Genomic DNA, 256,827 nt, shown 5'->3' with positions numbered 1-256,827 from the left:
CGATAAGCTCTGGCCACCATGGCCGATAAGCAATACTATGCACCCGGCACTGACTACAGCAGGTATGGGGGTGCCACCAGTCAGCTTCCAAAATTAGACGATGATCTTGGTCATGCAGGGCCTCCCCCTCCGCCAGGATCCGGTCAGTTTATAGCTCCGCAGCAGACGGTCGCTCAGTATTCTTGGTATGACCCTCGCGGCTGGTCGTTACGGAAAAAGTTGATTATAGCAGCCGTGGTTGCCATTGTCATCATCATTGCAGTCGTTGTTGGAGCAGTTGAAGGGACGAAAAAAAAGGGATATCCCGACTACTCCAAGCTAAATTACCAGTTGGTGGACACGTATTCAGGCAATTCGTTCTTTGACCGGTTCAACTACTACTCTGACGAGGATCCTACTGATGGGTTTGTCCAGTATGATCGTACCAATCCCGCAACTATTGATCTCAACTAACGATTCTTAGATACGTCAACCAGTCAACTTCTCACTCCTTGAATCTGACCTATGCTGGCGAAGACTCCGTTGTGCTCAAGGTGGATACGTCCAACAAGAATGCAACGAAAGGGAGACAATCTGTGCGTCTGGAGTCAAAAACAAGTTACGATAGCGGCCTCTTCATCTTTGATATTCTCCATACGCCTTACGGCTGTGGCCTGTGGCCAGCACTGTGGTTAACCGATACCTATAATTGGCCCGAAAACGGAGAGATCGACGTGGTCGAGACGAATAATCTGGCCACCGAGGGCAATGCCGTTACATTGCATACAACCAGTGGTTGTAAAATGGATGTCAAGCGGAAGGAAACCGGTACCCCGAATTATGTGACCTGCGACAACAGCACGCATAGCAACGCCGGATGTGGTGTACAGGGCTCGCCAAGCACGTACGGACAAGAAATGAATGAGAATGGTGGTGGGGTAAGTCATCCTTGTCATACTCACATGAGTCGAATGGTGCATGGTATTGACTGGCGATAGGTTTACGCTTTGGAGCTACGGGATGCCGGAATCCGAGCTTGGTTCTTCTCACGCGATTCCATTCCCGACGATATTTCAAACTCGAGCGGCACGCCAGACCCTTCAACTTGGGGTACTGCACTAGCTGACTTTCCCAATACTCACTGCGACATATCATCTCACTTCAAGAATCAAAGCATTATTGCCAACATCGATCTATGCGGACAGCTCGGTGGCAACAAGGCCTTTTATACGGAACAGTATCACTGTCCGGGCACATGCGAAAGTTTTGTTCGCAGCAACCCGGGCAACTTCACTCAGGCATACTGGGAGTTCAAAAGCTTCAAAGTATATCAGGCTAATTAGAAGGTTGACATTGGTATAGAGGCTTGGCGTCTTTGTTTCTTCGCTGGTTATAATTATGGCTTCGGTATAATGAATGAGGTAATGGCTGATGCGGATGACTCGAATGGCGATTATTGGTCCCGGCTAGTTAGATTGATAAACAGCAGTTTTGAAACTTTTAATGAGAAGCTTGTTCTTTATGACAGAAAATTTGGCAATGATCCAGACACACTTTCTCCTAGGAGACATATGTGGCACATCGATCAGTGCACTCCATCGTCTCTTTTGTTATATCTGGCAACGCAAACACCTCGTGACTAATTGGTACCAGACCATGGACTAAAGTGATGTCAAATATGGTATCTTTGATAGCCAAATAGATCATATACTGATCAACTAAGTAGTATCAACACAATGTTCAGCTGAGAGTTCCTTATTTGAGCACATCAAAGGCTAGACAAGCCTAATACACCCAATAAAAGCTCCAGAGAACCCGAACTTCTTATCTAGTATGAGACACAGATTCCAATTACATAGATTACCCTCCGCACGGTATCTGAAACATAAAAAGCGGCGCTTCGCCATTGTTGGCCATTATGATGGACGAGTAAGTACCTCTCAGATCTAAGTGATGTTTCCCCTTTCTAGGCTTCGAAGTAGACACTAATCACTGGTATAGATTGCTTTGTAGCAATGTGAGGTATATCCTTTAGTTATAATTCCTCTAGCCACTTAGAGCAGGGATATTATACTAGCGGATACTGCTACTACTAATACTAAGTCTAGTACTAGTAAGCTTCTGAGGTGCTTCCTTCCGAGAACCCTTTCGGGAGCGTCGATCCGGTTCCGGTTGGTGTTGGTACCTATTACCTTTCTAGTCTGCAGGGAGGAAATAACGAGGTATAGATGAAATGACTGCTTAATGACAATGGTAATAAGTGATGCTATGAAATGAGATTTGGACTGCTTGAGTTGGTGGAGTGTATGAAAGCCAATGCGTCATTTTAGGAGTAGTTGTTGTGACTATTGAAGATCCTACGAGGGAGTACATCAATACAGTTTCCTTTATGAAAGATAAATAATGATGTCCAAGGTCGGGGAGGAAGTTTCTCTATAAACAGACGTTACTTAACTAGTTGTTCATTAGTAGGTGTTGGATAATGCATAAATGCATGCATAACATGGCAAACCGGGTAGCTGAGTTGATCGGCCTTGCTTATTGCGTGATAGACGTCTCAAGTTTGACATTCTTATTTGAGAACCATCGAGCACGATGGTACTCACATACTCTTTCTCTTCTTGGAATCTTATCGGCATCATTTGCTGGTTAAGCTGAGTCCAGCTTCTCAATAAGTAAACATCCATTCATTTCCAACTCGACTAAACGAAAGTCAAGAAGGTACAAATGGTCTTAGCAGATGCCTATGTATTAGGAGCCAATCTCTAGGGTGTGAAGTATGTTGGGGAAACGGGCCTCGCTCTGTTAATAGTCAATATATACGACAGTCAGTGTAGGTAGCGTCGAGTTCGAGTGGAAGAGCAATGAATAAAACGAATCTAGCAAGACTGCAGAGGTGCTTTCCCAGATTTACTACATAGTATTGGTTTTGGGGAAATGTATAATAAGGTCCTTCCGCCCATTTATGGATTTAGATTTTCTAACCTTATGATACATGCTCAGGCACTGTCCAAGGAGGTTCATATGAGTAACATAACCGACCAGTTTCGTAACAATCACATTGAGTCGCGATATAGGTGCCTAACAACTCATAAATCAGCTTATATTACTATTGAGCATAGTATCCTCTTTTAATGCACAAACTGCATCATTCACCATCAACTATCAACAATATCCACAAATTATTTTAATAGAATCAAAAGACCTACTATACTTTCAGCACACACAATCAACACCAATCAATACAAATGCAATTAAATTAAACTATGCCCACTAAAATCTGCACTCCCCCGGTAGCCTTTTCCCTACACTGCATGAAATACATGCTATAGATACTCCGACCCGAACATGCCGACGAATCCGAACTATACAAAATCAGCATCAGCCAATTAATGCAACATAAGAATCTATTATGTAAAAGCACAAACTATGGAACAAGCAATCATATCATACAATAAAATTAGAACTATACTTATAAGGTTACATCTGCAAGATATATTTATCCCCGTATCATGTTTGCTTATTTTTGGTCGTGGGAACCTGATTCGTGATGTGTCGACGGTGGACGCGTCATCGCGGTCCGGTTGGCATCGGGGACCTACCATTATGGATTTTGGGGGTGTATTCGGAGGGAGTGAAGGTAGTAGAGTCGAAGAGAAGTATTAGGGGTAGATTTGGAGTGGAATCTGTGAGAATTGGGTGTTTCGGTAGTGCTTTGATGTGGCGATGGGGTAGATATTGGGTTTTGTTGCTCTTGGGGGGTGGTGTATATTACCTCCTTACTTATGGCTTAGAAGTCTAGAAAGTTTGAATTACTGTGCATGTCTTTGGTGTTTAGTTCCTCCAATAGAGCTATTCTCTATGAGGTAAAAGAATATAGTACAGGTACAATATAGCAGATATGTCCATGATTTACCGATGGATTCGCCACTGCCCATCATCAACCTACCTGCCAGGTACGATCTCTTCTTACGTATACGGACAGAAGCCACTGGCAAACAACTACTGCAGGAACGCGCCTCCCTCAAAGTTTTCATCGTCAGGGGTAAACGAAGCTTGAAGGAGCCACAACCATGTGCTGGACGCGTGTCGAGCCCGCTGCAGATTACTTACTTTACTGGGCGTTGTGGTGGTGAGAGATCTCATTTGCCCCTGCAGGATGCATAAGACTTGTCTTTTTTCTTTGGACGTAGTGCCATGGATCAGAGAATGCTATTATTGTATCTTTGGTCTTGTGTTTGACCGGATCGGATCGTTGATATGGTATACTTTGATAGGGGTTCGTGGAAAGTGACAGCTGAGTTCGAGTAATTGATATGTCCCTTGCTTGAGTGTCTGTGCTTCTGTGCTTAAAATAGACGATATGGGTGCTGCGCTGTGTGTATTGGTAGATCAGGAGGTTTTGTGGTTGTGTGGTGAGTTATTGGTTGAGAATTTCTCCATTGTATGTTCTGTTTTCTGTGGGTTGTCGGATTTGGCTATTGGTTTTGCTTGGTGTTGGGTCGTGTGACATGTTATTGTAGCCACCGAGTACGGGTGGCTTGCTCGGTGGCTGTTTAGAAAGCGTGGGAGAATTTGTAGTCTATACGAACCACATAAAGAAAACTTGATAGCTGTTGTTCTGTATACTCCAGCTACGGTTGCGGATGAGATAGCCGTTCATAGTACCAAGGCAGCGGACATAGCCATGGATGCCAGTTATCTCCGGCACCAATCTGGGTGGTCGCGTTACGCAGAAGAAAATACCGTGGCTCAGGCATCTTAGATCCCGTCGATCGATTGTTACGCCCCAAAAACAAGATCGCTGAAAAGTCTCTCTTAAAGTCAAAACAAAAACACAACCCAATTCTTTCCTGCCTTTTACTCACCCCCTTTAGTTAACTTCTAACTCTCTCTCTCCTTAAAGTTCTCCTCCCTTTCTCCTGAATGGGAAGTTTCCGAAACCGCAAAGCAAGCCATACCGCCATGTTGTTTTCGGAGAATACCTAAAATCAACACCCTCCACAGTCTCCACCGCGAGACTATCATATCATCATATGAAAAGTCCATGCATGTAATGGATGAACGGTCATATCCACCGCGGAAAAGCGTCCCATCCGCTCCCGTCTCTGGAACGAGTGGGAGATCCTCCAGAAGACGCAATCCGAACTTATCGTTGCAACTCTGCTCGCGATGGAGAATAGCCAACACCATTAAGGCACTTGGGTAATTTCCACATCGCAGATACTCAGGTATCGCGATGCGTTGTTCACCGCAACCCGGTCTGACGCCGTGAGATTCGGTGGAAACTCCTCCGTCAGTAGTTATCTTCGTAGCTGCATGCGGTCATCATTACTTCTTCCTGGGCCTCCTTGCAGCGACTAACAGAAAAAACACGAGAGCGGATCCTCCAGAAAACACAAGAAAAAAAAAGAAAAAGAAAAAAAAAAAAAGAAAAGAAAAAAGTCGCATTGCTAGTCTTGGTTCTTTGTTCGAATCTGTCAACCCCAGCAAGAATTAGTTAATTGTTGCGCATATAGCCCAGGTTCCGTGTTGTTGTGCTATCATCGCGCTCTTCCCTTCTATTCCCCCCCATCCGCCGTGATTTGGACCAGTCACGACATCCTTAGCGCAGGTCGCACCATCAACCGACTGGCCATCTCAGGAGCACAACCACGACTCCCACACTCCTCGTGAGACGATCATGGTACCGTCTGATCTCAAAATCCGGTCAGTCTCGGCACATGGCAACTTCAACCACTGGGACGGCATTCGGGAGAGGAGGAGAACCAAGAGGAGGGGAAACCCCCCGGATTACATAATGATGGTAGCAAGGCTGCGAGATTTCCAGCAAAGTTGAGCGACGAAATCTTAGTCGACGGCTGTGCAAGTCACTTAGATCGATCCAACGGATGCAGAACTACCCAAGCAGTATATGAGTAGTCGTGATGGTGACATGCAAGGGGGGAATGTCGGCTCCGACGTGGTAGCGACACTTATCATCGTCCCCAACAAGCACTCATTCTCCAAAATCAACTCCATACTGCGGTTGTCTTTAGCAAGCGGAGACATTGATCGGAGGATTCTCGAGGCAGTCTAGTAGCAAAGTAAACAAGACGCTTCCGCCCTTAGTCGCTAGACTAGATGGCCCCCATGAATCAGCAGATCTGGGGATCCCCATCACGACATCCCGATGCAAATGGCAAGCTTCGCGGTGGCTCCGCCCATGCTCACGGACTCCCAACTGGATGATTGAGTCCTATTGGGCAGGGGAGGTCCATGATCGACCGATGGCCTTCCGAAAGGCCTAAGAGGCGCCCACTAGGCCGAGCTCTGGGCGAGACTAAGAAGACTAACCCGACCAAATCTCCCCTTCAGCCCGTCATCTGTATGCAGGCATCCAATCACCGAGTGCGGAGAGCCCGGTTGCTTTACCACCAAGTTGTGGCCTTTGGCACACACACACTCTCTCACACACCATGTCGATAGCGCGCTTTGATTGACACGTCAGGCCAAGCATTTGTGGGGGTGAGGATGTGGCCGGGATTGAATGGATGACGCTATGATGGTGAAAGGGGAGTGGGAGGAGACTGCCAGGGCAGACCAAGAGGCTGAATGGGGCAGTAACTAATAATACAATCACATACTTAGTACTTTGTATGACTGCGACTGTACTACTATCATGTCCATGTCAAGAGTTGACACGGGTGAGGCGGCCCGAGGATAACCACTACCCAATTTTTATAGTACTATGGCCATTTATTGCCTCGTTTACCTGGTACCAACCAACCCACTCTCCCAGGGGATTCTCCTGAATGGTCCATGTGGATTCTTCCTTCTTCGAGACCCGAAATCCGAGGTCAACCACTTCTCGGATGCAGTGAGCCTGAGGAGTCATGGGGTCCCAAAAGGGTAATGTGATGAAGACCAGCCGATCGATCAGGTGCCTAACATTAAGATATACCCTAAACTTTGCCTAGCCCGTAATATTTTCTTCTAATACTATTATTATTATTATTTTTTTTCTTCTGCCTTTTGTTCTTTTATTAATCATAATTTTGTTTACTTTTTTCTTGTCTCTCGCTACCGCGAACGCGGGGGAAAACATGCAGTTAATTGTCTTGGTTCCTGAGAGATAGTGGCTTTGTTCCGTTGCCTGATTTTCCTCCCCCGTAACCGACGGATTAGGTCTGGCCGGTTCTCAACCCTGCCCTGGATCCATCCGCGCATTCAGCCACGGGCTCCACGTCGATGCAAACAATCGGTATTAGAAATGAGCCATATACTAACTATGTACATCCCATGGAGCATTGTCGTCACTAACAACTAGTCGCTTCGACTAAAGTTAAAGCTATTTCCGAAGGCGTGATTGGTTTGACCCTCTGCAGCAAGGGAGTCGACACCTACTATCGCTCGACTTTAGTCTACCTCATTTACGAGAATGACCCGAAGGTCAATGCATGCGTAAGCTCAGCTGGATCTCTAGCGTGGCCCTTACTTGCAAGGCTACCTTTTCTGCACGCATTTCTACTGACAGGCCCGATGTATACCGACCGAGCTATTTGTACATAAAGAGCCCTTCCCTCGACTGACAATGTATCCTGGCTGAATTGAAAAACAGCAATTCCTCTTTTTCTCCCTCCATTCCTCTTTACCCTCCTCTTCCCTTTTCTCCCTTTTCTCTGTTCTTGGAGGAGTCTCCCTTATCCGCTATGCTTTCGTTTGTCTTGCTTCTCTGTGTAGCGTTGGTCAACGCCTACTCAGACCCTGGTGCCTGCTCAGGAACCTGCTGGGCTCACGACCCCAATGTCATCCGCCGTGTGTCGGACGGAACTTACTTTCGTTTCTCGACAGGCGGTGGCATCCATATCTCCTCTGCCAGCGCGATCACTGGTCCCTGGACGGATCTCGGGTATGCACTGCCTGATGGATCTTCCGTTTCAGTGGGAAATGCCTCCAACCTTTGGGTATGACAGACTGGCAACCCCTTTGACATTACCGTCAAACGCGCCCACTCTGGCCATCTGCAGTACTGACCTTCCTGCAGGCTCCGGATGTACACTACGTAGATGGCACCTACTACATGTACTATGCTAGCTCTACCCTGGGCAGCCGGGATTCCACCATTGGAGTTGCAACTTCCACCACCCTGGAGGCCGACTCCTGGACCGACCACGGCGAGGTTGGTATCACCTCGTCGTCGTCTACCCCCTACAACGCCATTGACCCCAACTGGCTCGTCATTGGTGGCACCCCCTACGTCCAATTCGGCTCCTACTGGCAAGGCATCTACCAGGTGGAGATGGCCGACTCCCTAAGCGTCAGCGGCACGCCCACCAACTTGGCCTACAACGCCTCGGGTAACCATGCTATCGAGGCAGCTTACTTGTACGAGTACGGAGGCTACTACTACCTCACCTTCTCGTCCGGCACGGCTCAGGGATACACGACCTCCCTGCCTGCCCAGGGCAACGAGTACCGCATTGTCGTTTGCCGGTCCAAGACCGGAACGGGCAACTTTGTAAGTAGCCAACTGCTATCCATCAACATTCATGAATTGAGACGAAAGCTAACTCTGCCTACAGGTCGACAAGGATGGTGTTGCATGCACCAACAGCGGCGGAACCACCGTTCTGGCCAGCCACGACTATGTCTACGGCCCTGGTGGACAGTAAGTTTTACCCCTTGTCTACTTTTGTAGCTTTCCCAGTCAGTCGCACAACAAACGGGGAAAAACATGCTAACAGTGATCAATTGCAGGGGTATCATCAACACCACCAGCCACGGTATTGTCGTTTACTACCACTATGCCAACAAGAACATTGGTCTGGCTGTTGAGGACTACCAGTTCGGCTGGAACACCCTCACCTGGACTGATGGGTGGCCTGTCGTGGCTTAATTCCATTCTTCTTCTTCTCATACAACTTCCATACATACTACCGACGGCCCGATTCCGGGCTCGGTATTATTTGCATGATGATACCTGCGTTCCATTGTATTTAGCTAATTACGTTAATTCGTAATATATACATATTTGAGTGATAAGATTCTGAAACAGATTAATCTTGGTTTTGAAATATGTTTAGAGTGTCTAGAAAAGAAATGGAAGCGTCTAGGATTAGGAATGTCAACAATAGAAGGGAAAGCATCCTTGACAACATAATGATGAAATTACCGCCCTACCTTCTCTTCTCCTTAGTAAATGCTTAATCTACCTTGAACATTCCCCATCCCCATATCCTAGGTATGCTAAGTATGACAAAAGCAAAAATGCCCATCCCCTTATGGAGGCAACAAAACAAACATAACATAACATAACATACCAGCCTGCGGACCGCACCTAAACTCAATTGTGGAACAACCACATTTCTCGGTAATTTCGCCCGAAAGAATTTACCACTACATTACTGCCATTTCCACCCAACTGAAACAATGACATCGCCACATACTAATTAATTATTAAACACATAAGCCAGAAAATGATGGCGCAAATTCTGCAGTCATGCTAGCCAAGCTGTCACTGTCACCGAGCACGGACACGCTGCAATTCTCCGCGTCTGAGACATCTGTTTGTCGTGTGGCGGCTGCCATCCCATCCCTGTCCGCAACACAGGACGGGAATGGGACGCGCTGCAGCAGCTACGTTACTAGTCCAGTCGATGCGGTCTGGTTTACCTGCAAGGGAAAACTGGCATTTTCTGACAGGTGCGATTTGATGGATGGACTGGGGGGATCCTTGCTGGTGGGTTGGTACTGCATGAGGGAGATTTGTGTCGTTTGTTGGTGAGATGTTGGGGTGAGTCTAATGTGGAGTGTGGCCTTGGAGCCTTTGTGCTGCGTGAGATTCGTTTGCTTTGATGGAGATGTGTGGATGGCATGATGTTTTGTCTGGACTGGTCTGTTGGTTTTTGGGGTGTTAGAATGATGATGATGGTTGATGTAATTGAAGTTGTGTTGGATGTCTATATATATGGTTCCTTCATCGTTAAGTTCGTCTACTAGCCAATACTACTAGCCAGTTTCCTTTGTTTTCTCCTTGTTGTCTATATATATATATCATCATGATTTCGTGATTTTGTGATCTGTCTTTGGCTTGATGAAGCTCGGATTCTGAGTGTCTGCTCGACGGCTTTTGGAGATATACTACTCCTTGTGGTATTGTCACTTAGAGTGGAACTGCCGACGATTGCTCCATCATTCCTCACACTCAAACATGGGATCCTGGTGAAGGCCTTGGACTGCCAGCAGGCAGAGCAGAGTGCCGCCGATAATGCAACTGTGCTGTGGGATAGCAGATCGGCTAGGCCCTCAGTATAGCTGGCATACATGGCAGGGATCACACTTTGTGGGGATCCCCGGCATGGAGCACTTGGCTCTGGCGTTAAGGCTGTGAAGTCTAAGGAACACTGGAGCAACATTGTCCTCTGTCTTTGCTTATCAGGGTGCCGTTTTCACTGTTCGGGTGGCTATCTTTTTACACTTTGTGGTGAACAGTCATTTTTTTTCTCATCCTTCAATTTCTACATTGAGTTCATTCAGACCACAAGTAGCCTGTGCACTCTACTGTGGGAAGAAAATGTCCGTCTTACCACAGTGTGACGAGGGCTTCGCTGACGCAGTGTCTGTCAGAAAGCTTGGTGGAGCACTGGTCAGAATGTGACGTTGAACAAGCGCAGATTTACCGAGTCTGCGAATTTTTGTATCATCCTCCATGTGGACCCATTACCCACGTCATGTGCCGTTTCTATATCCTGCTTCGTTATCGATTGTTCCCCCATCTCGTCAATCCGTCACTCATCCTGGCCTGAATTTGCAGCGGAAATTGCTGTATATACACCTTTCTTCTATTATCTTTCCTGTCCTTCATCACGACAGTTGGAAATTATTGCTTCCAACTGATCTTTTTGTGAAGTCTCAGAGAAGGGAGCAGACGTGAAATGGTTGCATTCCCCATCCAAGGGACTTACTACAGGAGTCCACCTGGATCTCAGCTGTCTTCCAACATGGCAAGTACTTACCTACCAAACTCAGAGGATGCAACTAACGATCTCTCACTAGACAGAGTACCAAACGATGCGGTCGCAACGGCAGACGTCACTGTTCTTCGTGCATTGGCATCCTGACTTTTTTGCAATCACGACTTTGCAAACGAGCTATCGCGGCTGTTCCTTGTCCGAGCTATGGCTAGATTTCGAAGTCTTGGATAACATCAGGCCGACTCTACCACGCACTTACCGACAGACAACGCCGAGCAGGCACAGGGTGTCTTCCCGCAGAGCGATACGTCTTAGATCAATGGTGCTCTAAGCCGTCTGGCTTCGCTTTGCCATTACCGCTCAGTGACCTGATGCGATGATAACATGACGCCCTTGCCATTGTGTCTACGTGGCTACAATTTTCGATGCACAGTGGGCTATGCGGCCTTCTCCGTGGTCTGGCACGACTACAGAACCGATTGACCTGGGCATAAACTCGGATTTGAGCTTGCTGTATTTCGCCTGCGCCAGTTTGCTCTCCTGCGCCGCTCCAGCTTGTTTGAGCTCCTGGGGACATACCGAAAATGTGATTGTCCAGGAGTCAGTGAAGCAAACATCATCTGCTTTGTGTGGGCCTCGATCTTGATCAATCGCCAAGTCAGTGTGCATCTGATGCAGACATTTGGGTCCTCGTGAAGATCCCTTTCTTTCATCTCCATGTTTATGTGACCCAAACAAGCTGCTATGTCAGCTCCATCACTTGATTTATCTTCCAGTCGGTTCCTCTGGTCTTCGCCGCAGCGAACTATGCCACAGCAGTGAGCGCGTTGCATATGATCTGGCGGTAGCCATTTGGGCTCATCAGTCAAGCCAGTGGTGGTTCTGTGCATTTCAAAACGTGGCGGCGCACTTCACATGCGTGTTTCTTGAGATTCATTGGTCCGATATGTATAGGAAGGGGGTTCTGTGCGTTGAAGGGATTGCGGAGGCGTCACATTCGTGTTTGCAACATCCGAGGAACGACTATGTTGTTGTTCCTCTTGTTTATCAGGGATCCTGGACGCTGGATATGTCTGTGTTCAAACCTGTCGGTCGGCTGGGAGTACGATTGTCTGCGGACTTGAGAAGTGGGTCTGTCCCTATTACCACTAAATACGATTGCATCGCAATCGGCGAAGTGGATATCGGGTTGGACAATGGCGGTAAGGTTACAGTTTGACTGTTCACATTATGGGAAACTAATTACATCAGTAGGCCTTGTATGAACCATCCTCACACAAGTTCCAGGCAAATCCCACCGTCACTGAATCTCCAGCTGTCAGACCTTTGTCCTGGACCTCATGATATCATCTCCAATGTCTCAGACCCATTAGATACCATTGGTGGATATTCCATTTATCGACCTGCACGGATCCTTTTAACTGCCTTTTCCCCATTTAACAACATCGAGAAAGGCATCGGTCTCTTTGAAACCATAACCACATCGAGCCATCTGGTGCGCTGTCCCGGGAGAAGCAAGGGCGGCAGGTTAGTACATTTCTACATCTGAGTCACTTGCCATGTTCCATATCACTGACATGCTACAGCTTCACGACTTGTCCTCTTTGACTACAGAGTTTATCACATCTCTGGATCAACTGTCCTGGATCTAGCCACATCACTCTTAGCTCTACTTGGGGTCACAAGGCGGCAGGTTTCCCGAGTAGTACGTCTTTTAGTCTCCAATGCATTCAAGATGAGACAGCTAAATGAATATCTAGTCGACATCCTGCTCAACAGCGTAGTATATCGCGACCTGGGAGCTACACCCGACGGTTTTTCATCCTCGAAGGTTGATCAGGTTGCAGGGCTTCTGACCGACTACAGACCCTCCGCTTCCTAGCCGGTTCTGGCACCTCGATCGACAGTGGCACCCCGGGAGTCTGTCGTGGTTTCAGTTCACGCGATGGAACACTTTTTATACACTTCACTGACTAGCCAGCAAGGCACAGGAACAATTCCTCCTGTACCGAGTGGTGCCGGTTCCTAGGAAGTCAGATGTTTCTTCGGCAGTCAGAGCGTCCTCTACGCAAGAGTCGTCATGATTTTGCCGAGAAGGACTGGACTTTGGAACTACCTGTACGTTATCGTATATCGCGCTGGATGCTCACCCACATGCTAAAAAGATGCCCATAGACACAGTGCTTTTTTTGAAAATATACTGTACTGTGTGTTCGGACCATCCTATCTTGCAATGGCACACATGCCCAGGACAAGAATACCCATCCCGTGCGAGTTCGCTACGTCCTCAGCAGAGTGTTTGAGAGCAGCAGCAAACCTGGACCTGCTCTTGCGCTATACCAGATGCAGAAATGGCCATTCACCGAAACGCCTGCAATCTCAGTTTCGGGGCACAGAAATTGCTCCGTCTGAGCTAGATATATAGTGGTCGACTGAAAATTAAGCCATCAATAAAAACCACAACAACTATCGGAACCGACAGGAGGAGAGTGCTTTATCACAGAACAGACGGGCAATTGGAAGACAAGCGGGTCGTATTCTAACTACCAATTGAGTGCAATTGGTTTCACCAGATGCTCCAAGGACACTCCAGAGTCACGATGCAAGAGGCATCAGAGCTGGTTGCTTGGTTAACCAATACCAGAGGCGCACGGCATCTACCACGTGCGCTGGTATATTGCTAGGTGATAATGATATTGTCGTAATGAACCGCAGCTTGCCAGTGGCTGTCGATTTGATCGGAAGCGCAAACCCGATGAAACTGAATAGTAAATCGGTGGCCTGGGAAACTCCACTCGACCAAAATCGAGACGAAGCACTGGTGGCGAACGTACAATTGTAGGTGCTATTGCATCTCCTTCAACAGCGAATGCTTGTCGCATGGCATGACTCTCCATACGAAATCACTCAACATGTCGTTGATCAAACCGCTTTCTCTCACAGTCAGCGCTGCAATCGCACCATGTTCCTACAACAAATCACACACATGAACGCTCCTGCTACAGAAACCGACGTACCGAAACGCATCATCTCTTCGCGCAAGCCACAAATCGATAACTTCAGCAACAGAAACCCGACTATGCACTAAAGGAATCGCTGCAGGAGAGACGGCGGAACGAATCAGTAGCATGGACGAATTCCTTGTCGACTGTGTGTACGAATTGAAGGTTCCAGGCGGAACAGCTCAATACAATCTCAGGCTATGTTCCCCGAGGAGCGTGCTCTCGGAACTACCTAGGTGTCTGCTGCTTTGGAAGCCATGGCGAATTCAGGTCGTCTCGTCCTACTTCCGGATGGGATAGTTGATGTGATGGATTGTGTGGTCATCGCGAGTAGAGTAGACAAAGCTACTAGTCGGCTGGCATATGAATTGGAGATGGAAATCCAAGTCCTGACTTCCAAAGCCATGGTCCTTTTGAGGAGCGTGCTCTCAGCACCATCTATGTGGCTCCAGAGCCAACCGAGAATGACGAACCGTCGTTTGGTTCGTGCTTACCCTGAGCACGACATGATAGGTGGCTCTCTGTGTGTCTCCATCCACATCCCTACCATATCCGAGCCTTTCTATCCAGACCATACTGTCCTTGTCTATCGTGCCCCGTCCATCCCAGTGGGCATATAGACAGCACCGTATACATTCTTACTCTATCCCATGGCCATACCACATCATGCATACTATCGCAACAGCAAAATAGAACCCATAGCTTGATCCACGCTACGGATGGACAAAATCATCAAAGAAAAACTGTCAACATTTCCGACAGACGATCTACAATACGGAAAACAGCGCAGCGTTTCCGGAAGTCAGATCTAGATACAGAATGTCGTCATTGCAATGAGGATATTTACATCTGACAAGTCTCTGAGTATCCCTACGTGAGCACTGGACTGGCTTTGCCCTTCGACGATCCATCCGGGCACTCTGTACTACCGTCTCTTTGTGCCCAACAGGGAATTCATGTCACAAGATGACCGAACCTGCGCGGATCCCTGGGCATCCGTGGCGCGACACTTGAACCTCTACTTGATGAGTTGTCGCTCAAAGATCCGTGATCAGAAATGGCGAGAAAGGGCAAAGTGCCTGCTGAGGCGGTCGACTCCTGAGTGATAACATCTTTCTCGATTGTTTCCTGCTACAATCTCTTCATCGAATGGCCACAGCATCTAAAGTCACAAGCGAACACGTTGGTTAACTACTCATGGAACGGACTACGTGTTTGAGAGGAAGTCAATTCCGAAACAAATACATAACGAAACCTACACTATGGTTCACCAAGAGAATTCTCTTGATATCGCCTGAAAACAGCAGAGCATGACCAATTAATCCTTCCTTCTAATTTCGTCCTCACCTCAAGCGATACGTGGGTTGACTTCTCGTGTGGTGTACATTTCCAGAACCGGATCATTCATGGCCGCATTGCCCCTCGCTCTCTTCTATCGTGTTCCCTGTCCAACCCAGACTGGGGCAAGTATACTGTAGCCCGGCAATGATATCCCAGGCCATGGACAGACCAGATACACAACGACAGCAGACACCAGGCGATCAACTGGCAGAGGCACGGTCTGAAAGCAAAAAGCTAAAGATATCCTTGAGACTACTCGGTATCTTATAAGAGATGATATGATTATTGTCGTTGGGCACCATACCACTTGTCTCCTCTTCTAGTATATATATACTATATATACTAGCTAGTACAAGCATCACTAACAACAACACCTTTCCTTTGTCGTTGTTGTTGTTGGTGGTGCTTTTCTCGTATGATAACAACTTAGTTACTTATCCATCGGATGGACAAAACTCAAGGGAATGATGCGGAAAACCTCATACCTCGATACCACTACCCGTCCTCAGTCTCACTGGTCTCTTCTATTTACTCTTGCTATTTGTTATCAGTTCAACTCCCATGCATGCGTGGTTCAAAATCCTCATCATATCACTTTCTCATTGATTAATTGTCATGATTCCCAATCCAGCATGATGTCGCACCAAGCGAGGCATATTGACTATGATGATTTCAACAACGCGAAAGGTCTTGTAATCATCAGAGACTCTATGATAATTTTATACCGATATAGCTACTTACTTGGTTATGATATCATGATATCGTGTTGGAGTGGGTCATGTCATTCTGCTAACGTTGGCGGAATTGCATGGAAGCGACAAGAACGCAGGAGGGCAGGGGCAGAGGCAGAGGCAGGAGTGCAAAGGTACGAATAAGTAATTCATAGAGGAGGCGATTGCTTTGGCAAACAGCATGGAAGGCGATGAGAGGAGGAGAAGGAGGATAGAGGAGAGAAGAATCGTCAATAACGGTTCTCATATTGCTGTTCACTTGGTACTTATTAGTTATTACCTTGGTTACTGGATTAGTAAGTCTGAAGCGGATTGATCCTATTTATCCCACACGATAATGTACACTGCAGTCAGTAATGTAAAGGTATTGATAGTATAGTACTGAGTATACCGAGTCAGTCGCTGTTAATAGTCAGTAAGCTTAGTACGATTTAGTTGTTAAGAGGCCACTGCAACGATCATACTCGACTCCCTTAGATCGTTGTGAACTCTCCTCGTTTCTTCTATTGTTTCTTCAACAACTAAATTTCTTGTTTTTCTTGAAAGAAATTATGCCTGTATGCGATTTACATTCTTACAAGAGAGATAAGGAAAGGGTAACGGATGTACTTATGCCAAAGCTTCAGAGGTATCTCTACTTTTGCTAGAAATGCACACGCTCGAGGGTGGGGGGAAAAAAAAGGGAATACTTTGAATCCACTTCATGTGATTGACATGGAGCAAAACAAACATGGATAGACATACAAAGTGGGAATAGGTGAGAAAGTAAGAAAAGATAAAATAAGAAGAAAAAGCAAGGTGTCCAATGACTGAAGTAAGCCAAGCCAACACAAACAATACGAGTAATCAAACAAACAAAGAAACTAAAACGCCCTGCTCAAGTCCAAATGCGATCGTAATCGTAAATCAGCTTTCAGCTGGTAAATCAACACCTCACAATCCCCGTAGCAAACTGCCCTCTGCGAATGGGTTGTCCGGCGACATATCCAACATCGGCTTCGACGCGTTGCGATCCCCCGTTGCCACGCCATGGCCGACCGGGGAACCCTGCATATTTTGGTGCGGTGTAGTTCGGGCCAGCAGACTGTTAGGGAGGAACGGACCGTCTTGGCTGCGCAGATTCTCACCGTCTGTTGGCGTGGTAGGGGCGGTATGGTGATATCGTTGTTGGTTGTTGACACTGCGAGCAGTGTTGGACCGCTTGCGGGTGCGGACCTCCGGCGTGGGCGGTTCAGGCGGCACCTGCGGTCGTCGCCAGGTGGTAGCGGAGGGGATTTGAATTCCTCCTGGGGCTTCGGGCCCTGTGGCGGCGTCGATTAGGGGCAGCCCTGGCTCGACGGCGATACCGCGGCCTTTGCGGATGTGCTGGGGGGGCTCTTGGTAGACGGGGGTGAGGTCGACGAGGGGTTTGTTTTTCATGGACTGCGTGCGTCGCATGAGATTGGGGTCGGGGCCGTGATTGGAAGTCATCGTGTTGGTGCGGCTGGGGTGGCGGGAGCCCATGGTGCCGATCAGGCCTTGTTTGATCAGTTCTTCGTTGTCGCGTTTTTCTTGCTCTTCGCGCTCCTTCAAGGCGCGTTGGCGCATGGTGTAGGTTCGGCCGAGGAGGCCGGACGCGGAGAAGGGGGCTTCGTCCGAGGAGGAGCCTGTTGCGATGTCGGAGTCGCCGGTAAGAAGCTTGGGGAAGGAGGTAGGTGGAGGCCCGCGCTCGCGCGTGCTCTTCTTGTGGGAGAAGAGCTCCTTGGTCTTCATGGATTTGGAGCGTTCTGGCGCGGTTTGCGACGGCTTTATCTCGTTGGCGGGTTCCTCGAAGGGGTTCAGCAGGGGCTTGGGCGGGTTCTCGTCCGGCTGCATGGCTTCTACTTCCGCTGGCTGGCCTGCGCCCAGCTTGGTCACCAGATACCAGCTGCGCCAGGTTTGGACGGCCCGGTACCATCCATCAGCGATCTCGCGGTCGTTGGTTGAGAAGAAGTGAACGAAGTTCTCAGTCGTGAGGAACATATTGGATTTCTGCTGGCTCTTGACGGCCTGGCAGAACTTTTTGGGTGGCTTGACATTGTTCGCGAGGTAGCTGGCAGTAGGAGAGTAGATGTCGAAATCCGAAAGATGGCAAGCGTTAGTCGGATCTTGCGCGTTCTCCTTCTTGGAGACCGTCACTTGGCCGTCGGAGCGGAGGGTCACGTAGCGTTTATCCCATTTGCGAGGCCGCTGCGAGTAGTACATATAGAAGGTCACATCCGCAGGTGGTCCGAGTGAAACGTTCCGCGCGTCGAGCAGGGTCAGCGCATCCAGACTGGCTGCAGGAACGACAATCAATGTGTTCTGTTCGTCGTGGGTCCATGAATTTAGCACATCGCGCACATACTCGTAGCGGCGCAATGGCCGTTCCAGCCCCAGCTCGGCGAACGACTCCATCAAGATGAACTTTTCCGGATCCACCCCTGCATCCATCTGCTCCAATGCAGTCGCCACAACGTCTCGAGCAGAGGTCGATGGCGTAACGCAGATGCGCGCAGATGATTTCCGGTAGTGCACCAGCACACGTCGCTCCCGCGCATTGACAGCCGATACCGGCGCATCGATTCCGGGGAACTGGGTAGGCACCGTAGTATCAATCGCAGGAACCGCCGATGCATCGCCGTGCGCACTTCCTCTGCGATGCGCTAGGTTGGCTGCCTCACTGACCGACTGGCGCCTCGGTTCCATGCTCGCGCGACGACTCGCCGAAGCGGATCCATTCTGGGGTTTCCGAGGCTCCGATTCCTTACGGGGCCGACGAACCGCATGCTCCTCAGCATTGTCGGCTGACCTGTCGCGCGACGCAGGTTTCGAATGGGTTGTCGGCACAGACTTGGCTTCGCCGCCTGTCAACCGATCCATCGCATTCTGTCGATGTTTCTCGCGCTCCGCCTCATCATCCCCCGGGTTATCCTGGTGCCGCTTCTCCCGCGCAGCCAACTTGCTCGCGAGCTTGTTTCGCATTCGCACCATCTCTGCGCCCTCTGAGTCCTGAAAGTGCGGGTGCACAGGGCCTCCACTGGAACTGGCGTCGACTTGGGCTTTATACGCCGGGGGAGGGGCTGGAACGGGAGGTTGTGCATCGGCATCGGCGGAATGCGCAGTGGGAGCCCTGCGACGGTATCGCGACATGCTCCTCTGGACGGTGCTGGTGCCATTGGGGAGCGCTGTCTGGTCATGCGACGGCGGTGCGGACGCGACAAACGGGATGGTCACCGGCGGGGGGAGGCTGGACTGCGGCGGAGGTGGAGGTGGCTGTTTCGCGGCGGCTTTTCTCACGGAACGGTAACGGGAAAATTTCATGGGCGCCGGATGCTGGCCAGCAACCACTTGGTGATCCTGCTTTTCCATCGCCATGGCTGGGTATATTTTCTTTTTTTATTGTAGTAAGGACGGTTTCAGCAGTTCACCACGAGGCTTATAAAGCAAAGCGCATTGGAGATGCAGACGACAACGAAAAGAAGGTAGAAGAAAAATACAATGGCGTCAGTCCCCAACCAGTTGGGCAAACAAAACCGGTTTTATGCTTTTCTAGCCTGGTAATGTTTTTTTCTTTTTCTTCTATTTTCTTCTTTTTCCCGGGCTGGAGGGGGTGCATTCAAAGGATCGTGGAGACAGTGCGGAAATACGGTATGAGCATCAACAAGTTGCAGTAGCGGCGCAGATGGAGTCCGGTTAGTGTTGTCCTTGTGGAGGGTGTGAAAGGGAGCGAGAATCAAATCAGATCACCAAACAGCCAACTTGCATGCTGGTGCTTTGGTGCTTTGGTGAAGGAGCAGACAAGGGCGAAGGGATTGGAACAAATAACTGAGGGTCGCGTGTCTCCACCCCCTAAAGGTTGCAGACATGTTTCACAGGGATCACAATTGCTTCGTGCAGGTTGGGAGAGACCCCTTCTGGGATAGAGAAAATCAACCAAACAAACAAATAAATAAATCGAAAAAAAAGAAAGGAAAAATGGTGAAATGAGAAAGGGGTGGGAAGGAGAAGGGAAAGAGAACAGAGAGGAGGGGAGAGAGGGAGCGAGGAATGGAAAGCGAATAATGATCACCGGCACGATGGAAGGACGATAGTTACAAAGACTGGCCGGTTGTCTGTGTGGGTTTTGGTGGACTGGACTGTGGACTGTGGAGGAGGAGTAGCCAAAAGGGTCCAGGTGGTTCGAGTGGAGGTTCGGATGGGTTTTAATTTTAAAAAATCGGATGCTAGTGACCGACTGGGTTTAGCATCGATGGATGGATTTACTGTTCTACACTGAGTTATACTATCTCTGGATAGTCGTATCTATGTCCCTCCGTAGTATTCTCTGCTATGCTCCAGGGAAACCTGCAGCTTCCACCTGCTACCGTCGGCCACCTGCAAGGGGTTTCCAGGTACTACTGCGATGGTATGCATGCACTCCCTTCCCCGATTAACTACTAACTGACTAGTATCGTACGATCCCCCTTAAATCCACCGAATTATGCTCGGAGATCACCCCCAGGGAAACAATACCCTGGAAACATTCAAGACACAATCGGTTTAACGGGAGATTCCGTGGCGGTCGCAGGAAAGCATAAAAAATTCCGCCGCCGCTAAAAGTGGCAGCAAGCGAAGCTAGTAGTACTCCGTAGTTTATGATTCCATTTCTGACAGTCTGACAGGCCCGATTCCAGATTCATTCTTCTTGTCAATCATTGAAATCACGCTATAAATATGATTAACCTTTCCGTTTTACTCCATAGCTCCATCGCATTTCCAGGAAACTAATTTCTTGCTACGCTCGCTCCCCCTTCATGAACTAGTCAGGTCCCCTAATGGGATGAAAGTGGAGAGGGAATGCCAGGGGTTTCACACACACAGCGGATTCAGAAATTAGTGTCTGGGTTCAGAGAAATCCTTAACACTGGACGAGCTTTGACATGCCATCAAGTGTTCTTAACTATCTTATACCGAACAACGTATTATCTACTGGCGTTCAGGGGATTCTTAAGGGTGGTTGTAGTATACGAAGTAGTGAGAATAATTTTCGATTTTCTTTATATCTTTCAAGTGGATGATCGTTGTGTTTTTCTAGCTCTGGTCTGGTCTGGTAGGGTTGCACTAATTTCTCATCCCGTTAGGTTGATCTTTATTTAGGAGTTTAACACCTTGATCAACTAGTTAACACCTGCTTGAGATGTAAATAGTAATTGTCGACCCAGTATCCACCAATACCAAAAACATTGGTGGCTTTGCCCTCGGGGGGAAGATCTCGCTACCATGTGCGGGTGAGGCGGCCCGAGCTGATGACGAGTTCAGTAGAGAGGCATGAGTAGCACAGACGTTGACCCGTGCGACTTACGTTGATAGTACTCAGTTGATTGCTTCTTGACATTGTGTTCCCTTTTGCAGGACCTCAAATTCTCGGGAATCAGCCCGGTTATTTAACCAGCGAAAGCAGGTACAGTCAACTATTTACTCCCGAGACGTGATGGTGTGTGAAAATCGGCTTCTCGGCTTCGATCTCGCTTCCAGGGAACTTTGGTGTTCACCGCCACCACGTTGTTCACAGCAGCAAGGGAGCAGTCTTTGATTTCCTAGACAAGACAGATAACATATATAAATCAGCTGAAGGTCATTATAAATATCATTGACATTATTTTCGGCCTCAATGTGGCAGGGGTAATGGACCCAATTGACTCGGGAGCATTGATTCAAGGCCATACGGGCGTTGGAATGACCGGTTGCGTGGAGTCCAAAGTAGAACCCGAGAACATCCTCAAGAATGTGCCTGAGGGTATCCCTACCTTCATGTCACAAAACCTTTACTATGTTGTCCACTGCGCGTCATGTCTACCTACCATGGTCTGTGGTTTGATAAGCGGTATGTCTCTTGTCATTGACATGTAATTGTGCGACTAACAGAGCAATAACAATGCCATGTCAAGTAATGTTTAAAGCACAAATCTATGTGCTGGTCATCTAAAAGTGTCTCTTAGTCGTAATTACTCTAACGCTAATCATCCTTTTTGCAATAATGATCTTGAATGAAGTATTTCTCAGTTTGTATGCGCAAAGTAAAACTTGACAAGAGAAGCCATAAGGACCTATCTGGTGGCTAACTAACAGACACAACAACGCAAGATCTGGCCCGCCATCACTGGACACCTCCTCGACAATGAGAAAGATAAGATATCAAATACACTACACTATATAATCGGCTTCAATCATCATGTCCCCATTGCTGTTGAAAATTGGGTTCTTATATTCCAATGAACCCTTTCCGGGGATCACGAACCGGGCCGAATTGTTTAAGTCACCCTCTAGACTTTTCTCGGCCTCACCGAACGAGGTACTCTGGAATTGCTTCACGAGCTGGTCTTGGAATTTCTGATACCTGGTCTTGACTTCGTCCAGCTTATCGAAACCCGCGGTGTCACCCTTCCACTGCAGCGGGTCTGCCTTCACCTCGAAGACCTTGGTCAGATCGGTGGGCAGGTTGAGAGAAAACTTCAGGCCACCGTCGGTAGTGGTGACGGTGATGTTGGTTTCCCAGGTAATTTTGACATGGATGCTGAATGTTCTTAGTCAGCTTAAGAACAGTGAGGATGTCCGTCAAGGTGGGAAAGAATATACTCACGTGTAGTCGTATTCCGCGACCATTGGGTAGGTGGTGGCCACTGCCTGGCAAACAATGGTGACATCTGTAGTACCGCTCGCCTTGATGTCGCCAGTTCCGGACGCGGTGCTCAGTGTGTTGGATGTGGTACCTGAATCGCTAGTGTTATGAATCAGATCCCTCTATTATGGGAGCAATGGGCTGACTCACAAGTAATGTTGAGCTTATTCCAACCGGCATCAGACTGGTATGTATTGTTATATTTCTGCTCCTCGTTGGAGGGAGTCCACGTCCAAGTCAGATTATCCGAGCCGCTTTGTTTCCACGCATAAAAACTTGCATCGCTGGAATGGCTCGGGTCGCCGAGCCCAATGGACCATTGCTCCCCGAACAGGTTCGGGTTACTGGCACTGGCGACCCAGGCGTATGTATACACATTGAATTGAGATAGCAGCTTTGGGGCCGTAGTTCGAAAGAGGTAGCTATCCCAGATGATGTCCCGATCGATGATTATCGTGCCGTTCATGCCCTTGGAGACGTAGTTTCCCGAGTACTCCAGAAGCCGGACATCGGGAAAGGGTCTTTTGTCGGTCATTTGGAGGTAGAGGAGCATGTTGTTGTCGCCGGCCGACCCAAGACCCTGTCCAGGCTTCGTCTCATTGGGGGCGATGTAAGGGTATGTCTGCAGCTTCAGAGACGTTGGAGGAAAGGATGGCGCCTCCTCGTTCACGGTCTCGGGCTTGTCCGTATGTAACGCATATGCCAGGGTGCGCTTCTGACGGTCCTTCCACTTACTAGTGTCCGGGTCTGTATACCAATGGCCCAGGATCAAACCTAGATAGGACTTTTGGTCCTCGGACAATTCGGTGCCGTTGAAGGTGCTATGTGCACGACTGGGAATAACTGTCAGTAACGAACGTGGATCACGGTAAGGGGTATAATCACTGACTCGAAAAAAATGATATGATCATCTGGAGGTAAACGCAACAATGTCAGTCAATCAATGTCCTCCCCATTCAGTGTGAGCAATCTAGCCCGTTCTACTTACTAGTGAAAGCAAAAAACAAAGAACTGATCGAGTAGTCCCCAGGCTGCATGATCTGTGTTTGGACTTGCTTGAACTCGTCTGAGCTTGGATCAACCACCTCCTTATCAAGAGTACAAGTCCAAGCGATAGTCCAACCACTAACATCGAACTCTTTGTCCGTACTAACAAACCCGCCATACACTGTTAGTCATTGAAATGGAAATGAACGTGCTCGAACTGACCTGACGGTTAGGTGAAGAGTTCCCGACTCCAAGGTACAATAGTACATGGAGACGACATCCTGCTGCCCGGTAACGTCCAGGGAAAGTTGACTACTCTGTAGTTTAGCATCGAGAGTGCCAATCCCCTCCATCGAAGCCTTGACTTCAGTTAGGTCCGTATGATTCTTCAACAACTGGGACATGCCATCGTTGATGGCTTTCTGCGAAAGGGCGGTGATCTAATGCGAGGCTGTTAAATCTCCCTTCAAGCAATATAAGCGGGCTCAGAACAGTCAAGATATACCTCATTGAATCTCCCCTTGTCGGTGTCGAGGGAAGACTGGAGACGCTTGCTGGCTTCAGTTTCACTCATGATGGTTGGTTTGGTTGGAGTCTCGATTTTGGAGATAGGTAGAGATAAATGCTGAGATACTTATGTATTCGCTTTGTAGGAAGAAGGCTTTAGGAGGATGTGATTGTTGATGAGAACTACCCAAATCAAGCGGCGAGATGAAGGCCCTTAATATAGGCGAGGCACGTACTACATTAATAGCTGGGTGTGGGATGTTCGCGATGTTCAAGACAACGGAAGAATCATCCGAGCTTTTTTACCCGGGCTTTCTCCTCACCCAGTCTGTGCATAATGACGCCCATTGTGCACACAGCATATCCAATGAATTGCCAGATACTATTTCAGAGTGTTACATCAATGTGAGGTGTTTTCAGCTACTCGGAGGAAGCCCCTGTCCATTGAGCGGGTTCTACTCCGTAGCGAAGGTGCTAATGCATCTCCTCGGGATTTGCACTCCAGCTGTGGCGCTATTCTGTGATATACATCCCCGCCCATTGTGCACATCGTATGTCCAATGCACCAGCAGAATCCTTTCTTAGAGCATCACTAAAATGATTCCCGTATGAGCCATTTTCTGCTGCTTGGAGAAAAGCCTTGCCACCGAGCGGGGTATGCATACAGTAGAGTCACTTCGTCTGCTATAAGGTGTCATCAATATATCATTTTTGGCCTCCTTGGCAAAATGCCGTTCTGACATGATTTGTGAAACAATTATGGCTATTCTGAGATCTACATCCCTGCCCAGTCGTATAAAGCATAAGATTAGTTTTCCTGCTTCATACATACGGTTTCTCAAACCCTCTATCTCTATCTTCTCAGACAACAAAGGCAATCATGTCCTACTTATATGAACCCCAGCCAACTCGCCCAGCTGAGTGGCAGGATCAGTATGCTCTCACAAACGTGGTTTTGGCAGTGCCAGTCAAAGAAGATACTGGGATGAAAGACAGAGTAAGTCTTCACAGTTAGGCTCTCCATATCTGGTGTGGGTAGTGTTAATGAGAGAGGTGCTGCGTGAGGAATAGGACACTGGCTATCGACGAGGATTGTATATGACCTCTACTGAATTTGTCAAATCCCTGACCCACAACCCAACGTACATTTACACAGATGTTCTGGCATTTGACGCGGCTGAAACGACCATTTCATCCACGCTGGACAGTATGTTTGTCCTGGCTGCGCGGGTCCTGACTGCCGACGCCCCCGTGACTATTAAGGTCCAACCTGCCTCCTACACGGGCTGTGTGCTCCGGATCTATGCCTCTATTCTGGACCAGCCGGTGACGGTGCAAAGTCCCGATGCGTCGCAGAGTGTCCGCTTGGAGCTGGGTCCGGGGACGGATCACGTCGGGGCGGTGGTCACCGTCCAGACGGACAGCATCAGTGTCGCGTACTACCAGCAGTATTTCGACGTCCAGGATGAGGTGTTCGAGGCCTCGCTAGCGACACAGTTACGAATTGCACAAGCGCTATTCTGGCAGAAGCCTTCCATCGCCATGTCACTGTGTGCGTATGTGGCCACCGCAACGGCCCGTCCCGCGCTTTATCCGGCGCTCAATACGCAGGCGGTTTCCCTGGGCCAGCAATTAGCTGCCCAGGCTATGACCGGTCCTGACACCTCCTATGCCCCTGCCTTGAATATTAGCCAGTACCGGCAAACTGTCGAGGATGCCATTGATGCTCTGGAGGCATTCCAGGCACAGTACGAGCGGTTTCAAGATCAAAAAGCCAGTGTCAAGGATCACAAGGCCGCTTGGACCACCATGCTCCAGCAGGCCATCAATCAGCAAGCCTTGCGTGAGCAGGCTCGGGATCTTGCCTCCGACAAATACGATGATGCTTGTGCCACTCGAGACAGCTGTCATGATCTGGTCACAACGGGTCGCCACGAGTTGGATGCCGCCCGGCAAACGTTTGAGGAAGGCCTGCTGGCCTGGGAAGAGAAAGAGGTGTTCATTGGTGTGTTCGGCCTTTTGACTGGAATCTTGAAATTTGGCGAGCAGCTGTACAGTATCTCTGCAGCCTCCGCCCTGGACGACGTGCTCAAAGCAATAGATGGCGCAAATGACATTATCAATCAAGTCAAACAGGCTGAGAAGAACACCGCTGCACAGGATCGACACATCTCCGCAGATACTTTGCAGCAGCTCACGGAGTGTATGGGCCCTCTAGAGACTCTGTATTTCTCCATGGTCACAGTCGCCGCGGCGGTCAAGAAATTCGAAATTGATCCAAATGTGGCGATTCCGTCCGTGGACGATATCTCTGGCACCAGTCAAGGAGATGCCGATGCGAAGCTGATTATCACATTGGCTGCATGGGATACTTGGAACTTGAATTCTGTTGCGCAGCTGGACTTCGCGGTCGCCCATGCCATCCCAGGCGCTACCGCTTATCGGTTGGCTATTCAGAAGTATAGCATTAATGGGAAGGCGCTGGCTCAGGCGGATGCTCAAGCCACCAAGGCAGGACAAGAATACGTGCTGGCAGAAATGGCAGTTATCACCAGTGAGCAGGATATCCAAGAGCTGCAAGAGCTAATTGATAAGTATACCGGTGAAGCAGAGCTGTATGCTACAGCCGAAGCGAAGTTCTATGACTCGTTTCTGTTCATGCAGACCTCAGTGGCTCTTCAAATGCGCAATATGGCCTGGGCATACAAATACTGGGCGCTGGAGGACAGTCCTTTAAACCTGGACTCTCAAAAGAGCGCTGCCCAGTTTCGCAATGATGTGTATCTCATTGATGACGCGATGAATACCGTCAACTCCAAGTACGACCGAATCCTGCAGTGTAAGTAGACCTGCAAATGGTCTCCGGAACGCACTAATGAAGTTATTTCCAGTACTCACACAAACGGTGTCATCCAACGACGTAAGTTCCGCCTCCGCCTCCAACCATTGCGCAAATACAGGATTTCTCACACGCCTCTACAGCTTCCATCCAACTTCGGCCCCTTAATGATCTCCGGCCTTCAGAGCGAAACTCACAGCGCCAGTTTTACTCTCACCCCGAGCACCGATCCAGACAGTGATCCCAGCTTCGCCAGCATCTTCACAGGCGGGTCACACTTCCGCGCAGCCGGCCTAATAGCCTATCTCCGGGGCGCGCGTCCCCTGCCAGAGAATCTCCAGAATGGGGTGTACCGCGTCAACCTCAATCTTTCGACCTCTGGCTTGTATGCAGATATCCAAGATGGTAAGATCTTTCATTTTACCCGCGGGCCACAGAGTGCCCGAGTGTCTTACGACATCGATGCCAAGGGCAAGGTCGGGGACGTGCATATCGACGGATCATTCGGGGATGAGGTCCATGCGTATCCGACTGTCTTTACTCAGTGGACGATCCAGTTGTTGGATGGCGACGAGCTGGATTTGAGTCAGCTTACGGCGGTGGATTTGGCGTGGAGCGTCTATGCGAGGTTTGACTAGTGTTTGGCTTTGTAAGAGAAGTGCGTAGTTTCGGTAGTTGTCGAATAAAGATATCGGTTTGTAGCGTCTTGTGAGCCGTATATAAAAATGAGATAGATGTAGACAAGATACTCAATGCACGACTCGTGACGACGGCTCCAAAATTGACCCACTAGATAGATTCAGTCCGATTAGGTCCAATCTTCCTATTCAACCGAAACTTGGGCGTTGTCGTGGATTGCCCAGTTGATTGCGACGGAGCAGACTGCGCATAGGTTCTGTGTTCGCCTGCTCAAAAATCCTGACTATACGCTTTGGCAAAAGTCATCAGAAGAACTTCTGAGGTTTTTTAGCATCTGGGAGCGTCTTAACACCGCGTCAATAAGCCCATGAACCGAACTTTCGCTGGCCTTCTGGAATATGGGGGTCCTAGCTTCGATAATGCTGTCTGCACGACCAATGTTGTCTACCATAAACATCGACGCAGCTGTAGCAGTAATACCCACCGTATTAATATGCCACGTAGGAAGTCCATCATTGGGAGCGTACATGCTCTCAACCAAAGGCAGAGCGTGATAAGATATAATAATTACTTTTCAGCCTATTAGCGGAGAAGTATAGATATAGGAGGAAACCATACCGCTGACTTATCTATGCAAAGTATTAACGCTAGCCACAGTATCATATAAGGTTTAGTTGCTGTAAATTTCAACAATTAAGAGGGGAGTTCATAGTCAAAGTCTAGACACAGGGACCTGCGAACATTGAATATTACGCCATATGCATCATTAAAGGCCCAGGCCCTTTGATTTATCAGTCTATAATCTGCTCTCTTACTAGTTAAATAGTACTAATGTTCAGGGTAAGATTCTTCACTTATGCGGTCCAAGAAATCCGGTACCTGTTTTCTAACGATGAAGACTCTTGATGGAGACAAGCAGCTATTGAGTTAGCGTGCATGAACATCGCTTATTCTGAGTGTGAGACGCAGTATGGGTGACGTCAAAAGTAATGGTCAACTCTACCTTGGACCATTTGAAGCTTAAATCTCGGGAAATGATTTAAGCTTGTAACCACACCTGGATCCTGGGGACTCTAGCCGAAGGCGGCGATCAAACCGTGTTTATTTTGAAGCATAGAGGCTGGTGATGTTCAGAGAAAAGTTAGCTTGCCAACCTAGTAGGTAAGGCAAATGAAGGAATCTAAACCAAGGACTTTTGTATCACTATAGCCAGAATACGAACTTAGAGTCTAGCCACTGTATCAACTTTCCCGGAGAGAACTTTTGACGGTGTTCATGGTCGATCATCAGATGTTCCTCGTGGAGTTGGTCTCTCTTAGTGGTCACAATAAGGTTATAGAACCTCGTAAACTGTAGGATACGTGAGGAAGGCCATGGTTATCAGCATGAACGGAGAAGATAGAGAACGCTCTAGATGCAGCATTATATAATATTGTAGGCTAGCGTCTGAATAACTAGGCTTCAGTATAATGGGTATAACACAGGCGAAACATACACGTTACTTTGAACATCATCAACGCCTTAAGCACCATCTTACTGAGCTACTAGTCCAATCATGTTAATCGGATCAAAATTATCTCATCTCAGAGATCTTGAGATGTCCAATGATGAAAATGGCATTCGCACGCCACCCCCGAACAGCCTAACGAGCTTATACAATGATTTCAGTGAGCAAGCCAACGAGTATCGAGAATATGTTCAGACCCTCGCAGGGCAGTGGCCTGGGTTGTCCTATCTCGATGCTTATCTGCAAGATGCTCGTTATCTAAACAGGGAGTCTTTCACGATTGGGCTCGTCAAGCCGAACACAGTTCCTCCTGCGCGTTGTAATCTGACATTGGAAGAAGTTCTTTTCGAACTTGACGGCGAACCAAGTCCTACACTCATAGTGTTGGAGGACCCCACTCCTAGAATGGTTGCAGAGCTCGGGGGGAAACTGGGAATTGATCCTCAGTTCTGGGCAGATTTCCTGGTCGGTCCATCTTGGTTTGGGTCAGGAAAGATACGTATTGGGTCTGGTAAACCGAGCGTCTCCTATAGAGATGACTGTCTGCTAGAGCAGCTCTGGCCCCTTCCAAAGGCTGCGAGGCAGCAGGAACATTCTTGTTTCCGTTTTGTTGCCCGGAGAGAACCAACTAGCTCTGATAAAAGTGTTGGCCCACTTAGGAATGACTATATTCCACTATCAACTTCCTACCCCATATGTGGAGATGCCAAACCCGGACCTCCAATTTGCGCCAATTCGATCGAGCTACGCAACAATCTCACTATATGGGAAAATACATATGCGCGCGATAGGGCCAGGAATGAAACCTCAGCACGAAATATACCATGGATAAGTGAGTGACTTGGAGTCGCAAAATGCGTCTTTGGGAAGTATCTAGTAACGCTGACTTCCACAGGTGTCATTGCGGTGAATAACCAGGGTAGCCGGCTACCAGTCCGCGAGCCAGGTCCTTCATATATTTTCAGAGAGTTCCTCCCAAGGCCACGGTTTGGTGACCCCTTCGACCCGGAAGTTCTGGATATCACAAAATCATGGGAAGGGCGACCTCAACACGCTCTAAGAACCAATCACTCCATCAAGGAGATACTCTGCTACCATCTCTTCCGCCATCTTCAGAAAGAGTGTTTTATTCGTGCCGCATTGACGTCCCCGAGCCTCCTATTCATCGATATACTCCAGTTAATCGGTTGCTTCTGGGTGGCTGAGATTGAATTCAGACATTTACACCTATCCTGGATGGAAGTGTATTACCAAACGGAAGTTATAAAACGGAGACAGAGTTTCTTCTTTCTGGATCCCCTCTATCCAAACCCAAACGGCAGACTCTCTGCAAAGCTCCAGGCAGATATGATTGGTTTACATAGTGATCTCATCGATATTGAGCCATACCAACAATTTATCAAAGAAACCGAAGAGTATTGCAAAGCTCAAGAGCAGCTCACAGGTTCGTCAGGCTACAAGGAATTAGCTAACGACTTCACCTACCTGCAGGGTGCTCTCTCTCGCCTGACTCAACGGACTAACAGGGTCATGGGCTTTCTGCGTTCGATCGAGGATGAATTCGAAAAAGCAAGATCACGATACCGGAACATGTTGCTCCTCATCCTGGCAGTCTGGGCCTGGTTGGTTTCACCGGTTTCAGTGACTACTTCCATACTGAATTTGGGTGAGAACTCTGGAAGCAAGGCCGACAAAGTTGGGGATATCCAAGTATTTTGGAAAATCGTCGTTCCTCTTGCAGTTGGAGTGATTTTGCTTGTCCTTATTTTGCTTTGGGTCACAGAATATCATACTCTAAAGGCGGCGCGAAAGGCAACTCGCTCTAGGAGGTATCGTTGACATGTGCTTGCCTTGCTTTGCTTTGTATGTGCCTGATGCTTTTATCCATATCCAGTCATGCTACGGAAGTTCAAGCTAGCAAATTGACTTTTAGGGGCCCGAGGGGGTGCATGATGAGGATGATATAAAGATAGTCAGTAGCTTACAAAAGTTATGTAGAGTGGTGAAAAGTTATTATCTCAAATTTATCTGGATATTATATAGAAGTTACATGAGATATTTATATTCTAGTGGTATATAGATATTTAACTTCTCTCTACTCCTTCATGTTACATTATGTATAATTACTACCCATTATAAAACTGAAATAAAAACCATATAGTATTATGTACACGTTACACTTATGTCAATTAAATAGTTCTCAACAGCTGTTATAAACTAAGATCTTCTCTCTGTAATTGGCTACAACCCCCAGCAACAGCGGCCTACTATGAAATCAGATTCAATTGTTAGTCTAGAAATACACCATACTAATCATTTCATCAAATTTAGCAATAACTACCCCCAAAACTTTACCTTGGTTTCTGTACCACAAGTTTTGAAAATGGGATACTCTTGACACCCGCATATAAATCGATGAAACTTTTATACTTATTTGATCTATTTCCACCGGCCAACTCCTAATGAATAATTTAATTCTGATTTTATACTGATATCGAAGCCTGTCTCACCCATCTATGCGCAAAGCCTAGTCTGTTTATGCTTCAGACGTGTCTTCTTTGATTTATCGTCTTCCATAGGCTAATATTGTCTGACGGATGATATGATGACTCTCGTAACTCCAAGTACCTACTACAATTTGAATTACTTCAATACCGTTGATCAAGCGCGGCCAATTACAGGTTACACCAGCCATATAGCGATGAATGTAACCACGGACAATAGATTCTAGCAGCTCCTACTCGTACACACCCTAGCTGAACCCGGCCCATTTCCGAGATGGTCATCGGCTGTTTCATTGCTTCTTTTAGACATCAAGAATCATGCACGATTGCATGCTAAACAATTTGCGCAGCAGGCGTCATACTACTCATAGACTAAACTCTCTTGAACTAATTCAATGCTTGTACGCTCCCAAGTGTTTCCGCCTGCATTCAGGCGTTAGCCCTCGACTATGCAACGTCGATCCTGATATGGAAGAGAACTTACCACCATGATACAAAGTCGACCGTCCGGAGGTCAATCCCGAGATCTTTCAGCGCTTTGGTCGACAAGTGAGTGTCGTAGGGCCGCTGCACACTCGCGTTCGGGTCATTCCCTTGCTTGTTCCGCTCCATCCCAACCAGGGACAGTCCGAGCACATCCGCCAGCTTCTCACAGATCTCATACTTGGTCATCCGGTCCTCCGACGAGAATTGCAGGATCTTGGGAAGCTCGTGGATGCGCTGCCGCTCCTTGATATACTTGATCACAATGTCACGGCACACCCGTGCAACGTCTTCGGTGTTGGTGGGATAGCGCTGGGCCCAGTCGTCCATCTTCACCCCCGCGTTCTCATCTTGGGCCTTGTACACTGCATCCACGAGGGTGTTGACGGCGCTCTCCGAGTTCTCCTTGGCAGTACCGTACAGCACGGGCACCCGCAGCACGATCCCTAGCCCGGTGTCCTTGGTGGCCTCCAGCACGGCCAGCTCGCCATCCCGCTTGAACTGCCCGTAGAGATTGGGCGGGTTGGTCTGCGCGTCGGCCTCGTAGGGAGCTTCCCCCTCCTTACCGGGGAAGACATAGTCGGTCGAGATGTAGAGCAGCAGGGCACCACGGCGCGCGGTCTCTTCTGCGAGGGTGCGGGTGGCGTCAACGTTGACCCGACGCGCCTGGTCCGGGTTCTGGTCGCACAGGTCGGGGAAACGGTTTGCGGCACCTAAAGCGAAACGGTCAGCGTCCAATGGGATGCAGACTGACTGCATTTCTTATGCAGGAGATGGCGTACAATGGATGACTATTTGAGGTCTGCAGAGGGCACGGGCATCAGTCAGAATCAATTCGTGAACAACACGGGTGTAAGGTTGGGGAATCTCAGTGTTAAGATGCAAGGCGGAGGTCGTGATCAGGAATTGATTTACTTCGCTTCGTTCAAGAGATTCTTGATGTCCTCCTCCTTTTCCAAATCGGCCTTCTGTATCGTGGGAGGTATGGCTCTGGAATAGCCCTGGCCAACGACCAGACAGCCGGAATGCTTGAAGGTATTGAACACCTGTCGGCCCAGAAGGCCAGTGGCACCAGTGACAAGAACAGTAGTCGACATATTTCCGAATTGCGTCTCGGTAGAGGACATGGTGGAAGAGATCAAAAGAGACGGGGACAATGACGCGCTGAAGAGAATGTTTCTGGTAGCTGGTCAACTGCGGGGCATCTTCATGACGTAACGACGGGTCTCTTACTGTCGGTTGTCTTCGTTTTACTTCTGGGAAGAGATGAGGATCTGTCACGGTGAACTAATCGGGAGGAATGGGTCGAGACACAGCGTTATGGGCCAGGCACATTCGATCACTCTCTGGTGGACTTGAAACGAATCTACTGCTGATTTGTGAGGCTGCATCGATGCGGGGCTTGGCAGCTCGTGCTGCCTCGATTCCTCTTTGGGAAATCCATTGCTCTCATTTCATCCACCAACAATGCTATCACTATTGGTGATTATGACACTCCCATTTGTCGTATACATCAATTGATGGGAGACTATCTGGATATGTCATTTAATACTACATCAATTAACTCAATCACACGCAATGGATTCCTCATATCTCACCAATTACCCATCCCTGTCGCACTGCTCAATAGCAGCGAATATTAACATAGCGTCACTCCTTGCTCAAAGCCAGTCATACGAACAGCATCGTCATCATAATGGCCATTCATCCCGATCATCCGCGGTCTACTGCCACTACATCCGATCGAAGCATTCTCAATCTTGGGGGGAGCTGAAGTGAACCGAGTTCTCCGCCGTACAGGCCGATACCGCCCTACCGACGGGACGGAAGCACCAACCGGAGAACCACCCCAACTCCGACCGGTAAGCTTTTTAGACTTTCAAGATATAGCCTGTGGCCGTTCTTCGTCTTCCTCACCACTACCACCACCCTCCCATCATGTCTGGTGCCAGGAACCTCTCTGTCGCCCTCCGACGGGCTCGCGTGCCCAAGCCTCGCTCTCTGCTTCGTCCTCTGTCCGTCTGCGCCCCGTCTCCCGCGACGACTGCCGCCCGCGCCTTCAGCGTCACCTCCGCGGCCAATGCGACCAAGGAGATCAAGTACACCAGCAACGGCTACCCCAACCTCAAGCGGGATCCCAAGTTCGCCGAAATCTCCGCCGACGATGTGGCTTTCTTCAAGGAACTGCTGGGTGCCCAATCCGCCGTGATCGATGGCGTCACCACCGACGCCGCCGACGATATCGAGCCTTTCAACAGCGACTGGATGCGCAAGTACCGCGGCCACACGAGACTGGTTCTCAAGCCCCAGACGAAGGAGGAGGTCAGCAAGGTGCTGCAATACTGTAACGAGAAGAAGTTGGCGGTGGTCCCTCAGGGTGGCAATACCGGGCTGGTTGGCGGTTCCGTGCCGGTGTTTGATGAGATTGTCATCAACCTGTCTCGCATGAACCAGATTCGCTCGTTCGATGAGGCTTCTGGCGTGCTGGTTGTCGACGCAGGTGTCATCCTGGAGGTTGCCGACCAGTACCTCGCTGAGCGCAACCACCTGTTCCCCTTGGACCTGGGCGCCAAGGGTTCCTGCCATGTTGGTGGCAACGTGGCCACCAACGCTGGTGGTCTGCGTCTGCTTCGCTACGGCAGTCTTCACGGCACCGTCCTCGGTGTGGAGGCTGTTCTGGCTGACGGAACCGTTGTCGACGCCCTGTCGACGCTGCGTAAGAACAACACCGGCTACGATCTGAAGCAGCTGTTCATTGGTTCCGAGGGCACCATCGGTATCATCACCGGTGTGTCCATCCTGTGCCCCCCTCGTCCCAAGGCCGTCAACGTCGCCTACTTTGGTCTCGAGAGCTACGATCAGGTCCGCCAGGCGTACCAGGAAGCCAAGGGCCACCTGTCGGAGATTCTCTCCGCCTTTGAGCTCATGGACGGCCGCACCCAGAAGCTCGTCCACGAGTCCACCGGAACCAAGTATCCCCTGGAAGGCGAGTACCCGTTCTACTGTCTCGTGGAGACCAGCGGCTCCAACGCCGAGCACGACATGGCCAAGCTGGAGGGATTCCTGGAGCACATCATGGGCGAGGGCATCGTTGCCGACGGTGTCCTGGCTCAGGATGAGACCCAGTTCCACGCCATCTGGCGCTGGAGAGAGGGTATCACGGAGGCGCTCAGCCACCTGGGTGGCACCTACAAGTACGACGTCTCCATCCCTCTGCCGGAGCTGTACCAGCTGGTTGAGGACTGCAAGGAGCGTCTGACCAAGCTTGGATTCGTTGGCGACGACGACTCGTTCCCTGTCCGTGCTGTGGTGGGATACGGCCACATGGGCGACTCTAACCTGCACTTGAACATTGCGGTGCGCCAGTACAACAAGGAGGTCGAGAAGGCCATTGAGCCTTGGGTGTACGAGTGGATCCAGAAGCGGAATGGCAGCATCAGTGCCGAGCATGGTCTCGGTCTCGCGAAGAAGGAGTTCATCGGATACAGCCAGAATGATACCATGGTGAAGTTGATGAAGCAGCTGAAGGGGCTATACGACCCGGTGAGTACTTTGCAGATATTGGGATGCGTGTTACTAATGATTATAGAATGGAATCTTGAACCCCTACAAGTACATCTAAAATGCAGCGCATATGGAGTTACCTTGATATCGATGTTAAAAATGAATGAAATATTTGAGCCAGAGTCAGCGTAAGTAAGCCTAAGTAGAATACGGTAACCATGTAGCCACTCCGAGTTTCCCTTCCGTATTATCATCTGACGTGAGATTAAACGAGACTGCTTGTTTAATAGTCAGCTACTTAACGAGAGGGAAGTCTAGCCCCTCCATACCTTCATTAGCAAGATGTAGCTATCCTCTGCAAGCAGTAGATTCGTTACCAGCCATACACATACAACGTATCCATATCCACTTCAACTCAAAAGTATACAACATCACACTCCTCTACCATAAACCACATCCACATCCACTCCATTAAACTATGACAGAGACATCGGATCTGACCTATCTAACTCCGCAAACTCCGCTCCTACAACTTAGCCCCATCGGAGTAAATGGCATTAAGCCTATTCCCGGAGGATGATCTCAAAGATAAATACTAGATAACCTAGACGCTCCATCCACAGTATATAACGATCACCACCCCCATCCCCCATCTCCAACATATGCCCCCAACTGAAACCACCATACCCCCTCCCCCTAACATCACCCCAAAGTAATCCCAAAAAAATGTCCCAAAACTGGCTCATAACCGGCTCCTCCTCCGGATTCGGCGCCTCCCTCGCCCTGGCCGCCCTGCACGCAGGGCACAAAGTCCTCGCCACAGCGCGCAACCCATCCACCGCATCGCTCCAAAACCCCGAAATCACCTCCCTCGGCGGAATCTGGATTCCTCTCGACGTGAACAACCCAGAAACCCCCACGCAGATTCAATCCGCCATCACCACACACTTCGACGGAGTCATCGACGTCGTCGTCAATAATGCAGGATACTCCCTGCTAGGAAGTATTGAAGATATGAGTGAGTCGGAGATTGAATCGCAGTTTAGTACGAATGTTTATGGGCCGATTCGGGTATTGAAGGGTGTGTTGCCGTTTATGAGGAAGAGGAAGGCTGGCACGGTGGTCAATATTAGTAGTAGTGCGGGGGTGGATGGTGCGCCGGGGTGTGCGGTTTATGCGGGGTCGAAGTTTGCACTAGAAGGTTAGTATATATATCCCAGTTATCTATTGGTTTGTGTGTGCGTGTGTGTGTGTGTATGTGTGTGTGGGTGTGGGCTAATCTTGGGTATGTGGGCAGGCATGTCAGAGTCTCTATCGAAAGAGCTACAACCCTTCGGGATCAGAGTCTTACTTGTGGAACCCGGGTACTTTCGGACAAACTTCTTCAGTGCGTTCGTGGAGCCTGCGGCCGGGTTGAATGCGGATTATGTGGGCACGCCAGTAGAAGCAGCGCTGCAGTTGATCAAGGCGAAGCATGGGAAGCAGGAGGGGGATCCGGACAAGGCGGCGCAGAGGATTCTGGAGGTGGTGATGGGGACGGGGATGGCTGAGGGACGAGAGGATCTTAGGGGTTTCTTGAGGGTGCCGTTGGGGCCGGATTGTTGGAAGAGGTTCTCCGGGAAGGTTGACGGGGTGAAGCAGAATTTGGAGATTATGAAGGAGATTGCGCATTCGACTAATTTTGATGAGTAGACTGGTATATAGAAGGTAGTGGCGTTGGCTTGATAAGTGGGATAGTCATATCAGCTAATAAAATCCATCAAATATGGCTGTCCCCTCCATAAAACTAGCCATTAATCCCGCATCCATCAGTTCGTAAGCTTCAAACATGCTCAAGAGTTGCAGGTCATTCTCTGCCGCCGCTGGAGCACTGCGCTGCGTCTTCTCGGACATCAGGGCAGCACACGCCGAAGCCCGGAGGGAGATGAGTTTTTTGGCCGACTTGTCCAAGAATCCATTAGCTGACTCGCTCTCTTCGCCTCTCGATGTCTTGGCTTCTTGCACCTCGCTGATCAGGCGGTCCAAGATCCACAGAACGTCCACCGTGGATCGCACCAGGTTAGTGTCCCATATTGGATCGTTCATAGTTGACAGCGTCATAACGACTAGGATGCTCCGCGCGAGGTAGTTGAAGAAGGGGAACGACATTCCGATATAATCGTCAGTGCGGGATAACTGGAAGAAGCTATCCAAGGCTGATTTGGCGGTTTGGAGACATGCGTGGAGTCCTTCGAGGCGTTGTAAGTCTGGGACGTCTTGCTTTTTTGAGAGGACAAGGCCGTGGATGCTCAGCTCGGTGTAATATGTCGAGGCACGGAACAGGCCTGTTCATCAGTCATCCTATCTGACATCGGTATGAATGGGTGCACTCACTGTTCTCTCGCAACTCGGGTGTTATGCTCTGCTTGACTTCATTGACTTTCCGCTGCAGAGCTGTGAGATGAAAGGCTGCTGGAACGGCCGTCGACGCACTCCGAATATGCTCTGCCTCTCTTGCAATACGGTGCAGCCGGACTTGATGAGTGAACACTTCGTCAAGCGGCGTTTCGCCTTTCTGGGTCAGCGCTTCGAGGCATTCTTCCATATGTGACGTCCACTGCATTGGTTGGATGTTCGCAAGACATGTCGATATGCTGACTGCGTTAGGCATGGACCAGCATAGGAGTGGCTGTGGACTAACATAGAGCTCAAGACAAAACACGCTAGGACCGCTCGCTGCTCCTCGAGCGTCCGCGTTGGTCCTCTCGATGATACGCAGCCACCCAGCCCGACAGTAAGTACATTAGCATCATCAAGTGGCTTGTTGAGGCGCAACTCGTAAACAACCGTAATAGCGAGCTGGGTGAACCGCGGCAGTCCCATTGCGGTGTCGTGTAGCAAGTGATCGTAGCCCCAGGCTAGAACTGTCAAGAGCCCTAGCAGGAGATCAAGGTTCACTACACCAGGATCACTGGAAAGAAACATTCGTTCCGTGGCGATTCTTCTTATCTTCTCCCCTAAGGCGAATTTCGTCGGTATTGACGGACAGGTCACCGCCATGATGCAGAGGAACAGAAATGGCCGCTCCTGACGGATCCATTGCACGTCATTGGGGAGATGAAGGAAGGGGAAGTACTGAAGCATGTGAGTTCGGAATACGTCTAGGGACTCTTCCGGTGAAGATTCCAAGCTGCCCAGACTAGAGGTCGATCCTGGGATTATATGAACTTCCCCAGAAGTAGCAGGAGAGTTGGAGTTCGTTGCTGGAGCGGAAAGAGAGTTCCCGACAGAACTGTTGGAAGTACTTTGGGCCCGAAGCGGCTGAAGAGATGACACCAGCTCATCCAGCTTGCCTTCTAGCTGAGCAATGCGCGCGGCGGTGTTGTGCTTCTGGGACTGTATCGCCCTCGCCGAGGTGCCTCGCTGGCATGACTTGTTCAATCGATAGCATCTTTCACATCCTTGACCACCTGGTCGGTCAACGCATTTACACTTGGATTTTGAGCAATTCAGACAAGCCTGTCCGCCTCGGTCAGTAAGACGTTGACAGTGGGTGAGCTGACATACCCGTCCGTATGACTGAGGGGCCATTCTAGGCATATCCCCAAGGCTTAGATATACTTATATAGCTGGTGCAGATAAAGATACTTAATGTCTTCATGAATGGACAGTGGAAAAAGAAGCAAAGAGGAGTGAAAGCGATGGAGTCAGTGGCCTGCTCTCATGATCATCGGGGTTCGGCACGCCGGATACCGATAACACTAGGTGTGCCGGAGATCTTCAAGTTAAAGGCTGACAAAAAAAGACGAGAATCACCTCTTGATTAGTTATAGAGAAAACATTAGGGTGCACGGTAATATGATATTCTTGCAGAAAGAAATAAGACTAAAGCTACAATAATTAATACTATGTAGTTTCCTAGTTGTATACAGACTCGATCTACGGACCGGGGTTCGGAGGCCGATCCCGGTACTATATGGGGTGACTCATGCCAGAGCATCAGGTACTTTCAAGACAGGGCATGTAAGAGAAAATCAAGGCAAAATAAGCACCAGCAATCAGATTTAGTTAAGTCAGATGAATGAATCGACATGCCATTGATAGTGTCCACGATACTCGGGTTATTGAGTTATACGCATGCAGTATGGATGGTGACAACTGCAGAGTACACCTCTGTCAGCGGATGACACGGTAGTCTAACTTGAGGAATCTTCTATTCGTAACTCTCATTCGTATGTATGAGGCAGAGGTAAGCTGTCACTTGGTGAGAGCTTCGCCGCCCTGTTCCAGGGCTCTTCATATATAGGATGCTAGACGGGAGTTGATATTGGTAAAGGCCAAGTTAACGAAATTACAATCCATTCTCATACAATGCCCTTGCCTGAGCTAAAAATACCATTATAAAAAAAAAACTTTTATATCATTCAACCGGTGTGACAGACACCCTCGTTCCGTTCCTGGAGCACAGCGTCAAGGTCAATGCCTCCTCCCATGGTCCTGGATCCTCACTCTTCAAGGTCCGGAATTCTTGGGCCATGCGGACAGTGACATATCCGACTTCAGTCAGCGCATATTGCTGACCCAGACAGATGCGTGGACCTCCATTAAAGGGAAGGTACTCCCAACGAGGCTGCAACTGTCCATTCTCCCAGCGCTCTGGGCGGAAAACATCCGCGTCGGGTCCGTAGATATCTTTGCGCCGGTGCATTGCATATACATTGTACTCAACGGTAGACCCTTTGGGCATGAAGACCGGCGAGCGACCATCTTTGCCTCCTCCGCGCGGTAATACCGTATCACTCAGTGCGATGCGCCCGTTAACTGGTACGACTGGATGCAACCGCAGCGCTGATAAATTTGTCAGTGATATGAGATATGGGGCAGAATCATGGCATATTCGACTCACATTCGTTCATACAACATCGGAGGTACTTCAGGTTCCGAAGCTCCTCATACGTGGGCAATCGGCCCTCCAAAGTAGCTACTTCCTGGCGCAGCTTGTCCCAGATCGCCGGTTGCTTAGCCAGCACGAAGAACATGTTGCTCAAAAGGCTGGCAGTAGTGTCGCGGCCGGCAAGCAGAACGTTCATAAGCTCGTCCAAAATGCGACGTTTATCAGAGGTGCGTCGCGCCAGTTCATGAGAGAAGATATACTTCTGATGCTTGGTCTCTTCGTCTGCTCCCTTGGACTGGGCTGCTTGGACTGCCTCGTTGACAAACCGCTCAGCGAAGTCCCGGCAGAGACGATAACATTTATCTGCCTTGTTGTGAGGTAGCAATCTGCCTAATGGGCCCAGAACGATATGCATTGTTATGGCTTCCTGGGCATAGTTGAAGGCCTGGGCAAAACCAGGCTCATTTTGGTCCATCTTCAGGCTGCCGACCGACTGACCGAACAGGAAGTCGGTGGCCGAATCAATGGTGTAGCGGAAGAAGAGATCCTGCAGATCCACCACCGTCACTCCATCACGAGGAATCCGGGCAAAGAGGTCGGGGATCAAGTCTTCGAACACTGCCAAATCCGCAACCTGGTCGCGGTTGAAGCTCGGCCGGATAAGGGCACGAGACGTGGCCCAGTGGTCACCATCTGTGTCGAAGATACCTTTACCCAGAAGCGGCTCGAAATGTGGGAGACGGTGACCCAAACCCCAGTTCTTGAAATTAGTCGATAGGATCGATTTTACATTCTCCGGCTCGATGGTGAGGACCCTGTAGCGACCAAACAGTACTTTGCAGGCGTAAGTATTCCCGTAGAGATAATACCGCTCGTTGTTTTTCTCCAGGGAACTATGCGCCCGGAAATAGCGAACAGAGGCCCATATTTTATCGATTGCCAGGAAAGGATCCTTGTTGACAACGGGCGGTGCCTGGCAGCCATGGCGGCGTGCAAAGTTGCGGCGGATAATATAGCGACGGATCCTGAGGGAGACGAATGTGAGTGCTACCAGGACCGTCCCCAGCAGGAGAAGCTGGTTTGTATGGGGGTTGAGCAACAATCCCATGGTTGAAGAGAAGATGCGAGATGGAATGTTGGATGAGGAAAGTAGAGAGAACGGGAGGAGAAGAGAGGGGTAATTATAATCTACTGAAAAGGTTATCTCCCCAAGCATAATTGCTGCCTCCCAGATTCTAGAACTACAGGACTACTAGTACTACGGAGTATATACATCGACGGTCCACGGTAGCAGTCCGGTCACACGGACTCCTCGGATACTACGTTGATTGTCTTTGTATGAGATTGTAACTACATTTAGAAGCATGTAATTGCATCAGTTACAGACCGAAAGCTCCATTTGTAATGTGGGTGAGATGAAGTTTTAATTCTGTACTACGGTGTAGTTAGTGTGCGAATAAATTTACTTTTAGTAGAATACGATAGTTCTGAATAGATATTACATCGCTTGTAGTTAAACCACTACTGTCAACCCTGGTGAACAGAAAGCATGGGTCATGATGTATTATGATACCCAGTACATCGTGCAGGGTAGCAGCATATGCTGGAGGCCTTAATCGAGTTAAGCAGATGTGACGAGGATACTGCGTAAGCGGAACTCTTCGGTTGAAAGCAATGCATCTGAAGTTTCTTAAGCAGCATACTACGTAGATAGCCACGCCACAAATTTTCCGAGAGACAACGAATTCTAGTCAGCCTGAGAAGTTTGTATACAAAGAGACTAGCTATGCGGGGAAGGTGGTATCACTCTTCAGGCCCCCCATCGATGACGTTGCCAACAACGGCGATGCACGATCGAGACTCGATCCGCATTCGTGTAGTGGCTGCTGAGTAGCTGAATATCAAAGGAACTCGCACAGATCAGCGAGATCCATCGTCTTATTCCAGCCACAGTCTGAGATCAGAAGCTTAATCATGGGATAGTTAAGCAGGTTGGTTAACTAGTTAACGTAAACAACGGTTGGACTGCCCATCTGGTAATCATACAAAAGATCCTTTTCCAAACACATGATATCTCAACCATAAGAAGTCTAGGAGTGATAATTTTTAATATATATATATTATAGATTAGATAGGAAAGCTTTGAATGCCTTTCAAAAATCTCTAGAAGTATATATAATGGCTTTTTATATTACCATATCTGTATTTTATCTGTATTATGCAAGATTCCAATATATTTTATATAGAAAAAAAATGCTAAAAATCTCTGGAAAAGATTTTAAATATTTATCCCTTTATATATAATCTGTATATGAAGTTAGAACTTCTCAGATGTAGTATTGGTTGAGATATATCAGAATCAAATAGGCATCTTTTATATGGGAAAGCAGGATGGGCCGTCCAACCGTTGTTTACGTTAGTTGTTTTAACTAGGCAACTAAGTAAGCAGTCAGCATATGACATCCGGCAACCAAATAATCCGAGCCGGGCGGTCAGCGGCAAGGCGGTGAGGGGAAAGCAGCGGGAACCATGGTTGCCATGAGCTACCGCCTGTTGTGTCGGCCACGAACCATGGGAGCGAGCGGCTGCCGACCACCGGATGCGCGACGGGCTGGTCCTTGAATGGAGGAGTCCCTGGTAGCTAGCCTCAGCTCCCCGTTGATTGCTCCTCCATCCCTCCGCTCTCCAAGGTCGGTTTACTCGAATTTGTTCGGCTCAGCGTCTGCATCTTGTTCCCACAGGATTATTTCTGCTAGCTGGCTGTGCGGGTTGCCCCTGGTGCGTGTTGAGTTGTGTGGTCCCTGCTCACCTTTTTTTCCTGTTTCTCTTTTCCCCCTCTCCACTTTTTCACATCATCGCTGTCTCATCGAGAAGGAGAAATCCTGCACGCGATAATCATGGAGGACGACATGTCAGCTCAATATCAGATGCTGGAGGAGCTGGGAAGTGAGTGGTCCTGCGGAATGTGTCAGTGGAGGCAATCGCATCGGGAACTGACCGTTTGCTCCTGCAGGTGGAAGTTTTGGGACGGTGTACAAAGCAATTGAAAAGGCTACCGGAGAGATTGTGGCGGTTAAACATGTGCGTGTGACTCTGCATGGCTGTTTTGCCCGGTGAACGTATCAATTTATTGACATGCATCCGCTGTTACAGATCGATCTCGAATCTAGTGAAGATGATATCCAAGAAATCCAGCAGGAAATCTCCGTCCTCGCCACCTGTGCTAGCCCATTCGTGACGCAATACAAGGCGAGTTTTCTGAGAGGTCATAAGCTGTGGATTGTGATGGAGTTCCTCGGTGGTGGATCCTGTCTGGACCTGGTAATTCATGAGTGACCTGTCGCTTCTGGGTGCGCTTTGCTAACCACTTCCAGCTGAAACCCGGCGTTTTTAACGAAGCCCACGTCGCCATTATTTGCCAGCAACTGCTGCTGGGTCTGGATTACCTGCACAGCGAAGGCAAGATCCACCGCGACATCAAAGCCGCCAATGTGCTTCTGTCGCATACCGGAAAGGTCAAGTTGGCGGATTTCGGCGTGGCTGCACAATTAATCAACATCAAATCCCAACGCAACACTTTTGTCGGAACGCCGTTCTGGATGGCGCCCGAAGTGATCCAGCAGGCTGGATACGACTACAAAGCGGATATCTGGTCCCTGGGTATTACGGCGATCGAGATGATTAACGGCGAGCCACCACACGCCAGCACCCACCCCATGAAAGTGCTTTTTCTGATTCCCAAGGAACCCGCCCCCCGCTTGCAAGGCGACGACTATAGCAACACCTTCAAGGACTTTATCGCACAATGCTTGACCAAGGACCCCGAACGAAGACCGAGCGCGAAGGAGCTCCTGAGACACAAGTTCATTCGCAATGCGGGGAAGACGGAGGCTTTACAGGAACTGATTCTCCGGAGGCAGGACTGGGATGCTGGCCGGGGTGTGACACACAAGGTGAAGTACTATGCAGAGTCTCTGTACGTGGCCCGCCCCCGAACACACATCACATCCACTAACTACTTTGGTGCTCCAGCAATACGATCCGGAACCTGGATGATGATGACGGATGGGTATTTGATACCGTGAAAGCTCCAACGATGGCTATCCGCGAAGAGCCCGACGACTTTGAGAACGAGCCGGAACCCCAGGACTGGGTGTTTGATGAAACCTCCGAGCTGATGGACGACTTGCACATCTCTAGCCCCCCTGTTCCACCGAAGCATGCAACGAATACCGCCGTGAGACGGACACCGGCCCCCGAGCGCAGTCCCTCCCTGCGGCGGGCCAAGCGGCGATCCAGCGGCGTGAAGCAACCTCTGGGCGTGGACATGAGCTTTGGCAACAGTCCCTCGACCGTCCGCCAATTCCGCCGGGTGTCGGACAAGATCCCACCCGACGCTTCGTACCCCCCGCAGTTTTCCTACGGTGCGGACGAGAATGCCAGTCCCAAGACGCTCTTCTCGGAGCCCAACAGCAAGGAAGCACAACTGGGCCGTCGCGCATACAGCAAGGCGGTGGGACTTGCCTGTCAGGAGGTGTTGAGCACGACGGGAGATGACGAGAAGCGCGAGGCGATTTCACGGCTGGCCGAGGCGTGGAGTGATCTGGAAATGATCGACCCCGAGGGCCTGTATCATATCGTGAGGGCGATGACGGAGCGACTGCAAGGGTAAGTGGCGAAATTTCCTGCAGCGAATGGCAAGGGAAGCTGATGAAATGGCGGTTACTCTAGCGACCCCAAGCTGGCCAGCCTCGTCCCACCCGCTCCACCGGCCGAATCCCCACAGAGGCCGCGACTGGTTCTGGCACAAAACAACCCACATCTGAAGAGCCACCGGCGCCGCCAGAGCGCGGCAGTGTCCGAGTCCAACCTGCAGCCGACGCAGCTGGCGAATCTCCCGGGCCAACAAGTGCCGGGCATGGAGCACACGAAGCAGTTGTCGGATGTGCTCTATCAACGATGGTCTGAAGGCCTCCGTAACCGCTGGCCTGGAATTTAAAAAACTCTTGGGGGTCCACTGTCCCTGTTCCTGACGCTATTGACAGGTCCCCCCCCCTTTGCGGCTCTGTCTTCTGTTGATTTGTTCTATTATCATTTCTGTACAAAACTGGTTCCCGGGGCGTTTACATGTTGGGTCCATGGGCTTGTTGGATTTGCTGCACCTATTGATTTTCATTCTGCATAATTCCCCCCCTCGCTTGGTACGGTTGTCCGATGCATTGGACTGCCCGGGTTGTGGCCAAGCTGGAGGCCAGCTGCTGGTTGAGCTGGTGTGGCAGCGTGGCCCATCCCGTGGCACTGAACTGGTTCGATGGCTGAGGTCCGAAACTGCGCGACTTCATTTCTGCTGATTATATTTCGGGCGCGCATGTGTACTAAATTCTGTTCTGATAGATAGGTCTTTTTGCTGCTTTCTTTTTATTCTTTCGTTCTTTTACTTTCTTGTTGATCTGACAGTGTTTTGTGTTTTGGTTGGAAGGATAATCTTGGACCGTGTATGGACTTTGTGTGAACTATAGCTGGTGTTGGTGGAACTCAGGCGATCTGCGACCTACATGTATGGGTAACCACAATTCGATGTTAGAATCTACTCCGTGATGGATATTAGGAACATAGGAACACATAAGAACGGCAGTACCAGCCGAGCAGACCATCCAGACCCCGAGAAGACGGGTCGGAACGATACGAAGGTTTAAAAATAGGAGCAGCAATTTGGGAGATGAAGAGGGAGTGAGGGAGGGAGGAATGTGGTTACTGAGCCAAGGTAAAGTAGGGACAGTCATCATCTTAACTCTGGGACCACCTCGTGTGCGGGAAGAAACGAGGGAAAAGAGGAATAGAGGCAAAGTTGCAGGTAAATTGGCTGTCAACCACATGAAGAGGAGATTGCTGATCCTCATCATTGATGCTCCTTCAATTCTCCCCCTTGCGTGCATCTCCCCGCATCGTGCAGGCCGATAATGAAATGTGATGGATGATCATGTCGATAGATAATCACATATTATCTACCAAGTAGCCTTGAGTATACAATACACTTCTTCCATCGCCCATCATCATCTACGGGTGTAATTTCGATGGGGCCAACAGCTTCATCTCATCTCCCCTGTGCTTCCCACCCCCTGAGAAAAGAGAAATGAAGGACGCGGTGAAACGCAAGACTGCAGGCGGAAGGGATGCGCGTTGCGACCCGCCATCGCCCATCCACTTCGTCCGTCGCCCGCGAGCTTCGTGGATTTAGTGACCTTCACTAAGACCCGTTGGCTCTTAGCCATGCTTTCGCTCCCTCGGCCAGACCTTTTTTCTCTCTCTTTCTCTCTTGCAGTTCGCATTTTTATTTGATTTGATTTGATTACACTCCTTCTCTCTCTCTTGGCCGTGCTCCTTCTTCCCGGCCCGTTTCTTCTTGCTTTTTTACCCATTTTCCCTTGACCTTCTTCTTCTTCTCTTTCCTCGTGCTCCTTTTCTGCCTCCAACGGCTACATTGTTTATGCGGCTGATTGGCCCATACATTCCTTTTCTTATCAGCCAATTCCTCGTCCTCCTGCCGCCCCCTGGAGGATTCGTCTGTCTCATCACGGGCCCCTGATTGATTGTTTTTATCCTTCCCTGTCGGGCTCGCGAGAGTTTTGCCATGATTCTATCGCTTCAGCTTCTGTAAAACACTCCCCAGGCCCGTCTGATCAGTCTCCATCCTCAGCACGCTGGTCCGTCATGGGGGATTCCCCGGGAACGGGCAGGCCGGGAATGGCTCCGGAAACGTCCCAGACATTGCTGCAGCTGTCGTCGCCCGACCACCTCACCCACCACCACCCAAACCCTCCCACTGAGCATGATCGAACTACCCTTCAGTCGAAGCGATCCTCTTTGCCAGCCCGTCCTCATGGTGCGGCTCGACACGCCAAACGACTGACCCTGAACTTCCCCATCAACATCCCGCCGCCGCCCGCCACCGTTGACCCCAGTGCGAGTGTTGCCTCCCCTGGATCCATGACGCCCGTGACTCGTTCCTCCGCCTACCCCTCGCCGATCCCCCAACTGGGGGCTCCGTTGGCCTTTGACGAACAAGATGATGGCTCGGGGTTGTTGACGGCCATCGCCTCGCAGGAAAGAAGGGTGTTGGAGCTGCGGGAGGAGCTCCATCGTGCGGAGACTGAGCTGGACTCGTTGAAGAAGCAGTGGGCCTCATCAGAGAGGAGCAAAAAGCGAGCGGAGATCAGCTACCGGGCAGAGCCTTTGATCCCGCTGCGATCACCCGATCAGACGCCAGAGCGCTCGCATCGTCGAGACCCCAGTCTGAGCGGCTCCGCGAGCCCCTCGGTGGCGCACGCACGACTCAGCCGGGAGCTGGATCGCCGCCACAGTCTGCGTGCAGCTGCCACTCAAGGCACGACCGTCTCGGCCAATGGACGCCGGGTGTTCCGAGGCTCCCACACGCGGACCCTGTCCTTGCTGTCGCCGGTCTCGGTTTCTGGAGACGGCAGGGCCGCATCGGAGTCGGAGACCAACTCTGTGAATGGCCGTATCGGCCGGTCTCCCCGGTCCGCCACTCTGCCATCGTCGGTTGAGCGCAGTGCGGCGTCCGGCGATTCTTCCAAGCCCACCGAGGACATGATTGCTCACTGGCGAAACACCATGCCTCCTCCGTCTCGCGAGGCGCTGATGCGCACCGGCAAGCAGATGGCGTCGGACCTGCGAGAGGGACTCTGGACATTCTTGGAGGATATCCGACAAGCGACCGTGGGAGAAGAGGGCATCAATGCGACCGAATCGCGGGGCGTGCCGCCCGTGCGCAAGCGGGATTCATCCAGCTCGACATCGCGCAGCAGAGACCGGTTATCCATGCAGGGGGGCAGAACGTCACGCGCAGGGACGAAATATTCTGGTAAAGACTCTAATTCGGCGGACATTGACGCGTCGTTCTGGAGTGAATTCGGCATTGATACAGCTGGGCAGAAGTCCCGGAGCGCTCGCGGAGCCTCCAGTACCCCAAGCGGGCGGATCGAACAGGGCGACTCCCACATCCCCGATGTTGAAGACAACTGGGAATGGGATTCGCCGAAGAAGACACACACCCCGTCATCAAGCCGCTCCACGTTGGAGTCGAAGCAGGACCAGTCGCCGATGACGCAGAGCAGCAGTCCGCGTACAAGTACCAGGTAGGTGTTACTCAAATGTTTTGATCTCTCTCGTCGTAGGCGTCTGTCCTCGTCTTTGTTCTTGACAGTTATACGCTGACTGGGCACTAGTTTTGGCGACTGGCGCGCCCTGCACGAGTCCATTGTTCCCGATCCCAGCGTCTCCGACGGTATTCCTTGGCCCGCGATCACCAAGCTGGCGCCCTCGAAGTTGACCCGGACCGCGTCCAACCTGATGGCCGAATGGGAGCGCAGTCTCTCCCCCGATCGAAAGGAACCCTATTCGCCGATTGACAAGGACGACAAGCGTGATTGATTTTATTTGCCCGATTACTTTTGAATGTGCCGTTCGATTACGGCATGTGATTTTCTCTTCCAATGCTATTGTAAATATGGACACGATATGTGCGACCAAGCAGAGACCGACGGATTAACGCAGGGTTATGAATGTTGCAATACCCTTTACGATGAGCGTTGATTTCACTCTTTTACCTTCTTGCATGTTTTAGAATGTACTTATGTCAGAATGCACTGGCCTTGTAAAATAGCATACTGTTTCTATAACTTTTGTATCAGTAGCTTCCTCAACATTTCAAGTAGATAGTATATAGAGTATCGCGAGATCCCGGAATATCACGTGACACTGCAGCTCTGGCACCTCCCGCGTCCCGTAAAAATAAATTTGCGCCCGTCGCCATCTCCGCAAAAAGTCCGGGGATGCGATAATCGGCCGTCTGTCTACAACTCTACACCACTACCACCGTGTCGCGGAGCTCCTCCAACCACTCCAGCTTTCAACTTGATTTCTCGAGCTCCACCACAAAAGCCTCACACGATAACCCATCATACACAATGAACCCCGCTGGTATGACCACGCCGATGGGCGGCTTCGGCGGCGCCCCCGGCGCAGCAGGACCCAACATGCAGGGTATGAGCGAGCAAGAACAAGCCATGGTGAAGATGGTACGATTTTCTCTTTTCCCCTTCCTCTTCCTCCTGTCCCCGTAGACTTACCGCAAAGAACCAAGCTAATCCATGATGATATAGATGTACTCCGCCATGGAATCCTGCCCCATGAAGACCGTCATGGCCGGAACAATGGGTTTCGGTCTGGGTGGTGTATTTGGTTTGTTCATGGCTAGCGTACGCTCCCCCCTTAACCATTTTCTTCCCCCCCACCCCCCTTCTCACCTTTTTCCTATACTAATGTGATAAATGGTATAGATGTCCTACGACTCCACCTTCACCCCGCAAGGCAAAGCCATCGCCGACCTCCCCTGGAAAGAGCAAGTCCGTCGCGGTTTTAAAGACATGGGCCAGCGGTCCTGGTCCAGCGCCAAGAACTTCGGTGTCGTGGGTGCGCTGTACTCCGGCACGGAGTGCTGTATTGAGGGACTACGGGCGAAGAATGATCTGACGAATTCGGTGGCAGCGGGTTGCATTACTGGTGGTATTCTGGGCGCGAAGGCGGGCCCGCAGGCGGCTGCGGCTGGGTGTGCGGGTTTCGCGGCTTTTAGTGCGGCTATTGATGCGTATATGAGGATGCCGGAGAAGGATGATTAGATTATTCCTTAGGGGATTGGGAATGGGATGGGGAAGTAATGTGAGAGAGGGGGGTGAGGGTTGCTTTGGGTTCATGGGTGGCGTTTGGGTTGGGTGCATTTTATGGCGTTTTGTGATTATGAGCTTTCGGGTGATGTTGTTGATTGACTGATTGATTGATGGAGATGTGGGATTGAGGTATCGATAGACTTGATTGAGGGATTGAGAATTTGAGGGATTGGGGGATTAGGGGTGGTCTCGACTCGACTCATTGTATATTACTACTGTGTATGTATAGAATAGATCTCCATGCAGCAGTCTACTATTGTAGCAAACATTGGGTTCTAGTAGATGCAGAGGACTATTATCCCCTCAATCAGTACTATAGTAAGTGGTAAATGAACCGATGTATGGAATGACGTCAAGATGTATACCGCATATATATACATAGTTTCTAAATTTATATACTGTTCCAAAAGTAGAATCCTTTTTTACTTACTCGTTAACTCCTGACAAATAGTAACTCTTAGTTGGTAGTAACAGCTGTAGATAAACAATTATCTTTATATGGTCCATTGCCACGGATTCCATGGGCCTAGTATGTTGTATTTTAGTGGTGAGAAGTTATTAGTACTGGTTTGCAAAGTATTACAGGGAATGAGAGGAATAATTGGACGATTGGTGTCTAATTCTGTAAGCGAATGTCAAAGATGGGTGAGTTGAGTTCATGATGGGGTATCATTACCACTACTAACAGCTATAGATATATATATATATATATTATATAGCGGGTCTTGGGTATAATGCACCATAAACATATTACTACTACTACTAACTCATTGTCCGGTCCAGTTCAATCGGCTAGAGCATACACATCATGTCTATTCACAAGTTATATCACATTTACATCTAAGGCAGCACAACATAGCGCTCCAAGTGCTTAGGCACCGCGCCACGCAGTCCCTTAGTCTGCAGCCATGTGTTGGAGAACAAGCGATCCGCATAGCGATAGGCACCATCACACAGGATCGTCACGACCGTGTGACCCTTGCCCAGCTTCTTCGCCACTTCCTGCGCGGCCACCACGTTCAACGCCGAGCTCGCACCCAGGTACAGACCCTCCTCGTCCAAGCAGCGGTACACCATCTCGATCGACTTCTCGTCAGGGATGTTCAGCGATCCGTCCAGCAGACCAATATCCGGCTGCAGGTTATCCGTGACACGACCCTGGCCAATACCCTCGGTGATACTGCTACCCGTGCGCTCCACCAGATTCCCACCGCTCTGGATGTAGCTGTGCAACACACTACCCGGGGGATCGGCCAGGAAACTCTTGACTTTCCCGTCACTGACGGTCTTCAAGTAGCGCGTGATACCAGCCAGCGTACCACCGGTACCCGTAGCACACGTGAAAGCGTCGATCTGACCGTTCGTCTGCGCCCAGATCTCCGGACCGGTCGTCTCAATATGCGCCTGGCGGTTGGCGGTGTTGTCGAACTGGTTCGTCCAGACGGCGTTGTCCAGGGACTCGGCGTGCCGGCGAGCCTGGTGGTTGTAGTTCTGCGGGTTGTCGAATGCGACAGCGGGGACGGGGTACACTTCGGCACCGAGCAGGCGCAACAGGTCGATCTTGCCCTGGGATTGGGTGTTGGGCATGTAGATGACCAGCTTGTAGCCCTTGGAGCGACAGACGTGAGCGAGACCGATTCCCGTGTTTCCTGCGGTGCCTTCCACCACGGTACCGCCCGGTTTCAGGAGTCCCTTTCTCTCTGCATCCTCGACGACGAAGAGAGCAGCGCGGTCCTTGACGCTACCTCCGGGGTTCTGGAATTCGGCTTTGCCGAGAATGTTGCAGCCGGTTTCTTCGGAGAGCTTCTTCAGGCGGATGAGGGGGGTGTTGCCGATTGCTAAGAAGAGGGTTAGTATGCGCTTGACGGCGGGTGTAGTATGGGTGCATGAGCATACCTTCCGTCAGGCCGTTGGTGAAGCCCTGAGCTTTGGATACCCGGACATTGTAGGAGGTTGTCGACGCCTCCGCGGCGCGAAGGGCAGTCGTGCCAAACCGCCGGATACTCTGGCGGAACATTGTCAATGGCTCGCTAATTGTCACAAACACAGAACGCCTGGATACGGAGGGAGCATTGCGGCCATCTCCAGATCTCCGGATGCCGATGGTCGGCGTTAGTAAGCTGCGTCACGTGGTCGATGGCGTGATTGCTTCACTGGTGTCTCTCTATTGGAGATCCCAAGGAGTAGCTAACACTGGGGTATGTAATGCAATCTTAATATCCATGAGTAGTAAGATAACGCTAGATAAGCCTTGTGAATGTTTAATGCAACGAACATCACATCCTGTGTAAGCTGCATGTCTACGGAGTATGGAGTACTCCGTACAGCCAGTAATTATTCTGTAGATTGCACACGTGCAGCCCTAGCCCTTATCAGCCTTCCCGTTTGGGCTGTTTGTTTATCCTGCCCCGTGACAGCCTCCGCAATGTTTGGATCGGAACAGCATCAGTCTTTCTCCTGAACAACATCAAGCACTTGCACACGCCAGACACGCCTTGCCACGGAGAACGCGCCCGGAATCATCGATGCAACCGGTTTAGGATGATTTATGACGACTATTGACTCCCGACCCCTTACTGAACTGTCTGAGACGAGACGTCTACCCCGCCATTGAGCCACCATGCCTGGCCGATCCGCCCGTTCCACGTCCACCGCCACGCGCAAGACCTCCGCTCAGCCCTCGCGCGCAGGCTCAGTGACGCCGTCTTTCACTATTCCCGAAGAGCCTGCGCTTCCAGAAGCTGTTCCTACTCTGCGCCGCGATGTATGCTCTCTTTTCGCCGATGCGCAGCGCTCGACAACCGGACACCGCAAACTCGTCGTCCGCCTGAGGAAGCTCCAAGAAGCTTGCTGCGGTATATCCCAGAAGAGCTCCAAGAAGGATGGCAGTAAGTCCCAAGGAGAGTGGTCGCTTCCTATGGAAGAGACGCTGCCCGAGACGGAGTTCAACACCGAGGTCGGCCGTTGCGTCCTTCGCATCCTTCCTATCAAGAAATCAGAGCCGGTCGGAGACCGGATCCTACGCTTTCTCGGCGCATTCCTGGCACTGGCGTCCGAGAAGGATGCAGAGCTATATGCTGCAGATGACGACGATGAAGATATGCAGAATTCACCCGAAACACCAACTTCCCGCCTCACGACCAGTCTGATCAACATAATCGTTCCCCTGCTATCAACGAAAGACAAGACGGTCCGCTTTCGCGCCACTCAAATCATCGCCCACATTGTCAACTCCCTCGAAACGATAGACGATGACCAATATCACGCCATCCGCGGGGGTCTTGTGAAGCGCATTCGAGACAAAGAGCCTGCCGTAAGAGTGCAGGCTGTCATGGGATTGGGCCGTCTCGCAGGCAACGACGACGAAGACGACGATGACAGTAAGGCTGTACTCGAGCGACTCATCGATATCATGCAAAATGATACAAGTGCCGATGTACGAAAGACCCTGCTTATCAACCTTCCTCTGGTGCCGGGCACCCTGAAATATCTCCTGGAACGAGCCCGCGATCTCGATGCGGCCACTCGACGTGCTTTGTACTCGCGTCTTCTTCCCACCCTTGGTGACTTCCGACATTTGTCGCTGTCAATGCGAGAGAAGCTTCTTCGGTGGGGTCTCCGCGACCGAGATGAGAGCGTTCGCAAGGCCACGGGTAAATTGTTCTACGACCGTTGGGTTGAAGACTGTGCTGGCACCAACAGCGACCCCGAAGCTGGACCTACCGGCCAACGCTCCCCACCGAACTTCAACGGGCTTCTCGAGCTTCTCGAGAGAATTGACGTTGTCAACTCCGGAGTAGAGTCTGGCATTGCACATGAAGCCATGCGTAGCTTCTGGGAAGGCCGCCCGGACTATCGGGAGGCGGTCGTCTTCGACGAGCCTTTCTGGGAGAACCTTACTGCCGAATCTGCCTTTATGATCCGGTCTTTCAGCGACTTCTGCCGCGTTGAGCATGAAGGGAAGTACGACAAACTCGCAGACGAGAAGATACCCGAAGTCACAGCCCTTGCTTTCTATCTACACAAGTACATGACCGAACTGTTGCAGCGGAAGAAGATCGCCAAAGAAACCGGTGATGCCAATGATGACGATTCTGTGGAGCAAGAATTTGTGGTGGAACAGCTGCTGCATATCTGCATGACTCTGGACTACAGTGATGAAGTCGGACGGCGCAAGATGTTCTCCCTACTGCGTGAGTCGCTTGCCGTTCCAGAACTACCTCAGGAATGCACCAAGCTCGCGGTCGAGACCCTGAGATGTGTTTGCGGCCCTAACGCCGCGGCTGAGAGCGAATTCTGTAGCGTTGTTCTGGAGGCCATTGCTGAAGTCCACGACACTATTGTGACCGAGGACAGCTTTGTGTCTGCAAGATCAGAAATCAGCGATGCCAGCTCCGCCCGCGGCCGCTCCGAGACTCCTCAGTCCGAGGAAGAGAAGCCTTTCAACAAAGAGGAGGCGAAAGCAAAGGTCCTGAAGGAGATCATGGTCAACATGAAATGTCTGTACATTGCTCAATGCATGCTGCAGAATGTCGAGGGCAACCTCCAGGCCAACATGAACTTGGTGACCATGCTGAACAACCTCGTTGTGCCTGCCGTTCGAAGTCACGAGGCCCCTATCCGTGAGAGGGGTCTCGAGTGTTTGGGTCTTTGCTGTCTACTCGACAAGGTAAGAGCTACTCTCTGAACTGCTTATGACGGTCTACTAACGGTGTTACAGACCCTGGCTGAGGAGAACATGACCCTCTTCATCCACTGTTTCAGCAAGGGTCACGAGGCCTTGCAGGTGACTGCCATCCATATCTTGTGCGATATGCTGACGACGCATCCCTCGTTGCTTGTGCCTGTGGAACAAGCCGATGGTGAGACCGTGGCCCCGCCGGTTTTCCAGAAGCCACTGTTGAAGGTCTTTGCTCGGGCGCTGAAGTCCAGCTCACCCAACAGCGTGCAAACCGCCGCCGCTACGGCCCTGTCGAAGTTGTTGCTCACGAACACGTTCACACCAGCGGGGTCGAACATCCCCCAGGCCATTCAGGAATATAACCAGACCGCCGTCGAAACCCTCCTGCAGTCGCTCATCCTTTCCTTCTTCCATCCTCGTACCCGAGACAACCCTGCGCTGAGACAGGCCTTGGCATACTTCTTCCCGGTGTATTGCCATTCGCGAGTGGACAACACCCAGCACATGCGCAGGGTCGCGGTTCCTGTGATCCGGGCCACTCTCAATGCCGCCGAAGAATATTACTCGCTCGAAGCCGAGGAAGACAGCGACGGCGATATCGACGAAACTGTTGGCCAGCGAGAGCTGAAGGCACTGATGACCGGCGTCGTGGGTATGCTGGCCGAGTGGACTGATGAGCGGCGGGTGGTCGGACTGGGCGGGGAGAGGATCCTTGCGGGTGCTCCGGCCAACGCCAATGCTTGCGGTTTCGTCCACCTCGCACTGGTCAAGGATATCCTCGAGCGGGTGCTAGGAATCAGCACCGGCACCAACCGTTGCTCCAAGGAAGAGAAGAAGCTGCTCTTCTCGCTTCTGAGCAAGCTCTATATTGCTCCTCCTGCGGTCCCCTCGCGGTCCGGATCCCGGGCCCCTGAAGGGGAGGATCCGTTCAGTTCCAGCGTCCGCAGTGCGCAGGGCGAGATCACGCCGGAAAATAAGGAATTGGCGCAGGAGGTGAAGGAGCTGTTGGATGAGACGATCGAGGAAGGTCTGGCCGCCGAGGCCGCCGGGCGGAACGCGCTTGTCAAGGTCAAGAACGCGGTCCTCAAGCTTCTAGCCGCGGCTCACGGAGGCCGCCCGGCCAGCGGGAGAGCGCGAGACGGCATGGACGAAGGCGACAGCGATGTCATGAGTGTGCGGTCGAACATGAGCGTTCGGTCTGGCAGTGTGCGGCCGTCCATTGAGCCCGGGACCATGCGCCGGGGCTTTTCCCTGGAGCCCAGTATCATCGAAGAAGAGGATGAGAACGACGATAGCCGGACGACAATCGTGAAATCGGAAGGTCAAGATGAAGAGTAGTTTACTCGTAGATAGTTGTTGGACTTGGGTTTGGAAATGGCGTTTGAGGATGGTTCACCGGGTGCGATGGGATGGATTGGCTTGACATGGGACGGGCCGTGTAGTTAGGTGTTTGGGTACGAGTGTACATGTCCTACATGATGTTTCTACTTTCTAGTTGGTTGACACTTTAATCTCATGATGAACTTATTACGTGTGGTTGGTGGGCTATCTATTCTGCGGAGATTGTAGGGGAAACGTCAGCCTGGCCCATGGCTGGCTTACATCTGACTGGGGGGAGGGAATCGTGTGATCTGGAACGTGGACCAGGCCGTAGCTTACCGGAGCGGCACTAGTGGCAGTTTTAGACTGGGAGGAGTTGGGATTACCTTGTCATGGCCTGATATGGATGGCGCGTGGTGATAAGTCTGTCGGGATTTGGGGGGAAGATAGCGGAAATACGGAGTCCGGAGTAGATAGTTCTTGGCCTATCGGTCGAGAGGCGGATGTCTTCCCAGATGGACCTCAATCACCTTAAATACTGACTTAGTATATAAGTGATAGTAACTCAATTGATATTAATTGCAAGGCAGAACAAACAACTCGGACTTCCCTTTTGACTACTAATTCGTATCTATTTTACCTGTGGTAATTAATCCAGTCAGACCCAATCACGGAATCCCACCAGCAGCTTTACAATCTTTTTCGGATGCGAAGTCTGGCGGATAGTGGGCCCTTCCCTTTCCCCTAATCATTATCATTGGTCACTTACCCACAGGCACCTCCACGGAACCTCGCGTTTTTTTTTTTTTTTTCTTCCCTCACTTGTTTCCCTTTTGCTTTGGTGTGTGTACGGAGTAACAGATCGAATAATAAATTCAATTGACTTTGCTTTGACATTCCGTTACTCCCTCCTCCTCTCACCCCAAACCTGGGCACAGGCACGGCCATGGAGTATCTGGGCACGCACATGGATAGATATAATTAATTACGGAGTAGGTATTAGAGTATGTAGTTACTTAATAGTATTATTGCCACGGCCCTTTCATGTTAATAGTATCATCCTCATTCCTAGCTGCTCATTGATCTTGCTGCCTGGGGGAAATATTATCCCAGGGTTTAAGGTTAATGGGAATGGATCAGCCTTGGAGTCGAGCTTTCTTTCCCTTTTGGCGGCGGGCGTCGGGTCGGAGATACCGTCAGAGAGACAAAAAAAAGTACCCAACTAACTTCGGGTTTCACTCCGGACATTCCACACATACATACTACACACTTACAAGTAGTTAGGTTTATCTGTCACTGCTATGGTTCTGTCAGTAGTATTACTATTTATATTTGTTTCATAATGGGGGGGGGAACGGAGAGGGGGAATCCGGCATTCCAGAGGGCAGAGAGGCACGATTCAATGGGGAGGAGATGTTCTGTCATTGGCTCTGGGGGGTCACGGTGATCGGGATGGTTCGTTGATTTGACAGGTGATTGTCGTAAGTAAGTAGTTTAGTTAGTAATTATAGTATCTGGACTGTTCGTGTTCTGGTTGGTAAAGTATGGCGATTGCGGGTGTGTGTATAGTATGTATGTGTGTCAATTAAACACAGGCATTAATCATTCTTTGCAGCAGTGTCAGGTTCAGTTGTTCTGTTTCTGACCAGATAGACACCACTGGGAAACATGAAGAATAAATAGTAGTAATGACTTGGACTGAGAGAGTGTCTGTACCAGACCTGTCATACAATACGGTAAATGGCCCAGTCGTGGGATGTATCGAGTAGTATTCCTCCCCGTGGAAATTCTCAGGAGAGAGAAATAGACAGCCAGACAGAGAGTGTGAGAGAGAGATTATTCGATTGTTCCGAATACCAAAAAGGCTACGAAAGTTGGACTCTCGAAGAACTGCAACAGGAATTGATTCCAATCCTTCCATTCATTCTCTTTGATAATTGCTACTCCTCAAGACCAGTCGGCGTTGAACCGTAGGCGCCGCTGATTTGGGCCAGTTTCCCCTCGAAGGCCGAAACTTTTCTTTTAATCTCGACGCTCCACCACCAAAAAGCGAACTTGTCCTGCTTTCCCATCCTGGCCTGGGGGACTTTCTTTTTCCTTCTCTCTTCCCTTTCTTCCCTCTCGATCTTCTGCTTTCTCCTCCTCCTTCCCCTCCTCCTCCTTCTCCCTCGTTTCTCTCTTCCCTTTTCCCTCCCCCCGTGATCTTTTCCTTTTCTTCGATTCACGGCGGTCTTTTCCCCCCCGCTTCCTCCTTTCTCGGTCGTGAAGCCGTGTCGCCTGCTTGTCCCTGCAGAGACACGTTTTTTTTTCCTTTCTCCGACCCGTCCCTTTTCCTCCCTCCTCCCTCCCTCCTCCTCCTCCACCCCCCCTGCCCGCTCCGTTGGCCGTGAGAAATCAGCCAACGTCTAGACAACTGTGAGCGATGGCCGTTTCAGCTCCCACTCCTAAGCTGGATCGCTACATTGTTATCCACGTTGCGACCACCTGCGACGAACATGGAGTCTACGTCACCAAGGACTCTGCTGAAGTGATTGAGTTGGGGTGGATCTTGTTGGATACCAAAACCTGCGAGGAGGTACGTCGGCTTGGATTGATTTTATCGCTCAATTTATTATTCATTCTGCCCCCTCTCGGATGCTTATCTGCCGTGCTTCCTTCGTCAACCGAGACCACCCCCCTCAAAAATGAAAATCCCTCCATGATTGAACTATTTGCTGACACTGTTTCCTTCCTCGGTTTAGTTGCACCATGAAAGCGTCCTGGTCAAGCCCGTCAACACCCCCATCACGCCTCTTTGCAGTAAGTGCACCCAGTTCGAGCGCAGCCTATCCAATCAAATCACCCAACAATGCCTTCCTTCTTCCTCTCTCTCTCCCCTTCTCATACCTCCACCGTCCCTCCATTCGCCCTCTCCGCATCTATCCGTCTCTTGGTTCAATGGCTGACGGTCTTTGAAAGCGAGCTTGACGACTCTGACATGGGAACACGTCCGCTCGGCAGGCACCTTCCGCGACGCCATCAACCGCTTCGACGCTTTCGCCCAGGAACACCTCATCAGCAAGAACCTGGAGTTCGCCTTCGTGACGTTGGATTCGTGGGATCTTCGTGTGCAGCTGCCTCGTGAGGCTCGGGACAAGGCAGTGGTGCTGCCGGCATACCTTCAGCACTCCCGGACATTCGACCTCCGCACCGAATATCAGCGATGGCAGACTCACCACCCCGAGTCTCTGCCCTTCGGCCCCAGCTCTCTCTCTAACATCTGCGCCGCCCTCGAAGTCGAGCCCGTTCAGTCCTCCGCTCCCATCAAGCACAACCTCCCCTTCCACCTGCAGGCGTTGGCTCCCGCCTCTCCCCGGCGCGCCATGGAGGAGGCCATCACCTTGGCCCGAGTGCTGCGCGGCTTGATCCGGAAGTCTCAGCCCCCGCATGAGCATCCCGAAATCCTCACCCGTCCCATGGATGCTAGAGCGGACGTTCGTGCCTTCCTGGCCGAACGCAGCAAGGTTCTTCACCTGAGCGGACTCCCCCACGACACCACCCAGTCCGAGCTGGAGAGCTGGTTCACCCAGTTTGGCGGTCGTCCGATCGCGTTCTGGACCCTCCGCACCCCGGATCAGCACAAGCCTACCGGCACCGGCTTTGCGGTCTTCTCGTCCCACGAAGAGGTATGGATTGATTTGCCATTTTCTTTATTATCTATGAAAACCTAGGTCAGACATCTAATCTGTTTCTACGCAGGCTGCTGAGAGCCTCTGTATGAACGGTCGTGCCCTCAACGAAAAGGCCATCGAGGTGTCTCCCTCGTCCAGCCGTGTTCTGGACCGTGCCGCGGAGATCCTGACGCCTTTCCCTCCCTCGAAGAACCGCCCTCGTCCCGGTGACTGGACTTGCCCCTCATGTGGATTCTCCAACTTCCAGCGCCGGACGGCCTGCTTCCGCTGCTCGTTCCCGGCTATGGCCGCTGCCCCTGATCCGATGGGATACGGTTACGGCTACGGCCCCCCGTCCATGATGCCTCCTCACATGGGCCACGGCCACGGAATGGGCCATTCCCGCGGCATGGGCGGCAACGGCGGTGTGGTGCCTTTCCGTGCTGGTGACTGGAAGTGTGGCTCTGAGGGCTGCGGTTACCACAACTTCGCCAAGAACATCAACTGCCTGCGTTGCGGTGCTCCTCGGTCGGGAGCAGCCGTGGTGGCCGACTCCGCTTTCCCGTCCCCGATGGATCCTCCCTCGAGCTTTGGCATGGGCCCGAACTCCATGACGAGCACCCCGGCACCCGGTCCCTTCACGGCTAGCACTGGTGCCTTCGGCGGCTTTGGTCAGCAGTTTGCCGCGCCCCCCAACAACTATGGTGGTGCCGCCTTGCCTTCGGGCTTGGGAAGTGCCCCCGCTGCATACCCCCCTATGGGTCAGATGAACGCTGGTTATGGTTCCGCGAATGCTTCCCATTCCGCGGCCTCGTTCGCCAACCCGGCCGCCCAGGCTGCCTTCACGGGGGCTGATCACACCTCGTCTACCAGTGCGTCCAACGGTGCCTTCTACGGCAATGATGGCTCGAGCGATCCGTTTGCTTTCCTCTCGACGGGCTTGGGAGGGTTGACGGTGGGAGAAGATGCCCACTCTCGTCGCAACGGCGCCAGTGCGAACAAGTCCCCCGCGTAAAAGGCTAGGCAACAGCCATGTTGTTTTCAGCCGGGGACATTAGAGATTTGTTTTCTACGACGGGTTCTCCCTCACGGTTTTTTGTCCATATGGTGGTCTGGATATGTTGGTATATGTGACGGTTGGTATTCCGTTGATGCGCATTTGTATAAGGAATTCTGCAGTTCTGGTGCATTAGGTTGGGAGGAGCAGGCCGGTAGCGTGTCGTCGTTTCGTCCGATTTCGATCCTTTCTGTTTTTGCCTGGTCTCGCAGATTTGACGTCAGACCATTTTCGGTATGTCTTACTATTGTGTCTTTGCAAGCGAGGTTTGAGGGTATAGAAGAAGACCGCCCGGGCAGGTGGGCCCAGGCGGTCCTATGCGCTTCTTCACCACCTGCTGGATCATCGTTTCGCGTTTGTTGTCTGCTTCTTTTTCTTCTTTCTTTTTTCTTTCCTTCTTGGAGCGGCATGGGCTTCGCGCATTTCTCTCGTCATGGGCGCATACTCCTCCGGCGGAGGGGAGGAACTCCTGTCCGGCTAGCCGCGGCGCTGGCGAGGAAGGGCTCGAGCATGGCATTGCATTCTAGATATTGTCTTCTTTTTTTTCCTTTCCTTTTTTCTTTGATATGTTGGCTTTCCGAGTTCATCTGCGCGCTTCGACAATAGGGATCATTGGAGAATCACGGTATTGATCATGGTTGGGATACAATGGAACGGACTCTGTTGGGGGTGTTGGGGTATTCCTTTTGAGCCAGCAAAATTTCAACCAGCTACGACGGATTTGGGACATCTGCGAAGGCACATGGATTGGGAGTCGTGCGTGCGACAAGATTGTTCTGAGTGTCCATAATTCTTGTACTGTTCTTCATCTTATACTGTTCTCGTCTTGTGTTTACATATGCTTTCCCTGCGGGTTTTGTCGTTCTCTCCCTCAAAAGTCGAGACGTGATTATTGGTTTGACTAGCCCGATGCCTGCGTTCTCTCGTATCGCCTTTCAGCGTGTGTGATGTACAGCATAGTCAGATCTCAGCTGGGCAGGGAGTCATGGGGCGATTGGGATGTAGATCAACTATATGAGAATTCTCTCATTCTATCTAGGCTGAGCCTGTTCATATTCACATTGGTCGTCCATATCGATTGCTGGCGAGTAAGTCCCTGTCAGAAATTAATTTGTAGGATCATCAGAGTGGTTATATGTTCAATGTCTGCTCGTTGTGGCTTGTTTCTAGATGATTACCGTGGTGTCCGTAGGATGGTCGTGGGGACCCAGCTGGAGGAAGAGGAAGAGCGTCATGGCGGCTAGCCGCGCGCCAAGCGCTTGAGAGCTCCCAAGGCAGCGGCGGGCCTCGCGTCCACCTCCATCTGTCATCGCCCAGCCGGACACCGGACCCCAGCATTCTACGACCCACGACTCCGAATTGTATCTATTTGACCTTCTTCTCGCTCCTGTGAACTCCATTCCAGTCTCCTCTTTTTCAGAATCCGCATAACCTCGCCTACTGCCCATAATGTCTGGATATGACCGAGCTCTTTCAGGTAAGACAAGCTAGCTACTACCTTGGCTACGGGCCTGGTTGCTGAAGGGATCCCCAATTCTAACCTCTTCGCAGTCTTCAGGTATGAATCTCTAGCTTCATGAAGCTCTGGCAAGCATATCCTAACCTACTCCTAGCCCCGACGGGCACGTCTTCCAGGTGGAATACGCCATGGAAGCCGTCAAGAGAGGTACGTCCAGCCCCTCCCTCCCTCCGACACCAAGGGAATCTCCATCCCATCCCATCATACTTACCCATTCCCTCTTTCTATTCATCAGGAACCTGCGCCGTCGGAGTAAAAGGCAAGGACGTGGTCGTCCTCGGCTGCGAGAAGCGCTCCGCACTGAAGCTCCAAGATACCCGCATCACACCCTCCAAGATCGCCATGGTGGACAACCACGCTGTCCTGGCTTTTGCCGGTCTGAACGCCGACGCCCGCATCCTCATCGACAAAGCCCGTCTAGAAGCTCAGTCTCACCGTTTGACCGTCGAAGACCCCGTCACTATCGAATACATTACGAAGTACATTGCCGGTGTGCAGCAGCGGTACACGCAGAGTGGTGGTGTTAGACCCTTTGGTATCAGTACCCTTGTGGTGGGATTCGACCCCAATGATAAGACGCCGCGGTTATATCAGACTGAGCCTTCGGGTATTTATTCCGCTTGGTGGGTTTACTCTCTCCCTTTTAATGCTATTGTGTTGATAGCTTGGGAATGTATTGATGCTGACTGCTGGTTTTCGGGATGTAGGAAAGCCAATGCCATCGGACGCTCCAGCAAGACTGTGCGCGAGTTCCTCGAGCGCAACCACCAGGATGACATGGATCGCGAACAGACCATCCAGCTTACCATCAAGTCGCTGTTGGAGGTTGTGCAGACCGGTGCGAAGAACATCGAGGTGGCCATCATGTCGCCCGGGAAGACGATCGAGATGCTCCCGGATGACCAGATTGAGTCGTACGTGAAGAGCATAGAGACGGAGAAGCAGGAGGAGGCGGCCAAGAAGAAGACGGGTCGCGGCGGCACCACGACGGCTGCTATCCTAACACGGCCTGGTGGCGGCGAGGGCAGCGAGAGCCGGGAGTAAGGAGGATGTCATGCCGTTTAAAGTAGAGGCTACGTCGAATCAGCAACTAGTATAAGGCTCTCGTGCGGTGTGCTTTCTATCCGGTTAATTATCTAGGGATCTTGCAGAAGCGTTACGTCCTTTTTTTCACGAAAATAAACTCCGTTATACTGTAATGCAAATGGTCTCCTGTTCCGGGATATATGAAGCTCTAGGTTCAAGGTGATATACAGAATTATAATGTAGATATAAGGAAAAAGGAAAAGGAAAAGGGGTAGTATATGCATAATCTCGTAAATCTCGTCCATCAACCCATCGGTCCGTCCTGTATGTCGTCTTGGTCTCCGACGTCTAACCCAACCGATCGGAAATATCCTTAAAGTTGAAGATGGAGCGTTCCTGGTGTCCGCGAACACGGTCGTCCTTGAGCATTCTACAGAAGATCGATTCCGTCAGTTACAATCCCCAAGCAGAATAAGAAAGAAAGAATAGTATCTCACCTCGAATCAATCCTCGCATCCTCACCCTCCACCTGCAACGTCGGAGTCGGCGTAACAGCATCAATCACAAAATGGTTATCGCAGTGCGGGCAGTACTCGTCACTAGATTCCAGAAATAGGTTAACCAAGCCTATTCTTTACTCGGAGAATCCTCTACCCCTCCCCCTATTTATCTCTCGATATTTTATAGATAGCCCCCCCTCCGGTTTTTTATCAAGTAGGGCGCGCGGGTGGTGGGGGCGGGTGACGACGACAAAACGCAAAGCAACGCACCTCTCATCAAACTCCGTCGCGTCTTTTCGGAAACATTTCTTGCATTTCTTGCAGGCAAAGACCTAGATTATTGGTATGTTGTTGGTAATTCGAACTGAGGTGTGTGGTAGGGAAGGGTTTTGTTGGTTGGTGTAGGTACCATTTCAGTGGTTTTGGTGAGGGTGTGGGATTCTTGTTCTTGGTGGCATTCGGCGCAGTCGAACCATTTTTTGCCTGTCAGGTACCGGGGAATGTTAGATCTAAGGTGGAGGATGTTGGATATTGGATAAAGGGGTGAGGAGGACTTACAGCAGGGAGAGCGGATGGCCACTTGGGCGTTTAGGATGTGTTTACTGATGAGGGTTTTTTGGTAAGTAGGTAGAGAGGATGAGGTGAGGGGTATGGTTCATACCACATTATAAAGTTTATACACGGGGGCAATGGGGTTTGAGAGAGGTAAATATAGACAAGTATGAAAGACAAAAGATGTCTTAGATGGGGTGTGAAAGTGGAAAGTTGGAGTAGAGTATGCAAGTGGTTCAGGTCGGGGAGGCTAAAAATAAAGAACGATTGATGGATGGATCCATCCATCCATTCATTCATTCCTGTCTCTCCCTCCATCAATGCATATCACGCGCGGGTCGATCATCACCTCGCCTCGCTCTCTCTCTCTTTCTCTCCCCTTTCCTTTCCTTCCCTACTACTTACTTCTCAACTTCCTCTTGTCTGCTTGGGTGACTTCATCTCCATCCTCTCGGTGATTCCTCTCTTTTCCCGCCCATCCTCTACTTGTTTTCCTTCTATTCTCTCTCCCTGTATTCCTCCCCACTCTTTGGATCCCTCCCTTCCTCCGTCCTTCCTCCCCTCCCCCCCCTCTCTCCACACATTCACTGCTCAATTCCTTCCATCGCTTCGATTCCCGTCTACTATTGTCCGGGCCATCCTCTATGCCCTCCGCTGAATAGGATCACCTGCTCTAGACCAGTCTCATCGTTGCACGGCGTCTTGTTGTCTCTCCTGCTCCTGAATTACTTCCGCCTAAACTGGAGCTCCGCCACAATCGTCACTCCCGGCTCGCTCCCTGCCACCCGTTATCTTATCCAGCCTGGCCATTAAATTTGACTACTGTGCCTTTGCTTAGTCTCTCCCGGTGGTAGTCTGCATTCATCGCAATTGGCGGAGCCTATGATCCATTCCTTGACTCGGCCTGTCTGTTGCATTCGCTGTTGTGGTCATGGAGGGAAACGGCAAGCAAAAGGACGCCACGGATAATGCTCCGATTGTACGTTTGCGCCGGATATTTCCCCCGCGGTTCTAGAGCTTCATACTAATTTACTGGCTTCTGTAGAGACCGGTGTCTTCTCTGCTTTCGCATTTCGAGAATCTTTCGCATCGTCGGGCTCCGTCCGCTGCCACAAACGGTTCACGCGATCCGCCGGCCTTTCTCAGAACTCCCGAATACGGTGACGATGTCCGCTCCGCTAGAGCCTCTCTTGACCTACCTCGTCCACGATCTCCCTGGGGTTCAGTGCCTGATGTGGAGAGAAGTCGCAGCATCGTACATGGCAATGGTCTAGCCCCGCACTCTGAATCCCCGGGCATTTCCCCGGGTAGGCGGCAGAACAGACCCATGTCGATGAACCTCCACTCTTCGCCGCAGTTGGCACCGACCCTGACAGTCGATTCACCACGGTCTCCGCCGCGCGGGTTTGGAGCAGACCATGAGGAGGATTTCCGCTCGTCTCGCACCCCGCCGAATGCTTCCCGGGAATCGCTCCCTACCATACCGCAAGGGATTCCTACCGCTCGTCGACCAACAACCCCCGTCTCTGCGTCGTTCCCTACGGAAAATAAAGCGGATCGTTTGTCGCCAGGCACATCGGGATCCGTGGCAAATGGACGCGAGAGTCCATCGGAACGCAAAGGCAAGAGCGTTTCCCTTCCTCCGCCTGCTAACCGGGCGGAGAAGCCGAAGATCCCCGCCAAACCGGCGGCGTTGTCACACCACGAAGTCAGCTCTCTTGCTCCGCAGAATGAACATGCATCCTCGGAAGATCGTGTATCGCCGTTCAGCACTCCTCCGAGTAGTCCCGAGAAAGCGTCGCCGAAACAACAACCCAATGTCAGAGCGGTACCAATTCCGCGCTCGCCCTCCCGCCGTTCGCCAGCCCGTCCCGTACCTGGTCTTCCGACGCACCGGTCACTTGAGGAGAGGTCACCCGCCCCTCAGCCAGGTGTACATCGAGAACCCTCCCTGAGGCGGCCAATCCCCGAGCCTCCCCGCGAGACCAAGCCGCTTATGGTCCAGATTCCTCCCAGGCATTACGTAGCGCCGGAGCCGCTGGCAACCGCACCGCTCTCCAACTACAGGCCCCCGACGCATGATCCTCAGGAGCGCCCTGGACTGCCTCCACGACAACCGTCCCTGGCACGAAGGGGCGGTCCGTCACCGTCGCGGCACTCGTACCAGGTGGAAAGCCCGGCGTTCTCATTGCCTCCCCCGACACCCTACCGCGAATCCCGGCCCCTCTATCGAGACGAGCTACCCACTCCGACGCAGGTCTCTCGGCAGCCGTCCATCTCCAGGGAGACTAGGCCAGTGCCGCCTCCGGCTGTCCCGGAGCGGCCCGTGGTAGAGCGGCCTGTGGTGGAACGCCAAGCAGTCCGCCCTATCCCTAGTGAGGACGAACAGGTTCCGGATGAGACGCCAGTTGCTCGTACGGATTATCCAGATGCGTCCAGTGCAAACAGACGGCCGCCACTGCTCAAGACTGGGCCCCAAGAGATTCACACGCGGTATGACACGCGACTTATGGATGTCTGTGGGAAGCATGTGTGCACAACCGGCTACATCACGCGGGTCTGGGATCTCACGACCGGGGAGCAACTCATGAGCCTTAGCCATGGCGAGACAGTCAAGTGTTTGTCGGTTGCCTTTAAGCCAGGTGTGGGTTTGGAGGATGAAGGCCAGCGCTTATGGTTGGGCACGAATTCTGGGGATCTTCACGAGGTTGACATTGAAACCCGGTCCATCGTCGCATCACGGTCTTATCCCTCTCGACGGGAGATTGTCAAGATATTGCGGCATAAAAAGGAAATGTGGACCCTTGACGATGAGGGTCGGCTGCTGGTATGGCCGCCAGACGAGACTGGAACCCCGAACCTCCAGTACAGTTACCACAACCCCTACGATCGAGTTGCCCGCGGACATACGTTTTCGATGGTGGTGGGTGACCTTTTGTGGCTGGCTTCCGGCAAGGAAGTGCACATTTACCAGCCAAACGCTCGCGATGATGTTTCGTTCAAGGTTCTCAGCAGGCCATTGGGCTCGCTGCATACGGGAGATGTAACGTCAGGTGCCTATACCACCAGGGATGGTGGCCGTGTGTACTTGGGTCATGCAGATGGAAAGGTGACAGTATACTCGGCTCGTGACTACACGTGTCTGTCGGTCGTCAACGTCAGTGTCTACAAGATCAACTGCCTGGGTATTGTGGGAGATTATCTGTGGGCAGCGTACAAGACCGGCATGATCTACGTCTACGATACGTCTACGAATCCGTGGACGGTGAAGAAGGATTGGCGTGCTCACGATAGCCCTGTCAGCGGGTTCTTGCTTGATTCTAGCAGCGTGTGGACGATGAACCGACTGCAAGTGACTTCGCTGGGAGACGACAACTGCATCCGTCTCTGGGACGGCATGTTGGAGGATGATTGGTTGGGTAAGTAGCCGTCGATTTCCGACTGATGTGAGCTAACAGCCGGTTAGAAACTAGGATGCAGGCCCGGGACGTGGAGTTTTGCAAGTTCCGTGAGATTCATGCGGTGATTATGACATGGAACGCCGGTGCTTCTACTCCGGGAAGCGTGCGCACATCCACTTTTATCCAGGATGCGATCCATCCTGAGAACCCACCAGAGATTTTGGTGTTTGGCTTCCAGGAGCTGGTGGACCTTGAGAACAAGAAGATCACAGCCAGTATGTATACTGTCGATTTTGTTAGGGTATAGCTAACCCCATCCAGAGAGTCTGCTCCTCGGAAGCAAGAAGAAGGAGCACGGTGATAAAGAGCATATGAGTCGTCAGTACCGGGTCTGGATGGAGCATCTGACCCGCTGTATCAATGACTGCATGCCACTTGAAGAATCGTATGTGCTGTTGCATAGCGCGAATCTTATCGGTCTCTTTACGTGTGTTTTCGTGAAGCACAAGGAGCGGCAGCGGATCAAGAACATTGGCGCTTCAGAGATAAAGCGCGGTATGGGAGGCTTGCATGGGAACAAGGTAGGTCACCGGTGGTTCTTTGGCTGTCAGTTGCTGACCCTTTAGGGTGCACTTATACTGCGCTTTGTCCTTGACGACAGCTCCTTCTGCTTCATCAACTGTCACTTGGCAGCCGGTCAGACGCAGACGGCACACCGCAACAATGATATCGCGGCGATTCTCGAGGCGGAGTCACTTCCCGCGGAGACTAGTCTTGCGACTCGCGCGAATCACTACGTGAGCGGTGGCGATGGCTCGATGATCATGGATCACGAGATCTGCATCCTGAACGGTGATCTCAACTACCGTATCGACTCGATCCCGCGGAATGTAATCATCGACGACATTCGCAGCAACAACCTTACCAAGCTACTAGAACGCGACCAGTTGCTCGCATCACGACGCAAGAACCCAGGCTTCCGCCTGCGTTCGTTCAACGAGGCGCCCATCACATTCGCACCTACGTACAAGTACGATGTTGGCACCGACGAGTATGACTCCAGCGACAAGAAGCGCGCCCCAGCGTGGTGTGACCGAGTTCTCTACCGCGGGCTAGGCCGTGTCCGTCAACTAGAATACCGCCGACACGAAGTGCGCGCCTCCGACCATCGCCCAGTGAGCGCTACGTTCAAGCTGCGTGTCAAGACGGTACTGCCGACTGAGCGAGCGGGAACCTGGGAGTCGTGTCAGCAGGAGTTCCAGAACGAGAAGCGCCGACTTGCATCAGAGGCGAGGTGAGACATACCTTATTCTCGTGGAAGGCTATTGGCTAACAACAACAGCATCGAATACCTCATTACTGTCCTCGGAACAGACCCTCAACAGGCGCGGGCTCTGATCCTGGGCAACGGGAACTGATTGTGGCTTGCTTGCAGTAGAGTGTATGTTGGCGCTTGGGAGTAGACCGGCTGAGGCCATGTGTATGACTAATGAATCACGATAGACATGTATCATGACGGGGATTAGAGTTACCCGGGCATATATTAATGGAGTGTATATAGCAGTTTCCTGGGCTCAGCTACCTGTATCATCCATGCTTCGACCTCATCTTTAAAAGGGGATAGAAAGTTGTAAGGCGCACGAGGCATGACGATATATATGCGAGCTGCAGATGATAGCCTAGCCCGAGCAACACGAATACAAAAGCGATAGAATTGTATTCAAATAAAATAACCAGGCTAACAATACATATTCTAATCCCTAATAATTTAAAAGCCAAAACCATAGGATGAATATAGGCGAACCCAGAACCACAATAAGAATTAGAGTATAAGTGCGGCGGATACCTAACATATTAAGCCTCTACTCATCTATCAAATTAATGAGAAATAAGGCACCAACAATGGGCCTATGGCGCAATTGGTAGCGCGTACGACTCCAGATCGTAAGGTTGTCCGATCGAGCCGGGCTGGGCTCAATGTCTTTTTGATAATATCTCTCAATAAGACATCCCGAGTCCAATGAAATTCAAGTCTTAGTGCACTTCTTTTTATGCTACGCCGAGGTTGAGCATCACGACATTGTGCCTCTCCATCCTGATTTGTCGCTTAATCTATACATTCATTTATCGCAGCAGTTACTAGTTGTTCACCCACCAGGAATACCGTATAGCATCCAACTACCGGGCTGCATTGTGAGGGTTCCATATGCAGTTTACCATTGGTGGCAGTGAGATATCATGCAGGTCCGCGGTACATATCTATAGTTAAACACCCTACACTGTCTTTCAGCTAGCGCCTACTACATGGCCATGTACTCATTTGCTTCTCGTATTGTGGTCCTGAAACAGCAATGTTATATCCTATAGTTATGTCCTAAGCAGGCGGCCGCATTCTTCTATAGCACGACACTTTGACTGTAACTTGAAGCAAAACCCCCAGCAATACATCACAGCAGATGGGCCTATGGCGCAATTGGTAGCGCGTACGACTCCAGATCGTAAGGTTGTCCGATCGAGCCGGGCTGGGCTCATATGTCTTTTTTATGCCTTTCCATCCATAAGGATGTAAGAGGATTCTCTAGTCTCCTCTCAATTAGATGTTTTCTCCCTTGTACTTGACTTGCAGAAAGGAATTTCCATGGCGTATTGCCTCTTTCCGTGTGCTTTGAGAGCCGGGATGCGTTAATTAGCTATCATACATCACTTCAGTCATCCGTCGAAGATGGCAATAAATTCGGTGTAGCTTGCAAAACCATACAGGACAGCTTCGCCACTAGCTTGAGACTGGATCGTATAGGCCATATATCATAACCGGTTATCTGCATCCTATCTCGATCATTTTAGTCAACGTAATCAACGGTTGGACGGACCACACGGTTGGGCGGCCCATCCTACTTTCCCATATAAAAATGTCTTTTTGATTCTGATATATCTTAAATAATACTGTATTTGGGAACCTCTAACTTTATATATAGATTTAGTATAAGTAGATAAATATATTATATTTTTTTTTGATCTTTTCTAGTTTTATTGTGTAGGGCTAATATAGAAATATTGTATAATATAGATAAAATACAGATATAGTAATATAAAAAGTTATTATATATACTTCTAGAGAATTTTGAAGGGTATATAAAGTTTTTATATATTACTAATAGTATATATATCAAATATCTATACTTCTAGACTTCTAATAGTTGCAATATTTCGTGTTTAAAAAAGGATCTTTTGTATAGTATTACCAGATGGGCGTCCAACCGTGTGGGCCATCCAACCGTTGATTACGTTAGTTAGAATACAACAGTTACAAGAGTATCCGGATTCAGCTTGGAACATGTCGCATAAAGTACCGCAATTTTCCAAATAACATGGGCCTATGGCGCAATTGGTAGCGCGTACGACTCCAGATCGTAAGGTTGTCCGATCGAGCCGGGCTGGGCTCATCCATTCTTTTTTTCTTTTTACTCTTAACTACTATGATTATGCTACTCTTTTAGTTTGAGTTTTTGCTACTTTGTAAAATTTACCTAAGTGATCTGTGTTGGAGACTTGCGGTCATGGAGTATGTGCAGAAGTACAAGTTTTCGGTCGACATCAGTAGATTGTTGCAGTCCACAGTCTTGTCTAATATCGGTTCTCTAATATCAGTAGTCCCTGAGCTAGAATATTCTGCGGCAAGTAACAACTCTATGACGACCAAATTAGCTGCCGGTTAGGGCTGCTGTCCGGATTAGGAAGTTATCTGGAGGACTTAAAGTGCTTGGCATAGTGGCTAAACGTTGATAGATCCGATTCGCCCAACAATATGATATAGTGGATAACTGTGACGGCCACTATTATATCATTGGCTGATTTCATTTCATACATGACCGACTCCCCAGGAACTCCATGTCGCCTTTTCCCATTATAAAATGGATTCCAATTGGATTGGTCTTGGTTTTCTGCTGCAACTGAATGCAGCTGCTTATGAATCAAGCTGGTAACTCAATTTAATACCCTGTTTAGGAAGTCTTCTTCTTGCGAGGCGCATATTTATACCATGCCTCGAGCTCGTCAGAGCAAGCTAGACATGGCTGTGGAGTGTGATTCACCAACGGACCATGAAAGAACAGTGTCTTAAAGACCAGCGTCCCCAAGATGTTGATCGTCAGGGACGACGGCGTCCGCGCATCTTTCCTAACCTGGTCTCTGAGATCGGGTTCTGCGTGGCCCTTATGTTGTCCCAGATTATGTCGGTAAGTTTATACCAGCTACCCTTCCTAATCTCAGCTCATCTCACACTGCATGCAGGAATTCTTCATTTCCGGCTTCAACGTCCTCATTCCATCCGTCTCTGAAAGCCTCAACATCCCTGCTGCATCCACCGGCTGGCCCTCCAGCGCCTTCGCCCTCACAGCCGGCAGCTCCCTCCTCCTCTTCGGCCAGCTAGCCGACAAGTACGGGGGCTTCGTGGTCTTCACCTCCGGTCTAATATGGCACCTCATCTGGACCCTAATCGCCGGGTTCTCCCAAAACGAGATTATGCTCAACTTCTGCCGTGCCCTGCAGGGCTTCGGGCCCGCCGCCATCCTCTCGGCAGGCATCATGCTCCTCGGATCGATCTACCCTCCGGGTCCCCGGAAGAACCTCGTCTTTAGCATCTACGGCGGATGCGCCCCTATAGGCTTCTCCGCAGGCATCCTCGTCTCCGGAATCGCCGACCAGCTCCTCACGTGGCGCTGGTACTTCTGGATCGGCGCCATCCTGATCCTCATCACTCTTATAGCCGCCCTAATCTTCATCCCCACTCCAATCCGCGCACAACGACCCAACCCAACCCTCAAGATCGACTACCTCGGCGCCATCCTCTTCATCTCCAGCCTCATCCTAATCTTCTTCGCCGTCAACGACTGCGGGCACGCCCCTAACGGCTGGCGCACGCCTTATATCCCCGTGACCCTCGTAATCGGCTGCATCCTCCTCGCCGGGGCAATCTATACAGAACACCGCCTCACCACCAGTGCAGAGACAGAAGACAGCAAGGAATCACCAACCCCAATCCTCCCCCTCACACTCTTCCGCGTCCCACACCTCCCCGCCCTCCTCATCGCCCTCTTCCTCTTCTACGGCGTCTTTGGCATCTGGCTCCTCTACACCGTAACCTACATGCAAAACATCCTACACATCTCCCCCCTGAAAGTGGTCCTCTGGTACCTCCCCTTCGCTCTCGGAGGTATCGTCCTCAGCTTCGTCGGCGGTACCATCCTCCACATCGTCCCAGGGACTATTCTCCTTATACTCTCGGGGATAGGATGGCTCATGGCGCCGCTGCTCTTCGCTATCCTCCCCAGTACCGATGATGTGAGTTACTGGGCGTATATCTTCCCGGCGATGATCTGTGGGACAGTGGGTGTGGATATCACGTATAATATCACGAATGTGTTTCTTACGACGACGTTGCCGGAGAAGCAGCAGGGGTTGGCGGCCGCGGTGGCGAATAGTGTGTTGTTCTTGGGCGTGAGTTTCTTTGTTGGTTGGGGGGATTTTGTGGCGGAGATGGTGGATGGTCAGAGGGAGGGGTATAAGGCCGCTTTTTGGTTGGGGGTGGCGTCTGCTGCGATCGCGTTGGCGATTTTGGTTGGGTTTGTGAAGATTGAGGCTGCGAGGGGGGAGGAGAAAGATGAAGTTGATGGGAGTGAGTAGGGCTTTAGTCTATTCGTGTTATACTTGTTGTGGAATAGGTTGCATAGCGCTCTGGTGTTCGTCTCTAAGATAATGTTCAAGATTGATGGTTAATGGGTACATACATAATTACCAGCAAGGAAGATATTGCAGGACAGTGTAGTCTAGAACATGTTGCATCTTCGTTAAGTCTAGGCGATGATGTGTCGCATGCCAGCGAGGTTGTATTCATTATGAGAAGGGAAGTATACGCGCTCTTGTACTTCCGGAAAAGGGATATTTCCCAATACGGATAGTTCCAAAAAGGAATGTCATCCGCTCTGTCAGCACAACGCCTGCATCAAACTTACTTCTCCGCGCTTAGCATACCCTTTTGGGTAATATACTTCCAGCTGTGCATTTCATAGATAGATAGGTAGCCGATTCACAGAAGAAAAGAAACGTCTTATAGGAGATGGCAAACAACATAAATAATCCAGACTGTAAGCATTGCGTATCCTCTTCAACCAAGAAATCTAAATCAACCTACCTAAACAGCCATGGCCCTCCTACTACTCACTATCATCTTCACCATCATCCTACTCACCAAGCCTCTACTCAAATACCTCAACCCAACCAAATACCCTCCTCTCAACCCCCTCTCCAACCTCACCACCCTCTCCTATACCTACGAACACCGACATCCCTTCCGCACCCAACGCCTCTGCAACCAACACCTCCACCACAAACACAACCACACCCACAACCACCACATAATCCGCCTCTCCCCCACCGCCCTCTCCATCGCCGACCCACGAGCAATCCCAGCAATCTACGGCCACGGCACCCCATGTCTCAAAGACGACGTCTACGCACGCACCAAAGGATCCCACACCCACTTTAACATGCTCAACACGATCTCCCGCGACGACCACTCCCGCAAGCGACGTATGCTCGCGAATGCCTTCTCCACGAAGAATCTCGAACAGTGGGAGGGTAAGATTGTGGATAAAGTGGAGAGGTTGGTGAGGCAGTTGGATGGGAGGTGTATGTTGCCACCTTCCCCGGAGGGGATGGTGGTAGAGGAGGAGGGGGACGTTGATTTAAGATTCTGGTTGAATCTATTTACTATCGATGCGATAGCTGATATCGGGCTGAGTATCAAGCTAGGGTTACTGGATAAAGGATCCGATGAGGTTGTGGTGGATGATGGGGAGGTGGTGCGGTATATTGAGTGTTTGCATCGCGGGAATCGGGTTTCATCGTGGGTGATTGGGGCGGATGGGTGGGTAGGGTTTCTGAAGGGGGTTTCGGCGCTGGTTTCGCCGTATTTGAGGAGGCAGTGGGAGTGTGGGAGGATGCTTGGGAGGGTGGTGAGGAGCTTGGTCCAGCAGAGGGTGAGGGTTTATGAGGAGGGTGGGGAGGAGGTGAGTGACTTTTTGGGGTGTTTGATGGAGGATAAAAGGGGAGTGGAGAGGGGGTTGGACAGGGGGGAGATTGAGGCTGAGGCGGGGTTATTGTGTGAGTATTATCTTCAATTCAGGTTACGATGTTTGTGTTTGATATGTATGATGTTGACTATTGCAGTGGATGCAGGTTCGGACACTACGGCTATCGCCTTGACGAACGTCATGTACTATCTTATCAAGAACCCGCACTGCCTGAAGAAACTCAGAGAGGAGGTATCCAGCGCTCTATCTGACAACGAGGTGGCACCATATGCTAAAGTCAGGAATCTACCTTACCTGAAAGCATGTCTGGAGGAGTCGCTGCGTCTATCACCTCCTGTCTCGAGGGGACTGGAAAGGAAGACACCCCCGGAAGGAATGTATATCCTGGGAGAGAGAATCCCCGGGAACACTACTATTAGTGTTCCCACATACGCTGTTCATCGTGATCCAGACATCTTTCCAGACCCCGAGGCCTTCCGGCCTGAGAGGTGGCTTGAAGATGAAGAACAGGTGAAGCAGATGCGGGCGGTTTTCATTCCTTTTAGTAGTGGTGCGCGGGCGTGTATTGGACGGAATATCACGTTTATTGAACAGCAGATTCTGGTGGCTACTTTGGTTCATCGGTATGAGTTTGCGTTGCCGTCGAAGGATTGGATGCTGGAGTGGGAGGAGGCATTTAATTTGTGGCCGGGGCGGATGCCGGTGAAGATTTGGAGGAGGGAGAATAAGCTGATCTACTAAGGTTATCTTCGGATAGTCTTGGTATGAAGATTCAAGAAAGCGGAATCAGTTAATGACTTGGTGTTGTTCATGTGCTTGCTCAAACCAACCTAAATCGTTGATTGTTATTGCAGTTGCACAATGCGATGCCAGTATGGAATCCGAGTCGTTTCAATGCCATATAGCAGTGTCCACATCTTGAACTTTTCAGCAATAGTGGATATATGCTTTTCTGCTATTATATCTATTAGCCTTATCTATGAATGATAGGTTCAACTCAGTAATACAATGGCTGCGCTGCTTGCACGAGTAAACCATCCGATATAGGCGAAGAGGCTATGCTTCTCTTATACAAGCAGCACCTTTATGGAGGTAGATGTGAAAAAGAGACACAAGAGGGAGATGAAGAGGAATGAACCATGCCGATGCCCGGCTCAAGCTCCCCCCCGCAGTCCGCCTTCGCTGCTAAGCTGTCATTTAGTTTCTGACGAAGTTACCCATTGAATTTCCAGTGTCAATTTTCTTATCAGGACTGCTTGTCAAGGCTAGCTCTAGCACATCAAAATGTATCGACCGTATACCTACACATGAGAGGAATTATTGGCCAATATATGCAATGTAAGATCCTGTTCTTGGCATTTTTGATTTAGGTCGACGTCGTGCTGTAATATCTATGTAGGAAAGCCCATTTCGTTAGAAGGTATATCTAGTATGGATGTTCAGCAAGCTGAGGTACTACAAGGTAAGTAAGTTGAAATAGATCTATAGTTGTAGATGGTATCAATGAACATAAATTAGAATTTCTATCCCAGCCCTAATAAAGGCTTCAAGAATGGATTGTATACTCATCAACATCACCCAGTTTAGTAGGTCGACTGCATCGTTGAGGTGATTGTTTTGCATGGCAGACGTTAGTTCTGCAACGAACAGGAAGGCTCATATCAGAGAGAAGCATGGTAGGCACTGGCAACTTGCGCATGAGATGATGCAGCTTCAAACATGCATGAACCTGGGAGCTCCCGTCTTATGCTGTATCTAAGTGCGAGCCAGAAGGTTGTAGATAAACTGTACCAATTCTTGACGCAACATTCCTGGTCATCTCTGACCTGCTTGAACGACTGGAAATGGTTGGCCACTAGCCACATTGCTCCTGCGATCAAAAAGAAACATCTATGTCTCACACATGGTTTCTCCTGTCTCGGCTTAGATCAAGCACCTCAGCATCGGCTTCCTCCATCTGCTGTTATGTGAATCTACGCATAAATCCTGCTAATCTGGGGATAATCCGCCAAGCCCCCCTGCTTGAGAAAATGCATACATATATAGAGAGGAATAAGTTTTATATAAATAGTCCAGTGAAGGAAGGTTCTGCGAAAGTATATGCAGGACTTCCCAAACCCTCGGAGCAAGGCTCAAAAAAGCTTCGTGTGATTGTCATCGTGCTTTCGCTTCACCCTTCAAAATGTCTCTCCCAGAAACTTCCAACACATCCCTCTTCGAGGACGCATTGCAATCCAATCAAGCAATCGAAGTGCCCATTGGCGACGTGAATTTTGTTTCATTTACAGCTGGAGAACCAATCCGAGCCATTGGCATCAAGGATCTGAATGGCGGTGCGGCACTCGTGCTCGTTTCCACCAAAGGAGCCATACTAGCCAACGTTCCCCTGCCCCCCTATAACCCACTCGAACCTCAAACTGGTCTCTCACAGGTTTGGAGGAAGATGACAGCCTTTCTGAATCTTTACAAAGATAAGGTAGGGTTCTTCCCGGACGCAGATGAAAAGAGAACTGCAGTTGTTCGCCGACTCTCTTCGACTTATCAACCCTTTCGTGAATACGAAGCGAACATCATGTCCGCTCTTACGAGTACGTTGGGAATTGCCAGGAAGCCTAGGGTGGTTTCGTATGTTGTTGACGAGGGTGGCCAGGTTCAGCCTACTAGGGGTTGTATTTTCATTGATGGAAGAGATTCAATTCCAAAGGTGTATGTGGAGGGCGCAGATCAGCATTGGTTCGACTAGGGACTATATTAACTATGGTAGTGTAGTGGAATGTCTCGGCAGATAGTGAGAATAAAGACGATTAAGCAGGCTGCTAGATTCTCGTCTTCATACAATCGGACTTGTCATCCTAATCAGGGGTGTTGCTTGACTCACTGAAATATATATTAACACCAGATCTAGTGACAAGAGGGAGCATAACTGGGAAACCGTACCTGTAGACTACTCTCTCATGCCAAATCAATCAGAAGTAACCCAGCTATCACTAGTAAGCAACATGATCGATCACTCAGACCAGAAAAGACAGCCTTCTGAAGATAGATTTACATTCGATATAGAGCACGGGTTAAGGTAATGATATTACTACATAGGTATGTCACCAAACTATATCACATCAAAAATCCCATTGGTCCAGCCAATTGGACATCTGCGCCAGGGACACCGGGCCTAGAGACGCCATGGTCGGACTGGCTGCCCTGGCTCGCTCCAGACTCATTCGAGGACTTGCCTCTGTCGCACCAGCCAGCAGGCGGTAGAAGTCCAACAATTTGATAGCTGGTTTCTCCGCCACTTCTTCAGGTGAAAGGTTCTGCAGACGCTCCAGTTCCTCCACCCAGTCTGTGAGAGACACTAGCTTTACCGGATACCTCTCTTGAATGGCCGGGATCAGAGACTCCCAAGAAACCCCAGTTGGGCTTGTGAGATGGAAGACACTGCTAGTACTAGTAGTAGCAGTCATGGTAGCAGTGGGGGCTCTGCGACTATGGAGTATTTCCAACACGATCGTGGCCAGGGTGTCCACAGCGACCCAGTCGACCAAAAAGCGGCCCAATTCGCTGGGGATCTGGCCCATCGACTTGGAAGTTTTGATGAGCGTGGGAATCCACTCATGTGGATTCCAAATGCCCAGCCGACTATCCGGACCCGCGATCTGGCCCACGCGCAGGATACTTGTTGGCACGCCACATGTCCTCGACGCCTCGAGACAGATCCGCTCACCGACATGCTTAGCTTCCGCGTAGCCTTGTGGCATCACGACATCTGCTGTTTCCATCGGCTCTTCAGGAACCGTATTCCGCTCCTCTGCTGCGCCAGAGGGCTGCCATGCCGTGATCGTATTGACGGAAGAGACGAACACCACGTGGGCATTATACTTGCTTGCTATGCTGAAGTTGATGAGTTCGCGAACACCCTTGATGTGAGGATCCTCAAAGGATGAGACATGGTGATTCCAGTTTACTTTCCAGGCGTTGTGGATGATCATATCCACTGACTCCAGCAATTGGCTGTATGCTGATTCTGCCAGCCCCAACTGACGTTCCCCAAACGACGCCTTCAGGAATTCGACTCGGCTCGTGTCCTCCAGCAGTGATGTATCAAGTCCCTTCTCCCTGAAACTACGACGTTGCCGCGCTGCAGCATCGTCCGATCGGTTCAAACAGTATACCTTGGTGACCTGGGAATCCCGCAGCAAGCCGTGCAAGAGGTAATTGCCCAAGGAACCTGTCGACCCAGTTAGAAGAATAGTCGATCGGTCCGGCACAACATCTCCCATCGACACCCTGGAGGAGCGCACAGGTAGATCCGCCGTGTACTTGCGTACTAGCTCAGCGATTCTATCAGTGCGGGATTGCACTGCGGGTGTCACCGGTGGACAGCTGCTGGTGCTGGTGCTGTTCTGCCGATAGCGACTGCGTTCGGCGGCCATCCTACTGAGTTCGCGCAGGGGCGTGTTGCTCATCAAGTCAAATACGGTGAATGCAGCCCCAATCTCGCGGCTGAACCAGTTGCGCAGATCGACCGACACCATCGAGTCCAGCCCATACATGTGAATGGGCTTGCTTGGCTCCACGTCTGCCGCCGCGATTCCCAGCACCTGGTGCAGCTTTCCCGACAGCCACTCGAGCACCAGTTCGGTAGCTTCAGCAACCGATGCGGACTGTCTCAGCAGCGCGGGGCGGTCCATCGCAGTCGACGCTGCTATCGATGCCGTCTCCTTCGCTGCTTCGCCATGCTGTCGCTGCCGCTGCGCGTCCATCTGGAACAGGTGGCGGAACAACGGCCGGTGGACCGAATGGTGCAAATCCAGACCCTTGGCCAAAGCCACAGACGGCATCTCAATGCCTACGACGACCTGCGCAGTCGACCGGGTGAGCCGTGGCAGAGTAGGATCGCAGTAGTAGTCAAATAGGGCGATCATCTCCTCGAGAGCAATATCCATCAGCATGGCATTGCGCTGGAGCATCGACCGCAGGAAGTCGCTTTCCGCGACCATGCCCTCACTCAGCATCAGGCCCAAGTCAATAGACACGGCTTTGAGCCCCTGCGCGACGCGGTACTGCGCTAGAGAGTCCTTGAACGCATTTCCAGCTGCATAGTTGGACTGGCCGGGCGCACCAAAGAGGCCATTCAGCGAGGAAAGCAGGACGAAGAAATCCAGCTCGCGGGGCAGACACCAATGAAGATTCCACGAGCCGGTCACCTTGGAGCCAATGCTGAGCGACCAATCCTCATGCGTCATGTTCTCCCACATGTTGTCGCGCAAGGCCACTGTCGCCTGGATGCATCCCCGGATCGGCGGCATCGTGCGCGCCAGCTCCGATAGTGCCTGCTCGAGCGACTCCCGCTGGCTGATATCGACTGCGGGCGTTGCTACCTGCACGCCTTGCCCTTCGAGCTCCTGGACCAGTGCTTGTGCTGCTGCTGTACGCGCTCCGGAACGAGATAACAGCACCAGATGCCGTGCCCCGCGACTGGCCATCCACCGCGCCAGGCTGCGTCCCAGTCCCCCGAGACCACCGGCAATCACATACGAGGCATCAGCTGAGAAGCGGGATCGGGGGCGGGTGGCACAGATGACGGGGATGGACTGGCTAGATTCGAGCATTACAACGGCGCCGCCCATCACATTTGCCTGCTGCAATGCCTCCGTCTCGGACCCGGCGGTATAGACCTGCGGCTGTGGCGGCTTGTTGCCCAGATACTCGGCCATTGCCTCCTGGAAGATGTGGTACGCGCGCTGCGGACGCTGCTGCAGGAGCTCGGCCATGTCGATGCGTGTGTAGGAGGTATTTGCGCGGTGGGAAAGGGGCTGCAGCAGCGACTGTTGCTGTTGTTGCTGGCCCCAGCTGATGTCAGCTATGCGGCCCCCAGCGGCGAGGTGCTGCGACATGCGTTCGTCTGTGACTGAGGCGACAATGACATCCACACCGTCCATCACCGCCCTACTTAGGGCTGGCACGAGCTCTGCATCATCAGACACCACCAATACGTCCGTCTCGGCTAGCCCTAGCGTAGAACACAGCTCAGCCTTCTGGCGCTGGCTGGGCACGGTGGCTATCACGCGTGCCCTGCAGCGGATTGCCAGCTCCACGACCATGCGTTGGACGCTGTTACCAACCGAATGGTGCACGAGCACCGTCTCATCCGCCGCCAGCCGTGCCACGAATTCTAGGGCGTAAAAGGCCAGCCATACGGCGGTTGGCACGGCGGCCGCCTGTGCGAGACTCCAGCTTTCGGGAATTGAGACCACTGCACGAGCGGAAATGCGTACCTGCGTCGTAGCCATGGCGTGGCCTACGGCGCACACCCGGGCGCCAGGCAGGAACCCCGTTCGGCTTCCTGCAGCTTGGATGATGCCGGCACACGCGCTGCCCAGTGCCACTGCATCCAGCTGTCCGGCTGCCATTAAGGCATCGCGCGGGCTCAGGCCAAATGCTTGCACAGCAATCAGCACCTCGTCTGCTGCCACCGACTCCCCTTTCTGCTCCGCCATCTCGCGATACTCCAGCTGCTGTAGTCGTCCTGGTGGCCCAACATGCAGAGTTGCAGCAGTGGCAGAGTTGTTCTGATTGCCTAGGGGCCACTGTTCGGTGCGAAGAGGCATGGTCGCCTCGGCTACAATCTTGTCCATGGGGTCATTTGGCATGACACGGGGGATATGGATCACACCGTGCGTGGCAGAGTAGGTGCTCTCCACAGCATCGACCGGATTGCGCATGATCTCGGTGATAAGATGGTGGATGGTTTCACTGGCACGAGCTGGAGAGATGTGGCCATCCAAGGCCAGGGTGACGAACTTGCGAGTGGCATCTTCCGAGGCCAGAGCGCGACCGAATCCCTCAACCAGGCCATGCTGGGGGATTTGATCAGGACTGTCGACTGGCGGCCGTGTGATCCACAGCACGTTCTTGGCCTGCACGAGGACCGCATGCAGATGCGCCCAGTCGTGGACTGATACATCGGCCAACAAGGTCTGCTCCATCTCCAGCAGCACCACCACCATGGCTTCCGCTGGGATGTTCAGTTGTGATGCCTCAGCCATCGAGCAGATCTGCCCGCCAAGTTCGTGTGCCATCTCGCATTGCGACACAATCATTGGATCACGTATCACGATCTGCTGCTGCTGCTGCTGTTGCTCACAGCCAGATCCAACTGCGCTGGAAACCATGACGCTCAGATATTGGCATTCCGGAATGCTCTGCCCGGGGACTTCTACCTCTACGCCCGAGAATCCGTTCTGCCTCAGCCGTTCATCCCATCGGACCGCACTCAGACAAGGACTGTGGGCTGAGCGCTCCTCATGATCTAGCGGACTCCACCAGCCCTTCAGCAACCCAAAGGCAAAGCCAATCTGCAATGAGTCCGGCTCAGTGATCTCAAAGAGCAGAAACTTGCCCCCCGGCTTCAGCAGCCGCCGGACATGCTGCAGCGATTCATCGAGTCGATCTGTCGCATGCAGCACATGCGACGCCAGGACCAAATCATAGCTCCCAGCCTCGAACCCCTGCGCGACGGGGTCTACGGAGATATCACACGTGCGGAAGCGCACCACGGGGCTATATTGCGCGAACCGCTGCTGCGCGTCGGGGAAAAACCCTGGCGAGATGTCCGTATAATCGTACCGTGCACACCGCGCCGGTGCATCGCGAGGACACAGCGTCTGCAACGCCCGTAGCGTCTGACCCCCCGTGCCCGCCCCGACTTCCAACACCCTCAGCCGGGGGTTCTTGAAGCTGAGCAGCTCGAGATACCGCGACGCCGGGTGCGCGTGGTATGCATCCGCCAGCATCTGCTCGTAGTATCGGTGCGACAGCCCGTCGCGGAACAGGAGCTCCAGCGGATCCTCCGTTCCGGACAGCACCGCAATGAGATGCCTTCCCACCGTCATGAAGAACTGTCCTTCGGTGCCACAGCTCTCCTCCACATCCTTTACCAAGCGCGCCCGACTATCTGGATCCTGCGCCAGCTTCTGTGCCGCCGTCCACTCGGGACCACCCTGAAGGCGCTGCTGCTGGTAGTGCATCCAGGCCACGTACCGCTGGAGATAGTCCGGGACGGACACCTCTGGATGCTGTTCCAGATACTCCATCGCCTCCATCATATACCCCAGCGTGGCTACCTGCAACGACCGATGTCTATCCAGCGCATTTGGCACCTCGGCTGGTCGATCGCGACAGACCTCCTCACGCAGCTGCTCGCGATCCAGCATCTCCACGTCAGGCCGCCACACCAGGCTCGTGCACAACTGACGTCGCCGCGACGAGTCGTCTCTCATCTCTGTAGACTTCGTCGCCGCCTCAATGAAGGAAGTTTCCAGCCCTTCAATACAGAGCAGCGGCCGATCCCCATCCACACTCATACCAACCAGATCAGCCCAGGCGCCACGATGCCCCCGCAGCCGACATTTCGCGACGGCCAGGATCTCTCCCTGCTGTAGCAGCGCCGGCCTCCGCAGGTCTATCCAGATGCGGGATGCCCGTACCGGAACCATCGTCGGCAAGGTATGGCGCTGTTCGTGGTTCAGCGCCGGCACGACCAGCTGCGCCAGCCCATCCATAGTACACGGGTGGACGACATACGACGGTGCCTCCTCCTCGGTCATGACCCTTTTCCAACTCTCCACATCAATCTTCGCCACTGCCGTAGCCCCAGGCCCCAGCCGCAGGTGCTTGACATTCTGAAATGCCGGGCCGTAGTGCAGCGAGCTCCCGGTTGACCCATCGTAGATATCCTGCGTCGATGACTGAGAGCATCCATCCTTCACCTGCTGTACCCATTCTTGCACTGATTGTCCGTGGGTAACAGTACTACTGCTGGGATCCAGCACACGCATCTCGTCATCGGAAGTTATCCCCCGAATCCTCCCCTCACAACACTCCACATAACTCCCATTCTCCATGACGAATAACCTGAATCTCGTCCACTCTGATCCCCCCTCGGTCATCAGGGTTACTTGCGTCTCGACCTCCCCTGTCTCCGCGGACACCCGCAAAGCATGGAGGAACCGTGCGTTCTGGATTTCGATACCCGTTGCTGCTGTAGTCAAGCTAAGCTGACAAAACCCCTCCACAGCCATCAGCAACATCCCAGTCCCCGGACAGAGAATCTGCCCGTCCAGGGTATGATCGCGAAGCCAAGGAACCTCGCGTAGCCGGATGATATTCCGCCATTGGGCGATCTGCGGGTTCCAGTCTAGGCTGCGGGTGCCGAGGAGGTCGTGCCGGCGGTGGGTGCGGAAGCGGAAGTTCTGGCCCAGACGGCTTTCTTTCCAGTGGATTTGGGTGTGGTTGAATGGGTAGCTGGGGAGATGCCGGTGAAAGGGGAGTATGGGTTGTCGTCGTGGTTTGGATTGGGGAGACAGGTTGTTGGCGAGGAGGAGGTTGGGCGTGAAGCCTGCGCTGAAGAGGTGGCCGGTTGTTTGGAGGAGGGTGATTGGCGCGGGATGTTTGCGGTCGAGGAGGGAGAGGTAGGTAGTAGTCTTGGTGGTGGTGTTGAATTTGGAGGATGGTGATACGCGGATGGTGTCGGTGATAGGGCCTTGGAGGGCACGGTGCGGGCCGATTTCGAGGAGGTGGGTGATGGGAGAGGAGGATGATTCTGTGGACAGAAGATGCGAGAGGGCGCCGCAGAATTCCACTGGTGAAGTCAGGTTCTGCACCCAGTAGTCTGCGCTGGCTAGGGCTTTAGGAGTGACGAGGGCTTGGGTTACGGAGGAGATCATCGGGGTGGTGGTGATACATTGTGGGTTTGCTTGGGGATTTGCCTTCGGGATCGGGGGAGAGAGGTCACCCATTGCTTCGCGGTATTCAGTGGCAATGGCGTTCATGGCGGGCGAGTGGTAGGCCATAGGGACGCGCAACATGGGGGCGAATATGGAGTCCTGCTCGAGCCATTGTTGGAGAGTGTGCAGCTGCGTGATGGACCCGGTGAGGGTGATGCTGGTTGGGCTGTTCACGCAGCCCACGGTGACTGCGGGGGGCTGGTCCAGACGCGCCAGGTAGGGCTGGATGTCTGAAACAGAGGTGCCAACGGCCATCATGGAGAGATCAGTCCGTTGGCTTGCCAGCTGCGAGGATAAACGGCCCCGGTGATAGGCGATCTTGACGGCCGTGGCGCGCGACAAGGCGCCGGCTGCGTAGGCTGCGGCGATCTCACCGGACGAGTGACCCATAACGACGGCCGGCTGGACGCCCCAGCTCTGAAGCAGATCGACCAGAGCAATCTGCAGGCATGTGGTTGCGGGCTGGCTGTACTCGGGCTGATCGATGGGGAGCTCGCTGTCGCCCTCGAACACGCTGCGCAGGGACCACGAGCAGCCGAGGGCATGGAGGTCCGCATCCAAGAGGTCGACTGTCTGCCGGAAGACTGGGTGCGCCGAGATCAGGCCCTTGCCCATTCCCAGGTACTGTGCGCCCTGTCCTGTGAACACGAAGGCTAGTTGCACTCCATCGCGTGCTCGCACGGGCTTTACGGGCTCCAGTTGCTGTCCACCTCCGGCGACTGTAAATCCTCTCCACGCGAACCTGCTCCGGCGGGAAATCAAGGTATAAGCCAAGTCTGACAGCTCAGTTGGAGGCCACTGGCGGATGGTGTCGTGATACGCCGCAGTGAGCTTCTCCGCGGCAGTTTGGTCCGCAGCGGACCAGACAAGCAGCTTGGCGGTCGTCTCGGATGTTGACAGAGCAGCTGGTACTGGCAGCGTGGGACTCGGTGTATAGCATGGGTGTGTTTGGTGATATCCGGTGAGCCCATGCTGTTCCAGATAATGGTAGGCATCATCCAGGACAACTGTGGCGTTGGTACCGCCGAACCCGAACGAGTTGACGCAGGCACGCCGCAGGCCGGTCGTAGGCCAGGGGATGGCTTTCTTGGGGAACGCCAAACACAGCTGGTTGGCATCAATCCGGGGGTTCAGTGTGCGGAATCCGGCAATCGGGGGAATAAGGCCATGCTCCAGAACCAGGATGGTCTTGATCAGACCGGCCAACCCGCTGGCACCCTCCAGATGACCGATGTTGGCCTTGACCGCACCGATATACAGCGGGTCCTCGACAGACCGGCAGTGACGGAAGGCCTGGCCGATGGCATTGGCCTCGATGGGGTCTCCGACAGGGGTTCCGGTGCCGTGGGCCTCGAAGAAGCGCGTCGGGCCCATGTCCAGTCCTGCCTGGTCGTAGGTCTGCTTGATTAGATTGAGTTGGGACAGCCCGTTGGGCTGCGTGATGCCCGGCGTGCGACCGTCCTGGTTGGCGCCGGTGTTGCGAATCACGGCGCGGATGCAGTCGCCATCACGCAGGGCATCTGATAGTCGTTTCACGACGACCATGCCGATTCCTTCCCCACGCGCGTAGCCGTTGGCCTGCTGGTCGAAGCTCCAGCTTCGGCTGTCGGGTGAGAGGAAGTTGAATGAAGACATCATCTTCATGAAATTCGGGTGGAAAACGATGTTGGCTCCCCCTACGAGTGCCTACGAGATTTGCTCAGAGCGTGTTAGCTATTGTTCACGGATGTGCTCGTCATAGATGCCTCTTACAGGCATAATTGGATGGGAGGGCCAATCTACACATAAAGGGCTAGATGCATACCATGGAAGAATTTCCCGCAACCAGATCTTGCGCCGCGAGGTGCAAGGCGACCAAGCTGCTGGAGCAGGCTGAATCGAGATTCATCGAGACACCTTTCAAGTTGAAGAACCAGCTCACCCGATGAGCGAGCATGGAGGGGGCGATTCCCATGGCAGCATGGGGGGCCTCGAGCTCAAAGTCTTCCTGTAGGACACTTTGGTAGTCATTGGTAAAACACCCCGTGTATACGGCCGTGTTGGTGCCAGAGCACTTTTCAATTGGAATCCCAGCTGTACAAACCCGTCAGCAAATCGAAAGTGGCTTCGTGAAGGAGAGGATAAGTACCATCTTCCAAAGCGTGGTATGTTGTTTCTAACATGCGTCGATGCTGTGGATCCATACAGGCAGCCTCTCCGGGGGTAATGGAGAAGAAGGGAGCGTCGAATGCTCCAAGGTCTTCGCGGATAAAGTTTCCTCCTCGAACAGATAGCTAAGATCATCAGCTGTGAGAAGTACAGAGGTTTCATTGAGGGGGCATACATTACTAGGCCGGTCCTTCGACGGGTGGTAGAATGCCTCGATGTTCATCCGATCCTTGGGAAAATCCGTGCTGGCGGATCTTCCCTGGCAGATCATCTCCCAGAAGCGTTCACTGGATGTCGCGTCCTGGGGAAATTCAAAGGCAAAGCCGACAATGGCCAAGGGAACTGGCCCGCTATCACGCGGGCCGTGAGACGGTTCGCTGAGCATGATCGGGATTGTGTATGAATGGGATTGTTTGACAAATGAAAGAGATCTTTCTTGTTTCAACTCGATACTTGATCAACGAAATCCTGATACTCCACTCGGATTCCAGTCTTTGCCTTATATCTACTTACAGACAGTGTCGACTAACTGGCAAGGTTCGACTTCCATATCAACGCGGTATAGGGTCTACACAGCCATTGAATTTTCACCCTCTTGATTAGGAGTCAAGGAGATTTGACACAATACTGTAGTCAGCCAGGTGGGATTATTTATTCCAGACGTACTGTAAGAACGCTGCGGCGCTGCACCAACTGGTTTCAGGCCGGGCATGCTCGTTGACCGCGCCATGATTATCCCATTGCGTTCCCATGATAGGCCGAAGCACAGGGCTGGCTGCAACCTCATTAATCCTCTGCCGCCGAATTGGCCCCAAACCCGCATTCCTGGGACCTGTCCGGAGAGGGCGGTGCCCAGAATGTACACACATGCCGCTTATCCAGTAACATATCGAAGAGGCTTGGCTTGTCGATGTCCCCTTAGGAGAGTGCAGATGATTCGCATACCCGCTGCGACTGGCCGAGTGAGGCTAGAAGCACTTCCATGGCGAGTAATGATTGATCGGCGACAATTACGTGATTGTTGATCAACATGGACAGAACAGAGGGGATGATGATGTCTCGTGTCGGCTGTGCCACTATTCGTGTATTAACTAAGAGCAGACTCTCCAAGCCTCTGACCCGGAGCTTAATGATCCCGGAAAAGAGTACATGATACGGGCTTGCACACAGGGGGCTTACTTGGGGCAAGGGGTATGGGGTTCTACAATGGACTTATGGGGAGCTTCTGAGTCAGGTCCACCCTTAACTACCTAAATAACTAAGGCTGAGGCTTAATTATTTACTCACATTAGGGCGGCGTAATAAGACGATGGTATTACCAACGTGTTTCAAGGCGTCCAACAGTAAGCGATTCGCTGTGCGACACACGCAGGCAGACGCCTTTCCCTTCTCCCACCGCCGAAGGCTGTTACTTTGACAGTGAAACGACTGGCTAGGAGAATAACAGATAATGATAATAATAATAATAATAATAATAATAAAAATAAAAAGCTCTCTTCTTATACTAGACTACCTCTAAGCTAACCCCATAACTGCATTGACTAGTGAATGCCGTTCTCCTCATACTTCTAGCGTAACGGCTTCTATCGCAAGGCATGCTGATAAGGCATGGATACTCCTTCTAATTCCGACTGGTCTTGCTTGCTGACTGCAGCGGTATGCATCGATATGCATCTGCGACTTGGAATTAGGGGCCACCCCTACCATCGGCCGGTAGTGGAGGGGAGCGAGGGGGATGGGGGGAGGGTTGGCTTATCCTGCACCTGTCACAGCCTCAGAACCTCCCTTTCTTCTGGGGAAGACAGGTTCAAAAGCCGTGATGAGAGAGATCCCGGTTCCTCGATATTCTCTCTTCTCCCCTCTATCTCCAAGCAACGCTTTCTCTGCGGGTCTCCCCTCACCACCAATTTTCTCTCCGTCTCTCTGCTTTCATCATGTACATTCGACGCGAAGACGATAACCCCACTGCGTCCAAGCAGCCGTTGCTGTATGGAGTCATGATTTTGTTCATGATATTGTCGACCATTGCAATCGTTCTACGCTTTCTCTCGCGACGGATCGGTCGAATCCGCTGGAGCCGCGATGATGCACTCATCATCTCCGCATGGGTGGCCACCATGGCCTTTTACGTGATCATGCTGGTCGACGTCCGCTACGGAGGCACCGGATTGCATGTCGCGTACATCATGGAGACGGACCCGACCCAGTCCCTCGTCTTCTCCAAACTCATCATCGCGGTTTCAATCGTCTGGTGTGTCTCGACCGCCCTCTCCAAGCTGACCATCCTCAGCCTCTACATGACCCTTTTTGGCATCCACAAGTCCGCGCGCTATGCCTGCTACGTCACTGGGGCCATCGTTATTGGCTATTCCGTCGGAGGGTTTTCCGCGTGCTTTGCCGTCTGTCGACCGCTCAAGGCCCTCTGGGACCCCAGCGTCCACGGCACCTGTTTCGATCTCAACATGCTCCTCCGCTGGATCCGGCTTCCCAACATCTTGTCGGATATTTTCATCATGATCATCCCGATTCCGTATGTCCTGAAGCTACAAGTCACGGGACGGGTTCGGATCGGTCTGTTCGTGACCTTCCTGTGTGGCAGTGTGTGAGTTGGACCACCCCACCTCCTTCTTGTTATCCAGGTTTGCTAACGGGAGAGACCTTGCGCTGTAGGGGCTTTATATTCGGTGTCATTTGTTGGAGCGAGTACCTCAAGACAGACGCGGTGGCCGACAAGACGTGGTCGGCCATCTACATCTTCGTCTGGAGTGTGGTCGAGGCGGGCATGTATTTCATCGCCACTTGCTTCCTGGCCTACCAACCGCTGGTAAACCGCATATGGTCTCGGCTGAGCTCGAGGGTGGCTGCCAGCAAGAATGGGAAGTCAGTCAGCCAGCCGGAGAACACCAGTAACCGCAGTAATACGCGTTATGCCTTCAGTCGTTCCCCGACCCGGTACGCGGAGATCACCAAAGAACAGAGCTTCTCGGTCTCTGTGGGGGACCCGGAGGACAGCATTGGATTGGTGCCGGTGACACACACCCTGCCGGAACCGCAAGTTGGATCCCGTTTGCCCCGTTAGTGGACCTATTGGAGGGAAGGAAAGGTAGTACAGGTGGTTTCATTGACATGTAGTTAGTGACTTATGTAGCCTCGCCGTATACCGCATTGCATCATTCCTCATTTAGTTAAGGTCGCGCGTCCTTTTTTACTACGCACTGTCTATCACAAAGTAGACTAGTAGTTGCGCAACTAATTCACCAGGAGTTAAGACTTGCTATGTAAACTCCACAAATGATAAGCGGGCCCCGCAGACAGATTTCCATCCGGGCACAGGCATCCTCGGAAGGACAAAGAAGCACGGTGGCAGGCGCGGGAAAAAAAAGTAAGATTCAGGGCTCCTTGGCCCCCTTCGATAGTGGAGATTCCTGTCCGGTGCAACCGTGCAGGCAACCGCCCCATGTAGGTCAGACGTGAACCTTGCATTAGGCTGAGCATTTCTATTCGTCTTACGCGCTCAGCTTAGTACGGGTATTGTAACGGTTCTTACATGGTATACTTCTCTCTGATTGGGACTGTTGCGACCTTCCACGCAACAACTACGCAAAGCAGGGCGGACGGGGCTGAGATGCAGCTGGCTCCAGTCAGATATAGACAACAAAGAGAAATTGGAATGCATTGAGGGAAAGATCATTATAAATGCTCCTTCCTTCCTCATATTCCTCCTCAACTATCTCTCTAAGTCGGTTTCAACTTCATCGCTCTCTCTCTCTCTCTCATACTTATCTCTCTATCTCCAGTCCCATAATCACTCCACTCATCAACCCCCCTTTTAATAGACCGTCAAAATGTCGGAGAAACCTAACTATGTTCTTGCCCGGGATTACCTCGATAACAATCGGTAAGTTTCCCATATGTTATTGCTATAGGCGCAACAAATAGATAATAATGGTCGGGAACCATCCAGATTGAATCTCCATCACTACCTCATCACCGAGTTGTTCGGATACCACATCCATCCGGACATTCCTATCAAGGACAACAACAATCTCCGCATTGCCGATGTGGGCACGGGAACTGGGTATGTATAATCTCTCTCTGTCTCATGGGCTCCTTGTAATCAGATATACTAATATGGCCATCAAATAGGGTCTGGATAACAGACCTAGCCCGCCGACTGCCCGCATCAGTGCAATTGGATGCCTTGGATATTTCATTCGATTCTGCTCCTCCAGCGGAATGGCTTCCGTCGAATGTGAAAACCTTCAAGTGGGATGTCAAGCAGGACGTCCCCGAGGAGCTCGTGGGCGTCTACGATGTCGTCCATATCCGGCTTTTCATCTTTGTCCTTTTGGACGCCGAGGTCCAGTCCGTCCTTGAACGGATCCTGAAACTTCTCAGTAAGCTATCGCCCTCCATCCCATGTCCAACTCGCCTTGTCTATTTTAGATACCAAGCTAAACTGCCCCCATCAGAACCGGGCGGCTACATCCAGTGGACCGAAGTCGACATGGGATCCACTAGAACGGAGAGCACCCACCCAGCCAACAGCACCGAGGCCCTGACAAAGATGATTCGCCTCTCGGAGGGTCAGGATGAACGACTGCGTCCTCGATGGGTGCCAAACCTCGCGTCAAAGATGGCCACCGCCGGATACGAGAATGTCAAGGAGGATGCCCGCGATGCGCCTCCCCATCTAGCGCTGGCGCTGCATGATTGCAATATCATGATTCATGAGACTTTTGCCCGGAAATTCAAGAACCCGCAGACAGCACAAGTGTTGAACGAGTTGATCCCAGAGGTGGAGAAAGAGACCAAAGAGGGTTCGTGCTTGGCGCACACGAGATATACTGTTGTGGGGAGGAAGCCGCTCACGCAGTAGATTGATCATTTTGAAAGAGTCCCAGAGCCAAGGCATTCATCGCACGGTGTAAGGGTAGACTCTTGGATAGATCCTTGAATTCAGTTTACCAGGACTAATCTGTCTTTTATTTTTTCACCTTCCTGGTCTCCAAGTGACAGGTACAATGTCGTAGTCCAAGCCAAGGCCAGACAAGTTTCTTGACACAGGCCTTGCGTATTAGTTGAGTTATATACCATTTGTTATCTTCACTTACTTGTTATCATTATCCTTATCATACTTTTGTGAGAAATACCCTCCGTTAGGATCAGTCTTTCAGAACCATAGGGTTGTATCAGCAAGATAGGTAACATATTCGAGAGACGAGCAGCAACAACGCATGGGCTGTAACAAAAACCAACACAGTCAGACTAGTTAAGTATTTGCTTTTTGCCGTTGAACATTCTTTATGGCCTGTGCCAATTGGGTAGCATGGTATATCACCCGACGTCAATACAAGGGCGTTACCGCGCCTCGTAAATTTCTTAAATTATGACTTCTTACAGCGCCAACCTTCCTGATCCTGTCCATAGACTAGTGCTTATCACTTCTAGGCCCCCGTCGACGCCAAAGACAATGAAACCCCCTCACTCTTTATGACTCGCATTAAACATTCCTTAAACTATTTTTGGATGACTCGGGTCATATGGTACAAAAATGAGCCAATCAATATTTTTTCTCATGGATTATATGGGAGAGCACACCATAATGTATCAGTACGGTTGCACTATGTGTTATGGGTATGCTGTCAAGATATGCCTGAACTAGTAAAATCATATTTTCCAGGGGGGACGCTATGTATCACTACACGGTTACACCAGCCAGGCTGCCTCGCCGCTTACTTTAGTTAGTAGTTAAGTAAGGAGGCTTACTTCTAAAACCAACAGAATTGTCACCGCCTGCCGATTTATATTAGTTGATACCTGAGGTAACGATCATATATATATATACTTACAAGACTGTTTCCAGCTAGACCAAAAGAAATATATCCCGTCGGGTAGTAATGTAGGTACCGACATCTGTCAGATCGTTTATATTGAACGAAAGAACCGAGGGTCGTATATTCCTATGCTCACCATGATGATTGGTAAACTTTCTATGCTTGCTCTGTCTTATTTCACTGCGACTTCGTTCTACGGCTAGCAATTGTAGCCCGGTTTGATCTGACTGGCATAAATAGCGAACTTGTCGCGGGGCCTACCGAGAACTCGTTTTTGGTAGACATCAAGATACAGACAAACTCGCTAGGAACCCCGCTTCACCTCGCAGCCTCGCATCATAGGGCCGTTGAGATGCTTTTGACTGCTCGGGGCTGATGTCGATCCGAAAGATATTCAGCGGCAACCTCCTCCCCTGTATAAGGCTGTCCGCGCTGGAAACCTCGAAACTGTCCGCCTCTTGATCGCCCAGAGAAGCCAGCCTGAGTGTCACCGATAGGTGAGGGTCGTTGTCCTTACCTACGAAGCGATCTTGAGATGAAATATACCGGTGCTAATGCTAAATAATGGAGCCTCTATCGGCTATCAGAAACAGGATCTGTGGGCCCCAGTATATAGGTCCCCTACCAGACAGCAGGTTACTGGGCCGCCATCGGCCAAGTCAGGGCTTCTCGCAGGGTTTCTCGTACTGTCTCTCGTAGAACTTTCCGTAGTGCTTCTCGCCGAGTAAGTTTAAGGCGGAGTATGCGAGATATCATGACGAGTGAGGCATAGCTGGCAATTCATTTTATCCTCATAATTGAAATAATCTGCTTAATGGAGCATTCCTGGTCGGTTGAGTGTTTCTACACCTTCTAGTATCATGTCTACGTATTTTTTTGTAGTAAAGTAGTAAATATCCAGTACATATGACCACAGGGTGTGCAAAATAGGGCTTCCTATCTGCTCAGTCATCCTCAAGCCCCATGCCGGGAGAGTAGCAGTAAACTTCTTCTATTATCGGTTAGTATGTATTTTAGTTTCTTATGATTTATTATCAAAACCAAGGAGTAAACAAAAGACAAGATTGTAGAAAATGAACAAGAAAATAGAATAATAGTTTATAGGCAACCAATCAGCTAGTGATAAATAATACGAATTCATCAACGATGATACCTTTTCATATCTTCTTATTATTGTACAACTTCAATCCACCTTTACTATTTCAGATGGATTTAACTGCGGCAACAACCTCTCTATATTACAGCATGCATTGTTTTATGAGCTTCATATACTTACTGGGCATCTACTGCATATCCACGAAAAATCCAATATCATGCAGGCCCAATTTCTCTACTTCAGATAGTGAGGTACCTGCATAGCTAGCATTTGACTTTAGCGGACTCGCTCAAATATAAGAATGTGAAGAGGATTAAATAGAATATAGTGGTCCTTAGTAAAGCCAGTAATTGCTGAAACTAGGAAGCCCGAAGCGTCTAATATAGGCTGTTGGACTTAATTCGGCTGACAGGTATAACTACTATAGGCTTCTTATTTCGGAATGGCAAATTGAGTACTTTGCTTGCAGTGAACTCGAGCTTGAGAATCATACCATCTTTCGACTATCTTACTAAAGTGCGTAGTATATACCGATACTAAACAAAGCACAAAGTACTGAGGGTGGTATGGAAGAGTCGGCAGGAGTCGGAGCCGGAGCCATAGCGGGGCCCAACTGGAGTGATAGCATTGGTGGTAGCACTGATGAGATGTGATAAGGTCAAGATGTGATTCAGCCTGCATTGGTAGTTGATCTCATTCCAGGATTAGTACTAGGTCGCTGGGTAGAATCTTTCCAATGTTAGAGGGGGTATCCTTAAATGGATCATACGTAAATGCTACTGCTGATCGGCAGTGCAGGCTCTTTGTTCCCTTTCCGCTAGACTCAGTACTAATGCATTACCCCTCTCTAACCCGCCAGCCACCAAGACTAGTATTTAGTAGCTCTATCCCGAAGCAGTCCAGTCAATCAGAATAATATCACCGGTTGAGACCGTCGACCACTTTTCGTGAGGGCGTAATAGGCCTGTCTCCGAGTCTAGGGTTGTGAATATCGTAAGACTGCTAGTAGCTTGACAGGGAACTCCCAGATCTGCACATGGTCTCACATTAGATAATGAAGAGACTAGCAAGCTTGCGAAATGATTTAGCGTGCTTGAATCTAATAGGCAGGGTAATGTGGCACTTGAAATGTTGGTCATTCCTTTGTCAACTTTGCTAGCTTAAGAAGATCACAACTGGCTGCTGTCTGCCTTCCCCAAGCATATGACGTAAATCCATGCACACCGTGAGAAGAACACAACATTGTAACATAATCAGTTCGTGGGCTTCTAATGCCGCTGCAATTTCGTGTAGACTTGAACCTGGGCCACATCACCCCAATAATTGTTAGCCTTTTTGGGGCTTGCCGCTTCCATGTCGGTGTAGAGGTCCTGTCTGGAACCGACTGCGTGGTATTGAACTGATCCAAGAGAACCAAAGCCGGCCTTCCAACGGTGAAAGGGGTGGAGGCGTGTAATGCCACTCCAGCCTGTCCTTGCCCCGTTGGTGGATCGAGATTCTCGAATGTGCTGGACCAAGCTCGGAAGCATGGGGAGGCAAGCACAAATAATGCTCATGTTTGTTTCGACGGTGGTCCAAATGCCGGGGACGGTGAAGGTGTCTTTTAGAGCAGGGGGGGTGTGGTTAGTGAGGATGGTCTACCAAAGAACAAGGGGGAGCATGTACATGTCAGATCAGTTACATCAACCGTGGCCATATACACCAGCCGTACAATACTGGTCACGCAGACGCTGGAAGAAGAGTTGCCGTCAGTATGGGGCAAAAGGTTATTCAGTCGAAGGGAGACTCACAAGCCACCCAAACTGAAGACCAGAGAAAGCAAGATTCGACGCTGGCATGTCTGATTCAATCGCCAGACCACTGGTTGTGGCAAGACTAGAATAGTTACATCAAGAAGAATGTTGATTGCACCCATAGCAATCCAAAATCTCTTGTTATGGATAGTCGTGCTGGGCTCCCAGAATTTCCACTGTGCATCTACCGGGTCTGAGGAGAAAATGAGTCCGAAGACTGCAGCTATACAGGCCCCTACGGTGAGGCCAGTGACCACCCAGTTGCAGAACAGGAAAGTCTTGTTAATCGAGAAAATGCGCCGATAGAACAGCAAAATCGAGATTTTGGTCAATCCCACACTGACGTTGTAGATTACCATATCGGCTAGTGTGATCTGAGCCGAAGATATTCCAATATTAGCTGATGGTGTGTTCCGCAATATACAAATTTAGGTGACAGAGATGGATAATCCCTCTTCCCTGCGACATGTACGTACCTGGAAGTATCGTTCTAGCACAAAAGGATCCTTGTACTGACTGACGTGGATGCCCGCATGCCCCACGGTTGTGATGAGGACAGTGGTGCATAGGAGCCCATAGGCGAAGATCAGAGAAAGAAGGCAGAACCAGTCATCCAACTTGATGGAAAGTGTAAGGGAGCGCGAGATGAAACGCAGAGCCACCAAGCATGTCGACAGTAAGGTCATCACCCCCGTCACTGAGACAAAGGTAACAATGAGATGAGCAGAATGGTTAGAAAGTCCAGTCGCATCTTGAGATGCCATTGTAAACTAAACACTCGCAGATGAGGAATAATCGGTTGAGGGTAAAAGTGACAGACAAGGCTGAGGAAAATCCTCAATGCTGAGCTGGGTCGTCACGTATCCTGGTCTTAAATCTTTTCAAGACAGCTGCAGACAGATACCAGATCCCGATGATTGGATAGAGAAGAGTCAACTAAGATTGCGACGTAGTTTAGCCATGCAGCTAGGCGGTGATTTCCCCGAGACAGAATGTTAGGATCAATAAGGCGAGAGGACTGCTGTTTACCGACGAGCTGATCAACCCCCGCCCAGAACAAGAAGAACCGCCCCGCATGATGCACCAACTTCATCCGAACATTCAGAGTACACACAAACGAAGTGTGTTCCTCGTTTCAGCCAATATATATGTGATCCTCAGGACTGCGGCAATGCACGATAGGGACATTCGACCTGTGAAGTAAAAGAAGCCCCTTCTGGCGTTCCTCCAGCGGGATCTGACGCAAAGGAGAATGGCACAGCCAAAGACTTAGTGACGAGTGGCCAATTCGTTCATAGTCTTGGAACGTGGATCGTGGCAAGCGCTGCACCTAGCGAGGACTCCATCGCCTTAGGGCAGCTGCGCTAATCCTTGACGACCTGTAGCAATCTCTGCGGGGAGTCTTCGCAAAAGGAGTAGCAGGCCTGATTGTGACGAATTCCCTGATGAAGTCGGAATATGTGGGCCAGGAGTAGGCACCATCGATAAGTTGAACTCGGTAGAACAGACAGACTGGTGAAATCGAGCGGGGTTGAGGACTGAGCATGGTAGTATTGCTGCAACGTACTTCTTTGGGACTTTGAAGTTCCCTTGGGAGGCTGGGACAGTAGTAGTTTGGCTAATAGTTCACGGAAGTAGCCCTAAACCCAAGCGGGTGATACCTACTGGTGGAACGCAGCATAATAGCAAAGGCCTAGTCTAACTACCATGAGAATGGGCGCGGGATATTTCGCTTGAGTGACCTTGTAGCGTCACCTAACGGTCTGCAAGCTAATGCGAAGCTAGGCTTCTGCATCGTTGTGGGCAAGACGAGAAAAACTTGGAGGCTGGGAGGATTCTTTAGTGTGATGTTGACCTGATATTTACAGTATGTTACGCTGTGGATGTTACCGCACTCTCCAGCACAGCTCTTCTATTCCCAATTCCTCTGCTAGCTTCTCAAGTTCCCGTCTAAGTACACTTCTGTCTTGACATATTGCTTGTGCTTGTGGTGTGTTAATTTACCGCAATTCCCTTCAACCATTGGCCGTATGGTTCTTGGTGAGACCATACCCCGGTTTTGGTAGAGGGCACCCTCCTACAAGCTCTGTTTTCGAAGGGAAGGAAGGGCGCTATTTGCACTCCATAAATGTTAAGGTCCTTTGATCTGTTCTTGTATATACTATAACTCAACTGAATAAGTCTCTTTAAAAAGTACCTTGTCATGGACTCCCGCCTTCTCTCTTGGCAAGTCCATTATAGATGATCTTTTCCACACTTTCAGAACAATTAATGACCTCAAGATCTGACAGTCAACCTTTAGTATACAAGGTTCCAACTCGCCTGCAATCGTCATCACTTACCTCCATAAGGAAGAATCTGAGATGCAATAATGCCGCCGATGCCATTCGTACGATCGGCAAACCAGAAGAGATTGGCCAGTCCCTCCCAAGAACCTGATCCTGCAGCTCGTCCAGTTGGACTTTCCGTGTGGCTCAATGAAAAGGAAAGACCCCAACCCTCTGTGAGGTCTTCTTCTGCGCTGGGGATTAGCGGACAAGGGTTCGCGAGTTCCGGTTTACCCGATGGTGTGTACTCGTTGCAGTATCGTGGCATTGTGGGGATCTGGTCTGTGAACATTTCTATAATTACTCGATGAGTAGGTAGGAGACTAGATATGGACCAATCCTGTTCCTTACCTTTCACCGTTTCTGGAGTCACAATCTTTGCGCCGGTATGAGGGCTCGTTCCATCGTTTAGAAGTGCTGCTAGAACTCCTATAGCAGAGGGAACATATACACAGTAAGCTCCCAGAAACTCTTTCAAGTCAAGAATGAATAGAAATACATACTGCAGAACTCAATTGGTTTCCCAAAACAGCCAGCCCCTCCCATGCAGAAGCGGTCTTCCTCCCCTCCTGGATTTGGAGGGAGTAACGGATATCTATAGAGATGATCCCTGACGCTCAACGTCCCGTCCTTGGCCCGTTGATGCATAGAAGCCAGAGAAAGTTTCATTTCAGTCGTGGGAAAGAAGCCGATGTCCTTGATACCCAGTGGCTGGAGAATAAACAACTGGAAATAATCCTCGAGCGATAACCCAGAAGCTCGTTCGACTATCACGCCGGCCCAGTCCAAGCCAACTCCGTATTGAAACTTGGTACCAGGCTGATTGACCAACGGACGATGAAGCACATCACTCACATTCCCGGAGAAGTCATCAAGCCCGACGGGCCGTGACCAGTCACGTAGTTTGAGATCTTCAAAAGCATATCCAAAGCCAGCTGTGAAACATGTTAGCGGGGGTATGTAAATGGGAGAAATGGGGAGGAATTCTGTTATCTCACATGTATGATTCAGAAGCATTCGCAGAGTAATGCTCCGTTGCTTGGGCACCAAGTGGAATTTCCCATCTGCAGTACGTTCAAGCACTTGAACATTTCTGAGCTCGGGTGCCAATAATTCTAGCTGGACACTATTGTCTAGCTCGAGCGTTCCACGCTCTACCAGTTGCATACACGCAATGCTGGTGATGAGCTTCGTGCAGGATGCAAGCCAGAATATGGTGTCCATCGTCATAGAAGAGTCCCCATCCAGAGATTTCTTGCCAGACGCATGACTGAATATCGTATTTCCAGTCCTATCCACAGCACAGTATACGAGCCCGGGGATTTGTGGGGAGACACCATTGGTTCGGCTGTCTATTTCGGCGCGAGCAGCAGCATCAGCGGCTGCCAGAAGTCGCATGGTTACTATCGTTGAAATTGAGACTTTGAATAGAACTGCTGTGACATGCTCTTATTTCGGGGTGTGTCCCTGTCGCATACAGAGTACAAATTATCCTCCGTTGTAAGTGCGTGTACTCCGGAACAAAATATACCTGATGAGGAAGGTGGGCCGGCAGTTAACACCATTCCCGTTTTTAGTATGCGTGGAAGGTTTCCGATGAGGGATATAGACATTGTAAGGGGAAGCTGATAGTAGCGAATAAGAATTACTTTATCTGGGCTGAACGTGAATGGGGGTTGAGCTCCCTTGATTTACCTAGAAATAGGGCCTCCGACGTCGTCAATCCGAATGGTGGGAAAGATATACCAGCCAACGATACCTTGCCAATATGTTCCTAGACAACTTGAAGCCACCAGAAATTAAAGAAGAATCAGTGCTACAGATTAAAAGAAGTGTTCGCGAGCTTCCGAAGACAAGAGGCGGCAAAGATTGTTCGCCGTATTCCCATGGAGACAGCGAGTGGGAATTATGACTTTGAGAAAACTTCAACCATAGGTGGAGGTGTTAACACGTTCAGCAGGCTGATCCGGGGGTTGTCAACGACGTTGCGCAACCTTTGTTGAGGGCTTGAAGGAGTTGCCTCGTCCTTGACGGTTGTAGGAAGAGGAACAGAAGACACAGTTGGAAACAAAAAGAGAGCAAAAAAAAAAATACTCTGTGAATGGGACGAAAATCTAGCAGGAAATCAGACATAAGAGTCAGACAGATTCGCATGAGGAGGCACCAGGTACTGTGAAAAAGGAGTTACCTAATTTTCTTCCTTACGGATTGGAGAAATACAGTCCCAGCATCATGCACCGCAAATGATGATTGACGCTTCTTGAAAGTGGCTTCTAAAGCCAGCCATAGGCCCAAGGAATGTTGCAGCCTTTTCCGCAAGTAAGGGCCCGATCGACAGCGATCTATATTGTATCTCATAGGCCTGAGCAGCCCTTACTGCACCGATTAGTCACATGGATATCGAAAGGGCTCAGCAATGGCCATAAATTATACAGGGGCAGGCAATGGCTATACAACTCTTCCTCTACGTCTCTAATGCATTGGGTACTCTATCTAGTCATCCTCCTGGGAGCCTCTTCCACCTGCGTGAACGGGGACGGGTCGCCCCAGGTCGACCTAGGCTATGCTCGCTACCGCGGGGTTCGACTGCCTGCCGGGGTGGATGAATATCTTGGGATGAGGTACGCAGCACCTCCCCTCGGCCAGCAAAGGTTCCGTGCACCAGGGGATCCGAGCAGCACATCATCCATTCAGGATGCATTCGAGGTAGGGCAACCCTCCGTCACATTCCCATCAAGGCGCATATTGACAGACTGGGCGGCGGCGTAGTTTGGGCCAACCTGCATCGGTGTCGGAGAAGAGATCAGCCCTCATCTGGGAGAAGACTGCTTGTTTATCAACGTGTTCACCCCTTCCAACGCCACCGCCGTCTCCAGACTGCCAGTGTGGGTGCATATTCAAGGCGGCGGATATGCGTCCAACTCCAATGCAAACTTCAACGGAACGGACGTCATACAGTATTCAGGCTACGACCTCGTCTTCGTCAACTTCAACTACCGTGTCGGGGCCCTGGGATTCCTAGCCAGCGAGGAGATCGGGCGGGACGGGGACTTGAATGCGGGATTATTAGACCAGCGGAAGGCCCTCGAATGGGTAAAACAGTATATTAGCAGGGTGAGTCACGGTTAGAAACACTACACCGCATGCATACTCTGACTTCCTACGGGCAGTTTGGGGGAGACCCGGACCATGTTGTTGTCCATGGTGATTCCGCTGGCGCTGGCTCAGTTGCTCATCATATGACCGCGTATGGAGGTGGTGAGGAGGGACTCTTCGCAGGTGCAGTGCTGGAGTCTCCATTCTGGCCCACACTGCGCACGGTTGCCGAGATGGAATTCCAGTACACGCGGTTTATACAGGATGTCGGCTGCTCGAATGCATCGTCTGCCTTGGCTTGTCTTCGGTCTGCAGACCTAACGGCCATACAAAAAGCTAACGTGCTCAGCCCATTCCCTGATGGACCGCTTGATCCGCCACCACTATGGTATTTCCTGCCTGTCATTGACGGTGAGATGGTTGAAGACCAGTTATACCGGCTTTTTGATCAGGGCAGAGCCTTGAAAATCCCGGTTCTCGTCGGCGACGACACAAACGAGGGATCAATCTTTGCTTACAATGCCACTGACGTGTCTGGCATGTCGCGGTTCCTCAAAGCAAACTACCCGGGGCTGTCTTCTACTAATGTGTCCGCCATTCTTGCTGCATATCCCCGTATGCGACCCGTGCCAGACCATGGGGCATATTTTCCATCGGCATCCGCTGCCTATGGCGACGCCGCCTTTACGTGTCCTGGAAATCTCATTGCGGCGTCCATGGCAGATGACCAGTCAAACAGGATTTGGGACTACCGATACAATGTTCGAGCCCCCGAGCTAATCGATGAAGGCTTGGGCGTGCCGCATATCTTTGAAATTAGCGCTATATTTGGTGTTGGCTTTGCGGGAGATAGTGAGACCACGAGCTACAACGGGATTAACGCGGATGTAGTCGCCACAGTAATGGACTACTGGATCAGTTTCGTGAAGGTACTGGATCCTAATCCTCTCCGACGTGGCAAAACGCCGCGCTGGGAGCCGTGGAAGCCCAGCTTGGCACAGCGGCTCAAGATACAGACAAACCGCACCGCGATGGAGGCAATTCCGCAGCAGCAGGCGGATCGGTGCTATCTGTGGAGCGAACTGGCGCCGGAAATGGAGGTTTGATGGCTATGAGGTTTTCTTTTCATCTTCTCCCATTACGTGCCTGTATGTTGTACGTCACTGGGTGATCCATTCTGATTTTCCTCTCTCAAGATCGCACTTCGTCCCTTTGACCCTATGCAACTTTGTCGCGATGAATGGACTTTGATATCTCTCTACACTGATATGTAATGTATCAAAATGCAACTCTGACTAGGATCAGAGAGTCTCGGAAAGATGACGAACGGTTAGAGTAGTCATGAAATATAGACCGAAGGCACCCACCAGAAGCCGAACAACAAGCCCACCTCTTCCTGCAACAAACCCAATGCCGCAACAAAAAAAGCAACTACAGCCTCCCCTCCGCGAACTCAAGCATCATGAAACAGCGCCGCTTCTGCAACAATCTCCGCACGCATACCAGGCACATTAATCTCCTTCACAATGACAGTCGCCCAAGTCGGGGTAGCACAGGGAAACTTCTGATGAAAAACACGCAGCATAACAGCCTCATCTGGGGCGTTTGTCAAGTAGGCGACGAATTTGTACGCCTGGCAGAGTCCCGTTGTGATGCCCGCATACTTCAATGCTTCATCGAGGCAGTTGAATATAGCTTCGAACTCGGCTTCCGGGGAGCTGTTGACGAGAGCACCAGTTTCCAAGTCGAGACCGATGTGGCCGGTCGTGAAGACGAGGGAGGTTGTGGGTGAGACGGGCACTGTGGCGGTGGTTGAGAGGGAGGAGGGCTTGAGGCAATCTCCCACTGGGCCTGGAAGGTTTTTGTATGTAATTGTTGGGGAGGACATTTTTTGGGAGACTTGTGTGTATAGTCAAGGGGATATTGATGAAGTGAGTATATGGAAAAGTAGACATGGAAAGGGCTACATGTTGAAGTGATATATACATATGACCTGTGTACGACAAAACTTCTGGAAATGGCATATAATAGCGAAAGTTACAGTTAATCCTAGCCTCACTTGCCTCTTTGGGCAAAAAAGGACAACACACTGATAGCTAAGGATTAAATAAGAGAGATCTCACCGCGTGGATCTTCCGCTTGCCCTCCCCAAGTCCATTTTCGACACATAGCATAGCACTTCTTTTGATTCCAGTATCCCCTAACCAGGATGGCGTCCCCAGTAAGGAAAACCCAAGATGGATATTCTTGGACCCGTGCGACTGGAATGCGAAAAGGTGACCTTGTCTGTAGAGGCGTGGTGGAGCCTCGATACAAGAGAAACACTCCTGCTGGGCACATTCACGATGTAATTGTGATTGGCGCGGGATATGCCGGTCTTATGGCTGCCCGTGATTTAACAGACCGTGGTATGCTGGACTGAATTCAGGCTCTCTCTGGGAGAGATGTTCAACTAATACTGTGATAATAGGCCTTTCGGTGCTGATCCTCGAGGCCCGCGACCGGGTTGGCGGCCGCACGTATACAGTAGAAGCAGATGGTAAAATATAACTAGTTGATAGTCAACTTATAGGGGCTGACCAGAGGGACAGGAATCAAGTACGAAATGGGAGGAACTTGGGTCACCCATCAAATGGCCTACTTGTTCAGGGAGATGGTCAGGTACAAGATGGATCGTGATCTTCTCCTGACTCACCACAGTGGGTATGAGTATGACTACTACACTCTGAATGTCCCAGGTAACTTTCTATTTCTTTCTGGCTAGTCATTGCTTGCGATGTCAGTAACTTACATTTTGTTGGAACGTAGGCGCTGCTCCCCGCAAATTAACCCACGAAGAAGGGGGCAAGATCGCATCCCGAGCATGGGACATCTTCGTCAACGTCGATGGCGCGAACTGTCGTCAGATCTGCCCGTTGCCACATGCACAGCTAGAGAACATTCTCACCGACCGAAAGGAAGTCGAGCTCTACGATAAAGTCTCCTGCCGGGACCGCTTCGAGGAAATAAAACACTTGCTCACGGCGGAGGAAGCCGGGGTCCTGGTTGCCCTGCTCCTTCACATCTCGGGTGGGAGCATGGAAAACTCGAGTCTGTGGGATATGATCCGCTCTCATGCTCTCATGTCGTATAGCTCGGAGAACTTTGGGCCCATCTGGACCACCTTTAAGCTTCGGGAGGGCCAGTCTGAGCTGGCGCAGCGAATGTTCGCCGACGCCGTGGCGCATGGGCTGGAGTATTCTTTTCAGACTCCGGTCCAGGCGATCCGTGATGATGGGAACGTCGTTGAAGTGCAGACAACTGTTGGAGCGGTCTACCGAGCGCAGCGAGTGGTGTCCACGATTCCTCTCAACGTCCTTCATACTATCCAGTTCAGCCCACCGTTGTCGACGAAGCGAAGGGAAGCCCTCGAAATTGGACATGTCAACTTCATGACCAAGATCCATGCGGAGGTGGAAGGCTCCGGATTGGCTTCTTGGAACGGAATGCGACATCCTAATCTGCTTATGTTTGGCTACGGAGATGGGGTTACGGAGAACGGAAACGCACATATTGTGGGTTTTGGAAAGGATGAGAGGGATACCTATGTCCCTGAGCGCGATCCCGAGCGGACGGTCGATGCATTCAAGAAACTGCATCCCATGGAAGTGAAAAAGATGGTAAGTGAAGGTCCTTGTGCCGACGCTGAAGGGCCACATGGCTAACGCTGCTCAAGATCTTCCATAATTGGATTACAGATCCTTGGTCTTTGGGTGGGCCAGCCTGGTGGCGGCCAGAATACATGACCAAGTACCAGGAAGAATTACAGAGTCGTCATGGCAATGTGCTTTTCGCTTCGGCGGACTGGGCTCATGGTTGGAGAGCTGCGATTGACGGGGCTTTGGAGCAGGGCTGTTTAGCAGCGCAGGAGATAGCCGCGGAAGTCCAAGCAAGAGCCAAGTCCACTGTCATGGCTAAGTTTTAGACGAGATATGAGGCAGTCTTCGCCTCATTCCATTGGAAGCGGTTATCTACCCCCTCATGCGAAGGCACATCCCATATCGTCACCGAATCCTGATCCACGTACGGAGTAGTAATCCAATCTTCGGGGTTACAAATAAGCATTACTTGGTAGCCATCTTCGCGCAAATATGAGAGGGCAGCCAACCCACGGACGAGACATCCTTTATGCCGTCAATGGCAGATTGACGTATCCCTAACTATCGGAATCCACAGGTTGTCTAGACAGCATCAGGATGGGGCCTCACTCAACGAACAAACTGTCCCCAGTACTTCGGCAGAAGGCAACGGCCAAACGATAATTCGACAAAATCAGAGTCCACGTATTGATTGCATTGTAAGTTATACCCAAACAGGAAGGCGGATTCGTCTGTGCTTCTCGGTAAAACTTCGGGGCTGGCCATTTTACCTGAATAGGCAGCCAAGGCAGCGACCCGCTTGAGTTGCCGGGATTGATTGTATCGATATCAGGGTGATTGTTCCTTGATAAATACTTAAAACCAGGCACTTCCTCGCCTTGCTTATCTTTAATTCTTCTTACCTAACGAGTTACATACAACCTTCCTTGGTGGCTATCAACAATGGCGGCAACAGCAAAGCGTCCCGAGATCATCGAACTCTCCCGGGGACTACGGGGGGTCCCGCAATCTGAGAACTACGAGCGCATGATTTCAGGCATGATGTAGGTTGGCTCTCATGACGAAAGTACTCAAGCCCAGACGAAATGTGCTAATGCTCAATAACTGCTATCAGGTACAATCCGAATAAGCCAGAACTGCTCGAAGCGCGCCATCGCTGCCGTGGCTTGGCCGCAGACTATAATAACTTGGACACGAAGACCATACCGTACGACCAAATATCCGATAAGAGACTAGAATTACTTCGCAGAGTAGTGGGCAAGGTCGGCGAGGGCACCTTCGTGGAGCCACCTTTCATGCCAGACTACGGTTGCAATATCATCATTGGAAGCAATTGCTTCATTAACTGGAAGTGAGTACGAAAAAGTAGCATACCTGCCGAAGTCAGAGTGTATCCCGAGGGCTAACTGCGTGACATCTTGCTAGTTTGACTGTCCTGGACACAAGTCTTGTTGTTATCGGAGATCGGGTGCAGATCGGAACCAACGTGAGCATTCTCAGCGCTGGTCACGGCACGAGCGTACTTTCGCGTCAGAAGTTCGTGGAGTTTGGACACCCGATCTTCATCGAAGATGATTGCTGGATTGGCGGAAATGTGGTCATCCTCCCTGGAGTTCGAATCGGCAAGGGGTCGACGATTGGTGCCGGATCCATCGTGACCAAGGATATTCCGCCGTATTCTGTTGCTGTTGGCAGCCCTTGCCGCGTCAAGAAGACCATCCAGTCTCCAGAGGAGGAGGAGCAGGACCCAAATAACCCGTATCGGAACTTGGTTCGTGAGGACCAGTAGAATATTATAGAGGTAGATAGCCCAGTGTTCAGGTAGATATAATCAATCTCAAGGGTCCTTTCATAGCTGGGATATGGGGCGGGGGTGTAAACTTAGAATTGGGGGCGGGAGTGATGCAAACTAGTAGTAGTTAGTAGTATTTATATATTACAATGCATCCTTGGTGGTTGGCTGAACCCAGTTTGTGGGAGATATAGTACATGACTGGTGTGGAGCCATGCCGATATATATTCCCGTCAAAGCTCCGGCACGTCATCAAGCAGGTTTTTCCTACTCTTTATAGACAAGTAACGACTTTCACGCACACTTTGCTTCTTTGCTCATCCAGACGCCATCTTCCCCTATCTTCACGCAACATGCGACCAGACACTATTACTGCCTCTTCCAATCATGGGAAGAGGACGAACTCGCTTGCATTTGCCCAGTCAGATTGCCATACTTGCACATCCACTGGGGAGCAATGTGATCGCCGCCGTCCGCAATGTTCAACCTGCCTCTCGCTAGGTCGAAAGTGTGGTGGGTTTGCGACTCCTCTATCCTGGGACTCGAGACGGATGTGGACCCGGGCTTCTTCAGCACCCCACAATAATACCTCGAGTGGGGTGAATGCAAAGAATGATTCTGCTACATTTATGACCAGTCAACCGGGCTCGGCCACCAGGCTTAACACTAATTGTACCATGCTAGCACCGCGTCGGCCCTTCCGCTTCGTCACGGCTGGGTCCAGGCCAAGGAAGCGTCGGAGAACCCGCAACGACGGGAGTACTAGGACAGTGGAAAGCCAAGCAGTGAAGTATCCTGATGAGGAGGTGACCGGAATGGATGCCGAGATACTTCCCGAAGGGGTAAGTGAGGAGGAAGCCTTTAGGGCAAGAGATGCCCCATCTGGGGGTGATCTGGTAAACCACGAATCAGGTAAGGATTATCTCATATGGCTGTGACTCTGGAGATCAACTTACGACTAGTGTTGTCTACTATCAGAGACATTCGACGGCAGGCTATGGGAGGACTTTGACTTTCTCGACTCCTTCGCGCCGAACATCTTCGAGTCCGTACCGCACCTTGATTTTGGTCTACAGGAGCCGCTAATGACGGATTCCCCGGGTCTACCCTCCTTATTAGCTCGATCGACCCCGTTCTCTGACATTGAAGACCTGAATGCATTCATGGCTGCCGAAGGCTCACCCCAAGACCAACTCGTAATTCAGACTCTGGGTCCCACACCTGTTGAGTCTCTCCAAAACCTCACACGTGAGGACTTTGATGGCAATAGCTCGAAGTGTTGTTCCATTCCATCAGGGCCCTTTCTTCCGAGGAAGTCCACAATCTTTGAGTTATCACCGCAGGATCATGATTCCCTTTTGGATATGTGTAAGGCTCCTGGCATCGCTTCTACATCCGCCGTTTTGGGAGCTACTAATAATCATTGCTAGATGATTCTGAGTTTTGTGTCTTACCGTTGACGTCAGATATACCAGTCAATCCATTTCGCTGTCAGCGCCAGTTACCGCAGGGGTCACATATCCTCTTCCATTCTATCTTGGCACTGTGCTGCCAGCACTTGAAAGGCCTTACGGGCAGTTGGTCAGCTGAAGCAGAGGAACATCGGCGCAAGGCGGTTCAGTTGCTTGAAGGAGCCCTGCAGAGCAAACAAGCGAACAATCAATTCCACCTGCTAGAGCCAATACTTATTCTTTTCACTCTTGATGTATGCCAACCCAACTCCTGTATTGGCGTTGTTCTGAATATCTAACTGACGTATCTAGTGCGCCTTGTCCGCTGCCGGAACGTGGACAACCCACCTCAACCGTGCACATTCGCTCCTTCAAGCGTGTGGTGGCCCTAGTGCTCTTACGACACCTCGAGTACGATCCCAAGTTGGCATGCTGCTCTGGTAAGGACCTGTTTTCGGCTCCCCCCTGAAAAGCTTATATAACTAACTAACTACGCAGGTGGGACGCAACTCTCGCTTTGATCTCCCGACAAGGGACTGTCATGCACCGCTCATACCTAGAATTCCTCGTACGCTGGGAAAAGCAAGACGAATGGTCCTTCTTCGACCTAACCGGCTGCCCTCGCGACCTCTTCGCCCATCTCTTTTTCTTAGCCGAGCTCGCCCGACAAAGTGAGATTGCCATGTCGATGGAATGGCTATCCTTTAACGTCACACCAGTTATGGACATAGAACAACAACTGATTCAGTGGCAGAACGACGAAGGCTCATTCCCCAGACCCACGGAGCAAGAGCGGGATTTCTCCGACAGCGAGATGGAAAAACAGGACCACGAGCAACGAGACCGGTACCACTGTGCCGAAGCCTGGCGCTGCGCTCTCCTTCTCTACGTCGAGCGCGTGTTCAAGAGTGGCCGGATCAAACGCCAGCCAGCCATCAATCGGCTGAGTCGTCGGACTCTAGACCATATTCGATGTTGTCGGCGATCATCATCTCAAATCCAGAAGCAGCTGCTCCTGCCGATCTTCCTGGCGGGAAGTGAAACGTCGGATGAGGAGATGAGGGGGTTTGTGAAAGAATATTGCTCGTATTGGGGGGATAAGAGTCGGTATAATATGTTCCACTCTGTGCCGGCGCTGTTGGATGAGATTTGGGCTACGAAGAAGTGGTGGGGCGCAGTTATTGATAGTAGGACAAAATCGCCAACTCCTGGCTTGGGGAAGGCTCCTGAGCAGTTGTTATTTGGGTGAGAATATTTCACAGTAAGAATAAAATTGCAATGGAGACATATCATGAAATAGAGACATATCGGAAATCTGAACCAAGTCCATTAATGCATTCAAGATATCATCAACCATCCACAGCCTGCGCAGCATTCAAACTCTCCCAATTAATCATCGGACCTGAGAACTTCTTCCGTCGTTCCAACCAACACAGCAAAATAATAGCGAAAGTCCCACAGATAACGATCGAATTGCTATAGATAAAGCAAGAAAAACATATCAGAATCCGCTCTCCCAACAACCATCCAGCAAAGATAGATGAATAGATAGACACTTACTAATTCATATCCCCAAGCGTCGGCGTCCTGGTCGTCGGAAAGCAAAAGAACACCCCACTAACAATCAACCAACCCACCGAAAAGATATTGACTGCATACCCGGGAACCCGGCCTAGATTATAATACCGAGCAGGAAGCCGATCGCGTCCACAGGTAGCCAGAATCCCCTGGGGAACAGTATACGTGATATTCAGCATGAGAATAGCGGTATTGATAATCGAGTTGAATGCTTGTGTGCTGGCGATGTAGAGGAGGCCGTAGATGGCGCAGAAGCCGGCGGAAAGTAGGGTGGCGCGAACTGGGATACCGCGTTTTGAGTCGATTTGGGACCAGTGGGTTGAGAAGGGGAGGCCGTTCTTGTTGATGTTAATTGTGTGTTGTTAGGCTGATGATGATTTTGGAAAGTAGGATGGGGTGTTAGGGGGATGGCTCACGTCGCGGGAGAATGCCCATGTCATTCGGCTGCTGGTTATCCATTGGCTGGGGACGCAGGCTGGATGTTGTAGATATTTAGTGATGGATCGTTTACTGAATGGAGAATGGTGTGGGCTACTTACTGTAGTACAGAATAGTAAGATACACCTGGAGAGCAGCAGCAGCGGCCTTGCTGTTCGTGGCTTGATAGAAGAGCTCGAGACTGGGGAGGAAGGAATTCTGCACACTGTCGATGTCCTGGATAACGCATGTCATTGCAATGATCCACGGCATGAGGGTGAGCACACCGATGAGAATTGTCAAATTGCTAGTTGTAAGGCAATGGTTAGGAATGTATATAAAGAGCAAGAGCAGGGTTGCGGAACGGACATAACGAGTGGAATCCTATGACTCGGTTTTGGGATCTCCTCGGATATATGCACACAGGCTCCTGCTGCAACGAACGCGTATTCTCCGTTCCCTATTCCGAGAAGCCATCCTGGCCCAGGGCCCCAGCCGCTTCTAGGCTGGTACTCGACCAGGCTGCTGGGATGGTATGATCCCTTGCCCATAACGAGACAGACAATCATAACCAGAAGGAACCCCAGGATGGATAGAAACATGGAGCCCTGGGTCATTTTGTCGACTCGGTGTTGGGGAATAATGAATATAGGGAGCACTATTGATGTGAGCTTCTGGCTGCCTCCGGGCATGACCAGTGTTGGTTGATTTTCTCTCACAAGTAAGGATGATAACAAGGAGGTAGCATAGATAAACTTGCCACTGTGCGCCCACAAAGCCGGGAACCAAGAATCTACAGATTCCAAAAGCAGATATGGCCGTGTATATAGTGCCGGAGGCTGTGTTGATCCACCAAGCGATGACGTTGATCATCCCCACAATGTAGGCGGCAAAGCTCTTGAATCGCTCAGGTGCAATGATATACGTGTAGTGATATTGTCCCTGGTTAGGAGGTGATACATATTAGTCAGTTTGTGCCCAGAAGGTCCGCACAGTATGTCTCACGCTCCTACTTACACCAGAAGAAGGAAAGGCAGATGCAAGCTCCGCAACACCTTGAAGCATAACCAACTGCGTCAGTGCTGAAAGAAGGGGACTGAAGGTTGCAATCTGGCCTCCCCCATAGCTATACGCTACGCCAAAACAGGCAGCGTAGGATAACCAAGAATTAACGATACTTGGACAATGAATGAGTTCAACCATATCATCATGGATGCAAGCGGGGAGTGCGAACCTGAACGCCAAACCGAGAGCACCAATCCAGGAAAAGGACCGCACCAACTCTGCCTCGCGGCCTTGAGCCCGTAGGATGGCTTCATCAAGATCAAAGGTTTCACCAAGCTGCTTGGCATCCCCTTGGCTATCGGGGCATACTTCAAGGTCATGGTGAGGTATTTGGTCTTTCATGATACTCATTACTTCAAAAGTGGAGAGGGATACTGAACTAGCGATGAGGATGGGACAGGACCTACCTACAAGATTGACTTAAATACTCTGACTGTTGTAGCCATGCTTATTCACCTATCATGACCAACCCCTTTCATCCCTTGCACCGAACGAATAACACTCCTTGACATGGTACTAGAAGACATCGTATCAGAACATGAGGAGATAACGGAACCTTCAGTTATCATAGATGTCATGTCATCTCTCGCCGGACATTGGACAGAAATCGACATACTCCACCATGCCTTACCCAGACTGCGGGGAAGCAAAGAAGATAGCGTAGGGGGCCACTGTCTATTTGGAAGTTTCTTGCCTTTTCTGGTTTGTAGTAGATTCTCACTTTCCTAGATAGGTTATTTTGGCATCGGATATCCCTGTTCCCGCCCTCCACAATCAAGCTTTGAATCCTGATAAAAATCCTATTCAGCGGTAGTGAGTAGCGCCTGTCGAAGACTATGACTTGTAACACATTAGCAAAGGGTACGAATTGATATATGTAACAGCCTAAAGTGGTCTATCAGAGGTATTCCTGGCAGAGACAGTCGAACATGCCCATGTTAAGTTGGTAATATCATTATTGTTATAGAAGGTCTACCTAGGGTACAAAAAAGCTGAAGCCAGGAGAACCAACCAGAAGTGTCAGACTTCCTACTGTCATTGAAGACTCTGGCTTCTAGAGTTTACAAATGCAGAGTACCATCTTTAGAACCCATCCAAGCTTCAGATATCATTTCCAGCCCACTCCTCAACCAAGGTGTCTGCAATGTCGCATTAAAATCGAAGCCATGATCGCCATCCTGGATATATATATGTACTGGCCCAGCATGGCCTTTCTGGTGCAGCAGGTTCACAAATCTTCTTGTGCCCTCAACCGGAACAGCAGAATCCTGTTCCCCGTGAAAAATGAATAATGGAGGCACCTTCAGCCTCCCGACAGCCGCAAGCCTTTCGGATCTTTCCATTGGAAACAACTCGGGATTGTTGCAAGATCCCAAGAATTCCAGTAGACGTCCGTTCTGAAAGACAGCGAATGCTAGCTTCAGCCGCTCGGGGGATTCTGCAGCGGTGACGATTCTTGGTGTGTGGGATGCTCTCAGGGAAGCCAGATGTTGCTCAATAATATCATTGGCCATGTTCGGAACACGAAGAATCGGCTTCTGATATGCCTCAGTGTAGAACTTACCTTTAGGGTCCAAGATCGGGTAGGCCCCAACGACGGCGCGGATTTTCGATGGGTAGGTGATAGCTAATTGCATAGCCAGATATCCACCTTTTGATCATGATCATGAGCATGGATCAAGAATTGGGGTATCCCTTAACACGGGGAAACAGGGAACAAGAAGCGAGGCGACGTACCTGCGCTCTCGCCCACGATAAGGGTCTTGTCGGTCGCCGGCTTGATATGTGGATAGCCAGCGTCCTTGATCGCATGGCTCAGACTGTCGCCCTGCAGCCAGTTCCAGAAGTCGTACATGTCCTCCAGGATATCTTCTCCCGTTGCCTCAGGAAGGAGTCGGTAGTTAGGGGATATAATTATGGCTTCGTTCTGGAGGGCATATTCCAGGATCCAGTTTGAGAACCACGGGGGATAGAGACTGGAACCAGTGACCTGCGAGGTGGATCAATCCATTAGTGAGAAAGAAAACAGAACCAGTAGTAGGGTAGCATTACCAAGAATCCCCCGTGGATGCGCACTATGATCGGGCATGTCAACAATCCTCTTTCTGCCGAGAGGGGGCGAGGAATCAGAATGTCGGCATCGATCCCCGCACCAGTTTGGCCGAACACTTTGTACGTAGTGCTAATAATTTCGAACGGATCGTATTTGTCGTAGGTAACGGATGAAAGTACAGCTAGAAGATGAGACCAGGGGTCCAGAGTCTGTCCCACCATCGTGCCGGTCGTAGAGCAGGTAGAGATGGGGGACGAGCACAAAGCTGTCTCGAGGGTCATGAAGGGACCTTTATACGTTGGGTCCCACTTGAACCGAATAGCTTACGATGCGGGGCTTACGGAAAGCTCTTTACAAGGAAGTGAAATTGGTCAATGAGGAATCGCTCATCTGAATGGTATAGCGCCCTAACGGTCGTTTTCCCGCCGGCTCCGTTCAACACAAAGAACACAGAGTACTAGTATATTTCGCTACGCAGATAGCCTATATCTCTAGTTGTAAAGACCACCATTAGCAGAGAGGCATGATCCAGTCGTCCACTTCGCATCATCGCTGCATAGGAAAGCGACCAACGGAGCGACATCGTCGACTTCACCCACTCGTGGTGCCGCCGGGGTAGATTCGATCAAGGGCTGCATGTCCTTGAGGAACTGTTCATCGCTCTGGAACCATTGGTCTGGATGATAATGTACTTAGTTCAAAAAGCACCGCGTGGAGTCATGTGCACGGCTTACCAGTTGCGATCGGCCCAGGGTTCACACAGTTCACGGTGATACCGTGCGAGTGACCAGGTTCCTTTGCCCAGACGCGAACCAGCGCCTCATTTGCCGCCTTAGTGGCAGCATACACGGTTTGTCCAGCTACGCCCAAGCGTGCACCTGCCGACGAAATGAACACGACACGGCCGCCCCGGGGCAAGTAAGGTACAACTGCCTTGGTAAGGAAGATGGGACCGCGCACATTGCAGTCGAAGTGAACATTGTAGAACTCGGGTGTGGTGTCCATGAGGTTTGCTTCGAGGCCTTGTGCGGCACTATTCAGAAACGATTAGCTCAAATCCAGTCACTATCAAGCAGCTTTATAACGTACTTGTGGATCAGGATATCAATTTTCCCAGTCTCGCTGATCTTCAGCGCTGCCTCAACCAGTCTTGGGATCTCGTCAAGATTGCTGACACTAGCCTGGCACAAAATCGCTTTTGTTCCAATCTCGGTGATCTTATCGACCACCTCTTGGGCTCTTTTCTGGCTGCTCTCGGAGACGTAGTTGACAACCACGTTCGCTCCGCGCTTAGCGAGAAGGGTAGCAATTCCGGCCCCGAGACCCCTGGAGCAGTACATTCCATCAGCTTGGTCCAGTTATCTCGGTCTCTTCTTTCACGCATTTCTTTACCTGGAAGCTCCGGTGACAATGGCCGTCTTTCCTTCCAGAGACAAACCCGAGAAATCCGACATTGTGAGGATATGGTACAGGAGATACAGCTAGAAAACACCAGACGCTTGTTATATTGTTATCGTATGCCTCCAGGTCACTGGAGACTAGCAAACTATATATCTGCCTGCTACACGGCCGTGGAACCTCCTTTGCTGAGGGGTAAAGTTGTCGCGTGTTGATGCTCAGCTTCCCAAAGAGGCAAGAAGCGATATCAGATTTGCCTAATGGGGAAACCGAGTTGGGGTGCCCGCCGCACCCCACATGGCATGTCCGCATTAGGACATCTCTCTCATTTGGGCAGGACAGCCGATCAGCTTCGGATGACTCGAGGGTAATTACCAGTAATGAGAATCCAGCGAACGATACAAGTAGAATAGATACCATAATACATGGGCATACCGTGATAGACACTTATCTTGCGGATATGATGGATTTCTACTGAACCTCAAGACATCAAAATCAATCGTGATGATTGAGATTCGATCACAATCTAGCAAGTGGGGCAAGGGCCTCTTCAACCAGATCCACCGCCGCCTGCGCGCATCCATACGACGATTGATACCCAGCACCTCCAGCACCATAGTTATGAACAACCCAAACTCCACCAATCCTCTCCTTTTCAATCCTGGTGCCCCCCTCGCGAACAGGACGAAGACCCACTGCATGTCTGATAATATCCAGGTGCTCAATACCTTTGCCACCAGTTAAAGATGGGCACATCTTTACAGCTCGCTTCATGATCCGGATTGCCAGATTCGGATCTGCTTGAGACTCCCAGTTTCCCTTTTGGTAGGAACCTCCCAGAATTGTTCCTCCGCCCGCAGCACGTGTCATCACGTAGCACGCTTCATCATCACCGTCGTCCGTGCCAGACACACTCAGCATCTTGCCCGCTTCATTTCTCACGATCACGATCTGTCCTCGGGCAGGAACCACAGATGAATCCTGCACGCCCCTTAGCTGGGATGCCATTAGCCCCGTGCAGTTCACTATCAAGTCGACTTTTCCATGTGGGTGGAAGTGGTCATTAGCCGCATCGAGAATGTGCTTAAAGTACGCCCGTTTGAAGACTACACCGTTGGCTAGACATTGCGAAACAAGCCAAGGAAGGTAGATGGCCGTGTTGATGCAGACGGACGTAAACGATGTTGCAGAGTCAATTCCCGGCGCAAGGGAATCTTTTGGCAAACTCCGAAACTACGATATATTGTTAGCAGGACCCAACAATGGGTGTGGTCTATTCCTCTGCCCCTGTACTTACATTGGGAACAACCTCTGAAAACCATGGACTGGACGACAGGAGCCCAGAAAACCAGTGTGCGGTTGTAGACCCCTTGTCTTCTTCCCGAGTGTATATCTCACATTCTTCATTTCAGATCAGCAACCTGCTACATCTTGAGCAGCTAGGGTTAAAGACCAGAACATACCCTGGAAGTGAACGCCTGCCTCCGGATAATTCGCGGCAAGATCGGCTAACGGTCCCCATGTATTCTTATCCCAGTCCGCTGCATCCGTACCGGTGACAGAAACGCTGGACTTGATCAGTACTACACATTTGAATTGTATGCAATATTTGCGCTACATACGGCATGTAGTTGGCGCCGGCCCATGGAGACGCGTACTCGATATCGTAGTCTCCAGGCATATGTTTGGCAGCAATGAGAATTCTGTATCCTAGCTTCTTTGACAGCAGGAGTGCTGTTGTTAGCCCGGCCACTCCAGCCCTATAGAATGATAAGCCTAGAGTGTCAACACTGCTTGTCAGTATGAAGTACATACCCAATAACAACCACATTCCTCGCTGGCATGACGGAAATGCTGTCTCCGAAAGCTGCCCTTCACGAACCCAAGTGGTAGAGCAAAAGATAATTTCTACGAGGGAGGAAAGTAAAGGTATATTGTCCATATCCATCACATGCCCAAGGATCTGATATGATTAAGTTATCTGGCCCTCCTTCCCAGGCGGGAAAGAGAAAAAAATATTCCACTTTTGGAAAGTAAGGACTCGAACCTTATTTCTAACCTGCTGTGTCGATGAATCAATTGATGTTATTGTTTCGCACTCATAAATACTTATAGGCAGTCATCAGCTATTATTCCAAACTGCTTCCATTATTCTCCAGGAAAAAACATATCTCCTTACTTACCCACCATTTCATCATGTCTACCATGCAACAAGTCTTCTCCGCCTATGACAAGCGCCAAGCAGCGCTCGCAGCCAGCACGAATCCCTACGCCCAAGGCGTCGCCTGGATTGACGGCGAACTAGCTCCTCTCCATGAAGCGCGCATCCCCATCCTAGACCAAGGCTTCATGCACAGCGATCTCACCTACGATGTGCCCTCAGTCTGGGACGGGCGCTTCTTCCGCCTAGATGACCACATTGCCAGACTTGACGCCAGCTGCGACAAGTTGCGATTGAAGTTGCCTCTACCACACGAGGAAATAAAGCGTATCCTCGTCGACATGGTTGCCATATCAGGTATCCGCGACGCCTTCGTGGAGATCATTGTCACTCGCGGACTCAAGGGGGTACGGGGCACTGACCCCAGAGATATCGTCAACCGTATCTACATGTTCATTCAACCTTATGTTTGGGTCATGGAGCCGGAAGTGCAGCCTCTCGGCGGCAGTGCTATCATCGCGCGGACTGTGCGTCGCAATCCGCCTGGATCGATGGACCCGACGGTGAAGAATCTGCAATGGGGCGATCTGATCCGTGGGTTGTTTGAGGCGTCGGATCGGGGAGCTACGTATCCGTTTCTTACTGATGGTGATACCAACTTGACTGAGGGGTCTGGGTTCAATATTGTGCTGGTGAAGGATGGCGTGCTTTATACGCCTTCGCGCGGAGTTCTGGAAGGTATTACGCGGAAAAGTGTGATTGATGCTGCGCGGGTGAATGGGTTGGAGGTCCGCGTCGAGGTTGTCCCTGTGCAATTGGCTTATGAGGCAGATGAGATTTTCATGTCCACTACTGCTGGTGGAATTATGCCCATTACTAGGTTGGATGATCGGTTGGTGAAGGATGGGAAGGTTGGGCCGATCACGAAGAAGATCTGGGATACTTATTGGACGATGCACTATGATCCGGCTTATAGCTTTGAGATTGTATATGACCAGGGGGTGCAGACACGGAAGGCGGCGCATTTGTGATTGCATTTGCAGATAGTTGGTGAATCACTGCTCCCCTCCACCCCCATTCTTTCTTATACTATTTCTCCAAACATATCCTATATGATGGCTTCATTATATCATCCACCATGATAGTCTTGCAGCTAGTAGTAGCATTGCCACCCTTGTTGGGGAGATATACTTCTCCACTGCATGGCGGCCTTGGATAATTTATATCAAAATATAGTGGCAATATCATTATTTATACCTGTTGTATTCAATAGTCACTAATATCCTAATACTCCTATCGATCACTATTATAAAACTATATAACCCCATACTAATCATAGTAACAGAATATATATAGAATTGCTTATTGTTACTTCATTCAGACAAACATTCCCACGACCGAGTTCCCTGCAAACCCATTTCATATTCTCGACATTTCGTTACCCAAATCATCATGGACAAGTAACTATGGAAGGTATGTCGACAATCTGAGATGGATAAAGTTCCGATCTGAGGCTTTACTCTAGGAATCGCCCATTCGACTTCTTAGTCATCACAAACGGTTCCCCGACCCTCTTCAACAACTTCGCCTCTCTAGGCTTGACAAACAACGGCTCGGTTACAGCAAGGTATTCATGGTAATAGGGTTTAGCCAATTGTACCTATGCTTACGGTCAACTTGATCCACACTCTGAATCTTTTCTCGCAAATAAGAAATCCACATAGGAATGAAAATCACAAAGGAAACGGAATTGGACGTAATAGCAAGTGGCTGAACAATCAAGTCAACTTACACCAATGAGCCATTCTGGCGTCGCAGACCTGCGCGATACGATATTAGCATTCGTCAAGATTACGGGAGGAAGGGAGAGGAAGAGGGAGGAGGAGGAATAATGGTGTACCAATTTTCCACCCAGGAGATAGTTCCTGGAGCATCAGGGGCCTGGTACACTTCAAAGAAAGTACACTCTGGCTCGGCAATTACTGCGTCGTAGGTGGGTGTGAAGGCGGCCCAGAACGTTGGTACGTCCTCGGGTTTGAGATGGATTGTGACGTGCAGAGAGATGGATCCGGATGTAGTCGACATTGTGTTTTGTAGTTAAGGAATATTTTCCAGGTAAAAAGAGAGAAAAAAAAAAAAAACTGGAATCTGTAGTCGGAGTAGAAGGGAGTAAGAGGGTTGTTGAACTCCGTAACGGGCAGGATGAGGTGGGATTTATCTTAACTTTAATGGAGTGGTGATGGGCGCAATGCCGACCTCCAGTACCCGTAAGCACTAAAACGCTAGATCAAACGACTACTGCATGGCGGCGCAGAGGGAGGGGTATATAAGGCATTCATAGTGAGGCACTGAGGGTGGTAAATCCCTGCCAGCGGACAAGGATCATCAGGCTCATTTCTGTAGGAGGAGACTAACTAGTTAGTGTCAGTGCTGAGTGAGCAATGACAATCAACGCTATTTTCTTACATCCCTGGTCTTTGCATGAGACAGCTTCATAGAAACAAAGAATTAGGCCACCTGTCAGCCTTATCCAGCACAAACCCCTCATGACCGCTGCGTTTATATTAAATTCTACGACGGTTTCAGCCTATTTCTCCCTCCCCACCACCAGTCCCACGCAATTAGGATCCAAGCGAAGGGCAGTGAACGAACCAGATCAAAATTTGACACCATGAAAGGCACAGGCACCATTGTCGTGACTGGATCCAACGGCTCCTTGGCCATTCCCTTAGTGGAACATCTCCTCACGACCTTTCCACAATACACCTTATTGTTGGCCGTGCGAAATCCTTCGTCAGAAGACATTCACACCAGGCAACTGCGGAACGTCGTCAAACCCCACAGCCACCGCGTGCATATCGGGGGTCTCGACCTCGCGCGGCTCAGCGATGTCAAGAAGTACGTCGAATCGGTGGTCACCGACATTCGGGCCAAAAAGCTTCCTCCATTGACCAGCATTATTTGCAATGCATTCTACTGGAATCTCACGGGCGAGGTCATCGCCACTCCCGATGGTTTTGAACAAACCTGGCAAGTCACATACTTGGCGCACGCCGCACTGATCCTTGGTCTCCTGCCGTCCTTTAACCAGACACCCGATGAGGCTCGCGGCCGTATCATCCTGCTCAGCAGTGATGCCCACTTGCCGGGGAAAAATGGCCTCGAGGTCTACCCTCCTGTTCTCCCTGGCGACCTCGAATCTTTACGTGTAACGGCCAAGTCGTCGTCGTCGTCGTCGTCGTCGCCGTCCAAAGATGATAACCCTCTTGGTCGGGGCTTCCATCGCTATGCTGTGGCCAAGCTCGCTGTTACTACTTGGATGTATGCGTTGAATGCTCATCTAGAAGCTGTATGTCCCACCCACTTCTACCATTACGATCATATATCCTAATCATCCAACCAGACCACTGGTCCTCTGCAAAAAGTGACCGCCCTCGCCGTCAACCCAGGGAATCTGAGCGACTCCCGGGCGCTGCGTGTTAACACACCCGCCAAACTTCAGTTCATCTCGCGGTTCATTATCAAACCTCTTCGTCCGCTGCTGCAATACAAGGATCACACGATGCGAACCAGCGCCGAAGCCGCCCTCGATATCGCCGATCTGGCGGTCGGGCCTGACTTCGCGGGTGCTAAGGGTTACTTCACTTGGAAGAAGCCGGATACCAGCTCGCCTGAGAGTCTTGATCCGGAGAAGCAGAAGCAGCTGTGGGAGAAGACGCTGGAGTGGTTGGGGTTGGGAGAGAATCTGCCGTTGTAGTTAGCATTCGAGCTATTTGCCATTATTCTTGAGTAGTTTCACTTGTTCATTGCCCGAGGTAGTAAGATAAATATGTGAGGCTTTAATACAAAGGTGCAGTTGGGCATGTGGATATATAACCCAATGATTAATGAGAATAAATCAAATCCGTCCGATATAACTACCTGCAAGAGAAAGAAATTACTATAAATGAAAAGACTGCTATTAATTAATCCATCTTCATCTCCCTGACAGCAAACCGTCTCTGAAAAAAAGATTCCTCCATCCGATCGCACGCCATATCCCAATCACCATCTCGGGTCCAACTGCGATAATAAGGCTGATACCCAAGCAACCCTCCCAGCCAACGACCAAATAAGATACCCAATCCTATCGCCAATGTTGGCCCAAAGGGCACCCACTCCGGTAGTGAAAGATAGGAGCCGCCGGCATCGAACATCTACATCCATCATTAGAAGAAAGGGAAAAGGGAAAAGAGGAAAGAGACTATGATTCTAACTCACCGACATAACCTGTATAACATCAACCCTCTTCCCCACAACGACAGTTTCCTCCTGATACGCATACCAATTCATAAAGAAAAGCGTATCCAGCTTGAATGTCTCGGGGGTATCTTGACCGGATAGCAAGAACCGAATCACTTTCTCTTCGTTTGAAACCTCATCATCGTCCTCGTGGTGCGATTGTTGCACCTGTCTAGCAGGAACCAAAGGCGGGTACAATCGATGATTAACCCACGGACGAATACAGAATCGCCCACTCTGAGGAGTTAGCGTGTACTCTTGGTCCCCTGCCTCCACGCACAGTTCCCCTTCCAGGACCTCGATGTATTCTTCCTGGTGGGGGTGGAAGTGTTTGGGGGGCTTGACGTTTTGTAGAAATGGGGGCCATTTGGCGAGGTGGAAGGTGACTTCTATTGCGAAGACGAAGGGTGGGATGTGCCGCTCTTGAGTTATAATGGCGCCGTTGAAGCTGGGGATTTTGATTAGTTGGATGTTGGTGTGAGAGGGATTGAAGGGAGTTTAGAGGGTAGTGCGTACCCTGCTTGGATGGAGGGGTCGGAAGGGGATTGGGTTGTGGTCATGTTAATAGATCGGCTTGCTTTGATGTGGTTGGGTAGTTAGGGAATGGATAAGGATGGGTATGATGAGGATGCGGGTGGATATATAGTCTATATGTACATTCTGTTCATCTGATCTGTGGCGCAGTACTAAGTAGTGCTAGAAGTGAGAGACTACTATTTATAATCTAAAATCGATATACTAGATGAACTGAACTTCAACTTACACTTGGGGCGTAATTTATCGACCGGTTAGAGCGTATCCATCAGCCTCGGGATGTACTTCCTGCGGGGATAACTCCACTAACAGAAACAGAAAAAGGGGAGACATGCATTAGGTTGTCTTAGTCGCCTACCTAACTAGGGGGAGATAAGGCTGTCAAGTAAGCAGCCGGTGCGGGTCATCGGCTTGAAGAACAAGACAAGGATGCCAGAATGAGTGAGACTGACACCGTCTTAGAGTAGTAGCAATCATGCCACAACTACTCATCTGGTCGTAAGCACTAAGGATCCCATTCGGTGCAGATGCTTTATTTCATTCTCATTTCGCCAGAATGTACCGAGTAATCTCCCTCAAAGCTCATCAAAAAGGTCTGTGTGTCAATTTCCAATCTGGGGACTCATAGCTGCCGCTTCTTAAGAGGCATACTTTGCAACATCCGCAATCATTCTTTTCTCCATTGAGTTGCACCCGTGGTATTTCTGAGACAGTGGCCGAAGCTCATGCATCCCAGCAGTTGGGAACAGAGACATTTGAGTCTCCCAGACCCGTTTAAAAATCTGTTCCTAGGCTTTATGACCACCATACCGTTCTTCGCTGGCATGGAAGACAAGGGAACAAACGGCGAGTACGCAAGCTGGCTCGTCTCTGCCTGTGCACCATATTCAGCTCCAAGCTTTATGTCGATGGGAATCAGCAGGCCGGGGAGCACTCGGATGACATGCGAGAGATTCCTCTTGATTAGCATCAATCCTACTTGTCCAGAGGTACTGATATGGCTCTTGCCGTTATCAATGTGACTCAGTGCTAACTCGCTTGTGTCTGTTCTCCCAGTTGGTGCCATTCACAGCGAGATGAGCATTTACCAAAGTGTCCACCTCAATAGGGGTACTTCATATCAAAGTAAGTATTGCGCTTCCATCATCATTATTATTCTAGTTATTCATAGACTATCATCAAATGTGAGCGCCTTTCCCCGAGCGTCGAGCGTCGAGCTTAATTCTGCCTCCGTTTGGAACCTATGATGGACGGTGGATTCTCTTGGTATTCTAATGCCAAACTGAAGCAGCCTAGATGCCTTGCCAAAAATTCATAGTATACAGCAGGAAACTAAGATAGGAATGAAAACTGCCGGTCTTGCCCATCGATTACTGGCCACCATGATAGCGCACCTCTGAGAGGCCCAGATAGAATCAGTGGTGTGATACCCATGATCTCAGGGTGAATGTTGATACTAGTTGTCAGATGATCTGACTGATCTGTACCTACATTCACAGGTTGCCTGTCATGGTGACGGAAGGTAGACATCTACATTGCATGTGGCAGGAACCATGCTCCGGTGGGAAAACTATATTTTCACCCTCTGATCCAGTCACCACAGTAATCATAAACATCACCTCAGAGTCTTACCATTTTGCATTCTCGCCAGCCCCCTTCTTTCCCGATTCTTGTTACAAGTGACAAACAAGATATACCAATCTCCTCTTTCTCCTTCTTCATCACGCACTTTCAGCATTGATTATGGAGACCGGAGAAGCCTTCGCTATAATCGGAGTGGTCGTTATCACCCTATCACTTTTGTCTTTGCTCTACGAGGTAAGCTTATAGCACTGATTTCTCAGCCAGATTTTCAGCCCAGCTGACCAGTTCAGACGTGGAGTCTAAGAAGGGGTCTTGAGAAGCTGGAGAAAAAGTCGACTCTACCTCAACCGTGATACGAATTTCCAATATGGCGTCCGGGGTGCAGCACCGCCGCAGGGGTGTAATAATGTCGGGGAGAGCAGACAGTCTGCATCTTGTTCGAAATAGAGCTGCTAAGCCTGCAGTTATTTCAGTCATGATGGCTTTCTCTGCAGGTTATCTCTATTGAAATCTCTACCTGGACACTGTGTCGAATACGGTCGTTGATACACATGACTGTTATGCCCTTCCTCATTGCTACTGTCATATGCTCTTTCCGCCTATTGAAGCACTGCTTCATATCTTGCTTCCTTGAATTATGATTTGTTCATACATTTCTTGCTTGCGCTTTTCGCGATTTTCTTCTTTTCGAATCTTTGCGCAGTTGTGGTGGTGGGTTTTTGTTGCTGCTGCTGCCGATTCTTCATCATCGTTGTTTTTGTGTCTGTCTTGGCTTTGGCGGGCTTGGACTCAGCCTTGGGGTTATCAGGCACGTCCTTTGGTTCCTTGGCGGGCGTGTCCGTCTTTTCAGTCTTTTCGGGAATGATAGGTCCGACGACTGGGTCTGGGTCTTCGATTTGGCGAGCTTGTTGAATACCCTTAGAGTTTATACCCTTGCGACCGAGACGGTTGCGCACGTTTACTGAGCACAATACATTAGTTCAATCTCTCCCCAGATTTATTTCAAGCTCGTAGTAAAGTAGCTTTCAAGATATCCCCCCTTCTGGGAGCTGATCCATACGTTCTCTCTTAGATGACTGTGTTGACAGTGACATAGGTCCCCCCCAATAGAATGGCATATCTCTATTGCATAACAGCCCCGGACAAATAGCCAAACGAGCGCGTCATTCAGACGATCGCAACGATGATATAGTATGTTTATACGCTCGACGATCCACCCTCGCGGTTGAAACCCCTTCGATTATCTCAACGATTAATTCCTAACCAAACGCTACAACGGAAAAATGCCGCACAAACTGCTCTTTGGAATCAACCTCCGACAGCTATGCCACACCTTCCAGTGTGCATTCACAAGCTTAGAAATGACGAAACCGAAGACATTCCATTCTGCCTGGACGCCGAAGAAGCTATAGAATTCGCAATAAAAATACAACGAAGGACGACAGTCTGCACGTCTGGCGCCAAAAAGAAATTACGATAGTGGACTCTTTATCTTCGACATTCTCCACATGTCTTACGGCTGTGGCCACTGGCCAGCACTATGGATAACCAATACTTATAATCGGTCCGAAAATGGGAGATCGACGTGGTTGAGACGATTAACCTGGCCCCCGAGAAGCTGTGTATACCTTCTAGTTATACTTATGCTGTCTTATTGTCACAACATGATCTCTAGAAAAGTTCCACTGGAGAAGATTGGTCTTGACCATGCTAGTTTCACCATTAAGGCTACCGTCAAAGTAGGTGAGCTACTACTTGGATTGTGGCCGGACTCTTTCACATTGCGAAGTGCATTACATTCATCAGCAGGAATGACTGGTCTGCATTGTTGGAAGTCATCTTCCCATACTCACTACTATAATAGAACTGTGGGGGGGGGGGGACGACAAGTGGATAAGATATATCTTATCTACCAAGTACAATCCCCAGGTAATGTAGAGAGTAACTGTGATTGGATACTAATTCTCGATCACCGGTTAGTGGGATATCCAGTAACTAGCCTGGATGCAATAGACATCCGGATCTTATTCCGAGCTCAATGCGCAGCATCCCGCACAGACCCTTGACCCATAACCTGATGCCCCATTCAATTAGGCGCTGGCCTGAGTGCATTTCTGTCAAGCCTGCATGAGGTCTGGTTTCGGCCGCAGCAGCCGTTCTTCCGAATAGTAAACAGGTGGCAGAATACTATGAGATCTGACATATGAGGTGGTATGTAACCTCCTCATGTGGACAACATGGTGAGACAATTGATTTCTAAGCAAGTCAGCATGGTTCCGCACATTAAGTAGTACACAACCGGCTGCATTGATCAACCAGGTTTATCTTCGTAAACCTCCGGGGACACATCTATTTCTACTACTCCATCCCTTAACATCCAGTCATATAATCTATCAACCAAGCCCCCCACCAACATCTATAATGCCCCCCACAATAGCACAGATTATCACCTACTACGAATGCCAACCCGAGCTCGCAGAGCGCGTAGCCTCCCGAATAAAAGAACCCCCGATTACCATCGTCGAACCGAACCCCGAATGGCCGCAACGATACGAAGAAGCCAAACAACGCATCCAAAACGCCCTTGGACCTCTAATCTTAGACATCGCTCACACCGGCTCCACCAGTGTTCCGGGCCTACCAGCCAAAGACATCATCGATATCGACGTGACCCTGGAAGACGCCACAGATGAAGCCTCCTATGTGCGGCCTCTAGAAGACGCCGGGTTCCGGTTCCTCATTCGCGAGCCCCGGTGGCACCAGCATCGGTTCTTCGTGGAGAATTGGCCGAATGCTTACCATGTTAATGTCCATGTATGGGATGCGGACTCGCCGGAGGTTGTACGGCATCGGATCTTTCGTGATTGGTTGCTGAAAACCCCAGCGGATCGGGAACTGTATGCGAAGGTGAAGCGGGAGGCGGCGGAGCAGACGGCTATAGCGGGGGACTCGATGATGGATTATACGGATCGGAAGGAGAAGATTATTCTGGAGATTTTAGAGAGGGCTTTTCGTGATTTGGGGTATCTCGATTCATAGGCTTGAAGGTGGTTTGGTTGTGCTGTCGGGAATGAAGATGTGTGTTGAACTTGGCCAGTGAGTCATTTACAACCATACAGTAAAGTCTTATGGAGTTCACAATATCTGCAGCAATGTCTATTGTATCTACTTCATCCTACCATGATCGGCAGCTCCTGCACCTGAAGCATGCAATCCAGTCCGGGTGGGGAGCGGGAAGGGTTCTCATCACACCCTATGTTCAACATGATGTATTTTGCATCTTAGGAAGCTATATTTAGCTCCATCCATCTATGCTAATCGTGCAATTCATGAAGCGGGAGTCTTCAGCGTGTGCGAGTCAGAAAACTCAGATACTACAGGTTGCAACAACCCGACCTGGAGTCCACATCATCCCCTCCATCCACCAAGACACTCCGATTCCTCTCCTGTGTCGAGATCGCAACGTCAATGCCTGGATTACCAGTAAAGAAATTGACAGGCTTCAGCCCGACCACCATTTTGTCCGATGGCATAACCGGCCAATCTTCGATTCTAGGGTTGTGGGTCGATCCAAACGTATGCCAGATGACTATATCCTGATTGCGAACCGAGGAATTCTCTGTTCCAGCTCGCCTCGCGATAGCTGTAGCGATTCCATCGCCGCCAGAAGACTGCATCGTGTGTCGCCCGGAGGGAAAGTGCTCTTCCTCAGTGTATCGCGTGACCCAGACAGCGTGTTGTCCGAACTCGGAGCGTCTGGCATGATAGGAATCCGGGTGTGCGAGGAGCATTTGGCTATAGGCGGGGAGCAGCTTGAAGCCAACTGGGGTTCCGGTGATCGGATTGATGACATTCTCGTTGACGATTTTGAAGGTGCGGTTCGTGGTGAAGTCTAGGTCCAAGCCACTTTCTTTCTCAATGATGGAAGACCGCGTGACATACCCGACGCCAAAGGGATTGTTGTGTGAGTCGATCTGGGGTTGAGGTTTGTCCATATGGTCAAAGCCGTGCACGTCGATAGGCATTGCATGTGATTCTTCGATCTGTAAAGAATTGTTATGGCCGTCGATTGCGGGATCCATGCGAAGGGAAAACAGATGTTGGTGGTAAGGAGCTAGAACGCCGGGCGCGACGACGGTTCCCCACGGGACCTTGTCGCCAATATCAATCGGCGCGGTCGAGAGGATTCCAGTCGCACGGACTTCATAATGAATTGATGCGTCTTGGCCGAATTGGAAGGCGAAGATGTATTCATAATTGCTTACTGTAATGATGGTTTGCAGCACCAGGATCCGAGAGCGCGTCACCACGGCATTCTTGGTCCGGTAGTTAGTATGTTTCCACAGAACGCCATCATCTTCCTCATGGCAGCAGATGACGTTGGGAAGCTTCAGGGGGTCGCCTGTAGTGGTCGTGTGCCAGCCATCGAAGTACTTGATGTGTCCCAGACAGTCACAGCCCAAACGGAGGTTGTTCGCATTGATTCCCGCCCCGTCATTGCCAAGATCGAATGCCCCCTTGCGAGGGTAAGGGGCTCGAGGGTCGCCATAAGGCACAAACATCTCTGCAAGGGACAAGCGGTAGAAGAGGCTTCGGCCATCGTAGCGAATGTCGTGGAGGGTGAGGCCTTCGCGGTAATTGAATCCGATGTGCATGGACCATTTTTCCCATTCTAAATGGTTGCCTTGGGTCTTGAATGAGGGACCCTCTGGCTGTACTACTTGATACGGCTTTGTAGATGTCCGCGAAGCTCGCAAGCTAGGACTGTATTCTATCTCTGGGCCGTGGATTTTGCGGTGGTCGAAAGGCTTTGGCTTGTGATGAATGCGATCGTCGGGACCAGAAGGTAGCTGATACATCTTGATGACTTTCAACTCTTCGGATACCTCCGCGCAGAGATCAAGGGGATACGCGTAGTAATTGGCATCAGCGTCATCAACCAAGCGCATGTAGAACCAGCACTATGCGTGTTAGCTTGTAGTTTGTGTACTTTGAGCAAAATACAATATGTATGGATGTAGAGTCATTATAGCTCACCATAGTAGTCCGTTGTGACATGTCCTTGGTGCCGTCTGTGGCATACGCCCACGACTCGACGACAACGGTAGCACCGTCCGGCAGTTGCAGATGGGCAATTTGCTCCTGCACTTTCGGATCCGACAAGCACGCCTTTTCAGCGGCTTTCATGTAGTCAGAGTCGATATACGGATGCTTTCCGACCAGATGTTCTTTTCTTAGAATAGCAGAGCTGTCGAGGTCGACCAAGAGTTCAATGAATTGGTTGGCAGAAGAACCCCCTGGAAGGACTATTTGAACGCGAGCCACTCTCGCAGGCCTTATCGGTGCACTCTCTCCTTTATGAACCTGCTCCAGGAAGGGAACCATGTCTGCCTTTGGGGGTTCTCTTAGAGTAATTACCCGAAAGTTGGGCTTTTGGCTAGCGAATTCATGGCGTACAATAGTTGCAGCCTGGAAGATTTGGTGTCAGACTTAGATCTTTGAGAGGAATCTGGTGTCATTGTCTACCTTGGTAATCTCCCTGGGGGTCAAAGGGTCAAAGGGGTGGCGGGCCGACATGGTGGGAAGGTGAAATGGTAACAGCCTTGAATCGAGTAGTTGTTATTTTCGAATTGGAACAATAGTCGAGGTGTAGACTGTCTTAAATAATCAAGCAACTCAATCCTACAACAGCGTAGGTGGAGATAAGCAGCGAAATATTCCCCAAAGGTTAGGTTTAGGCGACGCTGCTGCTCTGTGACACTAACTTCGCAACCCGCTTCCTTGAAGGTAAGGATTAACCGGGCAGAAGGCTGACTGACCGACTTCCGCAAGACCCTAACAGTAAGTTTAGGCGCGGCATGCGTCAAGATGTGCCGGCATGATCGCTAAAGTATAAGAGTAGCCGAATCATCTTGCATCGGCTGCTTATCTTTGATTGTTCCGTGCGGGGTTGGTTAGATAAGTACTGTGACAGCAATGGATGTTTATAATCATTATGAGAGTCTTCATCCAAGGCCGCATTGCCAAGGGGCATTTATTATGCTCTTTGTTCGCACTGCCAGATTGAAACTTGACCGAATTGCCAAGAAACTTCTTAATTAATTCCTCGGTCTAGCAGAGCAAGTAAGCTAATCTTGCTTCAATACGATGATTAACATGATCCATCAATTTATTCTATCAGAATCCTACACTTTTGTAATTCTATACTGACACTATAAAGAGCCATTCTTCCTGCCCTTGCCACGACCTTCAAAACTCCAGTCAATCTGCGTCGCCATCCTCACCTTCACCCCCAACTCATTCGCAAAGGCACGAACCAGCCCCGGATTCTGCTGAAACCAGCGCCCAGCTAGCACGGCATCAATACCAGATTGCACAACCTCTTCAGCCAGCTTGCCGGTCTTGATTCCTCCAACAGCGGTCACTAGCAGCCTGTCACCGACTGCTTTCTTGACCTCATGAGCCAAATGCACCTGATATGCTGGTCCGGACCTAATAGCGATCGCCGACTTGGAATGAATGCCACCTGAGCTGACATCAATCAGATCAACTCCATGATCAGCCAAGATAGGAGCAAGCCGGACAGACTGCTCGACCGTCCAACTCTCGGGAAATTCCTTCTTCAACCCCTCGTCGAACTCAAACCAGTCCGTCGCACTGATGCGCACAAGCAGAGGCATCGTATCCGGAACTGCTCCCCTAATAGCATCACACACCTCCAGCAAGACTCTAATCCGATTCTCGAAGGAGCCTCCATACCGATCTGTTCGCCGATTACTCACAGGACTCAGAAACTGATGCAGCAGATATCCATGCGCCGCATGAACCTCAATGGCATCAAACCCCGCTCTGACAGCCCGCTCAGCAGCCTTTCCAAAGTCACGAACCAACTCTTTAACCTCCTCCTCACTCAAAGCCCGGGGAACCGCATTAACCCCCTCTTCAAACGGAATCGCAGACGGGCCGACAATCTCATCCGGCCAGCCACCAACCTCCCTCACAGCCATCGCATTGACGCTCAACCACGGAGCAACTGCGCTAGCTTTGCGGCCCGCGTGTGCTAGCTGAATGGCTATCTTCTGGCTCTGACTGTGTGCGAATTCGGTGATTCGCTTGAGTGGCTCAATCTGTCCGTCTTCGTAAAGTCCAAGGTCTTGCGGCGTGATTCGACCGACTTTCTGTACTCCGGTCGATTCCATGATTGCTAAGCCAGGCCCGCGCTGGAGGATCCCGCCTAGATGGGTAAGATGCCAGTCGGTGGCGTAGCCATCTTTTGCGGAGTATTGGCAGAGCGGAGCGAGGAAGAGCCGGTTTGGGAGGGTGAGGCCGCGGATGGTGAGTGGGGTGAAGAGCTTGGTTGAGCCCTCGAGTTGGGTTCCTGCGGGGGGATCTTGAGCGGGTGTGTAGTAGGAGACTCCTTTTGCGGGGAGGTTGTCGATTGGTGGTTGGGTGATGGTCATGATTGAGGTTGGATTGTAGAAAAGGGTGCTGTTTAGCTTCGTTGATCGATTTCCTGTGGTTATAGGGGTTTGAGAAGGGTAATGGAACTCAATTCATTTCCTACCTCGCTAGTTGTGAAAACCTACGCTGAACAGGATATAAATCCCCTCCAACTGCTATTCTTGCAGGGATCATTGGCCGTGATTATAAATCCATGGATTATTAATGTGCCATCACGCCATGGTAAATCTACTACGTACTTGCATGGGGATTTATGAGATGGTAATTGGACACAAACGCACTCTTCCCCGCCTACTCGGCCGCTACGCGCCTAGTTCCTACATGAACAACCAACAGATCGAGAAACTTTATACTATCGCACAAGAGATCTAGGATTGGCGTGAACAATAATAGAGGTATGGTCCTCCACAATAGGTAATTGGACGTCGTAACCATGAGCTTCATGAAGATCCGCCAATCTGATGCAAAGCCGGTCATCATCTTCCTGTGACAGTCGAATCAGAGCCCAGTGTCGGTCTTTATGAACCTGCCGAAGCGAATAGACAGGAAGTATGGTCTTGTCCAGGTGTGCTGTGTGGAAGTCGTAGGTGAAATGGTTGATGTCGAATGCCATGTAGGTACGATCGTGAAAGACTTCCACGGCAAGGAAAATAACGCGGTTGTTGCTTTCCTCCAAGTTAGGAAGATTCTCGTTGAGGATTCTCTTTGCTGAATTGCGATGGTCGTGGGGATTTAGACGTTCTGTGTTTCTTTTCATGACGATCCGTTTGGTGTCGTTGTTGAGGAATATTTGTTCTCGAATATTGGAAATATCCGACATGGTCTTACATATAGACTGTGCAATTGAGACACTAAATAATTTGGAGAAGAGGGAAATCAAAACAAGGGGTCGTGAGAATTTATGGATAAACACGTGATAGATCAGGGCACGCGAATATTTGACAGGTCAATGACTCCTGGTCTAAGCTACACTATATAAATCCACTCTAGAGAATAATGTCACTGATAATGATTTGCTTCAATTGGATCTGTAGATCATCTGTTTGTTGCTGAATCTATACTCTTCCAATATTATCAAACTTCCAATCCAAAAGTTTATCGCTAACAAACGCAACAATCACATTGTTTCGGTATGATCACCGCCGGTGACTTGCCGCAGACTGCGGAGCTTTCAGCAAAGTATGATAATCGATATCGTCGCTGCCAAAGCTAGTGATCCCGGAGGCATCATTGGAAGCGGCAGGCTCCCTCCGGGAGAGACCGAACCACGTGCGCAAGCCCGTAATCGTTGCCTGTGGAATCGACGGTAGTCCGAAGTGACGCGTCTGGGTCTTGTTCTCCTCTGCTGGTGGCGCCTGTGCGGTACCGCTCGACGAACCCAAGACCGCGTCCTTGATCCGGGTGAAGTACTTCTTGAACGCGGTTGAGACCTCATTGGAGCCGATCAGGGTGGAACGGTAGACGGTGATAGATCCCATGGTAACTCCAATACATCCCTCCAAGTGCAGCCAGAATACCTGCCATGGGTAGTCGAGAAGCCCATGGTACCATGTACCTGCCGTGCGAATGATGGAGCATGTACACATAAAGACGGAGAGGCACAGAAAACATCCGAGGCCTAGTTTTGTCAAGGTGCGCAGTTGCACTTTGTAGAGCAATCGGATTGGGATGCTAATGACTTAGGAAGGTCAGTCATAGCTAGTTCTCGTCTGTCAGGTGACGTACTCATCAGATCAGTGATCGCATCCAAAATAGGTGGGAGCCAGATCATTGCAAGGACCGTGCTGTTTGGGACTGGTAACGATGGGAAGCATTTTGCTGCATATGGTTAGTGGCAGGCGCCTATCGCTGGTAGAAGTGCTTACAGATTGCCTTCATTCCTGTGTACGGGCAGGGAACGATTGGTGCGACGAAGGCGCTCAAGATCCACGAGATGAAGGACAGCCCAACAGTGAAGCGGTAATATAGGATGAACCAGCGTGACATTCCCACCAGAAGGGGGTGAAAAAATGCCAGGTAGCACCACTTGACAGCAAAAACTGTCGTCCAGAGAAGAACTATAAAGGCGATGTTAAAGCCATAGTCTTTCGCATGGTCATCTAAATGTGAGGCGAGAAACAGAACTGCGCCAACATTTCCTTCCAAGGCTGCCATCTCAAAGTAGATGGTGTATGCGCGGAGAAAGCCCAATACCGTTCCTATCAACAGTGTGGTGAAGGCAAAACTAAGGAATGCATCGTCCAAATAGAGGCGTCGCCGGGTGAAGAGTCGGATGAAGATACGGCCAAGAAACGATACTGATGCCAACGCGAAGAAAATGCCAACTGCTATCTGGTTCATCCATCTCTTGTTAGAGTTATACTTTCGGATAATTATGCTTGAATCAGCCTTACCGCATATTGCCGCTGGGTAATCCGGCCGATATCGTCCACGGCTGGCGGGGCCTGAGAGGCTGGACTAGAAGTGAAATTCAGCGATGAGAAGTCCATCTTGCAGCTTTCCGGGATAAAGAGTGCATAACATATGGAGGTTTGTGCACTCCTCGGTGCACCTCACAGATGGGAGCACTGCTTTATGTAGAGCCGGGCTGTCAGACTGTGGTTGCACGAGTATCTAGGTTGGACGTGCGGGGACTCGCACGGCTCACTGGGACTGCCTCCTCCTACATACTTTATGCTGACTGCATCTGATTGACCTCACAGAGATGATAATGCCTTCCCAGAAGAAGCAAGGGGCTCAAGGGCTGCCTTGAGAGTCTCAATCTCCTTGGGTGGGGGTTACTCAGCCTCAACCCCAGCGAATTGAACTTCAAAAGTGCAATATTGGTGTTAATTTTCTGTCTTTCATTCATGGATAGTTTAAATGCGTGTCTGTCAATATATCTGCTCAGCCTCAAGAGTGCCCGCCCTCGGTGGGTGGGAACAGATATCCCTTCCGAGACTCATCAGCGTCATCCCTGTCCAAGTATCTCACCACCATCAAAGAACTTATTAGCCAACCAAAGCCAGTACTGCATCATATACCTTTACTTGGACATATTCGTTAGTGTAGGTTCCTTTCTATGTGCAAAATCTCAATTCAATGAAGCACCCAGCTGTTTTTCTAATATATCACTCATAAGCAGCGTCGCTCGGCGCTTATATCGTAACCGCCATGTCTCAGTGTGACAGCTTCCGCAGTAAAGTATGCCCTGTCCAAATTGTACATGCTACCACCTGACTCAAGCGACCACCTTCACTGCCTCATCTACTGAGCAATATCGGCCACACAGGAATCAAGCCGGAGAGCTGAGCAGTAAGGTCGAGGAACTGAGGCCGTGCTCTGGTATGGCACAAGCAAGGGATAATGCAGTCAGACCACTGACATGGTGATCGTTACATCATCAATCACTAAGTGTAGTGAGGAGGCGCTACCGCCATACTGGCCTGGCTGCCTCCATACAGTCTTTGCTTATGCCACACCCGGCCACCTACGCTAGAAGGCAAGACTCGTTTTTGTCTATATAGATACTCTACCGCCTGCGGTCTTATCTTAGTTCTTGTTGAGGCCTATTTGCTTATATATTGGTCAATTTTATCTACGCACTGCGTAGTGAGGCACACTTGAGAGAATCATGCCGTAGAGGTGCTAGTAGTATGATCCTGCTACGTGATCAATCCTACTAGTATTACTGTATTGATGGAAACTATTCTCATCTACAGCAACCTGCGCACCATTGGAATTCTGCTTATATATACATAGTAGTACTATATATACGTAGGAGTGTGTAATTTCACCAACCATTTTATATATATTTACTAGAAGCGGGTGGTCTTGGTAGTAATTATTCAGTTCTATTACAACCTTACAGGGCTTAACTGGACATCATCCCGGACACAGCCTCTGACTCACGTTTCAATATCCTCCGAAATGGCTTCCAGGCAGTTGAGGCTATTATAAGCATTGTTGAGGTGTGCTGAACACAAAGCCAGCGATCGAGGCTGGGAGAATGTTGGAGTGTTACATATTTGCCATTTTAGGCAATTGCCGCCTAATCTCACCGCCTGCTGCCCGAGATCCCCTAATCACTTCAACACTAAACTGCTACTCTTCCATTGCCTATTCTGTCTGCCTTGGTGGTAGCGAGGGACGTTAAGTCTACGTCTACACTCTACACCAATGGCTTTCCTCAACATTTTCCTGACCATTTGCTTACCGCTTGTAAGCGCCGTCGCGTATGGACTCCACGCGCTCTATCAACACCGTTCCAGAATCAATAAGCTCCGCAAACAAGGCATTGTAAGGTCAACCTTATCTGAGATATAATTATCATATAATACTAACAGCGTGTTTAGCGCATGCCACCAGGATGGAGCTGGTTAACTGGCCACATGCTGATCCTTTCGGACTATGTTAATCGTCTACCCGCCGATGCCAATGTTGTGCTTGCGACACAAGAGTTGGCTTCGGAATACACTGACACGGAGATTTTTCTATTGGATGTCTGGCCTATGTCCCCTGCACAGTATATAGTATTCTATCCAGAAGCAGCATCACAGGCTACAACCAAACTAAACCTGCCCAAAACAGTCATCCAGCCGCGATTTATGCAACCGATCACAGGCGGACCCAGTATGATCTCTATGGGAAATGCCGAGTGGAAGGCCTGGAGATCAATCTTCAATCCGGGATTCAGTGCAGGCAGCATGCAGGATCTTCTGCCTGAAGTGATCAAATCGGTTGGTGTGTTCTGTGATAAATTACACGAGAAAGCCAGAGCTGGACAAATGTTCGCCTTGGATGATCTAACCACTAGATTGACTATGGATGTCATCCTCAAAGTGACTCTGTTGGTTCCCCTTCTTCCCATGTATGGTAAACGCTAACGAGAGTAGCGACGCGGATCTTGATCATCAAAACTCTGACAACATCATTGCAACTGCTCTTGGACAGATCACCAAATGGCATTCATTCTGGGATCCCCGCGTACGAGCACACCCACTGCGCCCGTTCGTCCAGGGATACTACGGTCGCGTCGTGAACAAATGCATCCGTAGAGCCCTGAATGAGCGGTTCTCCGAGATGAAACAAGCGAAACGCGATGTATCTCATCCTAAGCGAGCCAAATCCATCCTTACTCTAGCCTTGGAGGCATACCTAGAGAGTAAAAACGAAGAGATTACTGAGGCTACAGAGTTAGACGATCGCTTCGCAGAATATGTAACTTATCAGATTCGATTGTTCCTCTTTGCTGGAACTGATACAACTTCAAGCAGTATCGCTTACGTGTATCACCTCTTATCCAAGCACCCTGAGGCGTTGGCTCAAGTGCAGCAAGAACATGACCGTATATTCGGATCAGATCCTTCCGCTGCAGGGGAGCTACTTCGAGAACAGCCTTCCCTGCTTAATCAGTGCTCATATACAATGGCAGTGATCAAAGAAACCCTTCGGCTGTATTCCCCCGCAGGTACTATGCGTCAAGGCAGCGACGGTTTGTCACTGACCGATAGACACGGCAATCAATACCCCTTGGCAGATGATATTAGCGTCACCATCTTACACCAGGCGACGCACCTCAACCCAAGGGTATGGCCCCGAGCGAGAGAGTTCCTCCCAGAGCGGTGGCTGGTGGATGCAGGACACGAACTGTATCCCGATCCGGCCGCATATCGTCCATTTGAGCAAGGACCGCGCAACTGCATTGGCCAGACTCTTGTCTACAATGAGATGCGGACTGTTCTAGTGATGACTGCCCGGACATTTGAAATCAGGCCGGCCTACGATGAATGGGATGCATTGCAGGCGACACAAAAGGGCTTGTTCAGTCAGATGGCTGAGTCTCTAGGGTTCCAGAGCAAGAAGCCCAAGCTGCTGCATGGCGAAAGAGCATATCAGTCTGAGAAAGCGGGCACTCATCCAGTGGATGGGTATCCGTGTCGCGTGAGCTTAGTGACATGAATCGCAGCAGTCAATGCATTACTCTTCGCCTCGCAAAGACTGACAAGTATATCCTTGCAATAAACATCAATATATGAATCAACTTAATACTCATTGTAAACCCCGCGCTCTCGCTCCCTTGGTGTTGAATTGCTTTGGCATCCAATCTGGGATAGACCTTTTGCTGATTACGATTCAAAATGTTCCTCTCCAGATGACATATCCGGATCGGAGTTAAGACGAGACATATTATATATAAAACACGCGGCGATAGGATATCTCCAGCACAAACAGAAGGACCAAGCGAAGGATGGACCGACAGCGGCAAACACGAGCTTAAGTCCGCGGACATAGTGTGCCGCTTCGGGTTTAGTGGCTGACATCTGGGATATATAGGACCATCAAGGATTGTATCAAGAGAATTGAACAGCCCAAATTAAATATATCATTTCATATAATAAAGCAACCGAAGCTTATTTTTATCATTGGTATCCCGCTTACAATGACCTCAAAAGACCTCCCCCCATCGACCGCCCCCTTCTTCCCCAACGTCTTCTTCTACAACCAGTTCTGCGCCAAACCCAACTGGCCATCCGCAACCACCAACCTCTCTGGCCAAGTTGCCATCATCACCGGAGGGAATAGAGGCCTGGGATTGGAGTGTGCATCTCAGCTCCTCTCTCTCCACCTCAGCCATTTGATCCTTGCCGTTCGGTCTATTGGCAAGGGTGAAGCCGCAGCAGCCAAGCTTCGAGCTATTCATCCGACATCAACGATAGAAGTCTGGCCACTTGATATGAGCTCAAACGAGTCCATACAGAGCTTCGCGAAGCGGGTTAAAGATGATCTGTCCCGTCTGGATATCGCTATCCTCAACGCAGGGATCAGACAAGCCGAATTCACCATCAATCCCAGCACCGGCCACGAGGAAACAATCCAAGTCAACTACCTCTCAACCATGCTCTTAGCCATTCTGCTTTTTCCGAGCTTGAAGACAAAGTCTCCGAAAGGAGTCCCAGGCCGGTTGACGATCGTCAGTGCGGCATTATCGCTCGTGCCAAGCTTACCCACCGTGAAGGATGCGCCCTTTCTCAAGCTATTTGATCGACCAGATACATTCCACGGTAATGCAATTTACTGCATGTCGAAGCTTCTCGCTCATGCGTTTCTCTATAAGCTGGTTGACTATGTTGCTGCAGAGGATGTGATTGTGAACCTGGCGGATCCGGCTTTCGTAAGGGGTACAGACCTGGCAAGAGGGTCGTCTGGTTATGCGAAGACGGGGTTGGCAGTGTTTGGAGCTTTGACTGGGAGGACTGTCAAGGTTGGTGCGTCGACGTTTGTGGATGCTGCTGTCCTCAAGGGGAAGGAGTCGCATGGGTGTTTTCTTATGAGTTGGAGGGTGGAGCCGTATGTATTCCCCATTTCACTTTGTGCTTATGATATTGTGACTGATATAGATGTGTTTAGGTTTAATGCGTCGCTGTATACGCCAGAGGGAAGGCAGTCTATTGAGCAGTTGTGGCGGGAGACGATGGATGAGCTTGAGTTTGCTGGGGCGCGAAGGATACTTGAGACTTTGTAGTTCGGAAAGGGGAGAACTTGTAGTTATTATTTTTCAATGCTTGTTCCTTAATTTGACTTGAATTCATTAAATCTACGAGATTGGAATGTTGAGTGCCGTTACCGCAGGGGGCTGGAGGATAGGTTAGATTAGAGATGAGTAGTATACAACTCGTGTAAAGAAAATATTCGCTTAGACTCTTCACATGTTTGTGCATAAAACATTCGATCCAACATAGCAAAGGGTCTATGACGTTGAAGACCGCATGCCGCTAAGATCTCCCGAATCCCAATGTATCGGCAGTGGAGATGATGTTCCACACGGGCCCACTTGGGCAGCATGAGTGGGCATGAGTCATTCTGAGTCGAGATGAGCTGTGAGCACATCAAATCAAATCATGGCACAACCTAGCCCAGACTGTCTGCAGTTTCCAGAATTAGCCATGGAAGGACTAGACACCGGCAGTTTAGCACAGATCACTCATGGTCTCATTGAAGATCTCCACATTTGGGGAGATGTACCCCACCCGAGCTTCCAATCCACGTGACGTTACTGACCCAGCTATATATTCAACCTCCATCACCATGAACCTCATTGAATTCACTAATCAAAAGCTCAATTGCCCAATATCATACCCATAATTCCATCTCTCTACCTCTGAGAACCACCACTCTTACATGACCACCCCACCATCCACCACCACAACCACAACCCCAACAATGGCAACCACAACCACCACCTCAAATCCCACCCCAACAATGACCTACTACGACATCGCCATGCGTCCCCCAGTCACCCGCAACGCCTCCGCCGTAAACCCATGGAAAGCGCGCCTCGCACTCAACTTCAAAAACGCCCCCTACACCACAACCTGGGTCAAGCTCCCCGAAGTCTCGAAAGTCCGCCGGGGCCTAAACCTCCCCGCATGTCGCAAATTCGCCGACGGCAGCGACTTCTACACCCTCCCGATCCTCTCCGACCCCAGCACGAACTCCCTTATCGGTGACTCCTTTGATATCGCCGTCTACCTACAAAAAACCTACCCTGATTCCGGTGCAGGGGACCTCTTCCCCCCGCAGACGCTGGACTACGAGCTGAAAGAAGAGCTGAAAGTGCTGGTCCCGCTATCAGAGCGGAGCGATACTGAATATGCGGATTACGCAAGATTCAACAATAATGTCGATGCAGCGTTTAGCGTGCACACATTGTTAATGGCGCAGCAAATCCCGTTCGATCCCGAGACAGCGGAGGAAAGCAAGGCGGAGTTTGTTCGGCGAGCGGGATTCAAGTCGTGGGATGATTTTGCCCTGGAGGGGGAGAAGAGGGAGCAGGTGTTGGGTTCGTTTCGGGATATGTTGGGGGATTTGGCCAAGATGTTTCAGAGGGATACTACTGGGCCGTTTTTGTTGGGGCAGAGGCCGAGTTATGCGGATTTTATTGTCGGGGGGTGGTTGAGGATGGCGAGGGTGACGTTGCCGAAGGAGGAGTGGGAGTTGTTGAGGGGGTGGTATGGAGGGGTTTTTGGGAGGTTGCATGATGCGTTGGATGTTTATGCTGAGGTTAAATAGATTGAGAATGGGGAGAAGATAGGTGTAGACAAGTAGAAGAGTGATGGAAGGTTTCTGTATAATATAGTGTCTTAAATCACCTTTGATACTAGGCATAAATATATACTACTAGGCTTAGCTAGATAGCAGATAAGTGAGACTGACTAAAAAGATGAATCATTCGATATATCATACACCGGTTGTTCATGCTGAAACTACATTGTACCCTTCCCAGCAGAATTCATATCCCGTTCTCCGAATAGAGCTGTGGCCACCCAAAAGTATCTTCTCCGAAGAAGTCATTATCCAGTGACAAGAAAATATCCATTCCCGAAGCACCCCTGAGCTCAGACACACCCTGATCCATCTGCCCTGGCGTTTCTACAGCCGCCATCAAGCTGGATAATTCAGGAGAGGCCTCGTCATCAGTTGACTGATAAACGGCCAGTAGGCAAGACCTCATCCTATTCACCCACGCTAATGACTTCGCAACCACGTTTTCGAGATCATCCACACCCCCATCGCCGCTCGTCTGTACATTGCTCAGGTTCTGGGCGGTCTGGTCGAGAATAGACGTAATGTCTACGGTCCGCCGGACGAGGTTCACGTCCCACGCGGGATCCTCGAGGGATGCTAGTCGAATGAGGGTCAGGATGACTGTTCGGAATTGCCTCCACAGGAAGAAGGGGAAGTATATGTAGTCGGTTGGGTTGAAGTTGAACATTATGTCCACTGCGCGTTTCGCTGCATTTAGGCAGGCAAGAAGAGCTTCCATACTGCTCGTATCAGCAAGGAGAGGTGTCTGTCGCAGGCGTATGAAGATCAGGTCATTGATGCATATTTCTGTGTGCAGGGCCATTGCTCCAAGTATCTCTGTAATTGGAAGTAGGTTAGAATGGCTTCCACGTGAAGGTGGTAGGTTGAACGTACTATTCGTAGTCAAATGTGGTGGAAAGGACCTCCTTGCCTCGCCTAATTGAGCGCTGAGCGCAGATATGTACGGAGGTATAAGACGCGTTCTTTGTTCGCTACCAGCACCTCTTAATTGTATCCGGACCTCAGTGACCTTGCTCGTTATGCGTTGAAGCTTGACCATTTGCACGAGTAGATCATCTCCTGGATTGCTAGAGGCTTGTATCGTTTCAATACACTCTTCGAGGTATGGTGACCAGGCCAAACTCTCACACACAGTCTGGAATGTTGCAACACTGGCAGCTGTTAGCAGTATTCTATATATTTCAGAAGGGTGCTAACCATGAAGTCAGAAAGTAGCAAGCTAACGCCGTCCGTACATTCTCGATACTTTTTGGTTGGGAGTTCCCAGTTGCTGCCTGGATATGGGCGGCGATGGGTTGAGGAAATATACGATTCGAAATACCATCCTCAGAGTGCCGACTTTGAAGTTCCATATCGACCGTCAGAGCAGTACACAGATGAGAGAAGATAGTAAGAAGTGATCCCATCGAGAACCGAAAGTGTCCCCTGTAGACTATCGTCAGTGCTGCAAATACAGAAGGTGAGATGGGTTAACAGACCAGCCGATAAAACATAGAAGACCCTGTAACAGGTCCATCGTCCGCTTTCCTTCCACGATTACCTCACGAGCAGCGATTTCTCGGACCGCCTTGCCTAAGACATTCTGTTCTTTGGTATTGATAGATGTCACGGCCATTATACACACCCAGAGGAACGGTGAGTCTCGTTGCAGCTCCAGCGAGGTCAACGCTTTCTCGAAATGTATTAGAGGGAGGAATTTAGTATAGTGGTTACGGAACGTCTGGAAACGTTGTTCTGCATCGCGACGAGATGTCTTTACGCCATCAGGAAGGCTATACGGGTATAAGCCCGAGCTCTCTGATAATGGAGCTGATCTTGGTGAGCGACGGTGGCGAGCCTTGTCATGAGCAGTAGGTACTCTATCACGATCATCAACAGGCGGTTGTGCAGACAATGAAGAAGCGTGAGACAGCGCTGATGTGAAGGACGTTGACGAAGCTGTTTCTTCAGCCTCAATGCTACCATGACGAGCTTTTAATAATGAAACCAGCCCATCCAACTTCTGCTCAAGACGAGCGGTTCGCGAGTTGTTGAGCCTTGAGCGACTGTTGCGGACTGTAGGCGAAGGTCTGCATTCTACGTTTAGACGAAAGCATCTGACCACTAATGAGCCAGTCATCACGAGAAAGTATTCGAAATGGCAGTTACCTTTCACATCCTCCACTGGCTCGCAGGATGCACTTGCGTTTTACCCGGGCACAGCTGATGCACGCTCGGCCATACGGGGCCGGCTTTCCGCGGTCATGTGCTGTACTTTCCATCTATTTCAGCAATGCAAGAAAAAACATAAATAAGATACTGGCTGATACAGTATGAAATCAGGCGCCGCTGTAATGCGAATGTATCGTTCACGGAATAGGCTGAACCTCCAGTAGACGGATTTCGGGAGGTTGAAAACTCGAAATCCGCTCCGGCACCTAAAATAGCGGGTTGTGAATCCCGCTCCGCCCCGCTTCCACATATACTCATAAACCCCCTAGAGCCCGAATTATGGGGATCCTGACCATCACAAGGGTTGTTCGGTTATTATTATTGAGAAAAAGATGGAGACACTTGGCAATATTCTCTACTATACCCTTCATCCATTCCAATTGAGGAATATCCTGCAATGGTGACTACCTTACTTCAATGATCTACTACTGTCAGGTGACGAAAGGCTTATTCACGATCATAGGAAAATGCAGCACAACCCAATTCATCAAGCGAATGTCATGAGCGGAAGTGAATCCCGGCAGGTCTGTTTCAAGTTTCTCGATCAATCCGGCCGGAGCTTCAGTGCCGTTATTAAGGCGCTCCACCCCGAACTTCTCATCCCGATCTCTATCTTCTACCTGGTCCTTCGTGGTCTCGATACCATCGAAGATGACCCCTCCATCCATCCGAAGACCAGCAATGACTTACTTCGTGGCTTTGAAGATGTTTTAGAAATAGATGGGTGGACGTTCGATGGCAACCGTCCGGAAGAGAAGGACCGCGAACTGCTCGTTTATTTCCATCATGTTATCAAGGAGTACAAAATGCTGAAGCCAGTCTACAAAGTCATTATCAAGGATGTTGCCAAGATAATGGGTAACGGGATGGCCGACTTCTGTCCCAAGGTAACCCTGGACAATCCTGATAATGTCGGTATCATGACGATAGCCGAGTACGATCTGTACTGCTACTATGTTGCCGGCTGTGTCGGCGAGGGCCTCACACGCTTCTTCACTGAAGCAGAGCTTTGCAACTCGTCACTGCTTAATCATCCCAATTTATCCCATTCAATGGGCCTCTTCCTTCAGAAGACCAACATTATCCGCGACGTCTGTGAAGATTACGAAGACAACCGTCACTTCTGGCCCAAACAGATCTGGTCCAAGTACGTCAGTGACTTTGCAGATATATTCGAGCCGAACAATCGTGAGGCGGCATTGGATTGCAGCTCCGAGATGATTCTCAATGCGCTCGAGCATGTCAAGGACTGTCTCGTCTATTTGGCTTGGTTGGACGAGCAGAGCATCTTTAATTTCTGCGCTGTACCCCAGAGCATGGCTATTGCGACACTAGAGCTGTGCTTTCGCAACCCCGCTCTGTTTGAACGGAATGTCAATGTTAAGATTAGCAGAGGCGATGCATGTCAGTTGATGATCGAGTGCAGACAGGGTCTACCGGGATTGTGTCGTATTGTCAGTCGATATGCACGACGCATCAAGGCTAAAAATTCCCCGAATAACATCAACTTCTCCGAGATAAATACGATTTGCCATAAGGTATGTTATTCAAGATAGCTTTCAAGGGAGGTATATTGACAACCATAGATCGAGGAAGAGGTCGAAAACCTGATCCGTTCGCGAGAAGTACAAGACCATACATGCATGCTGGATGAACAGTGATAGTGGATGATATGGGACGCATTACTAATAGATACCAAGATGGGCATGAGTAGAGAGGGTATCTACATTATTCACATTCGAAGAATACTTCAGAATGTCCTACATCTCGATGATAAGTTAGAGGCCTCAGTCTAACAGACCTGGAGACGCACTATCTGCATTGGGGAGAATCCTACAGATATCGAACCGGACGGCCACTTTGACCATAAGCTGAGCCTCTACCAGATCAGAAAGGGAACACCTGTCAACGCGAGCTGTACCTGCGCAGCCAGCAGCGGTATTCCATAGCGATGCTAGCCTAACTGTAGAGATTGACAGAAAAGGTCTAAGGTCTCTAGAGATACAACATCCTTCGTACTGTACGATAGCATCTGCGGTTAGCAGAAACCCATTGGGATGTAAAGGGCCAAGGCATTGGGGCACCGTGTGATTTCACTGAACAAATCCCGGTCCAAACTGTTTGCGGCTGCACATATTGATTCTAGCATCAGGTTGCCGCGACGATGCAGAATATACAAACATCACACACGTTGTGATCCGGAGAACCTATAACACTCTTTGCCATAACACACAGTTGTGCGTATCCAGAGAACTTCAAATTCTCCATCGAGCATCTGTTGTTAATCTGTTCTCAATCCGAAAACACAGGAAATACTAGGTATTTTGGCTCACCCTTTCGACCCAGTCGAGCATCCTAATAACCCTGTTACCAGTCACCATGGAATCAGCCATGTCTTTGCGCATCAAGAACCCCGTCGCGAAAGTATTCGGGTTTTGGGAGTATCAGCAACCAGCGCCCCCCGAGAAAGATCGAACCCATCAAAGTCGACGACGGAAATAGGAAAGCTAAGACTGCAGCTGAACGGTATTTTGTTGAACGATTCCCTCTTGAAATCATTTATATCGTTTTCTTCCTCCTCGATTTCCCCAGCCTTGAGGAGCTACGGCTTGTGAACACCACGTTCAAAGGACTGGTCGAAAGCATTGCAGAGTACAGGTTTATCAGGGAATATGCCTACGAAGCGGTCTGCATGATGTGTCGCACACACATCTCATCGTATTATACCATCAAAGACATATACAACGAGTTGCGCTACCCACAGTGTCGCACGTGCCCTGAATTCGGTCCCTTCCTTCACCTTCCAACGCTTCGGCGTTGCTGCTACAAGTGCAATGCCGAAGATCCCTCCTACAGACTAGCGCGCCTTTGTGACCTTCGTGTCTACTTCCACCTGGAAGACGAAGATTTTAGAGACATCCCGTTGATTAACTGCATGCTGCAACCGGGAACATATATCGCGAGCGTCTCTCGGAGCATGGAAATCGTGGGCAAGCTCTACGGGCCCGACAAAGCCCAACAAATCATGGAAGCGAATGAGCTTCAAGGAGAAGGCTCCGATGAAGGAGGGAACCAGTTTTGGATGGAAGATCTCAGGAATGATGGGGGACAGCCGTCTAACCGGTCCAGGATTCCTTGGGGAGAACTTGGAACCCCTTGGATGCAGTTCCGGGCAACAGCCCCGTTTCCTTACTATGATCATACTAAAGGGCCAGTCGAGCACGGCACATACTGCCGCACCTGCTGTGGCGAAATTGGAAGAGAATTGGAACACACCAGGGATATCGGCAATGCTCGGAAGTGGGAGTACTACCGAGCCTTCAGAGAAACTGAGCTATCTTTGCATTGGTTGGAGTGTCATGCTGAGGACTCGTCGGAGGACTCATCGGAGGACTCGTACAGCCAAGAATTGGCATAGGTTGCTAATGGTAGAGGCACACTCTGATGTGTGGCCCGCCTTCTATGGACATTGGAGATTGGGAGAGAAAATGCATAGCATAATGGGGTACATGTTGCAGTTGATATTTATGTGTGTTGAAGATCTCAACAGATAAGTTACTCGGTTGGGCTGCAGGATTTTTGATATGGTGATAGCTGCTGTGGGTGCGATTTTTGTGATATTTAATGCCGGTTGTATTTCCAAAGCCAGTTAGTGATGTGATATAGCAGTTTTGGACTTAATTGCTGGAATGCCAGTTCTTCTATTTCTCTCTCATCGGAAATATGTAAGCAGTCAGGACCGGACCTGACTCGTAGACTTGTTTGTTGATATTATGATGCACAATCTGGCGAGCTACTGGATGAGTAGATAGATTACATCCTTCCATTGTGTGTCTCGGACTCATAGTACTCGTTGGTCGCTATATTCAGTGTTTCAATAATCTTTTGTATTCTGGACACCTTACTTGATATTCCAAGCCTATTGAGTCCCTTCTCCTTCGCGACCTCGGATGACAATCAGCGCATGCCTAATAAGACGCCTTGTCTGATAGTCCCTTGCAATAGGCCATTCGTTCCCGATCTCGTCCCTGTTAGGTCCTCTTCATCTTCATCTTTGCGGGCAGAATATGTATTCGTTTATCATGTTGAATATTCAACGGCTGTATTTGGATAAATATGACATCGCGACTATTTCTTCAGAGTACTTGCGGGGCAAGAAGATGTCCACATAATCTAGCCACCCAGACACATCATTGAAATGCCGATATGCCCTTTCATACTCCCAGTATTCTGGATACCACCCGGCATGCTCCCAGTCCAGAATCCCAGTAACATGACCATCTCTGACGAGGATATTCCTTGGGGCCAAGTCACTGTGGGTAAAAACAATCTCATGGTTCTCTTTGAATACCTTTGCTGCATGGTACTTGAAGATATCGGGGACTTTCGAGATGACCTGGAGAACTGGAAATCATTGAACTCGCGTTCTGTATCAAATGGTCCACCTTCATGGAAAACATGTTGACCAATCACAGCCTGGCCACGGTCTGCAGCTCCAATGTAGACACCCTTCAATGATCGCATTTGGTGTATGTAGTTGCAAAGATCGTTTGCCACCGACCGCTTTTCAGCTTCAGTCATTGTACTCCACGCTTCGTCCAAGGAGGTTCCTGGCATGTAGTCCATATAGATTTTGAGAACCTTGCCATCCTTGTCGGTTTCAACCTTGTGGACTTTAGGGACAGGAATGGTGGTATGTTCAGCAATGAACCTCATGTTGTTCACTTCGTGATTATACAGCGTGATCCCTGCTTTGATAACTTGGTTGTTCTGGACTTCAATGGTTCGGGACCCTAAGGAGGAAAGGATGTGTGGTTCTTATGTGGATTAGTACAGATCGTCGTACCTGTCATTACCGAGCTTACTATCTTTGGCAGCCGATGCTACTGAGCTCTTGACACAGGGGAACGACATCTCCAGGGTGCAAGCATCATATTGTTGTAAAGTTGCTGAATAGCCCGCGAGTATGAAGGGAGATAGGTAAAGACGAATGATTATCAGTGGGAGTGATCGGATCCCTACCAGGGACAGGAAGAAATATATCCCGGTCAATATGAACCACTTGGACCCCTATTCACGTGGGGTAAGATCAACAGAGATAGAAGGCAGCGATGGCCTCTTCATCTCTCCTAGGCATCTTTCTCTTCTTGGTTGTATATACCCACCATTCGCATTTATCAGAATGCCGGTATATCTATCTATAACTGTTGTTATTGGAGATCCCTTGGGCTATACCAGGAAGCGGCATTCAGGCCAGTGCCAAACTCGCAGCCTTGTTCGAGGTCCCTATAACTTCGAAGTCCGTCTTGAAACGGGATAACGTGTCTGCGAACAAACACGAAGTGAAAATGGCCCTGGGCATCATAACTATAACTGTCAGAACTGGATTTGGAGACGCCCTTGGAAGTCTACTACGAACAACCCCCTCCCTTTAGTTCCGCATTCCTGTCATGCGAACCTCACAATATAAGAGGTGATTATCCCACCCACATCATGAAGCATCCACAAGACTGACACACAGAAACCGTCATGACCCACTTCACCCGAGCTCGGTGTGCCGAACCACACTCTCCGGGATTCCACACAAGTATTTCATCTGCCGCAAACTTTCTCCACCGGATCATCCATGGTGGAGATATTAGGTTCCCGACCAACCTTGAGCCAACACTAAGCGAACCACCAAACACAAAGCAGATTTTGGCTTGCTGCTTCACGGTGATGTAATATAACGATGTGCCGGGGCACAGAAGATCAACCTATAGCATGTAAGAGTGTCTACAGTGCGTCTGGATGAGAGTATCAGTACCACTACCATCCCCTGCATAACCCGACACCAGAACTACCCTCCCCAACTCTTCTAGGGTTATTACTTGGAACTGCCAAGGATCCGCGGATATCCGCTTCGTTCAGTGGAGTCAAGCTCCTCACGTGTGTTGAATCTTTACATCTGCTCTGGCACCCCAACCCCAAACTCAACCGCAAGAACCACCCCATAGTGGTTGTACAGCCCTACATCAGACAAGATGGAGACCTCACCCCTCTCCCAACGAGCCCGCACGGTCGTCTCATCCTCCAACAATCTCATGTGGGACATCTTCAAGAACCCATGGTGTCCTACCACGAAACCGGACGGTTACGTGAACGTGGGAGTTGCCGAAAATGCACTGATGCATGACTACCTCCTGGAATACATCAACACAACGCTCACACTCCCAGCCAAATACCTCACCTACAATGACGGTGCCGTTGGCGCCTCGCGCCTCCGACGCGCCATGGCATCTTTCCTGAACAAACACCTTCAACCATTCAGACCACTGACCATCGACAACCTGCTCGTCACGAACGGCGTCTCCTCCGCCATCGAACACATCTCATGGGCTTTCACAGACCCCGGCGAGGGTATCCTCCTGGGCCGGCCTTACTACGGCACCTTCATCCCCGACATGTCCCTCCGTCCCGGGGCGACAGTGGTCCCTGTAGATTTCCAAGACTGCGATCCATTCAGTCTTGAAGCCGTGGACTGCTACGAGCGCGCACTACTCACGTTCCAGCAAAACAGCGGCCAGAAAGTCCGCGCCCTGATGCTCTGCCATCCTCATAACCCGCTGGGCCGCTGCTACCCCCGGGAAACTATCATCCGTCTGATGCGGCTGTGTCAGAAATACCAGATCCATCTGGTCAGCGATGAAATATACGCTCTGTCTGTGTGGGAGAACACCGTTGACGAGCACACTCCCGTACCATTCGGATCCGCCTTGTCCATCGACACAACCGGCATTATCGACCCCAGTTTAGTCCATGCGCTTTGGGGAATGAGCAAGGATTTCGGAGCCAATGGTATCAGACTAGGAGTGATCATCTCCCAGAATAACCCCACTCTTCATAAAGCGTTGCAGGGCGTTTCGTTATATAGTTACTCCTCGTCTGTTTCGGAGCACGTTGCTGCTACGGTTCTCGAAGACACGGAGTTTACTACGCGGTATATCCAGCTTAACCGGCAAAGGATGTCCGCGTCGTATGCGTTCGCTGTACAAAGACTACGGGAGAATGGAATTGAATATGCTCCGGGAGTCAACGCCGCGTTCTTCCTCTGGGTCAACCTGGGTAAGAGGTATCGCGAGCTACATCCGCAGGAGACTGCGGATTTGGGTGATGGGATCAGCGACAAGGTCATGCAGCTTCTGCTGCAGAGGAAGGTCTTCCTGGCGAGCGGGGTGTTGTTTGGGTCGGAACACAGTGGGTGGTACAGGATTGTGTTCACGCATCCTCGGGAGTATCTTGTGGAGGCATTGAGGAGGATAGTGCTGGCGTTGGGCGATTTATAATTTAGTTAAGGCATCACATAGCATGTACATACATCTTGGCTACAGACAGCATCTAACTACTTCCCCGCCATAACGTTCAACGCACTCCCCTTTCTAAAATACTCAATCTGCTCCTCCGTGAAACTATGTCTCAGCACAGCCTCCCACTCTCCCCCGTTTACCACCAACCTCAAAGGACCCCCCGGGACAAACTCCCCCTCCCCAAGCCCCAAAATCCTCACCCGATCCTCCGCCCTAATCCGATCATAATCGGCCTCATTCTCAAACGTCAACGCCAACAACCCCTGTTTCTTCAGATTCGCTTCGTGGATGCGCGCAAATGACTTCGCGATGATCGCCACCCCACCTAGATACCTGGGCTGCAGCGCCGCATGTTCCCGCGAACTGCCCTCCCCGTAGTTATGGTCCGCGATGACGACCCACGGCACGCCATGTTGCTTGTAATGACGGGCTGTAGCGGGGACCTCCTGTCCGTCTTGCTTCGTGAGCTGGTTTCGGATACTGTTCACTTTGCCGTTCTCGGCGTTCGTGGCGCCGATAAGCGTGTTGTTGGAGATGTTCTCCAGGTGGCCTCTATAGCGGAACCATGGGCCAGCCGGGGTGATGTGGTCGGTTGTGCATTTTCCGGCGGTTTTGATGAGGATGAGACAGTTGTGGAAGTCGTGGCCGGGCCAGGGTGGGAATGGCGATAGTTTCTGGAGGCGGGTGGATGATGGGTGGATTTTGACGGAGATGTTGTCTCGGTTTGCTGGTGGTGGGGAGTACGCTGAGTCGGAGGATAGGTAGTAGTAGCCCTTTGAGGGAAGTGAGGCACTGGCTGGTGGGAGGAATTGGAATGGTTTGCCTGATGGAGTTGCGAGCGTGTCGGTGGTTGGGTTGAAGGATAGCTCGCGGGAGAAGGCCTTTGCTATGACGAGCTCGGGGGATGCGAGGAAGACGTTGGTTGCTGGGTTGGAGTCCAACCGGCCGGAGAAGTTCCGGTTGTAGGAGGTTATGATGGAGTTGGGGGTGCCCTAGTAGGTATCATTAGAGATGGAGATTTCCGTAGGTAAGATGGAGAATACTAGTGGGTGAGATGGCTATACCTTTGGCATACCAACTCGATCCCACGACCCACAGCAGGGTCCACAGGCATTCGGGAGCATCGTCGCCCCGAGCCTCTCAAAAACGGGCAGAATGCCTGCATCTTGCAATGTCTCGCGGGTCTGAACACTGCCCGGAGACACTAAAAGCGGCATCTTCAACTCCAGTCCTGCATCCAATGCCTGCTGAGCAAGGCTAGCTGCCCGTCCCATATCTTCAAAGGAAGAATTAGTGCACGAACCGATCAACGCTGCTGTCAAGTCACCCGGCCACTGATGCTCTGCCACGGCTTCACCGAACCGCGACACCGGCGCAGAAAGATCCGGTGTGAAGGGTCCATTGATCCGGGGCTCGAGGGTTGATAAATCGAGCTCAATAACCTGATCATACTCGGCTCCCTGATCAGCCTGCAGCTCCGGCGCGATGCTTTGAACCGCATCAGCCATCTCATGGCGGTGATTGGCACGAAGATAGTCTGCCATCTGCGGCGCGTAAGGGAAGATGGACGTCGTGGCACCTGTTTCCGCACCCATATTGCAAACGGTTGCCATGCCGGTAGCTGACAGAGTCTGCGTCCCAGGTCCAAAATACTCAATGATGGATCCGGTACCTCCCTTGACTGACAACGTCCCAGCCACAGCGTTGATAATGTCCTTCGGGGATGCCCACCCGGATAATCGGCCCGTCAGGTGAACACCCAGTACCTTCGGCGCTTGGAGCTCCAGCGGTAAGCCAGCCATCACATCCACCGCGTCGGCACCACCGACTCCTATGGCGATCATACCTAGTCCTCCAGCATTAGGAGTATGCGAATCCGTCCCGATCATCATGCCACCCGGGAAGGCGTAGTTCTCGAGCACGATCTGGTGGATGATGCCCGCACCGGGCTTCCAAAACCCCATGTTGTACTTCTGACAAGCGGTTTCCAGGAACTCATATACTTCTTGATGGGTACCGAGGGCACGAGCGAGATCCTGCGTTTCGCCGTCCCGACTGACGATTAGATGATCGCAGTGAACGGTCGTGGGCACAGCTGCTGTGTCTAGTCCTGCGGACATGAATTGGATAAGCGCCATTTGAGCTGTGGCATCTTGGCATGCTATGCGTTGTGGACGTAGTTTGAGTTGGGTTTTGCCGCGCTCGATGCGCTCGTCGAAGGTGGTGTCGAGGTGGCTGTAGAGGACTTTTTCGGCATATGTGAGGGGACGGTTGTATCTGTGAAGGATATCAGTAACCAAGGGTCTAGTGGTATAGTGTTATGTTATGTGGCTAAGTGATTACCGCTTTCTGAGTGATTGGATGGCGGAAGGAAACTGGGATATGTTAACTGTGTGTTGTTCAAGTCGGCTCATTGGCACTCGGGTATGCGAGGCATAGCCTCTGGATAACTTTGGATAACTCAGTCGTGTTCTAATCATTATAATGCATTGGTAAACAGTAGTGCTCGATTGGATAAGACACTAATGATAGGAAAGCTTTATGTAACATCTCAAACTGGTTGCTTTACTTGGTGATCCAGATGGCATTCGGATAGTTCCGTCGGCTGGGCCGATGGGCTGGTAGCATCCCCAGGAACAACTCATCAAAATCGCACCTCTGCTCAGGTAATGCAACTAGACATACTCGCGCATCTCAACATTGCCCTCCACATTATCTGCCTTCTCTTCCTCGGGCCGTTTAGCTTCACCATTTCCCGTGCCGACTTCGCCCGGCGGTAACGCCCTCGCCATGGGAACAATCTTCCAGATCGAGGGCGCATCCACAAATACCCTGTCAAGCATCTCCAGACTACGGTGCATCGTCTCCGGATAGAAGAGGTACACCCAGACCGGGATCGTCGCCGATATCAGCGCATAGATCACATAGTACCAGCACCCAATAGTATCAATAGCAACTGGCGTCACCAGAACGACCACTAAGTTCCATAGCCAGTGGTTAGCAGTTGCGAGCGAGGACATGGCCGCTCGCAGACGCACGGGGGCAACCTCGGCTGTGTAGAGGAAATTGCCACCCATGAAGCCGATTGGGTAGAAGAAGTTAAAGACAAACATAAAGGCAACGTATGCTATTGCCATAGAATGCGTGATTTTTCCCAAGCCGGTGGTGACGGCCAGCGCGGCCATGCTAACGGACATCCCTGCTCCGCTGACCATGAAGGATAGTCGACGGCCCCAGTTGTCGATAGTCCAAAAGGTAGTTAAACAGCAGAGCGTTTTCCAGGATAGTACACACGACGATAGGACTTTTGACATGGTTGGTGTCATGTGTAGGTAGTTTTCGAAGATGGTGGAACTGTAGACGGATATGAGGTTGCCTCCGCAAGCCTGATGAATTAGCGATTGTGCCATATTAAGACACCGACATGTTGCAAGGGTTGGTCAACTCACCTGCTGGAAAAAGTTCAGACCCATGCACAGCCAGAAACGCAACAAGAGACGCGTCTTGTCCTTGCGATCGAATATATCCAGGACAGACATGGTCCGGCCGCCTTCCAAAGCAAGCTGAATATGGGCAATCTCCCCCAGAATCATCGCATCTGGGGTATTCCTGCCTCTGTAACGGCAGAGACTAGCAGTGGCTTCCTCGATCTTCCCCCTAGAAGCCAGCCAACGAGGCGACTCCGGAAACATGAAAGCGGAAATCAGAATCATAGCTGAGAAGAGAAAGGGTATAGCGAGCGGGGCTCTCCATTGCCCAGTAGCTGGCGGTAGATAGCTGAATCCCAAATCAATCCAGTTGCACAGTGTGTAGCCCGTGCTGATGAAGATGCCTGTACAGATACCCAACTGTCCGCGGTACCTGGGAGATGCACACTCTGAAAGCCAGACAGGCACTGTGCCGCTGATTTGACCGATAGCGAAGCCGAGAATCACTCGTCCAATGACTAACTGGACCAAAGTGGTTGCGGAGACCTGTAGGGCCTGGCCAATGACCGTGATGGCGGCTCCCATGAAGACTGTCTTTCGGCGTCCGAGCTTGTCACCATAAAGCGAGAGGGACAGGGCACCGATCAAACATCCCACTTGAAACGAGGCATTGCATGCTCCCTGTGATGTCGAGTTATGGGACTTTTGCGTCCCCGTGGTGTTGATGGTGTCGATGGCTGGAAACACTGCCACCCAGCTTTGGAGGCTGAGGAGACCACCCAAGACTGCTTGGTTGTATCCGAAGAGAATGAAAGAAGGGGCAACGATAAGAACTACCAGAGCGATCTGGAGCTGGGTGCCGATAAAATGGAGAGTAATGGCGGCCATTGTCTTCTTGCTCTCTGCTTGTTCTTTGATTCAGAGACTTGCTCCGCGGCTTAAGTACTTTCTGCTGATTCCCCGTGGGGATGAGGATGTGGAGTCAAGGAAGGAAATGCGGGGTGCAGATATCTCATGACATGATTAGTTTAACACATTATGTATACTATTTATCAGTTGGTAGATGTCTCCTACATGTATGGCGTGATTCTTCCTGTCCCTCTTTCAGACAGTCCAATTGTCAAGTGTGAGTTTGACATCCCAAGTGGGCATGAGTATCACTGGTTTCATTCCCCATCGGATGCTCCGACAAACTTTACCACGCCACTCACCAATGGCGAATGGACCTATAGAAAGAGTGTGTATATGGTGTACTATGAAGGTGCCTGGCTAGTGCGCAGTCATGTCATTATAATGCTCAATGAATTTTGAGAAGCTGGTAGGCGCAATATATCTGAAGCCAGTGAAGCTCGTGGTATGGAGAGACAGGACTGGGGGGAACTGATGTGTCTAGGATCTTGGATCTCAAGGAATATCCTATCGGAAAGAGAGGCTACGTAGGCAGCAGAGGTGGTGCAAGTCTTGGTGGGTGTCTGGCTACGCTGTATGTTCCGGCATGAGTACTTATATCACTAGTCTTACATTGACGGCATAGTACAATTTTGATGATACAAAAGACTTACTCCCGCTTAAAGATGCGAAACGTTTTGGCGCGATCATTCGCTTCAGACTTGTAAGTATCTAACTCTTCCAATATATTTGGCCCTCAAACAGCCGACGCGCAGTACGAAAAACAGTTGCCGCTGTAAGCTGATTCTTCTCGAACCGAGCCCCAACGAGCAAATTTCCACTCGCATGACCAATTGTAAGCCCAGCGTCACTAACGCGATCTTTGTTAGTTGCATCCGCAACAGTACTACCTACCACGCGAGCAGCCGCGGAAACGGCCAATGCTACCGTGATAGGAACTGCCTTGTGTGGCTGTCCCACTGAAATCGACCGCACAAGCAGATCGACAGAGTTCTGGCCCTTAGACAACTCAAGTGGCGGCGACACCATGCAAACCTTGGGGATACTTCCTGGGACGGCATCAGTAGTTGTTGCTATTCGCATCTTGACCCCCGCCTGGCGCCGGATAGAGTCAAGTCGTTGTAGAAGGCCTGGGTGAGCGGCAATCTCATCTGGTGTCAAGTCGCCACGGACCCCCAAACTACTAGCCGGAACAAAAACGCACGGATTGGCCACGTCAATGCATGTAGCTGGGACACCGTCGAATTCATCCCTTGTCTGCCCAGTTGGCAGCATCTTCCCGGTCACCGAGCCAGCCGGGTTGACAAAATCCAACTGAATTCGAGCAGCGGTGCCGGCAACGCCATCAATGGCAAAGTCGCCGCTAGAGGCCGCCTCACCATCCACCACGGGAAACGAGGCAGTGATTATTTTACCCGTGTTGGTGTTGTGGATGCGTACAGTGGCTGAGTCGGGCGTCTGGGGAGCTACCAGCTTCTGGTCAACAGCAAAGGGACCAATGGCACTGATCATATTGCCACAGTTGCTAGAGTAGTCGACATCGGAATTCTTGACCCCCAACGACACGAAAGTGTAATCAACATCGGCATCGGGGTGAGTGGATTCCCCCACCACGCATACTTTGGAAAGGCTGGAGATACCCCCTCCTAGACCATCCAGCTGCCGTCCGTATGGATCAGGGCTGCCAATGACGGAGCGAAAAATGGCGTCCCACTCCGAGCGAGGAGGGAGATGAGCCTGATTGAACATAACGGCGCGCGAGGTGCCTCCGCGGTAATAGGCCGCAGGGAGGGAACGTTGCTTCGACAAGTGGCGCCGAGCACTGAAAGCAACCCGATGTCGATAGGTGTATCTGAACATGATAACAGCTTGTTTGCTTAACTACGGTTTGTGCAAATGATTGGGTGGTTTCAAATATTGTTCCTCAGGAAGACGTTGAAGTTGCCATCGGATGTATCCGATGTCAATTAGTGGGTTCATAACCGGGCTTATCGGCTCATCCGATCCCTACCGACAAATGGCTGCAGGTTTCTGCAGTCTCACTCTTACTGAAACCATGGGAACGTATACCTAGCATCTGAGCGCGAGGCATGCATCCATTTGTCAACCTGATTCCCGATACACATGGCAGAAACAGCTATCTTTAGTGAAATTGGGCAAATTGTATCGGCAGAGGAAGTTCTGAATGGAAACCGTGGATAGAAACCATCCCAGCCTTACTTTTCCCGTTCTCAATTCTTCTTCTCGGTAGAACATCAAAACAGGACGCTCCAAACATCTGCCGTGCTCATATCGATTCCTTCCATGAACAGGTCAGCCCATGGTAGATCCATGGGAACGTCAGGAAGACGTGACGGTGAGCCATGAGAATAAGCATCTGAGGCTTGGTTGCTAGCCTTGGGGGGAAATGTATGTGCTTGAAGTCCGAACCAGGTCTGGAATTCGGTGTCAATATTCAAATCTCCCGGATCTTCATGGTCGAATAGTGACATGATCGACTGGCCAAGCCGCTCAACAATCCTGCAGCATTTCTCACCAACCGCACGCCCATCGCAAATGCCGCGGAAGAGAGTCAGGAATGTAGATATGTTCGTTTGAATTACTGGCTTGGTCAATTCCTGCCGCAGGGGTGCAAATGCTCGTAGAGAGTAGAGCATCGTCACGGCTGCCAAGAATAACGAGTGAATCGCGATGAATGTATACTTAATGCGGTTCCGCGCGTACAAGGCGCTGTATGAGCTTATTAGGCCAATCGCAGACTCGGTGCAGGTTCGCAGATCATCGGGCGATGGCATGGGAACTGCCCTTGATGGGCGATAAAGTGAAAGAACGGCGTGATGGAAGGCAATCTGGAACCACTCAGTGGACTGGAAGGTAGATAGAGTCTGCATATAGCGCGGTGCTGTGATGATCCACTGATTCAACTCCAGAAAATATCCACTGCGAAGCCGGTCCAGCTCGGCAGGGTCCGTTGGAACAAAACCGATAGAGTGAAATGTTTTGTAAACTCCTGCATTTATCCGGCGGAGCTTGATAATGTGGACAAACGTTGACGTATCATCCACATGAGGTATTACTGACTCTTCGATATTGGGGCTCTGGATGGATTCGATGAGCTGGGCATCCGTCAGCTGCATAGGCAAGGGCATGCTGATATCTGACTCCTGGATTCCCAAGGGTCGGCCCATGTTGATAGCCACGCTGCAGTTTATCACGTACGCGCACCAGAACACGCGTTTAGGCATCTCTGCACTCATCATGTCTTTCCCAGAAAGACTCTCTTTGCGGTGTAGGTCAAGCCCGATGGCTAGATTCAGGGCCATGGCGGTCGTAAACCACATATTGACTGACTGGGGCTCATTATGACCATACATGCACAGCAAGAGCAGACACTGGACACATTCAATAGTTTCATCACTTAGAACCATGTCCAGGTCTTTGATGGCTTCTTTAAAGAGTACTCGATGGGTCTTGTCGCGACTTTGAGGTGATGGTTTTTCGGTCAATGCAATGGCGCAGACGATATTGACCATAAAATTACTTAATGGTCCCATCTCCGACTTCGCCAAGAAGGGCGTCAAGTGCTGGTTGATGAAGGTATGCCGATGTAATATCGGTAAATATGGCCATCGCCTATCAAAAAACGCGCCGGCCAAATTGATGTACGTGTCATTGTCAAGACTCAAGCCATCAGTTTCAAGGACTTCGTTCTCTGCGATATCACCCCATAGCTCCCAAGCGCTGCTCATAGCACTGCGGTTCTCCCGCCTGGTGCTGAAGGTCGGCCTTAGGATCCGATTAAGGAAGCGAGCATCTGGATTCCGTCTCAGTCGGCCAGACCGAGATATAGTCTCCGTAGCTGTATGTACTGGTAATGGAGGACCAGGACTTGAGTTCTCAGAGACGGTGTATCGAACGGAGCTGGGAGTCTCCAGCAACCGGGACTCTAGCTGTTGACACTTTTTAGACAATTCATTACAACGTCGCTCAGCAACAGCGAGTTGGGCTCGAAGTGAATCACAGTCACAATTCACAGACGGGTGCTGGACCACCAACCTCTCTGACATGATGCAGGTGGTTTTGGCAGCAGCACATGGTCCACACGTTGGCACTACACCATCACACTGACTTCGTTAGTAAGTATTTAATGGACCATGGTGTGTCGCTCACCTTCTGCTTGCGTCGTCGACATCGCTGGCATGCCGCCACACTTCGATGTAAACCTCGACGATGACGACGAGGTGTTGAGCCCGATGGGCTCTCACTCATTGAAGCCATAGCTTTTCCTACTCTTCAATGTATGGTAGCGTAGCTGTTGAAGATACAATGAGTCTCACGGCAGGATGGAAATTGCAGTCCGTCTCTGCTTCTACAGCAAAAAGCCTCGGGCTTGGCATTATCATTACTAATCCATTTACTTCCCTACGACAGAACTTCATATACTGGCTTTTGCTTGAATAGAGCGTAAACTGAATATATAGTATTCTCGCAAGAAGACTTCTATCTGCGTGAGTCTGTTGATCTCTGTCAGTGACACGCTTTGGTGGAGATATTAAATGCTTAATTTAAATACAGCCGGCCCGGGTTATCCACCATCATCTTCCAATAGGCGTCATCTCCCATCCAATCATGCAACCTGTGGAGAATTGAACGATTATCAATCACTCTAAATGGCTCCTTCCTTTCTATTGACCCTCCTACCCGGTTATGTGCATCTCCTGTATGCGGCCAGTCGCTCCCCCAGATAAGCTGATCAGGAATCTCTTGGGCCAATGCCTGAACGACGGGCTGCAGGTCATCAAAGGTCGACGCAGAGCAAGTCGACGTACGATATAGCCCGGAAACCTTGACATAGACGATTGATTGCTTTGCTAGGGACAAGAGGGAGCGAAATCCCGGTTGCGACGTTGGCGTCGACTGTAAATCTGAAGGGAGCTTGGATGCACCGCGCATGCCACCCAAATGGTCTGCAATGATCCTTACAGGGAGTTCACGAAGATCATCATGAAGTACTGCATCAAGTTAGCGATAATGCTTGCGAAGCGTAGTCATTTGGATGAAAACTTACGGTCCCATGTCCATCCTGGAACGAACAACTGTATCACCCAGCCAGGAAGATGGCGTATACGTTCCACAGTACGCTTCAAGACAGCTATTAGATGCGCGATATCGACTTCTTTGCCATCTGCTTGGAAGTTCAGTCGAATACCGCGCACTCCAAGGGCATGCATTTCGTTCAATTCTGCATCGGCAGTGATGTCGAGATCTAACACTGCGATTCCAAACGCGCTCATGCCTCGATCCCTCAATTCTCGCAGGCAATGCATCATCACTGAGCAGTCGGTCTTGTAAGGTGATGGTTGGACTAATACTAGGGTAGTGTTGTTGGCATCCCTTGAAAGGCTCCGATTTAACTCCAGTAACTTCCGCAGCGGCGCGTCCTCAGGGGTGTATGCTCGCCCCGCGGCATACGGGCCCAGCTTGGGATAGAAGACGTGTACATGTGTATCAAATGCTTCCTTTGGGAGAAGGAATCTAGACGGGTTAGCCTTAGCAGCTGTATAAGCTGGATGTACCTACTGTGTAGTGTGTCTTTCATGGGTAGCTAGAGTTTGTGAGAGCATTGTGTAGAAAGCCTGACGATAAACTATAAAAGGTGGTAGACGTCTACGCAGCTGACTTAGCTTGGATATTAACATCGCCAGTCACTGCTCCTTGAAACTCACTTCTTGCACATATCCTCTTGGCATCGGTGGTATGTGGTCGAGCCGCCGGCACCCCTCTTTCGGAAACGCCGATCAGTCCGAAGTTTTGTATCGGATGCATCCGACGAGCATCACGATGGTCGGTCAATTATCAAAGCATGGATTTCAGCAATTGATTCGACAGGATGTCCTCTTTTTTTTTCTAGGAAGCAGAATATCTGGAATATGTCACAAGTAATAGCTACAACCACACCGACTGTGCAAGGCGCTGCCGAACAAAAGCGGCCCATTCCCTACCGGAACTTGGGGGTGGGCGCTTTGATGAACATCTTCCAAGGTCGTGATGAACCTGGACTGCCAAGTACCTCTCTAACGTTATACAGTCACTACTCTTGGTCAGCCCTTAGAAGTGGTCAAGACCCATGTATGTTCGGTTCCCAGCCATTGGTTCCCATATAAGTTTTGACTACTCACCCTCCCAGTTGGCAGCAAATCGGCAAGACACATTACGGGTAGCATTCCAGAAGACATGGTCCCGCGGGCGAGTCTTAGCCTTTTACCAAGGACTGATACCCTGGGTGCGTGGTCCACTTATCGAGTTCACCTCCCCGGCAATGGTCGTACTAATGGTCGCAGGCTTGGCTGGAAGCCTCCACCAAAGGCGCTATTCTGATAGTAACATCAAGTGAGATTGAGTACTATGCCAGAGCAAAGCTCAATGCGACACCAACCGTGTGCGGTGCCCTTGGTGGCATTGGCGGCGGCATTGCTCAGTCGTATCTCACCATGGGTATGACGACATGCATGAAAACCGTGGAAGTGACCCGCTCAAAAATGAGTGTTGGAGGTGCTCGAGTCCCGGGCGCGCTAGAAATGTTCTTTCAAATGATTCGCGAAAAGGGAATTCGGGGAGTGAATAAAGGCGTTAATGCAGTGGCGCTACGACAGGTCACCGGCTGGTCTTCTCGGATTGGTATCTCTCGATTTACAGAAGAAAGCATCCGAAAGATCAATGGGAAGCCGAAGGACGAAAAGCTGAAAATGAGAGAGAAGATTTTGGCATCTACCATTGGTGGTGCATTGAGCTGCTGGAACCAGCCATTCGAAGTAGGTGCACTTGGGATCTGTAGGTGAGGACTTGAAAGATGCTGACTCTACAGGTCTTGCGTGTAGAAATGCAATCTATGAAGAATGACCCTGCCCGGCCAGCATCTCCCACAATTCTGTCCACTTTCAAGTATATCCTTGCGACAACCGGAGTGAAGGGTCTGTTTCGCGGTGTGGTTCCTCGTGTTGGAGTTGCGGTTTGGGCTACGATCTGTATGGTAGGATTTGGTGATACGGTTAAAGAGCTTGTTAATCGCAAGTGATCTGGTAGCGAGATTGATGGAGGATGACTGGCTATTCAAAGACACCAAAACTGGCCATGGCTGGAAGTAATCAATTTACTTCCCTCGTACCCTTAGTATTGGGATTGATCTTGCGTAGGCTATGGTTGCAATTAGGCCTATTACACGTCCATCCCTTCCCCCGTGTTACATTCATTATATGGAGTCACTAAAGTACTGCAGGATTGGTCGAAATATCAGCCGGAATAGTACGAACGATCACGCCTCTCTCCAGGGGTTCGAAATAGGGCTGATGCAAGGGACAGCGAATATGGCGAGATAGGATACCGACGGAATCCAGCGGATACCAAGCTTTTCTTTCCCTTCTTCTTTATGTGAAGTATAGATTAATTCTCCACCGGCGGGGGCAATGCAGCCTATGACGTGAGTGTCTCATTGGTACGGTGTTGTCTAGGAGGTTGTGATGGTACTGGCTCTCTCGATATCCCTGTTGGAAGTGCACTCATCTCCGGTTGAGCTCATTAGTCTTGATGACGGGGAGGTAGTTCTGATGTAGGTGTACATGTTTAATTCGAGAGATGGATAAGGAAAGTTTCCATGCAGACAAAGGATGATGTGGTACACACAAGCAGCAAGGAGTGTCCAGATGTTTCAAGTTACACCTTTCCAACCATTCGGAAACCTACCAAAAAATCGCTCATCCACAAGTATGGCATTCCAGGCATTTTGTGAAAATGAATACTTCGGAACTAGTATCACAAAGATGCATGCACGTCAGTAGGCATCCAAATTCTGGCTATGCATGGACCGATTCTATGCAGGTCCATTCTGGCGAGCGAATCTGCGAGCACGCCCAGTTTGAACCCAATATGAGCCCATGCAAGGAAAGAAGCAGTCTCATAGGTACTACACGCTCATATACCCTGCTAGACTGTCTACATATTGTCCACCGGTAGTGGGTATCCTAATGCATGAAAGGGGGTTCTGAGGAAACCACACCAATTAAAGACGAAGTTCCTACGATGGGTCGGCTTCACACCATACTGGAAAGCTTGTTCACAATCGACTGATGTTGACTCGCTGATAGCGTTTCGCGATGTGATGGGAGACTCCATCCTATCGGTTAATACTGGCAATACACTGGCTAATCGGACCATTCCATTTGCTACTAACGACAACCTGTTTTATCCCTCCTCTTCTTACCCTTTGCGGAAAGTCGTCGTTTATGAAGTGAGTATGCCATTCTATGGATACCTGCGCACAGGCATGGCTCGTATCAGATGGTGAACAAGACCACACAGGCCGTGGACAGCCGATGCACCGCACTGGATGCTTATCTGAAGGTGCGTACCTCACTAGAATCATCCGAGGTCGTGCATTGGATGCGGTGGTCATGCGTCTTGGATCCCACCCCTTTCGAGTCTAGAACCCGTCGTGATACCTGCTCATGATGATTTAATCTTTGGTGTTATGTTACCAACCTCCTCGAGCATCCGGGCCCGTGCTGTCCACAAAGATATGCTGTGCATGAAGGGCATGGTGCTCGCCCGGTTCAATGCTTCGGAGATGCGTTGGAGTTCCGGTCCAAGTTGAACCTCCTGCGCCACCTCTTCGTCGTCGTGATAAAGGCGAAATCGAATACGACCACTTACGAGTCGCAGATTCTGAATTGCACGAATAATTGACCGAAGCGTCTCTGTTTTAATGATGGCCGCGATAAGATACCCGTTAGTGGTGTGTGCCTCCGTGAAGTAATTGGCTACTTGTCACAATAGTGCCTTTCCGTGGCATGGAAAGCCATTCTGGACTTATCCCCCCGCAGATGGTTATCAGACTCGCTTCGGGAACATTAATTATTCAATTGCTTGGCCACGTGTGCCACCGCCAATAACATTATCCCCATATCTCATCCCCATCCTGGTTGTATCGCACCAGGTCGATTTGGGTAATCATTGAGGTCAGAACCGCGAGCAGCCGACAGTGTCTCCATATCTGCTCGGCGCATAGGAATCAGGACAGGTTTCTATCCTAATCTACCACAATGCATCTGTCGCGATTACAGTATATCTGAAGACCGGATTTCCGGCACATCTGTTCGCAATGTGCTTGGACGATGACGAACTAAACCTCCATTTCATGATATTAGCCATCTGTATTAGCAAATCACGCGATAAGACTAGTTATGAGAAGCGCCGGTCAATTTAATTTATGATCGCGAAGCGGGGAATGGCATTGCCGTCCCGTCTAGTAGAGTCTAGCCAGCCCTCACCAGTAGAACTGGGCAGGATTGCTATCACTGGAACCAATGGCTAGCGAGTTATTATCGTTCTCTTTCAAGCACACTGGTCCTGTCTGGTATTTCGGTTTCTTACCGTTTTTCCTCGAAAGATAACGGTGTATACAAGGTGCTCATGGCGCTTACACACCAGCGGACGATACTATATATGAGGCCACGCCGTGTACAGATCCATTGAGGCAAGGGGATCATTCATTCTGAGCCCAAACCAGCATGGCGGACGAGGTCACCGACAGTCCTGTCTCCACCCCCACGGTGGAGGTGAATGAAAAGAAAGATGACCTGCTGGTCAAGGAGACTACAGTGATCCACGATGTGGAAGTCGCCCCGGGGTATGTCGCTGAGGCGGACCTCAAAGGGAATTACAACGATGTTCCCATCGGAGAGGGTATTGTCCCTGATGATAACGACGAGTTCATTGATCCTCGCCTCAAGGACTATCCCATTCCGTTGGTGGCGAAGACGGTAGATCTTCGCAATGATCCGACGTAAGATTCTTCCTTCTCATACTACTGCTGATGCATAGCTGACTGTTTCGCAGTGAGCCTATTCTAACCTTCCGATTCTGGGTTCTATCTACCTTTTGGGTCCTTGTCGGCTGCGCCCTTTCCACCTTCTACTACTTCAAGCCATACTCCAATACCATTACCAGTTATGCCATCCAGTTGTTATCCTGGGGCATGGGGGATGCCATGGCGCGGTATCTACCCAAGAAACAGTTCAGCTTTTTCGGATGGAAGTGGTCGATGAACCCAGCTCCGTGGAATGCTAAGGAGCATGCACTGATCGTTGTAGCCTACTGGGGTAGTGTGAGTGGCCTCATTGACGGTAATATAAAGCTCAACTAATGTGAACAGTGCTACACGGCGGTCGGAATGGGACCCTTATCTGCCATCGAACTTTACTATGGCGAAAAGCTCAACGCTGGGTGGTCCATGTTCTTCTTGCTGGCCTCCCAAATGATCGGGTATGGCTTCGCGGGTCTCTTCCGTGATATCCTGGTTCGACCCCCGGCCATGTATTATCCCGGCGTGTTGCCCAACGTGGCCCTGTTCAATGCGATGCATCGGAACCCATCCGTCACGAAGAAAGCCCTCAAGTACTTTGCCATCGTCGCATCTATCACCTTTGTGTATGAGTGGCTCCCAGAGCTTATCTTTCCTTTGCTGGCTTCTCTTCCGTTGGTGTGTTGGTTTGGCCATGGCAACTGGAAAGCCTTCGTCCTGGGCTCGGGTACCTACGGATTTGTGCGTTCCATCACTATACCTGCAATGTCAACTGGCCTGCTAATTCGCATAGGGTATTCTGGACCTCTCGCTGGACTGGAACTATGTCAGCTTCATGTATCCATACTATACCCCGCTTTGGTCGAGTATGAACCAATGTCTCTTCGCCATGTTCTGTGTCTGGATCCTGTATCCCGCCCTCTACTTTACCAACACCATGAACGCGCAGAACTTTGCCCCAATGGATACAGGAACCTATACTGCCAATGGCAGCACGTACGATGTGTCGGCCATTGTCGGCTCCGACCTGCAGGTCAATCGTACTGCATTGGCTGAATATGGATCCCCGTACTGGGCCCCCTCATATGTGTTCTACTGGTTCTGGACCTTTGCCGCGCTCACAGCCTCGATGACCTACGCGGTCCTATGGTATGGCAAGTCGGGGTGGGAGGATTTCAAGAATGCCTGGAACAACAAGCGCAGCGACTATGATGATCCCTATCTCAAGCTGATGTCCTTCCAAAAGCGGGTACCCCACTGGTGGTATCTCACTTTGCTTGGGATATGCGCAGTGATCGCCATTGCTCAGGGCTACGAGGGTAACATGAAGCTGTCTGCATGGGGATTCATTGTCATCTGCCTGTTCTCGTTCGTCTTCACCTGGCCCAACGGCATTCTCTGGGCTGTGGCCAACACTCAGGTCGGCATGGGCTCGTTCAGTGATTTACTCGCGGGTGCCATGTTCCCTGGCAAGCCAACGGCCGTGCTTTCCGCATATACCTACGGATACTGTGTGCTGGAGCAGAACCTCAACCTCATCTCGGACTATAAATTCGGATTCTACATGAAGATCCCTGAGCGAGAGATGTTCTGGGGCCAGGTCTGGGGCACCCTGCTCGGTCCATTCATCAATTACGGCTTCATGCAACTGATCATTGACCGAGAGCGGCCATACCTGACTGGCCAGGAGACCTCAGAGGCGTGGGATGCCGTGAACTCGCGTCCGTACTACTCTAACTCCATCATCTGGGGCATCCTGGGTCCCAAGGAGTTCTTTGGTGAACGCTATCCGTGGGTGTACTACTCTTTCATCGTGGGTGCAGGAACCGTCTTTGCTACCTGGCTCGTGCAGAAGTGGAAGCCCCGGTGGAACCTGGAGCACTGGTTTAACCCGACGTTGATGTTTTATGGAGGCATGCTGTTTCCGAAATATCCGACTACCAACTTCTTCATGTCGTTCCTGGCTTGCATTCTATTCATGGGCATCCTTCCTCGGTACTTCCCCGTCTGGTGGAGGAAGTACAACTATCTGACCGGTGTTGGTCTGGATTGTGGCACGCAGCTGATGACTTTGGTAAGTTGTCTTCCCTACATTCATCGTGCTTTGCTAATTTCTGCAGATCTGCATCTTCGTGGTCAATCTGCCCAATTTGTCGTTTCCCTCGTGGTGGGGTAATGATCCTAATGCGACGGATCGGTGCTTCCCTCCAGCTGATTTGCCTCCATATGCACTGAACTGATCTGTGTCAAGTCTGTCATGTCTTGTTGGTATGATGATGATTTTGCTTATATGTGCGGGTCTACACCTATGATTCTGTTATTGCTGCGTGACAATTCTGTTCCCACTTCCCATGAATTATGTCCCTTCCTTGTATATACACAAACCCTCTAGTCGTCGTATGTTTAGTGGAGAGCAATGTATAGAGCACTGCACAATTACACCATTCCACCTGCCTCAACACTGCCGAGGATACTCAATGAACTCACCATGTCTATTTTTGAGTAAAGCCAGGGCCAGGCAGACTACTGCACTAGATTGAAGCCCTCTTGGCCCAATTCATAAATGAGCAACTTGCACTCAAGAGCGGTAAAATGTGAAGAAATTAGTCTATAGACGATGTCCCGGAAATCCCGGGAAGAGACAACCATCATCTCGAGCCAGAACGCACACAACCAAGAAAGCACTACAAGGTTAAACTTCCTACGATGCTTATATTATCATCAAGCCTGTTAATCATCGCCACGGCATGAATTCCCTTCCAAGATGCGGAACCCACTGGAGACCATACCTACCCATGACGTAATCGCCAGGTGCATATAAACATGCAGCAGAACCAGAGACAATCAATCATTACCCAGATATCGAGACAATTAACTCCACGTATCCTCAGATCAGCATGAAAATCGTCCTCCTCGGCTCAACCGGCCAAATCGGCCAATCCATCCTACGCGCGCTGCTCACCAAGTCCACCCACCAGGTCGTCCAACTGATATCTCCGCAATCTGAATCGATTGCTGCCTCCATCAACAAGCATTTCACAGATGAACAGCAGAGCCGACTCACCACTCAATCAGTAGACCTCCTCTCCTGTACCGCAGACGACCTCGTCCCGTACCTCGCAGATGTCGAGATCATCATCAGCGCTTTGAATGGTAAAGCGCTACAAGCGCAATCCAAGGTGCAAGATGCAGGGGCCAAGGCCGGGGTGAGGAGATTCTATCCGAGTGAATATGGCATGCATCATGTGTATCGACCGGGGGGTGATGAGGTTGGGTATCTTCATCCGGTAATTCCAACTACATCTATACATGTGTACACTAAATGCTTATGAATACTACAGATGTGGAATACTAAGTCTGCTGCAAATGAAGCATGTCTACACCACCCGGCAGTCAAATCCGGCTCTATGACATATACTCTCATCGGCTGCGGGGACTTCTACAACCAATCTCGAGAAAAGATCTGGTGTCCGTGGACGAATCCCAAAGCATCTGAATATACTTTGTATATCCTGGGTGATGCCGATGCGAGCATTGACTTCACGCATATTGACGATCTAGGGGAGTTCGTCGTCGAGACGATTAACTATCCGGAAAGGTCCGAGAACCGAACGTTGAATTTCGTGAGTGATCGGATCTCGTATAATCAGATTGCCAAACTACTGGAGAAGTATTCTGGGAAGAAGGTGAAGAAGACGGTGTATCCGATGAGTCTGATGGATGAGGTGTGGAAGGATAAGGAGAAGGTGCCGGCAGAGGTGAAAGGGGAGGGGGCGTTTCCGGATGATTTCTGGATCTTGGTGAAAGGGATGCAAGGGGCTGGGAGGTTTTGGAGACCCCCCGGGGAGGTGCATAATGGGGAGTTTGGGGTGGAGGGGAGGACGTTTGATTGGTATTTGAGGGGGTTGCTTGGGGGGGAGTATGATGTTTGATACGGAGTGTAGAAGGGTGGAATATGCAGTTGTTGACGGCGGAGTGTTCTGCATGCTATCAGGGATGTTGACTAGCCCCGCATAATACCGATTGGTGCATTTATTGACTGCCTGTCATGTCCATCTTTGCCTGTTTCAGTGCCATCGTACGATCAGCCGTTGAAGCTTTGTAGCCATCGCTTAGAAATACTTGGCAGGGCAACCGAGAATCATTCAACCCAAGCTGTAGTATTCTCTAACATTAGACTAAGAACATATACCCTCCCTCAACTATTACTAGACATCTTTTTTTCTATTTCATAAATGAGAGTAGCAATCTGCCAACCCCGCAGCTACAAGTCATATCATCACCAATATAACATGCATCAACCTGCAGCAACACTATCCCCAATCCGACACGGCACATCGAGTAACTGCCAACATTCAAACACCGAATCAACGATAATGTCCCGCAAAGCTTACACCTATCCGAATAGCCTAAATCAGACGAGCCAAATCCAGACAGGACACTATTGGCCTCGCGTGCAGATCTTAACCGGACCTGCAGGTGCAGGTGCATTATTGACGGTTCCCCGCACGAGCAGCTCAGCTACATAAGCTATGCTCCTCTCTTTCCTTCACCAATCTGTTCCCACCGTGTCTAGTTCTTTATCTACCCATTGAGTGAATTGAGAAAATGCGGTGGCTTCTCGCCTCGTCTGTATTGTTAGTGCCGGCTACAGCCCTGGTTCGGCCTGATGGTGTGGTATGTACTTGCATTCCTATGACACCTCATCACTAACAAAGTGATTAATGTAGGGCCGCACTCCTGCACTTGGCTGGAACTCATGGAACGCGTATAGCTGTGATATTGACGCCGATAAGATCTTAACTGCCGCTAATGAGGTGGTTAATCTGGGGTTGAAGGACCTCGGATATGAATATATCAATAGTATTCCCTACCCCCCTATCCCCTTCTCTTTTCTTCAAAGCTCCTAGCTAATTGAATCAGTCGACGACTGCTGGTCCGTCAAATCCGGCCGCAATGCCACCACCAAACGCATCATCCCCGACCCGGACAAATTCCCCAATGGCATCTCGGGCGTTGCAGATGAAGTGCATGCTTTGGGATTGAAGCTGGGGATTTACAGCAGTATATACCACCCCCCCTTTTACCTCTAAGCAATCAGCATACTAAAAAGTAATATCCTAAGGCGCCGGCCTAACCACCTGCGCCGGCTACCCAGCCAGTCTGGGCTACGAAGAAATCGACGCGCAATCCTTTGCCGAATGGGGGATTGACTGTATGCCCCCAATATACCCTACCTCCAAGAAAAGGTACTAACAAAGATTGATAGATCTAAAATACGACAACTGCGGCGTCCCCAGCAACCTCACCGACCAATACACCTACTGCGTCCCCGACAGTACCGACGGCTCCAACTTCCCCAACGGCACCTGCGTGGACCTGACCGACGCCGCCCCGGAGGGATACAACTGGGCCGATTCCACCACCGCAAAGCGATACCAGCGAATGCGTGACGCCCTGCTCAGCGTTAATCGGACGATTCTGTATTCACTATGTGATTGGGGTCAAGCAGATGTGAATGCTTGGGGGAATGAAACGGGGAATAGTTGGCGCATGTCGGGAGATATCACAGGTATCCCTATCCCTCCCTACCTACCCCTTTACTCATGATGAATTCCCTCAATGAGGATATATACTAATAAAGATTGATGAATGGAATAGCAAAATGGACCCGCATCGCCGAAATCGCCAACGAAAACAGCTTCTACATGAACTACGCCAACTTCTGGGGCTACCCTGACCCGGACATGTTAGAAGTGGGGAATGGGGATTTAACCTTACCTGAGAATCGGGCGCATTTTGCCCTGTGGGCGATCATGAAGGCGCCGTTGATTATTGGGACGCCTGTATGCCCCCTATCCCTTTCCCTTTTTATACCCTAGGTTCGTGCTGATTTAAGGTGTATCTAGTTGGCCTCAATCAACGCCTCCCACCTCTCCATCCTCTCTAATAAACCCCTCTTAACCTTCCATCAAGATACGGGGATCGGTCGGCCCGCGTATCCTTATAAATGGGGGTATAATCCCGATTGGACGTTTGATCCGGAACATCCGGCGGAGTATTGGTCGGGTCCGACTTCGTCTGGGGAGGTGTTTGTGCTTATGTTGAATTCGGAGGATGGGGTACAGAATCGGACGGCTGTGTGGGGGGAGGTTCCTGAATTAAAAGCCAGGGGTGGTTCTAAGGCGAAGGGGAAGAAGGATGGGTTCAAGGTAAGTGATGCATGGACGGGCAAGGAGCTTGGCTGTGTGAAGGATCAGTATGAGGTTCAGTTGCAGGCGCATGATGTCGCGGTTTTGGTTGTCGGGGAGGAATGTTAGCTCTTCTACTCTACCGTTGGGGGATAGTAATTACTAGGTAGGTAGTGTGACGGGATGAATGTGGATGTCATTATCATTATACTGTTCCCTACACTGCTCCCTACCTCCACAAGTCTTGTCGGCTCTCTCGTCGCCATCCCCCGCTGCTCTTCGGTCGTCCCTCGTCTACTGGCACCGCCAGGAACCCGCCGAATCCGTTGCCCACCAGCACGCTCTTGCGTGCATCCCCACCCCAGGACCGACTGAGCTGCGCGTCGTGGAAGCTCACCGGCCGGGTCGTGCTATCGCGCCGGCCTCGCGTGGATGGCGGCTCGTACGGCGTAAAGTTCCACTCGAGCTCGTCCAGGCCCTTGCTGTACACGTTCAGCGGCTGCGAGATGCCTCCGCTGAAGAACTGCGGTCCGCTCTCGCCGCCGAACAGTCGCGGGGGCGGTGCGAGCAGCAATGTCTCCGGGAAGCTGGCGTCGCGCACGTACAGGTCACGCAGTCCGGGCAGACTGTTCGACATGAGCGACGAGATCAGGTACGTGTAGTAGGATGCAGCGACTGGCGGCAGACCGTACGACCCCGCCGGCGAGGTGATCTCGTAGTGAAGTAGTTGCAGCGACCGCGAGGACAGCGGCGGCACCCGGTCAGCCGGGAAGGACCGCGACACGTCCTGAATGACGGATAGGGCGTGTAGCTCCGGTGCAGTCGATAGGATCTGGTGCAGAGTGGATGGGAGCACTCCCGTCGCAGACAGTGTCAAATGTTGTAGCGCCCTGCGGTTCAGAGGCAAAGAGAGAACGCCGGCAAGCCCGCTTGCCGTGACGTTTGGGGTATCGCGAAGGGTCAGCCGCTGGACGGCTGGGAAAGGAGGCAGGGTGTCGAAGGCAAATGCCGAGTCGTCCAGCCACGGCAGATCGTCGAGGGTCAGGTCGCGGAGTTTGGGAAACGAGGCCAGCCCCATGCGAAGCAGCCGCGGCTCAATGTGCAGTCCAGAGAGTTCCAGCACCTCCAGATTCTGCCACAGACGGACTTCCGGCAGCTGCGAGAAGCTACCCTCGGCGCCGTGCCGGTAGGTCATGCGACGCAGATCTGGACACCGTCCGATCAGCTCCTGCTTCAAGGCCAGACACGACGCATCATCGCTGTATATTCCCGCCGGCAGGTCAACGTAGCGTATATTGGGCGTGACGGAGATGGTGCGCGCGATCTCCGCCTTGCTGGCCTCGCGTGTCATGTATGGCATCCGTAGAGAGAGCACCATGCGTCCCAGGTCTCGCGAATCTCGGACCGTCTGCATGAACAGCTGCAAGCGTACTTGTGGGGCATCGATCGCTTCGCCGTTGCGGTCGAAGAAGGAATGGCGTTTTCGTTTGGCGGCCAGTTGGACCTCGAGCTCGCAGTAGTGGACGGCATCGATGCGGACGTGGGCGTACCTATACCGTCAGCAGAGGACGAAATCAATGGAAAAGAAGACTTACAGCAATGCCCGGGCGTCCAAGTACCACCGTTTACAGACCACGGCACAATGTGCCAGGTCGCGCATATCACAGAGCATGCAGCCATCCTCGGTCATCGATTCTTCGGACGTATCATAGGTGCTATCGACGGTGTGTGGACACACATAGGTGAAGATGCGCGCGAGCAGCGGTCGGGGAAGCTTCTTGGTGATGTCGAGGCCGGAGGTGTGGTGGGAGTCCACGCAGAGGTGGTCGTAGGTGGCCACATTCTCCGCGCGGCTATGGCTCTTGGACCGCCTGCGAAGCCGGCTCAGTAAACCCATGGTGAGCAGCAGACAACCGGCATGGACGGTTGCAACGGAGGAAGGGAACGAGAAGCGAACTTAAGAGGGAGAGGGAGCGGTGGAACAAAGAGACCGTTAGGAGAAGGCAGCGTGGGGAGGATGCGAAGAGTGAATAATCAGTTAGCGCGCTGGTGATTGGTGTCGGGAAAGCTGTGTGATGTGAAGTCGCTGCATGAACCCGCAGTTCGTTCCCCATTCCAGCGCGTCGCTGGTCAAAGCCGGGGCCGAGCACCGTTCTGAAACGCTTGATTGGCAATTGGCGCCGGTCTCATCACACCAGCAAGCGAGATGAGGGGAGGCATGTCCCCCAGTTGGTCCAGATAAGGGGGCAGGCGGGTGTTTCATGTTGGCCTCAGGGATTGCCTGGTGGTTGGCAGATCGGCCTCAGGAGGGTCTCGGCGGAAATTGAACCCGTCAACCACCGATAGCCAGGCTACCAGTGGCTGCAGCAGGGCTGAAAGTATCACATATGGCTGGACTTGTGGAACTGGAATAGCTGGAAGGTCTTCTGTTGAAGGTACAGCGTAGTTAGACTCCAGACTCATTGATTGAAAGCGATTCTCTCGGGGTCCTCGACGCGTGACTCCAATGTGCCACTAACCCGATGGGTCTTGAGAAGTACTCAGTTCCCACTCAATTGTCTCCAGACTAACTATAGACTATAACAACTTACTACCACTGCTGCATAATGTCGATGAGAATGCACATAATCCAAATTAAGCTTATCCAGAGTAATGTCTGATCCATCGTCTTCTGGCCACTCACGAAAACAGGGCCCGTCAACTACATCGCCATGACATCATGTCCACCAACCAGCCCTCACAAGAATAAATAGACATCATGCAGACACCAGCAGCGTTACCTGGTATTACTGCCAGGTCAAACCAGATTTACCGTGTATACCTGCACCGGGCTATGCGACTGATTAGACCCTTTCTCTGCCACTCCAGACCCCTGCCACTCCAAACGCCCCCCTCGCTCATCAACAGCCTCAATTTCATTCATTTCCAGCCCACAGCAGCTAGAATGGCAAACAAGACTCAATACGGAGGCGATCCTCTCCCCGAAGTGGGCGCCACCAATCCCCCTCAGAGCAACCATTCCAAGTCCGGCGAAGAAGACTGGACAAAGCGTCCGCCGTACAGCATCCGCTCCCCTGAGGAATTCGGGCCCGTCAAATGGCGTGGGAAATGCCAATGCGGCCAGGTGACTTATCAATTGAGCCGGGACCGACCATTGAAGGCTAAATTCTGCCACTGTCGGGGCTGTCAAGTGACACATGGTACGTCTGTGAACTTACCAGGTAGTAGTCTACAAGAGGGGCTGAAACATGCTGACTGTATAGGCGCGCCGTTCCAATGGGCGGCCATCTTTCATAAAACCGATCTGTCTTTTACGAAGGGGGCGGAAGGCCTGTCGTTCTATTCCTCTACGAACGGCACTCAGGACTATACGCTTCCGACGAAGGTGTATTGTTCCTTCTGTCGGACTCCGATTATGGATGAGGGACGGAATGTCTGCTTGCTGTTTCCGCAGGCTATCGAAAGTGCGGATCACGATGAGGGTCGAGAGCACTGGCGCGATGCTTTTAAAATAGAGTGAGTACCTAGTCCTTGGAGAGTCTGTCGACCTGGATTGCAGGATGCTGATGAAGTCGTGTAGTTGCCATATCTTCTACGGCAAGAGAGTCTTGGATATCCCGGATGGAAAGCCCAAGTGGTCGGGAATTGATGAGCAAAGCGATCTTTTGGATGATCAAGGCCGGAAGAAGGAGTGACTAAGGGGGATGCATTGTAGTTCCCGAAGCCGGATGTAGATATAGTACTCTGTACACGCGATTTGTATTAGTAGTCACGAAGTATGAGCAATGATTATATTTCAGCCTTGCCATAAGTCTCCGAGCAGCTGACTCCCTACGAGCCAATAAAGTTCATTAAATCAAGAACATGTTCTTCAAGTCCCCGTCCGGCTCTAAATCAGAGTGATCGACAGGGCTAATTCCCAAGCAGTCATCGCGAGCATGTGAGAGCCGGGGAACTGGCACCATCCAGCTGCAGTGACCACGAGGTGCGCCTACACCTTTTGGCTGGCCAGCAGCTGACAGTTACCACACTAATCCAGTTCAGATCCCTGAACTCCGGCACGATGCCGTCTCATCGGTCACTCCGGGCTGTCAGGTAGGCACAGATCATCCGCGAGACCTGGAATGCAGGGCGGGGTCAGCCAGCCGTAGCCACATAGCATGCGAACATGAAGTATAAGATGTCGCGATAGCTGGATAGATACTCCCCAGAGTAAGCCTGCCTGTCAGGCAAACAGCACGATGTGGCTAAAAAGCAAATATACCGTCCTGGCTCTGCTCGCCGCACCGGCGGCAGCCGTCACACAGATATCCGACGATGAGATGAACAACTTCCTCAACCAGGACGCTGTCGAGCTCGCTACCCGCTATGCGCCTCTCTGGTTCTTCGGCGAGGCTGTAGACCAGCCTCCCTGTTATCCGACCTGGGCTTTCGGAGGCTCACCGACATCGTCGGATATATACGACGCGGCTCACAAGACACCCGCTGCACCACAGTGCGAGTATCCCGATGTGGGTTGTGGGTGTCGCAAGCCCGGCGTAGCAACAGGGAACCCAGGACCTGCATTTCCCATTTACTACACGTTCAAGCGGTGCAACGAGACCGATGTCCGGGTGGTGTATAACCTGTTCTATGAGAAGGATGGAGCCGAGGTACTGGATCTGATTGACACAGGCCATGACTAGTAAGATCACTGTGTAAATAGCTCAGCTTCTCTGAACAGTCAGTCTGACTTTCTCGACCAGCGACTGGGAACGAGTCATCATCATCCATTCGAGAAATGCAAACAACACCTGGCAACCTTCTCGTGCGCTCCTTTCAGCCCACAGCGGCTACCATAATCTCGCCTGGGGCAGCATCCACAGCACGCTGACCACAGATCAAATTGCCGCCGGAGACGCACGACAGCCCGATGGTGTCAAGAACAATGACCATCCAAAGGTGTATGTGTCTTGGTCCAAGCATGCACATTTCGACACCGTCGATACTACCTGGCTCGATCCGCTCAGCCAGTCACTGGATAATGCATTCCGCAGCAACGACTGGTGGCACTTTGTCGAACCAAAGTACTATGTACGTTTAGCAGCCCCAGTCATCACGTATAGTAGCTGACTCCAGCAGATCCGATCGGATAACTCGACCGCGGCTGGAAAAGCCTTCAACAGTACGGATTGGGGGTCAGCGACGAGTAACCCGCCATATGTGCAGGAGAGTGTATGCTCTGCGCCGTAGTCATCCAGCTGTATAAATTTAGCGATTAGATATATATCGTAGCCAAATCAATTGATGGAATAATAGTTGTGCTGAATGAGCCTGTAGTGTTGCAGCGATAAATAATCAACATCGCATCGGGAACCTGAAAATGACGTCGATGTGATTCCCCACCAGAAATTCAATCCTTACTCCAACAACAACACAACTTCATCCAACAATTTATTCTGCCTCCCACAAAATAACTGTACGTCGTCCCCAATATTATACAATATACCTGAGACAATCCTCCCATCTACACCACCTCCCTCTCACCTCCCCCAAACAACCCCACCACCACCCACTACCTTTGCAAACCCCGCAACCAAAACCACACGCGCACACACAAAGATAGCTAGCTAACACCTTCACCCCCAGAACCACCCCTCTCCAAACAACCACACCCAAAGCACAGAAATATTCATCGACAAAATGTCCTGGTACCAAAAATCCTTCACCCTCCCGGCACGCTCCCGCGGCAGCTACCTCATCACGGACCACGTGCTAGAGCAACTCCCCGAGATCAAGAACTACAAGGTCGGGATGCTGAACCTGTTCGTGCAGCACACCAGCTGTGCGCTGTCCCTGAACGAGAACTGGGACGATGATGTGCGCGCCGATATGAGCGATGCGCTGGATCGGATTGCTCCGTACGATAAGAAGGGGAACCTTTATAGACATTCCGCGGAGGGGGAGGATGATATGCCGGTTCGTTAACCCCTCTTTCAATTGATAATATTTCATGGAGAGGCTGGGAGTCAACTGATAATGGTTTCAGGCTCATATCAAGTCCGCGTTGATTGGCGCTTCGGTTACGATTCCCATCTCGAATGGTCGCTTGGCTACGGGTACGTGGCAGGGTATTTGGTACTTGGAGTTTAGGGCCATGAGACATTCTCGGAAGGTGGTTGCTACGATTCAGGGTGAGAAGGCTTGACTTTGTGGTAGTCATGGTGGTGGAGTTGAGGGCGTGAGGTTGTGATTGTAGAGTAGATATGTCTGTGTGGTGTAGAGTGGATGGCGTACGTGTGGAGTATCAGAGTATATCCTAGAAACTGGGGATTCGATCTAACGACTTCATTGATCTGGTACATCTGTACAACAGCCGTATGGCTAAAGGATAAAAACAAAACATCGTCAACGCCTAGAAAATCAATCTTTACCGCTGCTCGAACCCGCCCTCGGTCACACGCTGGCTCTCGTTCACCTCGGCCGCATCACCGGTAGGCTCGAGGGGGTAGCTGGTGGCGGGGAGGGACTTGAGGTAGGCACGGTGCTGTTCGTGGGCCTGTATATCATTAGCACGCATCGTTGGCAACCACTCCAAGACAAACATACAAAGGGAAGACCGCAGTAGCCGCAGGTAGCAATCTCGGGCTTGTCAGTGTTGATGAAGACCTTGGGGTGGCCCAGGGGACCGCCACCACCGTCACAGCTGACGACGCGCTTTTTCGTCCAGCGAACGGGCTGTCTGTGGATGAGCTCAATGGCAGCCAAGGGTTGGGGCTAGAATATGTCAGCACGTGTGTCCTATGTCGATATAGTCCCGATCAAGTGTATTCCCGCTTCCAAGAAACCAATTGACCCGGAACCGAGCGGGAAAGAATTGGCACGCACCTGCATCTCCATTATCGTCTGCTCGAAGCGAGGACCAACCATGGCCTTCTCCTTCGGCTGCTGGCTGGCAGCCCAGGTGGTAGCCCGGTTGGGAGCCTGGAGGTGACGGAGGCGCTCGCCCGCCTCGGGTTCCTCCTGAAGAGGAGCATCGCGGCCGCCCATGGCGTCAACAGGAGTAGCATTGGTGCCAGAGACATTCGGCTTAGCGGCAGCCGGGGTCGGATCGTTGGCAGGGATGAAGTTCTCGGAGAGACGAGGAACGGTGGTCGAGTAGCTGGCCCGGGCGGCGAATCGGGGAGCGAAGGTGGAAGAGAGGGTCGCAACCCGGCTGCGGAAGCAGGGCAACATGCTGGGCAATTGGTGTCCGAAATGGGACGCGAGAGTGACTGGCGGATGAAGCGGAGGTGAGGTCGAAAACACTCGGGTTGGAGAGTTGGATGAGGTTTCCAGTTTGCGGGAGCTGCTGCGCTTGAGCGGCCGGCCAATCGGCGGCGCTCCTGAGGCCGATGCGGTGGGATTCTGCCGCTTGGGAATTTCGGCTTTGCAATCACGGCGATTCTGCTGGCTGTCGTTCTTCATTTCTGTATGACCTCAATTTTCGCTTGTTTTTGACGTGTTTAGACTTGCATACTCTTTTACTGTATTCATCATGCGGGGCTCACCTAGCTCTGGCTCCAAGCCAGAGAAGACCATGTCTTCGCGACTTCTGACGATGAAGGTTTGTCTTGCACCATCACAACAATTTTATTTTCTTTTTCCGTTTCGAGCATAATGAACTAATGTCGTAGTTTATGCAACGTGCTGCTGCCACAAACGCTGCCCGTGAGACCTCTCAGCCCGCATCTACCGACGACTCCAAGGTCTCTACTCCTCCGAAACGACAGAGACTGTCCACCGGCCCCGAAAGCCCCGTCAGCACACCCAAGTCGGATCTCGAGGCGATTACAGCGGCCCTTGCTGAGGAGGAGGAGAAGCGCAAAGAAGCTCTTGCCCGTCAGGCTCAAGATTCGGGTGACACAGAGTGGGTGCTTGACTATGGGACGGAGCCAGTCGCTCAGTATGCGCCGCCGCCGTTCATCGTCGCGGACGGATCGCTGGATGCGGACGACGATGACATCGCTGTGGGTGGCCGGCAGGCATATGGAAACTTTAAGCGAAAGAAGAAGACTGCGGTACGTTTCCTCACCTGGTACATGTTGGAACGCACATTAGAGCTACACCAGTAGTCAAGAGAGAACTCTCTTTTGGTCTACTCGGGCAATGTCTCACAATACGTATACATGTTGACAGTTTACTGACGTTCTGTAGGCCGGGACCGAAGCCGAGTCTGAAGATGACGATGATGTTGATGCGATGATCAAAAAGGAAAGCAACAAGCCGCATCGCGTGAAACTGTCACAACTTACAAGCATCTCTGGCGGAAGACATGCCACAATGGGCGATGACAAGAAACAGAAGAAGCGCAAACATAAATAAGATAATACACTTGATAGCCGACGTACCTCCAGGAACGGAGGAAGTATTTCTCCGCGCCTCGCTCGCCAGAAGATGACACGACTATTGCCTTACCAATAGCCCCCGCCAGACCTCGCTTGAGCGTGGTAGCCCATGGGTGAAGTTGAAGACGGATGGGCGTTGATACCATTGTTCGGCGCTGAGCCATACCATTGACTTCTGCCAGGATATCTGTCTTGTGATCTATAGTCGTTGACCGCTTCCATTCTGGGTTCTACTCTGTCGACAGTAGGACCGTACAGTCTGGCAGAATGCGCTGACCTACGGAGAGCAGGCTCGTCCGTGTGGTGGTATGAGGTAGTCTCTCTTGGCTGACACTGAGCTCGACGATACTCTTCATCTCTTTCTTGGCGCTCCTTCAGTTGTCTGCAAGATTCCTTGAGCTGCTCGTGTTTTCTGCGGCGCTCGAGCCACGCTTCTTTGCCCAGCTCTAAGAGCTCACTTTTTGGAACTAGGAAAACTGCTTCGGTCAGCCCGGTCACCTCTAATAACTGCATTACATACCACGCTTCTGTGGGCTGTCCCCAGTGTTGTATCCCTGATGACGGGTCTGATGGGTGGTATACTGTTCATCCGAGTGGATTGGCACATGTCCTTGGTGGTGAACGTTGGGAGGAAGCGTTGAGCTATCTGCACGCTGCTCTCGCTTGCGGTATAGCATAGGGCCTCGCTCGGTCACTTCCACCCAGTATTCCATTTCGTCCATCCAGAAGCACATGCTATGCCCGTGTTCTTTAGATAGGTACCTGATCGAGTTACTACTTGTCAGTATTCACTTCCAGATACTTCAACACACTCATACATACCCTCTTCACACAATATGCGCTATCACGTAAAGATCTGTATCAGGATTCACAAAGACAGATGTTCATTCAGATGAAGCCGTCTGTGCATTGAGTAGATGTGAAGGAGAATTCGCCCCGGTGAAATTGTTCATGATGTGAGCGTGGGACTGGACGCCGAGAACCAGCTATACCTCGATGGGCAGTCACCAGCAGCTGTTCCAGACGACTAATCAATCCAGCATGTAATCTCATTAAGACGAACAATACGGCTTACAGCCAGCACCTGCACACCATTTCACACCCACTAACCCCTACAGCCATAGACACAGCTATCTACAGCTTCGCCTTCACCTCCCTCTCCCTCTTCTCCCACCCTCTCTTTAGCCAGAAATTCACCCCCAAATTCCACATTGCAACCGCAGCACCCACCGGGGGCACCAACCACAACATCCAAGCCCACCACTGCGGCGTACTCTTCCTCACCACCCTCATAGCCCTCTGCACCTCTGCCTCCAACTCCCCCTTGTCACCATCATTCCACACCACCACGCCCCTCGCCGACTTCACTCCGCGATACTCCGCCCTCTCCACCTTCCCCTTGACATCCCCCTGACTCCTCACTCGATTCTCCGCATCCTCCGCCGAAAGATGCGCATCCCTCTTCCGCAACCTCTCCATCTGCACCGTCGGATCCGAAACCCCCACCACCATCACCGTCCCGCACAGCAGATCCATCCCGCTCTCAAACAGCAGCGGCACATCTAGGACCACCGCCCAGTGACCGCGCACATAGTAGTATAGCAGTGCTTTGTACACCTCGCGCCGTACCGCCGGGTGCACGATCTTGTTGAGGATGGCGCGGTCACGCTTGCGGGCTTCGGTGGTGCCGAAGACGCGACGGCCTAGTGCGGGGCGGTTGAGGGGGCGATTGGTTGTATCATTGGGATTGGATGCTGGGAGGAGGAGATCTGGGGTGGTTGGACCAAAGTAGTTCACGATGGCTTTGTAGCCTGGGGTGCCGGGCTCGACGACTTTGCGGGCGATCAGGTCGGTATCGACGATGGGGAGGGAGTAGGGCGCGGAGGAGAGGATGGAGGAGACGGTGGATTTGCCGGTCGCGATGGAGCCGGTGAGGCCTATTATGAGCATTGTAGCTGTTTCGTATCGTGTAACTGGTGTTTGGTGGAAAGTGAGATGTGTGTGTGTGTGACAGGATGGAGTTGGAGAAGTTGCTGTGATCTGCGGGGAGAGCTGCAACTTGGACCGAGGCCAAGATTAGTTAGTTATCCGCTGGATCTACTTTCGATTCAAGCGATTGTTTCTGTCTGCTCTTTGATGAACGTTCAATGCGTCAGAATTATTTCGTGTCTAAAGGTAAGTCTATCGTAAATATTATACAGGAAGGTAATTTTTTCCTCTCGTTTCCCAACAAAATCGAAATCGCGATCCCACGGCAGGGAGCCCTCTCTCACCTCCAGGCTTGGGATATTGTACCTGTCACTTTCCACTTTCCACTTCCCTTCTAGCCGATCCTGCCGTCTGCCTCGCTTCAGTATGGAAATCACAACAGGTAATCGCAGGACATGAATAACAGTCGGAGGTAATTCGAATAATTTCTGGAAGGATGCGAAGAGTTTCCGGTCCTTTTTTTCACCATCCTCAGGAGTCGGATTGTGTCCTGCTCCTGAGCAGAGTTGAAGCGGTTTCTAGCACACTGCCACCATCGGTGTTAAGTTAGTATGGCGCCCAAGAGTATATCTATCGAATCCATCTCACCTGGCCGCCCAATCAACCAACTGCGGTACCACACTTGTGGCAATTCTTGCCGGGGATAACCCAAACATCAGTCCCTTCGTTGAGACATTGGGGACACTTGATTCCAGGCATCTGAAACATCATTAATATCGGTCGCAATGGCTAAGCGAAAACATGAAGGAACTCACAGGCATGGTGACGGCTTCACAATAAGATCAACACAACAATGTGAATACTAGAGTGTATGAAGCTCTCGGCCAGACGTTCGATTGTGATGTGAAGTAGAACAATCAATTGACGGATATTCAGAGGATTAATAGAATTCGGACTTCGACAGAGTTCACCTGCTATGGGGCACACTTTTTTTTCCCACTCTATGAACTTAATCTCGTCGGTCCCGAGCATCCCACCTATATATAGCCAAACTGGACTTGTTTGTGTCCCCCCCTCCCCCCTCCACCCCCATTACGCCTCTTGGGGCAGGCGACCTATGTTGCCATCGGGAGATCTTCACCTTAGCCTGGACCGATTGATTGGAGACACGACCTGGCCCGGACTCAATGCATCCAAAGATCAATCATACATGGACCCTGGTTTAGGCAACATGTCATGTCCGGCGTAACAATTATTCGGATGACTCGGATCTTCCCGTCGATGACTTGCATCTGGGGGTCCCAGCTAAGGGGAACCTCAACCAGGGAGGGTTTCAGCTCCTCCTTGCCTTTGTGTGATAGATACGTGTTGGGCTATACCGAAAATCGTCTAGGTCTTGTGGGAAGGTGAATGATGCATGCCACAAGGGCTGAGATGTGAGCGATAAAGGAAAAAGGAAAGAGAGACGTGAACTATAGCAGCAGAGCAGGGGGGTGGGAAAGGGGAGTGGGACAGGGAAAAAAAAAGGTGACAGAGAAATTCCCACAAATCCCCGAAACTACCACTCAGCATTGGAGATGCATACAACAGACCGTTTTATGCAAGCTACGACGGGGTTCTCGGTAACCGGGCCCTTGCTGGATGTCCTATGGCCAAAAGAGCAAATGGATATGACTGGTGTTGGAGAGGGCGGGAGGATCAATCTCCATCCATCGCAATTGTCACCATCCCCCTTGAGTTAGAGCATTCGTAGGGGGGACTCGCAGCGCAAAGGTCAACTTGAAATTTGACCATCTGATGCTAACAATGTATAGGTCACACTCAATCTAAATTGATGCTCGATGGGAGTACGCTACCGAGTTAGCGCCGGCTGCAGCCCGTCTCGCGCATATGGCGGGCTTCAGGACGCAATCTTCGATCTGCACAAACCACGGCGTTCCCAACAGCCACATTGTCTTCTTACTATGCATATTCTAATCTTATGTGCTATGTGCGGCCAGCTCTCAAACGGGCGTCTGCTAATTACCCATGCAAGAATTTCGTCTTGGTGCATGGTGTCGTACTCAAATCAGCCGCAGGTTGTTGGCGCAGAGATTGGAAATTTATCGTTCACTCATGGCCCAACCAATGACGTGACTAGAACCCCGAATAGCCCAAGGAGGCTGTCCGACTAAGATCTGATCAGTGACACTCTAGTCCACTTGGAGAGTGCGGCTGTACGAGTCGCCCACCCTCCCCTGCGAGTCAGAGGCTGTTCTACATGCCATTTTCGGGCAGTCCGCTTGATAAAATGGAAACACATGGTGTAGCAAGTGCAATTCCAACCTATAGCTGCATATGAAGCCATTTGTTCACTGCTTTCTGTCTGCCTGTCCACCTTTCATCTGCTATCGGAGTATGCACGCTACTTACGGGAGGGATGGACCGCCGATGCGCCAATGATCAAGCCCGATCAGTCATTTCCCTGTCTTCTGCACAGATCTATACCGGTGATTGGGGTGGTTTATTCATTATTCATTTAAATGTACGGAGACCTCCGTACCAGCGCTGCGAATGCAACGTGCAAGGGCTACCCTGGGTACTCGCCTTTGCTTCAACTCTCTATGAGTCGTTTTTCATTTGCATGCATGTTATGTATAGATTATTTTATTCTATTTTTATTTTTGATATGTTTCTTTTTGCCTGATTTTCGCAATGGTTCTATTCCAATCTACATCGGGGTTGTGGCCACATCCCGACACAGCTGGTCGGTTTCAAGTCGACCGGGGGGGAACAGGTAAACGCAGCAACTCTATCACAGTTCGGTGGATTTCCCATCCATCTCCAGACGTTGATCAGTCTATCACTCATGTCTTGGCCAGGAAGCTCAGACCGACATATGGCCGGTGATTCGCAGGCAGAAATTGGATACATATAAGCTGTGGAGCCCCTGACCTCGCTTGATGGGCCGAATAAGCGGATGAGGAGGGCTGATTGGGTGAGATTATTCTCCGCTGTTTGTCCTCCTCGTCGACCCTGTTTTTTATTTTTATTTTTTTATTTTTTATTATTCTTTGAAGCAGCCACGGCAGCCATGCACCTGGTACGGAGTACAGTCACACTAATCCTTTCACCTCCGGGCCAGTTCATCCCACTCCTTTGCCTTCTTTCGGGGCTTCGAAGTGGCCCGGACAAAGACTACCAGTCTAGCGCCAAACTGCCGGTCACGCTAGACCGGTAGTCTTCCCCGAACATCGTAAATGGACACTAAACCAGCAGTGTGATATTCATCGAATGTGACATGTCACACCCAGTAGATATGGGGGAGGGAGAGACCCGCTCCTGTCAAACAACGACGGCTAATCTAAGGAAGATAATAGTAGTAACTATCTACTCCGTATCTGTCTGGATATGGATGCTATTTACGGGCTTTACGAGTGAACTCTGTTCGGTTCTCTCTCTCCATCTGCATCCCCACCAACCATTTTCTCAATCTCACCATCTTCTTTTTTCCTCCTCCCCTCCGCTTTGTTTGCTTGTCCCATTCCCAGTTTCTATCCATCCATCAAGCAGGAGTCAGATTTGTCAAACTAATTCTGTCCCGGCCGCGCCATCATGCCAGAGATTGTACAGTTAGGCTGCCATCGTTGGCCTCGCATAGTTCTCACCGTATCTCCTTCCCACACCGATAACGCAGGTAAAAGAAAATTGACGCATTCTGGGCTTCAGCAAAAAGTCTGCACTGCGCGTGTATCCACTCTAGGCGATGATGGTCCCCGATATCCCTCATGTATATACTCCGTAGTATAATTGTTCAGATTGATAAACTCTCCAGCCAATGCATCTTGCATACGGCGCGTCCTGGGTATGTACATACATATCACTCAGAACCGCATTTACTTTTCAATGAGAAGAAAAAAAGCGTGGGGCCCAGGTATGTGCATATGTAAGCTCCTTTCGGCTTGCATGGGGGTTCGGGCGGTCTCAGAACCTTCGCCAGCTCGCCACAAGGTCCAGGATGGTCGGAAATCTGCTCAACGTTTTGCATTCTCCGACTGGATACTGGTGATACCCTGCACGGAGTCCCAGGGTCCTCGCTGACTGACCGGGTTGGTCTGGAAGACAATCAGAGTGAAATCTTGAATCTTTCCCGGCGCGCAAGGTGATACGGTCATTGCTTACGCGATGCCATTGGACTTCGGTGTACAACAAGCCTTTTGCAGCGGTCTTGGAAGTTGATCTAAATCCCACTTACTTCATTGGAGGGTTCGCGTCTGCTGTTTACCGCGCGGGCGCATTGCATTGCGAACCATTGTTTTTTTTTTTTTTTTCTTTTTCCAACCACCACATGAAGTGCTGCTTACTTGCTCCCTGCTAGAAATTGCCTCATACTGGGTACCCCTTGAAAACAGCCGTGGCCAGCACAGCGCTATGATTCTGATTCTCCTGTAGCTTCCCACCACCTTATGTATGCAGGCGCCATACATACATACATACATTCATTCATGTACATTGATCATACAACCGGACGCGCGAATTATTTTCTCATACTCCCTGCCTCTTCGCTCCTGACTTCCTCTTCCTTCCCTAGACCTGCTCGACTTGCTCGTCTGATACCCCAGCGACAACACTGTCCTGCTTTTTCTCTAGTTTCTCTGAACCAGTCTCGTCCATGTGCCTTGTTAGTCGCTGGCCGGGTACTCGGCCGTGTTGCTTGCGCTCTTTCACAAGCTCTTTGGACATTTGCACGGGGTTCTTTCCCGGGGTGGTGAACAGGTAGTCGATCTCCTCGAGCGTCAACTTGGCGGTTTCGGGGTAGCAGAAATAGATGAGTGGGACGAAGGCGAAGTTCAAGCACATGAAGATGAGGTAGGCTTTCCATTGGAGGCGATTGATGATGATGGGCGTGATCATTACGACGAAGAAGTTCTGCCATGCTTGTTAGTAGTGAAGAAGACGTTGGGATTAGTCGCAAACTTACCCAGATCCAGTTCGACGAGATACCCACGGCCGTTCCTTTGGCGCGCGCATGGAGGGGTAAGATCTCCGGGACGTAGCACCAGGGGATACAGTTGACTGATGCGCCAAAGATGAGCATGTATACGAAGAAGAAGGCGACGGCAGCGGATGAGGTGGCATGCTCGTTGGCGTGACCCTTGAAACTGAGCAGGATGGACACCATCATCATGCAGATGCCCAAGCCGAAGGATCCCCAGATCATGGGCGCTCTGCGACCGACGCGATCCACGAAGAAGGTGGGGAAGATGCTGCCGACAACGAACATGATCTGGACGCAACCGCCGAGAAGGTTGGAGAGGTTCTTGTCTAGGCCGACGTTGGTGTTGAGCACGGTGGGGATGTAGTATCTAATTCATTAGCAACGGCTGGCTCAAGGTGAGTCTAGGCAACATACACGACCATGTTGATACCACCCATCTGGTTCATAAATTGCATGCCGTATGCGAGAAGACTGCACAATTATCAGAGATGATTCGCGTGACAGTTAAGATGCTAACTTACACTCTGTGGCCCGTGGAAACCTCATCCCGCTTGAAGACATTCCTGATCTCGTCAGCTTGCAAGAAAAATAGCGGATGACGGCACATACCTCCACTTGTACTCTCCATATTTCGTCTCCACCGAAATCGCCTCGAGGATCTCCTCCTGCTCTGCCAGAATCTTCGGGTCATCCTTTGGACGTCCATACACATCGCTCAAGATCTGCAGTGCTTCCTCATTGCGACCTTCCTTGTAGCAGTACCTGGGTGATTCGGGCAACCCAAACACCAAAACAATGACCACCTAGATAGATACCTGTATTAGCCAGAGCTCTGATAATATAAATGGAAATATACTTACGAAGGCGAAAATCATCTGACACGCAATCGGCAATCTCCAAGCGATCTGACCACCCACATAGCTCATCCCATAGTCAAAAAAGTAGCTACATAGTCAGCATACCAACAGATAACAATAAGATGAAATAAAGAAGAAAGGAAGAAACATACCTAATAACAATCCCCACCCCCACCAACAACGGCTCACTACACACCAATTTCCCCCGTTTACTCGCCTCACACAATTCCGCCTGATACATGGGTACCGTGGACGTCTCCACGCCCGTCCCGATGCCCGTGACGAATCGTCCGACCATGAGATGAGGGACGGAGAATGCGGAGCATTGAAGAGTTGCTCCGATCTGAGCAGATATCCATATCAGCATACAACTCCTGTTTACAAAACAGAAGAGGATGGTAAAAAAGGGGTACATACAATAACCCAAACCATAGCAAACCACATAGCCCTCCGTCGTCCCAACCAATCCCCCAAGAGGAAATTGACGATACAGCCGGCAAAACACCCCAGATTGTAGATGGACACGATGATCCCTTCGAGACTGTCGTTCGGGTGGTTCATGGTTTCGAGAAAGTCGTCGTTTTCGACGATTCCGGAGAAGACGCCTTGGTCGTAGCCTACATCATATTAGAATTAGTTTATTAGTTTATCTGGGGGTTAGAGAGGGTAATGGATGGGATGGGTATATACCGAAGAGAATAAATGCCATCCCACAAGCAGCCCATATTGCAGCTTGGAGAACGAAGCCGGTGCCGAAGAGGTTGAATTTTGGCATTTTATTCCACTAGTATTCTATAGAAGTTGGTTTAGTAGTAGTATAATTTTCTTGAGATAGAGTTCAATATCTGGGACGATGCATCACTATATATGTATGCCAATCGAGGTGGTAACTAGGATGTGTGTGACATCGGATAAACCCCGTAACTGACCACCCCAATCTACGGGATAAAATCAACCATCTAGATCCCAAAGGTAGACTTTCGGTACTCCTACCACCCCGAGATGGCTTGTAAGATCGTCACCCCGGGAAAAGACACCCTCGTCATCGATCATGTTGTTGGATCCTCCTATCCTTGGGTCAAGTTACCCAGAACGGAAGGTCGTGCCAATGATTACCCCGGATTGTTGGGGACGCTAGACTGTATGCGGAGGTCGGGTGCTGCCGTGCCGTCTGAAGGTGAAGGTTTTGGGGGTTGCCGAGGATGAAACTACTGGAATTGGGGGAGGATTGTACTCCGTAGACTTGTAGACGTCATTGGGGGTGGTCTGTGGTATACTAATGGGCTATATGTGGCAGAGATATACAAGGCATTGGGTCGAAGTGGCTGCTACTACTAGAACTAGCAGGATGTGAAAGAAGCATGAGTTAAGCATATTTTCATAGTACTGAAGCCTTTATTTAGTCTTGGTTTATATTTGGTAGGTTGAGCCACCGTCCGCAATGTTGGAATATGGATATCTGCACGTGCTCAAGGCTTGTTTCTATATTATGCTGGTACTCCAGGCTATTAGCTTTCACTTTACGAGTGCTTACTACAATTGTTATGTATAGGTTATGGCATTAAACCTGCTCTGTCTGCTCGGTCACTAATCCGTCATGTTTCAGTGCAAGTGTCATGCAATTGACTGCGTCCGATACTATGTGTATTCAGACATTCTACCCCAGATCTCTATTTCATATACTTGAATGTAAGAATGTTAGTCTTGTCTATCCAGAAGTCTTCTCACCTTCATCTTCAGATGCTACCCCGCATCCCGCTAAACCCCTTTTGGACACCATGTGGAGCTGCGCTTCGGCTGTCGCTCTTTGCTTCTGCCGATACTTTCTTTCTCCTGGCCTGATTGCCACTTTGACACGCTTTGAAAGGATCAGAGGGGCTTTATTGCTCAGATCACCTTGAGTGTTAGCTTTGGTGACCCGATGGAGGTTGGACCTCATCAAAAGCATCTGACTGACTGGTTGACGCGACCATCCATCTCAGTAAGTGAAACATCATAAACCTTCCATCGCTCTGTAAACACCGCTTGCTCACGCTATTTACACTCTAGTATTGATTGTCTCGAATATTGCATTCAGTTCAGCCACCATCGGCATGGATGAGTCCACGTTCGGTGAACCACCCCGAAAACGTGCGCGCATCAGTTCCCTACTTGAGCAACCCGAGCCAGTAACTGCAGACAGCAGTACCGAATCGCCGACATGGGACCAACTGCAGAGTCCTTATCGTCTAGCAGATTACTATACAGATCAGCATAACTCCCCGACATTGGCGATCAACAGTGACCCCTTCCAGTCCCCAGCAGCCGCTAGCTGGACCCAAGATGGCTTCTCGCAGGATCCAGGTTACCTAGCGTCGCAGGAAGAGCTCCGATGCATCCTCTTTTCTCTCGCCAACTCGACTGCTCCGACACGAGTATCTAGCCCAGATGCCGTGGGGAGGTTTGAAGTGCCCGAACAATTTTCACACTCGAAAACACACCAGCCGGAACGGAGAGGGGAGCTCTTGCAGTCTTCTCTGTCGAGTAGGAGGCGGATTGAATATCTGAAAAATTATGTGGCGGAGGTCGCGCCTTGGGTATGTTTCTCATATCTATATTATGATGGAATAGTGACTAAATAATGCTAGCTGGACATGTTCGACTCTCAGTGCACCTTTCGCCAACAAGTTCCCGTGCTGGCTCGCTCATTTCCAGCTCTCTCATACGCCATGCTTGCCATTTCTGCTCGTCAAATCGAACGCAAGAATGGAGTTCGGAATTGGTTTGACAGCCTCGAATTGTACCAAGAGGCCATCAGACGACTGAGTCCGCTTCTTCAACTGCGTGACCCGAAAATTGTAGCGGCATGTGTGCTCCTCTGTTGCTTGGAAATGATGTCTGCTCGTGCTCAAGATTGGCGTCGCCACCTCGAAGGTTGCGCGGCGTTGTTCGATGCATTTGGTATCCATGGCTTCAGTCAGGGTATTCTACAGGCAGTGTTTTGGTGCTATGCTAGAATGGGTGAGTCTAGGCTGCGTTCTATCCCTTTTTTCAATTCAAATCTCCTTTTCCTGCATGTGCCAATCTGCTGACTGAGCAGATCTATGCGGTGCGCTGATCTCAGATGGCACACAGACCACTCTTCTACATCCCTCGAAATGGCTTCCAGAAGGCTATCAGACAGAAGATGCCCATCAGCTTTTCCAGAGTGTCAAGTCGCCAGATATGCATGCAAATTATGCCGTGTACTTGTGCGTGAAAGCAACCGAGCTCGTGTCAGACCGTACAAAGTTTGTGGAACTTGGTGAAGATAATGGATGCACTCCGGGCAGGTTCCGCACGCGATGGCTCAGCCTCTGGAATGACCTACAATGCTGGTTTTCCGAGCGTCCTAGCGAGCTTCTTCCGGTGCAGACCGTCAACCGCAAGCCTTTTCCGCATATTCTGTTCGTCCACTGGGCGGCTATTTCGTCAAACCAACTGTATCATACTGCATGCATACTGTTGCTGAAGATGATGCCCAAGGATATCCGGCTTCCCCGATCGCCGACTTTGTTTCCTCTATGGCATGCCCGCCGAATATGTGGAATTTCTCTGGCGAACCCACACCAGGGATGCTTAAACAACTCCATCCAACCACTGTGGATTGCCGGACAGCTTTTCAGTCACCCCTCGGAGCATGAAGAGATCATCAGGCTGATCCAAAGTATCGAGGCCGAGACCGGCTGGGGAACGTGTTGGCGGATTCGGGATCTGGAGGTTGCCTGGGGTTGTTCTGGAATGCGAGGAACATGAGTTGCTAGAAACCATCCAGGAAAGACCAATCGTCTTGAAGCTGCGTCAAATACCCATCCACATCCCAACCGGTGATCGAGCGCACCCGCTCAAAGCCTCCCAAGATCTCCTGTTGCTGAGATTCATGTGTCATTCTTCTGGCAGCCACAAGGAATGAGGCTAGCAGACAGGGGTCCCAGGATTCCCGGCGGTCATTATTCAGTGCGATGCCACAGATACGCTGCGAATGCCACAGGGGCGACAGAGTTATCGATTGCAAGCCCAACAGTGCCGTGCGTGGTTTACATTGCAGCAACAGTAGCATGGCAGTATGGTACAACTGATTGCAGAAGGCACCCATCCCGTTTGCGAAGAGCAGCAGCGGAAAGCCACTTTCGGCCTGGAGGAGTTGATCGTCAACACCCAAGTCCACCATTGGTTGGAATTCGTGTGGGCGCAGATGGTACCACTGCTCAATCCCCTCGAATACGTCCAGCCAGCTATCCAGTAGCTGCGGTGGTGCTGCATATCGGTCGGGGCTGGTCTGCTGGTGATATACCATCAAAGCTTTACCCAACAGCCAGAGGAGGACATGAGTATACGCTCGAGTCCTTTCTCGGACTTCCTCTATGCTCGACAAGATCGGTAAGCTAGGTAACGGCGACATCGGAAGTTGTATCTGAATTGGCCTGTCGTTTGCGAGCGCCGCACTCAAGTCTGTCTAGTCAGAACGGAACATCCAATGCGTGGGCTACTTGACGAACCTAAGCGGAAGAACATCCAGTAGATAGATGATGCAATCCCTGGATCCAGTGCTTCGTGAGCCAATATCTCAAGCTTCCGTGTCCTGAGATTTTGCATGTTCTTCCAAGTATGAGCAATATCGGCAACAAGACATCTTGTCTCTTCAAGCACCGCTGTCAGGGCATCCTCAATAGTGAACGTGGAGCTGGAGTCCGACCACGGCCGACTGTTCCACTGGTTTATACTGCTAAAGCGAGACATTTGCTGATGTCCCATATCCTGGATAATGCTAGCACTGGAGAGCTCCAGCAGAGCGTTCATGAGCGGCTCGGAGCTGAGAGCCATCTGAACAGCAGTAATTCCGAATGGATGAGTGAGATCGCATATATCAAGCTGCAAGCAACGTTAGCCTCAACGCCACTAAACCGAGGTACTATGTACTTACCCATGGTGCTACATGGTACCTATAATGGCATAACAGCTTCACCTTTGCCGTATCTGTCATAGAATTGGCATTTATGCTTGAAAGCCCCTCAGGAGAACCCACAAACCCAGGAGTGTGCTTCAGCACGGCAGGAGTCCTAGCCATCAACTCTTGCGAGAAAACCTCAGTATTCTTCTCACCTCCTGTATTTGCCGCCCTATAGATATCGACACCATCGCCTGTCCCTAATGCAAGAAGCCCGTGTACCGCAGATTTGTCCCTATCGCTAAAGGCACCATTGCCAACCAATGAAGGGTCCAGGCCACCGTCACCAGTCTCAGCCTCAGAACCTATCCTAGATGGAGCCATAACAGTCTCATCTCCAGAGGCCCTGCCACCATCGCTTATACTATCCTCGTCTACAATATCATCCCCACCAAGAGTAGGATCCTCATTCACAAACTGATAGTAACTCGTCAGCAATAACAAACATGAAAACAACCATCTATCCCACAAACCTTGACCCACTTCCACCTCCCCTTCCTCGACCGTTCCTGTCTCTTCGCAACCCTCTCCTCATTTCCATTCCCATCCTCAACCGACTTCGTATTTGTATTTGTATTCGTACTCGTACACAACTCCCCCTCCGCAACCGTGAACGTATTCTTTGGCAGAAACGTTACCTGCACTCCGTACCGACAAACAAGGTTCTTCTCGATACAATTCCGACATCGGGGTTTCGTTTCGTCGCCTATAATCCATGTTAACACAATCCCATCCACCATTCACCACAATGAATATATGTAGGGAAGAAAGAGGCATACATTTCCTCCTCCGAGTCCTACACCGCAAACACCCCGTCCGACAACGAGTGAACTTTGTAGGTTTTTCATCGTGAGGTCGCCTTTCTGCTAGTGTTTCCTCGTTGTCATTGGTGTTGTTATTGCTGTTCCTCCTATCATTCCCATCAATTGAAGAAGAAGAAGAAGATCCAGCCATCATAACATGATACAACAATAAATAGAATAATAAAGAAAGGTTGTGTAGAGATAAGATAACCTCCCGCCACGTATCCGTGACAATAATGATATGTTTGTTTGTTTGTTAGAAACACAGACCACGACGACGATGATGATGATAATGATGGCTACCGCCCGAATCCGGGAACGGGAACCGCAAGCGCGGGGTAAATACTTACTCTCTAGTCTCTCGGATGGGAAGCGCGTAGAGTTGCCTATTTCAGATTAGTAGATTTTCTTTCTCCTTTTTACCCCGGATTTTCTTGGGAGAATTTGGTCTTGGCGGGGGAGATTTCAGCCTGAGGGAGGAATTTAAGGTTAGTGTCTGAGTGTCTGAATGTCTGAGTGTTAGGGGTCTGAGGGTTATTTTGTACTGTAAGGAGGGATTAATTTATTTTTCCGTGTTGTTGATTGCTCTTGGTTACAATGAGTTACTCTTCTCTAGCCTTGATGGTTTATTTTGAAATATAAGTGTCAAATCACCATCTCAAATGGGATATATTTCAGTCTAGAAATCTTGTCTCATCTTGAAAATCTAAATACACGGAAGAAAGAACTGCAATCCTGCCTCTAACTCTGGCTATATACCGCGTAGACACTGCTAACGCACAATGAAACACGCTCAAATATGAACGAGATTGGATCACTCAAAGTAGTCGTCTCAGCTGTATTTCTTGGTGATATGGACGAGGAGAGCGCCGTCTGTTGGCGCTCCAGTAGCATCATTCAGGTGAATGATCCGATAACCCTCTTGGAGTCGATCTAGTCGAATGCACGCCCATGCGGCCAGCGCGTTGCGCATCCATTCGTTGTCCTTTACTTTGAATCTGTGTGCGTTTAGCAATGCAGCTGGCTTGATGTAGGGGATGTGACTCACCGAACAAATGTCAATTCATCAAGGAAGCCCGACACGGTCGCAAATTCCATCTTCTGCCCGCCAAAATCGGGGTTCACTCCGGTGACGCTCTGCGTGGTATGCTTATATCCGGTCTTTTCGGAATCCGAGTCGTCGGCCGCTGCTGCTGCGAAGTTGTCGTCCGGCGTTTCCACATGTAGGATACATGTCACAAAGGGATAGAATTTGTTCTCGTTGGTGTGGCCGGCGGGCAGTGGAATGTTCTGGCCGGCAAGAATCTCAATCGTCAGATCCAGTCGGCGAGGCTCAATAATTCCGGGCTGTGCATCAGAGCTGCGATATCCTCGGGGCTTGAGCACCCAGCCTTGTTCCCCTGCGAACATTCCTGCATTGAGCATCATCGCTTTGTCAAAGTATTGCCAGTTCAAAGCGACCATCTGAGCACCACGCCGCCAGAAGAAGGTCGGGTCCATGTTGGAGGAGTCGACGCGCAGGCCATTGGGATAGACTCGCATGAAGAAGTGCCGGTTGTGCTCGAACAAGGCCTCTCCGTCGGTGGCATGTGCTTCACGCACGGCCTTCTCGGATAACGAGAACACATGGCTCGGAACTTTGGCCTCTGTTGTACAGTCAGCGATGCAGTCCATTCGGATATGGAAATATTGCTTGCGCTCTACAACATACCTGGCTGTGCAAAATTGTTAAAGTGAAACCCCTTTGTGAACACGGCCAGTTTACTGAGCGCCTGCAAGATCTTGGACGGTTTGTGTTGGGCTGGGCTAGAAGTCTCCGGAGTCTCGGGAACCTTGGAAGCATCGTCCGAACTCGATGGACTCTTCTGTTGCTTCAAGGCTTCCATGTGCTGGGTATAAACCGCCTTCTCCTTTGCCTCGCGGTCCCCACCTTCATCTACGGATTCGACATGCTTCACCTTGATCAGGATCTTTCTCTTCAGATCCGCTAGAGGTGGCGGCGGAACCGTCCCGGCTTCAAGTTCAGGTGTGACCTCGACCAGCATTCCCTTCCATGCTTCTTCCATGATCTCAACCATCGTCTGCTGCTGTTCCAGGCAGGCATGGACCTCCAGACTCACAATGACGGGGAGATCGTTTGCAACGAACGCACTGTCTCGAATGGCATAGCAGACTTCGCGAAAGCTTGTCTCCCTAGTAAGCGTGTGGCCATGCAACACGCGCGGCTCTGGTTTACCAGGCACCGGAATCGTGCTACCGGCCGTCTTACTTTCGTTAGAGCTTCCGCTGCTTGTTGATGGCTTGTGATGCCCTAGGAAGCCTTCCAGTTTGCCCACCTCCTGAGAGAGGGCGCGTAGATGACGATGGTTCTCAGTCATCTTTTTCAACTTTTCCCTCTTGGATCCGCGACGGGGTTTACAGGAGCTAATCTTCTCATCATCTGAGCTCGGGTTGCTGTTGCTAGTGGCACTGCTCTCGCCAGTTTCTTGAGAGCTCTCACCCTCCGCTTTTCCATCCCAAACATCAATCTCAACAGATCTGCACCCACTAAGTAGGACCTGAGATACATCAGCGCTGTTACCATTAACCTTTGAACGTAGAAGTGCATCAACGGGTGCGTTGATTACAACAGTGCACGAGACCTGAGCAAGCTTGTTGCAAGATCTATTCGGGTAGACAAGCAATGACAGTCATACTGCACCACACCCCAGCAACACTAACGCTTCCCAAGTGGATAGTGGCCAATTTCATTAGGAACATACATTTGTATAAGCACTTGCTTTCGATTCACTGTACAGCTGGTTCCCAGTCAAGTAGGTATTGTGACTGGTGGAGATGAAATAGTCCGTAATGGGCGCTGTGAGGTCCATCTGAGTAGCAGCGCGCATTGCAGAAGCCTCTGGACTTGCCAAGTAGTCGTAAAAAGCAGCTATGGTAGCCAGTGGAGCTGGGTGCTCTCTGGTAATAGACCCCTGGCCCTTTGGTTCACGTTGGATATCAGTCAAGAAGTTCGGCTGGTTCATCGAGGTCAACGAGCTATAGATCTTGTCTATGTAGCCGAGCATCGAGGGCGCAAACGGAAGGGTTATCTTCTGCGCATTGGACAGTGAAGAGTCCATGGTGATGCGACTCGTCTGGGCAGTGAGTTCGTCCATAGTTGCCATGATAACAAGGTATGTGCTTCAGAGACAAAATCGAGTGACAATAACAGTCTATTTGGGCAGAGGACAGCAAAGATGTGTTGACTAGCCAAGTTACACGTGGTGGGGGGCTGATGATTATGGAGGGGCCTGATGATCGACACCGGCTGGACACGGGCTCAGGGGGTTCGGAGAACAATTCCAGTTGTCCTCGGGATAGGCCGATAATTGGTGGGGAGGGAGTCTAAGTAGGAGCAAATATCAAGAGTTAGACACAGTCTAAGTAGATAGCAGTGATGATGATGAAGAGTAACGAAGTGGAAGGAAAGAAGGACAAGTGGAACAAACGTGTTGTCTCGTTATCCGCTGAGTTTTACCTGCTCCACATCCGCGTGGACACTTTGACGGGGTCTTTGGCGGTGACTGTATCATCTGCAACACTTCATAGGCTGCTGCGCTGGTGGAGGAGAGTGGGAAGCTGAGATCGATCCTGGCTTTTGCAGATTCAGTGGTTCTCAGCCACACTGGATAGCTAGTCCCTAGTGACGAGTTGCTAGAAAGGTGAGTGAGTCCACTGCGGGACAGGTCTTCTTGTCAATGAGGAATGAACGCAATGCAAGACACCAGATCATTCTATCCTCGCCATTGCTGTGGACATCTGTCAGAAGGAATCAAGGCAACCTTAGCCGAGCGCAACTCGAGCTGGGCAGCGAAGAAAGCTAAGCTGCGTCACGCCGGAAGACACAGCCATGCGATCTCCAATCCATGGGTCGGTGATGTCATCAGCATCTTGCCTCAGGTACCAGAGGTTTCTATTCCGTCCGGGCTGAGTAACAAATATCTTCGACTTCACCGTTTGTCCAAACAATCAACATGATGAGAGGATCGATTGAAAAGGGGTCTTGACAAGATCGGATCTAAACAACGGGCGCATCTTGAGATCTCCACAGTCCATAAGGCTGAGATCAATTCCCCCACCCCGCTTCCGAATAAGCTGCAACTGCAACATACGCGACCGATTCACTCCACGGATACAGACACAGATAGCACATACAATTTCATCCACCATCTGACCCTTACAACTAGATTGCCTTCTCCGGTCAGTCCCTAACTTCTGAATCTGTCTGTTACACACTACTCCGGCTGGCTGCTATGTGGCTCAACCGCCGTTGAGTTTCCCGGGCTCTCTCTCGATTGCCGGCAACCACCTTTGGTTCATGTCAGAGCGCTAACAGTAGACCACAAATGATATATGGCGTCTAGTTGGACAGCAATGGAGGTACATCTTCGATCGAGACTCGATCCTAGCACCAGATAGACTTTGTTCTGTTCGCTTTCGGTAGCTTCTTACAAAGCTCGTTCTACAACTCTGTAACGGATTTGGGGGCATGCTTCAGGGACCGTCATTGTGATCTTACTTGTGGTCAGGTGTGGAGACATATAAGGCGATGAATTCGTACGCGACTCTGCTGACAAGCTAGGCTTCGCGGAAGCTGAAAATGGCGGAACCGATTTGATAGACGGCCTAAAAGTAAGTCTCAATGTCGAAGTAAGAGTCCATTCAGCGCCTGATCTGGTGAATCAATATGAGTACAAGTCGCATAGAATACATTGAACATATCCCACAAAAGAATTTCTACACCCGTCAACCACCACTGTACACAGCTAGCATGTCGCAACCCATCCAGCAAAGACCTCCCCACAAGCGGCTCACAAATTGCCGTATAACATTTAAAGACCGCGCAAGAAGTTGTCCTCGCGGATACCCTTTCTCCGCGCCTCTCTGGCACTCCGTCTGATTTCGGTACGCTTGTCGAGACTCTCGGCAGCAGCTTCGAGCAGATCCGCGGGCACAGCGTCGGCGTTGTATGCAGCAGGGGTAATATCGGTCGCGTGGTGGTGGATCGGGATCTGGGGGGGAAGAGTCGCGGCACGGGCAGCCATCTTCTTCTCGTAGCGCTTGCGCTGCTTCTTGTTCAAAGCTAGAGGAAACCAGTATTAGCGGGCCATCACGCGAAAGTGACACTACTCTATCAAATACGGGTTCCATACTGCTGGGGTCAACACCGCCCTGTGCGGTCTTGTTCTTCTTGGAGTCGTCCAACAACGACCACAGCCATTCGGGGTATTCCGCATCCTCCAAGGCCACAACGTCGGGCTTGTTCTTGAAGTAGTTGAGTCCGTTCATCTTCTGGCCAGCAGCGCAGGAGCTCGGGGGACGTTCCACAGCGGGCTTCTTGGGCTTCTCGGGGTTGACATCGGCGTGAACGCCCTCCGGGGTGCTCAATGGTTGGGACACGCCAGGGGTGGCGGACGACACGGCCGACGGGATCGTGATATCGGCACCGGCAGGCTGACGAGGGTTGGGCGGAGGGGGTGTGGCCGATACGGAAGGCTTTCCATCACTGTAGTAGCGGAATTGGCTTCGCTGAATAGGGAACTGGCGTGCGCGTGACGGAATAGACAGCGTAACGGCCTGGGGCTGCTGTAGCCGGGACAAGATACCGGTTCGGCACCGTTGGCAGATCATTATGGCGTGGCTTGTTTGGCGTATACAAAAACAAGGGTATAATTGAGAAGAATTAAATGACTACCGCGCTCAAGTTCCAGCTAGCTTTGCAATCAGCGTGGTGCTGGTGATTAGGATATGATGGCCGACGCGGAGCAATTGTCGAGAAAACTGCGGCGGGAATTTGATGCCAAGCCGGAGGTGAAGTCACGTGGTTTCGTTGTGCAACCGCATTCCCCAGATTAGTCATGTCTATACTCTCTTCTGTCCCTGTCGTTCACTAGGAATGCCTATAAGAGATAGGTACAGGGCATACGATTAACAATATTATTGAGGCGGACACCTGAATGAAAGGGTATCACAGATGCAACTGCACAGGCTTCGGTCACGAGTGCAAGGTCATGTGATATCCAACGTACATGGTGAGAGACAACCAGATTGAGACTGTCTTCGAACTTCCAATTCAGAAATTGTCTGGCCTCAAGTAAAACTCACATGGTCTATTTGAGAGTGTGTTGTACTTCGAGTTCCCTTAACATCATATTGCTCGCATGATGATACTACGAGTCACAAGAAGAACAAAGCATCATGTGGCTTCGAGGTGTACCGGAAGACGCACTCGAGCACGGTCCGGAAAGAAAAAGTGTTACAAGCTTTTTAGAATGGAAAGCATTACCAGCTTTGTTTCGGCCCATCGTCGATGCCTTCCATAGTTTTCGCTATTGCACCTGTTCACAATGGCCACAGTCACGTGATATATAACTCAGCAGTTGGTGCCTGAGGGCTCAAGGCTTTAATGGGGATAGCCCAGGATTACCCGTTCGGGAAACAAGCTCAGCTTCCAGTTACAAATCCAGCAGTGCCTCCTTGGGACTTTTCAAGAGGCTCTGTCTTGCCTCCTGGTCCGACTATGGCCTGATTGGCAACTCTAGAGCCTTCTCACAGTGTTGAATGACATACTCTGCGCACCGCCTTTGGTAAGGCAGGAATATATTTCTCAGCTTCCGATATCTCTATACCTCCGATGCATCCTACCTGGACCTTTTGACCCCATTATCAAATTAAAAATATGTTTCTACAGATTGGCCTTTCTCTGGTCTTGTGGGCCATGGGGATACTACCAAGATTGTTCCAAGATTTAGTGTCCATGCTTGCATCGGCACAGATATATAAACCTAACAACCCGGCTGAACAGTTCGCACTCAACTATCGAGCATGATGCTTGTCCTTTAGTAACACTAACACCACCCCCCCAAGTAAATCTTCATGCATCTATTCTGGACTCTGGTAGCGTCCTACTTGTTACGTACGTTATTCCTCGTTGCGAGTCACATATCCAGTCATATCAGCATCGAATTGGCAGTTTGGTCAAGCTCCCACAAGCTGAATCAAAGGCCAAGCGCGTGGAGGCCTGTTGCATAATACAGTTTGACCATCGGAATATATGTTGTAGCAGAAACATCAGATAACCCTGCCCTGCACTGGTTGATCAGACACACGTGGGATATTGACCTCAACCCCGCTGCCTGCCACCGTAGGCAGAAGTATACCCCGGTTGCTTGAGATGCAAAGAGGCCCAGGCTCACCGAGCACCGCAGTAGTAGGTACATTATCTGGTTACTACTTGAAAGCTTGTGCCATTCCACAAGTTCACGCATGCAGACTGTCCTTCAAACAGTGGCGCTGAGTCAACGTCTGTGCACACATCAAACAAGGCATGCTACTGGCAGCTGCAGGATAGGCTAAGGCAAGCTGCGCAATCCCCCAAGTTTCCGGTATATCGCTCGTCTTACAGGGTGTTCGCGACTGGTTCGACCTTCTTATCAGCGCTAGTTGCCGGTCCCTCTGCCCATATGACCCTCCACGCAGGATATTTAGCTTGTGAGCACCGGCGATTTTGGGTTGACCTGACATACCTTTTTGTTCCTAAATACTACACAGATAGATGATACACTCATAGACGAATAACTGATTTGCTGTTGGGTTTGAGAGAGGTAAAATAATCAAGTGACTAAGCATCCTCCGGATCGCCTTCTTTCTTGCTTTCGCCTTTGACACTCCCCACCTTCATCTCAGTTCGCATGACATACTACAGCACTCTTGGGCTCATCCACATCTTGCGCATCTCGAAAGACCATCGTATTTACACTCTGAATGAGAACACTTATTCATGCTATTCAGGCCTCTGTGGAACCCGTTCACACAGATGACAGTTTCCGATTAAACTATGCTGGGTGAGACTACTTGACTCAGATGCTTTACAAAAATTGACTAACGTGAGTTACATCGCTGGCTTCATCAGGAAAACAATGATGCCTCGTCATGAGACAAGAATGAAATTGTACAAAGACACACTATGCATTATGAGGATGGACATAAGTGGGGGGTCCGACTCTATCATGCAAAACCACAGGGTACTATGAACCTGCTGCAATCCCCCATGCAACTGAACAAAATGGATATAAGAGAAGAATAAGTCGGGGATGGAAGCCTGATTTCGGTTCCTCCGAAGAAAAAAAATAACAAAGACAGGAAGATGATATATTCACGCCAAGCGCCAAATGATGAACAGAAAGGAAAAAAGCAACCCGGCCTATGAGGACAGGCCGCTGACATTGAGGAAATTGCATAGGCTCACGCAAGCATCCTTCAGAGACTTTTCGGTCTTCCACTCAAGCTCGTCCTGCGATCGTGTGGCCACAGCGACACAAGAGCCAACATCGCCAGCGCGACGACCTGCAGCCTTTCTTGGGATAGGCTTGGAAGACACTGCTTCCATTGTGTTGACCACTTCCATCACGGAGTGCCCCCGCCCGGTTCCCAAGTTGAAGGTACGGAAGTTTTCAACCAGTTTTCCACCGTTGGCGGCGTTGAGCGCAGCAATATGTCCCCTGGCAAGATCGGTGACATGGATGAAATCGCGGACTGCAGTACCATCCTCGGTGTCCCAGTCCGTGCCAAACATCTGCAGCTCCTTATACTGCCCGGTCATGACCTTTACGACAACCGGGAGAAGGTTCGTGGGCGTCTGCCTGGGATCCTCTCCCAGGAGGCCGGATTCGTCACATCCGATAGGGTTGAAATAGCGTAGAGCTACAATGGTCCATTCTGGATCCGAGGCCGCAAGGTCCGCTAATATCGCTTCACAGATCCATTTGGTGCGTCCATACGGGTTTGTAATACCCGTGCAGCCAGGTTTGACGGTCTGTTCGAGGCCATTCTGATCACTGTAGACCTCTTCCTTATGGACACAGAGTTCTTCCTTCAGGGGAAGGCCCGAAGTTGCCAAGGTTCCGTACACCGTGGCGGAGGAGGAGAAGATGAATGTTTTGATGCCAAATTCTCCCAGAGTCGTGGCAAAATCGATAAGACCGCTAACGTTGTTTGCGTAATATTTCAAGGGGTTCTTGATACTCTCCTCCACAGCCTTATAAGCAGCAAAGTGGATGACGCCGCCAATCCTGGACTTGGGAGTTCCCCATCTGGATTGGATCTGATACTGCTCAAGAAGGACTCTGAGAGCAGCAACATCCCGGAAATCGTGGGCGTGGAGCTGCAACGACGGCATGCATGTTCCCTGCTCGTCATGGTACTTTGCCGCCAGTTGCCTGATGCGGTCGAAGACACTCTGGAAGGAGTTGCTGAGATTGTCGATCACAATTACATTATAGCCGGCTTTGAGTAGCTCCAATGTTGTGTGACTGCCGATGAACCCGAGACCCCCTGTGACGAGGATGTACTGATCGAGGGGAAAGTTGCGCAGCAATTCCTCAAGGTTGCCATCAAACAACACGGAAGATTGCGTCGCCGGTGTGTCCACACAACCAGGGGAGCAAGGCTCCACCGGAGTGCTTGCATCGGACTGTCGAGGGCTCTCCATAACTGATAGGATAAAAGAATGAGGCACCGTTGGGGGGCGATGCGGACAAGAAACACTTGGACAAACAGAAACAAGAAAAGCGAAAGAAAGATTTTATTCTCCAACGAGGATTCAACGACCGCAGGTGACTCAAAGACAGGAGTTTCCCAAATCTTATAATTTCCTCAAAACGAGCAACAGGCCCTCCCACTTGCGCGCCGATGTAACCGCTGTCTCTGGCCCGCTAGGTCAGGCGAAGATATCGTGATCCGTGACTTGCTTATTTACAACGGATCATAACCAGAATAAGCGAATGGACGCAGTAAATGCAAACCCGGCGACAAAAAGAAATATATGGCAGGCTGGCTTATGAAAAAGACGAAAAGGTAGAGGGAAAAAGAGAGAATGGAAAAAGAAAAGCTCGAAACTAGGAGAAAAAGTAAATATAAAGAGAGTGGTCGATGTTGTCAGCGGTTGTTGCTTCGGTATGAGAACGGGCCTAGAAGGCTTACTGGGTCATCGAAAACGGATTTTGCCTCCGCTGGGGGGGGGGGGGGGGGGGGGGAGGCATCGAACGAACTCTGGTCGCCTCCACTGGAGCTGCAGGATGTACAATTGGTACGAAAAGGCGCTCTCGACCAGGGAAAAGAGAAATTGTTCCTCCAGCTAATCCGAGACCTGATGCATGGTCGAAACCCTGCCCCGCTCTATTTTGGGCGCGCCTCATCCATACTTTTTTTTTTCTAACTTTTTATTTCTCACTGGCCTCCTTACAATTGTTCAACCTCGCTTTATCCAACAGTGGACAGGCGTGGAAACGCTGGTGACTACTTAATTGTTAGTCTCCCGGCCGACTCTGGCCCAAATCCACTATGGCCAAAGGGAGCCCACTCTGCTAGCTCGTTTCGACCCCCGATCTTTGGCGCGCACGGTTTCGAATTACATCGTTAGCTTCTAAAGCCAGCAGAATGGGGCAAGGGGAACACGTGAGAGACCGGCGCTGCCTGCAAAGCCGGCGCTCGCGACTGATTCTGGCAACCCTTGTATTCATTGCCCTTCTCGCCGTCGTCATACCCCCAGCAGTGGTGTTGACCCTACACAAATTCACCATGGGTCCTAAAGCATCAGTCTTCGTACCGCTCTACATCTATCCTGCCCCGGGGGCATGGGATCCCTTAGAGAAGGTGTAGGTTTCAATGTTCCCATTTGTTTTCCCCTTCCCCATATCTCAACAAGCCCTCACCACCTGTTTCCCCCCTCCCCCTTCCCCTTCTCCCCGCCAACCACATTGTACTCCCAGTCCATGCCCACGCTATCTGTCAGCCACCGGATGTCCCGCGGCGCACGATACCAGTAACCCTGATGTACGAAGGACGCAGCTGAACGCCACAGGATCTCTTCTCATCCCGACGTCAACTTCACCGTCGTGGTCAATCCTGGTAGTGGTCCAGGGCCCAACGCCTTGCCCGATGGCAACTACACACGAGAGGTACCCAAGCTGGCGTCTTATGCCAATGTCCGCCTCCTGGGCTATGTTGCTACCACGTACGCCCAGCGCAACTTCTCGTTGGTGCGGCGGGACATCGAGACCTATGCGGCATGGCCGACCAACAGTTCGAACCCCAATCTAGCGGTTCGGGGTATATTTTTCGACGAAACCCCTCAGCAATACGACCGCGATACCTTAGGCTACCTCCAAGATCTGACAACTGTTGTGAAGACAACCACCGGCCTGGGTCCGGACCATTTTGTACGTGCAGAAATGTCTCCCGTATTTTCATTATTTTCATTACTAGGGGTGACGCCGGGTAATTTACACCATTACCAAATTTCGGCAGCTGGCATTTCCGCCCACTCGCCCATTGCCTTTTACTTCCCCCCCTCCCTCTCCATGCATGGTCCTTTTTTTTTTCCTTTTTTGGGATGCTTCTGTTCTCTGGCTCCTTGTTCCTGCCGACAAAGTTTGGTCCAGAGCCGTCGTTTGGATCGCCCGGATAGATCTCCTGGATGGATGCCCGTCATTGGCCCGAGTTGCAAGGCTAACGAGACTGCCCCCAACAGGTCGTCCATAATCCCGGCACGATTCCTGATGCCCGCTACCTGCCGACAGCTGATTCGACTGTGGTCTTTGAGGCAACCTACGAGACGTTCTTGGAGCGTCAAGGGGCTAAGCTCTTCGAGGCAATTCCGAACAGTACTCGCAGTCAGCTGTGCGCCGTGGTCCACTCGGTGCCGGACAGCGTGGAAGGGCACAAGTTCCGAGACCTGGTGAAGCAAGTGCGCAAGGTCGCGGATGAGATTTTCATCACGCACCTGGATACTGATTATTATGCGAGTTTTGGGGGCCAATGGGAGGAATTTGTGCAACTCATGGCTCGATCATGAGGTGAATGCCTGGTGCATATATTCTTAGTATATACATATACATATACAGTATACAGTATTTATGACGTATCCGATCAAAAATTGATCATTCATGAACTCGACGAGACCTTTCACTCTCAGTCTGTGAAACCAATGACACCATTCTAGCTGATTTCAGGATCTGTTGCACGGTTGCACCATTCCAAGGCATTCCTCCAGAAGGTTAGCTCAGACCAAAACAAAGAAGCTAGCTATTTAGCCCGGAGACTTCCACTCCTAAGGCTAAGAGGTAGACTAGGTATCTTGGTTTCTTCCAAGGCAGGATACATCCATCCTCCAAAGAACTAAACAAGGTACATGGTTTAGTTAGTTTCCTTAGTTTCCTTAGTTCTTACAACACATCCATAGTGGGGCTTTTTTACCCACCGTAAATTTTCATTCCATCCGCGGGCCAACCGATCCCCGATTCGATTCCAGTGCCACTACCGAGTTCCCAGCCCCACTGAACCAACCAAACCCATCCAGAAAAGTCTGCCTGGTTCCCACTTCCTACACTATCTACCTAACTTAGTAGATAGTATGGTCAAACAGGGCGAGCCACGAGTCAGAGGTATGTGGATATAGATGATCTCATCGGTTAGATCTGTATCTCTTTTTTAATTATTATTTAGTTGTGGTGGTAGAGTATTTATGGATGTAATCGGATGGATAGTGGTGGTAAGTAGGTAGGTACAGTGCATGATGCATGCTGCATAAAAGATGTGTAAATAATTAGATAGGTAGATAGGTAAGGTTCATCCAGAACTATTAGGTAATTCCTCTTCCTCTCGTATATCATTATGATCATTCGATACGAAGAGTAGCATGGCATGGCATGAGATGAGAAGTGTTTTCTTCACGCGCACAGTAAAAAGAAATCCTAGTTGATAACAACGATCAGACCCCAGGCTATCTGGCTGCATGTCTTAGATCAGTTAACTAATCAGATTTGGTTTCTCCTCGAGGCTAGTGGCATGGCATGGCATGGCATGAAGGACCCTACTTACATCCTTCGTATTCGGTAGTTAAATTTGATGATCATGGGGTATATTCGTACCTATCATTTGGGGTTACCTAGTTAGGAGGTTACTGTATGTGATCAGTATCAGGAGATAGAATAAGAATGGAATGGATGCATTGAGTTTTTCTTTTTCCGAGACTTGCATCTTGCTCACAGACAGACAGGCGTCTGATCCATCATCCTTCGGGACTTCGGATTCCGTAGGAAGTAGGATGGATGTATGTATGTCCCGCTTCTAGTTGGTATCTACGGAGTCATAGTGGTAGTGTTGTTTCACGTAAACCTACCGAATAAAAATAGGTCCATGCTGTCACACCTTGTCAGAAAGTAAGGTATGTATGTTGTCGGACTACACCGTCTCTATTATCTTGTTTTTGTTGGGATAGGATAGATACATAGGTTTAGTCAACTATGCGATGTATGTATTTCCGTAATGTAGTATGCTTTGTAAGTGGTAGCCATGGGTGCACTGCATATAACATACATCTACTTATCAAGTGCCCTGCATATTGTGGCGGAATCTCCTCGCGCTGGGAGGGGCCAGAAATGTTCCGTCCGCGGGTTACTCCGTACTTGGAAACCTGTCCCCTGTCCCCTGCTCCCATCCCTGTTTCCCCCTTGTCAGACATACATATCATGTTTAAGGGTAGGTTTATTTTTGGATTGATCAGATCAGTTGGGTTGATGAAGGGGGGTTGGGTAGGAAGTGAGTATTTTTATTACTACTGAGTACGGTGTAGATGTTTTGTTTATTGATGACTGACATAGGCGGGATGGTTGAGTGCATCGGTAGGTAGTTAGGTACTCACCCATCTCACAACGCTATCCACTACCAGTAATTATCAGTTGAGCTAGTTACTATTGGTCAATCAATGGTAATCAAGGATGCCTCTTGTTCCATCGCATCCGGAGTTAAGTTTCTTCCCATTATAGCACCTATACCTGCTACATACACTGTCGCACTGTCCGATAAGTCATCATAGTCCTCTATCTACTCCGTAGTACTACTCCCCTGTATATATCGAACCGATACTATAACCAGCTACTACCACGTTTCATCCCTCTAATTAAACCTAAACACTACACCAAACATCAAATGGAAGGTCAACATGATAGAAATAATGCCATCTCGGCTAAGCTCGACGATCGTCTGTCAGCCATGTCGATCGATGAGCATTGAGTTTGATTTAGTGGGTACCTCACTAACCCCTAGTACTGTTCTCTACCTTTCATATTCTACAAGGTAATACAAACTGCCACGGCAGCAATTTGATTTAATGATGATCGGAGATAGTTTCTACAAGCGGCAGATACAATCACTATTTACTAGGATTGAATGCAGTGTATCTAGAATGTTGATTCACGGCATGAATGACCAGGTCATAAGTTCATGATTGACATTCCTCATCCCGTGCGGAGAAATATATATCAGCTTAGTACCAATACTAGTCAGGCTAGCACTCTAGTATAGTTAGAAAATAGTGGGTACTATCAGAGGCATGAACCGCCCAAAGGAGAATTGATACTACTATAATTGCTTCAGCTGTCAGGTTTCCCGAGATTAAGGATGGTCTATTTGAAGATGAATCAGGAAAGCGGAACTGCGGGTGTTTGAGATATTACTATCTGTACTAAGTATAGTAGGTTCTACTTACTATCCACCTGACTATCTACTCTGCCATGTACGGAGTAGTTAATCTATCCAATACACTGTCACGAATAAGCATATAGTAGAGCAGCACGAGTTAATGCAATTAATATGAGTTGATGGCTTGTCAACTAGGTTAACATGCTACAATGTAGGTATCATCAGACCACAATGACTCTATTATTACCTACCTCCTAACATGACACTCCAGAGCAGTCCATTTTCCAACCAATTAACTACTATGTAATTACTAGTTGCTGGTTAGTAATCTAGTACCAACACATGCATGCATGCAGCCAGCCTGCAGCTGTTCGTAGAAACAATGCCAATCAGAGAGCAGTGGTAATTCGAATGCCAAGACACACCACACACTTTCAAATTCACACTCATCCAGCCCAATACTCTCTAAGTAAGGTCAAGATTTGAAATCAGCCCTCGCTTCAACGCCTTACCGTAGAAGACTACTCCGTAGCACGGAGGTAGATCTCGGTCTAGACTAGACAATGATGCGCTGCCGAGCGCATTGACTTTTCGTTCGTTTCATTTTCCTTCATAGTCAACTACCTACGGAGTAGATTGACTAACTAACTAGCCAGGAAAAGGTCCTTCACCGACGAATATCCTAGTTGGTATGAAGTCGTGGGATGAACTATGCAAAGGAGGGAATTACCTCCGGCGCGAACTAACTACCTACCTAACTAACTAACGGGAAAAGGGCCGTCAAAAACATGGAAGATTCAGTCTAGTCTACTCCGTAGACTAGGTTGAATGGTGAAGCCACTAACAAAGTTAACTAACTAACTAACCAGTAGTTAACTAGTTGAGTGTGAACTGGTTTGGTTCCTGAGATTTTTCCTGCTCGGGCCCCACAACACACCGCCCACCCGGCGATCTTTGACCCGAATGGGGATTCAAAGTGGAGAGCAGAGCGAAGAAGAGTGGGAAAAAGTCCGGTTCAGGAACAAGCCACTACTATCATCCTCCCACTTTTCTTTCTTTCTTTCTTTCTTTTCTCAGGAACATGAACGGGTGGCGGTGGTGCTGGTCGGAAAAAGCAATGCCGTCGGAGGGATTCCTTTTTCTTTTGTTTTTTTCCTGGCGCTAAGTGGAGGGAGGAAGAGGAAGTTTATCTTTGCTCGGATCTGATTTTCTCTCTGGTTTGTTTCGGAGGTAATCCCGTATACCTTGTATGACCTTGTGTATTAATCGGGTTCCCTTCCGTGTAACCATTAACCTGAGTTTACTCCGTATACTACTTACGGAGGTGGTCTGGTTGGGGTTGTGCTATAATAGACTTGATAAGTCTGACCCCAGAGTTAGATCATTAATGATTACAACTAACGTTAAGGATGACGAGAGGGGTAGAAGTCAATTCATCCTGACGACATCCGAGCACTGAATGATCCCACTATTCATTACCGACGAGTTTTAAAATTACCGCGTCGGAGTATCATGTATCATTGATACAACTGATACCAACCAATACACACCACTTACTAGTTACTAGTAGTTAGTCTCGGGACACTCGGACACAATCCAGTTAGTTCCTCGACTAGGTGTTTAGTCTTAGCGACTCCTTCTCCACCTGTGTGAGATTCTAGCGAGGAAGCTAAATCGCCTAGCGGTAGCGCTTAGTACATTAATAATCTTAATCTGGATATAGATATATCCTGATGCTAAATTGTTAGCGTGATCCCACTATCTTCCTTCTAGTAAAGGTTAGTGGGTACTATGCTAGCAGCTGGTCAAGTCTCTGTTTTCGGCCCTCACACAGTAACTACTAGTCAGTACACAAGTTTGGTCGGGTCCACGAGTTCGTTCGGATATTCAGGCACAGGCACCAGGGGAGAAGAAATATGGGGCTGATGACCCAATTTTTTATTATGTCATTTTTCTCTAGACTAGGTATCTATTTCTCAGAGATCAGTATTGCTGGATAGTGCATGTTGTACCTATTCAGTTAGTCTATTTGGTTTCATTTTACTCCATTACCGTAGGTGATTGGTCACCTAGACTACTAGACTACTAGTTACTTAGACGCTTCGTTTACCTCGGCGTGGCGCCGTGGTTTGACTGTGAGACAGACAAGAAAACGAGTAGGGGGTCTTTGCTCTGGTTTTTGGGTGATGTGATGCGATGGCCAATGGTCTGGAGTCTTGACTCCGACTGGGACTAGGTTTAAATGGTGTCATTCATTCCATTGCCTGGAATGTGTCCGTGCTGGCTTGCTGGCTTGCTGGTTAGATTAAGTGGCTTTGAGCGGATGACTTGTTTCCAGATGATACGATCATTGTTGCACTAGAGTGAGATGGGCTGATGGAGGATACGGTATGGCATGGCATGTCTCGTGCATGCTGTTAAGCAGGTTGTCAAAAAAGCAGGCAGGATTCCAGAGGATGTCAGCATATGACAAGCGACGATCAATCATAAACTTTGTAGATGAATGCTGGATTACATCATAGTAGATAAAAGTAGCACTACAATACAATAGATATCGCTATCAAAAACCAACTCCCAGCGCCCTTGCTTGTGTTCATTCCCTTCGACATTCCAACCATCTGAAAACGGCCCCCCCTGCTAACACATCTCGATCCAATTGTCCAGGTCCATGTTCTTGATCACCGTGGAGAAGTTGCTCGACCCGGAGAAGTTGCACGCCTTGGACTTTTGTGTCGCGCTCACCGAGTTGTCATTGTTGGTGTCATCGCCCTTGGGGTATTCGATATGAAAGACGGGCTTGCTCTGATTCGTGAACGCGGCGTAGGTATCGCATTCATCGTACTGCGAGCATTGCTCATTGACGCTCCACTGCATGTTCTTAATCACCGACGAGATGATCGACCCCGCATTCTTCAGTCCGATGGACATGTTGCGCGCATGCGCTTCGTTGGCCATCCAGTTCACGTAGTCGATCGAGTCGGCCTCGGTCAGATCCAGCCCGTTATCATTGTCGTAGCCATCGACGTTATCCGGGTCGACCCCGTCGCAGCTCTTGTTCTGCGCCAGGTCCAGGCGGGTCAGCATGATGTTTCGAATGCGCGGAGAGCTGATGTTGATCCATTTCTCGCCGGGCCATCCGTCCAGGTCGCTGCCCAGATCGTCCGAGCTGAACTTGTCCTTATCCGGGCGCCAGTTCTCGTAGCTGCCGGCGGAGAAGTAGCAGATGACTTTACGACCGGCCTTTTGCAGATCGTGGATGACGGACTTGTTGTTGTTGAACAGGTCAATGTCGTAGACCTCCACGTCGACGGAGGTGTCGTTCAGAGGATAGAGCAACTCGATCTGCCAACTGGTGCCGACGGCGGGCTGCCATTTGGCCGAGGTGTAATTGCCTGAACTCGGCGGCGTCGTCTCTCCGCCGCCTCCCTCTTCCTCTCCTCCTCCACCACTACCGCCGAGTCCAACGCCCAGTCCGACTCCAAGACCAATTCCCAGGGCGATGATAATCCCGATGATTCCTCCGATGACGATGAGCTTCTTCTTAAACGTCCGTGTCCTCCATCCCCGCGTGGGGGCGCCCTTGAGGGCTGCCTCACTGGCAGGCTCCATCGCGTAGAGCAGATTTCAATTGAGAGCAAAGCAGAAACTGCAAAAGACAAACGTCGCGTGAGGAAGCAAGAAGATCCGGGGCTACGGGGAATAAAAGGTGGAGCGCGGTGCAGCAAAACAGTCACCAGTCCAGTCTAGACCCGGGACTTGCCTATCCAACCACGGCGAGTGCAGAGGGAAATGAAGCTGCCTGAAAATGAAGTCAAAGGAAGGCTTCACTGGTCACACGGATCTCCGGTTCATATTGCAGCAGGCTGCTGAAACAGCTTGCCAAATGAGCGAAAATGAGCGAGACTGAAGAGGCGTCAAATTGGTGGTGATGATGATAGGAAATGTGGTGAAATGGGAGAATCAGACCCTGAATGGAACCAGCTGGACCCTGCAAATCCTCCCGCCACCCTCATTAGCTGTGCGACCCTGCCCTAAGTTGATGGGCAGTTCTACGAGAGGGGGAAACGCCGGAAGACAAAGAGGCGAAATTCGGGGGCCTAACTGGCCAAGAACGAAACTACCAAGGCGCCGGCGTTTAGTCTGTTCACCAACTTGGCGTGGGATGCTTCACGTCGACTGGTGGACAAACCGGGTTCGGCCGGATGTGTTGATTTCAGAGTACTTTCACTCAGTTCTGGGTCGCTTACCAAAAGAGTTAGTGGAATAAACAGAGATCGAGAGATGAGAGATGCGACCGTGCTTCAGTCCACAAAATGGGGATCCAGAGATTGAGATTTCTTCAGGAGCTTCCACGGTTGTTCGATACCAGAGAAACACCTCCACCGCCAACCATGGAACCTCCGGCCTCGGAGCTAGTGATAGCTGAAACAGGGTGATCCTGGGATAGAGTACAAGCTCGTCGACAATGCCGACTTGGCGGATCTATTCTTGCGAGCTGCTGGCCCCAAAATAGACGACAAGTTTAGGCGATGCGCCGGAGGCAAAAGTAAAGGCAAGAACAACGACTCTAACTCTGGCTAAGCGAGATGTCTGTTGCCGGTTTAGAGTTTCATTCATTCACACCCCCTTCTTTTCTCGCCGTGCAGAAACTTCACGGAGAGTAGAACGGCTAATAGCGTAATACCTTACCCCCTTTTTTGCTTCTTTAGGCCCTTGACCCATGATTATTGTGCGTTGGCTTTTTTTCTTGTCCTTCCCATCGGGCCGGAACCTTGCCAATCACTTCCAAGGAGTTGATCCAGCCAGCGCTGACCCTCGGACACTAACAGCAACTCCCGAGATCCAGTGAGATCTTTTCCTTCTTTTTTTCGATACGGTCACCGCGGGTATGGTATATTACCACGGTTTGTAAATCATTCCGCCGGTGTTGAAGTATCCGTATGTAGTATCTTTCGATACAGCTTGGCAATACACCAAGAAGAAGATGTCTGGCTCGCTAAGCATGGTCAAACATTAGTCTATGTCTGATTCTATTTCTAATTCTTCGGCTGAAATCTACCTACCTTACGGAGTACAATTGTCCTCTCGTATAAGTCTTGGCCGCTACGCTAGAGCCGCAGCCTGACTCGGCCGTTTAGAGAGAGAGAGTCTGGCCAGTGGCCACTGGCCAGAACTGCGGCGGAGGAAACCCGCGCGGGCTTGGCTTGGCCTGGCCTGGCAAGGGGGAATTCCAGACTCCAGTTTTATCTCCAATTCACACCACGTTGTTGTCATGGCGGGGATGTTGATGATGCATTAGTAGATACTAGTATCTAACCTACTGAAGATTTCTCCGATTACTAGTACTCTTCGAGGTGTGATGCATCTTATGACCTACTTACCTACTTCGTAGAGTTGATTTGCCTCCCTCGGAGCTAACAACTAGCTAACAACTAGCTACCTAAGTAGTCTACGGGGATACCCTCAGATGAATAGAATGCAATGCCTACGGCAAAAAAGAAACCAGTCATACCTCGCCAACACATCGCCCTGGACCTGGACCGAGCATCTAGCCGTCTGTCAATTGTCGAAGCTTAATGTGCAGGTAGTAAATAGATTGGTAGATATGTATGTGTAACGGTTGCCACAGCGAAGCCTGTCCTCCTTCTTCTCCCCTTCAGGAAGATATTGTGGTAGTGGTGATAGTGATAGAAGCAAATCTCCACCACATAGAGTAATTACCACCGACTATGGGGGCTTAATCCCGTGTCGGGTCCGATATTTAACTAGGGACTATGTACATACATATTCAGGACTGAACAAGGGGGTCATATTGAGAACTCGCCGAGACCGAATACGAGGGCGGGAGGGGAGAGGGGGAGAGGGGAGGGATGAAGTTACACCCCCTGTTGAATTGGGGCGTGAATTGGCTTGGCTGGGCTTGATGTCTTAGATGTCGTGTCATGTTTGTTGTATGCCTTTCGGCCGGGGGATCGGATGTTTACTTACTACTGAGTATTTGGTATACGGAGGATGTGTTGTGTATGTCTGTGTTTAATTGGGGCGGAGGATAGTTAGTAGATGGGAATTGATTTTGTGAATACGAGGTAAGTTGCATAAGTACGTACTATCCTAGATAGATACTAGTATGATCTGATGTATACCTATACCGTATGATCATCTTCGTAGTAACGTTATTATTCCGAGGTGTGTAGATGAATAGATTGATCTAGTGCATACACAACCCAACACAAAAAGACCCTAACTAAATATTCATGACACAAACAACAAAATATGTCTCAGATCGGAAAGCACGGATATCCAACCATGCGACGAAAGAAAGAAAGATTGAACAAAGCACCGATTAACTTCCCCAACCGATCTAATCGTCTCGCCTACGGCCTAGTTACTAGTGACTAGTGACTAGTTCCAACCCAAACAAAACCCAAACACTAACACCTAGAGAAAGTCCCGCCAAGATCTACTACCCGACTCATGACCCGTTAACCCTCATCCAGATTTGCCACAGAATGAAATGAGACAATTGAAGTGTACTAACTAACGGATGAATCCGGCTATTTGTTTACTACTATTCCTATTCCTATCCATGGAATCTAGATGTAGTCGAAAGCAGAAATCTATTGACTTGACTTAGTTCAATGATACTTTGCCACATATTGTGGCGTCATGCCATGCCATGCTTTGCCATGGCATTAGATAATAAGATAGATTTATCCATCTATGGAGATACTTGGAGGGTAGGATATAATAGTACTAGCTACAGGACTAATGTAGGAGCAAACAAACAGCTGAAACCGGTCCAATAACATTCCTATACCCCGCCAAGAATGTGGGTTTTCCTTGCTGGTCTGCCAAAAACATGGAGGAGAGGACGAGTCAGATCCTGTCTGGAGTAGATACATCATGCTTGATTGGAAAGTGGATGGAGTTGTACTTTCAATATTGTGGGGAGAAAAGAACAGGGTTAATGACTTGGAAATTGGAGTAGTAACTAACTAACTAGTGTTGGGGGTAAATTGGTCCTGCTATAGTTGCTGTTATTATTGTACTAACGGCTACGATAGTGTGGAGGAGAAAGAAAGAAACCTGTTTTGCTTGATACCCGTTTATTTAGTATTTATGTCATACCCGTATTCATCCCACCCAAATAACTTATTTCGTAGCAATATATTCAATCCAAAATAACTCATATCCATCCAAGTACGAAGTAACTATATATCCATGACACATATTTGAACATCTAGAAGACGAAGTAGAACTCATCTATAGCGCAATCGGCGTCGACAGCGTAAAGCTGACGGGTGACCCCGACAGCTGCACCCACACCGTCAACGGATCATTGCCGATCTGCTCCGTCGTGAAGCCCTGCGTGTTGGTCGGGGCCACGGGGAACGTGACGGGGATGGTCGCATTGCAGGTATTATCCGTCGCGGAGACGGTGGCGCCCGTGATCTTGTGGTCGGAGATGGTGTAGCGCAGGGAGTAGCCACAGGCATCACGAGTGTAGCGGGCCAAGAAGGAGGCGGACATCTAGTCATGTTAGCATTATACTAAACTTCGAATGGACATTTTGTGTCAGAAGGAATAACGTACTGCTTCATGGTTGATGGTAACCAAAGGCCAATCAACCAAGCGAACAAACTCCTGCACCTGCGTCTCCACCCACGCCTGGAAGATGGAGTACTGGCCGCTGACGCCGTTCACCGTGATGGGAGTGACATCCGCATTACGGAGATTGGCCTGATGGAACATGTAGGGGTCATGGTGCAGACCAAACAGGTGACGCATGACTTCGCCCTTCTCCGTGGCGAGCAAGGTGTCAAAGTCGCCGGAGCCGGCGGACGTGTCGATCCACTCCTGCAGGGTGCAGTCCGGGGTATCGCAGTTGTAGTAGATGCGGGTGGCGAAGCGCGGGTTGACCTGCATACCGTCGAATCCGTCGGAGGCCTCATTGGTCCAGTAGGGCCACATGTCGTTCTGCTGGTTCAGGAGGGCCGAGCGCGTGTTGTCACCCACGCAGTTGGTGATGCCGTTTTCCCACCAGGCGCGCAGGGCATCGCCGTTGTGCAGACCCGTGATAGCCGGGGGGATGATGCCGTTGGCAGTGAAGTGCTTGGCGGAGGAGATGCCGACTTGTTTCAGCCAGGCCTGGTTGAAGGAGATTTCCTTGTAGACGTCCGAGTACGTGGCGTTGTTCTGCTCCTCGTGCGTGAAGGTGTGCGAGATGTGACCGAACTTGTCCTGGTTGGTGGTGTTGGTCCACCAGAGGAGCAGGGGGTCGAGCTGCGTGCAAGACACGCTCCAATCATAGGTAGTGGGAGAGGAGGGCCAGAGATTAGTGCCAGTTCCGACAGGCTTCTTCCATTCCAGAGGAGTGTCGGCGGGCGAGTCGTACTCGATGCCGCCCTCGTTGCAGGTGGTGTAGCCCTCATCGGAGATACCGGCGGAGGCTTCAATGTTGCCATTGCCATTGTGGCCGACTTCGACGTAGTAGTTGCTGCCAGCGTTCATCTTGCCATTGATCTCCGGCAGCCAGTTAGCAATGCCGTCCAGGTCGGCCGGGGTGATGCGGAAGGTGGTGCCGTTGGGCTTGTAGATGTCGGTTTCCAGGAACATATCATCGATCTGCGTGTTCAGGTTCACCCGGCGGTACCCAGCGTACAAACCGCGGGTGAGCCAGGTGATCCATGCGTGCTGCAGGTAGGTGGAGGTGGCACTCCAGGTGGTGTCAAAGGAGATGAAGAAGGCCATTTGCTCGCGGCCATTGAAGTTGTTGATCACGGCCGCGGTGGTCTCGCTGCCCGAGTTGGAGTTGGCGGCAAAACGAGCGATTTCTTTGGTGGTGGTGGTGTTGGTGATGGTGGCCGGATAGTGCCAGAGGCCGGTGGTGCTCACACCAGCCCCGGTCTTCAGGCCCGACGTGGGAAAGTCGCTGATATCCGTGAACGACATCAATTGTTCAACGCCGGTTGCACAGCAGCCGTCGCCGGCCGCGCTGGCGCCGTAACTCGGCCCCGGATACACGTCGTACTGCACCATGCGCACGCCATAGGCAAGCTGGTAGGCGTACAGTTGGTTCCATTGGTCGGTGGTGAGGGCACTCTGGTACCCGGTGGCATTGCCGTAGTTGTAGCTGACTTCACTGGCAACCACAATCCCGGCGAAGTTGCCCCCTTCGCTGCCGTTCAGAGCGGGCAGGCTCGCGCCGGACTGGGGCACGACCAGCGTCGTGTAGGGAATGCCATAGGCATTGAGGCCGGATGATGCCACGCCTGCCGCCGCAGTGTCGCGCGCAATCACCAGAATATTGGCGGCGATGGAGCCGCTGCTGACGGGCGTCGCTGCCGCAACGGCAGACGACGCCACGATGCTCGAGCTGAGACTCAAACTGACAGACATGGTGGTAGTGCTGCTGCTTGGGGTGCTGGTTGACCCGCTAGCAGAGGTAACAACGAGTGTGGTAGGAGAGACTGTGGTAGGAGAGACTGTGGTAGGAGAGACTGTGGTAGGAGAGACTGTGGTAGGAGAGACTGTGGTAGGAGAGACTGTGGTAGAAGATCCTGTGGTAGAAGATCCTGTGGTAGAAGAGACTGTGGTAGGAGAGCCCACCGAAGTCACAAAGGTCGACAGGCCAGAACTAGTACCAGACACAGAGGAAACGAAAGAAGAAGTAGTCGTGGTAGTCAACGAATGGACAGCTGAAGTAGTACCAGGAACGGTGGTGGACCTGGTGACTTCAGCGACAGGAGTGGTAGATGGGGCAGAAGATGTGCTGGTCAACACCGTCGGCTTCTGAGGCCAAACCCCCGGGGGCGTGTTGCATGTTATAAAGCCCAGGAAGCAGTTGAGACTGGTGATCGACGATTTTAGCGAATTCATTGCGATACGAACGGCTCAGGCACTGAGCACGACCCCCTCTCTCGCTAAGGAAAAAAAAAGAAACGAAGGACAAGCAAGCGAAGGCGAATGATAACGAATGACTGAGGTGGACCTGCAGCAACAGACCCCTGGAAGAACGCCGTCGGTTGTGGAGGAGAAGGACCAGCGGGCTGTCATATGCGCGTGCAATCACATTATGTATGTCTATTTATCCCGGACAGATGGGGCGTAGCAACCACACGGAGAATTGGGAACCTATCGTTTCCACTTGCTTGGCTTGACCAATTTCCCCCCTTCTGCTGCCTCCGAGGGTTCCACGACCCAGCCCCGATTCATAGATTCCATCTACTCATGGAGGGTCCTTGCAGACCCGCTCTTAGATTTACAACCCTCATGGATGGACCGATTCATGGATCTAAATCCGAGGCCGAGACAAGAGCCTTTTAGCCTAGTTTCCAGGGAATTGAGGGAATGGTTTCTGTGGATGTCAAGAATTGTGACTAGTCTTCACATTCCTGGGGCTCGGACTGCCCTGGTGGAAATTGGCCCCCCCCGAACTCTGACCGAGGGGCCATTATTATGGGATGAGTTCCTGGTCATGGAATATCCATTGGGGCTTAGCATAGCATAGTTAGCCAGGATCAGGGAAAATCTAAACAAGCTAACCATGGAGGTGTACCAACATGGTTGCTTGGCCGCACTTTTGTGGCACCGGGCCAGCCAGCGAGCAGAGGGCGGCCCAACCCAGGGTTGCCAAGGGTCCAAATTTAGTGGCTTTTGCTTTTTTTTTTACTCAGGGTTTAGGGGACTGAGGCGAATGTTGGATTCTGGGAAGCCAAAAAGATCGACTTTAGTACCGGTGTGGGGTAGAACAGTCGACTAGAAACACCCGAAAACCTTCATCCGCAGGAGCATGAAAAGGAATGGACTTGAGTTTAGGGCCCGGAGGAGATGATGAAGATGGGAAAGTGACTCCATCGTGTTTGTTACACCACCAGGTAATACAAACTTTTCGCTCAGGTCACACGGGTGGTCTTTTTGTAAAACCGGAAGGAGTATAATACGGTATGAAATCAAATACATGACGACGGGATGTTTCCGTAAAGATACCCGACTTGCCCTAATCGGGATAGCTGCAGGTGCTCTTCTCCACCGCCGCCATCTTTCCCTTTTCTGCCTTTTCTTTTTCTTTTTTTTTTTCTCCGTTCATCGTCTACGAGTCGAGTCGAGTCCAGTCGAGTCTACAATTCTCCCTCTCCACTGGGGCTAAAGTAAGGAGCAGACCACATCGCAAGTGAAGCCAGTTCTATCGCCTTCGAAAAAAGTAGCAGCCCCTGTTAGTCCAATGGGCAACCTGAAAGACGATGGATGCATGGAATACTGCCAGCACTGCTGTCTCCCCTCCTCCACCCTGGCCATGAATGGAACCCTACCCATTCCCAGTCTTCTGATTTGATCAGATTGTTAGCCTCCTGGCGTATTCAATGCCAGGAATAAAGAATTAAAAATAAAATAATAACAAAACTGTAGCTCGACAAAACTACGGAATGGCACCGATTACCATTGCCACTACGGAGTACAGACTCCTCAGGGCATCGCTTCTGCCCGAGACTGACTCGAACTACGTAGTAAAAATGACAGTAGGGAATTAGTCTAGTGCTCATCGTCAAACAGTCCTAAACTCCTTAGCGCCCAGTTAGCTGCAAAAGCTGAGACGACGCTTCGCTATTTTTGTTGTCCAGTGCTGGGCTGGGTTGGTCCGCCACCGGCCATTCCAATTGCATCAGACCCAGTGGTTCCGATCTAATGCGACCCAAAGAATTAAAAAATAAAAGAAAATAAAATAAAATAAAAATCGGTGGAAAAAAAGAAGGAGGAGAGGACAGCAAAAGATGGGCCTTTAAACTAACTGACATCTTGCAGTAGTTAGTGTCTCTCGCTCAATTCATCCATGTCCAAGTCCTGAGGCTGGCACTTTGGCTGCTGCTGGTTCATTCCTCCTTGATCCCTCCATCCATTCATCCTATCCCATCTCATCCCATCTGCCATCGGCTTGGATATTTACTTTCGTTTCGTTTCTTTATTTTTGTTTTTCTTTTTCCGTTTCTTATCCTTCCGGTGGCGCCCCTCGTTCTCACCACCTTACTTACTTCCTTCCTTTCGTTTATATCCCCAAAGTCTATCGTTCGTTATTGTTTACTACTACTCGTTACTCTATTCACCTCCCCTCTGGATCGATTCCAATTCCCCACCTGGAGCATGGCTTAGAGACAGACAAACTCACCTTATGTCCGATTCGAGCCTCTAATTGTAGATTTACCCTGTCCGCTCGATCATCTTGTTATGCGACTACTACATGTCCTTCGCCCCTCATCTTTTCTCCGTTAATCTCTCTTCGGGATGACGAAAATCCTCGACGTCTCACCCGTGCGGTGGGTGTTTATGAGAGAATTCTGGTGGCAATTTGTATGTGACGGTGTGCCCTGCCTCGGAGAAATTCAAGTTGTTGTGTTAATAGGCATTGTTCCTAGGTCTTGATTGCCATCTTGCTGGCCAGTGTCGTCTGTGGTGTTTTATATATTACCTACTCGGGCACCCGCAGAGCTATACGATGGTATAAGGTGGGTTCCCACCCAACATGTATCTGCTGATTGAAATCCACTTGTCTGATATCTTTCTCAGACGAGACCGCGTAAAGAAATTGTCCCGGCTGCTGTCTCTCAGCGCCTGGACAAGCTCGCCCACCAACAGCTGACCCTGGCCGCGGCGCATCGCACAAAACGGAAACCGACGTCTGTGGGAGTCTACCTGGGCACTTTTGCTACTCCCCTGGACGAGACGCATCGCCAGCTGATCGATCGCTACGACCTCTTGATTGTGGACCCGTCCAAGTCGGGCGTTGTGCATGCGATTTCGCAGACCGACGGAAAGCAGGTTTTGGGCCGAGTTGATCTCGCCCTCGTTGCTGCCCAGCAGGACTCCACGCTCGCCGCCATTGAACTGATCGACAGCATCCTGGCTGGAAGCTTTCACGGAAGTGCCTTCTCCGGTATTGTGCTGGCGAACTGGGAGGACAAGTTCACGGCCACCGTTCTCGCGAAAGTAGCCGAAGCCCTCCATGGACTGGGTCTGGCTGTGTTCCTGGAGACAGGACCACCCACGTTCCTGGAGGATGGTCGATCACTGCAAACTCCGGCCATCTCTGGTCTGGTCGTCCGAAATGCTAGCATCCTGCCCGATGGTCAGAAGCGAGACTATTTCCAGCTCGACAAGCTGCGTCCCACCATCAAAGCGTTTGTGTCAGAGGCATGCATGCGAGATTTCTTGGTTCTAGCCTGGGAAACCATCGACGACGATGCTACGCTTTCAAATGCTGTCGTTCAACGCTCCATGCAGTGGTGTAATTTCTACAGTGCAATTCCCTGGATTGGTCGCCAGTCCGCTCTCGAGAACGCTGCCATCAATGTCAAGACCCCGGAGCCGCTGTCCTCCTTTGGATGGCTCAAAGATGCGGAGACCATGAAGGCCCACGATCGCTGGCGCACCAACCTAGACATCGCACGCAACTATGTGTCCAAGGCCTCTTGGGACATACTGCGCGCATACTTCCCGTCTCTGGACGACTTGCTCTTCTCTTCGGAACAGTCAGGGATCAAAAACCCACCGGCCAACAAGCTTCGCGAGCCTCCGGAATGGGTCGCTCAGGTCAAGTCTCAGGGCAGTCCGCTGTCCATCTCAATGGCTGGTGTTGATTTCAAGGAACTTGGCTGTTTCCCGCTCGGCTCAGAGGCAACACCGGTTGCTTTCGCAGAAATTGTGCATTCCCAGCAGCGCCTGAAGTCTCTCAATTTGCTTCATCCGGTTCCGTCCGCGAAGATGCAGAATATGGGGCTCCTCCTTCGACAGTTCTATGAGAATTTTGCCCTTTCCAGCTGGATGGCCTCGGACCAATTGGCTGCCACCATCAAGGAGTTGTCGACCATGGCGTCCAATGATATGCTACGAGTTTACCTTGGATTAGATTCTGGACTGCGCAAGAGCGCTGATGTACGCTTCTGGGCCGTGTACCAGATGGACGCGGATGGTGGGTTCGATGTCTTCGCCTCGAAGAACGCCCAGGGACTGGTTGGCACCGTCCTGCACACCTTCTTGTCTGCGAAAGGCTACCCCCGTCATGTTTGTTATGAGGCGGAAACCGCGTTGGCGAGATGGTCGAAAGATATCAACGAGGATATCGGGCTACCTCGCCGCATCATCCAGGACATTGATGCCTTGAGTCCGGAGGAACGACTTCTGCTATTGCAGCATCTGTCATTGACCGATGCCAAGGGCGATCTTTCCGAGACCATGTGTGCGTACATCCGGCGACAACTTGTGGACGCGCCGACCCTGGCTCAGCTAAAGGAGCTTAACACGGTTGCCTATCTGGAGGGGTCGGCTTCCCCAGAGCTCCTGATTGAAACCCGGATCAATTGGTACAAGGAACAGGGCTGTCAATATCCTTCTGCTGCCTCGTCGCTTGCATTGTTCTACGAGGCCGAATCGGTCTTCACGAAAGTCCTGCGAGAACGGAGAGAGGATGACCTCGCTCAGATCTCGAATGGTCTGGGCCAGCTCGTTCAGGATGGTCCCATTGATGCCTATACTGACATAATGGTCCTGTCGTTGTTCTGCGCTGCACGAAAGGGTGCGCTCGACGAGATCTACGCCGAGGTGACTGACCGGAATCCGTTGTTCAACAACCAGTCCGACCAGGCCGCAGCTTTTGCCGAATCGTTTGCTCTAGGATCTCGCTGCGAGGCCTACTTCGATGTTTCACCCAGTGCCTTTGGAAAGCTTCTCTCGGATCGTTTCCGTAAAAGCTACAATGATGAGAAGCTTCCTGACTGGATCCATGGTGCTCCGGACATGGCTACCTCCTATGCCGGTGCCCAGATTGACGTCGATCCCACTCACAAGGTCAAGCCCATGCGTGGATACCAGCGCTTCACGTTCCTCAGTGTCTTTGCTTTCCCTGCTCTGATTGATATCATCCTTCTCACCATCATCGGTCGCGGACTGTATCTCTCTGCCTTCATGACGGCTGAGGAGCAACAAAGTGCGACGATTGCGCTCATGATTTCGCTCCTGCTCTCCGGTGCTATTGGTACATGGATTGCCTGCGGAGGACCCTACTATCTCATCTCCATGGCCTTCGCAGCTGCCAACATGTTCGTTTTGATCAGACTGATTGCTGGTATTGCCTTTACAGTCGCGGGTGGTCTCATCGGTTTCATCTGCATTTCGGCCGTCAAGAGCCCGCGTGCCGGAATCATCTTTTACCTCTACCTGATTGCGCTGACACTCTATTTCTCGTGTTTCGCCTCGCTGGCGAGTTTCAGCTATCCTGGCTCCACCTTCCTCTCTGGCCGCAAGATCATCTTCGCATGTGTACCAGTTCTATTCATCTCTCCCATCGTTACCACGTTCACCGGTCATGACTCGGCCATCTATCTTGCGGTGATCTATGTTTTCATCGGGTTGCTGCTGCTTGGTCTGAGATCTGTTTCCTCCAAATGGGTCACTTGGTACCAGAGCATACGGAGAACAGATGATACCGAAATCCGAAAGTGGTACGTTGCGACTTATGGTAACAACGACGAGAAAGTCTTTGGAAACTTGAGTGACCCGGCCGTCCTGAAGTTGTCCCGAGAAGCACTGCTCAAGGATGTCCTCGCGGAGACTAAACGCTGGTTCTACCAGAAGCCTACCACGGACAAGTTGGTCCTAGAGCTAGCCAAAGACTGGGAGGCGACCAACTTCCTCCTCGACTGGTACTGCCGATATGCAGATGTACCCCGGCCAATCCCTTTCAGTTCTTCCTGGAATATTCAAACCAAGGTCGGACTGGAGGTGCTCCGCAACTCGCAGAAGGGCATCAGGCTGCACAACGCCTTCATCCAGTGGCGACAATCCAGCAGAGAAATCGGCTGCGGTGTCTTGTACTTCCTCCTCGCCCTGCTTGACAAGTGGGTGGAGCTCCTCACCGGCGGTCAACTCACAGGTCTTGCCCCTTCGGTCACCAGCTCGCAGCGGATGGCCGTCGGATTTGGCCTGGCATACTACCTGATCGGTGCGGTCCTCATCGACACCAAGGCCCAGGAGCTTCACGATCTCATTGGAAAGCAGACCACGCTCGCCGTGCACAAAGCCAAGGATATCCGCTTGGCGCAGAAGCGGGATGTGAAGTACAAAAGAATGGTCTACTGGAGGACTCTCTTCAAGTACCTCGGCTGGCAGGTATGGAGTTTGGCCCTGGCCACTGCTCTGATTTGGACCTTCCAAGATACCATGGAGGCGATGATCATCTTCTGTGCCTATGTTTTGGCATACACCGGTCTCCTTTGGTACCAGTACACGAAGATTTTCTCTGGTCCGCACGCCTTCAAGACCCTACTCATCGGCTGTGTTATCGGCTTACCGGTTGGCATCGCCCTCAAGACCCGCCTGCCACACTTCCTGTACTCGGAAGTCATTGGTCTCGGGTCTGCCACATGGACTGTCGCTATCCTCACGCTATTCAAGGCGAAGATGGGCATGCCGAAGAAGGTGTCCTCTCCCGTGGAGCTTGGCAGGGTATTTCACGCATACACGGCTCCGTGGTCTGATCCGGAATGGTCCCAACAAGAGTTGCAAACATTCTACGAGAAGCTTTCCCTTGTTCCATCCGACGCACGCCTGAGCCTGAATCCGCAAGCCCATCCCGGTGTCGAAGTCAAAGAGATCCTACTGTCACGCAGAAAGGAAACAAGAATCGAAGAGGCATTTCCCAAATCTGACGATCTTGTGAATTTGGCATTAGGAGCCTGGGGCAAAGGCGAAATCTCCTTGGAGCTTGTCCCCGTTGGATCTCTGGGCCCTGGCATCCGTGCACTCAGTTGCAGTGCGTCAAGCCAACTGCACATCGCTATCTGTGTTGGTCGCGGACTCGACCAACGCATTGATGTCAGTGCGAATTGCCAGGTCATTGCTGAGACGCTGCTCCACGCGGTTGCCGAGTCGATCCTGCATATGCCTCATGAACATGCAGTGCTTGCCGAGTCGCTCGTCACGGCGGGCGTGACGGAAACCATGGCACGTCAACTTCGCGCGGAGTCCAATACCCCAGTCGTTATTCGCTGGGCTAAGAAAGAACTCCTCCAGCAGCTGTGCCTCGGATTCGAGTGTGATGCTCACTGGGAGAAGCTGCCCAAGGATGTCAGACAGGGTTTGATCAACCGGTGCCTGGGCCAGCCATGCCAGCTCTCGGAGGCCAGCCGGAAATGGCTCGAAGGAAGGCTGTGCCAGTTTGATACTGACACTCTCGATGTGCACGTTGCCCGAAGCAATCTCGGAGCTGCGAGTGCGGTCAGCATCCTTGATTACGCACACTACGGTACCGGCGAAGCAGCCACTTTCAATGATCCCGAGACGCCAGAGCATATCCCGTATGTCCCCAAGAAGCTTCCGTCTATCGTTCATATGCTGGCCAAGCCCTGGAACTCCATCTACTACGCCCTCGCTTCAGTCGTCAAATTCATTGTGGTTGCCCTTGTCGCCGATCCCGAGTTCCAACGTGAATTCGATCATGTTATCGGGCAGCACCACGCCATTATTCGTGTCCCTGCCACCCTGGCGTTGAGCTTGCTCTGGTCCTATTCCAGGATTATGCAAAACATCGGTCTCTCCTTCTTTTTGTTCCATGGCCGTGATAATGTCAAGCAGCTCTGGGATGAGGCCAAGGGAATGACCATCAGCATCCAAAAGAGCCGGTTCGTCATCCAAAGTCTGGACGGCACATTCACAGCCTTCAAACACGATGAAACGGATGGAGGCTTCAAGATCTATTACTACTCTGGCCAGCACAAGACAGAGCCCGAAGGCACCAAGAATCTCAGCTACGTCTGTGTTTACTCCAAGGATGTGCTGCTCATGGTTCGCCAGGAATTCAAGGGCGGCAAGCTGCTCAACGAGTACCATTATGATTACCGTGCTCCAGCGAAGAAGGCCTTCGGCTTGTCCAAGTCGTCGCAAGCACGAATTCCAATGGGCCGGCGTTGTGTCCGCGGAGACAACCACTTGCAGAGCGTGCAGTACAACCGCAAGGGGCTCATCGAGGCAGGTTCCTACATGAAGGATGGAAACCTCATCCGCTTCAAGTATCATTATCGCAAGAACCCCCGTTTTGGTGACGAACTGCTTCGGGCTGAGTTTGCACTCTCGCACATCACATGTACGGTCTCCTGGTGCGCTCCTCCTCTGCGCCATCCCGAGAAGGTGGACCGCTGGATTCCTCACTCCAAGGTCACCGAGGCGACTTTCGTTCAGGGCGCCGATGTCTACGAGGCGCGGTGGCTCTATGATCACAAGTTCCATCCCACGATCTTTACCACGCTCAACGGACAAAAGGTGCAGACGCCGCCCATGATCGAACACGACTACCTCGCAGTGCTGGCCAAGCCGAAGCACACTAGTTTCGTGCATGATAATCCTCTCCTGTACTGCGACAGCCTGAATTCAAGCATCTTCAGCCGCTTCTTCGGTCTCACCACGAAGCGCTTCCCTGTGTCAACGTCGCGCGCTCGCTCGTTGATCTGGAAGGCCTGGAAGGAACGTGTCGACTTCGATGGTGTCATCGTTCGCTGGATGGACGAACGACTCCTGCGTCGAGACAAGACCCTCGCCCCCTACTGGCGTAGTCGGGATCGCGGTGATCTCGCTTCGGCTAAGAAATATCTGGATGTTCGCGCAGACACCATCACAGCCAGTGCAGATCTGGACGACAACATCTCGAGCTGGACGCCGCTTGCCGTGAAGATCAGTGACCTTTTCAACTTTGGCCCTGGTGGTGATGCCGTCGTCAACACTCGATCCAAGGACTTTGGCGCTGATACGGAGAAGAGCCTGCATGTCATGGCTGCGGACAATGGTACCTGGCCAAACGAAGGAGGTGGCGTTTCTGCATGCCGCCGCGATATGATCAACTCCCTGAGGACCATCAAGTGGCATATGATTTGCGAGTCCGCCAATGACTTTGGCATTCCCAAGCACCAGACCGAGCAGAACATTCTTTCGCTGAAGGTAGTCCCCCTCTGGGGTCTCGACTTCCTCACGCCCACGCACGGTCTGTTCAGGAACAAGCTGGACTCGGAAGTAGAGAATGTCACCTCCGCCAGTGAGATGGACATCAAGATGAACTTCATCCCGATCCTGACGGCACTGGTCAAAGGAGCTCGTGCTATCCATCTGTCCAAGGCGGATATCCAGCAGGCCACTCGAGCCTTGGTCAATCTCAATACCTACTTCCAAGATTCCCGCCACTGGACCCAAGTCTGGGACAGCGAGATTGTCAAGGAAAGCTGGCGCGACCTTTGGCTCAGTCAAGAGATGTCCAACACCGTCCCTTCATCTGAATGGTTCCGCACGGAGCTTCCCACGCTGGCGTCTCTCGACATTGCATTGGAACTGTGGTATCGCTACCTGTTCATCTTCTCCATCCCGATCCCCGAGAAGATCCCCAACGTATTCCAGGCCTCGCACCACAGCGTGAGTGCATCTTACGGTGTGGTCTGCAAGATGAAGAGAAACTGCACACTCCAGATCTGGGACCATGCCATCAGTTGGCGTGAGACCAACCTCTGCCTGTCATCTGCCCTTTGCAAGCTGTCTCCATTTGTCCGCAACTCTCTACTAGGATTGATGCGCGTCACATCCGTCCTGACCCTGCACCACGCCGATATCATCTCGCCCTGCGCCGATTTCTTCAACCCAGGTTGGGAAGTGGAAATCGGTACCTGCCAGGGCACTATCGAGCACCGCAACGTCTTCCGTCGCAAGGTCGACCCGGTCGTCAACGGCATCACCGACATGCAGAAGTTCGCCCCTGTCAAGGAGATCAAATCCCAGCGCCCTACCGTCACCATGTTGTCCCACGTGTGGTACGCCAAGGACATCAAGATCGCGCTCCTCGCCGCCGACATCATCATCAACCAGTGGAAGTTCGACGACTACCATCTCGACATCTACGGCGCCATCGACAAAGCCCCCACCTACTCCACCGAATGTCAAGAAATCATCGCGTCCAAGGGTCTCCGCGGCAAAGTCACTCTCCGCGGTACCGCAGACCCGATGAAAGTCCTCGAAAACACCTGGCTCTTCCTCAACTCCTCCCTATCCGAAGGTCTCCCCCTGGCCCTCGGCGAAGCCGCCCTCACCGGTGCCCCCGTCGTCTGCACCGACGTCGGAGCCTCCCTCCGCGTCCTCAGCGACCCGGACGACTTCTCCCGCTTCAGCGCTGTCGTCGCCCCCAACGACGCCCTCGCCCTGGCCAAGGCCCAAATCACCATGCTGGGCCTCCTCGGCGAATGGAGCAAATACGCCGAAGACACCGAAGCACCGCCCGTCCTGACCTCCTCCCCAACGCCCGACGACGTCGCCAAGATCACCCGTCGCATGTACGAGAAGAGCGAGCACCGTCGCAAGCTGGGCATGATGACCCGCAAGATCGTCCAAAAGTCCTTCAGCGGTGACCGCTACCTCCGCGAACACGAGCAGATGCTCTGGATCGGCAAATCCGCCAAGGTCATGGCGAACCGCCCGCACGTCAACCTGCAAGAACCCACGGACGTCGCCACTGCCCTGCAGCAGACCCTCCCCATCGACGAAGAAGTCATCACTATCCCCCGCAGCGCCGTCAACTCCTGGCGCTCATCCGCCGCGTCGGGCATGTCTACCCTCTACAGCTCCGTCTCCAACTTCCCGATGCTCCCCAGCAACCAGCGTCCCTCATCTATCCAGTCGAGCCTCAGTAATACCTCCACCGACGCGAGCTCCTTCATGCCTCTGCCCAGCAGCGCTTCCCTCCCTGTCTTTGCACCCCGCCAGACTCTGACCTTCCCTAATGGGTCTGGCGGTGGTGGAGGAGATAGTACCCATCTCTCCCTCGGTCGTCTCTCCCCGGTGGTAAGCCGCTCAGGCCGTCGCTCGCGGTCTCAGTCACTTTCCACCGCAGGACGAGAACAACTGCGTGGCCTTCAGCGTGAAGATCTGCCTCAATACCGCAACTCCGATGTCAGTATGATCATGAGAGAGGAGTTCTTGCAGTCGAGCATTTTCAGGGGCATCGAGGGTGGTGGCAGCAGTAACAATGTCTGATTTCTGCAAATTGCGCCACTCTTGATGGTGTTTCTTTTATACCCATATTACATCTTGTTCATATTACTTGTTACTACTTTTAGACGAGGCGGTATGCGTCGCTCTTTTTGTATATATCATATACTACTACTTACTATATACTAGTACCTCGTGGGTCGTTCCTTTGAGTTCCTGCGTTTGACCCCCTTTCAGGGGAATGGACGTGGGGATCATTTATGTCTGTTTATATTCATTTCTTTGCTTGTGGGTTGTACAGATGTTGATGGTGATGGTGATGTTGATGGTGAATGTTGAATGTTTGAATTTCTGGATCATCGCTATAATTTCTCGTGAAACTTTGCATAGCATGCATAGAGATGTTGGGATGTTTCTTCTATTCACTGTTTCCTGGCAATGGTAATATGAATAATACTACTACTATTATAATGCTTTGATCAATACTCTACATTGCCCTTCCCCACAATAGATTGATTGCATTGCCTGGTAGTACTCAGTAACGCCTTCAACATGTCCATACATACATATGCATACCATGCAATCATGAATATGTTAGAATTCAATGTAAACCCGAAACCATGATGATATATGCACTAGTATCGACCATAACATAACATAACAATGATAAAAGAAATATAGCTACGATGTAACCCAACCAAGATGCAGTCCAATCAGTTCACCAACATCGGCAACGACCTCTTCACCTTCTCCCACATCGAATCATCCGGCACCGGATCCGCTATCCGATGCCATTCATCGTTGAAAGCGTTGACGAGCCAGCTCGATAGTCCTGTAATCACCGTAAGCACATACCCTAGTACCAGCTACTCATCCATAGTAGAAATAAGGAGATAGGACTCACGCTCATAAACCATCCTATGCGCATTATGAAAGTTGATACTATGATCTGAATCCGGATAGAAATGCAAATCATAGTTCTGCACGCCCGCCAAGTCGAGTTTGTCTACGAGAACGAGGGTGTTTTGGACGTGGACGTTGTCGTCCGAGGCGCCGTGGATGACGAGGAATCGCACGGTTTGTTGCAGCGCTGTCATGTCGGTTATGGAGGTGTTGTCGTAGCCATGCGGGTTGTGGGCCGGGGTGTGCATGTAGCGTTCGGTGTATATCGAATCTGTTTTTATTATATATGATCAGGAAGTGTTTATAAGGCACGGTTGGGAGAAAGGGGGGCTACCGTAGTGTCGCCAGTCAGTTACAGGGGCTACGGCCATGCCGTATTGGAAGGTCTGGCCGGCATCTTGTTCCAATGTCTTGAGTGTCATGAATCCGCCGTAACTCCAGCCCCAGATAGACATGCGGGTTTCGTCAACGTAGGGCTTCTCGCCCCAGATCTTGGCGGTGGTGATTTGGTCGTAGGCTTCGTAGTAGCCTAGGTTGCCGCGGACGATGCAGCGGGTTTTGCGGCCGGAGAAGCCGGTGCCGCGGCCGTCGACGGTCACGACGATGTAGCCCAGGCTGGAAGCGACATAGGATTGGAAGTCGATGGTGAATTTGCGGTCAACGGTTTGGGAGCGTGGGCCGTTGTAGAGGTAGAAAAGGACGGGGTACTTCTTGGCTGGGTTGAAGTGTGGAGGGCGACGCTCGACAACTTGTAGGGTGAAGCCGTCGATTGTCACGTTCTGGTAGATCTCGGTGGGAAGGGCGTATGATTCAACCATGCGTGCGAGGCCAGCGTTGTCTTCAATGGTCTCCTCGTACTTCAGTTCGTCGGTCTCGGTGTTGACGATCGCTTGCCATGGAATGGAGGGGCCGCGGTAGCTGAGCAGGGCGTAGCCAGTTCCGTGAGAGAAGGATACGTCGTAGTAACCGGGCTTGGAAGTGTCCGTTAGAGGCTTGAGGTTTGATCCGTCCAAGTTCACCTGGTAGAGGTGACGCTCAGTAGGGGCTTCCTTCGTGGCGATGAAGTACACGATGCCCTTGCGCAAGTCCACGGCGGTGGGTGCATCCACTACCTCCCAGTCGCCCTGGGTAAGCAGAACGGGTTCTGAGTTGTCCAGAGGGGTAAAGTATCCCAGGTGCTCGTAGCCCTCGTGGATCACGGTATCGAGGTATCCATCATGAGGGCGGCCATTGCTGGGATCCGCCGGGATGAACCATGTGTACTGCGTAGGCTCTACCCAGCCACCGTCGATGTCAGCGACATTCTCGGTGCGTACGAGTTTGCTAGTTCTGGCTTTCGTGTCAAACAAGAACACCTTCAGGACATCACTTTCTCGGTTGGTTGCGCGCACAAGGATCTTCCCTTCGGTGCCCCACACGATCTCGATGATGATACGATCGTCGTCCTCGAAATCATCCGGTGCTTCGATCGAGAAGACCTCTTGTTTCTCAACATCGTAGAATTGCAGGTTGACAACGGGGTTGGGAGCTCCAGCCTTGGGGTACTTGATTTCTCTGACCTCTGGATAATCCTCTAGGCCCGGGGGAGGTTTCTTGCCGGATGGCCGTGACAGGTAGTACTGGACGGGAAATTCAGGGACGGCCGTCTCGTTGGTGCGCAGGAAAGCCACGTATTTCCCGTCGCCAGACCACCAGGTTACACTATTGCCCGAAAAGACTTCCTCTTCATAGACCCAATCGGGAATGCCGTAGAAAAGATCCGTACCGCCGTCCTTTGTAATAGGAACGACTTCCTTCGAGGACAGCTTGCGCAAGTAGAGGTTGTTGTTCCTCACAAACGCAACCATGTCTGAAGTTGGCGACCAGATGGCGAGCTGCACGCGTCCATCAGGATTGCTTGGGTCAAGCGGCTGTGCGGTTTGGGTAGCCACGTCAAAGATCCAATATTTTCCAGTGAAAGAATGCCTCCAGTTCTTCTCTCGTTCAGACAAGAGCAGCACCTTGTTTAGGTCCGGGCTCGGCCACGTTGAGACCGGGAAGATCGTCCGTCCGTCCACTTGCACGACTGCCTTTTCCATCAGCACCCTGCTTTCCTGGCTAGTCGCATCGCTTCTGCGGCTGCGTATGTCGTCAACCCGCAGATATCCCTTGCCCTGATCCTCTCCTTGCTCCACCAAAAGACCATCTTCGCCATTGGGACCCGCAATCCAGGAAACAGCGTGGGACCGAGGAAGCCACTGGCCCGTGAGCACCTGCTCCAGCGTAACCGGTTTCCCAGAGCTCGAACTCCCGGAGGTGGCACCCGAGTCGTGCGATTGCAGCGCTTCAGAGACTGTTTGCTGGGCTGAGCGGTTTTGAGTCACAAACAACACCAGACCCCAAAGCCAACCTGCGACGCAGAGTATCAGCAGGCCCCAGATCAGACGAGACGTGCGGCTCCCGGAGGCAGCTGGCTTCTTTGCCGAAGGGAGGAACGGCTCGTCTGCCCCTACTTCACCCTCTTCCACATCACGGTATCTATTCTCATCTGACAGTCCATCGCCGCCGAGGGCGTTCGAAGTGTACTTGGATTCTTCGGGGTAGGCGGTGCTATCGACGGAGAGGCCCGAATCGGAGGAAGTCGAGGCGGTGGACGAGGGCCGTGGGCGGCTCATGGGGAGGAATTCGGTGTTGTCATCCTCTTCGTATTTCCCCATTATGGGAGAGGATCATATAGGAGGCACGATTGGAGAGTGGCTCTGTGTTACATATGATCACGAGGGGAGCGGTGGAAGGGAGTCACTGGCAGCTCCGGTTGATAAGAGCCTCGGGATCGTTATCGTCAGCTCGGGGATCGGCGTTGATCGTGTCGAAGGAGTGCGAAGGGTAGTGAACAGGTTCGTGCACCGGTTTGTGCCCTTAGAGAACGAGTGCAATCCTAAACTCGAGGATCAAGGCAGAAGAGGAATCATGAAGGTTGAGTTTCCGGCGCGACGGTCGGAGAGTTGAGGAGATCAGCAAGTGAAACGGGAGGCGCAGCAGATCTACGGGGGTGTTTGTTGCCTGAGGCAGTCACTCTTATTCAAGCCGGGCTTTCTATTGACGGCCTTTTCGGGATGGCCCTAACATACTATTCAACATACTGGTATTACGAGTGGGACATGCAGCCAATGGAGAAGAGGCTCGGGGTTTAAGCTTATGCAGACTCCTACTAAAAGAACTTCAGTACTCTGCTACGAGTAACATCAATGTAGGTTTTGATGGTGGTTGATGACATACAAGACAGCTCATAACCATCCTGGGGGTAAAGGCCTTTTCCCACCGCCCACCCGGCCTTCCCACCTGCCATTCTAGATACATGAAAATGCTCACAACATGAGTTGACTAAAAACCTCCTTCCCTCAGCCGTGGCTGAAGACCACCTGCTCTCGGAGTCGGCCGGTGGCGTCGGCCAGTTGGTCGCCCTGGTTGGCTAGGGCATACCAGGTATCTCCGTCGTAGACCGGTTGTTCGGGAAGAACGCGGTTGATTCGGTCGACGCTGGCAATTATGCGCTCAATTTGAGCAGCATAAAGCATGAAGGTATAGTCGTGCTGTTCCCTTTCGTAGCTGGAGCAGCTACGCCGGTAGACTACTGTTTCGTAGTGTTCTTCGAGTGCATAGTATAAATGCCGGTATTGTCGAAGGATCCCTTTGCAGACCATGTACAAGAACTCTCGGAGGGCTTCCTCCTTAGGACATGTCTTGCAGAGGCTCAACTGTTCGACAGGATCGATGATACGTTCTAGTCCTTGGTAGCCGCCGTACAGGCGGACGGTCTCAAGGGCCTTGGTAATGAAGGGGTACCCCCAAGACCGCTGTCCAAGGCGTCGAACAATATGGAGCCACAGTTACACTCGGTGGAAGCGTCAGAGGAGTGGGGGCTTTCAGAGATGTCAGAGAAGGATGTATTAGAGGAGCAGGTATCAGAGGAGGAGGTTGAGTAAATGTCCGAGAAGAAAGAGATGTCAGAGGAAGGGGTAGTGGCGGTGCTGTTAGTGGAGGGGGTGTCAGGTAAGATAGAGGCGTCAGATTGGCTGGGTTTGGAGACGTCATAGTTGCTCGCACTATCGTGCGTACGAGAAGTAGAGAATGAATCACTTCTATAGATTGTACCTGTAGAAGGGTAGGTTGGAGCCGCCGTAATGGATCTGGGGACGGAACGGCGGATTGCACCACGCCTCACGAGGGTGTGTGGAGGATTCAGTGTATCGTGTCTAGTAATCAGGCGAGTAAGAGAGAGGGTACTGTCACATCTAGTGGCCGTAGACGCAGAAAGATGGTTTCGAAGACGTCTGATGACCGAAGATGGAGATCGATTAGAACGGATGACATCGCTCCAAGTAAGGGCAGAGCCAGAAGGACGAGGTGATCTTGGTCTAGTGACCATAGATGGAGAGGTAGACAGCATGGTGTTGGTGGCCATGTGTTCGGTTTTGAGAACGAGTCAGTGGATATGACGGTTGGTGGATAGGATAGGGTATAGTGAGGCTGCTTTTTGATGATAGCGTGATGCTGGGGGTTTTCGCTTGCTGAGAGTTGGATTTCGAAGTAGCTGGAGTAATTTGAGGCGCTTAAAGACAAAGTTGAGTAGTTGGTTGTGAGCAGTCGAGGTGTTGACAAGGAGAAGTCTCGAGGGAGGACTCAGTACCCCGTGGGGGATTGATATAGGATCCATGGTTTGTAAATGATCCTTCTCTTATATTTCATCGTTATGAGCCGATACACTCTGTTTTTGTACGAAACATGAGGTAGGCATGACCGCGTTCTCCTAGATATGTCGCTTCCCTCCTACACCTCATACTCAGATGTGGGTAATGGTAGTCGCAACTAACACCGGGCAATGAAGAAGCTATAGGAGCCCAGTGGTTAGCAGCAGCAATTGTGATGCCTAGGGCTGAGCAGTTCTATATGATACCCGTTTGGGGTACCAGGGAGGGCTGGATCATTAATTGTGTAGCAGTGCTCCTTGGTGCATTCGATTCTGGGGGGGGTTATCAATATTTCGCCTTTCCATACGGTACAGCTTCATGGAAGGTATGACATGAACTGTCACCAAAGAGTTGTCATTGAGCCTAAAAGGGGTATATAATGGTCAATTTGACGTCCATTTATCTGTTTTAAGTCAAGGAGAACTAACTATGAACAAACGCATGATGTATACTGTCACTGCTAGTCGCAAGGCAGGTTTGCGGTCATGTTGTGATTATATGCCTGAGGCAAACATCACTATATCGCAAATCCTAGGGGATGCGAGATTTTATGTAACATGGAGGATAGCGACATTTCATCATGTCTGATTGAAGCAACTGTCCAGGATACTAGTATAGATTAAATGACAGCACAACACAGTTACATTTTCAGTACGAGAGATCGTAGCTCAGTCGAACATCATGATAGCATGGACCTAGACGATCCGAGCAGGTCAAGTGGTGTTGAGGGTGATAAGGAGGGAAATATGTTGCAGATCACGCGAGGTCGGAGGGGATTAGATTGGTTGTCAGTCGGTGACGAGAAAAGACTAACCTGCAGCTTGCAGGAACTATAGGCAACATCGGTTCGGTAGTTCAGTGACAGAAGGGACTAGGAGGTATCTGGGGGTGGACGTGGGATTTGTTGGAGGATGAGGTAGAAAGCAGATAAACTATGGATACAGATGGAGAGGGAGACAGAGAGAAGAATGCCGGGGATCCACCAGAAGTGGACAAGAATAGAATCCAACAACTAACAACTAACAAGATAATAGACTATTATGGAGTACAGAATCTGGCTGTGGGATCCGCGGAATGGTCACGGCGGGGCCACAGGGCTGAGCACCAGAAAGAGAAGCAGAAGCAGAAGAGACTAAACAACTATCTACGAGACGACTACTAATCAAGATCAATCAATCAATCGATTAATTAATCCATCCCCAGCTGACATTCGTTCTAATTTTAATTTACTGGGTGGTGTCATCGACCTGCAGATTGTCTGGTCTCTCTCCCTTTTCATCGTTTGCTGTTTTCGATCGTCTGTCTCTCTCCGCTTTCCCCTCTCTCTGCTTGCTTGCTTGCTCCTCCTCCTCTTCTTTTTATTCTTCCTCTTCTCCCTCTCTTTGCGCCCTTTCTCTTCCTCTTCTGCTTTCTCCTCTATCTTTCCTCAATCCTCTTGCTCTTCGCACTTCTATATGCCTCTTCCCTTTCCCCTCCTTTCTCCCGATTGATCTTCATAAGCCAAGGGTATTCGTGGGGTGAGGCGCACGCCGAGCATCCACTTTGAACCAAAACGTCATCCTCATCCACAGCCCGAACCTTGGCCGTAACTAGGCAGACGGATTCTGCGCTTGCTTCCCTTTCTAGAATCTTATTTTGATTCTATCACCATCACCCCCTGTCTGCTCCAGTTTATAAAGTCAATGACCGCCCGACCAGCAGGTTGAATACAACTGTGCTCGAGCGACTAAACCATGACTTCTGCGGACCTCTCCTCCGTTCCCAACGGAGTCCAGGCGGGCGCCCGTCCAGCGGCTTCCCCAACCGCGTCCAACCCCGCGCCCGGTCAGATTCTCACCGGAAAGCAAGAACACTGTCAGTTCTCTCCGATCGCATTCCGCTGGATCGCTTCGAACAATTCGAGGGAATCGTTCTGACTCATGCAGATCTCAAGCGCGAACTCATTGCCCGCCAAGTCCAGAGCGAAATCTCCGAGCTGAATTCGCCAACCGCCCTCCGACGCTTCGGTGCCCCTTTCAAGTCCGAATTCGGCGAAGTCGCGCCCGTCGACTCGGAACTTCCCATCTTGCGATATATCTTCGTCCACCATGTGCGCAATTTTCCATTCCTCGATCAAGCTCGCGAGAAGGAGTTCTGGCAAGATAAGTTACAAGTGGTACGTGTGCCCCTCATTCAACCCGTTTGCGCATGTCGTAATCAGAAGCTAATTAACGGCCCATAGTTCCTAGAATCGTTCGCGACGAAGCATGTCTCCTCCTCCGAAGATCGTCTCGAAGAGACCAAGCGCCGAAAGTTGGCCCGAAAGTGCGAGAAACTGGTCGAGCTAATGATGGTCTCTGGTATCCCCACGGCATCGGGTTACGAGGAGCGGATCCAGTTCTCGGAGATGGAGGTGGTAGATCGGGGAGCTAATGAAAAGGGTTTGTTGGTCAATATGCCCGAGGGTCATGCCATCCATGGCTGGGACATCAACGTGGCTGCAGTGCGCGTTACCTCTGTCAGGAGGACGGTGCGATACCACCAACATGCGGTAAGCATCTGTGTGACTGTACCTTCGAAATTGCCCCACTAATGCACAAACCAGGAGTTTATCCTTCGAGTGCGCCGCGATGGAAAGCCCGATCTCTTCGTGGCTCGTCGATATGGCGATTTTGCCAAGTTTCACAAGCGGCTACGCACCGAATTCCCAGGGAAGCCACTGCCGCCTCTCCCCCGCAAGAACAAATCCTCTACGACAACGAGCTGGTTCGGATCAGCAGACGATGAAGCATCCTCGGTGTCGTCAGTTTCAACGGTCGGAGTCGCGGTGGCCGATGACAGCACTTCCTCTCGTACCTTGGCCCCCGGTAACCATCACCAGCGGTCGTTGTCGCGGTCATCCAAACGTTCATTGAGATCTCCCCGAGCTTCGAGTGAGGGGTCGAGGGAGACGGTACTTTACCGCGAAGAGCAGAGAGTTTCTCTTCGGGCATTCCTGCGCACCTTGCTGCAAAACAAGCGTGTGGCGGAGACGAAGGCCATGGAAGAGTTCCTCACCGCGGACCCCATCATTCTGAATGAGGAGGAGGTGCTGGATATGCAGAAGCGGAAAGACGTCGATTCGGTGCGCATAGAGGAGCAGAAGCGGTTTTACGAAATTGCCAGGGCACGTGCGGCCGAATTGGACGTGTATATGGAGAACTTCCGCCGCGACATTGTGGAGAGCAGTAAGTCCTGGGCAATTCTCCGATCGATGGTTATTTTGCTGACAAGAGAATCCAATCTAGACGGTCTGACGAAACTGTTCGCTGAAATCAAAGAAAAGCCGACAGTGCAGGATCTAAGTCCCAAGTATCAGAAATTTGCCGAGTGGCTCCGGATAGAGTACGTATCTGGCGATTTTTCGTTTAATGTGTTCAGACTGACCAAAATCCAGGGTTGCTGCAACACTTTATCACTTGTTCCTGGCAGAGGACAACTCCCCAGAGTTGTTCGCGCAGGCTAAGCGAATCCATTCGCTTGTTCCGTACTCTTTGTTGAAGAATGTCATTCGTATCGCAAACCCCGCGGCCGTCATGGCAGGAGTGCTGGACCTCTTCTTGGCCCAACCCTTCGGCTCTCGATCCCTGCTGCAGCGGATCTTCTCGATGACCCTCAACGATGGCATCAAGGCCTTCCAAAAATCGATCGATGCGCTGGCTGCCAAGGTCGAAGATCCCATCATTTGCCAGAAGCTGAAAGCCTTCACCGATGCAGACGAAGATGTCAAGAATGAGATTCGCGCCGAAGCTGCTGCCGAGGATGTGGACATCATTGTGGCTATCCTCCGGACCGAGCTTCTGCAACCCGAGTTGGCTCCAGAGCAATTCGGCAAGGTTTTCAATGGATATGTGGCTTGGAACCAAGCCGTGGACAATGTGGAGGTGGAGCTGCGCGAAGGGGCGCACTGGTTTGCGAACCTGAAGCAGCTCCTGAAGCTTTACACTCGTCAGCGAGACAAGACTATGATGCTGAGCATCGTCGAAGAACCAGTTACTCTTCAGCTGTTCCGTGACCTCTTCACCATTTTCTACGAGCCCCTGGTGCGTGTTTACAAATCTGCCAATGTCTACAGCAGCATTACCGATTTCGCACATTTCGCCGATGATGCTATTGCAGTGATCGAGAAGTGCCAGCGGCAAGATGTGTCGGCGGATCCGAATCAGACTGTACAAGCCTTCATCGATCTGTGCGAGCGCCATCAAAGCAGCTTCTACAAATTCGTTCACGAAGTCCACCTGCACGATAATGGCCTGTTCACTTCTCTCATGGCATGGATTGAGGAGATCCTAGAATTTCTGCGCAAGGGGCCTCGTGGAGGTGCGCTCGATATGAACGCCCTACTCCGGGGAGCCACGGATTTTGTGCAGATCGACAAGGACAAGGCACTCGAGGAGATCAACGCCCTGATCAAGTGGCATGAAGACCGGAAGCGGTGGCATTTGAACAAGACGCGACAGAAGATGGCCGCGGAGGGTACAGCACATGACGGATATCTGGGTAACGCGTCATTCCGAGGCAGCGACTTTGGCCTCGACGAGGTATGTGTTAGATGACTTTCATTACTGCAACTATGGGCTAACAATCTGGTGAGCAGGCCGACCTTGAAGATCTTGCAATCTCCGACGCCGAGTCGGAAGCTTCCGAGGATCTGGACGACGAAGAGGACCTGGACCCAATCTCGGCGGAGCGCAGACGGCGGGTTAAGCAGCAAGACCAACTCCGGCGCACGGCGGGCGAGCCGGTGAAGCCGGACATAAGCGAAATTCTCAAATTGTCCGAGTCATTTGGCGTTATGTTGCGACAGGTACTTGCGGAATAAGTGTGGTTGCGTTGTTAAGATACCCTAGAGTCTATACATGGCCTTGTATACATCGTTGATTCTGGTTGTTGCGGTTGTTGTTGGAGGATCTTGCATGGGGATTGCCTGGCAGGGCTAGAGAGGGACATGATCTGTTCGGGGCATTCAAACTGTTGTATACACCTAATATCCTTAGTCTAGAGCGAAACAAGACTGCTTGGCTTTTTGGAGATCTCTGAATTGCGGACCACATTTTTATAGTCGAAAGTAGTAGATCATCCGCTGTCATGTCCCCGCGTGCAGACCCACGCCATCCCCAGTTTCCATGGCGACAACCCAGTCTATTCCTCCATCTGCGTTCTCGAATCCTAGCAAATCCCTCTCAGCATGTTCTAATTATTCCTAAGCTTATCCTTAATCATTGTTACAATTCCATCATGCTCTCTCCCATGAAATCCTTCGGTAGCAGCCCATCGCCTCGCTCGCCTCGCACGGCGGTTCCTCTGCGGGGTCTCTTCCTCGATGGCGTCTGGCGCTGCAACTGTCCAGAGCGTCCCCCAGCCGTCAAATTGCAAACCAAGAACCACGGTGTGAACCATGGACGATGGTGTACGCAGTTTATCTTCCTTGATTCTACCATAGTTACTCCAAAAGCCAAGAACAATTTGAATTCCTGTAGCTAACCACGGAACCCCGCACCTCACTCCCCTCACAGTCTACATCTGCCAAAAGCCCCAAGAGAAACGCTGCCGCTTCTTTCTCTGGGCCAGCGACGCCGAAGTCCGCGAGAAGCACGCCGTCTTGATGAACTCTCGCACCGAGCCAGCCGCAGATTCCTTCTCTTCTACTACCACCACTGCTACGATTCCCACCCCCGAGACACCCACCAAGAAACCGCGCCTATTCGAGACGGGCCTTCTGACGCCGCAGACCGATCGCACGGTAAGATACGGAGGTATGGGCTTGGGCAATAGTGGGGCTAGGGGGAATGGGGGACAATGGAGTGCGAACATGCCTCCTCAGAGCGCCAAGGCCCGCATGATGGCTGAAGACCTGGATGAGTTCGAGTGGACTGATTCGGATGATGTGGCGGTAGAGAATCTGCTTAGTTCTCAAGAACAGCGGCAGCAACAGGCTCCTGCTGCTACTGCGCCAATGCGACAGCCCGACTTCGGACCTCCCAAGACGCCGTCCCGGGGTACAGTTGGGGCTTCTGCGCCGGGGAAGAGAAAGCTCGATGATATAACGGATGTGGGTGGGCAGGATGGCTCGAAGACAGAGGTCTTTACACCGACTTCATTGGCTAGATCAGTTACAGATCGGCCGGTGTCGTTTTCGTCTTCCGTGCCGTCGTCGTCGCTGGAGTTGTCAAAGACACCTACGCCTGTGAGGTTTGGTGAGGCTAGTCCTGCTACGGGTGGTGATGAGGCTTCGCCTGATCTAGCGGCGCAAGCTGTTGAAGTTTTAGATAAGAACGGGGCGGTGGTGCCGGAGAAAGCAAAGGGTAAGTTGATGGATCTCTTGCATAAGTATGAGTTGAAGGTGAAGGGGATTATCCGGGGGCGCGATATTTCGAGAATTGCGTTGAAGAAGAAAGACGACCAGATTAAGGCATTGAATGAGCGGGTCGCAAAGCTGGAGAGGAGGTGAATTATGGGCTGGTTATGGTCTGATACCCTATTAATGTGTGGTTTGTATCTTTGCGTGATGATCTGATGATGATTTCCATTCTTGCTTTTATTGATATTCCAGGGTCTGCTGGACGGATTTCCTAGGTAGATTATCTCGGTAGCTGTAGTTAGATGCCTCTTAACAATTTACTATTTGAGCATCTTATACTTCATCTCCATGTATATATTCCAGTGGAATACCATGTGATACTACCCCATATCAATCTTATCTCTAATCACGTGTCGATAAGCCACGGAGTCACAGCCCAATTCCAAAGTCTAAAAAATGTCGCGATCCTCCCACCAAACGAACAACTAAATCTCCAGCTAGTCCATGCCAGCCTCACACTTCTAGTACGATTACTAGCACAGCTCTCCATCCCCCCGAATCCAACAAACCAACTGAATTTCCTGCCCATGTCCATGGAAATCGACTCCGAACCCACCCAACCGCTCCGCAGCGACCTCCCCGCCATGTTCCGTCCTCCAGTGAACCGGGCCATGAGAGTCCTGGACCGGTCTTTCTTCAAGAAGACGGTACCGATCTCTGCGGCGGCAATTTTCAAGACCTCGGATATCTCCAATGTGCGCAAGGAATTGACCAAGAGTCGGGATATGCTCGTGCTGCCGAGATTGGGCTCCATAAGGGAAATTAAGGTCAATGATCTGGTGCATAAGTGTCTTTTGTTGAGGGAGGATATTAAACATGATGGTATGCTGCACGAATTTTGGTTTAGCGACACTAGTGTATGGTGCAAGAGCTGACGGGTCTAGATACTGCGACGTGGTCGCCGACGATCAGTGAGCTTGTTGAGAAGGGAATGGTTGGCGTTAAGCCCTATGATTTGACGTTGGATTACGATTACTGGACTTATGGTGCGTGAGGATCGTGCTTCGCTGTTTGTGGATCTGGGCTAATTGGAGCAGCGGATATCATGTCCTGCATTCTTCCCGAGGATATGCTGGATGAGATCCCTCAGGGATTCACGCAAGTCGGTCATGTTTGTGAGTACTCTTTATCGTGGTTAATTGGAGCTACGTCTGACGAAATAGCGCACCTCAACCTCCGCGAGCAATACCTGCCTTACAAGAACCTGCTTGCTGAGGTCCTGCTGGACAAGAACCCCAACATCAGCACCGTCATCCGTAAGACCGAGGATGTGGGCTCCCACAGCGAATTCCGCACGTTCCCCTTCGAGCTGCTCGCCGGTGAGAACAACCTGAACGTTGTCCAGCACGAACAACACTGCGAGTTCCGCTTCGACTACTCGCGCGTGTACTGGAACAGCCGTCTCGAGACGGAGCACCGCCGTCTCGTGGACAAGTTCCGCCCCGGAGAGATGGTCTGCGACGTCATGGCGGGTGTCGGGCCCTTCGCGGTGCCCGCAGGCCGCAAGAAGATCTTCGTGTGGGCCAACGACCTCAACCCGCACGGATACGAGGTGATGCTGGACGCCGTCAAGCGCAACAAGGCCGACAAGTTCGTCACCCCCTTCAACAAGGACGGCCGCGAGTTCATCCGCTGGTCTGCCCAGGCCCTCCTGGATTCTCCCCATACCGTGACCATCGAGCCCAAGGTGCGGAGAAGCAAGAAGGCCGCCGCAGAGGAAAAGGGAGAGGCGCTCCCGGCCCCGGAAGTCTTCCATCGCCCCAACGTCTTCCATCACTACGTGATGAACCTCCCCGGCAACGCAATTGAGTTCCTCGACGCCTTTGTCGGCGTCTACGCAGGCAAGGAGTCGCTCTTTGCGCCTCATACTTCACAACCGCTACCCAAGGTCCATGTGTACTGCTTCTCGGGCCACTCGGCAGATGAACACGACGACCACGTCGATATCTGCCAGCGCATTTCGGAGCGCATCGGACACACCATCACCACCGAGGACCGTGTGGGCGGCAGCGGCAACCAGGACATCGATCTGGCCATCCACAATGTCCGATTGGTCAGCCCTAACAAGCAGATGTTCTGCGCCAGCTTCCGTCTGCCGAAGGAGGTGGCCTTCCGCCAGATCTAAGCTTGCTATGGAATTCTCCGTGAATCATATATCATATACGAAACGATTATACCTATCGCATAGCATCAAGGCGTTTTGGCTATGGATATAGAAAAAAGTGCCGATAAAATGTCGAATTGATACCCTTCTCCTTACATTTGTAAATAACCTGCATCTCCTGAGCATTTTTAGAAAAACAATACTTTACCATCCCACACACACCCTCTTCAATACCCTTATTTCATCAAAGAATCAAAAAATATCCCCAATCCTTGATCCAATATGAAAGGCGGTGAAGCACTTCACCGCCCCTACAATAGTAAGTAACTGCCGGAACAAAACTCAACGCCTCCCCGACCCCGATCCCGCACTACCAACAACATCAACCACCAGCACCAGCACCATCAGCAACGTGATACCTCAAGCCCCCGACCCAGCCAGCAAGCAAGCAAGCAAACAGCCCGACCCGCCAAACCATTCGATTGAACCTCCACCCGTCCCAAGCCAAGTATATATTTCTTTTTGTGACAATGAGCGTCCAACTTCCCCCCGCGACACACCGCAAGCGCACCCTCCCGCAAGGCGAACTCGAAGCCGCGTCGACATTGAAGCTCGGCGCGGACCAGAACACGCATACGTTGTCGCTGTCGGAGGCGCGACTGGTTATTAATAAGGTGTTGGAGAATAAGCGTAGGGGTGGGAAGAAGTATGAGGAGCCGGAGTGAGTTTATCCTTTCTTTCTATCATCTATTTTGTGTTGTATTGTGTTGTGTGTATAGAGGAATAGGCTAATATTTGGATATCACTGTTCAGGAATCTTACAAAAACACTGGACTATCTAGAAGTGTTTGCGCGGTTCAAGGATGAGGAGAATATCAAGGCGGTCGAGCGGTTGTTGAATTCGCATACGGAGTTGGAGATGTTTGAGCGGTCGCAGCTTGGTATGTTACCTCTCTTCTTTCTCTTATTTCGAGAGGATATTACGAAAGTTAAATTGTGAGGTGGAATCAGCTGGCTAATAAGCAACAGGGAGTCTGTGCTGCGATAATGCCGAGGAAGCGAAATCGCTCATTCCGAGTCTGCAGCATAAGATCTCGGATGGCGATTTGCAGGAGCTGCTGGATGAGTTGACCAAGTTGCGCAATTTCACTGAGTAGCTTCATTCCTTCATTCTCTTTAACTTTTTATGTTTCTGTTCGTGTACTTTGTACCATATGGCATTCTCTCTGAGCTTGGGGTCTGTTTTCGGTATAGCATGGAGTTTTGGAGTTATGACGCATAGTTCATTTACTATCCGTGCAATAAGAAGGGAGAAGGGGATAGGGAAAAAGAAAAAAGAACAAGAAGGGGGTAAGAAAAAGGAAAATCGCATTGGCAGTTGCAGGACGATCATGTCGTCATGGGTGTTATTCCTGGACATGGGACGATATAGCTAGTCAGTCAGTCAGCATCTCTACCGTGTACTTTGTCAGATAGAAGAGGATTGAACATGTGAAAAAGCCATCAATCACCATGCAAGAGTTCTAGATGAATAATAGTTATAGCAGGATAGAGTTTGGACAAAGTGGATAGATAGTAAGTTCACGAGCAACAATGAGGCCGATGACCATGCGAGAACCGGAAGCTTGCCTGGTAGATCCGGATCATCCATTCATTCATTAGTAGTTAGGATGACACGGAACTGAAAGAGAAATGGAAGGATGAATCCTTGGGCCTGTTGAACGACTCGACCCGAGTAGACGTAGCCTAGACTAGACTGCTAAAAAGTCTAAAGCAGTATCGGTTGGATAATTGAAACCTCATGAGAGGTCCAAAAAGGATTGGACTAGATAAAACGCTCCCTAGAATAGATAGTCAGTGGCACACGGTTGACCTCCTGCTATTACAAGTTAACAAGGGTCGAAACTTTCGAGAATTGATGGATCATGGTCGATGATGTGATCGCTTCCCGTCAATTTGGATTGAATAATGAGAATCCATCTCATCCATTTCTCCCCGGGAAAGGATGCAGAAGGATGACCTTTACATTAAGTAATGGGAATCCAAACTAAGGAAAGTTGTTGGTTTGGTTTTTGGTTTGCTGCACGCGAGCCTAATAATGGAGATTGACAAAGATTAGTTAGTTAGTTAGTTAGTTAGTTACTAAGTACTGACTGACTGACGCTCGGTCGGTCGCTCGGTCGGGCTTATTCTCCCCGGAGATAACATTAAATCTCGGGCTTGTTGCTTTTCTTCTTTCTCCAGATCAACGGCTATAAGGAACACCAGTATCAATGTCTTGTATAGTAAGCAACGTGGAATTCACCTACGTAGTAATTCGTACCAGGTAACTACTGCTGATGTCACAATCGAATTAATGGAACACAAAGAAGAATCTATCCTCCGGCGCTGTGTACTCCGTACCTGAGTCACGAAACCATCGCGCGGCCGGGAAACCTTAGTCAATGGATACTACGGAGTAGTCTACCTACTCAGTTAACTAACTAGGTAGTATACTGCCAGTTACTACTGCAGCTCAGTCATAACCATTAAGTAATGAACAAGACGGTCAGCAGAGATGCCCAAGGGACCAGCAGCCACTTCCCACCCAATCAGTAAGTAACCCGGGGAGTTTCCCGTTCGACCTTGCATTATTTCATTGATTTCTTACTCCGTCCGGAGCACTACGTATAGTATAAGCCCACATGGACGGGGGGACATTCATACTTGCTGGGAAGAAGCTGTGGGGAAAAAGAGCCCGTCCAGCTGCAGGGCCGATCCCCGTTGCCGGTGTCGCGCTATGCCGAGTTCACGTCCATTGCAGGGGTTGTGATTGGTTCCAAGGAGAGCGTTATCGGGATGATGTGATTGGGAGCTTGCGTCTGAGTAATCCCAGTACTTGCAGTGGTGAAAGGGGATGGATCATCTCCCCGGCATGATAGGTCGGGACAACGGGGAACAGAGTGTTCACTAGTAAATACTAGCTATGTTTAAATCGGGAAACTGGAGGTATGTATGTATGTATGCATAATATGTGCCAACGATGAGGCCATATGGCATAAGCGGCGAGTCCCTATATAACTAGTCCTTCAGTTCCTGAGTAGTCTACTCCGTAGTTGTAACTAACTGTGATGCTCTTCTCTCCGGCAATTCTCTCAACCCCAAACTTTCCCGGACGAGAAAGCAACCCAATTCCCAGTACGTAATACCAAGGCCACCTCGGCAGCCAACCGATCGGGGATCCAATCAGGCCAACGAGGCTTATCTGGACGAGGACGTGCAAGGGCGCAGGAACTTGAGGCGAAAAGTCGCCGGGTGGCCATCCAGCATGCCTGGCCACCTTTCTGTTACGTGTGGGAAACACCCGCCGGTGTTGATCGATCGCTTCATCCGGAGATTCTCTTATTGATCCTGATGACTGTTTCTCCCAATTTCCTGTCAGGATGACTCTCTCTCTCTCTTTATTTTTGGTTTTACCTCATGCCAATTCCATTACTAGTTATAATCAACTTGAATGGAACTACTGGATGAGACGGAGAACAGGAGAAAAAGAGGAGAGAGGAGAGGGACTGAACCAACTTTTGTGTCATAATTCTAACTATTACTTACTTACTATCTGATTATATATGTTCCTGACCTTTTCCCTTCTATACAACAACTTTACTATCTATCTATCTATCCACAACTACTACCACTATTACTAGTACTACACCTTCAGTACTATCTAATAGGAACTGAAGAAACTAGTATTACTACTACTACTACCGGTGCAGATCCATGGCCCTGATATGATCAGTGCTCACGAGCAATCAGATCCTTCCCTGCTCTCCGACATCTGCCTATTACCGTGACCATAATTTTATCATTCCATTCTATTACCTACAGCTTTTTATCAGTGCCTTTCATCTTCTGGAGTATATCTCCATCTCCCCGAATTTAGGCGGCTCCGGTTCCGCTGTGCTTTCCACCACTGGCAGGCAGCTTGTACTCCCCGACTTTCTCGTCCCCCCATTCGATCCCGTTTTCCTCCCTCCCTTACTTACTACTTACTTCCTATCTATTATTACTCGCACTACTGCCACTTACTTTACTCTATTCTATCTATCAATCCAATTCCATTCCATCAGTCAATCAGCAATCGTCATCCTGCTTACGGATCCTCCTTCTGCTGATAAGCTTCTCCCCTGCGGTTCGTACGTGGCAGGCAGGCAACCCCGTCTGCTCTCTGGTACTTGCTCCAGTCATTGGTCGGTGCGTTCGATAGACGGGATCACCGCGCGACACTCACCACCCCGTCCGAATTGGCTGCAGCCAGACCCCAGATATTTCCAATCCTAATTTGGTGAAGGGTCTGGTGTCTCTACTATCTCTCCCTCTCTCTGCCTTGTTCTCCCGGCTGTCCTCCGTGCTTCCTCTGCGGAGCTCACACGGCGGAGTCCCCGACGGCCCCGGTCCATTTACGTGACAAGAATCCTATTGATTGTTGTGCCTATCGCCCATTTTTGATTGTACTTGTTTCTGTGACAATTCGTGAGATTTTGGGCCTGCAAGACTCGCTGCCTATCTACGCATCTCCGGCTTGTCTCCCCGGTTTGCTCCTGCGGCGGCCACTCTTGTGTTGTCTGGTCGTTCCTTATCGCTCCATCCGGGTTATCTTTCGACCTGTCCATTCATCCCCCCTCTCTGAATGGCTGCCGTTATCACTCTCCAGTCGTCCTCGACGACGGGGCCTGCAGCTGCCTTTCAACAGTCGCCTGCCTCTGACCATCACCAGCTCCTTCGACCCCGGGTCCAGCAGCAATCCCAATCCCAACCCCAGCCATCACACGCTCCCCAACCCGGTTCGATATCCACGCCACAGTCGCCGGCTTCATCCATTGGCACCCTTCCCCGTGTGACTGCGTCTGGCCGGGATGCGCCCAGTTGCGACGCCTGTGTGCGCAGAAAGAGCCGGTGTGCGATCAACGAAATGATCAATAAATGCTATTCGTGCGACTTCCACCGCCAGGACTGCACCTTCACCTTGTCCGTGACGAGTCGCCCCGGCACGGCCGATGTCACGTCGAAAAAACGTAAATTGGACGACGCCGAGGCCGAAGAAGTAGAATCCCCCAAGAGGTATGATTTCACCGGGGCGTCCGGCGTCCCCATTCAGGCCGATCTCGGACATGCCTGACCTGAATCTCAAATCGGAACGCTAACTTGGGTACCCGCTGCCAGGCAATCTACTACTACTCTCCCCCCAGCCTCCAACAAACCAGACAGCTCTTCCCGCCCTGCATTGAACACCCACCACCTCCTCACGCCGGCCTTTTGGTTCCAATCCACGCAACATATCGGCCTCACCACCGAACTCGAGCCCGCCCTCCTAGAATTCTTGCCCTTGGACCAGAACAACGAAGGGTGCGTGGCCTCGTCTCGCGTGCGTAAGTTCGGTGACGACGGCACCTTCATGCGGGTGGTCAACTCTCACGCGGACTCCCCGCAAAGCGCTACGCTCGATGCCATTGAAAGCCTGGTCGCTCCTTATGGCTCCACATTGGTGGAGAAGTTCTTCGAGCATGTCCATCCAAGCTTTCCCATCCTCATGGAGGATAGCTTCCGTCAGTCGTACCGGGCCCGGACCGGGCTGACACCGTTGCTATTGTCCGCCGTCTATGTGTTGGCGTTGAAGTTCGTCGACGTCGGCCCGCAGTCCGTCCGCCGGCCGGATGCCGGCCGGCTGGAGAGCACTGCCCTCAAGCTGCTGACCGAGTCGCTGCCCTATGCGTCGATGTCGACTGTGCAAGCTGGATTGCTGCTCATGCAGCGATCCAACCTCGCCACCGCGGCTTTGAACGCGCAATTGGTGACTGCCGGGTTCGAGCTGGGCCTGCATCAGGACTGCTCTAACTGGCGGATGGAAACGTGGGAGAAGGGTCTCCGGAAACGCTTGGCATGGGCACTATATATGCAGGACAAATGGTCCGCTCTAGTGCATGGCCGTCCGTCCCATGTCGTGTCGTCCAATTGGATGGTCCAGGACCTGGTGGAACAGGATTTCACCGATGCCTTCTCCGGCACATCCACCCACGATGATGCGCCGGTCGGCCATGGTCCGCTGTCCTTCTGCCATATGGTGGCGCTGACAACGATATTGTCCGATATTCTGGACCGATTCTATACTCTCCAGGCGATTGAGGAATTCAAGACAGCAGGAGCCAACCGTACCCGCATGATCTTGGAGCGTGCCAAGCCGGCTCAGATCCGACTGAAGGAGTGGTTTGGTCGCCTACCCACTCAGCTGAAGATGGAATCGGGCGGGGATATCTTCGAGACAGTCAATGAAGACAACTCCCGCAATGGTGCTTTGCACCTGTCCTATTTTGCCACGGAAATCACTCTCCACCGCTGCATTGTGCGGTCCCTCTCCCAGGACACCGCCGATGCCTACCTCTCCCATATCTGCCGATCCGCTGCCAAGACTCGTCTGATTTCCGCCATGGACTTTGTTAATCGTCTTCGTCCAATGCATCTGAGGTCATTCTGGCCCGCTGCCGCGCGGACGAACTTTGCCCTGATTGGATCTTTTGGCGTCCTGCTTCGAGTCACTGCTCCCACCAAAGAAGAGTCCGAGTTCTACCGTCTTCGACTGTGCGAGTACCGGTGGACGCTGAGTGTGAGCAAGAAGGATGCTGAGTTCCTCGAGTTCGCACTGGAGAGCCTTGACAGCGCCACCAACCTCGATCACTACGTCCCGGAGAAACCTGGCATCGATGAACTCATGACCAGTGCCGCCAAGCCCACCATCAATGTTTCCCGCTCGGGCGCAAACGCCCAACTAGAGGACTCGATGGTCGAGCTGGAACAGGGCGGAGGCACCTCGTCCGTTATCTCAGGTTTAGCATCTCCTGCAACCTCGATCAGCGACGACAGTGTACAAGAAGCCTCGATACCCCCGATCTAGCCTCCTATACCTTCTTCTCAAACCCTCCAACCGATACGCGATAATACGCGCTTCTACTCTCAACACAAACAACCTTTTGATGCCCTTGATGACCACAACTACCGCCTTCGCATCTCTGATTACCGACCTGGCGCAATTCTGTTTCCGTTTCTTGATACCTTGACCTGTTATATGTTTGGCTGCACTCGCTGGGAGTTGTACGTTGTGCTTGATGATGATCGATCACTGTTTTGACTCTTTTACGAACTAATTCCCCACCTGGCTGGATGACTGGATGAATGATTGCACTTCCGGCATGGCATTGTATGTACATATGGGTTTTGCTGACGGGTCTGCTCTTGTTTTATTTCTCTTTTATATTCATGATGGATCCGGGACTGGATGGATAGTTATAGACTGATTTTGGCCATGGGATGGATAGATAGCGTGGATTTTACTTTTTGGACTGTCACGGTCATGGTCACTAAAATTGCATTGCATTGATCAATATTTGTTCGCATCGTAAAACGCAAGCGTGAAACCATTCATATCTTAGATCTGTAGGCCAAAATAGAGCCATCAACTTACTACTAAATTCATTCCTACCCTCATCTAAATCACCATACTCATGCAGCACTCTTAAAAACCTAACAATTCAATTCAAGGTCAACGTCCCTATTACGCTAATAACAACATACTGAACAGAAGACTACTACTAAATCAAATCCATAGTAAGTACTCATACCCAAACTACTAAGTAAAACCCTTTCATCAATTCCAGACTAAATAGATCTAGGTGCCTTCCTTTTTTGCATACAACTGAGTAGGATATATAAAACACAACAATTAGAATCAATTACTAAATAAATACAGCAGTCAATCTAATTAATCATGAAACATCTCGTGTCGCGGACTTGTCACCCCCGTAACTCAACGCTCCACTTGTCATCCTGTGGAGTTACATTCGAGTTACTTAATAGTTATGCTACGTAGTTAGTTATCTATTTCTGTTTGTATGACTGACTTTATGCGATGAAGGCTATATTGGTGGGTATATTATACCATTATATTAAGGATGGATGTGGCGCGGGCTAGTCAGTAGTACTTACTAGTAGATATTTGGTTCTCATTCAGGTGGCTACCTCGATACGGGGATAACTGGGTGGGTGCATGTAGCATACTACTTTTCCTATATTTTTTTTTTTTTCTTCTTTTTTCTTTCTATGAATAGAAGAAAATACGATCAACATACTGGGTAGGAGGATAGTCCGCTAGTACTATGATGCCACTATGTGAATAGTATTTGACATAGTAGGCAATATCGATACCAGTTAGCAAGTAATAATATCAGATTCCGATTCATTATATCCTTCATCATCTTCATCATCATCATCAAGACCCCAAGAAAACGAGAAATCGCTGCCGCCCCCATTCCCAAACGCAAAGTCCTCCAATATCGTAGGATCCACCAGATTAGCCAATATCTCGGCGCGAGTATCCGGCTGCGAATCCTGATTGAACAGCGAGAAGAAGAAATCGCTATCCGGGCCGGGTGGGACCATACCCGTAAGATTTTCTCCTCGAGTTTGCACCGCGGTTGGGTCAGTAGCAGCAGCAGCATCTAAGCCGAAGCTGCTCGTAGCGGGAGGAGCTAGAGTTGATGTATGCGCTGCTGCTGGAGGTATGAGGGAACGACGGCGTGCGACGCAGGCGCGCGCGACTTCGAGAACCTCGCGGATCATTTCGGCACAGCGGCGCGCGACTACAATATTGTTCATGGATTCGAAGATATCGAGGCTTTTCTCTACGTCGAGGAGGAGGTCCTCGTCGCGGATGCTGGGGAAGCCGGAGAGGACGAGATGCAGGAGAATCATGGCGCCGTAGAGGGCGTAGGTTGTGTTGTACCACCTTGTGCGATTTAGCTATGGTTGTTTTGAGGGAGTTTGGGGTGATATATACCAGGTTCTGATGTAGATTCTGTGTAAAAAGGATTCGTACTGCATTTGGATGCTCGTTCTTGCGGCGTCGAGGCAGGTGTGGAGATGTTGGAACAGATTAGAGGACTCGGCGCTGGATGTCGAGGCAGCGAGGAATGGACGGTGTATTAGGATGCGTGTGTTGTAGAACCCTATAGATAGTTAGTAGATTGTCTTTTGGTCAGGAAATGGATCTATCACTTACTTAACCTCAATACTAGCTTCTGTTTAAAGGCCCATTCAGTGTCGTTCAGTGAAGCCGCATCAATGTTCAAAAAATGCGGCAATGTGGCTTTCCACGCGAGCAATTTGTTGTCTAGACTCATTGCGATCTGCGACATTTCGCTCATGGACCGCTTCGGTGAGTGGTAGAGAAGATGAGATGCTTCGGACATTATCTGCGCCAGAGCTACCATGGCTGGTATCATGGCGACATGGTCGTCTTCTGCATCGGGGTCGAGGAGATTGCCAGGTGTAGCCTAGACAAGATTCAGCATATGTATTCCTGCATTGTAGCATGATTTGTACCCACCTTGAGCGTTGGTAGTGATACCTGATAATATTGGAGGTCTTTCATGCTGTCTAACCGGCCCGAGGAACAGCACATCTCACTGCGTCAAGTCAGCGAAGTCGAATAGATCAAGTATTCAGGGATACACACATTTCGTGGGAGTATATACACCTGATTATATTAGCTGCTGAACACAGAGAAAGGAGCAATGTACTCACCACCAAGTCCTTCTGCCCTCCTTCCGTGTTTCAATGGACACAGACGACATTCCCGACGCCAGTCCAATAGCAACTGCAGTCCGCACTGCCATGCCGCTGTACATGAAGCAGCTATGTGGTCGCAGCGCATTTTGACAGAAAACGCTCTAGTCATGTAATTAGTAACAGATATGCCAATATAGGATGAGCACTATATTTACCAGCAGCAGAAGAGCCTGCACACTCTCCAAGCTACAGCTCTCAAACAAGTCCCCCAACGCTTGTTTCGCCTTTCCAAAGTAATAGTCTGCAAAGTCCAATGAGGAAGGCTTGCTCATACCACCAGGCTTGCCCAGAGGGGGAAGATAGTTGCAGTAGTGATCAAGCAAAGCTGTCTCGTGCGGACTAGCGTTGATGGCACCTAGGGCAACCACGGAGAAATAGAGCCCTGAAAACTTCGATGTACCGCGTGAAAATCCAGGCCGCCTCGGCAAGACGAAAGCTTCATTCTCGCAACGCCGCATAAAGTTGGTCTTGCACAGCATCGGGTGAATATAATGCTTGTTGCAGAAGTAGCTGCTGATAAACATCTTCTCTATCTCTAGTTGTGCCTCGTCTGATAGCCTGTCAATCAGAGGTATCATTTCATACCGGTGATCTGCGTTCATACGGTCAGCTTACGGCCACCGAGAGAGATGAAGAGGCTTCACTTGCCCACAAAGCTTTGAGTATTCGCTCTTGTGCCCTCAGCATCTTCTTTTCTCCCTTGTCTATCATCTTCGGTTCCACCGCTGATCTGCGGTGGAGAGTGGCTAGGATATTTTGGATTATACAGCAGGTTCACTATCGAAAGTTGTGCCTTGTTCGTCTGTGAGCTTTCAGACTGCTTGTCCGCTGAGTTGGGTGTCAATTGGTCCGTGGCTGGTTTATCTGATAACAAACTGAGCGCCGCATGAGCTCCACCGTTAGATGGGTACGAAGGCTCGTTGTCGGGAATAGTCAACGGCCTGTGGTCTGCGTGATTACGAGCGCGAGCATATAGATTCCCAAGGAACGCAAGGTTCGAGGAATTGCCGTAGAATTCCGTGCCATTGGTATGAAGATTGACACCACTCAAACCGTCTCGGGATGCTGAGTCGCATAGCTCAGGTGTGGCAGCTGTAAAAGTCTCAGATTCAGGTATACTTGCAGGACCGAATATTCTTACCAACTATGCTGTCATTATCACGTTTAGGAGTGAAAACCGTAGGTGAGCTAGCATTGATATTGCCAATACTTCGCGCCACCTGGGGGCTATGATGGCCCGGAGAGTCGCTCTGGTGGAAGCCGTTTTGGTTACTCTGACTCACGTCTGGCCATGGCGATGGCCGGGTCTTCGATCTGCTTTACGTTAGATGTCGATAGACCAACACATAATCCGAGGCAACCCAGCATAAAGGCATACTTTTGAGCTTCTCGAATCTGCGCCTGTCTCTTTGCCGCTGATGAACCCTCATTTGGGCCTGCAGCGCGATAAAAGCAATCAAGTGAATGGTCTAAACATGAAATGTTAGTATGCAATTCAGCTGGAAACAGTTTTGCCTGAGGCGGAGAGCCGGCAAGGCCGGGTTTGCATACAAGCACAATAGGAACACGGCTGGGCTTGGTCACACTACCAAGAGCGTCAGTAAGAAGTCATTGAGCAATCTTAACAACAGGCCAGACAATTTGCAGTGAAATGCAGATGCGACGAAGCAAAAGGTGGACACACTTTGGTCTTGCGCACCCGACAAGTCTCGCAGGCACGTGAAGCACGCGGCGGGCGTCGACGAGAAGCGCGGAGTTTCGCCGTCACCGGCTGAGAGTCGTCGTTGCCGCCGTCCATGCCTCTCTCAAGAAAAGGCTTCATCTAAACGCGATCGTATGATTATCGTGGTGTTCATGCCGCTTGCTTGCTGCTGTTGTTGGTCAGTCCTCCAGCTGATTAGCTGTCTCCACACTAACTTGGGTCGGCACGCTAGGATTGGCTTTTAACCAAAGCCCGGTTGCGATCGCCTCCAACCGATGATGCCATCCGAAATTAACCACCTTGACCCAGGAACGACCGCGTCAGAGCTATCCGGGGTTTTCGCGGGGTCTGGGGTCATTCAAGACAATGCTCAACACTCGGAGTTTCGGCCTTAAAAGATTCAGCACTACGCAATCTAGACAATGCTTAATGCTCCTGCTGCTAGTCCGGAATTATGATTTTCAACTCGCCCGTCATCAGAGGCCAACTACGAAGGTCCGTGGTAGGGGCTACAATAGCTTATGCAGCTGCGTTAGTCAATCTGCCTGGGCCTGTAGTCCTGCTCGCGGGCCTGCAATTTCAGTAAAAAAAAGGCTTAGGTGTCCGAACTAGTTTGTTCATATTGACGAAACTCTATCAGACGTCATGAGAATCTGCTGTTGCAAGTCGACTGCATACACCGGGAAGTGTTCACAGCGTCGACCTGCACAACCACTACGTCGTAGGTCCCGACTCCCATACAAAAGAACTCTACTCTGAAAATCTATGGACCTTGCAAATCATTCACCGGTTCGGCTCCGGGAAACAGAATTCCCTCCATAGAAGTCAAGCCGTTGCTGTCACGACGGAATAACGGCATTGTTCGCTATCGACTATCTACTCTCCGTGTATTTCATACCCAGTTTATTTGACCATTCCACAGAGCAAGGGTGTGTACGGATTAAGATTTCCAGGACTCTAGGCATACAAGATAACCGGCAACCTATAAGACGTGGTTGCCACGACTTCAGCCATTGTAGGGTTCGTCCGACGGAAGAACCGCCACACATGGATATCCGCTCCGACGGATGTATCTACACCTAACCCCCAGCTGCGATTATCGGCCCGGACGACCAAAACGACATCTATACACAATAATCACAATTGCCCCGCGTTATGAAGTGCGGGGGAGGCATTTGTGGGAGCACCTGGTGTCTAAAATGGCCATAACCGAGAACCTTTGGGGGCGGACGAAGTATAAGAGACGGACCACCACGTCTGGCTGAACCGTTCAAGCAACAGTCTCCCCAATTGTTCTCGTAATTCTCTCATCAGAAATCACAATGTCTGAGCAACAATCGAATGGGTCTACTCCCAAGGTCGCTGGCCTTAGCGAGCGCACCCGCGCCAAATGGGCGTCCGCATCGACGCCAGAGGAGATCGCGGCCAACCTGCCTCCCATGCTCGATTTGACCATTGAGAACATCACAGAAAATGTCATCAAGATCAATTCCATGTGTGACAATCCTCGCATGCGGTACCTTATCTTGAAGTTGATCCAGGCCGCTCATGACTATATCCGGGAGGTTGGCCTTCAGTTCGACGAATGGGAGCAAGCGTGGCAGTTCCTGACCAGAGTACGTATCACACTTCAACACCAATGAAACAATATACTAACACATCTCTAATAGGTCGGTCAAATCTCAACCGACGTCCGCCACGAATTTGTCCTCCTCTCAGACATCCTGGGTATCTCCGCTCTCGTCGACGCCCTCTCCTACCCCACCGTGCCCGGGGCAACCGAGTCCTCAGTACTCGGTCCCTTCCACGACGAAGAAGCCCACTCGTTCGAATACGGGGAATCCATCACTGCAGAGGGCACTCCCGGAGAACCCACAATCGTGCGGGGCTGGATCAAAGACACAGAAGGGAATGTCGTGCCCAAGGCATTGATCGACGTTTGGGAAACCGACGGCAACGGCGTATATGACTTGGAATACGACGGATCAGAGGACCCCAACTGCCGTGGAAAGATCTTCTCCGATGAGAGGGGCCACTATCTCTTCTCCTGCGTCAAGCCCGTCGCATACCCTATCTCCAACGACGGTCCCGTCGGAGAGCTCCTACGGAAGTTGAAGCGTCATTGGTTCCGTCCGGCTCACATGGTAAGTCGTCTCCGACAACCACTTTATGCCGTTGATATCAACAAGCTAAGGAGTAAAATACTAGCACTTCATGGTCGCCCACCCCGAATACACCAAGCTCATCACGGCGCTGTACTCCCGTGACAGCAACTTCGTGGAGAGCGACACGGTGTTTGGCGTCAAGAAGAGCTTGATTGTGGATTACAACTGGTGCGAAGATCTGGAACTTGCTAAGCAGCACAATGTGGAGCCCATCGTCAAGACGATTGATGGACGCGAGTCGAAGGGGTTTTGGCTCTTGGAGCGTGACTTTATCCTTGTGAAGAAGAGCCCTCCTCCGCCACGTAAGACTGAGGACTTGGATTAGATTGTGGGGTTACTTTTCCTGAGAATAAGGATGTGATGTCTTTAGTCAGCATTTTTTTAGGATGATAGCGCAATGAATGTTCTGGATGTACATTTTATGATATGGTTCCTTTTTTTTCAATACGCTGTGGATGAATGGGAATAACCTCGTGGATGGTATCATGACTTGACATTATTCTTCGTCCACTACTTAAAAGAATTACGCCTCAGCTACTAGTCTCGCATTTATGCAACATAGGCTATTCTGACACTTCATATGACAGTCCCGTATCTAGTCCGCGCATTACAAATGCTTCAGGATTAAGAGGTCCTCATCCATCCGAGATCGCCGGCACTCGGCACCAGGCACCAGGGACCCTCCCCCGGCCAGACTGTCATATTAACCGTGCCGATTAAATGAAAAGCTACTACAGCGCGTTTCAGGGTTACTCTTCCTGGAAGAACAACTGTGGAGAGGCAATAGATCCCATATCCGACGGGAGTTCTCTACCAGTCCAAAACTTGATCCGATTGGTTTGTTCGGGGAGGAGCTTCCCCGGATTTATGTCCACCGAGAAGTTTCATGCAGATCGTGCATCATCACAAATGTGAAGGGAGGTGGTGTATATGGTCGAATAACTTCAAAGTCTCAGGTGCAGTATTGACTATACTATCTTATCGATGGAGCAAAGAGCGTTGAATAGTGTGTTTGTCTGTATAGATACCACACTATCTACTATCTTATCAGCGCGTGGTTATCGGGAGTTTGTTGCACTTGCACCATCAGGATCCGGCCAGAACTACTGTTCCGAGGCACCTCCTCGTTAGTGCATAGCCGCTCAGCACGCTAAGGGTCACGATTATCCAAGAGCAATATGCAACCCTCAAATGAAATGTCAGACGGACGGCATCTGATTCCGTCGGATGGAAGTCCGAGCCCTGCGCGGGCGGATAACCACGGCTCTCGGCGATGACGATTGAGGTGCAGTCCGGTGGCTCCTGCTAATGAGCTGATAGCCTGATATGGCGATTGCATGCTTATCGGGATGAATAGCGAATGGGATCGTCTAAGCATGGATATATAGTGCTGTACGTAAGGGATATAGGCTGAGGTGTGACTTGTTGTGTTTCCTTGGATACTGCTATATATCCTAACTGGCACATTCATTCTGAACTGCTTCAACCAGTGTTTGTCTCGCTAGTTGTTGCTTATATCAAACCACGGGATATATCATCGTTTATGCTTCGATTTTTCTCGCGATCATCATCTCGTTCCCTCCAGAAGCAAATATACACCCTCCCCCCCCCCCCCCCCCCCCCCCCCCGACGATATAATATACGGTTATACTCCGCTATGGACTGGAGCCAAGATACGCTGCGGGCCGGGTTCTGCCGTGCCCTCTCGGATATGTACAAGAGCGAAGTTCCCCTTTACGGGGACCTGGTGGACCTTGTATGGAAGGCAGATGCAGAGGCAATCAATAAGAGCCGAGAGTTAGGGGGTGCAGACACCATCGATCCCGACGAGGTATTGCCCTCCAGACACCGTGTGGAGAGACATGGTGCCATCCGCCTGGGAACAGCGCAGGAGCTGGCCACAATCCGGCGTATGTTCGCTGTTATGGGAATGTATCCTGTTGGATATTATGACCTGAGTGTCGCTGGGTTCCCCATGCATGCTACCGCATTTCGACCGAGAACCAGGGAAGCTCTGGCCAGACATCCGTTCCGAGTGTTTACGACCGTCCTGCGCATGGACCTGCTGACGGAGAGGACACGAGATCTGGCGCAGAGGGCTCTGAAGCAGAGAAACATCTTCACCGACCGCTTGGTGGCTCTGATCAATCTCGCTGAGGTACAGGGTTACCTCACCCCTCATGAGTGCAA

General features: G+C 50.7%; 88 protein-coding genes and 3 non-coding genes across 91 annotated transcripts in view; 47 read left to right on the top strand and 44 right to left on the bottom strand.

The window, feature by feature from the left end:
• Positions 1-18: 18 nt before the first annotated feature.
• On the top strand, positions 19-1,322 carry ASPBRDRAFT_117159 (glycoside hydrolase family 16 protein; the record flags this gene model as incomplete). The annotated part of the gene is made up of 3 exons (XM_067617057.1): positions 19-413; positions 464-917; positions 978-1,322. The coding sequence occupies 3 exons, from the start codon at positions 19-21 to the stop codon at positions 1,320-1,322; spliced, it is 1,194 nt and encodes a 397-aa protein (XP_067483047.1).
• Positions 1,323-4,760: 3,438 nt separating this feature from the next.
• ASPBRDRAFT_38103 (uncharacterized protein) lies at positions 4,761-5,360 on the bottom strand. Its single transcript, XM_067623873.1, has one exon. It carries the CDS (start codon positions 5,170-5,172, stop codon positions 4,864-4,866), a length of 309 nt encoding a protein of 102 aa, XP_067483046.1. The 5' UTR covers positions 5,173-5,360; the 3' UTR covers positions 4,761-4,863.
• Positions 5,361-6,709: 1,349 nt separating this feature from the next.
• On the top strand, positions 6,710-7,530 carry ASPBRDRAFT_51510 (uncharacterized protein; the record flags this gene model as incomplete). Its single annotated transcript, XM_067626739.1, has 3 exons — positions 6,710-6,870; positions 7,147-7,205; positions 7,304-7,530. 3 exons carry the CDS (start codon positions 6,710-6,712, stop codon positions 7,528-7,530), a joined length of 447 nt encoding a protein of 148 aa, XP_067483045.1.
• Positions 7,264-8,937, top strand: ASPBRDRAFT_381984 (arabinan endo-1,5-alpha-L-arabinosidase). The gene is made up of 4 exons (XM_067623894.1): positions 7,264-7,925; positions 8,006-8,479; positions 8,544-8,629; positions 8,719-8,937. Exons 1-4 carry the CDS (start codon positions 7,671-7,673, stop codon positions 8,855-8,857), a joined length of 954 nt encoding a protein of 317 aa, XP_067483044.1. The 5' UTR covers positions 7,264-7,670; the 3' UTR covers positions 8,858-8,937.
• Positions 8,938-16,941: 8,004 nt separating this feature from the next.
• ASPBRDRAFT_117728 (uncharacterized protein) lies at positions 16,942-19,383 on the bottom strand (the record flags this gene model as incomplete). The annotated part of the gene is made up of 1 exon (XM_067617114.1): positions 16,942-19,383. The coding sequence occupies one exon, from the start codon at positions 19,381-19,383 to the stop codon at positions 16,942-16,944; it is 2,442 nt and encodes an 813-aa protein (XP_067483043.1).
• A 2,722-nt stretch (positions 19,384-22,105) lies between these two features.
• On the bottom strand, positions 22,106-24,478 carry ASPBRDRAFT_38097 (uncharacterized protein). Its single transcript, XM_067623871.1, has 7 exons — positions 24,159-24,478; positions 23,876-24,093; positions 23,655-23,815; positions 23,556-23,577; positions 22,817-23,499; positions 22,628-22,757; positions 22,106-22,561 (listed from the first exon to the last, which is right to left on the bottom strand). The coding sequence occupies exons 1-7, from the start codon at positions 24,225-24,227 to the stop codon at positions 22,192-22,194; spliced, it is 1,653 nt and encodes a 550-aa protein (XP_067483042.1). The 5' UTR covers positions 24,228-24,478; the 3' UTR covers positions 22,106-22,191.
• A 422-nt stretch (positions 24,479-24,900) lies between these two features.
• Positions 24,901-27,716, top strand: ASPBRDRAFT_143990 (uncharacterized protein). The gene is made up of 4 exons (XM_067619221.1): positions 24,901-25,157; positions 25,232-26,999; positions 27,052-27,080; positions 27,143-27,716. Exons 1-4 carry the CDS (start codon positions 25,041-25,043, stop codon positions 27,635-27,637), a joined length of 2,409 nt encoding a protein of 802 aa, XP_067483041.1. The 5' UTR covers positions 24,901-25,040; the 3' UTR covers positions 27,638-27,716.
• A 1,519-nt stretch (positions 27,717-29,235) lies between these two features.
• ASPBRDRAFT_51505 (uncharacterized protein) lies at positions 29,236-30,984 on the top strand (the record flags this gene model as incomplete). The annotated part of the gene is made up of 2 exons (XM_067626738.1): positions 29,236-29,977; positions 30,041-30,984. The coding sequence occupies 2 exons, from the start codon at positions 29,236-29,238 to the stop codon at positions 30,982-30,984; spliced, it is 1,686 nt and encodes a 561-aa protein (XP_067483040.1).
• Positions 30,985-31,691: 707 nt separating this feature from the next.
• ASPBRDRAFT_38094 (dTDP-4-dehydrorhamnose reductase family protein) lies at positions 31,692-33,588 on the bottom strand. The gene is made up of 5 exons (XM_067623870.1): positions 33,366-33,588; positions 33,048-33,311; positions 32,915-32,934; positions 32,134-32,845; positions 31,692-32,072 (listed from the first exon to the last, which is right to left on the bottom strand). The coding sequence occupies exons 2-5, from the start codon at positions 33,257-33,259 to the stop codon at positions 32,042-32,044; spliced, it is 975 nt and encodes a 324-aa protein (XP_067483039.1). The 5' UTR covers positions 33,260-33,311; positions 33,366-33,588; the 3' UTR covers positions 31,692-32,041.
• Positions 33,589-34,070: 482 nt separating this feature from the next.
• ASPBRDRAFT_51500 (uncharacterized protein) lies at positions 34,071-45,508 on the top strand (the record flags this gene model as incomplete). The annotated part of the gene is made up of 8 exons (XM_067626737.1): positions 34,071-35,679; positions 37,598-37,755; positions 43,413-43,455; positions 43,523-43,590; positions 43,663-43,830; positions 43,932-44,485; positions 44,542-45,177; positions 45,241-45,508. The coding sequence occupies 8 exons, from the start codon at positions 34,071-34,073 to the stop codon at positions 45,506-45,508; spliced, it is 3,504 nt and encodes a 1,167-aa protein (XP_067483038.1).
• A 1,090-nt stretch (positions 45,509-46,598) lies between these two features.
• Positions 46,599-47,113, bottom strand: ASPBRDRAFT_116786 (uncharacterized protein; the record flags this gene model as incomplete). The annotated part of the gene is made up of 2 exons (XM_067617015.1): positions 46,599-46,967; positions 47,018-47,113. Coding segments are annotated over 2 exons (465 nt in total), but the record flags the coding sequence as incomplete, so codon positions are not given.
• Positions 47,114-47,220: 107 nt separating this feature from the next.
• ASPBRDRAFT_143971 (uncharacterized protein) lies at positions 47,221-49,200 on the top strand (the record flags this gene model as incomplete). Its single annotated transcript, XM_067619220.1, has 2 exons — positions 47,221-48,665; positions 48,756-49,200. 2 exons carry the CDS (start codon positions 47,221-47,223, stop codon positions 48,958-48,960), a joined length of 1,650 nt encoding a protein of 549 aa, XP_067483036.1. The 3' UTR covers positions 48,961-49,200.
• Positions 49,201-49,523: 323 nt separating this feature from the next.
• On the top strand, positions 49,524-50,207 carry ASPBRDRAFT_117264 (translocation channel protein TIM22; the record flags this gene model as incomplete). Its single annotated transcript, XM_067617071.1, has 3 exons — positions 49,524-49,607; positions 49,692-49,787; positions 49,869-50,207. The coding sequence occupies 3 exons, from the start codon at positions 49,524-49,526 to the stop codon at positions 50,205-50,207; spliced, it is 519 nt and encodes a 172-aa protein (XP_067483035.1).
• An 888-nt stretch (positions 50,208-51,095) lies between these two features.
• Positions 51,096-52,272, bottom strand: ASPBRDRAFT_117156 (cysteine synthase A; the record flags this gene model as incomplete). Its single annotated transcript, XM_067617056.1, has 2 exons — positions 51,096-52,093; positions 52,152-52,272. 2 exons carry the CDS (start codon positions 52,270-52,272, stop codon positions 51,096-51,098), a joined length of 1,119 nt encoding a protein of 372 aa, XP_067483034.1.
• A 207-nt stretch (positions 52,273-52,479) lies between these two features.
• ASPBRDRAFT_143964 (condensin subunit YCG1) lies at positions 52,480-56,549 on the top strand. Its single transcript, XM_067619219.1, has 2 exons — positions 52,480-54,924; positions 54,976-56,549. The coding sequence occupies exons 1-2, from the start codon at positions 52,876-52,878 to the stop codon at positions 56,272-56,274; spliced, it is 3,348 nt and encodes a 1,115-aa protein (XP_067483033.1). The 5' UTR covers positions 52,480-52,875; the 3' UTR covers positions 56,275-56,549.
• A 2,129-nt stretch (positions 56,550-58,678) lies between these two features.
• Positions 58,679-61,490, top strand: ASPBRDRAFT_51496 (putative RNA binding protein (Arp); the record flags this gene model as incomplete). Its single annotated transcript, XM_067626736.1, has 6 exons — positions 58,679-58,831; positions 58,998-59,055; positions 59,257-59,921; positions 59,995-60,908; positions 61,176-61,317; positions 61,368-61,490. The coding sequence occupies 6 exons, from the start codon at positions 58,679-58,681 to the stop codon at positions 61,488-61,490; spliced, it is 2,055 nt and encodes a 684-aa protein (XP_067483032.1).
• Positions 61,491-62,412: 922 nt separating this feature from the next.
• pre6 (proteasome core particle subunit alpha 4) lies at positions 62,413-63,526 on the top strand (the record flags this gene model as incomplete). Its single annotated transcript, XM_067622253.1, has 4 exons — positions 62,413-62,440; positions 62,515-62,521; positions 62,577-62,629; positions 62,718-63,526. The coding sequence occupies 4 exons, from the start codon at positions 62,413-62,415 to the stop codon at positions 63,524-63,526; spliced, it is 897 nt and encodes a 298-aa protein (XP_067483031.1).
• Positions 63,527-63,654: 128 nt separating this feature from the next.
• ASPBRDRAFT_169044 (CHY zinc finger protein) lies at positions 63,655-64,769 on the bottom strand. The gene is made up of 6 exons (XM_067619656.1): positions 64,670-64,769; positions 64,567-64,610; positions 64,418-64,491; positions 64,279-64,340; positions 64,006-64,107; positions 63,655-63,938 (listed from the first exon to the last, which is right to left on the bottom strand). Exons 1-6 carry the CDS (start codon positions 64,672-64,674, stop codon positions 63,857-63,859), a joined length of 369 nt encoding a protein of 122 aa, XP_067483030.1. The 5' UTR covers positions 64,675-64,769; the 3' UTR covers positions 63,655-63,856.
• A 722-nt stretch (positions 64,770-65,491) lies between these two features.
• Positions 65,492-69,379, top strand: ASPBRDRAFT_117513 (putative inositol polyphosphate phosphatase; the record flags this gene model as incomplete). Its single annotated transcript, XM_067617102.1, has 6 exons — positions 65,492-65,539; positions 65,606-67,979; positions 68,027-68,236; positions 68,283-68,542; positions 68,588-69,255; positions 69,283-69,379. The coding sequence occupies 6 exons, from the start codon at positions 65,492-65,494 to the stop codon at positions 69,377-69,379; spliced, it is 3,657 nt and encodes a 1,218-aa protein (XP_067483029.1).
• A 486-nt stretch (positions 69,380-69,865) lies between these two features.
• ASPBRDRAFT_t53 lies at positions 69,866-69,938 on the top strand. Its single transcript has one exon. It is a non-coding gene; the product is annotated as a tRNA-Trp (tRNA).
• Positions 69,939-70,419: 481 nt separating this feature from the next.
• On the top strand, positions 70,420-70,492 carry ASPBRDRAFT_t54. The gene has a single exon. It is a non-coding gene; the product is annotated as a tRNA-Trp (tRNA).
• Positions 70,493-71,331: 839 nt separating this feature from the next.
• ASPBRDRAFT_t55 lies at positions 71,332-71,404 on the top strand. Its single transcript has one exon. It is a non-coding gene; the product is annotated as a tRNA-Trp (tRNA).
• A 642-nt stretch (positions 71,405-72,046) lies between these two features.
• Positions 72,047-73,763, top strand: ASPBRDRAFT_143951 (putative MFS multidrug transporter). The gene is made up of 2 exons (XM_067619218.1): positions 72,047-72,196; positions 72,252-73,763. The coding sequence occupies exons 1-2, from the start codon at positions 72,062-72,064 to the stop codon at positions 73,641-73,643; spliced, it is 1,527 nt and encodes a 508-aa protein (XP_067483028.1). The 5' UTR covers positions 72,047-72,061; the 3' UTR covers positions 73,644-73,763.
• Positions 73,764-74,161: 398 nt separating this feature from the next.
• Positions 74,162-75,962, top strand: ASPBRDRAFT_143948 (cytochrome P450; the record flags this gene model as incomplete). Its single annotated transcript, XM_067619217.1, has 2 exons — positions 74,162-75,122; positions 75,189-75,962. The coding sequence occupies 2 exons, from the start codon at positions 74,162-74,164 to the stop codon at positions 75,791-75,793; spliced, it is 1,566 nt and encodes a 521-aa protein (XP_067483027.1). The 3' UTR covers positions 75,794-75,962.
• A 1,272-nt stretch (positions 75,963-77,234) lies between these two features.
• ASPBRDRAFT_191985 (uncharacterized protein) lies at positions 77,235-77,795 on the top strand (the record flags this gene model as incomplete). The annotated part of the gene is made up of 1 exon (XM_067620427.1): positions 77,235-77,795. The coding sequence occupies one exon, from the start codon at positions 77,235-77,237 to the stop codon at positions 77,793-77,795; it is 561 nt and encodes a 186-aa protein (XP_067483026.1).
• A 319-nt stretch (positions 77,796-78,114) lies between these two features.
• On the bottom strand, positions 78,115-87,575 carry ASPBRDRAFT_38078 (uncharacterized protein). The gene is made up of 4 exons (XM_067623866.1): positions 87,161-87,575; positions 86,966-87,110; positions 86,642-86,910; positions 78,115-86,523 (listed from the first exon to the last, which is right to left on the bottom strand). The coding sequence occupies exons 1-4, from the start codon at positions 87,368-87,370 to the stop codon at positions 78,169-78,171; spliced, it is 8,979 nt and encodes a 2,992-aa protein (XP_067483025.1). The 5' UTR covers positions 87,371-87,575; the 3' UTR covers positions 78,115-78,168.
• Positions 87,576-88,872: 1,297 nt separating this feature from the next.
• On the top strand, positions 88,873-90,200 carry ASPBRDRAFT_38076 (uncharacterized protein). The gene is made up of 2 exons (XM_067623865.1): positions 88,873-89,587; positions 89,656-90,200. Exons 1-2 carry the CDS (start codon positions 88,920-88,922, stop codon positions 90,062-90,064), a joined length of 1,077 nt encoding a protein of 358 aa, XP_067483024.1. The 5' UTR covers positions 88,873-88,919; the 3' UTR covers positions 90,065-90,200.
• Positions 90,201-90,661: 461 nt separating this feature from the next.
• Positions 90,662-92,040, top strand: ASPBRDRAFT_38075 (class I SAM-dependent methyltransferase). Its single transcript, XM_067623864.1, has 4 exons — positions 90,662-90,883; positions 90,950-91,063; positions 91,132-91,382; positions 91,458-92,040. Exons 1-4 carry the CDS (start codon positions 90,831-90,833, stop codon positions 91,862-91,864), a joined length of 825 nt encoding a protein of 274 aa, XP_067483023.1. The 5' UTR covers positions 90,662-90,830; the 3' UTR covers positions 91,865-92,040.
• A 2,970-nt stretch (positions 92,041-95,010) lies between these two features.
• ASPBRDRAFT_381178 (uncharacterized protein) lies at positions 95,011-96,758 on the bottom strand. The gene is made up of 4 exons (XM_067623877.1): positions 96,188-96,758; positions 95,709-96,085; positions 95,584-95,648; positions 95,011-95,518 (listed from the first exon to the last, which is right to left on the bottom strand). The coding sequence occupies exons 1-4, from the start codon at positions 96,473-96,475 to the stop codon at positions 95,187-95,189; spliced, it is 1,062 nt and encodes a 353-aa protein (XP_067483022.1). The 5' UTR covers positions 96,476-96,758; the 3' UTR covers positions 95,011-95,186.
• A 1,154-nt stretch (positions 96,759-97,912) lies between these two features.
• Positions 97,913-99,436, bottom strand: ASPBRDRAFT_191980 (serine hydrolase domain-containing protein; the record flags this gene model as incomplete). The annotated part of the gene is made up of 5 exons (XM_067620426.1): positions 97,913-97,995; positions 98,054-98,332; positions 98,390-98,467; positions 98,542-98,973; positions 99,037-99,436. The coding sequence occupies 5 exons, from the start codon at positions 99,434-99,436 to the stop codon at positions 97,913-97,915; spliced, it is 1,272 nt and encodes a 423-aa protein (XP_067483021.1).
• A 1,077-nt stretch (positions 99,437-100,513) lies between these two features.
• ASPBRDRAFT_203505 (putative carboxylesterase) lies at positions 100,514-102,453 on the top strand (the record flags this gene model as incomplete). The annotated part of the gene is made up of 3 exons (XM_067621671.1): positions 100,514-100,744; positions 100,808-101,152; positions 101,209-102,453. The coding sequence occupies 3 exons, from the start codon at positions 100,514-100,516 to the stop codon at positions 102,238-102,240; spliced, it is 1,608 nt and encodes a 535-aa protein (XP_067483020.1). The 3' UTR covers positions 102,241-102,453.
• Positions 102,454-102,587: 134 nt separating this feature from the next.
• On the bottom strand, positions 102,588-103,156 carry ASPBRDRAFT_203504 (uncharacterized protein; the record flags this gene model as incomplete). The annotated part of the gene is made up of 1 exon (XM_067621670.1): positions 102,588-103,156. The coding sequence occupies exon 1, from the start codon at positions 103,020-103,022 to the stop codon at positions 102,588-102,590; it is 435 nt and encodes a 144-aa protein (XP_067483019.1). The 5' UTR covers positions 103,023-103,156.
• A 187-nt stretch (positions 103,157-103,343) lies between these two features.
• ASPBRDRAFT_51486 (flavin monoamine oxidase family protein) lies at positions 103,344-105,098 on the top strand (the record flags this gene model as incomplete). Its single annotated transcript, XM_067626735.1, has 5 exons — positions 103,344-103,542; positions 103,605-103,673; positions 103,726-103,872; positions 103,943-104,793; positions 104,850-105,098. 5 exons carry the CDS (start codon positions 103,344-103,346, stop codon positions 105,096-105,098), a joined length of 1,515 nt encoding a protein of 504 aa, XP_067483018.1.
• A 604-nt stretch (positions 105,099-105,702) lies between these two features.
• On the top strand, positions 105,703-106,811 carry ASPBRDRAFT_381142 (sugar O-acetyltransferase). Its single transcript, XM_067623875.1, has 3 exons — positions 105,703-105,815; positions 105,887-106,123; positions 106,198-106,811. Exons 1-3 carry the CDS (start codon positions 105,715-105,717, stop codon positions 106,559-106,561), a joined length of 702 nt encoding a protein of 233 aa, XP_067483017.1. The 5' UTR covers positions 105,703-105,714; the 3' UTR covers positions 106,562-106,811.
• Positions 106,812-108,002: 1,191 nt separating this feature from the next.
• ASPBRDRAFT_663551 (uncharacterized protein) lies at positions 108,003-109,264 on the top strand (the record flags this gene model as incomplete). The annotated part of the gene is made up of 3 exons (XM_067628707.1): positions 108,003-108,269; positions 108,328-108,455; positions 108,514-109,264. Coding segments are annotated over 3 exons (1,146 nt in total), but the record flags the coding sequence as incomplete, so codon positions are not given.
• A 100-nt stretch (positions 109,265-109,364) lies between these two features.
• Positions 109,365-111,417, bottom strand: ASPBRDRAFT_117010 (uncharacterized protein; the record flags this gene model as incomplete). Its single annotated transcript, XM_067617047.1, has 8 exons — positions 109,365-109,491; positions 109,576-109,931; positions 110,010-110,068; positions 110,133-110,317; positions 110,380-110,668; positions 110,730-110,952; positions 111,028-111,187; positions 111,245-111,417. The coding sequence occupies 8 exons, from the start codon at positions 111,415-111,417 to the stop codon at positions 109,365-109,367; spliced, it is 1,572 nt and encodes a 523-aa protein (XP_067483015.1).
• A 589-nt stretch (positions 111,418-112,006) lies between these two features.
• Positions 112,007-113,349, bottom strand: ASPBRDRAFT_663532 (alpha/beta hydrolase; the record flags this gene model as incomplete). The annotated part of the gene is made up of 3 exons (XM_067628706.1): positions 112,007-112,726; positions 112,813-113,065; positions 113,128-113,349. 3 exons carry the CDS (start codon positions 113,347-113,349, stop codon positions 112,137-112,139), a joined length of 1,065 nt encoding a protein of 354 aa, XP_067483014.1. The 3' UTR covers positions 112,007-112,136.
• Positions 113,350-113,619: 270 nt separating this feature from the next.
• ASPBRDRAFT_62081 (SDR family NAD(P)-dependent oxidoreductase) lies at positions 113,620-114,641 on the bottom strand (the record flags this gene model as incomplete). The annotated part of the gene is made up of 4 exons (XM_067628354.1): positions 114,521-114,641; positions 114,218-114,454; positions 113,863-114,161; positions 113,620-113,804 (listed from the first exon to the last, which is right to left on the bottom strand). Exons 1-4 carry the CDS (start codon positions 114,580-114,582, stop codon positions 113,620-113,622), a joined length of 783 nt encoding a protein of 260 aa, XP_067483013.1. The 5' UTR covers positions 114,583-114,641.
• A 404-nt stretch (positions 114,642-115,045) lies between these two features.
• Positions 115,046-116,370, bottom strand: ASPBRDRAFT_51477 (FAD-dependent oxidoreductase; the record flags this gene model as incomplete). Its single annotated transcript, XM_067626734.1, has 5 exons — positions 115,046-115,759; positions 115,824-115,927; positions 115,990-116,093; positions 116,149-116,286; positions 116,342-116,370. 5 exons carry the CDS (start codon positions 116,368-116,370, stop codon positions 115,046-115,048), a joined length of 1,089 nt encoding a protein of 362 aa, XP_067483012.1.
• A 352-nt stretch (positions 116,371-116,722) lies between these two features.
• ASPBRDRAFT_116048 (aminotransferase class IV) lies at positions 116,723-117,718 on the top strand (the record flags this gene model as incomplete). The annotated part of the gene is made up of 1 exon (XM_067616953.1): positions 116,723-117,718. One exon carries the CDS (start codon positions 116,723-116,725, stop codon positions 117,716-117,718), a length of 996 nt encoding a protein of 331 aa, XP_067483011.1.
• A 485-nt stretch (positions 117,719-118,203) lies between these two features.
• On the bottom strand, positions 118,204-118,772 carry ASPBRDRAFT_116317 (putative quinol monooxygenase; the record flags this gene model as incomplete). Its single annotated transcript, XM_067616969.1, has 3 exons — positions 118,204-118,347; positions 118,480-118,507; positions 118,588-118,772. The coding sequence occupies 3 exons, from the start codon at positions 118,770-118,772 to the stop codon at positions 118,204-118,206; spliced, it is 357 nt and encodes a 118-aa protein (XP_067483010.1).
• Positions 118,773-119,358: 586 nt separating this feature from the next.
• Positions 119,359-120,444, top strand: ASPBRDRAFT_116822 (uncharacterized protein; the record flags this gene model as incomplete). Its single annotated transcript, XM_067617019.1, has 2 exons — positions 119,359-120,036; positions 120,091-120,444. The coding sequence occupies 2 exons, from the start codon at positions 119,359-119,361 to the stop codon at positions 120,442-120,444; spliced, it is 1,032 nt and encodes a 343-aa protein (XP_067483009.1).
• Positions 120,311-121,632, bottom strand: ASPBRDRAFT_38069 (uncharacterized protein). Its single transcript, XM_067623863.1, has 3 exons — positions 121,485-121,632; positions 120,948-121,416; positions 120,311-120,883 (listed from the first exon to the last, which is right to left on the bottom strand). The coding sequence occupies exons 1-3, from the start codon at positions 121,526-121,528 to the stop codon at positions 120,653-120,655; spliced, it is 744 nt and encodes a 247-aa protein (XP_067483008.1). The 5' UTR covers positions 121,529-121,632; the 3' UTR covers positions 120,311-120,652.
• Positions 121,633-123,721: 2,089 nt separating this feature from the next.
• On the bottom strand, positions 123,722-124,180 carry ASPBRDRAFT_203497 (uncharacterized protein; the record flags this gene model as incomplete). The annotated part of the gene is made up of 2 exons (XM_067621669.1): positions 123,722-124,047; positions 124,147-124,180. 2 exons carry the CDS (start codon positions 124,178-124,180, stop codon positions 123,722-123,724), a joined length of 360 nt encoding a protein of 119 aa, XP_067483007.1.
• A 1,253-nt stretch (positions 124,181-125,433) lies between these two features.
• ASPBRDRAFT_38067 (GrpB family protein) lies at positions 125,434-126,302 on the top strand. Its single transcript, XM_067623862.1, has 2 exons — positions 125,434-126,182; positions 126,237-126,302. The coding sequence occupies exon 1, from the start codon at positions 125,508-125,510 to the stop codon at positions 126,123-126,125; it is 618 nt and encodes a 205-aa protein (XP_067483006.1). The 5' UTR covers positions 125,434-125,507; the 3' UTR covers positions 126,126-126,182; positions 126,237-126,302.
• Positions 126,303-126,460: 158 nt separating this feature from the next.
• ASPBRDRAFT_115942 (amine oxidase) lies at positions 126,461-128,663 on the bottom strand (the record flags this gene model as incomplete). Its single annotated transcript, XM_067616939.1, has 3 exons — positions 126,461-128,047; positions 128,124-128,555; positions 128,613-128,663. The coding sequence occupies 3 exons, from the start codon at positions 128,661-128,663 to the stop codon at positions 126,461-126,463; spliced, it is 2,070 nt and encodes a 689-aa protein (XP_067483005.1).
• Positions 128,664-129,165: 502 nt separating this feature from the next.
• Positions 129,166-130,740, bottom strand: ASPBRDRAFT_38063 (NADH:flavin oxidoreductase/NADH oxidase). Its single transcript, XM_067623861.1, has one exon. The coding sequence runs from the start codon at positions 130,544-130,546 to the stop codon at positions 129,299-129,301; it is 1,248 nt and encodes a 415-aa protein (XP_067483004.1). The 5' UTR covers positions 130,547-130,740; the 3' UTR covers positions 129,166-129,298.
• Positions 130,741-130,899: 159 nt separating this feature from the next.
• ASPBRDRAFT_203493 (uncharacterized protein) lies at positions 130,900-131,367 on the bottom strand (the record flags this gene model as incomplete). Its single annotated transcript, XM_067621668.1, has 1 exon — positions 130,900-131,367. The coding sequence occupies one exon, from the start codon at positions 131,365-131,367 to the stop codon at positions 130,900-130,902; it is 468 nt and encodes a 155-aa protein (XP_067483003.1).
• A 158-nt stretch (positions 131,368-131,525) lies between these two features.
• Positions 131,526-133,127, bottom strand: ASPBRDRAFT_380999 (uncharacterized protein). The gene is made up of 4 exons (XM_067623872.1): positions 132,941-133,127; positions 132,413-132,878; positions 132,273-132,365; positions 131,526-132,225 (listed from the first exon to the last, which is right to left on the bottom strand). The coding sequence occupies exons 1-4, from the start codon at positions 133,034-133,036 to the stop codon at positions 131,684-131,686; spliced, it is 1,197 nt and encodes a 398-aa protein (XP_067483002.1). The 5' UTR covers positions 133,037-133,127; the 3' UTR covers positions 131,526-131,683.
• Positions 133,128-134,705: 1,578 nt separating this feature from the next.
• On the top strand, positions 134,706-136,487 carry ASPBRDRAFT_118283 (cytochrome P450; the record flags this gene model as incomplete). Its single annotated transcript, XM_067617159.1, has 3 exons — positions 134,706-134,825; positions 134,882-135,375; positions 135,422-136,487. 3 exons carry the CDS (start codon positions 134,706-134,708, stop codon positions 136,485-136,487), a joined length of 1,680 nt encoding a protein of 559 aa, XP_067483001.1.
• A 481-nt stretch (positions 136,488-136,968) lies between these two features.
• ASPBRDRAFT_51467 (putative short-chain dehydrogenase/reductase family protein) lies at positions 136,969-138,051 on the top strand (the record flags this gene model as incomplete). The annotated part of the gene is made up of 2 exons (XM_067626733.1): positions 136,969-137,876; positions 137,937-138,051. 2 exons carry the CDS (start codon positions 136,969-136,971, stop codon positions 138,049-138,051), a joined length of 1,023 nt encoding a protein of 340 aa, XP_067483000.1.
• A 698-nt stretch (positions 138,052-138,749) lies between these two features.
• ASPBRDRAFT_51466 (uncharacterized protein) lies at positions 138,750-139,598 on the top strand (the record flags this gene model as incomplete). The annotated part of the gene is made up of 1 exon (XM_067626732.1): positions 138,750-139,598. One exon carries the CDS (start codon positions 138,750-138,752, stop codon positions 139,596-139,598), a length of 849 nt encoding a protein of 282 aa, XP_067482999.1.
• Positions 139,599-139,818: 220 nt separating this feature from the next.
• On the bottom strand, positions 139,819-140,736 carry ASPBRDRAFT_117944 (fungal specific transcription factor domain-containing protein; the record flags this gene model as incomplete). Its single annotated transcript, XM_067617133.1, has 2 exons — positions 139,819-140,450; positions 140,508-140,736. Coding segments are annotated over 2 exons (861 nt in total), but the record flags the coding sequence as incomplete, so codon positions are not given.
• Positions 140,737-142,177: 1,441 nt separating this feature from the next.
• On the top strand, positions 142,178-143,401 carry ASPBRDRAFT_168981 (uncharacterized protein; the record flags this gene model as incomplete). Its single annotated transcript, XM_067619655.1, has 2 exons — positions 142,178-142,245; positions 142,309-143,401. 2 exons carry the CDS (start codon positions 142,178-142,180, stop codon positions 143,399-143,401), a joined length of 1,161 nt encoding a protein of 386 aa, XP_067482997.1.
• An 823-nt stretch (positions 143,402-144,224) lies between these two features.
• On the top strand, positions 144,225-145,263 carry ASPBRDRAFT_191955 (uncharacterized protein; the record flags this gene model as incomplete). Its single annotated transcript, XM_067620425.1, has 2 exons — positions 144,225-144,286; positions 144,348-145,263. The coding sequence occupies 2 exons, from the start codon at positions 144,225-144,227 to the stop codon at positions 145,261-145,263; spliced, it is 978 nt and encodes a 325-aa protein (XP_067482996.1).
• Positions 145,264-145,938: 675 nt separating this feature from the next.
• On the bottom strand, positions 145,939-146,759 carry ASPBRDRAFT_51463 (aminoglycoside phosphotransferase family protein; the record flags this gene model as incomplete). Its single annotated transcript, XM_067626731.1, has 3 exons — positions 145,939-146,249; positions 146,291-146,638; positions 146,711-146,759. The coding sequence occupies 3 exons, from the start codon at positions 146,757-146,759 to the stop codon at positions 145,939-145,941; spliced, it is 708 nt and encodes a 235-aa protein (XP_067482995.1).
• Positions 146,760-147,868: 1,109 nt separating this feature from the next.
• On the top strand, positions 147,869-149,170 carry ASPBRDRAFT_115803 (putative aminotransferase; the record flags this gene model as incomplete). The annotated part of the gene is made up of 1 exon (XM_067616927.1): positions 147,869-149,170. One exon carries the CDS (start codon positions 147,869-147,871, stop codon positions 149,168-149,170), a length of 1,302 nt encoding a protein of 433 aa, XP_067482994.1.
• A 56-nt stretch (positions 149,171-149,226) lies between these two features.
• On the bottom strand, positions 149,227-153,507 carry ASPBRDRAFT_51460 (uncharacterized protein; the record flags this gene model as incomplete). The annotated part of the gene is made up of 6 exons (XM_067626730.1): positions 149,227-150,183; positions 150,256-150,467; positions 150,519-151,436; positions 151,761-151,809; positions 151,936-152,577; positions 152,641-153,507. 6 exons carry the CDS (start codon positions 153,505-153,507, stop codon positions 149,227-149,229), a joined length of 3,645 nt encoding a protein of 1,214 aa, XP_067482993.1.
• Positions 153,508-154,126: 619 nt separating this feature from the next.
• On the bottom strand, positions 154,127-155,585 carry ASPBRDRAFT_380893 (2-methylaconitate cis-trans isomerase PrpF family protein). The gene has a single exon (XM_067623868.1). It carries the CDS (start codon positions 155,386-155,388, stop codon positions 154,240-154,242), a length of 1,149 nt encoding a protein of 382 aa, XP_067482992.1. The 5' UTR covers positions 155,389-155,585; the 3' UTR covers positions 154,127-154,239.
• ASPBRDRAFT_380895 (Zn(II)2Cys6 transcription factor) lies at positions 155,586-157,859 on the bottom strand. Its single transcript, XM_067623869.1, has 2 exons — positions 157,699-157,859; positions 155,586-157,652 (listed from the first exon to the last, which is right to left on the bottom strand). The coding sequence occupies exons 1-2, from the start codon at positions 157,804-157,806 to the stop codon at positions 155,784-155,786; spliced, it is 1,977 nt and encodes a 658-aa protein (XP_067482991.1). The 5' UTR covers positions 157,807-157,859; the 3' UTR covers positions 155,586-155,783.
• A 137-nt stretch (positions 157,860-157,996) lies between these two features.
• On the bottom strand, positions 157,997-159,217 carry ASPBRDRAFT_62061 (uncharacterized protein). Its single transcript, XM_067628352.1, has 3 exons — positions 159,109-159,217; positions 158,597-159,063; positions 157,997-158,540 (listed from the first exon to the last, which is right to left on the bottom strand). The coding sequence occupies exons 1-3, from the start codon at positions 159,150-159,152 to the stop codon at positions 158,089-158,091; spliced, it is 963 nt and encodes a 320-aa protein (XP_067482990.1). The 5' UTR covers positions 159,153-159,217; the 3' UTR covers positions 157,997-158,088.
• Positions 159,218-159,458: 241 nt separating this feature from the next.
• On the top strand, positions 159,459-160,603 carry ASPBRDRAFT_117474 (uncharacterized protein; the record flags this gene model as incomplete). The annotated part of the gene is made up of 5 exons (XM_067617098.1): positions 159,459-159,570; positions 159,617-159,657; positions 159,716-159,811; positions 159,870-160,340; positions 160,394-160,603. The coding sequence occupies 5 exons, from the start codon at positions 159,459-159,461 to the stop codon at positions 160,601-160,603; spliced, it is 930 nt and encodes a 309-aa protein (XP_067482989.1).
• A 2,278-nt stretch (positions 160,604-162,881) lies between these two features.
• Positions 162,882-165,864, top strand: ASPBRDRAFT_168960 (OPT family oligopeptide transporter). The gene is made up of 5 exons (XM_067619654.1): positions 162,882-163,366; positions 163,420-163,687; positions 163,736-164,125; positions 164,178-165,458; positions 165,505-165,864. Exons 1-5 carry the CDS (start codon positions 163,092-163,094, stop codon positions 165,622-165,624), a joined length of 2,334 nt encoding a protein of 777 aa, XP_067482988.1. The 5' UTR covers positions 162,882-163,091; the 3' UTR covers positions 165,625-165,864.
• A 390-nt stretch (positions 165,865-166,254) lies between these two features.
• ASPBRDRAFT_143869 (uncharacterized protein) lies at positions 166,255-167,486 on the top strand. The gene is made up of 2 exons (XM_067619216.1): positions 166,255-166,671; positions 166,726-167,486. The coding sequence occupies exons 1-2, from the start codon at positions 166,282-166,284 to the stop codon at positions 167,314-167,316; spliced, it is 981 nt and encodes a 326-aa protein (XP_067482987.1). The 5' UTR covers positions 166,255-166,281; the 3' UTR covers positions 167,317-167,486.
• Positions 167,487-167,572: 86 nt separating this feature from the next.
• Positions 167,573-169,704, top strand: ASPBRDRAFT_168955 (glycoside hydrolase family 27 protein; the record flags this gene model as incomplete). Its single annotated transcript, XM_067619653.1, has 7 exons — positions 167,573-168,061; positions 168,115-168,247; positions 168,308-168,448; positions 168,510-168,599; positions 168,654-168,956; positions 169,046-169,230; positions 169,294-169,704. Exons 1-7 carry the CDS (start codon positions 167,993-167,995, stop codon positions 169,702-169,704), a joined length of 1,332 nt encoding a protein of 443 aa, XP_067482986.1. The 5' UTR covers positions 167,573-167,992.
• A 100-nt stretch (positions 169,705-169,804) lies between these two features.
• Positions 169,805-171,472, bottom strand: ASPBRDRAFT_191944 (F-box domain protein; the record flags this gene model as incomplete). The annotated part of the gene is made up of 2 exons (XM_067620424.1): positions 169,805-171,125; positions 171,171-171,472. The coding sequence occupies 2 exons, from the start codon at positions 171,470-171,472 to the stop codon at positions 169,805-169,807; spliced, it is 1,623 nt and encodes a 540-aa protein (XP_067482985.1).
• Positions 171,473-172,519: 1,047 nt separating this feature from the next.
• On the top strand, positions 172,520-173,270 carry ASPBRDRAFT_51451 (GFA family protein; the record flags this gene model as incomplete). Its single annotated transcript, XM_067626728.1, has 3 exons — positions 172,520-172,775; positions 172,839-173,091; positions 173,156-173,270. The coding sequence occupies 3 exons, from the start codon at positions 172,520-172,522 to the stop codon at positions 173,268-173,270; spliced, it is 624 nt and encodes a 207-aa protein (XP_067482984.1).
• A 422-nt stretch (positions 173,271-173,692) lies between these two features.
• On the top strand, positions 173,693-175,762 carry ASPBRDRAFT_71848 (uncharacterized protein; the record flags this gene model as incomplete). The annotated part of the gene is made up of 5 exons (XM_067629146.1): positions 173,693-174,259; positions 174,321-174,648; positions 174,697-174,787; positions 175,241-175,533; positions 175,604-175,762. The coding sequence occupies exons 1-5, from the start codon at positions 173,817-173,819 to the stop codon at positions 175,760-175,762; spliced, it is 1,314 nt and encodes a 437-aa protein (XP_067482983.1). The 5' UTR covers positions 173,693-173,816.
• A 222-nt stretch (positions 175,763-175,984) lies between these two features.
• Positions 175,985-177,021, bottom strand: ASPBRDRAFT_51449 (zinc-finger domain-containing protein; the record flags this gene model as incomplete). The annotated part of the gene is made up of 3 exons (XM_067626727.1): positions 175,985-176,113; positions 176,164-176,331; positions 176,443-177,021. 3 exons carry the CDS (start codon positions 177,019-177,021, stop codon positions 175,985-175,987), a joined length of 876 nt encoding a protein of 291 aa, XP_067482982.1.
• A 70-nt stretch (positions 177,022-177,091) lies between these two features.
• On the top strand, positions 177,092-177,918 carry ASPBRDRAFT_191940 (uncharacterized protein; the record flags this gene model as incomplete). The annotated part of the gene is made up of 3 exons (XM_067620423.1): positions 177,092-177,160; positions 177,231-177,614; positions 177,751-177,918. 3 exons carry the CDS (start codon positions 177,092-177,094, stop codon positions 177,916-177,918), a joined length of 621 nt encoding a protein of 206 aa, XP_067482981.1.
• On the bottom strand, positions 177,917-178,890 carry ASPBRDRAFT_380846 (uncharacterized protein). The gene is made up of 3 exons (XM_067623867.1): positions 178,764-178,890; positions 178,465-178,703; positions 177,917-178,417 (listed from the first exon to the last, which is right to left on the bottom strand). Exons 2-3 carry the CDS (start codon positions 178,673-178,675, stop codon positions 178,008-178,010), a joined length of 621 nt encoding a protein of 206 aa, XP_067482980.1. The 5' UTR covers positions 178,676-178,703; positions 178,764-178,890; the 3' UTR covers positions 177,917-178,007.
• Positions 178,891-179,075: 185 nt separating this feature from the next.
• Positions 179,076-179,891, bottom strand: ASPBRDRAFT_51446 (putative dephospho-CoA kinase; the record flags this gene model as incomplete). The annotated part of the gene is made up of 1 exon (XM_067626725.1): positions 179,076-179,891. The coding sequence occupies one exon, from the start codon at positions 179,889-179,891 to the stop codon at positions 179,076-179,078; it is 816 nt and encodes a 271-aa protein (XP_067482979.1).
• Positions 179,892-180,274: 383 nt separating this feature from the next.
• On the bottom strand, positions 180,275-181,189 carry ASPBRDRAFT_663418 (uncharacterized protein). Its single transcript, XM_067628704.1, has 3 exons — positions 180,686-181,189; positions 180,540-180,629; positions 180,275-180,456 (listed from the first exon to the last, which is right to left on the bottom strand). Exons 1-3 carry the CDS (start codon positions 180,689-180,691, stop codon positions 180,304-180,306), a joined length of 249 nt encoding a protein of 82 aa, XP_067482978.1. The 5' UTR covers positions 180,692-181,189; the 3' UTR covers positions 180,275-180,303.
• ASPBRDRAFT_51445 (uncharacterized protein) lies at positions 180,880-181,822 on the bottom strand (the record flags this gene model as incomplete). Its single annotated transcript, XM_067626724.1, has 3 exons — positions 180,880-181,043; positions 181,102-181,213; positions 181,727-181,822. 3 exons carry the CDS (start codon positions 181,820-181,822, stop codon positions 180,880-180,882), a joined length of 372 nt encoding a protein of 123 aa, XP_067482977.1.
• A 2,412-nt stretch (positions 181,823-184,234) lies between these two features.
• Positions 184,235-186,733, bottom strand: ASPBRDRAFT_38042 (uncharacterized protein). Its single transcript, XM_067623860.1, has 9 exons — positions 186,396-186,733; positions 186,123-186,322; positions 185,858-186,048; positions 185,709-185,793; positions 185,458-185,651; positions 185,370-185,411; positions 185,263-185,319; positions 184,831-185,215; positions 184,235-184,778 (listed from the first exon to the last, which is right to left on the bottom strand). The coding sequence occupies exons 1-9, from the start codon at positions 186,478-186,480 to the stop codon at positions 184,437-184,439; spliced, it is 1,581 nt and encodes a 526-aa protein (XP_067482976.1). The 5' UTR covers positions 186,481-186,733; the 3' UTR covers positions 184,235-184,436.
• A 795-nt stretch (positions 186,734-187,528) lies between these two features.
• On the top strand, positions 187,529-189,479 carry ASPBRDRAFT_168935 (putative C6 transcription factor; the record flags this gene model as incomplete). The annotated part of the gene is made up of 4 exons (XM_067619652.1): positions 187,529-187,686; positions 187,755-188,281; positions 188,333-188,705; positions 188,782-189,479. The coding sequence occupies exons 2-4, from the start codon at positions 187,799-187,801 to the stop codon at positions 189,477-189,479; spliced, it is 1,554 nt and encodes a 517-aa protein (XP_067482975.1). The 5' UTR covers positions 187,529-187,686; positions 187,755-187,798.
• Positions 189,480-189,483: 4 nt separating this feature from the next.
• On the bottom strand, positions 189,484-191,750 carry ASPBRDRAFT_168932 (Zn(II)2Cys6 transcription factor domain-containing protein; the record flags this gene model as incomplete). The annotated part of the gene is made up of 5 exons (XM_067619651.1): positions 191,451-191,750; positions 191,145-191,377; positions 190,648-191,088; positions 190,223-190,595; positions 189,484-190,175 (listed from the first exon to the last, which is right to left on the bottom strand). The coding sequence occupies exons 1-5, from the start codon at positions 191,626-191,628 to the stop codon at positions 189,484-189,486; spliced, it is 1,917 nt and encodes a 638-aa protein (XP_067482974.1). The 5' UTR covers positions 191,629-191,750.
• Positions 191,751-192,306: 556 nt separating this feature from the next.
• On the bottom strand, positions 192,307-194,629 carry ASPBRDRAFT_116592 (putative phosphoinositide-specific phospholipase C; the record flags this gene model as incomplete). The annotated part of the gene is made up of 4 exons (XM_067616997.1): positions 192,307-192,472; positions 192,523-193,120; positions 193,186-194,032; positions 194,237-194,629. The coding sequence occupies 4 exons, from the start codon at positions 194,627-194,629 to the stop codon at positions 192,307-192,309; spliced, it is 2,004 nt and encodes a 667-aa protein (XP_067482973.1).
• Positions 194,630-196,048: 1,419 nt separating this feature from the next.
• ASPBRDRAFT_38034 (mitochondrial 54S ribosomal protein mL54) lies at positions 196,049-197,304 on the bottom strand. The gene is made up of 2 exons (XM_067623859.1): positions 196,667-197,304; positions 196,049-196,596 (listed from the first exon to the last, which is right to left on the bottom strand). The coding sequence occupies exons 1-2, from the start codon at positions 197,142-197,144 to the stop codon at positions 196,346-196,348; spliced, it is 729 nt and encodes a 242-aa protein (XP_067482972.1). The 5' UTR covers positions 197,145-197,304; the 3' UTR covers positions 196,049-196,345.
• A 2,412-nt stretch (positions 197,305-199,716) lies between these two features.
• On the bottom strand, positions 199,717-201,003 carry ASPBRDRAFT_116536 (NAD-dependent epimerase/dehydratase family protein; the record flags this gene model as incomplete). Its single annotated transcript, XM_067616989.1, has 1 exon — positions 199,717-201,003. One exon carries the CDS (start codon positions 201,001-201,003, stop codon positions 199,717-199,719), a length of 1,287 nt encoding a protein of 428 aa, XP_067482971.1.
• Positions 201,004-201,538: 535 nt separating this feature from the next.
• On the top strand, positions 201,539-203,504 carry ASPBRDRAFT_168925 (spherulation-specific family 4 protein). The gene is made up of 3 exons (XM_067619650.1): positions 201,539-202,168; positions 202,375-202,732; positions 203,044-203,504. Exons 1-3 carry the CDS (start codon positions 201,951-201,953, stop codon positions 203,365-203,367), a joined length of 900 nt encoding a protein of 299 aa, XP_067482970.1. The 5' UTR covers positions 201,539-201,950; the 3' UTR covers positions 203,368-203,504.
• A 5,127-nt stretch (positions 203,505-208,631) lies between these two features.
• On the bottom strand, positions 208,632-209,603 carry ASPBRDRAFT_26272 (endo alpha-1,4 polygalactosaminidase; the record flags this gene model as incomplete). Its single annotated transcript, XM_067622252.1, has 1 exon — positions 208,632-209,603. The coding sequence occupies one exon, from the start codon at positions 209,601-209,603 to the stop codon at positions 208,632-208,634; it is 972 nt and encodes a 323-aa protein (XP_067482969.1).
• Positions 209,604-213,125: 3,522 nt separating this feature from the next.
• On the bottom strand, positions 213,126-215,759 carry agd3 (putative extracellular serine-rich protein). The gene is made up of 3 exons (XM_067623846.1): positions 215,541-215,759; positions 213,588-215,464; positions 213,126-213,524 (listed from the first exon to the last, which is right to left on the bottom strand). The coding sequence occupies exons 2-3, from the start codon at positions 215,391-215,393 to the stop codon at positions 213,258-213,260; spliced, it is 2,073 nt and encodes a 690-aa protein (XP_067482968.1). The 5' UTR covers positions 215,394-215,464; positions 215,541-215,759; the 3' UTR covers positions 213,126-213,257.
• Positions 215,760-218,273: 2,514 nt separating this feature from the next.
• Positions 218,274-227,045, top strand: gtb3 (glycosyltransferase family 4 protein; the record flags this gene model as incomplete). Its single annotated transcript, XM_067616957.1, has 3 exons — positions 218,274-218,339; positions 218,405-218,494; positions 218,556-227,045. 3 exons carry the CDS (start codon positions 218,274-218,276, stop codon positions 227,043-227,045), a joined length of 8,646 nt encoding a protein of 2,881 aa, XP_067482967.1.
• Positions 227,046-227,713: 668 nt separating this feature from the next.
• Positions 227,714-230,599, bottom strand: dapB (dipeptidyl aminopeptidase dapB; the record flags this gene model as incomplete). Its single annotated transcript, XM_067617003.1, has 3 exons — positions 227,714-227,832; positions 227,905-228,174; positions 228,238-230,599. The coding sequence occupies 3 exons, from the start codon at positions 230,597-230,599 to the stop codon at positions 227,714-227,716; spliced, it is 2,751 nt and encodes a 916-aa protein (XP_067482966.1).
• Positions 230,600-231,283: 684 nt separating this feature from the next.
• Positions 231,284-232,347, bottom strand: ASPBRDRAFT_51433 (uncharacterized protein; the record flags this gene model as incomplete). The annotated part of the gene is made up of 2 exons (XM_067626723.1): positions 231,284-231,672; positions 231,729-232,347. The coding sequence occupies 2 exons, from the start codon at positions 232,345-232,347 to the stop codon at positions 231,284-231,286; spliced, it is 1,008 nt and encodes a 335-aa protein (XP_067482965.1).
• A 2,019-nt stretch (positions 232,348-234,366) lies between these two features.
• On the top strand, positions 234,367-242,116 carry ASPBRDRAFT_51431 (uncharacterized protein; the record flags this gene model as incomplete). Its single annotated transcript, XM_067626722.1, has 16 exons — positions 234,367-234,487; positions 234,559-234,812; positions 234,855-235,163; positions 235,218-235,839; positions 235,900-235,996; positions 236,049-237,192; positions 237,249-237,458; positions 237,919-238,042; positions 238,168-239,098; positions 239,584-239,834; positions 239,897-239,998; positions 240,050-240,127; positions 240,176-241,126; positions 241,621-241,837; positions 241,930-242,057; positions 242,106-242,116. The coding sequence occupies 16 exons, from the start codon at positions 234,367-234,369 to the stop codon at positions 242,114-242,116; spliced, it is 5,550 nt and encodes a 1,849-aa protein (XP_067482964.1).
• A 3,666-nt stretch (positions 242,117-245,782) lies between these two features.
• On the top strand, positions 245,783-248,041 carry ASPBRDRAFT_51430 (putative C6 transcription factor (OTam); the record flags this gene model as incomplete). The annotated part of the gene is made up of 2 exons (XM_067626721.1): positions 245,783-246,213; positions 246,316-248,041. 2 exons carry the CDS (start codon positions 245,783-245,785, stop codon positions 248,039-248,041), a joined length of 2,157 nt encoding a protein of 718 aa, XP_067482963.1.
• Positions 248,042-249,279: 1,238 nt separating this feature from the next.
• Positions 249,280-252,941, bottom strand: ASPBRDRAFT_38019 (Zn(II)2Cys6 transcription factor). Its single transcript, XM_067623858.1, has 13 exons — positions 252,705-252,941; positions 252,455-252,650; positions 252,322-252,355; positions 252,149-252,239; positions 251,912-252,084; positions 251,419-251,862; positions 250,926-251,362; positions 250,726-250,871; positions 250,658-250,678; positions 250,529-250,607; positions 250,202-250,475; positions 249,980-250,148; positions 249,280-249,928 (listed from the first exon to the last, which is right to left on the bottom strand). The coding sequence occupies exons 2-13, from the start codon at positions 252,566-252,568 to the stop codon at positions 249,352-249,354; spliced, it is 2,559 nt and encodes an 852-aa protein (XP_067482962.1). The 5' UTR covers positions 252,569-252,650; positions 252,705-252,941; the 3' UTR covers positions 249,280-249,351.
• Positions 252,942-253,532: 591 nt separating this feature from the next.
• ASPBRDRAFT_62037 (uncharacterized protein) lies at positions 253,533-254,962 on the top strand (the record flags this gene model as incomplete). The annotated part of the gene is made up of 3 exons (XM_067628351.1): positions 253,533-254,088; positions 254,143-254,616; positions 254,681-254,962. Exons 1-3 carry the CDS (start codon positions 253,795-253,797, stop codon positions 254,960-254,962), a joined length of 1,050 nt encoding a protein of 349 aa, XP_067482961.1. The 5' UTR covers positions 253,533-253,794.
• A 1,302-nt stretch (positions 254,963-256,264) lies between these two features.
• The window catches only part of ASPBRDRAFT_203453 (VOC family protein), a 1,519-nt gene continuing 956 nt past the window's right edge, over positions 256,265-256,827 (top strand). The window contains exon 1 of the mRNA XM_067621667.1: positions 256,265-256,827. This exon is cut by the window's right edge and continues 956 nt beyond it. Coding sequence (XP_067482960.1) covers positions 256,295-256,827 — 533 coding nt within the window. The 5' untranslated portion in view covers positions 256,265-256,294.

The sequence above is a fragment of the Aspergillus brasiliensis genome (genome assembly GCF_001889945.1).
Source record: "Aspergillus brasiliensis CBS 101740 unplaced genomic scaffold ASPBRscaffold_2, whole genome shotgun sequence".
Taxonomy (NCBI): domain Eukaryota; kingdom Fungi; phylum Ascomycota; class Eurotiomycetes; order Eurotiales; family Aspergillaceae; genus Aspergillus; species Aspergillus brasiliensis.
This window is presented reverse-complemented; position numbering and strand designations above follow the sequence as displayed.

What these genes read in the sequence shown, in the direction of transcription:
- ASPBRDRAFT_168925 (XM_067619650.1), top strand. Translation starts at nt 201,951, where the DNA reads ATGGGGCAAGGGGAACACGTGAGAGACCGGCGCTGCCTGCAAAGCCGG. An exon ending in TGGGATCCCTTAGAGAAGGT is followed by an intron (nt 202,169 to 202,374) that starts GTAGGTTTCAAT and finishes TGAACGCCACAG; the next exon opens with GATCTCTTCTCATCCCGACG. An exon ending in GCCTGGGTCCGGACCATTTT is followed by an intron (nt 202,733 to 203,043) that starts GTACGTGCAGAA and finishes TGCCCCCAACAG; the next exon opens with GTCGTCCATAATCCCGGCAC.
- ASPBRDRAFT_143990 (XM_067619221.1), top strand. Translation starts at nt 25,041, where the DNA reads ATGTCCTACTTATATGAACCCCAGCCAACTCGCCCAGCTGAGTGGCAG. An exon ending in ATACTGGGATGAAAGACAGA is followed by an intron (nt 25,158 to 25,231) that starts GTAAGTCTTCAC and finishes CGTGAGGAATAG; the next exon opens with GACACTGGCTATCGACGAGG. An exon ending in AAACGGTGTCATCCAACGAC is followed by an intron (nt 27,081 to 27,142) that starts GTAAGTTCCGCC and finishes ACGCCTCTACAG; the next exon opens with CTTCCATCCAACTTCGGCCC.
- ASPBRDRAFT_38069 (XM_067623863.1), bottom strand. Translation starts at nt 121,528, where the DNA reads ATGACCACAACCCAATCCCCTTCCGACCCCTCCATCCAAGCAGG. An exon ending in GACCCCTCCATCCAAGCAGG is followed by an intron (nt 121,417 to 121,484) that starts GTACGCACTACC and finishes CAAAATCCCCAG; the next exon opens with CTTCAACGGCGCCATTATAA. An exon ending in ATGTTATACAGGTTATGTCG is followed by an intron (nt 120,884 to 120,947) that starts GTGAGTTAGAAT and finishes TGATGGATGTAG; the next exon opens with ATGTTCGATGCCGGCGGCTC.
- ASPBRDRAFT_38078 (XM_067623866.1), bottom strand. Translation starts at nt 87,370, where the DNA reads ATGCTCAGCGAACCGTCTCACGGCCCGCGTGATAGCGGGCCAGTTCCC. An exon ending in ATACCACGCTTTGGAAGATG is followed by an intron (nt 86,911 to 86,965) that starts GTACTTATCCTC and finishes GGGTTTGTACAG; the next exon opens with CTGGGATTCCAATTGAAAAG. An exon ending in TTGCGGGAAATTCTTCCATG is followed by an intron (nt 86,524 to 86,641) that starts GTATGCATCTAG and finishes CAAATCTCGTAG; the next exon opens with GCACTCGTAGGGGGAGCCAA.
- ASPBRDRAFT_38067 (XM_067623862.1), top strand. Translation starts at nt 125,508, where the DNA reads ATGCCCCCCACAATAGCACAGATTATCACCTACTACGAATGCCAACCC.
- ASPBRDRAFT_38075 (XM_067623864.1), top strand. Translation starts at nt 90,831, where the DNA reads ATGTCGGAGAAACCTAACTATGTTCTTGCCCGGGATTACCTCGATAAC. An exon ending in GATGTGGGCACGGGAACTGG is followed by an intron (nt 91,064 to 91,131) that starts GTATGTATAATC and finishes GCCATCAAATAG; the next exon opens with GGTCTGGATAACAGACCTAG. An exon ending in ACGGATCCTGAAACTTCTCA is followed by an intron (nt 91,383 to 91,457) that starts GTAAGCTATCGC and finishes TGCCCCCATCAG; the next exon opens with AACCGGGCGGCTACATCCAG.
- ASPBRDRAFT_38076 (XM_067623865.1), top strand. Translation starts at nt 88,920, where the DNA reads ATGTACATTCGACGCGAAGACGATAACCCCACTGCGTCCAAGCAGCCG. An exon ending in ACCTTCCTGTGTGGCAGTGT is followed by an intron (nt 89,588 to 89,655) that starts GTGAGTTGGACC and finishes CTTGCGCTGTAG; the next exon opens with GGGCTTTATATTCGGTGTCA.
- ASPBRDRAFT_62061 (XM_067628352.1), bottom strand. Translation starts at nt 159,152, where the DNA reads ATGCTCTCACAAACTCTAGCTACCCATGAAAGACACACTACACA. An exon ending in CATGAAAGACACACTACACA is followed by an intron (nt 159,064 to 159,108) that starts GTAGGTACATCC and finishes TAACCCGTCTAG; the next exon opens with ATTCCTTCTCCCAAAGGAAG. An exon ending in TCCAGGATGGACATGGGACC is followed by an intron (nt 158,541 to 158,596) that starts GTAAGTTTTCAT and finishes AACTTGATGCAG; the next exon opens with TACTTCATGATGATCTTCGT.
- ASPBRDRAFT_663418 (XM_067628704.1), bottom strand. An exon ending in GCCACAAGTGTGGTACCGCA is followed by an intron (nt 180,457 to 180,539) that starts GTTGGTTGATTG and finishes CGATGGTGGCAG; the next exon opens with TGTGCTAGAAACCGCTTCAA.
- ASPBRDRAFT_38042 (XM_067623860.1), bottom strand. Translation starts at nt 186,480, where the DNA reads ATGCCAAAATTCAACCTCTTCGGCACCGGCTTCGTTCTCCAAGCTGCA. An exon ending in TATGGAGAGTACAAGTGGAG is followed by an intron (nt 185,412 to 185,457) that starts GTATGTGCCGTC and finishes TGACGAGATCAG; the next exon opens with GAATGTCTTCAAGCGGGATG. An exon ending in TCTCGTCGAACTGGATCTGG is followed by an intron (nt 184,779 to 184,830) that starts GTAAGTTTGCGA and finishes CAAGCATGGCAG; the next exon opens with AACTTCTTCGTCGTAATGAT.
- agd3 (XM_067623846.1), bottom strand. Translation starts at nt 215,393, where the DNA reads ATGTCTGTCAGTTTGAGTCTCAGCTCGAGCATCGTGGCGTCGTCTGCC. An exon ending in TTACCATCAACCATGAAGCA is followed by an intron (nt 213,525 to 213,587) that starts GTACGTTATTCC and finishes TAACATGACTAG; the next exon opens with ATGTCCGCCTCCTTCTTGGC.
- ASPBRDRAFT_380893 (XM_067623868.1), bottom strand. Translation starts at nt 155,388, where the DNA reads ATGTTCAGATACACCTATCGACATCGGGTTGCTTTCAGTGCTCGGCGC.
- ASPBRDRAFT_143951 (XM_067619218.1), top strand. Translation starts at nt 72,062, where the DNA reads ATGAAAGAACAGTGTCTTAAAGACCAGCGTCCCCAAGATGTTGATCGT. An exon ending in TGTTGTCCCAGATTATGTCG is followed by an intron (nt 72,197 to 72,251) that starts GTAAGTTTATAC and finishes CACTGCATGCAG; the next exon opens with GAATTCTTCATTTCCGGCTT.
- ASPBRDRAFT_38034 (XM_067623859.1), bottom strand. Translation starts at nt 197,144, where the DNA reads ATGATCTGCCAACGGTGCCGAACCGGTATCTTGTCCCGGCTACAGCAG. An exon ending in GGGCGGTGTTGACCCCAGCA is followed by an intron (nt 196,597 to 196,666) that starts GTATGGAACCCG and finishes GGTTTCCTCTAG; the next exon opens with CTTTGAACAAGAAGCAGCGC.
- ASPBRDRAFT_38103 (XM_067623873.1), bottom strand. Translation starts at nt 5,172, where the DNA reads ATGGTGTTGGCTATTCTCCATCGCGAGCAGAGTTGCAACGATAAGTTC.
- ASPBRDRAFT_380846 (XM_067623867.1), bottom strand. Translation starts at nt 178,675, where the DNA reads ATGTGCTTCTGGATGGACGAAATGGAATACTGGGTGGAAGTGACCGAG. An exon ending in TGGGGACAGCCCACAGAAGC is followed by an intron (nt 178,418 to 178,464) that starts GTGGTATGTAAT and finishes TGACCGAAGCAG; the next exon opens with TTTTCCTAGTTCCAAAAAGT.
- ASPBRDRAFT_38097 (XM_067623871.1), bottom strand. Translation starts at nt 24,227, where the DNA reads ATGAGTGAAACTGAAGCCAGCAAGCGTCTCCAGTCTTCCCTCGACACC. An exon ending in TTTGTTTTTTGCTTTCACTA is followed by an intron (nt 23,578 to 23,654) that starts GTAAGTAGAACG and finishes GTTTACCTCCAG; the next exon opens with ATGATCATATCATTTTTTTC. An exon ending in GTCGCGGAATACGACTACAC is followed by an intron (nt 22,562 to 22,627) that starts GTGAGTATATTC and finishes AAGAACATTCAG; the next exon opens with CATCCATGTCAAAATTACCT.
- ASPBRDRAFT_143869 (XM_067619216.1), top strand. Translation starts at nt 166,282, where the DNA reads ATGAAAATCGTCCTCCTCGGCTCAACCGGCCAAATCGGCCAATCCATC. An exon ending in AGGTTGGGTATCTTCATCCG is followed by an intron (nt 166,672 to 166,725) that starts GTAATTCCAACT and finishes TGAATACTACAG; the next exon opens with ATGTGGAATACTAAGTCTGC.
- ASPBRDRAFT_381984 (XM_067623894.1), top strand. Translation starts at nt 7,671, where the DNA reads ATGCTTTCGTTTGTCTTGCTTCTCTGTGTAGCGTTGGTCAACGCCTAC. An exon ending in GAAATGCCTCCAACCTTTGG is followed by an intron (nt 7,926 to 8,005) that starts GTATGACAGACT and finishes ACCTTCCTGCAG; the next exon opens with GCTCCGGATGTACACTACGT. An exon ending in GTCTACGGCCCTGGTGGACA is followed by an intron (nt 8,630 to 8,718) that starts GTAAGTTTTACC and finishes GATCAATTGCAG; the next exon opens with GGGTATCATCAACACCACCA.
- ASPBRDRAFT_169044 (XM_067619656.1), bottom strand. An exon ending in GGCCATCCGCTCTCCCTGCT is followed by an intron (nt 64,492 to 64,566) that starts GTAAGTCCTCCT and finishes GGTACCTGACAG; the next exon opens with GCAAAAAATGGTTCGACTGC. An exon ending in GCGACGGAGTTTGATGAGAG is followed by an intron (nt 64,108 to 64,278) that starts GTGCGTTGCTTT and finishes TCTGGAATCTAG; the next exon opens with TGACGAGTACTGCCCGCACT.
- ASPBRDRAFT_168960 (XM_067619654.1), top strand. Translation starts at nt 163,092, where the DNA reads ATGGCGGACGAGGTCACCGACAGTCCTGTCTCCACCCCCACGGTGGAG. An exon ending in GATCTTCGCAATGATCCGAC is followed by an intron (nt 163,367 to 163,419) that starts GTAAGATTCTTC and finishes ACTGTTTCGCAG; the next exon opens with TGAGCCTATTCTAACCTTCC. An exon ending in GCTCGGGTACCTACGGATTT is followed by an intron (nt 164,126 to 164,177) that starts GTGCGTTCCATC and finishes TAATTCGCATAG; the next exon opens with GGTATTCTGGACCTCTCGCT.
- ASPBRDRAFT_380999 (XM_067623872.1), bottom strand. Translation starts at nt 133,036, where the DNA reads ATGGACTTCTCATCGCTGAATTTCACTTCTAGTCCAGCCTCTCAGGCC. An exon ending in TTACCCAGCGGCAATATGCG is followed by an intron (nt 132,879 to 132,940) that starts GTAAGGCTGATT and finishes TGGATGAACCAG; the next exon opens with ATAGCAGTTGGCATTTTCTT. An exon ending in TGCGATCACTGATCTGATGA is followed by an intron (nt 132,226 to 132,272) that starts GTACGTCACCTG and finishes GACCTTCCTAAG; the next exon opens with TCATTAGCATCCCAATCCGA.
- ASPBRDRAFT_381178 (XM_067623877.1), bottom strand. Translation starts at nt 96,475, where the DNA reads ATGGCATCTCAAGATGCGACTGGACTTTCTAACCATTCTGCTCATCTC. An exon ending in TGCTAGAACGATACTTCCAG is followed by an intron (nt 96,086 to 96,187) that starts GTACGTACATGT and finishes TCTTCGGCTCAG; the next exon opens with ATCACACTAGCCGATATGGT. An exon ending in TGATGTAACTGATCTGACAT is followed by an intron (nt 95,519 to 95,583) that starts GTACATGCTCCC and finishes CTGCTCTAAAAG; the next exon opens with ACACCTTCACCGTCCCCGGC.
- ASPBRDRAFT_38019 (XM_067623858.1), bottom strand. Translation starts at nt 252,568, where the DNA reads ATGGACGGCGGCAACGACGACTCTCAGCCGGTGACGGCGAAACTCCGC. An exon ending in GTCGGGTGCGCAAGACCAAA is followed by an intron (nt 252,356 to 252,454) that starts GTGTGTCCACCT and finishes CGCTCTTGGTAG; the next exon opens with TGTGACCAAGCCCAGCCGTG. An exon ending in TGCAGGCTCTTCTGCTGCTG is followed by an intron (nt 250,872 to 250,925) that starts GTAAATATAGTG and finishes TTACATGACTAG; the next exon opens with AGCGTTTTCTGTCAAAATGC.
- ASPBRDRAFT_38094 (XM_067623870.1), bottom strand. Translation starts at nt 33,259, where the DNA reads ATGTCCTCTACCGAGACGCAATTCGGAAATATGTCGACTACTGTTCTT. An exon ending in ACCTCAAATAGTCATCCATT is followed by an intron (nt 32,846 to 32,914) that starts GTACGCCATCTC and finishes GTTTCGCTTTAG; the next exon opens with GTGCCGCAAACCGTTTCCCC. An exon ending in GTCGACTTTGTATCATGGTG is followed by an intron (nt 32,073 to 32,133) that starts GTAAGTTCTCTT and finishes GCCTGAATGCAG; the next exon opens with GCGGAAACACTTGGGAGCGT.
- ASPBRDRAFT_38063 (XM_067623861.1), bottom strand. Translation starts at nt 130,546, where the DNA reads ATGACCATCACCCAACCACCAATCGACAACCTCCCCGCAAAAGGAGTC.
- ASPBRDRAFT_380895 (XM_067623869.1), bottom strand. Translation starts at nt 157,806, where the DNA reads ATGGCTTCAATGAGTGAGAGCCCATCGGGCTCAACACCTCGTCGTCAT. An exon ending in GTCGACGACGCAAGCAGAAG is followed by an intron (nt 157,653 to 157,698) that starts GTGAGCGACACA and finishes TAACGAAGTCAG; the next exon opens with TGTGATGGTGTAGTGCCAAC.
- ASPBRDRAFT_381142 (XM_067623875.1), top strand. Translation starts at nt 105,715, where the DNA reads ATGGCGGCAACAGCAAAGCGTCCCGAGATCATCGAACTCTCCCGGGGA. An exon ending in CGCATGATTTCAGGCATGAT is followed by an intron (nt 105,816 to 105,886) that starts GTAGGTTGGCTC and finishes AACTGCTATCAG; the next exon opens with GTACAATCCGAATAAGCCAG. An exon ending in AATTGCTTCATTAACTGGAA is followed by an intron (nt 106,124 to 106,197) that starts GTGAGTACGAAA and finishes ACATCTTGCTAG; the next exon opens with TTTGACTGTCCTGGACACAA.
- ASPBRDRAFT_143964 (XM_067619219.1), top strand. Translation starts at nt 52,876, where the DNA reads ATGCCTGGCCGATCCGCCCGTTCCACGTCCACCGCCACGCGCAAGACC. An exon ending in TTTGCTGTCTACTCGACAAG is followed by an intron (nt 54,925 to 54,975) that starts GTAAGAGCTACT and finishes ACGGTGTTACAG; the next exon opens with ACCCTGGCTGAGGAGAACAT.